The sequence below is a fragment of the Bos grunniens genome, chromosome 2 (genome assembly GCF_055505025.1).
Source record: "Bos grunniens cultivar Pamir isolate PY7600 chromosome 2, Bosgru_T2T1.0, whole genome shotgun sequence".
Classification (NCBI taxonomy): domain Eukaryota; kingdom Metazoa; phylum Chordata; class Mammalia; order Artiodactyla; family Bovidae; genus Bos; species Bos grunniens.
Genome location: NC_141166.1, coordinates 63,080,435 through 63,368,792, shown reverse-complemented (window position 1 = coordinate 63,368,792; position 288,358 = coordinate 63,080,435). Strand labels below are relative to the sequence as shown.

The window sequence follows — 288,358 nt, the reverse complement described above, 5'->3', positions numbered from 1 at the left end:
TCCTGCGGTAGAGCACAGGGAACTGTATTCAACATCCTGTGATAAACCATAATGGAAAAAGATTTAAAAAAGAATGTATGTATGTGTGTGTGTGTGGTGGTGGTGGGGGCTTTGCTGGTTGCTCAGCAGTAGAGAATCTGCCGGCAAAGCAGGAGATGCTGGAGACTTGGGTTCGACCCCTGGATTGGGAGGATCCCCTGGAGGAGGGCATGGCAACCCACTCCAATATTCTTGCCTGGAGAATCCCATGGGCAGATGAGTCTGGCAGGCTACAGTCCATGGAGTTGCAAAGAGTTGGACATGACTGAAGGGACTGAGCATGCCTATATATACATATATGTGTGTGTGTGTGTATATATATATAACTGAGTCCCTTTGCTATACAGCAGAAATTAACACACTGTAAATCAACTATACTTCCATAAAATTAAGTTTTTAAAATGGGGCAATTTGTTCTGCAGCCATTGATAACTGAAAGTCACGACCGACTATCATTTGGAAACACTTATACTTTCTTGGATAAATTCTTTAAGTAGTCTTGCTTGAAGCTTCTGCAAAGTAATGGAATCTCTTCTCCTAATAGTAGTCACAGTAATAATAATAATGATAAACATTATTATCATGACACAAAGAGTTGTGACTCAACATGTATGGAGTGTGAAGTAGGATGGAAAACTTAAAAAACAATGACAATACATTTTTGTAAACCGCAAATCCCACATAGACGTTATTCATTTCCATATCTGTGAGACAAGTCAAGGGACTGGTCCACACTTTCCCACAGAAGTGGGTACCGTGTCAGTATTCACCTGTTACCCTAATGACCCAAGGGGTTCTTACTCCAGGGATTCACAGGACTTGTGGGAAGAGCAGGGTAGGTGGCAGGCAGGGTTTCTGAGGTGGTGTGATTCTCCTGTCTTTTTTCACCCCTTAGTTGCTGGAGAGTCTCAAAGTGACAGGACCCAGTCCCGGCCTCCCTCCTCAGGAATGGAGTGGGGGCCAGGGTGGCACCGAGGTGGCTGTTGAGGGAGTGGCCTGTCCAGTTCACTACTCAGTCAGCAGGATCTGAGGTTACTTCTTTGGTTGTCATCCCACTTTCTGGTGGCGACAGCCCCCCAGCACCAGGGAGACGAGGTGGCTGCGTCCAGGGTTGATTTATTGCCCTTCTCCTATTCTTTATGGGGCCAGTTTTAATGAGTACCCAAGCAGAAACGCCTTTGACTCCCGGGCTGTGAATAACTGCCATTAATAAAGGGGCGAGCTGCTGGCCGCAGCACCCTGCATATTTCCATATTAATAACGCCATAAACTCCCCCAGAATGATGTCTTAGAACTTGCAAGGTGGAGGCTGGTTGACTGTAGGCTCAGGTCTGTGGAGGGGGCACGTGATCCCTGGAAGGAGAAGTGGCCTGGGACCTACTCAGCTGCCCACGCATCTCTGCCATAGGAGTTACCTCTGGGGAGCAAGTTGCTGATTTCATGGGGTGTCTGGAGGTGGGGCAGGAAGTTTTGTCTGCTTTCAAACATCTCCCACAGCAGTCTGTCAATTTGTCTGAGATCCCCTCACTTAAAGACAATTAATTTGAGTATTTAAGTTATTCTAAACTTCTGGATATATATAAATTAAAAGGCTAATGCCTTTGGGGCTGACTTCATTAATTTTAGCTAATCTTGTCTAATCTTCTAGACTTGTCTAGAAAATTGATGTGACTGATTCATGTGACATGTTAACTGAACAGCTACTGTGTGCAAAGAGCTGGGAATATGGGAAGGAAGGAACAAGCAAAATCCTGCCATTGCACAGCTTCTATTTGAATTGAAACAGTAAACAAATACATATGTAAGATAGTGTGCCAGATGATATCAATACTACATAAACTATAGAGCACAGGAGGGAGATGGGGCATGTGTACTGGGGGGAAGATTAGTAGAACCACTTTGTTCCAGGGAAGTTGACTGAGAGCAGACCCTTCAAAGATTCTCTCCCAGGACAAACCGAGGTGACTTGGAGAGGAGAGATTTGGGGCCATCTCTCTATAGCTGCTGGCTTCCTCTTACCCAGCTCAGGTGTCAGTGGAAGAAAGATCTCAGAATCTCAGAAAGAAGTCATGTCTTTTCCAGCCACTATCTTTCCTTTATGAGGCCTGGACAATGGCTAGGGCCCTCAGACCCCTTGGTTCAGTCCTTCATCAGCCCCAGGTCTAGGAAAGCCCAACATATGCCCCTCATTTCTGTGGATTCCCAGAGACTCTTAATTTCCTGCTTTAAGCAGGAAACTGAGTAATCTCTGTGCGGCCACAACTGATTCTGACCTGAAAATCCATGCCTTTCCAGAGCGCCCCCACCCCAACTAAATGTTCGTGAGCAAAGTAGACTTTGCTAAAGATTCAGGAGGGGGAGGAGGAGGGGTTTACTTTTCACTGTCCACAGACATTGCTTACTCTCTGGGTATTTTGTTATCCCAGGGGGTTAGGAGAGAGATATCCTGCCAGAATTGCCAAACTTGTTACCTGAAAACTGGGTTTGCCTCTTGGTAAGTGTTGAGCCAATAGACACAACCAAACCAAAGCTTGGGAGAAGGAAGGCTTAATTACTTGTGGAAAGCAAGGAGAACACTTGGGGTCTTCCTCAAAGCAGTTTCTCCCCGAACAGTTTTAAGCTAAGGGTACTTGCATATTTAGGAAGGGGGCTTGAGCAGAAGAAAATTCAGCATAGAACTGGGGCCAAGGTCAACAGAGTCCAAGCTTTAGTTGATTGAAATCAGGAGGGTCATCATCATCATTCCATCCTCCACCTTGGTGGGGGCCTTAGTTCTTGCAGAACTAAAGATAGGTTGTTATGTATTTTCCTTGAGGAACGAGGATGGTGCCCCAAGACTCCTTTGTCTCAGCATCTCCTTCCTCCTCTGATTGGCAACTGCTTGAGTCTGCCCTTTGGAACTCAGGGAAGGTCAAAGAGGCTGAATAAAACCTATTTCCTAAAAGTAAGAAACAGGAGACATAGAAAGGATTTGTACCTGGGAGCCCCACAGGGTCCTACTTGATTTCAGTCCCATCTTGGCCCTTCTGCTACCAGGCTTTTCTTTTTTAAATATTCAGTTGCCCATCTTTCCCCCTGATTTTCCAATCTCACTAACTTTTCTTTTCCTTTCTTGCTCCCCCAAATCTATTTCAGGTTGCATCCCTCCATCCCTGTTGGCCTCTGGAAGCTCCAAGTACTTCCTCCTGATTACAGGGCACAGCTTCCCCTTCCTCTAATAGCTAGATGTTAACTGACACCAGAGTGTGGGGTTGGCTTCCTCCCAAAATAATTATCTCAGTATTTTGCCAGCAGCCCAGCACACTCCTCCTCAAGGACTTCTAGTGCCCACCATTAGAAAAATAGCATCTTCACTGCTTTACTTGTGGAAGGCACTGCTTGTTCTTACCCAATAGCATTCTCCTTTCTCCTTTACCAATAGAGTCTGGTGTTATCACAGAAACCATAAGCCCAGTGAAACATGCTTATCTCCCAAGACTCCCTTGCAGCTAGAGGCGACCATGTGATGTCATCCTGGCCATGAAGGTTGGAGTGGAGGAAAGCGTTGAAAAGGGGCATGGTGTAACTAGCATAACCTTTGGCCCTCTGCTTCTGCAGCTTCCTGCTTGGAGTGAAAGTGTGACTTTGAGGCTGAAAACTAAATTAGGGCAGGAGGGTGGGAAGATAGGAGGAACAGAGTCCTTGATCACATTTTTGAGTACCAGTCTTGAACAACTACTTCTAGACTTCTTGTTACACAAGACAACTCCCTATTGAAAGATAGGCTTTCTTGTGGCTGTTATAGGCTGAACTATGTTCCCTCCAAATTTATATGTTGAAATTCTAATCCGCAATACCTTGGAATGTGACTACATTTGGAGATTGAGCCTTTAAAGATGTAACTATGGTTAACTGAAGTCCTATGGGTGGGCTCTAACCTGAGTGATGTTTGTATAAGAAGAGGAAATTTGGACACATGAAGAGACACTGGGGTGTATGCACATAAGAAAGACCACATGAGGACATAGTGAGAAAGAAGATGGCTTTCTACAAGCCACGCAGAGAGGCCTCAAGAAAAACCAAACCTGCCACCGCTTTGACCTTGGACTTCCAGTCTCCAGAACTGTGAGGAATAAATTTCTGTTGTGTAAGCACCCCCTGCTCTGTGGTATTTGGTATGGCAGCCCTAGCAAATGAGTTCAGTGGCTCTCAGCTAGATGTCAGCCTGACTCCCACCTCATAACATTGGGTCTGGCCATCTGTGGCTCTGTGGGTCAAGGATTAGATATAGGGGTAGAAGAATAAGTCTCCAAGGTCTCCAAGGTTAATTGTGATTAGGTTCTAATTCAAGTATCCCCCTGAGGATGGTGCAAGCATGTTCAAAATGTCCCATCTCCCTGGTCGGGTGTTTTCACATTTCTCTCTCCCTTCCCCAGAGCTGTGGTTGCAATGCACCTGCTCATCTGAACCTTCCTGTCTTCAAACATTCTCTTCTCAGCATCCAGGAGTGTCAGAACATTTATCCAGCAACCAGTCTGGGTGAATGTGGCAAGAGTAGTACCTGGTGTATAGTTGGCTCTCAGGAGACATTAATTGAATTCATGGATAGATGACCATAGGAACCATTGCCAGGTAGCATATATATTTACTATGCATTTATTTGTTCATAAATTTAAAATAAAGTTGATTTTCTCCTATTATAAAAGATAACATGAACCAGTCTTCAGTTGTGTACTAGATGCTATCTTAGGTGCCTTGTGTTTGTTTATCTTCACAAGAAATCTGAAAGCTAGATACTGTGCCAATTTTATAGGGCTTCCCTGGTGGTTCAGCAGTAAAGAATCTGCCTGCAGTGCAGGATACACAAGAGATGCAGGTTTGATCCTTTCGTGGGGAAGATCCCCTGGAGGAGGGCATGGTAATCCACTCCAGTATTCTTGCCTGGAGAATCCCATGGACTGAGGAGCCTGTGCGCAACAGTCCATGGGGTCGCAAAGGACACAACTGAAGGGACTGAGCATGCACGCACATGCCACTTTTATAGAAGAGGAGGACGAAATTTAGAAACCAAAGGTGATTTATTGTTTCAGTTCAGTTCAGTTGCTCAATCGTGTCAGACTCTTTGTGACCCCGTGGACTGCAGCACGCCAGGCCTCCCTGTCCATCACCAACTCCTGGAGTTCACTCAGACTCATTTCCATTGAATTGGTGATGCCATCCACCCATCTCATCCTCTGTTGTCCCCTTCTCCTTCTGCTTTCAATCTTTACCAGTATCAGAGTCTTTTCAAATGAGTCAATTCTTTGCATCAGGTGGCTAAAGTATTGGAGTTTCAGCTTCAGCATCAGTCCTTCCAATGAATATTCAGGATTGATTTCCTTTATGATTAACCGGTTGGATCTCCTTGCAGTCCAAGGGACTCTCAAGAGTCTTCTCCAACACTACAGTTCGAAAGCATCAATTCTTCGGTGCTCAGCTTTCTTTATAGTTCAGCTCTTACATCCATACATGACTACTGGAAAAACCATAGCTTTGATTAGATAGACCTTTGTTGGCAAAGTAATGTCTCTGCTTTTTAATATGCTGTGTAGGTTGGTCATAACTTTTCTTCCAAGGAGCAAGTGTCTTTTAATTTCATGGCTGCAGTCACCATCTGCAGTGATTTTGGAGCCCCCCAAAATAAAGTCTGGAGCCCAAAACAATAAAGATTTATTGTTTAAAAAATAATAAAAAGCATGGTGGCTTTTATGGTTTTTTCTATAACAAGGATGGCATCTTCAGTGATATAATCCTTCCAGGCTATCTTGATGTTCTCTCTATCGGGGTTCTCTTCCATAGTCCTGACAATCCTTTCCATATAGTACTGGGTGTAATGAGCCTTAAAGGTCCTTGTGTCACCCTGATATAGAGGCTGAATTAGAGATGCTGTGTTTGTATACAAGCAGACCACTTTGATGCCGCTGGTGTTGAGCTTAAGGTTTCTAGGTGGCCAGGAGCATTGCCCAATATCAAAAGAACTTTTAAAAGGTAGTCCCTTACTGGCAAGGTACTTACTGACTTCAAGGTCAAAGCATCGATGAAATCAATACAGAAAAAGTGCTCTCATTATCCAGACCTTCTTGCTGTCCAACCTAGAGACTGGCAGCTGGTGTTTTATCTTTTCCCTTCAAGGTTTTGGGGGGTCAGCGGCTTTATAGATAAGGTCAGTCCTGATCATAAACCCAACTACATTTGCACAAAACAAGTTAGCCTATCATTTCCTGCCTTAAATCCTGGTGCTCACTTCTCTTCCTTACTGATAGATGTCCTTTGTGGCATTTCCCCCACCCCCAGAATAGGGCACTTTTGTCCTCATTAAAAACCCATTCAGGCAGATGTCCTTTCTTCTAAGTGACTTTCTTCATGGCCTCTGGGTACTTGTCAGGTGCCTCTTGGTTGGCAGAAGCTGCTTCTCTTGTTTTCTTGACATTTTAAAAACCAAACACTTTTCTAAAATTATCAGACCACCCTTTGCTGGCTTTAAATCTCCAGCTTTGGATCCTTCACTTTCTTTTTGCTTTAAGTTTTCCTGTAATGAGGGCTTCCTGGTGGCTCAGATGGTGAAGAATCTACCTGCAATGCAGGACACCTGGGTTCGATCCCTGGGTTGGGAAGATCCTCTGGAGGAGGGCATGGCAACCTATTCCAGTATTCTTGCCTGGAGAATCCCCACACAAAGAGGAGCCTGGCGGGCTGCAGTCCATGGGATCTCAAAGAGTCGGACACGACTGAGCGACTAAGCACAGCACAGCACAGTCCCATAATGACTTTGCTTTTTCTCCAGTCATACTAGACTCTATAGATTTGTCTTTCTTATAGCCATCCTATACCCCCATACAGCTGCATTTTCAATATGAGGTTTAAAAATATTTTGGCGAAAGTGGAAAGTTTTAATGCCTGCTGGTGTAGCTATAGCAATGGCTTCACAAATTTCCTTTTGCTTTTTTATAATGATCCTTATATTGGACTCATTTATCTTGAAATGGTGGTAACTACAGCTGCAGACCTCAGTCCATGGTCCATATCAGACAATTCAACTTTCTCTTGTTACATCAGGACTTTTCTCTGCTTCTTAGGGCACTTCTAGCATCACTGGTGGCACTTTGTACAGGTCTCTTGGTGTTACTCAAGGTTTATGGTATTGTACTAAACCTGATGAAAAATACACAAGAACTGTGAGGCATCACTTTTTACTGTGGCATGTACTTTACTTGTGAGATTAACTTCTCACGTGGAGATGATTAGTGTCACATGGAGTTTCAAGTGGGTACTCATAACACTTGAATTCACCCTCCAGAGCCACAGGAGGTGACTATAAAAATGTTATACCAGTACAGTATGTACTTCAGTTAATTTTATGCAGTTATGATTTAATTCTGCATCTTTTTGTTTGTTTACATTTCTCTTGGCTGCAAATGGTGTCATTTTTGGTAAGTGTTTGTGTAAGTTTTGATAAATCTTAACTTTTAATAATAGATTTGTGCATACTTTATGATAGTAAATGATACAATAGACTAGTATTTACGTAAATCTCATGCATTCATGACATATGGAATGCTTTCTTTTTTTTTTTGGCATTTCTAGGCTACATGGTTTGTGGGGTTTTTCAAACTGTTGCAAATCTCCAAAGATCTTTCCAGTATGTTTATTGAAAAAAATTTGTATATAAGTGGACCTGTGCAGTTCAAACCCATGTTGATAAAGGGTGAGCTGTATTCTTTTTAAATTTATTTTTTAGTTGGAGAATAACTGCTTTACAACGTGGTGTTGGTTTCTGCTGTACAACAACACAAATCAACCGTAATTATATTATACATATATCACCTCCCTCTTGAGCCTTCCTCCTCTCCCCGCATGCCACCCCTCTATGTCATCACAGAGCACCAAGCTGGGCTCCCTGTGTTATATAGCAACTTCTCACCAGCTATCTATTTTACACATGGTAATGTATATATGCTGATGCTACTTTCTCTGTTCATCCCACTCTTTCCTTCCCGCACAAGGGTGAAATGTATTTTAAAATTGATTGTGATGAGGAATGCACAATTCTATGACTAAAAAGCATTAAATTTTAGGCAAATTCTATGGCATGTGACCTATATATATATATAGCTATATATATATACATAGTTAAACAACTATATCTCAATATAGCTGTTTAAAAAAAGAAAAAAACTGAAAATATCAGTAAAGCATCTGTGTTTTACAGGAATACTGATAGGAATACCACTTTGCCTCCTTCTATTGACAGCTTTTTAGGAAGGTCTTTAGGATGCTTGGCATGTGATAGTCCAGGTGTTCCTGTGTCTGTGTGGCCAGCAATCTGAAACTATCAACAGGCATAACCAGAAATAAACCCTGTAGAAAGCCTGCTCACTCTAACCAAAGGTCTGAGAAAAGGGCAGCCCAGCAGCTAGTACCCACCCCATTGCTGCCAAATACCAAGGGAAAAACTCCCTCTGAGTTTCTGCTGAATTCCCCAGTTCCTGGTGGTGCTGGTGGGGCTGAGTGGTGAGCTGGACTTCTGGCACCATCTGGAGGAGGCATGTTTCCATCATAACCTGGAGACAATGAAGTGGTGTGAGTTTGTGTTCTGCTTTTGCTGGGGTGGTGTCTGTGGGGCGCAGTAGGGAACTTCTGCTCCATTTAGACCTGCATACCACACCTAAAAGGGTGACTGTCTGTAAAAAAGAAGGTTAAGTAGAGTCCACATTGTTATAGAATAACACCCAAAATATACATACAATTAAAATCACTCCTCAAACCAAGAACCAAGAATATTTCAATCTGAGTGAGAAAAGGCAATCAACAGACACCAATATGGAAATGATTCAGAATTTAGATTCTACAGCAACCACTATGAAAATGCTTTAATAAGCAATAGCAAACATGTTTGAAACAAAGGAAAAAATAGTCTCATTAAAGAAATAGAAGATATAAAGAAAAACCAAGTGGAAATTTTAGAATTGAAAAATACAAGAACTGAAATAAAAAAGTCGTTGGGTGTGCTTAATAGCAGAACAAATATAAAAGAGGGGAAAAAATCAATGAACTTGAAGACAGAACAATACAAATTGCCTGATCTGAATAACACAGAGAAAATAGACCAAAAAAAAAAGACATGAAAAGAGTCTCAGGGACCTGTGGGGCAGTAACAGAGGATCTAACATTTGTATCATTAGAGTCCTGGAAGGAGAGGATAAAATGTGGGCCAAAAAGATTTGGAAAAATGGTTGAAAACTTCCCAATGTTGGCAAAAGACAAAAGCTTATTTATTCTAGAAGCCGAGTGTATCCAAATAGAATAATACAAAGAAATCTATGCCAAGACACATCAAAATCAAAAACTAAAGACAAAGAAAAAATATAAAGAAAAAATCTTGAAAGCCTATGGAAAGATGGGAGGCATTATATATAAACGCGAAATGATTCAAATGACAGAGGATTTCTCATAAGAAACCACGGAGGCCAGAAGGAAGACTCACCATTTTTCAACTGACAGGCCAACTTCAAAATTTCTTTGCTCTTTCCTTAAATTCACACTAAATCCCTTCTTTAAGCATTCTTTCTCAAGCATTACTCATAAAACACAGCCTCATCTCTCTAATGAAAATGTTACTCTTTTTCATTATAGACATATCTCCATAAGTAAAAAATTATTGTTGTGATTCAATATTTTGACTTGTTTAATTAGTTATTACCATGCTATAGAAAATCCATTATTTTTAATACTTGGCTTTTAGCAACTTTGTTGAATTGTTACTAATTCTAATAATTTTAGAGCTTATTCTTTGTAATTTGTAGCTAAAACATCTGCCAACAACATGATTTTTCTCTGTGCCATTCTAAAAGTTCCAATTATTTCCATTTTCATGTGTTATAGTATTGGCTAAGAAAAAAATAATCTAGAAAAAGCATATATAATAATTGTCATAAGACTTCCTTGGTAGCACAGTGGATAGGAATCCACTTGCCAATGCAGGGGACACAGGTTCGACTTATAGTCTGGGATGATTCCACATGCTATGGAGCAACAGGCCGTGTACCACAATTACTGAGCCCACATGCTGCAATTACAAAAGCCCGTGTGCCTAGAGCCTGTGCCCTGCAGCATGAGAAGTCACTGCAATGAGAAGCCCACGCATTGATATAAAGAGTAGCCCCTGCTCACCGCAACTACAGAAGCTGCACAAAGCAATGAAGACCCAGTGCAGCAAAGAAAAATAAGTAAATAAATAAATAAAATTTAAATCAATTATTTAAAAAATGCAATGTATCCTAAAGTGTGTTCCATAGGATTCTGGGTTCTCAGGATGTTTTGGGTAATGCTTGGTAAAATTTTTAAAAAGTGTTTGTTTGCTTGTATTTTGCACAGCTTCTGGGTCTTAGGTATGACAGTTTTCATTGCATGTCTGAGAAGTGGGTGTTGGGGACCCCTCCTTTCTTTGTTTGGTAGCACCTTTCATGTATTGGTGCTCTAGAGACTCACTTTGGGAAATGCTGCTTTAGAATTTCACTGTAATGGATGCTATGGACAGTTGGGTTGAAATAGCCATTCTTTGGGAGAAGGCAATGGCACCCTACTCCAGTACTCTTGCCTGGAAAATCCCATGGACGGAGGAACCTGGTGGGCTGCAGTCCATGGGATCGCTAAGAGTTGGACACGACTGAGCGACTTCACTTTCACTTTTCACTTTCATGCACTGGAGAAGGAAATGGCAACCCACTCCGGTGTTCTTGCCTGGAGAATCCCAGGGATGGCGGAGCCTAGTGGGCTGCCGTCTATGGGGTCGCACAGAGTCAGACACGACTGAAGTGACTTAGCAGTAGCAGCAGCCATTCTTTGTAATGCTGAAGAAGTATCTTCCTAGTCCTGAAATATTTACTGCAGTCTTCTTAGATGATGAGATTGAGTTTGAGTGGGGAAATGATTAAATAAAATTACTTTTTTAGTCTCATGTTATCAAACTATTTGTAATAAACATGTATTAGCTTTGTAATTAGATAAAACCCCATAAAATGCAAATACTTGCTCAGTAGTTTGATCAGAATTGCTCTCTCTGTGGGGAAGGCAGATGCCATATGAGAGTCCTGTGTTTGGGAGAGGGAGCCCTCTAGGGTAGGGTAGAGCAGGGTAGAGGCCTGAGACAGGTCTCTGGAGGTGGGTGATGTCATCTGCTTCCTGATTGGCTGCCAGCTAGATGCCATCAGGGGCCTGAACTTTTTTCTGCCCATTTCACTTGTAGTCAAATTTGCCATCAGTAAAGTTGACTGAAAATCTTCCAGGCCAGCTGCTGCCATATTTGCAGGAGAAACTCAAATATTCTAATCACTTTTCCTGACATTTAAACAAACTCAATTTTCATGTAAAATTATCTCCTAACCCTCCAGAAAGCTGTTTATTTTTCTCCTAAGGAGGTACAAGTTCCATGCTCCTTTTCAAGTGGATATAATTTCTTGAAAGCCAGAAATTACAGCTCCTAATGGTGTCTTTCTTCCATCGTGATTAAATCCCTTTGATGTTGGGTGTTTGAATTTTCTTTCTCCCTCTCTTAGTCCTTCCTACCCTCCCTAGCTTCCTCTTTTTCTTCTTTCTTTCCTTTCTTCCTAGAAGAAGGACGTCAATTAGGACAGGAAACTTTGTCATCTGAAACGACATTTTCAAAATGCCTTTATTAAAATCACCAAAAGTTAGGATATAGGAGATCCACCGAAAAAAAGAATAATAATAACAACATTGTATATAATGATAATGGGGCTTCCGGGGTAGGTAAAGAAACTGCCTGCAGTGCAGGAGAAACAGAAGACACTGATTCGACCCTTGATTGGGGAAGGTCCCCTGGAGGAGGGCATGGCAACCCACTCCAGTATTCTTGCAGAGAAAATCCCATGGACAGAGGAGCCCATGGGGTCACAAAGGCTAGAGTCCATGGGGTCACAAAGTGTCATGCATGACTGAAGTGACTGAGCATGCACATAAATAATGATAATAATAACAGTTAAGGGACTTTCTTGGTGGTCCAGTGGTTAAGACATTATGCTCCCAGTGCAGGGGGCACAGGTTTGATCCCTGGTTGAGGAAGTAAGATCCTGGATGCCACATGTGGCCTAAAAAATAAATTCTAATGAACTACTTTTAAATTTAAAAATGTCAGTTTTAATTAAATGCTTGCTATGTGGGAGGCACTATTCTAAGTCCTTTTCATTTTTTTAAGTCTTGCAATATTCCTAAAAGGAGGAATGATCTGTGTTTTAGGGTTGGGAAATCAGAGAGGTTAAGTGATTTGCTCACAAGAACACAGCTGGTAAATGACAGAGCCAGAACACAAATCCATGTTTCTTCCACTATCTGTTCAAATCAGATAAACTTGTGAAAATTAGAAATAATGAGTGTTTTCAAAGTGTTTTCTTTTGGGGGAAGAAAAAAGAGATGAAACTGTTGGTGCTCTTGAAGAAAAAGAGAGAGCAGGGGAAAGAGGAAGGCATTTCAGAAGAACTGAATCAATGAATGATCTAATATCAGAAGCTGGGGGGACCTCAGCTCCTTCATTTTGTTGTTGTTCAGTCATTAAGTCGTGTCTGAATCTTTGTGACCCCAGGGAATGCAGCACTCCAGGCTTCCCTATCCTTCACCTAGCTCCCGGAGTTTGTTCAAATTCATGTCCACTGAGTTGGTGATGCCATTCAACCGTCTCATCCTTCATTTTACTGCTGAGAAAACTGAGGCCCAGCCAGGGGAGAGAGGAGGGGGGAGGGGGGAGGAGAAGAGGAGTGAGGGGGAGGGGCATAGGAGGAGTGAGGGGTAGGGGAGGAGGGAGGGGGAGGGGAAGAGAGAAGGGGAAGGGAGGAAGGGCCCATTCTGGTTTGCAGATGTTGGTTCAGAGAATGGATGGGAGTCCAGGTTTGGTGGCTTCCAACCCAGTTCTCCCCTCCTTCTGTTTCACCAGCTGTCTTCCAAACAGTAAACCTTTTTTTCAAGCAGTCACTCATTTTTTTTAAAAGAATGTCAAAACCATCAGAAATGCTAAGTGATGGGATAAAATTAATAAGAGCCTATTTGCCCTTTCAGATGGTGGGAGAAGCTCCCCAACTTGCTATTAAAGCTTGAGGGCATGACTTATGATTCTGTTTATGTTTGTAGCTCTGCCTGGGGAAACATCTCAACCCTGATAAAAGCTTAGGAGCCCAGTTCCTTCCATAATTCAGAGATCATGTCTGGCATTCTGTGTTATCTTCTTGGTCAAGGTCAAAACCAATAGACTTGTAAATCATAAACACTTCCTAATTAAGGAATCCAGATAGATGCTGCTGGGTCTGTTGCAGAACCAGGCGAGACTTTTTTCCCATCTGGGACTTTCCCCCTACTTGAGGCTTTTATAGTTCCTATGACATCTGGGCTTTTCTTTGTAATGGAATAAAATCTCAGCTATATGACATTTTGTATGTGTGTATTTGTGACTTTTTAACAACAGTAGCTAATTACAATGGTGTGATCACTCACCGAGAGCCAGGCATCCTGGAATGTGAAGTCAAGTGGGCCTTAGAAGTATCACTAAGCTCAAACCACCGCACAATTGCATCCATCTCACACGCTAGTAAAGCCAGGCTTGAGCAATATGTGAACTGTGAACTTCCAGATGTTCAAGCTGGTTTTAGAAAAAGCAGAGGAACCAGAGATCAAATTGCCAACATCTGCTGGATCATGGAAAAGGCAAGAGAGTTCCAGAAAAACATCCATTTCTGCTTTATTGACAATGCCAAAGCCTTTGACTGTGTGGATCACAATAAACTGTGGAAAATTCTGAAAGAGATGGGAATACCAGACCACCTGACCTGCCTCTTGAGAAATCTGTATGCAGGAAGTAACAGTTAGAACTGGATATGAAACAACAGACTGGTTCCAAATAGGAAAAGGAGTACATCAAGGCTGTATATTGTCACCCTGCTTATTTAACTTCTATGCAGAGTACATCATGAGAAATGCTGGGCTGGATATAGCACAAGCTGAAATCAAGATTGCTGGGAGAAATGTCAATAACCACAGATATGCAGATGACACCACCCTTAGAAAGTGAAGAAGAACTAAAGAGCCTCTTGAGGAAGGTGAAAGGGGAGAGTGAAAAAGTTGGCTTGAAGCTCAACATTCAGAAAACGAAGATCATGGCATCTGGTCCCATCACTTCATAGCAAACAGATGAGGAAACAGTGGAAACAGTGTCAGACTTTATTTTTGGGGGCTCCAAAATCTTTGCAGATGGTGACTGCAGCCATGAAATTAAAAGACGCTTACTCCTTGGAAGGAAAGTTATGACCAACCTAGATAGCATATTAAAAAGCAGAGACATCACTTTGCCAGCAAAGGTCAGTCTAGTCAAGGTTATGGTTTTTCCAGTAGTCATGTATAGATGTGAGAGTTGGACTATAAAGAAAGCTGAGCACCGAAGAATTGATGCTTTTGAACTGTGGTGTTGGAGAAGACTCTTGAGAGTCCCTTGGACTGCAAGGAGATCCAACCAGTCCATCCTAAAGGAGATCAGTCCTGGGTATTCATTGGAGGGACTGACGTTGAAGCTGAACTCCAATATTTTGGCCACCTGATGCAAAGAGCTGACTCATTTTAAAAGACCCTGATGTTGGGAAAGAATGAAGGCAGGAGGAGAAAGGGACAACAGAGGATGAGATGGTTAGATGGCATCACCGACTCAATGGACATAAGTGTGGGTAAACTCTGGGAGCTGGTGTTGACCATCTGGTGATGTCCATGTGTAGAGTCTTTTCTTGTGTTGTTGGAAGACGGTGTTTGCTATGACCAGTGCGTTCTCTTGGCAAAACTCTATTAGCCTTTGCCCTGCTTCATTCTGTATTCCATTGGTTATTCCAGGTGTTTCTCGACTTCCTACTTTTGCATTCCAGTCCCCTATAATGAAAAGGACATCTTTTTTGGGTGTTAGTTCTAAAAGGTCTTGTAGGTCTTCATAGAACCGTTCAACTTCAGCTTCTTCAGCATTACTGGTTGGGGCATAGACTTGGATTACACCGGTAATACTTGGTGTTGACTGATGTTACTTGGTCAACACTGAAATCAGATTGATTATATTCTTTGCAGCCAAAGATGGAGAAGCTCTATACAGTCATCAAAAACAAGACTGTGAGCTGACTGTGGCTCAAATCATGAGCTCCTTATAGCCAAATTCAGACTTAAATTGAAGAAAGTAGGGAAAACCACTAGACCATTCAGGTATGACCTAAATCAAATCCCTTATGATTATACAGAGGAAATGAGAAATAGATTTAAGGGACTAGATCTGATAGACAGAGTGCCTGATGAACTATGGACGGAGGTTCGTGACATTGTACAGGAGACAGGGATCAAGACCATCCCCATGGAAAAGAAATGCAGAAAAGCAAAATGGCTGTCTGGGAAGGCCTTACAAATAGCTGTGAAAAGAAGAGAAGCGAAAAACAAAGGAGAAAAGGAAAGATATAAGCATCTGAATGCAGAGTTCCAAAGAATAGCAAGAAGAGATAAGAAAGCCTTCTTCAGCGATCAATGCAAAGAAATAGAGGAAAACAACAGAATGGGAAAGACGAGAGTTCTCTTCAAGAAAATTAGAGATACCAAGGGAACATTTCATGCAAAGATGGGCTCAATAAAGGACAGAAATGGTATGGACCTGACAAAAGCAGAAGATATTAAGAAGAGGTGGCAAGAATACACAGAAGACTGTACAAAAAAGATCTTCATGACCAAGATAATCACGATGGTGTGATCACTCACCTAGAACCAGACATCCTGGAATGTGAAGTCAAGTGGGCCTTAGAAAGCATCACTATGAACAAAGCTAGTGGAGGTGATGGAATTCCAGTTGAGCTATTCCAAATCCTGAAAGATGATGCTGTGAAAGTGCTGCACTCAATATGCCAGCAAATTTGGAAAACTCAGCAGTGGCCACAGGACTAGAAAAGGTCAGTTTTCATTCCAATCCCAAAGAAAGGCAATGCCAAAGAATGCTCAAATTACCACACAATTGCACTCATCTCACACGCTAGTAAAGTAAGGCTCAAAATTCTCCAAGCCAGGCTTCAGCAGTACATGAACCGTGAACTTCCAGATGTTCAAGCTGGTTTTAGAAAAGGCAGAGGAACCAGAGACCAAATTGTCAACATCCGCTGGATCATGGAAAAAGCAAGAGAGTTCCAGAGAAACATCTACTTCTGCTTTCTTGACTATGCCAAAGCCTTTGACTGTGTGGATCACAATAAACCGTGGAAAAATCTGAGAGATGGGAATACCAGACCACCTGACCTGCCTCTTGAGAAATTTGAATGCAGGTCAGGAAGCAACAGTTAGAACTGGACATGGAACAACAGACTGGTTCTAAATAGGAAAAGGAGTACGTCAAGGCTGTGTACTGTCACCCTGCTTATTTAACTTCTATGCAGAGTACATCATGAGAAATGCTGGGCTGGAGGAAGCAGAAGCTGGAATCAAGATTGCCAGGAGAAATATCAATAACTTCAGATATGCAGATGACACCACCCTTATGGCAGAAAGTGAAGAGGAACTAAAAAGCCTCTTGATGAAAGTGAAAGAGGAGAGTGAAAAAGTTGGCTTAAAGTTCAACATTCAGAAAACGAAGATTATGGCCTCTGGTCCCATCACTTCATGGGAAATAGATGGGGAAACAGTGGAAACAGTGGCAGACTTTACTTTTTTGGGGGCTCCAAAATCTTTGCAGATGGTGACTGCAGCCATGAAATTAAAAGACGCTTACTCCTTGGAAGGAAAGTTATGACCAAACTAGATAGCATATTAAAAAGCAGAAACATCACTTTGCCAGCAAAGGTCAGTCTAGTCAAGGTTATGGTTTTTCCAGTAGTCATGTATAGATGTGAGAGTTGGACTATAAAGAAAGCTGAGCGCCAAAGAATTGATGCTTTTGAACTGTGGTGTTGGAGAAGACTCTTGAGAGTCCCTTGGACTGCAAGGAGATCCAACCAGTCCATTCTGAAGGAGATCAGCCCTGGGATTTCTTTGGAAGGAATGATGCTGAAGCTGAAACTCCAGTACATTGGCCACCTCATGCGAAGAGTTGACTCCTTGGAAAAGACTCTGATGCTGGGAGGGATTGGGGGCAGGAGGAGAAGGGGACGACAGAGGATGAGATGGCTGGATGGCATCACTGACTCGATGGATGTGAGTCTGAGTGAACTCCGGGAGTTGGTGATGGACAGGGAGGCCTGGCGTGCTGCGATTCATGGGGTTGCAAAGAGTCAGACGCGACTGAACTGAACTGAACGGAACTGAATAACAGTAGCTAAACTCTTTGCCATCCCTGGTAGCTCAGATGATAAAGAATTTGCCTGCAATGACAGATAACCTAGTATCAATTCCTGAGTTGCGAAGATCCCCTGGAGAAGGGAATGGCAACCCACTCCAGTATTCTTGCCTGGAGAATTCTATGGACAGAGGAGTCTGGGAGGCTACAGTCATGGAGTTGCAAAGACGTGGACACAACTGAGTGATTAACGCTTTCGCTTTCACACACATACAGCATTATACCAGATGGAGTTCTCTAGTCCTCCCTTTATTTTATTTCACTTATGCTTACAACAACCTTCTTAGGCTGAATAATGCCTCCTCCCTCAAGATGTTCACATACTGATTTCTGGAACCTGTAAGTATGTTCCCTTACCTGGTAAGAGACTTTGCAGACGTGATGAAGTATCTGGAAGTGGAGAGGTTATCCTGGATGATCAGAGTGATGTGATCAGGGTTGATGTGATCATGAGGGACAGAGATAGGAGATCAGGGAGAAGAGAAGATGGAGGAAGGGGGAAGAAGCAGCCTTTAGAAAGGTCAAAGAGGTGAGGCACAGATTTTTTGCTGGAACCTCCAGCAGGAACCAGCCCTGTGGATGCCTTGATGTCAGCCCCATAGGAATAATTTTGGACTTCTGATCTTCGAAACTAAAACAGAAAAAATGTGTGTTGCTTTAAGCCAGTAAATTTGTGGTAATTTGTCACAACAGCAATAGGAAACAAATATAGGTAGGCGCTATTAATGTCTCTGTTTTACATATGAAGAGACTGAGGCACAGAGAAAGATTAAACACTTCATTCAAGGTCACACAACCAGAAGTGGCAGAACTGGGAATCAAATAGCTCCCGCTGACTTGACTACTATGCTGTTTGACCTAAGACAAGGCACTTTTCTTCCCCGATTCTCAGTTTTCTCATCTCTAAAAAGTAGCTAATGATCCCTGTACAACAGTTTGTTAGGGGGATTAAATGAGATCATACTTAATATTCCAGGTGGGAAGATGGTGGTAATGATGGTGATGATGGTGATGACGACAGTGGTGATAATGGTGATAATGGTGGTGGTGATTATGACACTGATGGCGATAATTATGGTGACAATACAAGATGCCCATTGTGAGGTGCAGAAAGTCAGCAGTGTGCCTTTGAGAGGGAGAGTGTAGAGTGGATAGGCCAAGAGAGTTCTGGAGGAGGATGTTCATGCTCTTGCTTCTGCTCTACTTTTGACTTTGTTCTTAGCCTTCGAATGTCTTTTATTCAAGCTACTGCCCAAACAGCCCTCCTCATCATGCCAACCCCTTGTCCCAGCTGCCCTCCTGCCCTGCCACATGGTCATATGTGGCTTGACATTTTAACCAGCTCCTTTGTACTAATAACAAGGACCAGAGCAGAATCCGAAGAGTAGACGCTGTCAGCCTAGAGAAACCATCAGAATCTCCCACGTACTGTTCCTTGGTCCAGCTGTCAACTCAAACAAGAGTCAACAGGGAAATTCTCAGTGGGAATTGGGAAAGTGGATTTTGAGAGATCACAGTAGATACATGTGCATATATGGAATTTTTTTTCTGAATATAGAAGGTCTATATAAGATTATTGTATAAAATAGAGGAATGGATAAAGAATAATATTCTTCTCTAATCTTACCACTGGAGAGAATTACCACTGTATTATTTTGTTTATTACCAATAAGTATTTTCCACTGTATTTTGAGTGTTTTTTATACTCACTGTATTTTCCGCTGTGTATTTTTAGTGTATTTTCCACTCATCTTTTTTCCTCTGTATTGATAAATACTGTGAATATATTTGTATCTTTCTTTTTAAAAAACATTTTATTGGAGTACACTGTTGGGTTAGTGCATCTTTACTCTTTTCAGTTAATAATCTATTGTGATTTAAGGTATCATTAAATCTTGTTCAAAATATGCTATTTTTATTAATTTTGTAAGATATTCTATTTGTGTTCTATTCTCTTTCTTACTAAAAATATTTATTTACTTGGCTGCATTGGATCTCACTTGCGGCATGCAGGATATTTTGGTTGTGGCATGTGGGATCTAGTTCCCTGACTAGGGATCAAACCTAGGACCCCAGCATTGGGAGCTTGGAGTCTTAGCCACTGGACCAGGGAAGTTCCTCTATTCTCTTTATATCATATGTGTCTGAATGGATATGGAGGATGAATCTCATCAGCATTTTAAAGATTTTGAATAACTTCCTTGTTGATTTTTTGGGTCCATTTCTGGGTAAAGCAAGCCCAGCAGTGATGGTGGTCTTGTTTCAGGAGATCAGGACAGGGAGGAAGATGATACAGTCTTTCTTTTTTCAGAGGATGTGTGTGAGCCTGTGCTTTTGGGGGAGAAAAGGGGCTAGTCTTGAGGATGCAGAGATCTTCCCATGTGTCATCATGGGGGTTCTTTGACTCTGCCTTGACATTCCAGAAGCTCCTCAGTTTTCAGCTAAATAAAATTGGTTCTTAGATGTGTGGTTTTTTGTTTTTGGCCAAGTATCGCTCAAATGCAGTAAATGAGAAACAAGGTTTGCAGTACTTCTGATGGGTTCCCTCATTTGTCCAGGTTTGAAATTTGCATAATATCTCTCCAACAAGCTTTTTCTTTAAAAGCATGAAAACATTCCTCTGAAGAAGAAGCTCTGGGGTCAAGATCTGGGCTTCTATGACACCCTGGACTTGTTTTTATCTTAGCCTGGAGGGACCATTCTCCAGCGGTGACCCCCTGATGAACCACACCTGCCGGTGTTCACGCCTTGCTCGGTCTCCCCTTGACTCTGGGTAGCCCCATGACTTGCTTTTGACCAATGCAGCAGAAGAGACTTTGCCTAACTCCTGAGATTTTGCCATAAGAAGCCTCATGGCTTCTGGGAGAAGCCATTTATCATCATGATGGCCATGCTGTGAGGAAGCAAAATAGCCCAGTGAGGGGCTTACAGGGCCTTGGGTCAGCACCCAGCTGTGGAGCCAAATGTGTGAGTGAAGCACCATCTTCACTGTCCAGCCCAGTTGAGCCTTCAGATGACTCCAACTCCAGTCACCATAAGTTTAGACTGCAACTACTTGAAAGATCCACAATAAAAATCTCTCAGCGGATCCACTTAACCCATGAAACAAGGGAATAGTGACAAACTATTGTTTGTTGCTGTTGTTTTGTTTTGTTGGCCATGACAGGTGCATTATGGGATCTTAGTTCCTCAAACAGGGATTGAATCTGGGCTGTGACAGTGAAAACACAGAGTCCTAACCAATGGGCCACAAGGAATTCCCATAAAATATTGTTTTAAGACACTATATTTGTGATAGTTGGCTTCACAGCAATAGATAATCCAAATTTATTTCCTGTGACATATTATAAGCATTTCTTAACCTCAAGAAACCAGAAACTCTTTGAAGGCAGAACCTGTATCTTAGCATTTTTGGTATTGCAAGCAAAATCTTGCAGCATAATTGAAACAAGCCGGGAGAGTTCAAACAGTACTTTATGGAAAGCCCTGGAATAATGAAAGAAGAAACTACAGAGAACAGCATAAAATTTACAGTCTATCTACAAAATGTGTCATTCATTTTCTGCTTATGGTCCACCATGGAATGCTTCCCTTCTCAATTCAGTTCAGTTGCTCAGTCATGTCCAACTCTTTGTGACCCCATGAATCGCAGCATGCCAGGCCTCCCTGTCCATCACCAACTCCCGGAGTTCACTCAGACTCACATCCATCGAGTCAGTGATGCCATCCAGCCATCTCATCCTCTGTCGTCCCCTGCTCCTCCTGCCCCCAATCCCTCCCAGCATCAGTCTTTTCCAATGAGTCAACTCTTCGCATGAGGTGGCCAAAGTACTGGAGTTTCAGCTTTAGCATCATTCCTTCCAAAGAAATCCGAGGGCTGATCTCCTTCAGAATGGACTGGTTGGATCTCCTCGCAGTCCAAGGGACTCTCAAGAGTCTTCTCCAGCACCACAGTTCAAAAGCATCAATTCTTCGGTGCTCAGCCTTCTTCACAGTCCAACTTTCACATCCATACATGACCACTGGAAAAACCATAGCCTTGACTAGACGGACCTTTGTTGGCAAAGTAATGTCTCTGCTTTTCAATATGCTATCTAGTTTGGTCATAACTTTTCTTCCAAGGAGTAAGCGTCTTTTAATTTCATGGCTGCAGTCACCATCTGCAGTGATTTTGGAGCCCAAAAAAGTAAAGTCTGCCACTGTTTCCACTGTTTCCCCATCTATTTCCCATGAAGTGATGGGACCAGATGCCACGATCTTTGTTTTCTGAATGATGAGTTTTAAGCCAACTTTTTCACTCTCCTCTTTCACTTTCATCAAGAGGCTTTTTAGTTCCTCTTCACTTTCTGCCATAAGGGTGGTGTCATCTGCATATCTGAAGTTATTGATATTTCTCCCGGCAATCTTGATTCCAGCTTCTGCTTCTTCCAGCCCAGCGTTTCTCATGATGTACTCTGCATAGAAGTTAAATAAGCAGGGTGACAATATACAGCCTTGACGTACTCCTTTTCCTATTTGGAACCAGTCTGTTGTTCCATGTCCAGTTCTAACTGTTGCTTCCTGACCTGCATTCAAATTTCTCAAGAGGCAGGTCAGGTGGTCTGGTATTCCTATCTCTTTCAGAATTTTCCACAGTTTATTGTGATCCACACAGTCAAAGGCTTTGGCATAGTCAATAAAGCAGAAGTAGATGTTTCTCTGGAACTCTCTTGCTTTTTCCATGATCCAGTGGATGTTGGCAATTTGGTCTCTGGTTCCTCTGCCTTTTCTAAAACCAGCTTGAACATCTGGAAGTTCACGGTTCACATATTGCTGAAGCCTGGCTTGGAGAATTTTGAGCATTACTTTACTAGCATGTGAGATGAGTGCAATTGTGCGGTAGTTTGAGCATTCTTTGGCATTGCCTTTCTTTGGGATTAGAATGAAAACCGACCTTTTCCAGTCCTGTGGCCACTGCTGAGTTTTCCAAATTTGCTGGCATATTGAGTGTAGCACTTTCACAGCAGCTTCCCTTCTAGCTCTTATGAAAGTCACTCAGTTGTTTCTGACTTTTTGAGACCCCATGAACTGTAGAGTCCATGGAATTTTCCAGGCCAGAATACTGGAGTGGGTAGCCTTTCCCTTCTCCATGGGATCTTCTCAACCCAGGGATTGAACCCAGGTCTGCTGCATTGCAGGCGGATTCTTTACCAGATGAGCCACAGGGAAGCTCAAGAATACTGGAGTGGGTAACGTCTAGCTCCTGGTCGGCTTCTATGTGACAGGGATTATTCTTTTTTCTTTTTTTACCTTTGAAGAAGTAAATATACTTATTTAAAATAAGTTGTTTTAAAATTTAAAGTCTTCCTCTCATTCCTGTCTGCATACACTCAGTTCCCTTCCCTAAAGGCTCCAATATTTTTGGTTTTTCTTATGCTTTCCTAGAAATATTAGATTACATATATTATCTATCTATCTATCTCTCCATCCATCCACACACACTCGTGTGTGCTGGCATACTATGTACTCTGTTTTCATATAAAATATATCTTGGAGATCTTTTCATTTTGTTCTTTTGTATGTCTTTTATTAAAAAGAATATATATTATATAAGAATATGCATATATATGTTGGGCTTCTCAAGTGACTCAGTGGATAAAGAATCTGCCTGCCAATGCAGGAGACACAGGAGATGCTGGTTCTATCTCTTGGTCAGGAAGAGGGCAAAGCAACTTACTCCAGTATTCTTGCCTGGAGAATCCCATGGACAGAGGAGCCTAATAAGCCACAGTCCATAAGGTTGAAAAGAGTTGACATGACTGAAACGACTGAGCATGCATATACATGTTATGTTGCAATCCACAATTTATTTTATATTCTCTTGGTGAAAGGCATGTAGATTATTGATGAAAGTGAAAGTTTCTCAGTTGTGTACAACTCTTTGTGACCCCACAGACAATAGAGTCCATGGAATTCTCCATGCCAGAATACTGGAGTGGGTAGCCTTTCCCTTCTTTAGGGGATCTCCCCAGCCCAGGTATTGAACCCAGGTTTCCCGCATGGCAGGCAGATTCTTCACCAGCTGAGCCATAAGGGAAGCCCAAGAATACCAGAGTGGGTAGCCTATCCCTTCTTCAGTGGATCTTCCCAACCCAGGATTCGAACCAGGGTCTCCTTCATTGAAGGCAGATTCTTTACCAACTGAACTTTTCCATTCTGGAAGCCCAGATTATTGCTAATGTTTTGCTATTTAAAACAACAGCACTATGATAACTTTATACAAATACTATTCCACGCTTGTATATTTCTCTGGAGGATATATCCCTAGAAGTGGCATCGCTGGGTCTGGCTGTCCAAGTTCGTGATTCCTGTGGGAGGTGGGTGTTTGCAGGAGAAACCCCGTCTGGCCGCTAAATGCAGAGATGACACTGGCACCTGGACATGCTTGCCGCCACAGCAAGACTAGATCTCCAAGGAGTGCATGGCCTTGGGGAGATATGATTTTTGCTCCTACAGCCCAAGGCATTAAGTGCTGGGTGGTGAGGGGTCTTGGGGACTGGCTTGGAGAGGTGGATCATTGAGCTTAGGGGCAAAACCCAGAGAGTTATTTTCACATGTAAAACTGATTTTATGTAGGTATTGGCTAAAATGAGGATGAGCTACAAGCTGAATCTTTAAGAACTGTTTCAGAGTTTCCTAGAAGAACGGACGAAGTCTTAGCTTTGCTTCCTGGCCCAGCAACAGTTCCTACAAGCTACTGAAGTTTTAAAACATTGTTTCACTTAGAAATAATCTCTAGCTCAGACTTAGTTAAGTTAGACTGGCCTTTTCCCTGAACTAGAAGTGGAGAGAAAGGCTTTTTATCAGCATTGCAGGCAAGTAGGCCCTTTAGTCAGAGAAGGCAATGGCACCCCATTCCAGTACTCTTGCTTGGAGAATCCCATGGACCGAGGAACCTGGTAGGCTGCAGTCCATGAGGTCGCTAAGAGTCGGACACGACTGAGAGACTTCACTTTCACTTTTCACTTTCATGGATTGGAGAAGGAAATGGCAACCCACTCCCAGTGTTCTTGCCTGGAGAATCCCCAGGACGGGGGAGCCTGGTGGGCCGCTGTCTGTGGGGTCGCACAGAGTCGTACACGACTGAAGCGACTTAGCAGCAGCAGCAGCAGCAGTAGCAGCAGGCCCTTTAGTTTGGTTAGGGGCAATTCTCAGATATGGCCAGAAGATGGCACTGGACACAAATGATTCCACCAGCAGTAAGGCCTCTCAGAGATGCTTCGATGTCCAGATCCAGCCCGAGCTCCATGGCCTTTCCCTAAGCTTCTGAAGCACATAATCCTCAGTAGAACATGATGTCAATGAGGAAGCCAAAATCGGGAAAGGACACAGAATGAAAGCAAGCCAACGAACAAACAATACTGAGCAAAACAGCAAAATGCGTGTCAGAGAGTTGTCTGGTTCCCATGCATACCAAACTGGAATTAGGGAAGCTGACTTGCCCTGCCCCCAGTTCAGTCCATGAGGCTCTTGTCCACACTTTGCAAAGTTTCAGCCTTGGAGGCGTCTTTGCACGGCCTTTCCAGGGTCTTCTGTGGTTCTGCTCAGGGCCACAGCTTCATCTTCTGACCTTGTGTCCCCTGCTGCTTGCTATCCTTGATCTCAGGTGACCTCGACCTGCAGCAGCTTGAAGCAGCAATTTGGTTCCCAACCAGAGATTGAGGTTGGGCTGTGACAGGGAGGGTGCTGAATCTTAGTCACTAGGCCCTGGTCGAATGGCTTTGCAGAAAATGAATTTCTACAAAAAAAATGGGAAGTAGCAAAACAAGAAAGTGTTTATTAGGAGGGAAAAAAAGAATACATGTGGATAGAGTGATGGGCGAGCTCAGAGAGAGAGCTGTGCTTTCACGTGTAGTTTGAATCACTTATGTGGGGCATTTCGTCTGGGTTTCCTTTGGCCAATATTCCCATTCTGCCTGATACTGAGTCTGTATTTGATTTATCTCAGGGTCCTCCCATTGTGTGTGGAAGAGGCCTATGGGTAAGTTAGCATCACCTGCTATAGGGTGGCACCCCTCCCTTTTTTACCTCCAAGGAGCCTTATCTGTGTTTGTATAGTTGGAAAGGTCTCCCTGATGTCGAGAATGAGAAATATGTGGTCTCCTACCTGGGCAGGGCTCAGCTCCTTCTCTTTTTCATCTTGGAGTATTTGTCCAAGGGGATATTCTCCAGCTGTTCAGTCTGGGGGCCCATCTCTCTCCTGCCTCACTCTCACTCTCAGGCCCAGGGTCCCCTAACCATCTTCTGGAGGGCCAGCCAGCTTTGCTCCTGCCTGACTGTGGGGCTGGTGGGAATTGCACATGCCTCCTGTGGAATGTTTATACTTGCTTCCTAGCCCTTCTTTCTCGGCCTCCCTCCCTCTCTCCTGAGTGAAGTCTCCATAGCCTTGCAGAGGTTGGAAAAACCATGACTGCTGGGCATGGACCAGGTTTCCTTCTCCTGAGTGTGTCGGGTTGCGGGGGCAGTATCTGGATGGGTCTCTTTGTGACCTGTGGCCCAAGAGATGTCTTTATAAAGATGGACTGGTGGGGCTGGGATGGGAGGACCTCCTGGCTAAATAGAAGTGATGGGGTACAGATGCTGGTCTGATGATGGTGTCCACAGTGGCACTGTCCTCCTCTCTCAGGGAACCTCTTTCCCCCTGAGCACGGGGATGCTCCTGGAGAGAGCTGGGTCTAGACAAAGGTCAGAGGGTGGTAAAACTGGTTGACATCCAGAGTGGCAGCTGCCCCCTCAACCTTGGCATGGCTGGGCCTGAAACCAAGCAGGACCCTATGGGGCTCCTGGGCACAAAAGCCTTTCTGTGTCCCCCATTTCTTGATTACAAGAAACAGCCTTTGTTCAGCCTCCACGATCGTCCCTGAGTTCCAAAGGGCAAGTTCAAACAGTTGCTGATCAGGGAAGAGGGGGGTGCAGAGACAAGGAGAAGCAGCCAAGAAACATCAGTGCAGCCTTGGGGCAGCATTCTGTTTCTCCCTCAAGGGACACACACAACAGTCCCTTTGAGCTGTTTTGCAGGTACTGAAGCCCCTACCAGGTGGGAGAGGTTAACTGTTCCTGCCCACAAGCAGGTAGACCCAGATCAGTTGGAATCAGAAGGCTGACGATGCTGACTCCTGATTACCTCACCACCAACTGTCCATGAGTTGATTACACCCTTCTCTGAACCATTGCTATAAAACTCCTCACCACCTGATCCAGGTGGGGACACACAGTCTTGAAGGCATTAGCCCACTGAGGCCCCCTTTGCCTGGTAAAGCAATAAAGCTGTTCTTTCCTACATCACCCAAAACTCTGTCTCTGAGACTGAATTCCGTGCTGGGGTACAGAGGCCAGATTCGGTTTCAGTTCTCACCTTGCCTACCCCTACCTGTATATGCTCCTGATTGCAGCTCTGGTCCTGCTGCTTCTGATTCTGCTCCTTGCTGTTGGAATGACGCCTGATGTAGGTTTGAGTGACACCCAGCTTATAACGTTTTGACACCCAGGTGCTCTGTGGAGGAGGTGAAGGCCAGCAAGTTTAATGAGACTCGAGTCTTTAGCTAGACACGAAAAGAGGCACAGGATATGAAAAATAGAGAAGGAAGAAGCAAAGCAATAAAGAAAATGGAAATCTTGAAATCTTGAGCTGTTTGGGGAGTCTAGTCTCTAGAAGTGGACTAAGCCGTAGGAAATAAATTGGAGGATGGTACAAAGCCTGGCTTTCAAAGACCAGAAATTTCCTTGGGGCAAAAGAAGGGGCCAGAAAGGGCAGAGCTGTCCTATAAAGCAAGCCTTTTCTTTTCTTTCTTTCTTTCCTTTTTTTTTGCAGATGGCTGACCTATGACTGGAGAAGGAAATGGCAACCCACTCCAGTATTCTTGCCTGGAGAATCCCATGGACAGAGGAGCCTGGTGGGCTACAGTCCATGGGTTCTCAAAGAGTTGGACACGACTGAAGCGACTGAGCACACACGCACACACTATGAGCCAAAGGGATGAGAAAATAGTCCAGCTTTGCCCACAGCTTCTCCAGGTGCCAGACCCAGTCCTATAGCCCTGCTAGATGACGCAGGCACTGTGCAGACCTGTCAAGGATGAGGAGATGGACAGAGCTCTTCGTCTCTCCCTCATCAAGTGGATACTGGCCATCACATATTGACCACTTAGTAAATGCCCATTTCTATGCTAAGTTCTGTGTGTATACCTCTTCATTTAGAGGGCTTCCCTGAATGCTCAGTTGGTAAAGAATCAGCCTTCAATGCAGGAGACCTTGGTTTGATTCCTGGGATGGGAAGACCGGCTGGAGAAGGGATAGGCTGCCCATGCCAGTATTCTTAGGCTTCCCTTGTGGCTCAGCTGGTAAAGAATCTGCCTGCAATGCCAGAGACCTGGGTTGAATTCCTGGGTTGGGAAGATCTCCTGGAGAAGGGAAGGGCTACCCACTCCAGTATTCTGGCCTGGAGAATTCCATGTACTACAATACTTTGGCCACCTGATGTGAAGAACTGACTCTTTGGAAAAGACCCTGATGCTGGGAAAGATTGAAGACAGGAAGAGAAGGTGATGACAGAGAATGAGATGGTTGGATGGCATCACCAACTTGATGGACATAAGTCTGAGCAAACTCCAGGAGTTGATGATGGACAGTGAAGCCTGGGGTGCTGCAGTCCATGAGGTCTCAAAGAGTCGGACATGACTGAGTGAATTTCATGTCCACATCCTTTTAGTTTAGACCTTGCATCAACTCTCCAAACTAGGTCCTTCTGTCCACTCCATTTTACAAATGAGGACTCTCAGGTGCTGTCAACGTGTTACCTGCTGGAGCATCCTAACCATGGGTATGTGGGCCTGATGGGAAGCCTGTTTTCAGCTGCAGAAGCCACACAGGATGATGCTCTCATTCTGAGTGATGTGGTGTCTTGTTGCTTGTGTTCCAACCCATTGGCACAAGGAGTCAGAGAAAACCATGCTCCCAAGTTTGGGGAAAGCAAGTCAGAAAAACTGGACCACCGTCACTCCCAGCCCTCATCATTCTCCTTCTGGGCCTATATCCTTTCTGCTCTGTCATGGGACCCTCTCCCTGGGTCACCTAGCCACCACAGGGGAGAAGGGAAGGACATCTGGGATTGAGCAGAAGCATCACCAAGTTTCAGAGAGATTTGGACGTGGGAAGGATGGGGCTTGGCTTTTAGCGGTCAGGGATGGGCAGGTTGCAGACTGGCAGTGTTGGGCTCCGAGCAGCATGTGAGATCTTAGTTCCCCAACCAGGGACTGAATCCACAGTCCCTGCAGTGGAAGCTTGAAGGCTTAACCACTGGACTACCAGGGAAGCCCCACATCTTCTTTCTGTTGTTCTCTTTTCTTCTCTCAAAGCCTTCACCCATCATTTCAAGTGAAGCAGGAGGCGGTTTCTGCATCGCTGAGTGGAGACTGCTCAATACAAACCCACTTTGTCTTGTCAGGAATCCCTAAAAATCTGGCTAGTGTTTTTGTGCCCTGTTGGCTGTAATTGGAAAGCCTGGCCATTGTGAGACCAGGGCTGTGGCCTGGGTGGGAAAACGGTTCAGAGGCAGATACTGGGGAGTCATCAAGAGGGAGGAAAAGGGGGCTGCAAGCAGAATTATCAAAGTTATTATTCTCAGGCTTGGAATATTTTAAGATCTTGATACTGACCAGTGTTGTTGGCCTTCCTCAATCTGTAGAAATTGATCAAAGGCCAGACAAAAAATTCAAGCAAAGCTTTATTTGGGCTAATCTGGCTACGTGAAGGAATTAAAACAGATATGTAATAGGTTCCTTTGAATGATTGCTCCCTGAGTGAGGGGTGAGCTGATTCCTTATAGGGGGATGAGGGTAAAAGGTGAGTCCAGGGGTCCAGGTGGAGAGGTGGCTTAGGTGGTTTGCCTACCCCTTTGGTGGTGCTGTGTGGAGGGGGCCTGTGAAGTACCCTGCTTTTGCTCTTGACCCCCCTACTTTTGTTCCTGACTCTTCAGAAGTAGCAGTTGCATTTTTGGTCTTTTGTATCTCCTTGCCCATAATTTTGCTCCACCTGTGAGTGCACACAATAATTTTAGTCCCTTATAGTTTCTTTCTATTTTGTTGCTTGAGGAGATGTTTTTCCAGGTGCAAGCACTGCAGCAAAGGATCCCAGGTCCCAGACTGTCTCAGTCTGAGTTTCTTCTTGCAGAACAAGAGACAAATCAGGCCACAAATATATTGATCTGGGTCAGGGAGAGTTTGTTTGGAGGAATGCTGCATCTCCAGGGTTGGCCGGTGAGAGGATGCTGATGTGAACGTTAAGGCCCGTGTAGTGATGTGGACAGGGATCATGCTGTCCCCTGATCTGGTTGACCCCACACAGTTGGGACACTGATTCTGGGAACTGGGAGATCCAGGCTGGTCCCACTGCCTCTAAGTAGAAACAGATGCCCTCTGTCTGCCTTCTTGCTTTCTGATGCAAGACCCTCTGGGCCTGCCCAACCAGCCAGGCTCCCTGGTTGGGTTGGGTGGTGTTGAGGGAGACCAGTGGGCAGAAATCAAGGTTGTGGGGAATGAACCTCCAGTGTTTGGAGGTGGGGACTTCACCTTGTACCCAGCCAACTCCAGAGAACTCTGTCTAGGCAGACTCAGCTCCCAATTCCTTGGAAGCTGGAAGCATCTGGAGAAGAGTAAGCTGCACAGTTTACAATGGGAGAACATGCCAGGTTGTATTCAGTGCTTTCTTTTCTATGGCTCCATATTTACAGCCCAATGCTGTGGCCTTGATCCTAGGGTTTTCTTCTTGTCAAAGAGACAAAACTTTTCCTTCTAGCCTGGTTGCACTGAGGCTGTCCTAAGGAGGGCGGAACATTTGCTAGAAGGGCTTTAGCTGGGCAGGCAGCTGTTGACAGCCTTTCCTTCCACCTTTGAGAAGAGTGGGACTGGTGGGAAAGTCAGAGTCAGGCAGGCCAGCAGGCAGATGGTTTCTCCCCTCTGAGCAGAGTCCTGGAATCCTGGTGTTTTGCCAAAAGTTTTACTTTCATTATAGGTTCAAAAGATTCATTAACAAAAGAAACCATATATATATATATATATATATATATATATATATGTATATATAAATATATAAATAAAATCAATTTATATCCAGACTTGAACAGCTCTGGGAAGTCCTGAATGGCAGCATCTGGAGTCCCTATTGGGAAAGGGTCCCTGATGGTGGATCCACCCCATGGATGAGACTTCAAATTGCAATTTTGGGGGCTCCTGCTTATAATCCGAGGATGCAAACATATCATCATCAGTTTGCATGCAAAAATGCCACTCTGGTTTCTCTTTAACTTTTACAATGCTGTTTGTTTCACCTTGTGAGTCATACGATTTTCTTAGACCGGAGGGGGCTGGCCAGGGTCCCAGGGGTTCAAGGAACTCCAAGACCCACTCCTTTTCTTTTCTAAACTACCACTTGGCTTGCTGATAATGATTGGTGTGCGTGCAGGCAGGGATGTAGTACAGGCAGGGTCCAGGCAAGGTCAGAAGTCAGTCAGAGGCCTGCTCCCCTACTTCTGAAGCCTGAACAAGACTACCTCCATTTTAATTTCTCCAGAACCTGAGGATATTGGGGGCAAGGTAGGCAAGAGGTTGGTAGTTTGAGGAGTTTGTGTAGGTTTAGCATAGACCTGTTTGTAGTCTATGCTGTATCAACGTGGGCGACTGCATCAGATGATGAGGTATAGGGGCTGAAAGAGGGCCTGATTGGCACTCTTGGGTCACAGAATTGTTGTGACCCCGTGTTCTTGCATCCTAATGGGAGGGGACGCTGAGCTGGGACCAGGGGAACTGCTGGCAGGGTGAGGGGCTGCACATCTGTCCCGTTGCCTCCCAGGCTGGGGACAGGGTGCACAGGTGCCTCCCAGGCTGGGGACAGGGTGCAAAGCACATGTGCTTTGGAACTGGCATCTGCTCTGCTCCTCCCACATCTGTGTCCTCCTGCCACGACAAGTGAGGTGGGCCTGGCAATATTTGGAGGACAGCCTTTCCTTCCCTGTTCTGAACTCACAATTTGTCAAGAGAGTCCCCATCCCTCCTCTGGCAGGGCTCCTGGGTGGCTGTGAAGAGGGTGTGGCTTTTTTTCCAGAACATCAACCTCCAAGCATCAGAGATGCTCCTTAACAATCTGCTGTGGATTGACTGTGGATTTTTTTAAGCCTTCCCTGAACCTGTTTATGTTTCATTAAACTCTTTTATTGATCCTCTTAATTTTCTCTGCACTGATTTACTCTGGGCCGTGACTCCACACGCCTCTCCCTGGCTCTTGGCCACAGGAGTTTCCCAAGCGCATCTCTGCTTCAGGCCTTGGCCAAGGGGCAAAGCCCGCAGAACTGGTCTTGGTGCCCCCACTGTCTGTCACCACTCCTTCCTTTTCCTCTATATCCAGCAGGTGCTCAGACTTCCCCCTCCTCGGCCCCTAATCTCTATTTGTCTTTTGAATGTTTAATCCCAAACAGTGAATCTTTGTTGGTGCAACTTTGGGCTGCCATTGGCTAGTGGTGGAGACATTTTGGGGTAGGAAGTCCTCCAAGTCCACTTCGTATGTGGCTATCTATTTTGCTTTTGGAAACAGATAATAGAAATAATGCTCATTAAAGCTGCATTCTGTGGCAGGAAGACATAGGCAGTTTGCAGAATGACTGCCAGACCAGCAGTCTGGGGAATTTACAGATGATCCACTGTCCCTTGCTCAACCACATTGATTTCTACTTACATGTGGCCACTAAAAAAGAAGAAGTGGCCTCATTATGTGGGTGTGGTGACTGGAAAAGAAATGGGTGTCAACCACCTACCTCCACTCACTGGTGGATTTTTAAAAGAAAATAATGACAACAGCTGTCTTTTATTTATTAATTTATTTCGCCTTACCTTGGGGCACGCAGAATCTTAGTTCCCCAACCAGGGATCGAAACTGTGCTCCCTTAAGTGGAAGCTCAGAGTCCTAACTGCTGGACTACCAGGGAAGTCCCTGCTGGTGGATGTTTTTATCAGTGTTAAATAAGGACCCAGCTCCTCTGCTCCTGTTCCTCTGGGCTGGTTACTTGTCTATCACTGGTTTATTTCCTCCCAACTCTTATTTGGGACTTGGGTTTCTAATGACTATTTCATCTGACTTATGGGAAAAAGTAAAAAATAATTTTTTAAATTAGGAGATTGGGATTAACATATACACACTACTATATACAAAACAGATAACTAATAAGGACCTACTGTATAGCATAGGCAACTCTACTCAGTATCCTGTAGTAACCTATAAGGGAAAAGAATCTGAAGAAGGACGGATATATGTATATGTGTAACTGATTCAGTTTGCTGTACACCTGAAACTAACCCAATATAACTAACCCATTATAAATCAAATTTTTGCCCAATGAAAATTTAAAAACTGCATTTTTATGTACCATGCTGATGCATGATAAAATTTGTCTGTCTGCGTGCAGTGTAGGAGGTAATATAGAAACTACTTTCTGTTCAATTTTTCTATAAATCAAAACCATTCTAAAATAGTCTATTAATTATAGGCATAGCTGAATTGATTCCTAAAAAATGCATTTTTATTTAATGTATCATCTATGTATTTGTGGCAGAAGGGTCATCTGTTAGCTTTCACTATTTTTCAGAACCAGGAATTCTCTGCTTCTGTTTTCCTAAGAAGAAACATAAAATGTTCAGTGAGAAAATTCTGAACATGTTGGCTGACTCCTGCATTTCCTTTTCTCTTACTTTCTCAAAGTTACATAATCCAAATAGAACAATGCAGAATCTTCTTTGAAGTGGCCTGATCCTTAGTCAGTGTTAAGAGACTGTCCTGACTGCTCTCTCCATGGTCCCAGCTCAGTGGACGTGGTCCCAGTTCAGTGGGCATGGTCCCACCTCAGTGGACATGGCCTCATGGGCCTGTTGGCTGCAGGGGAGGTTCAGTCCCTGAGGCCTTGACTTTGGCTTCCTGACCATGAAGCTCACCCAGCAGCACCCACAGTGTGTGGACTGTGCTTCACAGAGCACACCTCCAGGGCTCTCTGGAAATGCAGGCACTGCAGGGCTGCATAGTCACCATAACCATCTTTTAGCAGATGGCCGAAAAGCATCGTGTGTAAAACCTTTTCTGATTTGCACTGAATCCCCTTTTGGAATAGTATTCAAGTATTTCCCTTCTGTTAAAAAATTATTTTATTCAAATATAGTTGAGTTACAGTGTTGTGGTAATTTCTGCTATACAGCAAAGTTATACATGTGTATATATATACATTCTTTTTCACATTCCTTTCCATTATGGTTTATCCCAGGATGGTGAGTACAGTTCCCTGTGCTATACAGAAGGACCTTGTTGTTTATATATTTGCCTGAGTTTCCATAGGCTTCTGGAAAGAGCTTTCAACATTCACCACTTTGCTAACTCAGTCTCCAAAATGTTCCAAGTATCTGGGAAAATAAACCCTGCATTTTTCCTCCCAAGGCTATTAGCACGTGTCTAGGTCCTTACTGTTGCAAGAGGCAGCCTGCGCATGCCCTGTAACAGGGTGGGAAATAGGAAATTGTGGCCAGAGAGCCCTCAGGGCTAGTCCAGAGAATCTCATGTTTCCCGTATACCCCAGCACCTCCTCTGTGTGAAGGCGCTCAAGGTCGCATGAGGATGCCTCTGTCATCTGGGGTAAGAACTTGAGCACTGTTAGCCATTTACACCCTAAATGAGCACAGAGTGACAGTACCCATTCAGCAGACGTGTGGACACCTGTTCCGTATGGGCACCAAGCTTGGTGCTGGGATCAGAAGGAGGAAGAATGGTCTTGGCCTTCCAGGGCTTGAGGTCTGCCTAGGAGAGGGACAACAAACTGGGGTGGTGGGCTGACAGACATCTTGCGGGGACTGGTTGGAGGGGACACTTTTCTCTAAGGGGAGGGGCAAGAGGGGCTGGGTGTCTGGATGGAGTCTTGAAGCTCTGCTGTGTTTGTGGTGTTTGTGGGGCAGGAGGAGATGCATGTGGTTGGAGGGAGCAGTGTGGGCAGAGGTGGGGGGCTTGGTTCACAGTGGAAGGGTTAGTCGCCTTTGCAGTGGGGAGAGCTTTGGACATGAAGGGTTGAGATAAGAGACGAGTCCTCGGAGAACTGGCTGGATCCCTCAGGTAACTTAAAACTTGATTTTGTCCCCAGGGCATGAGTTGGGTCATCCTAAGACTTGTATACTCAGTCCTGACTGCCAGTGTGGAGCCTCTCCCTTTTCTTGAGCCATGATTGTTTTCCCATGCGTGACTGGGAACCGTGCCCTGAGGGGACGGGAAAGGACCCTTAGTTAACCCACCAGAGACAGAGGCGGCCCCTGAAATGACTCCGCGATCTCTCTTTCCACGCCCTCTCCAAAGGCTGTGCGGCTGACCCGCACGGTGACCAATATCTCTCAGACAGCAAAGACATGCTGGAAACATTCATACTGCACCTCTGACCTCAGGCCTGGCTCCACATAATTCCTGGCTGCTCCCCTGAATCACTGTCTGAAATGAGGTAGTTCACGCTTCCCTGTGTGATGGATGCCACGTCTGGGACAGAGAGGAAGCTGTCTTCCCAATACCTTGGACCCCTGGGCCTCTGTGTCTGTCCTTGATATTTATGACTCAGTCAATTTCCCTACCCTGTGAAAACACCCAGAGCAGTTGCACTGAACCTCAGCCGGGCTGTGAGCTGCTTGGGAACCCACCGATGTAATACCCACAGGATACAAGGGATATCCATTCTCCCTTCCCACTGTAGCCCCTCTGCCCAAATTTCTATCCCTGTGTCATAGCAGAATTAATGACTGGAGACAATACACTTGGGATTGTTACCACCTGGGGACCAGTTCTGTTGGTATCCAATGTTTAGAGGCCAGTTCAGTTCAGTTTAGTTCAGTCACTCAGTCGTGTCTGACTCTTTGAGACCCCATGAATCACAGCATGCCAGGCCTCCCTGTCCATCACCAACTCCCGGAGTTCACTCAGACTCACGTCCATCAAGTCAGTGATGCCATCCAGCCATCTCATCCTTTGTCATCCCCTTCTCCTCCTGCCCCCAATCCCTCCCAGCATCCGAGTCTTTTCCAAGGAGTCAACTCTTCGCATGAGGTGGCCAAAGTACTGGAGTTTCAGCCTTAGCATCATTCCTTCCAAAGAAATCCCAGGGCTGATCTCCTTCAGAATGGACTGGTTGGATCTCCTTGCAGTCCAAGGGACTCTCAAGAGTCTTCTCCAACACCACAGTTCAAAAGCATCAATTCTTCAGCGCTCAGCTTTCTTCACAGTCCAACTCTCACATCCATACATGACTACTGGAAAAACCATAGCCTTGACTAGATGGACCTTTGTTGGCAAAGTAATGTCTCTGCTTTTCAATATGCTATCTAGGTTGGTCATAACTTTTCTTCCAAGGAGTTAAGCATCTTTTAATTTCATGGCTGCAATCACCATCTGCAGTGATTTTGGAGCCCCCAAAAATAAAGTCTGCCACTCTTTCCACTGTTTTCCCATCTATTTCCCACAAAGTGATGGGACCAGATGCCATGATCTTAGTTTTCTGAATGTTGAGCTTTAAGCCAACTTTTTCACTCACCTCTTTCACCTTCATCAAGAGGCTTTTTAGTTCCTCTTCACTTTCTGCCATAAGGGTGGTGTCATCTGCATGTCTGAGGTTATTGATATTTCTCCCAGCAATCTTGATTCCAGCTTGTGCTATATCCAGCCCAGCATTTCTCATGATGTACTCTGCATATAAGTTAAATAAACAGGGTGACAATATACAGCCTTGACGTACTCCTTTTCCTATTTGGAACCAGTCTGTTGTTCCATGTCCAGTTCGAACTGTTGCTTCCTGACCTGCATACAGATTACGCTGCCGAATATTCCTGCAATGCACAAGACAGCCCCAGCCATTCACAGAATCATCCAGTCCAAAGTATCAACAGTGCTGAGGTTGAGAAACTGCTCTAGAGTGCTTGGGGATCCCTCCTTCGAGAAGGCTTAGATAAAGTTCTCCTTTCAGTCACCTCTGAGTCATCTCTTTAGTGGTTGCTATTCCCTTTCCTTGTAGAGGCCTGCCAATCACAGTTTGACTGGCAAACTCCTTTGCATCAATCAAAACTCATCTAAAGTATCACCGTCTCTAGGAAATCATTCCTGGCCTCCCAGAATCCTGACTATGAAAGTTAATTACTTCCCTCTCTGTCTTCCTTTTCAACCTGTATACATACATATAGGTATATGTATACTTATATGTATGTGTGTGTGTGTGTGTATTTGGCTGTGCCACATGGCTTGTGGGAACTTAGTTCCCTGGCCAGGGGTTGAACCCATGCCATCAGCAGTGGAAGTTCTGAGTCTTAACCACCAGGAACTGCCAGGAAATTCCCAACTTGCAGGCATTTTGAATGTTGCTACTTTTAAGCTGCACAGTAATTCATTTCTTTTTTCCCCTCTTTTTTCTTTTTATTGAAGTACAGTTGACATACAATATTACATTGGATTCAGGTGTACAACATAGTGATTTGACATTTACATACATTATGAAATGATCACCATGATGTCTGGTAACCATCTGTCACCACACAAAATTATCACTATGTTATTGACTATATTCCTTATGCTGTCTATTACATCCCCATGTCTTATTTGGCTTATAACTGGAAGCTTAAACCTCTTTAAAAAATATTTCTCAGTGTGATTCTCATTTTCTATTTGCTAATAATCTATTTAACATTTTTATATTCATATTCAGGTGTAAGAGTATTCTGTAATTATTATTATTTTTTTCTATTGAAGTATAGTTGACTTACACTGTTGTATTAGTTTCAGATGTACAGGAAAGTGATTCAGTTATATATATATATATGTATGTATGTATATATTCTTTCTCAGATTCTTTTCCATTATAATTATAAGATATTCAATATGGCAACCTATGCTATAGAGTAGGCTCTTATTTGCTATTTACTTTATAACAGTAGTGTGCACATGTTAATTCCAAACTCCTAATTTACCCCTCCCCCTCAGTAATTTATTTTTATGTCTCTCCTATTCTCTCTGAGTAGAGGGAACCCCAGGTCCAAGGGCTTGAGAGAACAGCCTAAGGAGCTTATCACATTCAGGAGTCATAGTTAAAATAAATGTTAATGAAAATCTTCTTGAATTGATCATATAAATCCCAGGCTTTCTAAACAGAATCTCTTTCCTAGGTTTCTAGCTTCTAGCACAAGGCCTGACACAGTAATTATTCAATAAACATGTATTCAATTGACTTGATAATGAGGAGAGAGGGTTTTACAAAATGGAGATGGTCAAAAAAATGAAAAAAAAAATTCCTGGACAGCACTGGGGATTTTTTATTACTTCTTAAGGATTTGAAGTTTGGGCCCTTTTGTTTTGGATTTATGACTTTTTGTGGGTCACATGAAGACCTGTAGCTTTGGAAGCAGTGTGTGTGCATGTGTGTGTGTGTCTGCGTGCGTGTGTGTGTGTGTGTGTGTGTGTGTGTGAAGTGGTAACGGGGGCCTAGTGCCCCTTTTTGGAAATGAATGACTCATTTCTCTTTCTTGATGCCAAGCAGGTGCAGGGAGTGTTTATCCTGAAGGAATGTGTAATCCTAAATATAGATTTGCTAATGAGGGGTACCTCTTGCTAAGTAAAGAAAGCTATGTTTTCAGTTCCATAATTCCTGAAGCCCTGGCCCCCTCCTCCACTTAAGGGCTTTGTAGGTACTGTGGGGCTTTTGAGGAGAAGGAAAATAATTTTTTATTCCAAGTAACTGTTTCTAAGCCACAGCAGAGGTAAATTAATTCACACAAGTCTGGTAACTAGAGGAATGGCATCAGTAATATGGGAGGACTGATACTTTTTCTCAGTAAGGATTGAGGCCATCCAGGGGTGGCAAGGGGCAAGATTTCCCACAACAAAAGAGAAAGCCTTGGCAATATAAGAAGACATTAAGGAATAAAAGCCAAAAATTCTGCACAAGGGCTTCCTTTTGTGCAAATAAAGGCTTGTTTGGGGACTTTAAGAACCTATACTTAATATTAGCCATAAGAATAAAATAATTCCATTTGCAGCAACTTGGCTAGACCCAGAGATTATCAGGCTAAGTGAGATAAATCAGACATAGAAAGACAAATAGCATATGATACCACTTTTGAAATCTAAAAAAATGATACAAATTAACTTATTTACAAAACAGAAATAGACTCATAGACACAGAAAACAACCTTATGGTTGCCAAGGGGGAAAAGTGGGGAGGGATAAATTAGGAGTTTGGGATTAACAGATATACATTAATCTGAGTGTCAGTTGTTCAGTCATAGCCGACTCTTTGTGACCTCATGTACTGTAGCCCACCAAGCTCCTCTGTCCATGGGATTGTCTAGGCAAGAATACTGGTGTAGGTTGCCATTCCCTTCTCCAGGGATCTTCCCAACGTAGGGGTCGAACCTGAATCTCCCTCATGGCAGGCAGATTCTTCACTGTCTGAGCCACCAGGCAAGTCAACAGATACACATTACTATATATAAAATAGACAACCAATAAAGACACAGGTATCTATATTCAATATCTTGTAATTACCTATAGTGGAAGAGAATCTGAAAGAATACACACACACACACACACACACACACATATATATATATATAACCGAATCACTTTGCTGTAGCGTTGAAGCTAACACAACATTGTAAATTACACTTCAGTTAAAAAAAAAAAAAAGAACTTACACTTTCCACACCGTTAAGCTGTCTGAAGAGGGTGTCTGTCTGCAGCTGTGATGAAACTGGGAAGACATTTCCCATTGTGTTCAAACAGGATGGACAAGGCAGGCTGCATCCTGGATCATGATTTAAATTCTGATGCAAAGACCTGCCTCTGGAGGAGGAAGCCAAGCTCCAGAGCTTAAGGGTTCGAGGGATGGGCTAGCTGGGAAACTACAGCACCCAGGTAGGGCACTGAGCCTGTGGGTGTTTTTAGCAGGCTGCTAGTTTTATTAGTGCAACGGTTACAATGTGAGGCCATTCTGCCCTGAATCCTACTTTTCTTGTAAACACTGTTTAAAAAAATTATAGTGTGCAATTTTGCAGAACCCAAAATTTTTCTAGAGTGCGTTCTAGCAAAAGTGCTAGCATGTGCACAGCTGTTATGTATCACTTCAGCTGCTTCTTCACACGGCCCTGAATGGGAGGTAGGGCAAGTGCATGTGGCAGGTGAGGGACCTAGAGAGCATTAGGGAATGTCCAAGTGGCTCAGGTGGGGAGTGGTCCAGCTTCTAGCTACTCCTTGGCCAGCTCAAATGGGGAGACCTAGGTATTGAATTTGGACAATTTAGTTTAAATGAACTCAGCCCAGGTCAATTCCATCCCAGACCATTCAGTCTGATCCCTTGATGTACCATGGTTGGTGCAGTGGGGCAGGATCGTACCAGCTCATGAGAGCAGGAATTTTGCAAGCCTGTTGTTCAATTCAACCATTATTGAATACTAAATCATATAAACATCAATAACATAAATGATACTTTAAAAAGATAATGCATATTCAACACCATCACTTTCTCATTATTTTATTATCTTTTGCTATTTTTTATGCTCTGGAGGATATTTCCACCTATTGTAAGTGAATGATAGAAATACTGAATTATGGGACTTTCCTGGTGGTTCAGTGCTTAGACTCCGAGCTTCCACTGTGGGGTCTTGGGTTTGATCCCTGGTCTGGGAACTAAGATTTGCCAGCCTCATGGTGCAGCCAGGAAAAAAAACACACCATCACCACCACCAGACAAAAACTCTGAGTGATGTATACGTCTCTCCCCATTTTCATGTTATCCTGGGCCAAAATGTTGGTAATTTGGGTTAAATGGGAGAATTTACATCACAGAAACTGGCAAACAGACACATCGGGGTTTTCTCTCTCCTCTCCAAAACGCTAGTTCTTGAAACTTCACCAGCACAGCACCGGAAAGAGCCATGGTACATTGGGGACTGAATGGCAAGGTGGGAGAGGGAAGCCTGAAGGCTCAGCACAAAGGAAAAGGACCCCTGAGAGCGACCTTTCAGGACAAAGTTAATAAAAGAAATGAAAAATATTTTCATGGAAATCTTTCTGAAGTGAGTGAGTCCAGGATGCTCAGAGCATAAGGACACACTTTCGGGATGATCTGGGGACCTTATCACAAACATCCATGCTTACGGGAAGTAGTGACTGCTGTTGAAGGCTGGTGACCTGGGAGGACTGAGCTCTGTGTGGTCATTGCTGCAAACCAGAGCCTACTCAGAGCCTGACACCTAACAGGTGTTTCATGAACATTCATTGAAAGAAGGAATCATGTTTAGGGCTACTTGTTGTTTTATTTCCATACAAAATGTCTCTGTGGTCTTTGATGAAAGCCTGGGCTGAAACTATGGCAGTTGGGATGAAGGAGGGGGATAAATGTGAGAGCAATTTAGAGAGTAAAATTAAACAGACAGGAGTTAGATGATGGGTTAGCTAGGGAAGGTGAAAAAGAGGAAGGTGTATATTAATTTCCTAATTTTTAATTAGGAGAATTTCAAACATCTAGTAATGAGGATGGTATAATGAAATCCATCACCTAAACTTTACAATCATTAACATTTTACCATATTTGCTTCATCTGCTTTATTGAAGTATTTAAAGTAAATTACACTCATTACGACATTTCAACTCTGAATAATTCAGCACACATCTCTAACACATTTTCTAATATTACTAAGACCAGTTCATAGTAAAAACTCTCTAATTATTCCCAAAATGTATTTTACAGACTGTTTGTCAAACCAGGTTTTTATCAAGGATCAAACGCTACCCAGGAAAGGTCAACATTTCTCTGAAAGGGACAAGATAGTAACAGTTTTAGGCTTTGCAGGTCAAGAGACAAAATCAAGTAAGCCTAAAGATTTTAAACCCCCAGATTAAAAAATCCCCAGATCTTTCCTAGCTCATGGACTGCATAATAGGTGGTGAGCTGGCCATGGCTTGCCGGAGCCTGTTCTTGCCTGTGGGCTCCATAGGGAGTGACGGAACAGGCTTGGCTGGCCTGGAACTCTGTAGCCAGAGGCGTTGTCATTAGAGAAGGGTGCAGGGGGCCCCATGGCTGGGTTTCAGCTGGAAGATGGAGTGCCTCCCACAAGGGGCTTCATGCCTCCTTGCTGTGGCATGTTAGGCTCCAGGAGAGGACCACAGCCTCCCCAGGCAGCCATGGGAGGGGCATCTGCCTTCCTTCATTCTCCCACCCCAACTCCAGAGGGTCAAACATGAGAAGAGGGTGGGTGAAGTCAGCACCTCCATCCTGACTCATCCTCCTACCTCCAGGGTCTGTGATCTTGGCTTCTGCTGGAGGAGTGGGTGGCTGTGCCTTGAATTGAAAATGAGACTGAAGTTCTAAGATGAATAGGATTGAGCCTTAAAAGCCAGAATGCCTGTTACTTTAATTAACTGCAAATGACCACAATATTAGGGAATCCAACTGGGATGTCATTATGGGAGCTGCTCCCCAGCTGGAATTGGATGGGGAGGTTGTGAGTGAACTCAGCAGGCCAGCGGAAAATGAAAGCTTCCTGTGTATATCCTCACACACTGAGATTCCTCCCTAAGCCACTGTCAAAGTGTCGGGAAGCATCTCACTCGAGCTTCTCAGCGATATTCTTAGTATTTTCATAGTGGAGAATAGGGCAGAGCCTCCAAGATAAGGTATGGTTGGGCTGACAGCAATCTGATCCATCACATGAGAGTCTGACTAACGTTGCCAGGTAATAGTCAGGATGCCCAGTTGCCTTTGAATTGCAGAAAAACAATGAATACTTTAAAAAATACACATATGTCCCACGCAATACTTGAGATATAGTTACACTCAAAATTGCCATATATCTGAAGTTCAAGGGTAACTGGATATCTTGTTATTTATTTGATGGATCTGGCAACAGTAAGTTTCAGGAACCTTGCAAAGCATCCGCCCCTGAATTCCAGTTTGTCCCTCAAGTTACTGGTCAGAGACTGGGTGATTGAATAAGAGACTGTAGACTGTGTATTCCAGGAGGGATGAAGGTAACAACTATAAACCCCACTCACCTTGCAGCACCATGTGCTAGCCACTGGGGTTGGCATTTGGCTATGTTTGTACCCCTTCCCAAGAGCCCTGGAAGACAGACAGTCCTAACATTATCTTTGTTGTGAAGCCAATTCTGGCCTCTGCACCTCGACACTGAGATAAATCTTGAAGACAAAGTTTGGGGTGAAGTAAAAAAGAACAACTTTATTGCTTTGCCAGGCAAAGGGGGCCACAGTGGGCTAATGCTCTCAAAATTAAGTGTCTTAATCTGGAGGTAGTAGTGAGGAGTTTAAACATGTAAAATATCATGTATGAAACGAGATGCCAGTCCAGGTTCGATGCACGATACTGGATGCTTGGGGCTAGTGCACTGGGACGACCCAGAGGGATGGTATGGGGAGGGAGGAGGGAGGAGGGTTCAGGATGGGGAACACATGTATACCTGTGGCGGATTCATTTTGATATTTGGCAAAACTAATACAATTATGTAAAGTTTAAAAAATAAAAAATTAAAAAAAAAAAGATTCAAAGAGGAGGGTATGATCAGCTTGTGGACATTCTTTGGATTGGTTGGTGATGAGGTAGGTGGGAGTCTGCATCATCAACCTTCAGGTTCCAATCTGTCTGGGGGGTCTATGTGCTTGTGGGCAGCATACAGTTAACTTCACCTGGTGGGGGTTTCAGTATCTCCACGCAGTTCAGAGATATTTTTAGGTATATCCCTTGGTGAGGAGCCAGGACCTTGCCCCAGGGCTGCACTATTGTTACCTGGCTGTTCCTCCCTTGTCTCTGCATCTCTTTCCTTCCCTGATTAGCAACTGAACCTGCCCTCTGGAACTTGAGGAAGGTCATGGAGGCTGAATGAAGCCTATTTCCTGTAATCAAGAAACAGGGGACACAGAAAGGCTTCTGTACCCAGGAGCCCCACAGGGTCCTGCTCAGTTTCAATTGTACAGATGAAAAAGCTGAGGCTCAGTAACTCATCTCAGAGTTAAACCAACTCTGTCTGTCCTCAAAGCCTTGCTGTCCTTTTTGGGGTGCTGTCCCCTCTGCAGTTGGATACATGTAAGAATGAGCACCCAGGAAGACTGCCTGAGATGCAGGAGAAAACATTCTGGGGGCTGGTAGGAGAGAAGGCTGAGAGCACAATGCCCCCTGAGCCTCAGATCACACAGCATCATTTGGGTTATCTATTTGGAAGGCTGTCAAGGGTTGGGGATCCAGGTATTACAGGAAGGGGGACCCCTTTGGGGGCCTGAGAGAGGGCTGTTGTCAAACACTCAGAAATGTACTGTCTGAGAAGACACATGTGCTGACAAAGCAAGAGACTATTGAGAAGGAGCTCCTAGGGGGAGAGCAGCAGGGTAAGGGAACTCAGGAGAATTGCTCTGCCATTTGGCTCACAGTCTCAGGTTTTATGGCGATGGGGTTAGTTTCCAGGTTGTCTCTGCCAATCATTCTGACTCAAGATCCTTCTTGGTGGCATGCATCACCAGCCAAAGTTGATGCCAGCAATGAGGATTCTGGGAGGTTGGTAGGACACATGGCATTTCTTCCCTCCTTCTGACCTTTCCTGAATTCTTCTGGTTTGTGGTTCAGTTCAGATCAGTCTCTCAGTCATATCTGACTCCTTTGCAACCCCATGGACTGCAGCATGCCAGGCTTCCCTGTCCATCACCAACTCCCAGAGCTTACTCAAACTCATGTCTATTGAGTTGGTGAAGCCATCCAACCATCTCATCCTCTGTCATTCCCTTCTCCACCTGCCTTCAATCTTTCTCAGCATCAGGGTCTTTTCAAATGAGTCAGTTATTCAAATCAGGTGGTCAAAGTATTGGCGTTTCAGCTTCAGCATCAGTCCTTCCAATGAATATTCAGGACTGATTTCTTTTAGGATTGACTGGTTTAATCTCCTTGCAGTCCAAAGGACTCTCAAGACTCTTCTCCAACACCACAGTTCAAAAGCATCAATTCTTTGGTGCTCAGCCTTCTTCACAGTCCAACTCTCACATCCATACATGACTACTGGAAAAACCATAGCTTTGACGAGACGGACCTTTGTTGGCAAAGTAATGTTTCTGCTTTTTAATATGCTGTCTAGGTTGGTAATAGCTTTTCTTCCAAGGAGGAAGTGTCTTTTAATTCCTTGGCTGCAGTCACCATCTGCAGTGATTTTGGAGTCCAAGAAAATAAAGTCTGTGACTCTTTCCATTGTTTCTCCATCTATTTGCCAAGAAGTGATGGGGCTGGATGCCATGATCTTAGTTTTTTGGATGTTGAATTTTAAGCCAGCCTTTTCACTCTCCTCTTTGACTTTCATCAAGGGGCTCTTTGGTTCTTCTTCACTTTCTGCCATAAGGGTGGTGTCATCTGCATATCTGAGGTTATTGATATTTCTCCTGGCAATCTTGATTCCACCTTGTGCTTCATTCAGCCCATCATTTCTCATGATGTACTCTGCATATAAGTTAGATAAGCAGGGTGACAATATACAGCCCTGATGTACTCCTTTCCCAATTTGGAACCAGTCTGTTGTTCCATGTCAGGTTCTAACTGTTGCTTCTTGACATGTATACAGATTTCTCAGGAAGCAGGTAAGGTGGTCTGGTGTTGCCATCTCTTTAAGGATTTTCCATGGTTTGTTGTGATCTACACAGGCAAAGGCTTTGGCATAGTCAATAAAGCAGAAATAGTTGTATTTCTGGAATTCTCTTGCTTTCCCTAAGGTTCAACGGATATTGGCAATTTGATCTCTGGTTCCTCTCCCTTTTCTAAATTCAGCTTGAACATTTGGAAGTTCTCAGTTCACATGCTGTTGAAGCCTAGCTTTGAGAATTTTGAGCATTACTTTGCTAGCATGTGAAATGAGTGCGGTTGTGTGGTAGTTTAAACATTCTTTGGCATTGCTTTTCTTTGGGATTGGAATAAAAACTGATCTTTTCCAGTCCTGTGGTCACTGCTGAGTTTTCCAAATTTGCTGGCATATTGAGTGCAGCATTTTCACAGCATCATATTTTAGGACTTGAAATATCTCAGTTGGAATTCCATCACCTCCACTAGCTTTGTTCATAGTGATGCTTCCTAAAACCCATTTGACTTCTCACTCCAGGTTGTCTTGCTCTAGGTGAGTGATCACATCATTGTGGTTATCTGGACCATTAAGATCTTTTTTTGTATATATCCAGGAGAAGGCAATGGCAACCCACTCCAGTACTCTTGCCTTGAAAATCCCATGGATGGAGGAGCCTCGGAGGCTGCAGTCCAGGGGGTTGCGAAGAGTCAGACACGACTGAGTGACTTCACTTTCACTTTTCACTTTCATGCATTGGAGAAGGAAATGGCAACCCACTCCAGTGTTCTTGCCTGGAGAATCCCAGGGATGGGGGAGCCTGGTGGGCTGCCATCTATGGGGTTGCACTGAGTTGGACACGACTGAAGCGACTTAGCAGCAGCAGCAGCAGTCAACAGATGTTGGAGTAGAAGGATGTGTGCTTGTCTTCTCTTGCGAGAACTCCAAAATTGCAACTCACTGAGCAACCATGGAGAGGAGAATGTTGGATCCCACCAAAAAAAGATACTCAACATCCAAGGACAAAGGAGAAACCCCAAAAAGATGGTAGGAGGGGCAAGATCACATTTAGAATCAAACCCCATACCTGCCAGAGACACTCGGAGGGCTTAAGCAAAACCTTGTGCACACCAGGACCCAGAGGCCCCACAGAGACTGAGCCAGACCTGCCTTTGAGTGTTTAGGTGTCTCTTGCAGAGGCATGGGTCAGCAGTGGCCTGCTGTGGGGACAGGAGGGATTCTGGTGGCAGCAGACCTGGGAGGCATGGCATGTGGCATAAATCCTCTTGGAGGAGGTCACCATTAGCTCCACCATAGAGCCACCGAGCAGATGACCCACAAACTGGAGAACAATTATATTAAAGAAGTTCTTGAACTATTGCAAAAGTTCTAGGGCCCACAACAGATTCCCTAACCTGGGGATCTGGCAAAGGGACTGAGAACCCCCAAGGAATTTGACCTTGAAGGCCAGTAGGATTTGATTACAGAACTTCCACAGGACTGGGGAAACAGACTCTTGGAAGGCACAAACTAAACCTTGTGTACACCTTGTGTACACAGGAGAAAGGAGCAGTGACCCCACAAGAGACTGAGCCAGATTGCCTGTGAGTGACCAGAGTTTCTGGCAGAGGTGTGGGTTGACAGTGGCCTACCGTGGGGTCAGGGGCACTGAATACCACAGTCCTGGGAGCCGTGGGGCTTGCTGGCATGAGTCCTTTTGAAGGAGGTCACAATTACCTGGTTGGTGGTAGCTTGTTATTGATAATTCTGTGTTTATTACCAGGGCCTTACGTTTAAGATAACTCATGCAACTGGTTTCTATGGAGCTTGGCCAAGAAGGGTGGTTTCAGTCCATGGTTCCCCTAACATGGGGACTGACAGGGGTTCAGGTGAGAGATGGTGAGGGTGAGGAGAGAGTTAGACAGGTGAACAGGATGATTAATGAGCAGGACTGGAGAGGCAGGGCCTGACCTAGCTAATGTGTGTGTGAGCTGTGTGTGTGTTTACATGTGCACCTAGGTCTCCTGGAGGCCAAGTCCTTGAACAGGAAGATAGCTTCTCTCCCCTGGGATGTTGGCTGTGACTACACCTGTTGCACTCAGACTCCCTGAGACCCTGGAATTTAGGAGCTTTCAGATTGTGCAAACTCAAGGTACTATGGGGCTGGGTGTGCTCAATACCCATTCATTTTCTTATCATCTGTGCTGCAGGGGGACCTAGTGGGTAGAGGAGGAGGGCCCCCAATCCTGGATGTGGGATCCAGGGGATGTGCCTTGCTAACGGTAGTTCTGCGACCACATCAGGTATGTAGGCACAGGTTTCAGGATGACGTTTCAGGAGTCTAAGAGGCTTGTGAAGCCCCTCTTTCCTGACCTTGGGCTTCCAGCTATCGGGCAGGAAATCACTTTGGGCAGGTGAGTGCCTCAGCCACTACCTGGGCACATTGCCCTTAAGGAAGAGGGGCAGTCCTGAGAAGCCCCCCTCTTTGAATGCCCCTGTCAGGTGCTCTTTGCACTCTCTGTGCTACAGCCTTAAAATGTGACAGGTGTAACTCTCAGGTGCCCCAGGAGCCATTCTTGCCCAGCCTTACACGCTGTCCTATATCACCCCCAACGTGTGGGGACTCAGGAGTGGCTGTCTGTGGTCCATGCGGCTATGTGCATCTCTCTGAAATACTAGGAGACCCACGGCTCAGGCAGGGATCAGGGGATGTGGATTCACTGACAGATGAAGGAGGGGGAATGGAATGGGGCATCTGTGCATGTGGCACATGGATTTCTCCAAACCAGCCAGTCAGTGGCTGCTGGTATATTGTGAGATGTGGGGAGAAGGGCAGAGATGCTGTGGGGAAGATGGAGGTGAATGATGGAAGGTCTAGTGAGCACAGGTGTAGGAGGAAACAGGTGCAGTGGGAAGGTGACCCTCTCCTCCAAGAGGCCTGAAAAATGATGGTTTCCATTGGCTCTGTAGGACATGATGGTGCAGTTTAGAAACACAGAGGAGAGGCAGTGAAGGGTGAAGACCAACAATCATCTGTCATTCAGGGGCAGCTGTGGGACCCCGCTCCCCTAAGCCACTTTATTAATGACCCAGGAGAGACCAGTAGTGCCTCTGTTAAAGTCACAAATGATTCTGGACTGAGAAGCCTTGGGAACCACGGTAGGGAGGACTGACAAATTAATACCCAAATTAAAAGCTTGAAATATATGGGCAGCAAATAAGAAGAAACTTCCCTGGAAAAAAGAAAATCCAGTAGAGATTTAATGACCGAGTCTGTTGCTTACTTAGGAGAAACAAATTCTCCTAGCTGATTTTGGTGCTTTAAAAAGTGTGTGGTTTTTAAATTAAATTATTCCTAATTTTTCAAAAAGAATTGATTTTGGCAAAAATCAATCGGGTGCCTTTCCCCGCCCCCATCTTAAGTCAGTATGTATAGACACTCCACTCATCAAATACAATCCTGGGAAGGATTGCTACTGACAATGACCTGAGTTCCAAGGCTTCATAAAATCACAGACTGGAACTAACTAACTCATTTTAGATATGAAGGGGCCTCAGAGATAATGGGTCTCAGTTCTTTATAATGAAAGTGAAGTGCACAGAGCCTGGCCTGGTATGACAGTGCCTGGCAGTGTCAGGCCAGGCTGTCTGTGCCCTGTCCTCTACCATACTGGCATGCGTTTTCCTTTACTGTCTGTGGCATGATTCCTGGTAGCCCATAAAAGGGAGTGACACCACTTCTTGTTTTTTTTTTTTTAATATTTATTTAATTAATTTGGCTGTGCCAAGTCTTAGTTGTAACACTTGGGATCTTAAGTCTTCGCTATGGCACACAGGATCTTAAGCTGTGGCATATGAGATCTACTTCCCTGACCAGGGATGGAACCCAGGCCTTCTGCATTGGGAGTGTGGAGTCTCAGCCACTGGACAAGCAGGGAAGTCCCAGGAGTGACACCACTTCTGACACCAAATGTGTTTTTCCCGTGCTAATTCTGCCATTCTCCAACACCACTTGGGTGTCCAGCCATGCATTTCAATCCTGACACTACTTTCTGGAGGTGGCACAGACCCCACAAGTGAAGGACTCAGTTCCATAAGACTGCCTCAATTTCAGATGCCACCTGCAAGTCCCAGGGACTACCTGTACTTCTGACTGGTCATACCCTGGGAAGTTCTCACAACTCCTTGCCAGGTTCAATCTTACATTTACTGGTTTATTATAATGGATACCACACAGGAATAGTCAAATGAAAGAGATGTGCAGGGTGAGATATGGGGGGCACATACAGGGCTCCTGTGCCCATCACTCTCCCAGTACTCCACCTGCCACCAACCTGGAAGCTCTCTGAACTCCATTGTTCAGGGTTTTTTATGGAGCTTTCATATGCAAGCCTGATTGATAAAATCTTTGGCCATTGGCAACTGATGAACTCAATCTCCATATCCTCTCTCCTCCTCAGAGGTCTAGGAGGGGTGGAAAGTTCTAACCTTCTAATCACTGGTTGGTATTTTTGGGCACCAGCCTCCATCGTGAAACTATTAAGCCCCTCCCCCCATCCCATCCATCCCATTCACATCAAATCAGTAAATTCCAAAGGTTTTAGGAGCTCTGTGCCAGAAACTGGGACCAGAAACCACATATTTATTTTTTATTATGCCACAGGCCGTCAAGACAGCTGTAATCTGATAAGGGCCATAAGAGAGAACTAAGGGTCCCAAGAGGGGCTTGGAGGGAGGAAGGCTGATGATGGTGATTGGGGAATGCTTCCAGGAAGAAGTGGTCCTGAAGCTGTGATTTGGGAGGGGAAGGGCTTAGTCATAAGGAAACAGAGGAGGGCATTTGTGATGGGTGGGTCAATGCCATTAAGGGAAGGAAGGAAAAGGAAGTATGCCAGAAAGAGCTGGAATGCAGGGTTGGGGAGGAGGGACAGGGGTTCGATGTTAGGGTGGTTTGTTGGGGTCAAACTTCGGTAAGCCTAGAATATCAGGATTTCGGTATCAAGAGGGGGTTATTTAGGGAATTCCCTGGTGCTCCAGAGGTTAGGACTCTGCACTTTGTCAAAGTCGAGGTAGGCCAATGGGGTCATATTAGTCGTGATGGAGGCCCCTCGGAAGCCATTTCTGTCTTGTATGGGAAAGAAGAATAGAGAAATCAGGGTTTAGGGAGGGAGGAGAGGCCAGCATCCAAAGGAAAATAAAGTCATGAGGCCCCTGACCCCAGAAAGGGAGAAACCCAAAACAAGGCTGTTCAGGGCTCTGAGCATTGCTCAGTTCTGGGGTCCAGGTCCTCAACCTACTGCCGTTGTGTCCTTTTTATTACTTTATGTTCTTATTAAGAATTACTGTTGTGCTGAAGTGTCTGTCAACAGAAGAGTGGATAAAGAAGACGTGGTATATATAAATATAAATATATATACAATGGAATATTAGTCATAAAGGATTAAATAATGCCATTTGCAGCAACATGTTGGACCTAGAGATTTTCATACTCAGTGAATAATCAGCAGAGAAAGGCAAGTATCACATGATATTGCTTATATGTGGAATCTAAAATATGACACAAATGAACATATTTACAGAATAGAAGCAGACTCACAGACATAGAGAACAAACTTGTGGTTGCCAAAGGGGAGGGGGGGTAGGGAGGGATGGAATGAGGATTTGGGGTTAGCAGATGGGTACTATTATACATAGAATGGATAAAAAAACACGTTCTTACTGTATAGCACAGGGAGCTATATTTAATATTCTGTGATAAACCATAATCAAAAAGAATATATAAAAAAGAATGCATCTATTTGTAGAACTGAATCACTTTGCTGTACAGCAGAAATATATACCAGTGTAAATCAACTATACATCAATAAAAAATAAAGAATTAGAAAAACAGAATAAAGCCACACATACACACACGCAAAGAATTGCTCCTGTGTTGTTTGCTTGTTTTTAAGAAAGGGGTTCTCAAAAAACTTTTGGTCTCAGTATTCCTTTACACTTTAAAAAATTGTGGAGGATACCCCAAAATATTTTGTTTCTGAGGATTATATTTATGGAGATTTACTGAATTTAGAATTTAAAATTGAGACATTTAAAAAATATTCATTAATTCTTTGAAAAAAAACAGCAACAATAACCTGTTTGCAAGTTTCTGTAATGGCAGGCTTCCTGGAGGATGGTGGATACCTCTCTGCTTCTACATTCAATCTGTTGTTCTGGCACGTTCACACGGCCTCTGGAAAACTCCACCTTGCACGTGCGAGTGAACGAGAGTAGTAAGGAAAATAAAATCATGGACTTAGATTCTTCTGAAGTAAGTTATTTGACTAAGCAAAGGGTTTTTCTTTTGGATTTTAAAAAATTGAAGTATAGTTGATTTACCATGTTGTGTTAGTTTCAAGTGTATAGTAAAGTGATTCAGTTATCAGTTCAGTTCAGTCGCTCAGTCATGTCTGACTATTTGCGACCCCATGAATCGCATCATGCCAGGCCTCCCTGTCCATCACCAAGTCCCGGAGTTTACCCAAACTCATGTCCATTCAGTCGGTGATGCCATCCAGCCATCTCATCCTCTGTTGTCCCCTTCTCCTCCTGCCCCCAATCCCTCCCAGCATCAGGGTCTTTTCCAATGAGTCAACTCTTCGCGTGAGGTGGCCAAAGTATTGGAGTTTCAGTTTCAGCATCAGTCCTTCCAAAGAACATCCAGGACTGATCTCCTTTAGGATGGACTGGTTGGATCTCCTTGCAGTCCAAGGGACTCTCAAGAGTCTTCTCCAACACCACAGTTCAAAAGCATCAATTCTTTGGCACTTAGCTTTCTTCACAGTCCATCTCTCACATCCATACATGATCACAGGAAAAACCATAGCCTTGACTAGATGGACCTTTGTTGGCAAACTAATGTCTCTGCTTTTGAATGTTATCTAGGTTGGTCATAACTTTCCTTCCAAGGAGTAAGCGTCTTTTAATTTCACAGCTGCAATCACCATCTTCAGTGATTTAGGAGCCCCCCAAAATAAAGTCTGACACTGTTTCCACTGTTTCCCCATCTATTTCCCATGAAGTGATGGGACCAGATGCCATGATCTTCGTTTTCTGAATGTTGAGCTTTAAGCCAACTTTTTCACTCTCCCCTTTCACTTTCATCAAGAGGCTTTTTAGTTCCTCTTCACTTTCTGCCATAAGGGTGGTGTCATCTGCATATCTGAGGGTATTGATATTTCTCCTGGCAATCTTGATTCCAGCAATATGTGAACCGTTCTTAAAGGAAATCAACCCTGAATATTCATTGAAAGGACTGACGCTGAAGCTAAAGCTCCAATACTTTGGCCACCTGATGCAAAGAGCTGAATCATTGGAAAAGACCCTGATGCTGGGAAAGATTGAAGGCAAAAGGAGCAGAAGGTGACTGAAGATGAGATAGTTAGGTAGCTTCACAGACTCAGTGGACTTGAATTTGAGCAAATTCTGGGAGATAGTGGAAGACAGAGGAGCCTGGTGCCTCAGTGCATGTAGTCACAAAGAGTTGGACATGACTTAGCAACTGAACAGCAAGTGGACATTAGTCACTTAAGGAGGCAACATACACATACACAAAACATAGGAAGAGAAGATGAAGAAATGGTCAAGGTGGCCATGAATGCAGATGTAATGCCTTCTTTTAAAAATATTTCTCACCAAATAACTCATGCTCATCGTAGAGAAATTGGAAAATGCCAGTAAACAAAGACAAGATTACCCTTAATCCCACTATTATCAATACAAGGTCATCTCTGATAGTATCTTGGTTACAGCCTTCTGTATGCTTGTTTTAAAACAAAAGTAGAAACATGCTTCACATAATTTTTATAGGCTTGCTTTTTAATATTTTATAATACATTAAAAATGTCTATCCTTGTAAGTAACATATACTTGAATAAAATTTTTTTAAAAGACTGCTTTGTATATTCTCTATGATAACTGTATCATAACTTATTTAACAAACCTCTACTATTGCACATGTAGTTTGCATTCTGCTTTGCTATGAATATACATCTTTGCACCCATTAGCATTTCTGTTTTTAAACTTTAGTTTTAATTTTGTTTATTTTTAAAATTGAAAAATTTTTTTGTCTGCACCTGATGGCATTGGGTTCTTAATTCCTTGACCATGGAAGCACAGAGTCCTAAGCACTGGACCACTAGGGAATGCCCTAAAATGTTTTTTTAATGAAAGATTTCAAGCTAACACAAGAGTAAAAAATAGAGTGGCAAACTCCCAATTACCCACCGCCCAACTTTGGTAATGATATAAATGCCCAATTTTGTTTCCTCTCATTCCTACTGCATCTATTGCAAATTTAAACTGTTATAATTTCTTCCATAAATACTTCAGAATGTATCTCTAAGAGACCAGGTTTCTCTCTTGTTTTAGTTACATCTCCACAATTCCATTACCAAAATTAGGAATAATTTTTCTCAAAAGAATTGAATGCAGGGTCTCAGAGAGATATTTGCACATTCATGTTCACAAAAGTATTATTCACAAAAGTCAAAACATGGAAGCAACCCAAGTATCCATTGATGCATGGATGGATAAATAATACGTGGTGGAATACAATGGGATACAATGGAATAGGTGATAGTGTGACTTATAATAAGAACACTTCTATGGTTCTATTTCTGGCACAGAGCTTCTAGAAATCTTGAAATTTCCTAAGAGATGAGAATGATAGAGGTGTCTTCTGTTATGTTCATGGGATGACTTGGACCCATCCTCTGGATGGGAGCTGACTCACAGGAGAACCAACCACACGACTTTAGGATTGGAATTTTCAGCCTCACCCCACTGACTTACCAGGAGGAGAGAGGGGCTGGAAGTTGAATCAATTGCCAATGGCCAATGATTTATTCAATCCTGCCTACACTGTATAGGTCTTCCCAGGTGGCTCAGAGGTAAAGAATCTGCCTGCTAATGCAGGAGATGCAGTTTTGATCCATGGGTTGGGAAGATCCCCTGGAGGGGGAAATAGCAACCCACTCGAGTATTCTTGCCTGGAGAAGCCCATGGACAGAAGAGCCTGGTGGGTCTCAAATGGTCAGATGCTGTAGAGCATACACGCACACACTCATGCCTATAATGTATAACGAAGCCTTCATTAAACAGGAAGGGACTGGGTTTGGGTTTATGAACACATGGAGACTCAGGGAGACTGGCGTCTGGAGAAGACATGAAGCTCAGTCCCTTTTCCCCACATCTTGCCCTGTGCATCTCCTCCGTCTGGCTCTTTCAGAGTTATATCCTTTTGTGCTGAACATTAGTCCAGTAAGTAAAAGGTTCCTCTGAGTTCTGTGAGTTGCTCTAGCAAATTAATTGAATCCAAACGGGGAGCGGCTTATGGAAACCTCTGACTTAAAGCTTTCCCATTCTACTGTTTTCCTCAATTTCTTTGCACTGATCACTGAGGAAGGCTTTCTTATCTCTCCTTGCTATTCTTTGGAACACTGCATTCAAATGGGTATATCTTTCCTTTTCTCCTCTGCTTTTTGTTTCTCTTCTTTTCACAGCTATTTGTAAGGCCTCCTCAGACAGCCATTGTGCTTTTTTGCATTTCTTTTTCTTGGGGATGGTCTTACTCCCTGTATTCTGTACAATGTCATGAACCTCTGTCCATAGTTCATCAGGCACTCTGTCTGTCAGATCTAGTCCCTTAAATCTATTTCTCACTTCCACTGTATAATCGTTAGGGATTGATTTAGGTCATACCTGAATGGTCTAGTGGTTTCCCCTACTTTCTTCAATTTAAGTCTGAATTTGGCAATAAGGAGTTCATGATCTGAGCCACAGTCAGCACCCAGTCTTGTTTTTGCTGACTGTATAGAGCTTCTCCATCTTTGGCTGCAAAGAATATAATCAATCTGATTTCAGTGTTGACCATCTGGTGATGTCCATGTGTAGAGTCTTTTCTTGTGTTGTTTCAAAGAATAGCAAGGAGAGATAAGAAAGCCTTCCTAGTGATCAGTGCAAAGAAATTGAGGAAAACAATAGAACAGGAAAGACTAGAGATCTCTTCAAGAAAATTAGAGATACCAAAGGAACATTTCATGCAAAGATGGGCTCAATAAAGGACAGAAATGATATGGACCTAACAGAAGCAGAAGAGATTAAGAAGAGGTGGCAAGAATACACAGAAGAACTGTACAAAAAAGATCTTCATGACCCAGATAGTCACGATGGTGTGATCACTCACTTAGAGCCAGACATCCTGGAATGTGAAGTCAGGTGGGCCTTAGGAAGCAACACTACGAACAAAGCTAGTGGAGGTGATGGAATTCCAGTTGAGCTATTTCAAATCTTAAAAGATGATGCTTGAAAGTGCTGCACTCAATATGCCAGCAAATTTGGAAAACTCAGCAGTGACCACAGGACTGGAAAAGGTCAATTTTCATTCCAGTCCCTAAGAAAGGCAATGCCAAAGAATGCTCAAACTCCTAGATAGCATATTGAAAAGCAGAGACATTACTTTGCCAACAAAGGTTCGTCTAGTCAAGGCTATGGTTTTTCCAGTGGTCATGTATGGATGTGAGAGTTGGACTGTGAAGAAGGCTGAGTGCTGAAGAATTGATGCTTTTGAACTATGGTGTTGGAGAAGGCTCTTGAGAGTCCCTTGGACTGCAAGGAGATCCAACCAGTCCATTCTTTTTTTTTAATTTTTTTTATTTTTAAACTTTACATAATTGTATTAGTTTTGCCAAATATCAAAATGAATCCGCCACAGGTATACATGTGTGCCCCATCCTGAACCCTCCTCCCTCCTCCCTCCCCATACCATCCCTCTGGGTCGTCCCAGTGCACTAGCCCCAAGCATCCAGTATCGTGCATCGAACCTGGAATGGCAACTCGTTTCTTACATGATATTTTACATGTTTCAATGTCATTCTCCCAAATCTTCCCACCCTCTCCCTCCCAACCAGTCCATTCTGAAGGAGATCAGCCCTGGGATTTCTTTGGCAGGAATGATGCTAAAGCTGAAACTCCAGTACTTTGGCCACCTGATGTGAAGACTTGACTCATTGGAAAAGACTCTGATGCTGGGAGGGATTGGGGGCAGGAGGAGAAGGGAACGACAGAGGATGAGATGGCTGGATGGCATCACTGACTTGATGGACGTGAGTCTGGGTGAACTCCGGGAGTTGGTGATGGACAGGGAGGCCTGGCATGCTGTGATTCATGGGGTCGCAAAGAGTCGGACATGACTGAGTGACTGAACTGAACTGACTGCACAATTGCACTCATCTCACATGCTAGTAAAGTAATGCTCAAAATTCTCCAAGCCAGGCTTCGGCAATATGTGAACTGTGAACTTCCAGATGTTCAAGCTGGTTTTAGAAAAGGCAGAGGAACCAGAGATCAAATTGCCAACATTCACTGGATCGTTGAAAAAGCAAGAGAGTTCCAGAAAAACATCTATTTCTGCTTTATTGACTATGCCAAAGCCTTTGACTGTGTGGATCACAATAACCTGTGGAAAATTCTGAAAGAGATGGGAATACCAGACCACCTGACCTGCCTCTTGAGAAATCTGTATGCAGGTCAGGAAGCAACAGTTAGAACTGGACATGGAACAACAGACTGGTTCCAAATAGGAAAAGGAGTATGTCAAGGCTGTGTATTGTCACCCTGCTTATTTAACTTATATGCAGAGTACATCATGAGAAATGCTGGGCTGGAAGAAGCACAAGCTGGAATCAAGATTGCCGGGAAAAATATCAGTAACCTCAGGTATGCAGATGATACCACCCTTATGGCAGAAAGTGAAGAGGAACTCAAAAGCCTCTTGATGAAAGTGAAAGAAGAGAGTGAAAAAGTTGGCTTAAAACTCAACATTCAGAAAACAAAGATCATGACATTTGATCCCATCAGTTCAGTTTAGTTCAGTCACTCAGTCCTGTCTGATTCTTTGCGACCCCATGAATCCCAGCACGCCAGGCCTCCTTGTCCATCACCAACTCCCGGAGGTCACCCAGACTCACGTCCATCAAGTCAGTGATGCCATCCAGCCATCTCATCCTCTGTCGTTCCCTTCTCCTCCTGCCCCCAGTCCCTCCCAGCATCAGAGTCTTTTCCAATGAGTCAACTCTTCACATGAGGTGGCCAAAGTACTGGAGTTTCAGCTTTAGCATCATTCCTGCCAAAGAAATCCCAGGACTGATCTCCTTCAGAATGGACTGGTTGGATCTCCTTGTAGTCCAGGGTACTGTCAAGAGTCTTCTCCAACACCACAGTTCAAAAGCATCAATTCTTCGGTGCTCAGCCTTCTTCACAGTCCAACTCTCACATCCATACACGACCACTGGAAAAACCATAGCCTTGACTAGATGGACCTTTGTTGGCAAACTAATGTCTCTGCTTTTGAATATGCTATCTAGGTTGGTCATAACTTTCCTTCCAAGGAGTAAGCGTCTTTTAATTTCATGGCTGCAGTCACCATCTGCAGTGATATTGGAGCCCCCAAAAATAAAATCTGCCACTGTTTCCACTGTTTCCCCATCTATTTCCCATGAAGTGATGGGACCAGATGCCACGATCTTCCTTTTCTGAATGTTGAGCTTTAAGCCAACTTTTTCACTCTCCCCTTTCACTTTCATCAAGAGGCTTTTTAGTTCCTCTTCACTTTCTGCCATAAGGGTGGTGTCATCTGCATATCTGAGGTTATTGATATCTCTCCCGGCAATCTTGATTTCAGCTTGTGTTTCTTCCAGTCCAGAGTTTCTCATGATGTACTCTGCACATAAGTTAAATAAGCAGGGTGACAATACACAGCCTTGACATACTCCTTTTCCTATTTGGAACCAGTCTGTTGTTCCATGTCCAGTTCTAACTGTTACTTCCTGACCTGCATACAGATTTCTTAAGAGGCAGGCCAGGTGGTCTGGTATTCCCATCTCTTGAAGAATTTTCCACAGTTTATTGTGATCCACACAGTCAAAGGCTTTGGCATAGTCAATAAAGCAGAAATAGATGTTTTTCTGGAACTCTCTTGCTTTTTTCCATGATCCAGCGGATGTTGGCAATTTGGTCTCTGGTTCCTCTGCCTTTTCTAAAACCAGCTTGAACATCAGGAAGTTCACGGTTCACGTATTGCTGAAGCCTGGCTTGGAGAATTTTGAGCATTACTTTACTAGCGTGTGAGATGAGTGCCATTGTGCGGTAGTTTGAGCAGTCTTTGGCAGTGCCTTTCTTTGCGATTGGAATGAAAACTCACCTTTTCCAGTCCTGTGGCCACTGCTGAGTTTTCCAAATTTGCTGGCACATTGAGTGTAGCACTTTCACAGCATCATCTTTCAGGATTTGAAATAGCTCAACTGGAATTCCATCACGCCCACTAGCTTTGTTCGTAGTGATGCTTCTAAGGCCCACTTGACTTCACATTCCAGGATGTCTGGCTCTAGGTCAGTGATCACACCATTGTGTGATCCCATCACTTCATGTCAAATAGATGGAAAAACAGTGGAAAGAGTGTCAGACTTTATTTTTTTGGCTGCAAAATCACTGCAGATGGTGATTTCAGCCATGAAATAAAAGGCGCTTACTCCTTGGAAGAAAAGTAATGACCAACCTAGACAGCATATTAAACAACCTAGACAGCAGAGACATTACTTTGCCAACAAAGGTCCATCTAGTCAAGGCTATGCTTTTTCCAGTGGTCATGTATGGATGTGAGAGTTGGACTACAAAGAAAGTTGAGCACTGAAGAATTGATGATTTTGAACTGTGGTGTTGGAGAAGACTCTTGAGAGTCCCTTGGACTGCAAGGAGACCCAACCAGTCCATCCTAAAAGAAATCAGTCTTGAATAATCATTGGAAGGACTGACACTGAAGCTGAAACTCCAGTACTTTGGGCACCTGATGTGAAGAACTGACTCATTGGAAAAGACCCTGATGTGGGAAAGATTGAAGGCAGGAAGAGAAGGGGACAACAGAGTATGAGATGGTTGGATGGCATCACTGACTCAATGGACATGAGTTTGAGTAAGCTATGGGAGTTGGTGATGGACATGGAGGCCGGGTGTGCTGCAGTCCATGGGGTTGCAAAGAGCTGGACACAACTGAGAGAGTGAACTGAACTGAACTGAGAATAGTCACATTCATATTGATAGAAAGTGGAATGTGGTTGCCTGGAGCTGAGGGAGGAGGGAATGAATGTTTAATGGGCCTAGAATTTCAGTTTGGCAAGATAAAAAGAGTCCTGGAGATGGATGGTTGTGAAGGTTGCATAGTAGTATAATGTACTTAATGCCATTTTATGTTATGTGTATTTTACTACAGTTAGCAATAACATAAATTAAAAGAATTAAGGACTTCCCTGGTGGTCCAGTGGTTAAGAATCCACCTGCCAATGCAGGGGTCATGGATTCAGTCCCTGGTCTGGGAAGATCCCATGCACTGCAGAGCAACTAAGCCCATGCGTCACAACTGGTGAATGTGCAGGCCACAACTAAAGAAGCCACTTCAGTGAGAAGCCAACACACTGTAACAAACAACTAGAGGAAGCTCAGATTCTGACTGAAGGCCAGCAAGCCAAAAGAAAGGAAAAAAAAAAAAGAATTAAAAAAACCCTACGGCAATCTGAATAAAGTTTAGTTAATAAAAGTAAACTCCATAGAATTTAGTTAATAAAAAATGAATAATGATTTCTGAGTATTATCCAATATCCAGCCAGAAGTCAAACGTCAAACTTTCTTGGTAGTTTCACAAATGTCTTTTTAGTTAGTCTGTTTGAAGCAGAAGTCAGACTCCCCACATTGCATTTGGCATCACTATCTCTTTGGGATAAATTCTTGGAAATGAAATTGCTGGGTCAAAGTACATACATATTTTAAAAGATTTTGCTGCATATGGCAAAATTGCCCTTCATAAATTATGTATTGTTAAGTTCCTAATGTTCACTTTTTATAAAAAGCTGAACTTTGGAATTATTTCTGGGGAGAGTGCCTCTAAGATGAATATTTGTTCTGAAAGTTGCTCTTCTTCTTGCCCGCATTCAAGAGCACCTACATTTGCCTTCTTGACTATGACTCTCAAGTTCTCACTGTCCTGTTATAACTCAAACAGGCCACATGAAAAATGTTCCCAGCTCACCACAACTCTCTTTTGTTCATTTTAAGGCTTACCTGCTGCTTGGCACACTCTCCCTGGAACCTGAAGCAGGCACACCTTGGTGTTCTCAGCTTTGGGGAGACCTGAGGTGACAATCACTTGTTCAGATAGACACTTCTGTACCTGGAATGCATTACTTCTATTTTGCAGCTTTGGCTGCATAGCTGGGGGATGGAGGTGGGGCCATGAAAGGGGTTGGGAGATAACTTTCACTGAGCATTCTTTAAGTGTGGGGATAGAACTGTCATCTTGTTTGATCGACTCAAAACTCTGTGAAGTTGACATCACTTTCTGGCTGATAACCTGAGGTCCATGGAATTCGAGTAAGCCAGCTGGCCTAGTGGATCCAGGCCTGGCCTGGAATCTTCATTGCCTGTGCCCCAGAGGACATCTGCTTTCAGTCTGAGTGTTACCCAACTCAGGTTCATCAGCACGCAGCTCAAAAGCCAATAGTTGAGAGGTAAAAGTCAGTAGAAAGTAAAGTTGCTTTAATCAGCAAAGCCAGCAATCTGGGGAGAAGATGGACTTGTGTGCTGAGACCAACTCCCAAGATTCTGCTCACATGAGACAGTTTCTAAAGGAGAAAAGGGGGGATTGGGGAGAATCTCAGTGACTCATCGAGGCAGGAGGTTGTGTATACATCCTTGTCCATTGCGTGCAGACCATCTGACTGCCTTCATATGTTATCTTGTCTGTGAGATCTGCCTTCAGGATTGCTAAAGGGGCTATCGGAGATAGAGAGCTAGTCATTTTTTAAATACTTCATTCTTTATTCTTACTTCCTTTGATCTAGGAAAAGAATCAACAGGTTAGACCAGGCATGGTGTGCAAGTCGGTAGTTAGGTTAAATTGCCTAGTGATATCATTCCTATAATTAGGTTCTTTTAAGGTTAGAGGGGAACAGAAATGGGCAAATAGGAAAGGGGAGGAAGAGCTGTTTGTGTGAGTGGAGCAGGCCAGTTGGGGTAAGGGGTGATGGGTTTGCTAGGGAGAACAAAGCCATCCAATGACTCAGTTTGCAAACCAAAGACATGAAAGAAAAAGAAAGTCATATATGGTCAAAGAATTCACAAGCTCTTTGAACTTATCTGAACTTCCCAAATTTTCCACCTGAAAATTCTTTTAGGAGGATAATCTTAAAAAAAAATTAGGGAAAAAGAGGGGAACAAGTCAGCAAAATGGGAAAGAAAGATTTCCCCCTCTGGAGCCAAGAGTAGGAAGAAGTGCTCCTCGGAAGGAAGTATCTCCTGGCCTCTCTTTACTCATTCAGAGCCCAGAGGGGAGACCTGATTCAGGGATTAAGGAGGCAGCCTAGAGTCCCGGGGAGAGAAAGGAGGCCAGGATGAATCTTTTTCATTGGCGAGGTCTCCAGTGATCTAATTATAGCGGGCAGATATACCGGCGGCAGAACAGAGTCAGAGGCTGGCAGCCTGGCTGAGTGGCGGCGTTGTTATCTTTGCCACTGGGGTCTACCAGACCTGGTGAGGATTGACTCTAACTCCATTCTAATGTGGCGGCGAGTGGGAGGAGGGCTGCTCATCTCCGCCACCTGGGGTGGGTTTGGGGTGGGGTGGGATGGGGGTGGGCTTCCCTGGCTGAGCACGTGCTCACGGGACTGCTAATGTGGGTCTCATCTGCTCTCATCCGAGGCTGTTCCTCCTCATCTCTGAAATTGAAAAGGTCTGTAAAATTCAGCACGAAAATGAAAATGATGGTGAGGAAGACAGCCCAAAGTCTGAGATCTGAGTTCAGTCTGTGAGCCTGATGCTGCTCTGGTTTCAGGAGATGGTGGCTGATGGTACAGGGGAGGAGGGAGAGAGGGATGGGGAGTTATAAATTTGACTTTGTTCACAAAGATCTCGGGGGCTAGACAGAGAGGAACCTTGAAGCTTGAAACAGTGGAATTTTAGAATGACAAACAAGAAGTTCCTTATACAACTGGTAAGAAATAGATGCATTTTTCATAACTAAAAACATAAATAGGGAATACATTCATGGCCTGGTATTTCTGTTCCCTGAACTTGTAAGCAGGAGCCTACTTTTATTGGTACTGCTGATATTTAGGTTGTTGTTCAGTTGTTAAGTTGTGTCGACTCTTTGCGACCCCTTGAACTGCAGCATGCCAGGCTTCCCTGTTCACCATCTTTTGGAGTTTGCTTAAACTCAGGTCCATTGAGTCAATGAGCCATCCAACCATCTCATCCTCTGTTGTCCCCTTCTCCTCCTGGCTTCTATTTTTCCCAGTATCAGGGTCTTTTCCAGTGAGTTGGCCCTTCACATCAGGTGGCCCAAGTATTGGAGCTTCAGCTTCAGCATCAGTCCTTCCAATGAGTATTCAGGGTTGATTTTCTTTAGGATTGACTGGTTTGATCTCCTTGCTGTCCAAGGGACTCTCAAGAGTCTTCTCCAACACCACAGTTCAAAAGCATCAATTCTTTGGCACTCAGCCTTCTTTATGGTCCAATTCTCACATCTGTACATTCAGGTAGGTCTGGGCTATTTCTCTGGGTCACAAAGCCCAGAGAGGGATGAAACAGAGCCTAGGGAGATGGTAGCTGGTCTAAATACAAGGGAGTTGCTCCTGGGAGGGGCCCATACAGCCTTCCCTGACCTTGTTCTGGGTGTTTCATTTCTCCTCTGAAACCCTGCCCATTTGCCTAGGTTGCTTTAGGAAGGATATCACCCATCAATAGCTCAGGATCTTGTTTCAACCTCTTTTGAAGAGATTCGTGAATTCGTGTCGTGAAGTCGCACAGTCGTGTCTGACTCTTCATGACCCCATGGACTGCAGCCCACCAGGCTCCTCCATCCGTGGAATCTTCTAGGCAAGAGTACTGGAGTGGGTTGCCATTTCCTTCTCCAGTGTTGAAGAGATTATTACTTGGCAATTCAATAAAATCACTCAGTAAATATTTATCAAGTGCCTGCTGGGAATAACTAAGTGAACAGAAGAGACCCAGTTCCTTGAGGAGTTGACAGTCCAGTGGGGAAGATGGATGTTAAAATAATAATAGAAGTTAGGTAAATAATGGCAAAGATGATACATATGTTTTTCTCATAAGACTGTGTGGTCTCCAGAGGGGAGGACTACTAGGTATTCATCTGTCTGTCTCAGCCCCTGGTGTGGGAGCAATTGCTAGGAAATGATGGCAAAGAAATCCTTCATTGTGTGGCTGGCTGTTTCATGTTTGTTGAAGCCAAGGAAGGCTTAGGTTGGGAAGGGAGTGGCAATGCTCATTTAAAAAAAAAAATTCTTTTTCTTTGTTTTGGAGATGTTCATTGATTCATGGCAACAGCCGATGTCTTCAAGTGCTGATAAATAGCTGTGTGGCAGATATAGAAGGAACTCCCCCTGAGTAGGGGCTGGAGAATCTGATGCCCCAGGTGCTGAGTTCTGTTTTAGACTGTCTGTGATGAACTTGGACATCCTGTCCCAGCCATGACAGCTCTGGTCAACTCTCTGCAACCCTGCTGTCACTACCCTGTTAACAGACATAAGCTATAAATAAGATATAAATAAGAGTCGACAAACTGCAGGTCAGGAATTTGGAGGGGACACTGCCAGAGCAGCTCGTCTCACCACAATGTCTTGGTTGTCAACTGGGAAGACTCAAATGACTGGGGTTTGAAGTCTTCCTCACCTGAGTCTGGATGAGGATGACCTGCATGCTGGCTCAGCTGGGGTTACTGCCTGAACCTCCTCCCAGCCTGGGGCCTTGGGGGAGGGTCCCAGCTAACAAGGCGGAAGTCACACAGTGTCACTGCCAGGCTCCTCTGCTGGTAGATGCTATCAGAAACCTTCAAGTGGAAGGGGTATAGACCCCACCTCTCAATGGGAGAGACATCAAAGAATTTTCAGCCATCTTTTATTTATTTTTATTTTTTTCCTTTATCCAAAGCATACGTTAAAGAAAATTACTTTATTGAAGTATTTTCAAAGGTATAGCAAAGTGACTTGATTTTGTATATATAACATTTATATTCTTTCTCAGATTCTTTTCCATTATAGGTTATTACAAGATATACTTCTCTGTGCTATATGATATGTCCTCATTGTTTATTTTATATGTAGTATTGTGTATCTGTTAATCCAAAACTGTTCATTTATCCCACCCTCCACCTCCTTTCCCCTTTGGTAATCATAATATTAGATTGCTTTCTTTATCTATGAGTCTGTTTTGTAAATAAGTTCACTTGTGTCGTATTTTAGATTCCACGTTTAAGTGATATCCTCTGATACTTGTCTTTTTCTGATGTACATTACCTTCATGATAATCTCTAGGTCCATCCGTGTTGCTGCAAATGCTCTGTCATGTTTTACAATGGCCACCCTTGCCCCCAAATGTAACTTTTCATCTCATGCAAACTTTAAAAAAATAATTTACGATGCCATAAAATTCACTCATTTTTTTAGTAAATTTACTGAGTCGTGCAGCCATTACCATAATCTGGTTTTAGAAGTTTTCCATTCCTCCCAATGAGATCCCTTGCGGCTGTGAGCAGTTAATACTATTCTCTGCCCCAGGCAACCACTCAGCTACTTCCTGTCTGTCTGGATTTACCCTTTCTTCCCACACAGACTTTTAAGGTGATAGGAGAGCTTGAGTTTTGGGAAGACCGTTCTCTGCAATGGCTCATCTTCCAGTGATGACCAGCCCTCATCTCTCCCATCTGTGGAGTTTCCTTTGTTTGGGACCCCGTAATCCGGGCTCTGGGGACCTGTCTGGAGAGGAGTGACAGGGTTTCATATAAATTGATTTATTTCTGATAAAATAAACTCTAAGTGAACATTTTGCTAGATGGCATATTGCAGTTGAGTCATCTTGCTTTTCCTGGTGCTGTAATTCCCAGCACAGTCTGTACAGTCATGAACACTGAACTCTCATCAAGGGTGGGTGGTTAGGCCCTGCCCTGAGTGTCAGCTGGAGATGCTCACACACACCTTTCAATCAGGGCCTTTCTTTTGTGCCTTTGCAGTCAGATGCCCTGAAAAAGGGGCAGCAGCGAACCAAATCCCTCATTGCCCTCCACAGACTGACCTCCTCTGGGAAAGATCCTCTTTTCTTTTCAGGGCTAATGAACAAACACTTTTTTGAGAAATGGAAGCTGGCTGTGGAGAGGGGGGGTGAGAAGAAAAAAAGGATATTCACACATGATGTTACCTACATGTGGGATCTAACATGACACAATTGAACTTATCTACAGAATAGAAACAGGCTCACAGTCACAGACTGGTGGTTGCCAAAGGGCAGGGATGTGGGAGAGGGATGGATTGGGGGCTTAGGATTAGGAGATACAAACTATCATCATAGAATGGATAAACAACAAAGTCCTACTGTATAGCACAGGGAACTATATTCAATATCCCATGATAAACCATAATGGAAAAGAATGTAAGAATAATGTATTTATATGTATAACTGAATCAAAACTTCTCTGTACTGCAGAAAAAAACACAACGTTGTAAATCAACTGTATTTCAATTTCAAAAAAGAGAAAAAGGAAAAAGAAAACAAAGAAAAGAAGTGTATTCAGTTTGGTTTGGGGAGCTGAATTTATACCACTCCACCCCGCCTTTGATAATTGGGCTCCTGTATCAGATTTGCCAGTGATGGGGGCTTAAGATGTAACTTCTCAGCCTCTGGTACCCCACCTCTAAATGAAGACTATGAGGACTAGAGAGAAACATTCCCTGCGTGAGGAGTTGCTGTTCCTGTGGCTACTATGCGTCCTGCACAAGCTGCTCCCCTCAGGCCTCGGCTCAGTCCCTGAGCACCCTGAGAAGGATGAGGCCAGGCCAGGCCCTCTTTGCCCACCTCCCCTTGGCCTGATTTGTTTTCTCCAGGTTCCTTATCACCATCTGTTAATAACAGTCATATTTCTTGCTGGTGACTGTTCACAGCTGTGTCCTCACTGCCAGATTAGTGCCTGGCACTTACGTTGGGCCTCATATATATTTGTTGAATGAATGAACAAGTGAACAGCAAAACACTTAGGCTTCATTCTAGCTGAGATCTAAGGGAAGCTATCTTGATATTAGTGAGTGAGCTGGACCTTATTTAAAGATCTCTTTCTCCCTTTTCCCAATGGCTTTATTGAGAAATAATTCACCTACCACACAATTTACTCATTTAAAACATGCGATTCAGTGTTTTTTTAGCATATTGGCTGAGTTGTGTAACCATCATCACAATCAATTTTAGTCATTTTCATCACCTAAAAAGATCATCTTGGTGGGGGGAATGATAAATTGGGATTAACATATAAACACTGTTATATGTAAAATAGATAATCAACAAGGATCTACTGTATAGCACAGGAAATGATATTCAATATTTTATAATAACTTATATGGGAAAAGAATCTGAAAAAGAATGAATATATGTATATGCATAATGGAATCACTTTGCTCTACACTTGAAACTAACACAACACTGTAAATCAAATGTATTTCAATTAAGAAAATAAAACTATTTTATTTTCAGCCGTCAATTTCTAACCTTCTCCTCATTCCCATTCCCTGGCAGCCAGTGTGTTTGTATCTGTGTATATTTATTTATTTGTTTTTGGCTGCACTCGGTCTTTGTCGCTTTTTTTTTTGCACAGGCTTTCTTTAGTTGTGGCGACCAAGGGCCAATCTTTGCTGTGGGCTTCTCGTTGCTGTGGCTTCTCTTGTTGCAGAGTATGGGCTCTAGGCCTGTGGGCTTCAGTAGTTACAGCATGAGGACTCTAGAGCACGGGCTCAGTAATTGTGGCGCGTGGGCTTAGTTGCCCCGTGGCATGTGGGATCTTCCCGGACCAGGTATTGAACCAGTGCCCCCTGCACTGACAGGCGGATTCTTATCTACCACCAGGGAAGTCCGTATCTGTAAATTTACCTATTCTGGACATTTCATATACATGAATCATATGATGTGTGCCTTTTGTGTCTTGCTTCTGTCAGCATAATGCTTTCAAGGTTCATCCATGTCATAATGTGTGGCAGAACTTCATCCTTTTTCGTGGTTAAATAATATCCTATTGTGTGGATAGACCACATTTTGTTTATTCGTTCACCATTTGCTGAGCATTTGAGCTCTTTCTGTTTTTGACTCATAGGAATAACTCTGTTGTGAACATTCAGTTATAAGTTTTTTGTGAATTTATGTTTTAACTTCCTTTGGGTGTATAACCTAGGAGTGAGATTGCTAGGTTCTATGATAACTGTGTATTTGACCTTCAGAGGTCCTGTCAGACTGCTTTTCAAAGTGCCATGCTTACTTAAGATCTCTTGTGACTGAACACTCTTTAAAGTCTGCTGCTGCTGCTGCTAAGTTGCTTCAGTCGTGTCCGGCTCTGTGCGACCCCATAGACGGCAGCCCATCAGGCTCCCACCATCCCTGGGATTCTCCAGGCAAGAACACCGGAGTGGGTTGCCATTTCCTTCTCCAATGCATTAAAGTGAAAAGTGAAAGTGAAGTCGCTCAGTTGTGTCCGACTCTAGCGACCCCATGGACTGCAGCCCACCAGGCTCCTCTGTCCATGGGATTTTCTAGGCAAAAGTACTGGAGTGGGGTGCCATTGCCTTCTCCGCTTTACCTTTTGCTAAATACATGATTTTCTAAGATTAATATAAGTTAGAGCAGTCTCAATTGATCCTCTAAGATTAGGACTTTTTGAAGGGAATTTCATCCAAGCAGTTGAGTGGCCTACCCTTCAATGCTGGTGCTCAGTCCTGTGGAATTAGTTCAGCCGCCAGGTGTATTGAGCCCACGTTCACTGGGAGGCTGAGTGGCGGCCTCAGTGAATCAGCCATATGTATACATGTGTCCACTGTCTTCTAGACTCCATTCCCACATAGCTCATTACAGAGCACCGAATAGAGTTCCCTGTGCTACACAGTAGGTTCTTATTAGTTATCTGTTATATGTAGTAGTGTGTATGTGTCAATCCCAATCTCCCAATTTATCCTACCCCCTTTTCCCCCTTGCAGCCTTCAGTTTTTTGATTCAAATTGACCATATGATAAAAACCACAAAAGCACCCCATGTTCACATATTTGTTGTAAATCTTATTTCAACATAAACATAGGATGAAGAGTGGAAATTTCCTTCTTATTCCTTCCTGGGCTCATCTGTCTTCTCCGGTCCCCAATTGAGTGCCCTACTGTGACCACTGTTAGCAGAGGAGTGTGCTTCCTGTTACGCCCTTCCATGAACTTTTCCATCTGAAGGTCATTTTTTGTGCCTTGTGCCTGGAGAGTGTCAGTTTAGGTCAGTTTAGTTGCTCAGTCGTGTCCAACTCTTTGCAGCCCCATGAACTGCAGCATGCCAGGCTTCCCTGTCCATCACCAACTCCCAGAGCTTGCTCAAACTCATGTCCATTGAGTCAGTGATGCCATCCAACCAACTCATCCTCTGTCATCCTCTTCTCCTCCTGCCTTCAATCTTTCCCGGCATCAGGGTCTTTACCAATGAGTCAGTTCTTCCCATTAGGTGGCCAAAGTATTGGAGTTTCAGCTTCAACATCAGTCCTTCCAATGAATATTCAGGACTGATTTCCTTTAGGATTGACTGGTATGGTCTCTTTGCAGTCCAAGGGACTCTCAGAAGTTCTTCTCCAACACCACAGTTCAAAAGCATCAGTTCTTCAGTACTCAGCTTTTTTTATAGTCCAACTCTCACATCTGTACATGACTACTGGAAAAACCATAGCTTTGACTACTTGGACCTCTGTCAGCAAAGCAATGTCTCTGCTTTTTAATAGTGCAGTCTAGGCTGCACTCACCATCTTCAGTGATTTTGGAGCCCGAGAAAATAAAGTCTGTTGCTGTTTCCATTGTTTCTCCATCTATTTGCATGAAGTGATGGGACTGGATGCCATGATCTTAGTTTTTTGAATCTTGAGTTTTAAGCCAGCTTTTTCACTCTCCTCTTTCACTTTCATCAAGGGGCTCTTTAGTTCCTCTTTACTTTCTGCCATAAGGGTGGTGTCATCTGCATATCTGAGGTTATTGGTATTTCTTTGGCAATCTTGATTTCGGCTTGTGCTTCATCCAGCATGGCATTTCTCATTCTGTGCTTTGCATATAAGTTAAATAAGTAGGGTGACAATATACAGCCTTTATGTAGTCCTTTCCCAATTTGGAATCAGTCTGTTGTTCCTTGTCAGGTTCTAACTGTTGCTTCTTGACTTGCATGTAGGTTTCTCACGAAGCAGGTAAGGTGGTCTGGTGTTCCCATCTCTTTGAAAATTTTCCACAGTTTGTTGTGATCTACACAGTCAAAGGCTTTGGTGTAATCAATAAAGCAGAAGTAGATATTTTTCTAAAATTCTCTTGCTTTTTCTATGATCCAATGGATGTTGGCAACTTCATCTCTTGTTCCTCTGCCTTTTCTAAATCCAACTTGAATATCTGGAAGTTCACGGTTCATGTACTGTTGAAGCCTGGCTTGGAGAATTTTGAGCATTAGTTTGCTAGCATGTGAGTGCAACATGCTCTCACACGCCTGGAGGGTGTGCATGTAGGCTATTCCCTGAAGGACCAGAGGACTGCTGTTAGCTGATCCGGAGCTTTCAAGTACAGAGGTTGATGCAAAATATTTCCTTGTTGTTCTGATTCTGGTCTTTCAGCTCAGTGAGCGAGGAGTCCCCACCCATTGTGTCCCCTGCCCTTAGTCAGGATGCTCCTTTTCTGCTCCTCAGTCAGGGTGCTTCATCTACTTCCAACTCTAAGTCCAAACCTGAGAGACCTGTTCCTGTCTTCATCCTTGCCTGACAATGGTGGGTGATGTCCTTCTGTCCATCAGAGAAGAGTGCCTATATGTGAGGCAAATCTCTCCTGTGCTACCGATCATTTTTCATACAGAACTCTGATGTGTCTTTGAACTAAAAGACCTCTTTCACATTTGGAGTGAGGATGGGGTTGAGCAAAGGGGGTTGAGGGAGCAGAGAGCTTCTCTGTCTCACACGTGTACACACAGACACACACACATCTGTATATGTTTTTTAAAAACAGATAAACGTAATTATGCTTGAAGTATTGTTTTGCAGCTAGCTTTTCTGCCACATAATAATACGTCTTGGAGATCTTTGTGTGAGTCCTCATTCTCTGTAAACACTGCTTAGTTGTCCATAGTTTGGTTGTTAATAATGTTTGTAATTGGTGTGCTGAACAAGAATGAATAGAGGCATATAACCAGGATGCAACTTCATCTTATTTTCATTTTATTACGAGGGCTTCCCTTGTAGCTCAGTCAGTAAAGAATCTGCCTGCAATGCACGGGACCCAGGTTTGATTCCTGGCTTGGGAAGATCCCCTGGAGAAGGAAATGGCAACCCACTCCAGCAGTCATGCTTGGAGAATCCCATGGACAGAGGAGCCTGGCAGGCTACAGTCCATGGGTTTGCAAGAGTCAGACACAACTTAGTGACTAAAACCAAAACCACCTTAAATTGTTCTCACTGAGGAGTTCCTCTCTATGGCTTGGATAAGAACTCAGGTGGTCCCATGACTATCTAATTGTTTTGTAGGTGCCTCAAAGCAGCAGAGTACATCTTGATTCAGAAATGAGCATGTGTGGTCCAACATATTAACTCTTGTTTTTTAAAAAATTATTTAATTGAAGTATAGTTGATTTAAAACCTCGTGTTAATTCCTACTGTCTAGCAAAGTGATTCAGTTGTACATACATATACATTCTTTTTTCATCTTTTCTGTTCTGTTTGATAACCAGATAGTAAATATAGTTCCCTGTGCTATACACTAGGACCTTATCCATTTTATATATTATAGTTAGCATCTTTCTTTCTAATCCTAAACTCCCGATTCATCCCTCTCCCATTCCCCTTCCCCTTGGGACAGAACAGGTCTGTTCTCTGTGTCTGTGAGTCTTTTTCTGTTTGGTGGACACAGTTTGTGCTGTGCTGTGCTTAGTTGCTCAGTTGTGTCCAACTCTTTGCGACTCCATGGACTGTAGCCTGCCAGGCTCCTCTGTCCATGGGGATTCTCCAGGCAAGAATACTGGAGTGGGTTTCCATGCCCTGTTCCAGGGGATCTTCCCAACCCAGTAATCAAACCCGGGTCTCCCGCATTGCAGGTGGGGACTCAGTTTATTTGTGTCCTATTTTAGATTCCACATGTAAGTGATATCATTTGGCATTTATCTTTCTCTTTCTGACTTACTTCCTTTAGTGTGATAATCTCTAGGTCCATCCATGTTGCTGCAAATGGCAGGATTTCATTCTTTTTTATGCCTGAGTGGTATTCCATTGTGGGCTTCCCAGGTGGCTCAGTGGTAAACAATCCACCTGCAATGTAGGAGATGCAGGTTTGAGCCCTGGGTAGGGCAGATCCCCTAAAGAAGCAAATGGCAACCTACTCAGTATTCTTGCCTGAGAAATCCCATGGACAGAGGAGCCTGGTGGGCTACAGTCCATGGGGTCACAGAAGAGTTGGACATGATTTAGCGACTAAACAACAAGTATTCCATTGTATATACATATACCATATCTTCTTTATCCATCCATTTGTCGATGGACGTTTACTTTGCTTCCAGGTCTTGGCTATTGTGAATAGTTCTGCTATATACATTCAGGTGCATGTATCTTTTTGAATTATGTTTTTTCCCAAATATATGCCTAGGAGTGGGATTTCAGGATGATATAGTAACTCTTTTTTTAGTTTTTAAAGAAATATCCATACTGTTCTCCACAGTGGTTGCACCAATTTACATTCCTACCTGCAGTGTAGAAGGGAACCCATCTATTCTTGGTGTGTCATTCAAAAGAATCATACATCTGATAATCAGAAAATACTAAAGCAGTAAAACATACATCTATAATATGATCCAACCATTCTATTTCTAGATATCTACCCAAGAGAAGTGAAAACACATGTCCACACAAAGAGCTGGACATGAATGTTCACAGCAGCTTTGTTCATAAAGGCTAAAATCTGGAAGCACTTCAAATGTTCATCAGTGAGTGAATGATATACAAAATGTGGTCTCTCCATAGAATGGAAAGGTTTCAAAATATCATGTGAATGATCTACTGATACACACATTGGCATGGATAAATCTCAGAGTGATTATGTTGAGTATAAGGAGCTGAAGAAAAGAATTCATTCTGGATTATTCCATTTATATAAAGTACAACCTAATTTATAGTGACAAGGAGCAGATCAGGGGTTGCCTGGGGATGGAGTTAGAGTGAGGAAAGTGCTAGTCACTCAGTCGTGTCCTCCATGGGTTCTTCCCTACTGAGGGCTTGAACCTGGGTCTCCTGTACTGCAAGCAGATTCTTTACCATCTGAGGTGTGGACTACAAAAGGGCATGAAGACACTTTTAGGGCCTGACAGAATGTGCTGTATCTTGATGGATTCAGAGCTGTAGACAACTGTCACAACTTATAGAATTATACTCTGTAGATGGATGCAATGTATTGGTTGTACATAATTGCTCGATACACTTGATAAGGACAAAATAAGTAAGATCTTTTCTCAAGTCCCTTAGACTGACTATTCATCTACCTTGAAGTATAATTTAATTATATTTTAACTTGATATTAAAATTAAAGTTCACACAGTCATAGGGAATGACATATGGAGTTGTGGTGTTGGAGATCATACTTAGAGAGCCTCTAGAAAAGCATTTTTAACCTGTTGGACTGCTACCAATTAAGGTGTCATAAAATCTTATTTTTAAAGATCATAGGCTGAGTAGATCAGAAAGTATTATGGCATATATTGCCAATAAAAGCAAAAAGTAAAAGTAGCCATTGTTTCAAGACATATACACACTATTGTATTTATTTATTTATTTATTTTTTCCTTTTTTAAAAAAAATTTCTATTTTATTTTATTTTTTATTTTTTAAACTTTACATAATTGTATTAGTTTTGCCAAATATCAAAATGAATCCGCCACAGGTATACATGTGTGCCCCATCCTGAACCCTCCTCCCTCCTCCCTCCCCATACCATCCCTCTGGGTCGTCCCAGTGCACTAGCCCCAAGCATCCAGTATCGTGCATCGAACCTGGACTGGCATCTCGTTTCATACATGATATTTTACATGTTTCAATGCCATTCTCCCAAATCTTACCACCCTCTCCCTCTCCCATAGAGTCCATAAGACTGTTCTATACATCAGTGTCTCTTTTGCTGTCTCGTACACAGGGTTATTGTTATCATCTTTCTAAATTCCATATATATGTGTTATTATACTGTATTGGTGTTTTTCCTTCTGGCTTACTTCACTCTGTATAATAGGCTCCAGTTTCATCCACCTCATTAGAACTGATTCAAATGTTTTCTTTTTAATGGCTGAGTAATACTCCGTTGTGTATATGTACCACAGCTTTCTTATCCATTCATCTGCTGATGGGCATCTGGGTTGCTTCCATGTCCTGGCTATTATAAACAGTGCTGCGATGAACACTGGGGTACACGTGTCTCTTTCCCTTCTGGTTTCCTCAGTGTGTATGCCCAGCAGTGGGATTGCTGGATCATAAGGCAGTTCTATTTCCAGTTTTTTAAGGAATCTCCACACTGTTCTCCATAGTGGCTGTACTAGTTTGCATTCCCACCAACAGTGTAAGAGGGTTCCCTTTTCTCCACACCCTCTCCAGCATTTATTGCTTGTAGACTTTTGGATCGCAGCCATTCTGACTGGTGTGAAATGGTACCTCATAGTGGTTTTGATTTGCATTTCTCTGATAATGAGTGATGTTGAGCATCTTTTCATGTGTTTGTTAGCCCTCTGTGTGTCTTCTTTGGAGAAATGTCTGTTTAGTTCTTTGGCCCATTTTTTGATTGGGTCATTTATTTTTCTGGAGTTGAGCTGTAGGAGTTGCTTGTATATTTTTGAGATTAGTTGTTTGTCAGTTGCTTCATTTGCTATTATTTTCTCCCATTCTGAAGGCTGTCTCTTCACCTTGCTAATAGTTTCCTTTGATGTGCAGAAGCTTTTAAGGTTAATTAGGTCCCATTTGTTTATTTTTGCTTTTATTTCCAATATTCTGGGAGGTGGGTCATAGAGGATCCTGCTGTGATGTATGTCAGAGAGTGTTTTGCCTATATTCTCCTCTAGGAGTTTTATAGTTTCTGGTCTTACGTTTAGATCTTTAATCCATTTTGAGTTTATTTTTGTGTATGGTGTTAGAAAGTGATCTAGTTTCATTCTTTTACAAGTGGTTGACCAGATTTCCCAGCACCACTTGTTAAAGAGATTGTCTTTAATCCATTGTATATTCTTGCCTCCTTTGTCAAAGATAAGGTGTCCATATGTGTGTGGATTTATCTCTGGGCTTTCTATTTTGTTCCATTGATCTATATTTTTGTCTTTGTGCCACTACCATACTGTCTTGATGACTGTGGCTTTGTAGTAGAGCCTGAAGTCAGGTAGGTTGATTCCTCCAGTTCCATTCTTCTTTCTCAAGATCGCTTTGGCTATTCGAGGTTTTTTGTATTTCCATACAAATTGTGAAATTATTTGTTCTAGCTCTGTGAAGAATACTGTTGGTAGCTTGATAGGGATTGCATTGAATCTATAAATTGCTTTGGGTAGTATACTCATTTTCACTATATTGATTCTTCCAATCCATGAACATGGTATATTTCTCCATCTATTAGTGTCCTCTTTGATTTCTTTCACCAGTGTTTTATAGTTTTCTATATATAGGTCTTTAGTTTCTTTAGGTAGATATATTCCTAAGTATTTTATTCTTTCCGTTGCAATGGTGAATGGAATTGTTTCCTTAATTTCTCTTTCTGTTTTCTCATTATTAGTGTATAGGAATGCAAGGGATTTCTGTGTGTTGATTTTATATCCTGCAACTTTACTATAGTCATTGATTATTTCTAGTAATTTTCTGGTGGAGTCTTTAGGGTTTTCTATGTAGAGGATCATGTCATCTGCAAATAGTGAGAGTTTTACTTCTTCTTTTCCAATTTGGATTCCTTTTATTTCTTTTGCTGCTCTGATTGCTGTGGCCAAAACTTCCAAAACTATGTTGAATAGTAATGGTGAAAGTGGGCACCCTTGTCTTGTTCCTGACTTTAGAGGAAATGCTTTCAATTTTTCACCATTGAGGATAGTGTTTGCTGTGGGTTTGTCATATATAGCTTTTATTATGTTGAGGTATGTTCCTTCTATTCCTGCTTTCTGGAGAGTTTTTATCATAAATGGGTGTTGAATTTTGTCAAAGGCTTTCTCTGCATCTATTGAGATAATCATATGGTTTTTATTTTTCAATTTGTTAATGTGGTATATTACATTGATTGATTTGCGGATATTGAAGAATCCTTGCATCCCTGGGATAAAGTCCACTTGGTCATGGTGTATGATCTTTTTAATGTGTTGTTGGATTCTGATTGCTAGAATTTTGTTAAGGATTTTTGCATCTATGTTCATCAGTGATATTGGCCTGTAGTTTTCTTTTTTTTGTGGGATCTTTGTCAGGTTTTGGTATTAGGGTGATGGTGGCTTCATAGAATGAGTTTGGAAGTTTACCTTCCTCTGCAATTTTCTGGAAGAGTTTGAGCAGGATAGGTGTTAGCTCTTCTCTAAATTTTTGGTAGAATTCAGCTGTGAAGCCGTCTGGACCGGGGCTTTTGTTTGCTGGAAGATTTTTGATTACAGTTTCAATTTCTGTGCTTGTGATGGGTCTGTTAAGATTTTCTATTTCTTCCTGGTCGAGTTTTGGAAAGTTGTACTTTTCTAAGAATTTGTCCATTTCTTCCACGTTGTCCATTTTATTGGCATATAATTGCTGATAGTAGTCTCTTATGATCCTTTGTATTTCTCACACTACTGTATTTAAAATGGGCTTCCCAGATGGCACTAGTTGTAAAGGCTGTGGCGCTAGTGGTAAAGGCAGTGGCTGCCTACCGAAGCAGGAGACATAAGAGACCGCAGATTTGGTCGCTGGGTCAGGAAAATCCCCTGGAGGAAGGCATGGCAACCCACTCCAGTATTCTTGCCTGGAGAATCCCATGAACAGAGGACCTGGCAGGCTGCAGTCCATGGGTCACAAACAGTCAGTCACAACTGAAGCGACTTAGTATGCATGCATATTTAAATGGATAACCAACAAGGACCTGCTGTATAGCACAGGGAACTCTACTCAATAGTCTGTAATAACCTAAATGGGGAAAGAATTTGAGAAAGAATAGACATATGTATAACTGAAGCATTTTTGCTATACACCTGAAACTAACACAACATTGTAAATCAACTATAGACCAACACAAAATAAAAGTTAAAACAAAAATAGAAAGCAAAAAGCTTTGTCTATGATTTGTATATACATGGTCTCTGCATAAAAATGTGCAACACAATATGAGCTGCATTAAAAAAAAAAAAAATTAAGGACTTCCCCGGCAGTCCAGTGGTTAAGACTCCATGCTTCCAATGCAGGGGGCTTGGGTTCGATCCCTGGGAACTAAGATCTCACATACTGCATGGTGAGGCCAAAAATAAGAAGTCACACCTGTAAAATGCCCCCAACAATGACTGGTATGCAAAAGCTTAGAACATGAGAGATGACAGGTATACTCACAAACATATCTTGTGTGTATATGTGTACTATATACTTGTATTCCCAGCACCTCTCTAGTTTTCTGGCACATTGTTCAGTAAGTGCTTTTTGATGAATGGGAGGGATTTTAGGTCCCATCAGCCAAAATTTCAGTTTACACCTTGGTTATGCCTGAAGTCTGGGAAGGAGGAGGTTCGGGGTGAAGACAGCCATGAACAGTGGAAAGCACTGAGAGCACTTCAGAGGCTGCCCCGATGTCCCTTGTGGAGGAGCATCTCTGCAGGTGCCTACATGCTCCAGCCTGTGATGCTTTGATTCCAGGGCTCATAGGAAGACCTGGAGCAGTGTGAGGGTCGGCCAGGTGCTCCAGAGCTGCCCAGAGGAGGGAAGAGCTTCTCTGTATGCTACCTGGGCAGAGATAATGTGTCTGTGTAGCAACTTCATCTCCCAGCCATAAAATATTGATGGTCCTGGTGCTGGACGGAGACCAGGAGATACTCCCTTGGAAGGTGCTGTTTGCTGGCTGCTGGTGAATGATTGATGACTGGGAAGTAAAATATTGATGTTTTGAGCAGCACACCAGGCCTCTTCCCACCCAGAGGGGCTTGCGTCTTATGTTATTAAAGGCAAAATTTCAGAGACTGGGTTACTGTGCTTCTGCTTAGGACCCAACAGCTTTTAGCCAACTATGGCTTGGAGATACTGTAGAATTTTAAGATAAGTGTGGGAGATGGATTCTTGGAATTAGTAAAAAGAAACCCTACTTTCCTTCGGTGTGAAAAACTTGTAATAATAGCTTTGTCAATGCATTCTTTTTCTTTAAAAAGTTATGTTTATTAAAGTTGTTCATGCATAGAACTTAAAGAAATGAAAAGATAAAAAAATAGCTCTCTTCTGAGACACCCTGAGTCCCCACTATTTTATCCTCTGCATATGTGAGTATGACTCATTGGAAAAGACCCTGATTTTGGGAAAGATTGAAGGCAAAAGGAGAAGAGGGCAGAAGAGGATAAGATGGTTAGATAGCATCACCAACTCACTGGACATGAATTTGAGCAAACTGGGAGACAGTGAAGAACAAGGAAGCCTGGAGTGCTGCAGTCCATGGGGTCGGACATGAATGAACGACTGAAAAACATATGTGAGTACTGTCAACCTCTTTTTTTTTTTACCTTGCTGCATGGCATATGAGATCTTTGTTCCCCAGCCAGGGATTGAACCTGTGCCCCCTGCATTGGAAGTGTGGAGTTTTAACCACTGAACTGCCAGGAAAGTCCCAACATCTTTTAACCAATTTTTTTGGATTACTTCCATTATCACCCAATCAGTTCAGTCCCTCGGTCACGTCTGACTTTTTGTGACCCCATAGACTGTAGCACGCCAGGTTTCCCTGTCCATCACTGGTTCCTGGAGCTTGTTCAAACTCATGTCCATCTATTCAGTGATGCCATCCAACCAGCTCATCCTCTGTTGTCCCCTTCTCCTCCTGCCTTCAATCTTTCCCAGCATCAGGGTCTTTACCAATAAGTCAGTTCTCATCAGGTGGCCAAAGTATTAGAGCTTCAGCTTTAGCATCAGTTCTTCCAAAGAATATTCAGGACTGATTTCTTTTATGATTGACTGGTTTGACCTCCTTGCAGTCCAAGGGACTCTCAAGAGTTCTTCTCCAACACCACAGTTCAAAAGCATCAATTCTTCAGTGCTCAGCTTTATATATAGTGCAACTCTTACATCCATACATGACTGCTGGAAAAACCATAGTTTTGACTAGATGGACCGACCTTTTTGGCACAATAATGTCTCTGCTTTTTAATATGCTGTCTAAGTTGGTCATAGCTTTTCTTTCAAGGAGCAATTATCTTTTAATTTCATGGTTGCAGTCACCATCTGCAATATCACCCAATAACCAGCTATTATTGTTACTTCTTGATTTAAAACAAAGTTTCTACTGAACCTTCTTTGTAGAAGATAAAGATTTGACTATATCACCCCATCATATACACACCCCTTCTCATGTCCTCCATCTTTCCAACATGATTGTGTCAGAATTTGAATTACATCATTATTTGGCATTTCTACTATTATGGAAATGTAAAGATAGCCATGGTTGATCAAAAAATACAGCAAGATAACATTTACTTCCTGTATTAGTTTTGTTTTCCTTGTTAGGAAGGCTCTTGCTTTTGGTTGTTTGCCTAATTTTCTAACTCTTCATCGTTTGTTTAACCTCAAAATGCTTTGCCAATTATCTAAATATCTTCCCAATAGATTCAGATGCATTGGCCATCTGAACTGGCTTGTTTTCTGGAAAGACTGTCTCCTGGGGGCTGCTCATCTGCTCCTGGTGCCCTGGTTGCCCTTGGCACCTGGCACCCAGCATCACTGTGCAGTCTTTCAGTATCATCATCTGAGGGATTCTCCCCTACCTCTTTCTTGTGCTGTGTCCCAAGCCTTTTCTGTATGTTTACTACCTTTATTTGATGGAATAGAGCCTCCAACAGACACTTGAAATAGTACAAGGGAGGTACAGCTTTTTGGGAGGGACATGGTGGCTGCGACCGGCGCACTAAGTGCAGCCAAAAGGAGCTACCCCACGTCCGAGGTCAGGGGCAGAAGCCGGGAGGACCCCATGCCCAAAGGGCAGTGGCCAAGAGGAGTTACTCCACTTCCGAGATCAGGGGCAGCGGCCAAGAGTTCCAGGCTGCCACAGGGCAGGAACAGCAGAGAAGAGCTACCCAAGTCCGAGGTCAGGGGCGGTGGCCGGGAGGAGCTACCCCACGTCCGAGGTCAGAGGGGGCGGCCGAGAGGAGCTACCCCCCGTCTGAGGTCAGGGGCAGCGGCTGGGAGGACCAACCCCACGCCCGAGGCCAGGGGCAGCGGCCGGGAGGACCAACCCCACGTCCAAGGAGCGGTGGTTGCACAGGCGCAGGAGGGCCTAGAGGTACTATCCCACGTTGAAGGTCAGGAAGGGCAGCAGTGAGGAAATACCCCTCATCTAAGATAAGGAGCAGCGGCTGCGCTTTGCTGGAGCACCGTGAAGAGATACCCCACATCCAAGGTAAGAGAAACCCAAGTAAGATGGTAGGTGTTGCAAGAGGACATCAGAGGGCAGACACACTGAAACCATACTCACAGAAAACTAGTCAATCTAATCACACTAGGACCACAGCCTTGTCTAACTCGATGAAACTAAGCCATGCCCGTGGGGCAACCCAAGACGGGCGGGTCATGGTGGAGAGATCTGACAGAATGTGGTCCACTGGAGAAGGGAATGGCAAACCACTTCAGTATTCTTGCCTTGAGAACCCCATGAACAGTATGAAAAGGCAAAATGATAGGATACTGAAAGAGAAACTCCCCAGGTCAGTAGGTGCCCAATATGCTACTGGAGATCAGTGGAGAAATAACTCCAGAAAGAATGAAGGGATGGAGCCAAAGCAAAAACAATATCCAGTTGTGGATGTGACTGGTGATAGAAGCAAGGTCAGATGCTGTAAAGAGCAATATTGCATAGGAACCTGGAATGTCAGGTCCATGAATCAAGGCAAATTGGAAGTGGTCAAACAAGAGATGGCAAGAGTGAATGTCGACATTCTAGGAATCAGCGAACTCAAATGGACTGGAATGGGTGAATTTAACTCAGATGACCTTTATATCTACTACTGTGGGCAGGAATCCCTCAGAAGAAATGGAGTAGCCATCATGGTCAACAAAAGAGTCTGAAATGCAGTACTTGGATGCAATCTCAAAAACGACAGAATGATCTCTGTTCGTTTCCAAGGCAAACCATTCAATATCACAGTAATCCAAGTCTATGCCCTAACCAGTAATGGTGAAGAAGCTGAAGTTGAACGGTTCTATGAAGACCTACAAGACTTTTAAGAACTAACACCCAAAAAAGATGTCCTTTTCATTATAGGGGACTGGAATGCAAAAGTAGGAAGTCAAGAAACACCTGGAGTAACAGGCAAATTTGGCCTTGGAATATGGAATGAAGCAGGGCAAAGACTGATAGAGTTTTGCCAAGAAAATGCACTGGTCATAGCAAACACCCTCTTCCAACAACACAAGAGAAGACTCTACACATGGACATCACCAGATGGTCAACACCAAAATCAGATTGATTATGTTCTTTGCAGCCAAAGATGGAGCAGCTCTATACAGTCAGCAAAAACAAGACCAGGAGCTGGCTGTGGCTCAGATCATGAACTCCTTATTACCAAATTTAGACTTAAATTGAAGAAAGTAGGGAAAACCACTAAACCATTCAGATATGACCTAAATCAAACCCCTTATGATTATACAGTGGAAGTGAAAAATAGATTTAAGGGACTAGATCTGATAGATAGAATGCCTGATGAACTATGGAAGGAGGTTCGTGACATTGTACAGGAGACAGGGATCAAGACCATCCCCATGGAAAAGAAATGCAAAAAAGCAAAATGGCTGTCTGGGGAGGCCTTACAAATAGCTGTGAAAAGAAGAGAAGCGAAAAGCAAAGGAGAAAAGGAAAGATATAAACAACTGAATGCAGAGTTCCAAAGAATAGCAAGAAGAGATAAGAAAGCCTTCCTCAGCGATCAATGCCAAGAAATAGAGGAAAACAACAGAATGGGAAAGACTAGAGATCTCTTCAAGAAAATTAGAGATACCAAGGGAATATTTCATGCAAAGATGGGCTCGATAAAGGACAGAAATGGTATGGACCTAACAGAAGCAGAAGATATTAAGAAGAGGTGGCAAGAATACATAGAAAAACTGTACAAAAAAGATCTTCACGACCCAGATAATCACGATGGTGTGATCACTCACCTAGAGCCAGACATCCTGGAATGTGAAGTCAAGTGGGCCTTAGAAAGCATCACTATGAACAAAGCTAGTGGAGGTGATGGAATACCAGTTGAGCTATTTCAAATCCTGAAAGATGATGCTGTGAAAGTGCTGCACTCAATATGCCAGCAAATTTGGAAAAGTCAGCAGTGGCCACAGGACTGGAAAAGGTCAGTTTTCATTCCAATCGCAAAGAAAGGCAATGCCAAAGAATGCTCAAACTACCGCACAGTGGCACTCATCTCACACGCTAGTAAAGTCATGCTCAAAATTCTTCAAGCCAGACTTCAGCAATATGTGAACCGTGAACTTCCTGATGTTCAAGCTGGTTTTAGAAAAGGCAGAGAAACCAGAGATCAAATTGCCAACATCCGCTGGATCATGGAAAAAGCAAGAGAGTTCCAGAAAAACATCTATTTCTGCTTTCTTGACTATGCCAAAGCCTTTGACTGTGTGGATCACAATCAACTGTGGAAAATTCTGAAAGAGATGGGAATACCAGACCACCTGACCTGCCTCTTGAGAAATCTGTATGCAGGTCAGGAAGCAAGAGTTAGAACTGGACATGGAACAACAGACTGGTTCCAAATAGGAAAAGGAGTACGTCAGCGTTGTATATTGTCACCCTGCTTATTTAACTTATATGCAGAGTACATCATGAGAAATGCTGGACTGGAAGAAACACAAGCTGAAATCAAGATTGCCGGGAGAAATATCAATAACTTCAGATATGCAGATGATACCACCCTTATGGCAGAAAGTGAAGAGGAACTAAAAAGCCTCTTGATGAAAGTGAAAGGGGAGAGTGAAAAAGTTGGCTTAAAGCTCAACATTCAGAAAACGAAGATCATGGCATCGGTCCCATCACTTCATGGGAAATAAATGGGGAAACAGTGGAAACAGTGTCAGACTTTATTTTTCTGGGCTCCAAAATCACTGCAGATGGTGACTGCAGCCATGAAATTAAAAGACGCTTACTCCTTGGAAGGAAAGTTATGACCAACCTAGATAGCATATTCAAAAGCTGAGACATTAGTTTGCCAACAAAGGTCCATCTAGTCAAGGCTATGGTTTTTCCAGTGGTCATGTGTGGATGTGAGAGTTGGACTGTGAAGAAGGCTGAGCGCCGAAGAATTGATGCTTTTGAACTGTGATGTTGGAGAAGACTCTTGAGAGTCCTTTGGACTGCAAGGAGATCCAACCAGTCCATTCTGAAGGAGATCAGCCCTGGGATTTCTTTGGAGGGAATGATGCTAAAGCTGAAACTCCAGTACTTTGGCCACCTCATGGGAAGAACTGACTCATTGGAAAAGACTCTGATGCTGGGAGGGATTGGGGGCAGGAGGAGAAGGGGACAACAGAGGATGAGATGGCTGGATGGTATCACTGACTCGATGGATGTGAGTCTGAGTGAACTCTGGGAGTTTGTGATGGACAGGAAGGCCTGGCATGCTGTGATTCAGGGGGTTGCAAACAGTTGTCGGACACCCCTGAGCAACTGAACTGAACTGAACTGATTGCATGTATTTATGGTAGCTGAGTGTGAAATTTCATTTTATTTTTGATTCTTTCATATTTCACTTATTTTTACTTTTTAAAATTAAAATTGATTTATAGTATTGTGTTAGTTTCTGGTTTACAACACAGTGATTCAGTTATACATATATATATACATGTATTTGTCCTTTTTCAGATTCTTTTCCCTTATAGGTTATTGTAAAATATTGACTATAGTTCCCTGTGCTGTACAGTAGGTTCTTGTTGTTTGTCTCTCTCTATATAGCAGATATAAACTACTATATTTACACTATATATATATATATGTATCAGCTATATAAGCTACTCTTTCTATATAGCAGATACATATATCTACTGTTCTCTTGTGTGTTACTTGCTCAGACATGTCCGACTCTTTGCAACCCTGTGGACTGTAGCCTACCAGGCTCCTCTGTCCATGGGATTTTCCAGGCAAGAATACTGGAGTGGGTTGGCATTTCTTCCTCCAGGGGATCTTCTCTACCCAGGAATCGAACATGGGTTTTCTGCATTGGCAGGCAGATTCTTTTCTGTCTGAACCCCCAAGCTACTACATATATATGGCACTTTATATCTACTAATCCTAGCACCTAATTTATCCCTCCCAGACCACTTTTCTGCTTTGGTAACTGTAAGTTTGTTTCCTATGTTTGTGAGTATCTTTCTTTTTGTAGATAAGTTCATTTGTATGTTTTCTTTTTTAGATTCCACATGTGAGTGATGTCATATGATCTGTGGCTTTCTCTGTCTGTCTGGCTTGCTTCACTTAGTATGATAATCCCTAGGTCCATCCATGTTGCCACATGAGTCTGAAGTTTTAAATGGGAAAAAGTTTTCTTTTGTCATTTCGAGGACATTTCTTTATTATCTTCTAACTTTCAAAAAGTTTAAAACTATTTGTCTTAAGACCTTTTTTTTTTACTGTGATAAATTATTTTATTCTTTTTTCTTTTTAAGAATTTTATTTATTTATTTGGTTGTGCTAGGTCTTAGTTGCTGCATGAGTTTTTTTCTGGTTTCAGGGAGCAGGGGCTATTCTCTAGTTGCGGCGCTCAGCTTCTCATTGCAGTGGCTCTTCCTGTTGCAAAGCACAGGTTCTAGAGCTTCCACAACTACTAGGGCTTCAGTAGTTGTGGCACATAGGCTCAGTAGCCCTTGTGGTACAAGCGCTCAGTTGTCCCGCAGCATGTGGAATCTTCTCGCACCAAGGATCGAACCCAAATCTCCTGTGTTGGCAGACAGATTCTTTACCACTGAGCTACCAGGGAAGCCCCTATTTGACTTTTAAAAATCTTTTGTAATTCAGGTTTTTATTCTAGGAAAGCTTGTAGAACCTTCTCTTTGTATCCAAAGATTTAACCTTTCATGGTAAATATCTTTGTGTGGGTCTTAGTTCATCCACTAAAATAGATAGGACTTGAGATCCCTTTTTAAAACACATCAACTTTATTGGGGTTTAATTTGCATACAACAAATGCAAACATTTTAAGTGAATAGTTTCAAGAGTTTAGGTAAGTTTCTTAAAAAAATGGGCCCTTTTTTCTTTTTAAAATTTTATCATTTTTAATTGGAGTATATAATTGATTTACAATGTGTTAATTTCTGCTGTACAGCAAAATGATTCAATTTTACATATATATACATTGTTTGTCACACTATTTTCTATTATGATTTATCACAGGATAGTGAATATAGTTCCCTGTGCTATACAGTAGGACCTTGTTTATCCGTTTGATATATAATAGTTTGCATCTACTAATCCCAAGCTCGCAATCCATCCCTCCTCCACCACTCCTCCCCCTTGGCAATCACAGTGTGTTCTTTATGTTTGTAAGTCTCTTTCTCTTTTGTAAATAAGTTCATTTGTGTCATATTTTAGATTCCACATGTAAGCGATATAGATTTCCCTGGTCGCTCAGTCGGTAAAAAAAAAATATGCTTGCGATGCAGGAGACCACCTACAGTGCAGGAGACCCTGGTTCAATCCCTGGGTTGGGAAGATCCCCTAGGGAGGGAAATGGCAACCCACTTCAGTATTCTTGCCTGAAAAATCCCATGGACTGAAAAGCCTGGCGGGCTACAGTCCACGGGGTCGCAAGAGTCAGACATGACTTAGTGACTACACTAGTACTATAAGTGATGTAACTTGGTATTTGTCTTTCTTTTTCTGATTTACTTCACTTAGTATAATAATATCTAGGCAAAAAATGAACCCTTTTAATCCTTTAGTTTTGGGATATTTTCCTGAATTATTTCTTTGATGATTTTCTCCTTAAGTTTTCTTTGTTCTCTTTTTCTAAGTTTACTATTAGTTGAATGCTGGACACTGGAAAGTTTTTCTAAATTTCTTATCTTTTCTCTCTGTGTAAGGAAAAAAGTGTACTGAGTATTCTATATAGTGCACTTTCTGGGTTATCTGATTCTAGAAAAGGTCTCTCTCATTTTCTTTGAGCCATTTTGCAACTTCTTAAGTTGTAGAAAACCCGTAATAATGCAAATGATCCTTTCTATAGAGATGCAAAGAAATTTTGTCTGGTGTGTATGCAGAATCCTCCCTTTCCTCAAGAAACCAGTTTTACATCTATTAACACATTTTCAGTATTCCTGACTATATATTTATGTGTCTGCTCTTTGGTTTCTCCATTAAACCATTTGTAACATTTTAGTTTTCTCACTAATTGATGAATTAAATAAAATCTTTGATATGTGATTATTTCAACATCCTACGTTTTACATCTTTCATTTTCTATCCTGTTACTGTAATTTGGTATACATCCTTGATTTTGTATTCCACACCTTCTGTGGAGTTTCTCATATTTGTTTTCATATTTTTAATTTCCAAGAGCCTTTTTTTTGTTATCTGAAAGATAAGTTAAAAAACCCCTCTGATTTCATGCATACATGGGTAATATCTGAGGATATTAATGATAGTTTGTTTTGATGTTATCTTCCCTTATATAGTCTTCTAATTTGCTTTTCTCTGTTTTGGTGTCTGGTGTTCATGTTGGAAGCTTTCCTCTAATGTCTGATAATCATTGTTCACACAAAATCCATACTGAGGCTGTTAAGACTGATAGGCAGTTTGGACACTGTGGGTCGTTTTCAACGTATGCTAATCAGGCTGGGCTGTTCCACTGGGGTACCCCTCAAGGTCAGCATCTTTGGGAATTTTCCCAGAGATCTCTCCAGTCTCTGGTTTTGAATATTTTCATGTGGCTGATAGTGATCAGTGAGCGTCATAATTCCATGTGCAAATGTGCAGTTGAACCACTTCTTTTAAAAACTGTTTTTCCAGCTTGGACTGTGCCTGGCATCTCTGGTCCAGACACTGTTTTATCCTCTCCAAAGAACAAGCTTCTGGTTTTCTGCTGGGTGGAGGGGGAGCAGTCCAAGGCTGTGTGGAATTTGGCTTTTATATGGACTTTCTGGGCTTCTCTTGTGGCTCATCTGGTAAAGAATCTGTCTGCAATGTGGGAGACCTGAGTTTGATCCCTGGGTTGGGAAGATCCCCTGGAGAAGGGAAAGGCTACCCACTCCTGTATTCTGGCCTGCAGAATTTCATGGACTGTATAGTCCATGGGGTCGCAAAGAGTTGGACACGACTGAGCAACTTCCATGGACAACCAGTCCATCCTCAAGGAAATCAGTCCTGAATATTTGTTGGAAGAACTGATGTTGAAGCTGAAACTCCAATACTTTGGCCACCTAATGAGAAGAACTGAACCATCTGAAAAGACCCTGATGCTGGGAAAGATTGAAGGTGGGAGGAAAAGGGGACGACAGAGGATGAGATGGTTGGATGGCATCACTGACTCAATGGGCATGAGTTTGAGTAAACTCTGGAAGTTGCTGATGGACAGGAAGGCCTGGCGTGCTGCAGTCCATGGGGTCACAAAGAGTCGGACACGACTGAGCGACTGAACTGAACTGAACTGAGTGACTTCCACTGTGGGCTTTCTATCAACCCTATTTATAGTCCAGAGGGATTGGATATCTCTAATTCCCGAATCTTGTAAGCCTTGTGTGGGGGAAGTTTGGATGCTTCTTATCTCTCCCTACTGCCAGCGAAGGATTCTGTGTTCTTAATCCTTCTAAATCAATTCTCCCTCATCCATCTGCTTTCCTGTTTCCAAAATTTTGATACAGAGACTTCATCCTTTGTTCTTTATCCCATGGTTTGATGTATTAAAAAAATTCATTTTTTTTTGTTTTCAGTGGGTTTCAGAGGGACCAAAAATGAAAGTGTATGTTTACTTTTCTATCTTAGAATTTCAATGCATTTTTATTTCTATTTTCATTTATTCCATTTACCTGGATGTCAAAAGGTGGTTTTATGTTAAGAAAAGCCACAGTCAATGGCAGTAGCCAGTGATAAGGTAGACTTCTCCAGTCTCCCCTCATGAGCTGTACGACACCAGTCAAATTACTCCCTGTTCCTCACTTCAGTACCGCCATTTGTGAAGCTGTCTTTGGAAGGTAATAATACCTACTGCTTGGGGTTGTGACATGGATTAAAGATAAGGTGTGTAACTTGCCTGATCCTCTAATTATGCTGTTTTTGACATATCCTTTCCTAATATTCCTGAGAACATCAGACTTAAGACCAGCACTCCTCACATACTTTTATTACTATATTTCATCTAGAACAGACAACCGTGTATTTGGTGACTGGTAATAGAAACTCAGAAGACTCCATTAGCTAAGCAGATATGTTTATAGTCTGGTGGACATCTGTCAGCTAGCTATAGTGTTTCAATGTTGGAGGATTTTGGACTTTGACTCCCACTTTCCTGGTACTTCCTGGGGTGCATTTGGTTCCATTTGGACTCTGAAATCTGCAAGCATCCCTGGCTGCCATGTTGTTTTGCCTCTCATTTCTAAATTGAATGTCTTGTGGAGCAAAACCCATCCTTATTCTATCAAGAGGAGGCAAAATCATTCACATTTGCTTGAAGTTTTCATGGGTTTCTTGTTTCTTTTCTGATTTTTTTTCTCTTTGGCCAGACACCTCTGTTTTCTGGTGGAAGTTCCATCCAAGCACAAAACTTTTGTCTATAGGGGCAACACAGCCCAGAAATAAATGCAGTTACATGAAGCTGGGGTAAATCTTCCAAAGAGAGCAGATTCTCATGCTGGAGGGTTGACAGAAATCAGATCTCTGGGAATCACAAAAGTCCAGGAAGTTTCCATCCTGGCCTCAAATGAAGTTTTCTAACTCCAGTTAACCTATGTTCCATCTGTTTCCAAGACTATTCAGAGTTTCATCAGACATTGCTATGCCCTTTATTTTCTGGAACTGCCTTTACAGCCGGTCCCCCTCACCCCATCCCCCATGCACACACACATACCCCACCCACACACCCACACACGTAGTCTCTCTCTCTCTTGCTGTATTCTCTTTGGGTGGATGCATGGGAAGATTTCTATCAGGTGTGAGCGCCAGGAAAAGATAAGCTTCCCCTGAATATTCGGCTGGTTTGTAATCTTATAGGTATTTATGGATTGGGTACTCTTGGTTTCCTTCTTTCATTGGCTTCCTGAAAGCTCAGAAAACATGTTTGACTTTATCGAAGCAAGTGCGTAGAACCCAGCAGTATGCAGTTTGTACAGTATCATTATCCTCAACTTCATCTCATTTTTCCCATCTTTATTTTTCTCAACCCCGATTTTTTCACAGATTGATTTTTGAAACTTATTTTCTAGGCATTTTTTTGATTATGCTGCAGCACATCTTTATAGAATGGGGTGAGATATAAACATACAAATAAAGAGACAAGCAGCATAAAACTTTTTGCCTGCAGGGGCAATGCAGCCCAGAAATAACTGCAGTTACATGAGGCTGGGGTAAATCTGCCAAAGAGAGCAAATTCTCATGCTGGAGGGTTGAGAGTAATCAGGTCTTTGGGACATCACAAAAATCCGTGATGGAGGACAGTAAGAACATTTATAGCTTCCTGCAGCCCTGGGTGCGCCTTCCAGACACTATGTCTTAATTGGAGGGATCCGTAAGTGATTCTGATGGACTTACAGCAGTTATCTTTCAGGATTCCCCATGGGTCATGAACTTTGAAGAGACACAGACCAGTTTCAAGTCAGAGCTCTGTGGTTTAGTACAATATTCTTAACCTAATAGAGACCTGGAAGTGACGTTAATTACTCACCTAACGTCCAAGTGCTCCTGCACACATCCCTGTCTACCTCCTTGCATTTTAGTGGAAGTTATTTCTTCTTTATGGAAGTATAGAAGAATAGATGTGAGTTCACTGTGCTTGACTTTTGCTGCTGAATTATGAGGAAGGCTGAGTTCTAGATGGTGTATCTGTAAAATGGCAAAATCTCCATTAATCTGGGTCATTGAGTAGGTATAGCAAGGTCCCTACTGATGCCTGTTAGACATTAGTATGAGGAGCAACATGGATTTTGTGAAGCTACTGAGGTTTTGGGTTGAACCTCACCCAAACTCACTAATACAATCCTCTCTATCCATAGCAGTAAAATGGAAATAGTAATTAACTCCCTGACAAGTTTCTGTTTTGAAGTATGACAATAATACAAGTGCAGTTTCTGGCATAGCATCTGGCCCAGAACAAAATCACTGGTGTTATAATAATGATCATATTTATTGATTTCTTCAGCTGCTGCTGCTGCTGCTGCTAAGTCACTTCAGTCGTATCTGACTCTGAGTGACCCCAGAGACCGCAGCCCACCAGGATCCCCCGTCCCTGGGATTTTCCAGGCAAGAACACTGGAGTGGGTTGCCATTTCCTTCTCTAATGCATGAAAGTGAAAAGTGAAAGTGAAGTTGCTCAGTCGTGTCCGACTCCTAGCGACCCCATGGACTGCAGCCTACAAGGCTCCTCCGTCCATGACATTTTCCAGGCAAGAGTACTGGAGTGGGGTGCCATTGTCTTCAGCAGAGACAGAAAATAAGATCTGATGGGCTGTGACTTGAGGCAGGGCAGTGTAGTAAAATGGAAAGAGCAGGGTTCTGGTGATCAGACAGCCCCAGAGGCATAACCCAACTGGTGAAATATACTGTTTCTACCACTATATGCCAAAGCGTTTGACTGTGTGGATCACAATAAACTGTGGAAAATTCTGAAAGAGATGGGAATACCAGAACACCTGATCTGCCTCTTGAGAAATTTGTATGCAGGTCAGGAAGCAACAGTTAGAACTGGACATGGAACAACAGATTGGTTCCAAATAGGAGAAGAAGTACGTCAAGGCTGTATATTGTCATTATGCTTATTTAACTTATATGCAGAGTACATCATGAGAAACGCTGGACTGGAAGAAGCACAAGCTGGAATAAAGATTGCAGGGAGAAATATCAATAACCTCAGATATGCAGATGACACCACCCTTATGGCAGAAAGTGAAGAGGAACTAAAAAGCCTCTTGATGAAAGTGAAAGGGGAGAGTGAAAAAGTTGGCTTAAAGCTCAACATTCAGAAAACGAAGATCATGGCATCCGGTCCCAACACTTCATGGGAAATAGATGGGGAAACAGTGTCAGACTTTATTTTTCTGGGCTCCAAAATCACTACAGATGGTGACTGCAGCCATGAAATTAAAAGACGCTTACTCCTTGGAAGGAAAGTTATGATCAACCTAGAGAGCATAGTCAAAAGCAGAGACATTACTTTGCCAACAAAGGTTCGTCTAGTCAAGGCTATGATTTTTCCTGTGGTCATGTATGGATGTGAGAGTTGGACTGTGAAGAAAACTGAGCACCGAAGAATTGATGCTTTTGAACTGTGATGTTGGAGAAGACTCTTGAGAGTCCCTTGGACTGCAAGGAGATCCAACCAGTCCATTCTGGAGGAGATCAGCCCTGGGATTTCTTTGGAAGGAATGATGCTAAGGCTGAAACTCCAGTACTTTGGCCACCTCATGTGAAGAGTTGACTCATTGGAAAAGACTCTGATGCTGGGAGGGATTGGGGGCAGGAGGAGAAGGGGACGACAGAGGATGGGATGACTGGATGGCATCACTGACTTGATGGACGTGAGTCTGAGTGAACTCCGGGAGTTGGTGATGGACAGGGAGGCCTGGCGTGCTGCGATTCATGGGGTCGCAAAGAGTCAGACACGACTGAGCGACTGATCTGATCTGATCTGATCTGACCACTATAAAATGTGAATAATTTTACCTAACTTGAAGTCTTACCATGAAGATTAAAAAAGCATGTGCAGGTCCAAGCAGGTGGCTTGGGGCATAGATAATTCCTTTCCTTTGCTTCTCTGCACGTCTCCCTAATAGGCTGCCACAGAGTCAGCCTCTGGCTCCCTGCCATGGGCGTGGCTTCCTAGGGGCAATGATGCTGGCTTTCTGCAATGGACTAAGATAGTAGCTTGGCCTTCTCAAGGTCACGGTGCATTTCTCATTGCATCTTTCAGTGGGAATGAGGCAGTAAGGCTAGGTTTTACTGATCTCATGAAGACTGATGGGAATTTTCTGATGCAAGTCCCTAGGAACTTGGGAAATACAGTGGGAGGTCAAAGGGATGCTAGTTTGGCCATCCTAAAGGGATGAGGATGGGGAGGCGGCAGCAAGCTTTAATGGGGGTGTGCTGGAACTCATATGAGTCCTTTTGCTCCCCATACCTTCCCCTCCCTGTCAAGAGGTGACCAGCTCACAGATGACCAGGGAATCCAGGCTGCAAAATAGACTCTGGGGTCTGTAAGAAGGAACTGAGACTGCAATGGGAAAGACAAGTTCAATTAAAAAGTATCAAACGGCAAAATATTTCTAGGCCAGTCTACTTTTTTTTTTAAAAAGCAATGTTCTTTTTAATTTTGTTATTCATTTTTCATGTTTCATAACATCTTTCTAAATGTTCCTCTTTCCCCCTTCTGCCTTCTTTTTTTTTAAAAACCTGTTTTTTAAAAATTGAAGTTATAGTTGATTTACAATGTTGTGTTAGCTTCAGGTGCATAGCAAAATGATTCAATTATACAAAGACACATATTCTTTGTCAGATTAGTTTCCATTGTAGATTATCTCAAGACATTGAATATATTTCTGCATGTCACACAGTAGGTTCTTGTTAATTATTTCATATATAGTAGTGTGTATATGTTAACCCTGTACTTCTAATTTATCACCCCCTCTCCCCCTTTGGTAACCATAAGTTTGTTTTCTGTGTTTGTAAATCTATTTCTGTTTTGCAAATAAGTTCATTTGTATCATTTTTTAAGATTTCACATATAAGTGATATTGTATGATGTTTTTCTTTTTCTAGGCCAGTCTTCTTAAGGCCTCTTGCAATTTTCTTACTCAGATGGTCTTTTCTTTTTATGTAGGCTTCATCCTGCCCTATAATATCCTCTCCTGCCTCAGGACTCCACCAGCTCTATGCAGCCACACAGTTCATTCAGCGATTAATCATGTCCTACCTGGTGGCTGTCTTCTGCTGCTCTCCTGAAGTCTTTTTCTCTTGAATTTCTATTTAAATTTTCTAGTGTTTGGGTCTCGCATTACAGTTCAGGTTGCAAGTGCCCACACAGGGTGAACTGGCTTTCCAAGGGTCCTGCCGTGCCTTGAACAGTGCCTGGCCTTGGGGAGGATTCAGGAACATGGTTTTCTTACTGAACTGCATCTTGTTAAGGCTTGGTGCCCCTGGTTTCCAAGTTTCTGCTTCCCTCAATTTATATATTTCCATCAAAGAAGATGGCTGTCGTTTTGGACACTTATGTCCTGAGAACTTAACCCTTCCTTACAAGAAGGATCACTGTTAAAACATCTACTTAAAACAATTTTTTTTTAACTGAAGGATAATTGATTTACAATGCTGTGTTAATTTCTGCTGTACAGCAGTGTCATTCGGTTATACATACATATATTCTTTTTCGTATTCTTTTCCATTATGGTTTATCACAGGATATTGCATATAATTCCCTGTGCTATACATTAGGACCTTGTTGCTTATTCATCTTGTATATTAGTTTGCATCTGCTAATACCAAGCTACTAATCCATCCATCCCCCATCCTTCACTCCTTTGGCAACCAGAAGTCTGTTCTCTATGTCTGTGAGTCTGTTTCTGTTTGATATTTGTGTTGCGTTTTAGATTCCACATGTAAGTGATATCATATAGTATTTTTCCTTCTCTTTCAGACTTACTTTTCCATAGTATGATAACCTCTAGGTCCATCCATGTATTGTTGTTCAGTTGCTCAGTTGTTTCTGAATCTTTGCACCCCATGGACTGCAGCATGCCAGGCTTCCCTGTCCATCACCAACTCTCGGAGCTTGCTCAAATTCATGTCCCTTGAGTCGGTGATGCCATCAAACCATCTCATCCTCTGTCATCCTCTTCTTCTGCCTTCAAGATTTCCCAGCATCAGAGTCCTTTACAGTGAGTCAGTTCTTCTCATCAGGTGGCCAAAGTATTGGAGCTTTTGCTTCAGCATCAGTCCTTCCAATGAATATTAGGAACTGATTTCTTTTAGGATTGACTGATTTGAGCTCCTTACAGACCAGGGGACTCTGAAGAGTCTTCTCCAACACCACAACTCAAAAGCATCAATTCTTCGATGCTCAGCCTTCTTTATGGTCCAACTCACATCCATACATGACTATTGGAAAAACCATAGCTTTGACCGGATGGACCTTTGTCAGCAAAGTAATGTCTCTGCTTTTTAAAATGCTGTCTTTAGTGCACTGGGACAACCCAGAGGGATGGTATGGGGAGGGAGGAGGGAGGAGGGTTCAGGATGGGGAACACATGTATACCTGTGGTGGATTCATTTTGATATTTGGCAAAACTAATACAATTATGTAAAGTTTAAAAAAAAAAATGCTGTCTAGGTTGGTCATAGCTTTTCTTCCAAGGAGTAAGCATCTTTTAATTTCATGGCTGCAGTCACCATCTGCAGTGATTTTGGAGCCCAAGAAAATAAAGTCTGTCAATGTTTCTATTGTTTTCCTATCTATTTGCCATGAAGTGATGGGACTGGAAGCCATGATCTTTGGTTTTTGAATTTTGAGTTTTAAGCCATCTTTTTCACTCTCTTCTTTTATTTTCATCAAGAAGCTCTTTAGTTCTTCACTCTCTGCCATAAGGGTGGTGTCATCTGCATATCTGAAGTTATTGATATTTCCCTCGATGATCTTGATTACAGCCTGTGCTTCATCCAGCCCAGCGTTTCACATGATGTACTCTGCATATAAGTTAAATAAGCAGGGTGACAATATACAGCCTTGACATAACCCTTTCCCAATTTTGAACCAGGCCATTGTTCCATGTGCACTTCTAACTGTTGCTTCTTGACCTGCATACAGGTTTCTCAGGAGGCAGGTAAGGTGGTCTGGTATTCCCATCTCTTTAAGAATTTTCCACAGTTTGCTGTGATCCACACAGTGAAAGACTTTAGCATCGTCAATGAAGCAGAAGTAGAAGTATTTCTGGAATTCTATTGCTTTTTGTATGATCCAGTGGATGTTGGCAATTTGATCTCTTGTTCCTCTGCCTTTGCTAAATCCAGCTTGAACATCTGGGAGTTCTTGTTTCACGTACTGTTGAAGTCTAGTTTGGAGAATTTTGAGCATTACTTTGCTAGTATGTGAGATGAATGCAATTGTATGGTAGTTTGAACATTCTTTGGCATTGCCCTTCTTTGAGATTGGAATGAAAACTGACCTTTTCCAGTCCTGTGGCCATTGTTGAGTTTTCCAAATTTGCTGGCATGTTGAGTGGGGCACTTTCACAGCATCATCTTTTAGGACTTGAAACAGCTCAGTTGGAATTCCATCACCTTCACTAGCTTTGTTTGTAGTGAAGCTTTCTTAAGGCCCATTTGACTCACACTCCAAGATGTCTGGCTCTAGGTGATTGATCACAACATTGTGGTTATCTGGGTCGTTAAGATCTTTTTTGTATAGTTCTTCTGTGTATTCTTGCCACCTTTTCTTAATATCTTCTGGTTCTGTTAGATCCATACCATTTCTGTCCTTTATTGAGCCCATCTTTGCATGAAATGTTTCCTTGGTAGCTCTAATTTTTTTTTTGAAGGGATCTTTAGTCTCTCCCATTCTATTGTTTTCCTCTATTTCTTTGCATTGTTCACTTAGGAAGACTTTCTTATCTCTCCTTGCCATTCTTTGGAACTCTGCATTCACATGGGTATATCTTTCCTTTTCTCCTTTGTCTTTCACTTCTCTTATTTTCTCAGCTATTTGTAAGGCCTCCTCCTCAGACAACCATTTTGCCTTTTTGCATTTCTTTTTCTTGGGGATAGTTTAGGATCTCTGTCTCCTATACAATGTTATAAACCTTCATCCATAGATCTTCAGGCACTCTATCAGATCTAAACCCTTGAATCTATTTGTCACTTCCACTGTATGATCATAAGGGATTTGATTTAGGTCATATCTGAATGGCCTAGTGGTTTTCCCTACGTTTGTCAATTTAAGTTTGGATTTTGCTATAAGGAGTTCATGATCTGAGCCACAGTATACATATATTAAAAACACTTTTTTTTTGGCTGCAATATTTGGGATCTTAATACCCCCACCATGAATTGAATCTGTGCCTTCTGCATTGGAAAATGTGGAATATTAATCACTGGACCACTGGAGAAGTCCCTGCATCTACTTTTTTATTAGCCCTTTTCACTTTTCTCTTCACTCTCCTCGCCCACAGACGCAGTTGGCTGTCTTTTGGGTGTCATTTTTTGCAAAGAATCAAGTGTTCATCACTTATAAAAATGATTGTGTATGTTACAATGAAGGAAGAAGACAGGGTTATTTTGGAGGAGCAGATATTGGCGGTCTGCCATGCTCACAAGCCCAGCAGCTTCCTCCCTCAAGACAGCCTTGAGGATATGATGTTGCAATTTGTGACTCTAGAAACTGGCAAGAGCTACTATGTCAAGTATCTGTAAGGAGCAAAACTGTAAAGGTAGGAGCCATGAAAGTCCAGAGTCTCTTATATGTTTTTAAGGGTTTTTTTTTTTTTTTTTTTTCCTTTTGGCTGTGCTGCATGGCTTATGGGATCTTAGTTCCCTAAACATGGATGTTACCCAGGCCCTTGGCAGTGAGAGGGCAGAGTCCTAACCATGGGACTGCCAGAAAATTCCCTTTGTTTATAGTTTGCTTTAGCTAACTTGCTATAAAATACAGCTTCAAAACCATCTGCTTCTTCATTCTCTCTTTTTTATACCTCTTTTCCTATTTTCAAGTACATTGTGTATATATGCTTGGTCGCTTCAGTCATGTCAGACTCTTTGCAACCCCATGCATTGTAGCCCGCCAGGCTTCTCTGTCCATGGGATTCTCCAGGTGAGAATACTGGAGTGGATTGCCATACACTCCTCCAGAGGATCTTCCAGACCCAGGGATCGAACCAGCAAGATGTCTCCTGCATTGCAGGCAGATTCTTTACTGCTGAACCACTGGGGAAGCCCTTCAACTACTTAACCTAAACATAATCCACCCATTTAAAATGTAGACTTCAGCTGGATGCTTGGGGCTGGTGCACTGGGACGGCCCAGAGGGATGGTATGGGGAGGGAGGAGGGAGGAGGGTTCGGGATGGGGAACACATGTATACCTGTGGCGGATTCATTTTGATATTTGGCAAAACTAATACAATTATGTAAAGTTTAAAAATAAAATAAACTTGGAAGAATAAAAAAAAATAAAAAGAAAAAAAAAATAAATAAAATGTAGACTTCAGTGACTTCTAGTAGATTTACAGAGCTGTGCAGCCATCACCGCAATCAATTATAGGACAATTTCACTACAAAATAAACACTCCCCATTTTGGCCCAATTCTCTCAGCTTCAGGGAAACCACAGGTCTATTTTTGTCTCTATAGATTTGCCAGTTCTAACACTTCATGAAAATGGAATCATATAATATGTGGTCTTTTGTGACTGGCTTCTCAATACAGTGTTTTCAAGATTCATCCATGTTGTAGCACATATCAGTACTTCATTTTTGTGGCCAAGTAATATTCCATTGTATGGATCAAAATCATTATTTTGTTTGTTCATTCATTAATTAATGGACAACTGGATGGGCTCCACTTTTAAAATTGGAGTATAATTAATTTACAGTGCTGCATTAGTTTCATGTGTACAGCAAGTGATTCAGTATATATATATATGTATAAATTATATACATTTAGTTATACCTATGCTCTTTTCCCTTATAGATTATTACAAAATGATGAGTATAGTTCCCTGTGCTATACAGTAGGTCCTTGTGGTTTGTTTTATATACAGCAGTGTGTATCCATTAATCCCAAACTCCTAATTTATTTCTCCCCCTGCCCCAATCCCCTTTGGTAACCATAAGTATGTTTTCTACACATCTTTTGTCCATTGTGAATAACAGTGCTATGAATGCTCTTGTGCAGCTTTTCTTGGGACCTATGTTTTGCGTCTCTTAGGAATGCAATTGTTGGGTCATACAGCAACTCCATGCTTGGTATTTGAGAAGCTGCCACGGCAGTTTCCACAGCAGCTGCACCATTTTACAGTCTATCATTTCTCTGCATCCTCCCAACACCTATTCTTGGTCTCTCTGCTTGGATACAGTTGCCTATGTCTCAGGATTCTCTGATGTTCTGCTTCCTTCCTGGCTTCTCCCTGAGATGGAGTGGATGATCAGGGAATTGTCTCCTGGGTTCCTGGGTGAGGTGTCCTCTGGCTGTTTCAGGGATGTTTATGGGGGCACTCCTTCCAGAGCTCAACCCGGGGAGTCACATGGAGCTCCTCATGCCCTCAGGGCTCTCCTTGTTGGCTGACCACCCCAGCCTGGAAAGGCAAGTCAAGAAGAATGCCCTCAGTTTTGCTCTAGTCCTCGCTGTTTGATTCTTAGACTTTCAGACTGGAAAGGGGATGCGGCTTAATGCTGCTCCTCTCCCAAAGCTGTGACCTCCCTGACCTGCCTGTCATGTTACAGGGACTATCTTCCCTCATCTGGTGGACTGTGGCAGAGATTCCGAGTCACAGACCCCGTAGGCTTTGCCCTTGATACACCACGTCAGAGCTAAAGGAATTGGAAACTCTCGCCTCTCTGACACACCCGTCTTTCAAGCATATTGCTTTGCTACAAATCATGTTTTGCACGCTAGGAAGAGAATAATTACCTCATTCATTTCCTTTGCATTTTTTCTGTAACAAATAAGTACGAATGAATGCATCTGACTAACTAGAATGAAGACTATATAATCAGGAAGGCAAAAGAGAAAATAATTTTCAAAAATATTTGCAAAATATTATTGTTGTTACATTGCTATCATTTCAGTGTTTGCCAAATGAGTATAGTTCCCTGTGCTGTACAATAGGTCCTTGTTGTTTATTTTATATACAGTAGTGTGTATCCATTAATGCCAAACTCCTAATTATCTCTCCCCATTCCCCCTTGACCCATTACCTTAAAAGATTTTTTTTTAGCCCATGACCCATTGCTTTAAAAACTGTCTAGCTTCAATATATTTATTAATTATTAAATTTAAGAAATTAAATTTTAATTGCAGTACTAGTCTAATTGACTCACAATGCTGTGCTAGTTTCAGGTGTACAGCAAAGTGATTCAGTTATATATATATATGTATGTATATATATTCTCTTTCTCTTATAGGTTATTACAGAATATTGAGCAGAGTTCCCTGTGCTATACAATAGGTCCTGTTGGTTATCTATTTTATATATATAGTGTGTATTGGTTAATCCCAATGTCCAGCTTTAATATTGTACTTGTCTTATGATTATAAACAGTTTTTTCCAAACATAGGATTATGTGATACTACCAAAAATACCTTGAACTATGCAAATATTTCCTGAATATGTTATCATTGTAGGTAAAATTCTGATAAAGCTAAAGACCCTCTTAAACACCACCTTCAATTCTAAGACCCTCCAAGAGGTAAATGTGCTTATCTCAGATGTGTATCTTTCCAGATCTTTTCCTTGTGCCTTTATATACTGTCACAACTCTCTATAGAAATAAGTTGGTCTGCTTTCTTTCTACATGAATACTATTATTGTTTGTGCATTGTTTTGCAGCTTGCTTGTTTTTGCTTCTAAAATGTCTTGAAGGTCATACTACGCCAGTGGTGGTAGCTTCACCTTATTTGCTTGTAAACACTACATAGTATTCTATAGCACAGAAATCTATAGGTTATTAAGACAAGTCCTTATTAATAAGCATGTAAATTGATTCTTATTTTTTTTATTGTTACAAATTATGATTCAGGGAACGTTCTGGTACCTACTGCTTCCCACACGCACAATAGTGTCTCTAGGGAGAGACTGAGAAGAGGAATTGTTGGGTCAAAGGGCATCTATATTTAACATTTTGATAGGCGCCACCCAACTGCCCTCTTGAAGTTCTGAACCTAGGTTAGGCTATGGAAGAGGCCTTTAAAGAATTGCAGCTGTCCTGAATCCTCTGCCTCAGGAGAAGGACACACACCTCTGTTCCCCTGAGAATCATTGATTTATACTTCAGTATGAGTGCAATCATTGTGTTTTTTCGACCAGAGAAATCTACATTTAAAGGCTTACTTCTAATTGTGGAATAAAGCATGTTGTTTTCTGTGGAAGTAATTTCAGGCATCAGTGAGCAGGTAAGGGAGGAATTTCGGGGTGTGTAAGCTTTTCTGTGCCCCTGATATTATTCTGTCTTGATTGCTGGCTACCCTGTGAGGTACACAGAAAACCCTGCTCTTCTTTTTTTCCCACTTGCCGGGGGGAGTTGGGTCCACACTCAAAGCTTGATCCAGAATGGGAATATCTCAGAGAGAAGCCTTTAGCTCCAGATTCTGTTTCCTTTTTGCAGGAGGCCATAATGGATCTGGCAGAACAAAGCCCCCAAGACCTGGAGGGGACACAGTAGAGGAGGAGGGGCGGGGTCTGCCACCCCCAGGAGGGAGGGGCAACATCAGGTGGAGGCCAGGAGACTGACCAAGGGATAGAGGCTCAGGCCTCCTGGAGGGGAGGGAAAGCAGAGTAAGAGGCTGGCCGAGAAGGAAACCAGTCATGACCAAGATGGCAGCTTGGGCAGCATTATTCTTGTGGGGGCCTGGACATGAACTTCAGCTGGAGCTGATTAGCTCAGAGGGCTCTGGAATTGTGTGTAGGGGTGAGCAGAGGGGGTGGATCAGGGTTGTAGGATACACCAGGATGCATAGAAATCTCAGCAACTCTGGGATGGGTGTTAACATTGTCCTTTTTAGCAGATGAGAAAACATGCTCAGAGACACTGCAGAGGTCCAGCAGATGGAGGCATGGTTTGCATCTAGATTGATCTAACCTGGAGACTGAGCATGCTCAGCCCCAGGGAAAGAACCTGTCCACATCTGTCCTACTGGACTGAGCGGGGTCTCTGGGGGTACGCCGTGGATACTCAGCATGTGTTTGGTGAGTGGACGACCCAGTAAATGAATGACCTGAAGAGCTTCCCAGCCACAAGGTGCAGCCTGCAAAGGTGACAATGAAAAAGTTCATCTTCACATTATTCTCTCAGGGACAGTACTACTCAAGGGAAGCCCACTCAGGAAGCCCCTCTGTCTCCTGTCAAGAGTGAGGAGAGGAAGGGAGGAGTCTGTACCCCCCACCCCCACCAGGAAGAGAAGCTGGGCGGGAGAGACAGTGCAGGAGGTTCTGAGAACCCAGGATCTCATGTCTCGGGTTCTGAGAGGAAAGGGAGCCCTTCTGGGGAGCAGCCATCCTTAACTGATGGCGACGATGAAATATATCACCTGCGAGCATCTTGGCTGGACCTTGGCTCTGAATCAAATGTCAGCCTCATGCCCAGTAACCCCAGGAATAATTGACAGCAGCAAAATGTCCATTATAAATTCCATAATGCATGCATTTGCTCCTGGAGAAGATAACTTGCTACTGGCTCAGGATGGGGTCTCAAAGATCAAAACTGGGAAATTCCCTGCAAGAGATGATGACTCAGAGCGCACCAGAACCATTCCAGAAGGGCAAGACACTGGTTTTCAGCTGGTGGTTTGCTCCATCCTTTTCAGGCCTGAAGAGACAACACTTTCATTTTATAGATGGTTTCTTCTAGGCTGGGTCTGATACACACATATTTTACCTTACCTTGACCAAACTCTGGTGGGGTATATACAATACTATTCATTTATACTATATATATGCAGGTCAGGAAGCAACAGTTAGAACTGGACATGGAACAACAGACTGGTTCCAAATAGGAAAAGGAGTACGTCAAGGCTGTATATTGTCACCCTGCTTATTTAACTTATATGCAGAGTACATCATTAGAAATGCTGGACTGGAAGAAGCACAAGCTGGAATCAAGATTGCCAGGAGAAATATCAATAACCTCAGATATGCAGAAGACACCACCCTTATGGCAGAAAGTGAAGAGGAACTAAAAAGCAAAGTGAAAGTGAAAGAGTGAAAAAGTTGGCTTAAAGCCCAACATTCAGAAAACAAAGATCATGGCATCTGGTCCCATCACTTCATGGGAAATAGATGGGGAAACAGTGGAAACAGACTTTATTTTTCTAGGCTCCAAAATCACTGCAGATGGTGATTGCAGCCATGAAATTAAAAGACGCTTACTCTTTGGAAGGAAAGTTATGACCAACCTAGATAGCATATTGAAAAGCAGAGACATTAGTTTGCCAACAAAGTCTGTCTAGTCAAGGCTATGGTTTTTCCAGTAGTCGTGTATAGATGTGAGAGTTTGACTGTGAAGAATTGATGCTTTTGAACTGTGGTATTGGAGACGACTCTTGAGAGCCCCTTGGACTGCAAGGAGATCCAACCAGTCCATTCTAAAGGAGATCAGTCCTGGGTGTTCTTTGGAAGGAATGATGCTAAAGCTGAAACTCCAGCACTTTGGCCACCTCATGCGAAGAGTTGACTCCTTGGAAAAGACTGATGCTGGGAGGGATTGGGGGCAGGAGGAGAAGGGGATGACAGAGGATGAGATGGCTGGATGGCATCACCGACTTGATGGACGTGAGTTTGAGTGAATTCCGGGAGTTGGTGATGGACAGGGAGGCTTGGCGTGCTGCAATTCATGGGTTGCAAAGACACCGCTGAGTGACTGAACTGAACTGAACTGATACATACTATTCATACCTTCATTTTATACATGAGAACACTGAGCTTTAGAGAGGTATTATACAGTAATTGGAGCAGAAGCCAGGATTTCACCAGGTCTGTTTGGCTCTGAAATCTGAATTTTACATATCAACCTTTGAAGTTTCTGAAAGTGCTGCTGCTGCTTTAGCCTTTAAGATAAGTTCAGACTCTTTGTACAGGTCAGATATGTGGAACGAAGAGACTTCACATTTATGAGTGTCCATTGTGTACTTTCCATATATTCTTAATTTTTCCTAACAGCATCTATGAAATAGATGATAGACTCACTTCATTATAAACCTACTTGCTTCAACCGGAAAAAGGGTTAGAAGTCAGGAAACTTCAGACTTTCAATCACAAAGTTATTTTTAAAAATGTTTCTTTCATGATGAAGGCTAGTTTTTAGAAATGATTGTATTGAAGTATAGTTGACTTATAACATGTTAATTACTGCAGTATAGCAAAGTAACTCAGTTATACATATATACATTCTTTTTCATGTTCTTTTCCATTATGGTTTTTCGCAGGATATTGAATATAGTTCCCTGTGCTGTACAGGAGGATCTTGTTCATTCATTGTATAATAGTCTGCATCTGCTAACTCTGAACTCCCAATCCATCCCTGTCCCCCACCCCTTGGCAACCTCAGTTCTGTTTTATAGATAGGTTCATTTATGTCATACTTGAGGTTCCACATATAAGTGATATCATATAGTATTTGTCTTTTCCTGATTTAATGAAACTGAGGTTTTTTTTTTCTTTCAGATTTATTGAGATATATTTGACAAACAACACTGTATAAATTTAAGATGCGCAACAGAATGTCTTGACTTATATGCATCTTGAAATGATTATTACAATAAGTTTAGTGGACCCATCATTTCACATAGATACAAATATTTTTTATAAAAAGAAAAAGTTTTTCCTTGTGGTAAGAACCCTTAGGATTTACTCTTTAACAATTTGAATATATAATGTACAACAGTGTTAATTATATGCATTGTGTTGTACATTGTATCCCTGTATTCATTTATCTTTTCTTTTGTTTTTTTTTGTTTTATTTTATTTTTTAACTTTACAATATTGTATTGGTTTTGCTATGTTGGCTTCTGCCATACAACAATGTGAATCAGCCATAAGTAAGCATAAGTCTCCTCTTGAACCTCCCTCCAAGGTTTTTTTTTAAAATCATTAGCATCATTTATTATTTTAGTCTTTATAGCATGTGGAACCATAGTAGGCAATTATTTGACATATGTGGAAATGTGGAGGTTGCTAAGTCATGTCTGACTCTTTTGTGACCCCGTGGACTATAGCCTGCTAGTCTTCCCTGTCCATGGGATTTCCTAGGCAAGGATGCTGGAGTTGGTTGCCATTTCCTTCTCCAGGGGATCTTCCTGACCCAGGGATCAAACCCGTGTCTTCTGCATTGACAGGCAGATTCTTTACCATTGAACCACCAGGGAAGCCATATATTATATATACGGTGTATATATATATATATATGTGTGTGTGTGTGTGTGTGTGTGTATATATATGGTATATATATATGTGTGTATATATATATATGGTGTATATATATATATATATATGCAGGCTGTGCCACAAGGCACATGGGATCTTAGTTCCCTGACCAGGAATTGAACCTGTGCCCTGCTTCAGTGGGAGTGCGGAGTCTTAACCACTGGACCACCAGAGAAGTCCGTGAAAGTGAGTTTTAATCTTAAGTATAAAAGCTATGAGTTGAAAGAAGCATTGCTAGGTCAATCCTGAGTGGCTTAAAACCAAATCTAAATGAAAGGGTTTCTAGAACATCAAAATGCAGCTTAGTTCACAACCTTTAACAGTAACAGAAACTCTTGACATCGGGTGGGCCGCTGGCTGCTTGGTGAACAATTCACTAGCTCGTAAACTGCACCCACAATTGATTTTCTCTTTTGTCATAATGTTGGCTTCAACCGTGAAGAATGATGACAATAGTCCTCAGTATGCAAACTATGCTTCCTAATCAGTGCATTTCCCATTATCCAGTCTCCTTGGGGAAAAATGGGACATCACATTGCTCTGGGGGGTTCCTTTGGATGGCTTGATCTGAGGCTGGCCACGGGTTTTTCCTGTAGGAACTTGCCAGAAAGCTCTGTCTCCCCAGAGCAAAGGGTCAGGAAAGCTCAGAAGGTAGCCTGCCCTTTCCTTTCCAGCCATAGACATGTGGTTAATTCCATTCCATTACCCTTTGTCTGAGTTGCAATTGAAAAAAAAAAAAACAAACACCAAAGAAAAAAACCCCAAACTCTCTTGGCCTCTCTGCCCTCAAGATAATGTGATGAAATGGGGCAGAACTGCCCACCAGCTACACCAATAACATCTTGAAATTTCACTCTTAACCGATTAGGAAACACAATGTTTCCGCCAAGAATGGCCTCATTTATCACAGCTCCCAGAATGTTCTCGCTGGACTGCGTGGATGAGCAAGGCTCCCTGCAAGGAAGGACAGGATGAGGGAAGACCCAGTGCACCTGTGGAAACACAGATTCTTTTTCCACGCAGCAATTAATCTTCCGCTCTGCTAAATTACAGCAGAGGCGGGCTGTCTCCGGAGTGAAAATCTGAGGTGGATGTGGGCCCTGGAACAGAACAGAGAACCTGCCTGATGTCAGCTAAACACCAGCAGCTCAGGGGTGGCAGTGAGCAGGGGCATTTGAAGGACGGGAGGAGATCCTATTTCCTGTCGACCATTTTTTCCTTCTTCCTTCTGGGTAAAGAAAATACACTGTAAGCTTATGGCCAGGGGTCCTTTTCTTCTTTGCTTTAGTCTCTGTCTGTCTCCCCCATTTGCTACTTTTGCACCAACATGGCACATATACCCCAAGCTGGTTCCAACCCCAGGGCCTTTGTCCCTCCTGTTGCCTCTGCCTGAAAATCTCCATACCCAGGTCATCCTTGTCATCCTGGTTGCAACTCAAGTCATCTTCACAGAGACACCTCCTGGTCTTTTTCTTTTTTTTTCATTTCAGCCTTATTGAGGTATAATTGATGAATAAAAATTGTATATATTTAAGGTGCAACTCACTGTTTTGATATCTGTCTACACTGTGAAATAATCACCACAATCAAAGTAATTCACAAAGCCATCACTTCACATAGTTGTCTTTTTCTTTTTTCTTTTTTTTTGGTGATAAGAATGTGTAAGATCAACTCTCTTAGCAAATTTCAAGTGTGAGGTACAGTATTGTTCTTTTTCCCCTAGTCAAAAACTTAAAAAATTGAAGTATATTTGATTTATGATATTGTGTTAACTTCAGGTATACAGTAAAGTGATTCAGTTATACGTGTGTGTGTGTGTGTGTGTGTGTGTGTGTGTGTGTATACACATGAATGCATGTATCTATGTTCCTTTTCAAATCTTTCTCTCTCATAGGTTATTAATGATAGTCACATTGCGGAAAATTAGGTCTCCAGAACTGATTCATCTTACATAACTGAACATTTGTACCCTGTGACCAACATCTCCGTTTTCCCGGCCAGCTTCTGGCAATCACCATTTTCAATTCTCTGCTTCTTTGAGTATGACTATTTTCAATTCTATGTAGAAGTGAATTAAGGAAGTATTTGTTTTTCTGTGACTGGATTGTTTAACTCAGCACAAAGTTCTCCTGGTTTATCTATGCTGTTGCAAATGGTAGCATCTCCTTCTTTTTAAAGGCTGAATAATATTCTATTGTATACATGTACCACATTGTCTTTATCCATCGTCTATCAGTGGGCATCTAGGTTGTTGTCTTATTCACACTTCTGCCCAGGCCAGTCACAGCCATTGGCCTCCTGCTTGCCTGGGAGGAAGTGTAGACTTCTGCTGTCTGGGAGCTCATGGTCTAGAGAGGAGGGGAGAGAAGTAAATTGAAAATTACCACTTAGAGAGCCAATTGTGACAACAGATCTAAGCTGGGGATCAGAATAGAGGGGCTCTTAAACTGAATCATGTGAGGAAGAGTCAGGAGGACTGCCTGGAGGAAGTGGCATTGGAGAATTGCAAGGGATGGAAGACACTTCAAGGCAAAGAAAGTTGAGAATTTGTGTTTCAGGCAAAGTAGATAAAATGTGGGAAGAAATGGAAGTGAGAGAAAATGAAGCCCAGAGAAATTCTTCAGTATGACTGGAATTAAAGGAAAGAGCAAAGCTGAGAGGGGCAGGATTTTGCTCTGAATGGGTTAGATAGCACAATGATTACAAGAAGGCAATACAAAATAAGTCAATTATCAGAGACTATTTGGGGGGTTTGCTAGTAAACAAGGCTGGAGACCTTGGCAGGCATGAACTTGGAGGCACTGAGTGCCCTGCTAAGAGGCAAGTAGCTCATTATGAAGGGCCTGGGGGGAGGGGTGTGGTCCCTGAAGGGTTCCTAACAGTGAAATGATCCATCAGGAGCAGCCCACAGGAACTGTGTCTCCAGGTGTCAGCAGATGTTATAGCAAAACGGGGTTTTGAGGTTATGTAAGTTTGGAAAAGGTAGACTAAAGAAGGTAAATTTTTTTTAATGGTTGAGTAATACTCCATTGTGTATATGTACCACAGCTTTCTTATCCATTCATCTGCTGATGGACATCTAGGTTTCTTCCATGCCCTGGCTATTATAAACAGTGCTGCGATGAACATTGAACAGTCTTTTGGACTCTGTGGGAGAGGGAGCGGGGGGATGATTTGGGAGAATGGCATTGAAACATGTATAATATCATATAAGAAACGGATCGCCAATCCAGGTTTGATGCAGGATACAGGATGATTGGGGCTGGTGCACTGGGATGACCCAGAGGGATGGTATGCGGAGGGAGATGGGAGGGGGGTTCAGGATTGGGAACACGTGTACACCCGTGGCGGATTCATGTTGATGTATGGCAAAACCAATACAATATTGTAAAGTAAAAAAAAAAAAAAGTGGTATAGACTCTCAAAAAAAGAAGAAGGTAAATTTTTTTTTTGGTAGGACTTTTCAGAGCCTTTAATATGCTGATGAGTCTTTCGAGGTTCCAAGAACAGGATAGAATGAACAGGGCTTCTTAACTTGGCTATGCGGAATATTGTTCCTCTTTGACATAATTAATCTAGGTCCAGGGATCTGCACTTATTTAAAGGTGTTGCTTGCTTTCTTTTTTATTTGTTAATTCACTGTGTTAGTTTTCTACAACTGCTGTGAAAAATCACCACAAATGTAGTGGTGCCAGTCAACACAGATGTATTAAGATCTTTGGAAGGAGGACATGGTGATTCACTCCAGTATTCTTGCCTGGAGAATTCAATGGAGAGAGGAGCCTGGTAGGCTATAGTCCATGGGGTTGCAAAGAGTTGAACATGACTGAAGCGACTTAACATGCATATATTATCTCAAGGTCTGTGAATCAGAAGTCTGACATAGCGATAAAGAGAAATATCATATGACATTCTTTATATTGGGACTCTATAAAGAAATGTTACAAATGAACTTATTTACAAAAAACAGACTCATAGACTTAGAGAACAGACTTATGGTCACTAGTGGGGAGGGATGAGGGGAAGGGATATTTAGGGAGTTTGAGGTTGTACATACTCATGTACACACTGCTGTATTTAAAATGGATAACCAACAAGGACCCTCTGTATATCTCAGGGAACTCTGCTTAATGTTAGGTGGCAGCCCTGATGGGAGCCGAGTTTGGGGGAGAATGGATACCTGTATATATGTGTCTGAGTCAGTTTGCTCTGCACCTGAAACCATCACAACATTGTTAACTGGCTTTACTTCAATATAAAAAAGTTAAAAAAAAGAAGTCTGATATAGATCTAAAATCAAGAGTCTGCAGGACTGTCTTCCTTTCTGGTGGCTCTAGGGAGGACCTGTTTCCTTGTTGTTTTGTGCTGTTGGCAGAATTTAGTTCCGTTGGTTGTAGAACTCAGATCTCTATTTCTTTGTTGGCTGACAGCTGAGGGCAGGTCCTAGCTTCTGAGGTTCCTAAATTCTTGGGGTCAGTGTCTTTTCCCTCCATCTTCAAAACCAGGAATGGCAGTCAAGTCCTTTTGACACTTTGAATATCTTCTTCCTCTCCTCTCTCTGACAACAGCTGGGAAGTGTTCTCCATTTTTAAGGACAAATGTGATTATATTGCTCCCACCAGGTGATCCAGATTAATCTCCCCAACCATAGGTGTATTTGCAAAGTCTCTTTTGCTGAAAGGTAATATTCATAGATGCTGGAGATTGGGATGTGAGCATCTTTGCCTGTCACCCACCTTGCCCTTGATTTTCAGTATAATCAAGTTTCAAAGTTAAAGACCATTTTCCCAGGGAGGGAAAATGAAAGCAAGGCTAAGTGTGTAGAATTCTGCTTCTTTTCATCATATAAATCTAATAACATCACTAAGCACTGGGACTTCCCTTTTACTGTTCATCTTTTTGCTCTAAACATAGGCAAGTGGGCCAACCTTGTTTCCTCTTGGGTCATGGAACCTAGTTGTTACCTGGGCCTCTGCCTCTTAGAGGTGTGGCTGAACCTAACTGAATCTACCTTCTTTGATCTGTGATGATCCAGAGCTCTCTCTGGGACATCAGCAGGGTCCTATGACTTCTGTCTGTCTTAGCAACCCTGCATCTACAGAACACCCTTCTATCTGGCCCCCAGCTCCCTGGATGTAGAACGCTGTTTCTTCTTGAGAAAGCCACTTACATCAAGCCCTTCATGACTTTTTGCAGATTTTTACCTACAGTTCGGGTCTTTCCTTGTGGCTCAGACAATAAAGAATCTGCCTGTACTGATTCATGTTGATGTATGGCAAAGACCACAGCAATATTGCTTCCAACTAAAATTAAAAAAAAAAAAAAAAAAAGGATCTGCCTGTAATGTGGGAGACCTGGGTTCGATCCCTGGGTCAGGAAGATCCCTTGAAAAAGGGAATGGCAGCCCACTCCAGTAAGTACTCTTGCCTGGAGAATTCCCTGGACAGAGGAGCCTGGCAAGTTATATAGTTCATGGGGTCACAAAGAGTTAGACATGACTGAGTGGCTAACACACACACACACACACACACACACACACACACACACACACAGAGTTTGGGAGGGGGCAAGGACTTGTTGCGGGCTCCCCACACATTACCCGCTCTGCCTGCTTCCTTCTTGCATGGTTACACGCAGATACTTTTGGCTAACTTGGGAGGTCTCTTTTTGGATTATGTGTTAATTGGCTAAAAATCGGTTTCTGGATAATCCAAGTTCAGAATTATAAAGGAGCACGCAGGGTTTCTGCATAGAATTGGTGCAAGTATATGGGTGTGAAGTGTTGTATGTTTCATGTCCCAGACCTGACTCTCTTTTAAAAATAATTTTATTGAAGTGCAGTTGATTTACAATGTTGTGTTAATTTCTGTTGTGTAGCAAAGTAATTCAGTTTTACATATATATTCTTGTTCATGTGCTTTTCCATTATGGTTTGTCACGGGATACCACTGTACTCTACAGGAGAACCTTGTTGCTTATCCATTCTATATATAATAGTTTGCACCTGCTAATCCCGCAGTCCCAGCCCATCTCTCCCCCTTTCCCACTCCCCCTTGGCAATCACAGGTCTGTATTTTCTATGTCTGTGAGTCTGTTTCATAGGTAAGTTCATTTGTGTTGTATTTTAGATTCCACATACAGAGCTGATCTCAAGTCTAGTGGCTAATAGGTCAAATGGATGGGGTGGCTGACCCTTGGGGGCAGGGCACTGTCCTTTCTGGTTTTGCGTATGCCTAAATCAGCCTATACAGACTCTGTCTGCACTTACACAGCATCCTCACTTCTGTGGGCAGGCTGAAATCACAGTTCATGAAATAGAGAAGCCCTGAACCAGCATAAAATGGTAAAAAAGCAGGGGCATCCTTTCGTGTCTGGAGTGATAAGCAGTGCTGCCAAGCATGTGAACCGTGCTTAAAATATTCATTTGATGTAGCTGCTCTCTGATTTAAGTGATATGGAGAAGGCAGTGGAGTGAGTGAAAATAAACTGGAAGACAGAAACCCAGTCCCTTGGACACAGGAGGAGGTGCTGCACAATTGCTGAAATCAGAGTACACAAATTAGTCTCATCCTGAAAGGTCCTGAAGCCAAACTGTGGAAAGAGCCACAATACACTTACCTGAGGCAGGATGTGTGGTGAAGCCGTGTAGCAAACTGATAAGGACCCATCTTACCATGTTTGTTGACAGTGTTTGTCAAAGTGGTCATTCAGTGAATTAAACATTCAACCACATGTGTTTTGGAGAATTGACTTTCTCCGAAATGGCTTTTGGCAAATTTGCTACAGTCCACAGCTTCTGTCCCAAGTGACTTATTAAGAAATTTCTTCTAAACAAGTATGGTGCAATCCCTGGAAAGAATTCTTGTGAAAACAAGTTTTATCTTTCTTTAAAAAGCCAACTTTATTGCCCTAATTTATTTTGGCAGTTCCTGGATCATCCTGGGTTTCAGTCTTCCTGATGAAATTGTTTTGATGTCATCCCCTGGGGACATTTGCCTCCTGATCTCTGGGGATGCTCCTTGATGTTGATAAACCAGCATTCTCTTCTCTTCCCTAAAAGGAGGCTTGAATTTTTAGAGGACTTACTTTGTTTTTTTAAGAAAAATATGAAGCTGGATTGCTACCTTACTCTTTTTTTAAAATTTAGTTTTTACTGAAGCATTATTGGCTTAAGTGTTGTGTGAGTTTCAGGCACACAGCAAAGTGATTCAGTTATATATATATATATGTGTTCTTTTTCATATCCTTTTCCATTATGGTTTATCATGGGATATTGAATGTTGTTCTTCCCTGTGCAATACAGCAGGACCTTGTTGGTTATCCAGTCTCTATATAATAGTTGCTTTCCACTTGTTCTGAGCCGCAGGATCATCCTGATCTTTTCATGGAATAAAAATATCTCTTAAAGTTTCAGCAGTGCTGTCCTGGACCCGTTTTCCTGTCCTCCCCTATCAGGGGCTCCAGGACCATACAGTCACTTAAGGCTGCCATCAGTTGAATCACAGTCTGCTCTTCCTTGTTGGCAGGAATTGGTTGCCTCACCCCTTGTGGGTTCCTGTCTTCATCAATACGGCTTCTATGGCCTTCCCAGGACGGTGTCAGCTCATCTTGGTCCCCTCCTGCCCTATCTGACCCTGAGCAACTTAGAGAACTGTGTTGGGAAAGCCTTTGTCGAGGGTTCAACCCAGGGGCCCTCCAAAAAGGAGACAGCTTTGTCCTCCACCTTGGGTTGTCACCCCACATTTCCATCCAGCTGCCCGTCTTTCAGAGTGCAGAGCTATTCTGTCCCCACTTAACACTGGATCCTTTACGACAGCGTCCAGGCTTCTGCTGTGGCCCTCCCATTGGCAGCAGTGTGCCACTGAGTTTTACTGATGAATGGAGTGTCTTAAAAAAATTTTATTGACTGTTTATTGTATGCCCAGCACCATGCTCCATGCTGTGAGACAGACAGAAGAGGCTAAGCTGGATTCAGTGGAGGTGGGATAGTGACCTTGGTGGGGACTTGAGATTAGTGCATGGGGGACTCTGAGGTGCTTAGAAAGGGAATTGATTAAAAGCTCCAGGCACAGGTAGAATTCATATTGAGGGGCTCAGAGAAAATACGGCAGGGCTGGTTGCTGGGGGCCTGGAGGCCTGGTTTGGGGACTTAAACTCAGGGACTGAGTTTAAGCCTGGGTGGTTGGGTTTAATGTATACACACACTGTATATAAAATAACCATGTAGGACCTACTATTAATATATAGCACAGGGAACTACAGTCAATATTCTATGATAAAGAATTATTAAAGAAAAGAATCTTAAAAAGAATAGGTATGTGTATATGTATAGCTGAATCACATTGCTGTATACTTGAAACTAACATGACATTGTAAATTAACTATACTTAAAAAAAGAATCCCAAAAGCAGAAAGATGACACTGGCCTTTAATGGTGGGAAGGATTGGAATAAACTGAAGAGGGTGAAGGGGATTCAGTGGCGGAGAGGAGGATGGCATGAGTCTTGAGAGGCAGGAATGAGGGCAGGGTACCCCCCAGACTAAAAACTCTCATTTGGCTAAATTGGTCAGGTTGCTCCTCACGGTGATGGTTTCATGAAAAATCCATGTCATTTGAGGGGGGACATTTTTGGTAATACTTGAACATAATTGGAGTGGTTTGCAAAAATGTGTGCATCCTTGAGGATTTTTGGATAGTTTTTCAGAATTTCATTTTTTCTTACGTTTATCTTTTACAAAGTTAATTTTTGGCTTTTAGTCCTCCTTCTATGCTTCTTATAAAAGGGACACTTTGGATGGATTTGGATGGCTGTAAATGCCTAATGGGATTAGTTGGAAAGATCTATTAGACAAAAATGGATGCACACATCTGCATGAGAAAGGATCTAAAAAGATACTCTCTAAGGTGTTTATTTATTGTCTTTGTTTGTGTGGATTACAGATATTCTTTATCTTTTTCTTTTTGCTTGTGTATATTTTCCCATTTCTTTAATAGGAATGGATTGCTTTTGTAAAAGGAAATCAACAACAAAAACACTAAATCAGCAAAGGAAGTTGCAAAAGAAAATTATCAGGAAGTTTTCAGGGTTTTGGAGTTCCTTGAAAGTTCTGAATTCATTTAAAGCCAGTTATGTCTGCTCTGCTGCATTGGCCATGCTTTCAGCTTTGTCCACTGTTTGAAGGATTTAAAATGTGCATTCTGGCTAGCATGCTTTCAGCCAAATTGTTTTCTGCCCAGTCACCAAGGTTTGTGATGGACAGCCTGAGCAGGCAGCCAGGCATGGACCAAACTGGCGGTCACCTCTGTGATGCCATTTGAAAGGTGCCAGCCTTTTCTGTTCAGTCATAGCAATATTCAACCTGGCCGTACATCAAAATCCACAGGGGAGCTTTTAAAATCTACAGCTGCCCAGAGATCCTGATCCATGAGGATTTTTAGGCATTAGTGTTTTTAAAAAGCTTCCCAGAGGATTCCAATATGCAGCCAGGGATGAGACCCCCTGAGCCGAAATATTCCTTCCTGACCCACTGGTCACCGTCTCCATGGGATAAAGCCATTCTGCCTTCTCTAGGGTATAGTCTTGAGGTGTGGCACAGAGACCTCTGTGCAAAATCATCTGGAAGATGCTCTGCAAGCAGATTGCTGGGCCTCACTCCAGAACCATTGACAATGTCTCTGGGCATTAGATCCAAAAATCCAAATTTTAATAAGCTCCTTGGCAATTCTCTGGTTCTGTATTTGAAAATTTGGGAGCTGCTGTTGTGTCTCTGATGAGCTCTTCTTACTTTCCTTTCCATTCTTATTTTTTATGTAATATATATATATTATTTAAGTATAATGACTTACAGTATTAGTTTCAGAAATACAACATAGTGATTTGTATTTGTATACATTTTGAAACAGTCACCTTGATAAGTCTAGTTACCACCTGTCACTATACAAAGATATTACATCATTATTGATTATATTCCCCACACTCTACATTTCATACCTGACTCATTTAGTTTGAAACTGGAAGTTCATACTTCTTAATCTCCCTCACCAATTTCTCTCCTCCTCTCACCTCCTTCTGCTGGCAGCCACCAGATTTTTCTCTGTCTCTATGAGTCTGTTTCTGTTTTGTTTTTCAGATTCCACATATAAATAAAATCACATGGTATTTGTCTTTCTCTGTCTGACTTCATTTAACATGGTGGTGGTTTAGTCATTAAGTCATGTCAAACTCTTACGACCGCATGGACTGTGGCCTGCCAGGCTCCTCTGTTCATGGGGTTCTCTAGTTAAGAATACTGGAGTGGGTTGCCATTTCCTTCTCCAGGGGATCTTCCTGATCCAGGGATCAGGTTCGGGTCTCCTGCATTGAGGCAGGTTCTTTACCAACTGAGCTACAGGGGAAACCCAAGGTCTATCCGTGTTGCTGCAAATGAAAAGATTTTATTCTTTTTTTTAAATAGCTGAATAACATTCTGTTGTGTATATACACTGCATCTTTATCCATTCATTTATCCATGGTCACTTAGGTTCCTCCCTTGTCAAAGACAGAGGGGATCTTTCTCATCTCTTTCCTGTGAGAACCTGGTGGGGTTCCTGGAGGTAAAATCCACATGACTATGGGGTTCTGCTAAAACTATGGCCCCAGCAATCTCACTTCTAACCTCACTCACACTCCACCTTCAGCCATTCATCAAAGTCACCATGAAAGTTCTCCTAGCACTTGAAGACTGCAGCAGCCTCTGCCCAAGGGAAGGTGATCTCAGCTGAGATGGTCTGGATTCACCTGTCTCTCCAGATTTAGGGGTGGTGATTTGCCCTATGACCTTAATTCTCTGATAGGTCTAAGAAAAGTCATTGGTTTTCAGTTTGTTAACTTTCTTCATTTTGTAAGGATGGGAGTGGCAGCTTCCAAGCTCTTTACATGTTGAAGTGGATACCAGAAGTCTCTGAAATACAATCTTCAGTATAAAAACAGAAAATGAAAAAGTTGCAGAAAGATGTGGCAATACTTTTTTTTTTTTAATTATTAATTTATTTGGCTGTGTTGGGTCTTAGTTGTGGCTTGCAGGCTTCTCTAATTGTGGTTCGAGGGCTTAGTTGCCCTATGGCATGTGGGATCTTAATTGCTTAACCAGGAATCAAATCTGTGTCCCCCGCCTTACAAGGCAGAATCTTAACCAGTAGACCACTAGAAAAGTCCCAGCACTACTTTATTTTTGGAGACAAAAAATATATAGAACACATATATGTATTTATATGTTTATACATTTGTGGATAAAGATCGGAAAGGATGGACACCACACTGCTAGCAGCAGTTACCTCTGAGGACTGGGGGAGACGAGGGACGGGCTTTCTCTTTTTATACTTTAGGATGAATGACTTAAAACAATAAACAGATATGACCTCAATAAAGCCATGGACAAACAAACATATTTGGCAGCATGGAAAAAGCAAAGGCACATAAGCAACAGAGACCAAACGGGATAGATTGGATTACCGACTGGAAGAATGGATGGTTGCAAGTAAGACTGGGCAGTGAATAATGAGCAGCATTTACTGACTGCTCCAGTAGGAATTTTTGTGTTCATTTTCAATTTAATCACAGCACTGATGTCCATTAGCCAATAGAGATCCTGAAACTCAAGCTGGTGGAGGAACTTGTCCTGGGTCCTATAGCTGGAAGTTGACTAAGGCAAGATGGGAACACATTTCTTAGCCCTCTGGAATCCCCTCCAAGGATAGCTGCCTGGTGATGAGCATGGGAGAGGGAGGAGAAGGGAATGAAGGAAGATCAAGGCATCCAGTGATCTGGAGCAATTGGTTCCTTTACCGCAGGGACTGAGATTTGCTGCCCTTAAAGAAAAGGAGAGTGTGCTGTGAGGAATGAGGTGGGTTCCATCTGAGCACTAGTGGTAATATTAAGTCCTGGGATCAGGTGTAAGTACTTCTGTGTCCCTGCTGAAGTGGTGTGGCTTGTTGACTGATTTAGAGCTATATCAGATGCAAAGAGTTATATTATGTAGAGACTGGATAAACAACAAGATCCTACTGTATATCACAGGGAACTATATTCAATGTCCTGTGATAAACCATAATGGAAAAGAATATGAAAAAGAATGTGTATATATATATATATATATAACAATCATTTTGCTGTATCAGTTCAGCTCAGTTCAGTCACTCAGTCATGTCTGACTCTCTAAGACCCCATGGACTGCAGCATGCTAGGCCTCCCTGTCCATCACTAACTCCTGGAGCCTGCTCATATTCATGTCCATTGAGTCAGTGATGCCATCCAGCCACCTCATCTATCATCCCCTTTTCCTGCTGCCTTCAATCTTTCCCCGCATCAGGGTCTTTTCTAATGAGTCAGTTCTTCACATCAGGTGGCCAAAGTTCTGGTGAGTCAGCTTCAGCATCAGTCCTTCCAATGAATATTCAGAACTGATTTCCTTTAGGATGGACTGGTTTGATCTCCTTGCAGTCCAAGGGACTCTAAAGGGTCTTCTCCAACACCACAGTTCAAAAGCATCAATTCTTTGGAGCTCAGCTTTCTTTATGGTCCAACTCTCACATCCATACATGACTACTGGAAAAATCATAGCTTTGACTAGACAGACCTTTGTCAGCAAAGTAATGTCTCTGCTTTTTAATATGTTGTCTACGTTGGTCATAGCTTTTCTTCTAAGGAGCAAGCGTCTTTTAATTTCATGGCTGCAGTCACCATCTGCAGTGATTTTGGAGCCCAAGAAAATAAAGTCTGTCAGTGTTCCTATTGTTTCCCCATCTATTTGCCATGAAGTGATGGTACTGGATGCCATGATCTTAGTTTTTTGAATGTTGAGTTTTAAGCCAGCTTTTTCATTCTCCTCTTTCACTTTCATCAAGAGTCTCTTTAGTTCTTCTTTGCTTTCTACCGTAAGGATAGTGTCATCTGCATATCTGAAGTTATTGATACTTCTCCCGGCAATCTTGATTCCAGCTTGTGATTCATCCAGCCTGGCATTTCACATGATGTACTCTGCATATAAGTTAAATAAGCAGGGTGACAACATATGGCCTTGATGTACTCCCTTCCCAATTTGGAATCAGTTTGTTGTTCCATGTCTGGTTCTAACTATTGCTTCTTGATCTGCATACAGATTTCTAGAAGGCAGGTCAGGTGGTCTGGTATTCTCATCTCTTTAAGAATTTTCCACAGTTTGTTGTGATCCACACAGTCTAAGGCTTTGGCATAGTCAATAAAGAAGAAGTGAAAATAGCTCAGTCATGTCCGATTCTTTGCAACTGTACAGTCCATGGAATTCTCCAGACCAGAATATTGGAGTGGGTAGCCATTCCCTTCTCCAGGGGGTCTTCTCAACCCAGGGATAGAACCCAGGTCTCCTGCATTGCAGGTGAATTCTTTGCCAGCTGAGCCACCTGGGAAGCCCAATAAAACAGAAGTAGATGTTTTTCTGGAACTCTCTTGCATTTTCTGTGATCCCATGGATGTTGGCAATTTGATCTCTGGTTCCTCTGCCTTTTCTAAATCCAGCTTGAACATCTGGAAATTCTCAGTTCACGTACTGTTGAAACCTCGCTTGGAGAATTTTGAGCATTACTTTGCTAGCATGTGAGATGAGTGCAATTATGTGGTAGTTTGAACATTGTTTGGCATTGCCCTTCTTTGGCATTGGAATGAAAACTGACCTTTTTCAGTCCTGTGGCCACTGCTGAGTTTTCCAAATTTGCTGGCATAATGAGTGTAGCACTTTCACAGAATCATCTTTTAGGACTTGAAATAGCTCAGCTGGAATTCCATCACCTTCACTAGCTTTGTTCATAGTGATGCTTCCTAAGGCTCACTTGACTTCGCACTCCAGGAATTCTGGCTGTAGGTGAGTGAGCACAACATTGTGGTTATCTGGGCCGTGAAGATCTTTTTTGTATTCTTGCCACCTTTTCTTAATGTCTTCTGCTTCTGTTAGATCCACACCATTTCTGCCCTTTATTGTGCCCATCTTTGCATGAAGTGCTCCCCCGGTATCTCTAATTTTCTTGAAGAGATCTCTAGTCTTTCCCATGCTATTGTTTTCCTCTATTTCTTTGCATTGGTCACTGAGAAAGGCTTTTTTATCTCTCCTTGCTATTCTTTGGAACTTTGTGTTCAGATGAGTATATTTTTCTTTTCCTCCTTTGCCTTTCACTTCTCTTCTTTTCTCAGCTATTTGTAAGGCCTCCTCAGACAACCATTTAGCAGTAATTAACACAACATTGTAAATCAATTATACTTCAATAAAATAAAAAAAATTACAGCTATATAACACTGTCCTGCCAGTGAAAGCAAGGGTAGACATTAGTTAGATGCATTCAACTGTAACTTGTTTAATAAATAATAAACTGTGACCTGCCTTCACTGATCAAGCGTGCATTAATTGTTTTTACAAAACCTTGTGTGTCCTCCAAGTGCCATGTAGCCTAAACAATATGTTACAGTACCCCTTCACAATCCCTATAGAGAGCATCTCTGAGGTAGGAATTATAAGCTGTTTGCCCAAGTTGTTTTTCAGGAACTTGGAGTCAGCCATGTTCAGGTCAAGCTCGGGAAGGTTAAGACAGGTTAGGGCTACTGTCCCTTCAGCTGGGCACGTGCACTCAAAAGTCGCCTTGAGTCTCTGTTCGGTTGGCTGTATGCTGAGCAAATAAACCTGGTTCAGTAACAACAGTTGAGGAGTGAGGAGGCTGCTCTGGTGGGAAACCCAGAAGGATACATGGTGTGCAGGTTGGTACTTTTCAAAATGTGATCCAGGGAATAGCAGCATGCCTGGAGACTTCTGAGATGAACATTTTAGGGTCCCACCACAGACCTGTCAGAGCAGAAACTCTGGGGGTGGGGCCCAGTGATCTGTATTTTGATCGGCTTTCCAGGACATACTGATGCAGGCTTACATGTGAGAGTCACTGATGAAGATGATGGTCATGGGAAAGAACCAGTGTGACGGCATCTTCAGGCTTGGCAAGGGACACAGAAAGAGAAGAAGCCAGATGCTGCTTCTGGTAGAAGATATGAGTATCAGTTTAATTGGTGTGGCAGAGAAAAGCCTTTGTCTTTGGTCTTTTCTCCATTTGAACTTCTTTCTTTAGCTTTGGCAGGAGGTGAATCTTTCATGATATACATTAATATGCACATCTGTACATTTTATATAGTCTGGTATTAATACATTATGCATAGTATAAGTCATGTCCTCAGTTGTGTCTGACACTTTGTGACCCTGTGGGCTGTAACCTGCCAGGCCCCTTTGTCCTTAGGATTCTCCAGGCAAGAATATTGGAGTGGTTTGCCATTTCACATGTGAAAATATAGTATAGTTCTATAGATACATATTATGTATTATAGTGCATTACATAATACATACATATACTCATAACAGATTCATATCATACCAAAGCTAAAGAAAAGGCAAAAGGTATACACGCACACACACATACATGTCTCCACTTCTTTCCAAGATAGATTAGTTTATGCTTTTGCCAGGAATGCAGTTTATTGCTCATCTCACTACATCTTCATCAACAACGGGCATTTTATGCTAAGTGTTTATGTCCCAAAGAAGTTTTCTTCTGTTGTTTTAATTCATATTTATTTGATTCTCAATGAAGTTGAATATTTGCTCCTATGTTTACAGTTTACTATAGTTTCTCTTTCTAAATGGTTTGTGCTTTGTGCTTTTATCAGTTTGTATTAATATTAGACATTAAAATTTAACCATGTGTATCTCACTTATGTGATGTGTTTATTTTCCTTTGTGGGTTCTATTTTTTTAAGTTTAGACTTTTTTTTCTCTTTTATGTGTTTAAAATATACTCAATTCTGTTTTCTTTCAGCTTATTACTATTTAAATTTTTTAGTATTTACCATTTTAATCTGCTAATTTAATTTTCAGTTTCTCTACTTTTCTGGTTTTTATTTTGACGAGAAAGTAATATCTTGGAAACATGCAACTAAAAAGTGTAAGAAGTATTTATTACTTAAGAAAATCCTCCAAAAATTAAATATTTTTATAATGCAAATAATTTCTCCTAATTTGTGATTTTTCTAAGCTTGGCTATTTCTTAATGTGTTTTCATACATAGAATAGATGTGAATGAACAGGTAGCCTTAACAGCCTCCTGGTCTCAAATGAGATGCTGGTGCTTTTGGCTTTGACCTTGGAGAGTTAAGATCTAAGACTGTGAATGTGACGGCACCTTAGTCTGTTTGCCCAAGCAGGTGTGGTCGACTGTGGGGTGAATGCCTAACTCCAAAACAGGAAGGTCCTGCCCTGAAGATATCATAGTTATTCTGTCTCTGGCCCCCAACCCCAATCTACACACTGGTTAGGAAGCAACACCAGTTTGGGAAAAATTTGGTTTATGACTGTGCTGCTTTGGACACAATTGAGTACAGAGAACAAGTGTTGTGGGAATGGAGGTGGTGGCTGAAGTCTCCATCGTCACATATCAGAGAGCTGATAGAGAATCTCTGCTTTTCCCACCCTCATCTACCCTAATATACACTCACAAAACCAGACTGCATCTTCAGGAAGAGGTCGTGGTTTTTCTCCTTTGAACCAATTGTTCTGAATGGAGCAAATTTTCTAAATTCTCAAAGAGAATTTTATACCATGCACTCATCCTCAGATGCTTGCAGCCAAGGGAGTATCCTCTTAGTGATGGTGGAGAGAGGACCTCAACTGACATTTTCTCCTTGGCCAATGCCTGGCCCTGGGCCTCTCTGTGGGAGAAAAGGGCAGGCTCCACTCCATGAGAGGAGGGGTTGCCCCTGCAGCCCCTTCCCAGCTGGAGATTCCTGGGAGAAGCTCAGTTGTTTAAATCCCTTTGGACTCCCCGTGGGGACCATAGAATAACAATTCTGGGAAGACTGTGAACATTTCAGATGGTTATGGCCAGGACTGTGGGGGAGCCAACCCGGGCTGGGACTGGGAGGGTAGCTGTCAGAATAATGGGGCACGGGTCTCTTCTTGGGGGTTTATGACTTCATCAGGGGAACCAAATAACATAGGGGAGACTGGGAGACAGTACAAATGAGAAGATGCACAATGTGGAGAGAGCAGACTTCAAGGATTTGGAGATTCAGAGATAATTAAGGAAGATTTCATCTTTATTCACTGTAGTTTATTTCTTTCTGGTAATTCTTTTAATTCCCTTAATGTGTCTTCTTGATATAGGATGCCACTGGTGGTACAATCCAAAGTAGAGAGAGAGAGTGAGCACATGAGAGTGTGAGAAAGAGAGAGTGTATCTTAGCAAAAGGGTTCTAAAATCCATGGCAAGAGGAAGCTGACCCCTGCAGCATGAAGCTTTGATGGTTTTGGGTAAACACCACTGGGGAGAGGACCAGTGAGGTCAGTTTTCTATTTCCTCCCATCCAGTGGCAAAATTGGCATCTCCTCTGCCCCTCCATTCATGACCTACCTTGAATGGAACTCAATGGAACCAAAGGACTGATACCCAAACAAAAGCTTAGGGTGGTGGTCAGGGAAGCAAAAAGTAAAGGAGATTTAGGGCCATGGGGAGAGCCACTTGCACTTCCTACACCCATGAATTCTGGGTTGGAGCACAAGGCTTGAATGTGAAGCCAAGAACAAGGCTCGGCCTCTGGCCCTGGTGGTGATGCATGACCAGCTAACTGCGTGACAGATTGGCAAAAGATGGAGAAACAGACCAACAGTGCCCGACGGCTGGAAGCTGGCCTGTACCACAGCTGGCCTGGTGCTCTCCTAAGGAGCAAGATCAGTGTCATGACAATGACACTGACCTCAGAGAAGCCCTCTCTGTGACCACGATGAGTCAAGGTGAAAACCAGACCCTCCGTCATCACGTTTGCACTCAAACACAAGGATGCTGTCCAGGCCACAGGAGTGGCATGCACTCTACACTCTGGCTAATAAAAGTGACTGCTCCTTCCACCTCATGTAATACTAAATTTTTAGACAAGATTTAGTAAAGTACCCAGTCAGACCATCAGCCCTGCTTCCTGAAAGCTTCCAGTCCAGAGTGAAGCCCTTCCCCCGGTCACCGAACGTAAACCTCAGTTCTGGAAGGCCTTTCTAACACCCTGTGGGTGAGATACCCCTCGTTCCCCACGGCCTGAGTTCTCCCCTGTTGCAGTCAGTCAACAAACCCAACCTAGTCCCACTGCAAGGGCACTCTTGGTGGCTTAGGCTGGAGGCACTGGCAGGATGCAGCAGATCTTTCTTGCAGCACTGAGGGCTCAGCACTGGAGAAGGGGTGTGGTGCAGAGGGGTAGGGAGTGGGGAAGGGGTTTGCACCCACCAGGCACTCTCAGGGGACTGGACATGATGATCAGTAAGACATGATCCCTACTCTCAGTAATGAGGCTTGTCTGCAGAAACAAGCAAGCAGAGAGCAGTTTCTATATAGGACCACAGGGGCTTTGATAGGGTGAGCAAGGGGCCGTGGGAGCCCAGGGGAGGCTCCTTTGACTCAGTCTGGGTGAGTCCGAGTGGAGCAGTTGGAGCAATTGTGAGCTCAGGATGGGGTGGAGGGGAGGAGGAGGCTGGTTGAGGGAGAAGGATCTGTACAGGCTGAGCTGTGTGGCACAAGAGAGCTTTGCAATTTCAGGGTCTGTGGCCAACAGTGAGAATGGGGACTGGAGTGGGAGTAGGGCCAGACTGGGAAGGGCCTGGGAAGCCCATGTGCAGCAGGGGCTTTGCGCCACCCTGAGAGCCATGGGAAGCCATTTGTACCATGAAAGGGAAGGGTCCAGGTCAATCTTTCATCTTGGGAGGTGCATTCTGGCTGAGGGATGGAGGAGCTATTGGAGGAACAGCTGTGCCATCCAGGTGATGGGGCCACTGGCCTGCACTGGTGGCGGCATTTGGGCTGCAGGGACGTGGCAATGAACTGAATGGAGCAGGTGAGAGAGAGAGAGGGATGAGTGAAGGGAGCAAGGGCCCAGGAGGCCACCTGACTTCGGGCTGTTAGGACTGGGTGAAGGCCGAGTTTTCGTGGAGGAGCCTGAGATGTTGTGTGAACACTTTCAGAAAGAAGGAAGGGCGTATATTGGAGTGATTGGGACCAGGGGGTCTCTCTAAAGGCAGCCATCCAGAACAGGGGACTGGTGGCCTCAAGCACAAGGCAATGGACTGAAAGGAGCAAAGCTGTTCAGAGAAGAGCCGGCCCAGCAGTAGCCAGCATGCAACTTCCCCCAGATTTCTCAGCGGGCCTCAGTGTTCTCATCTTCAAGGTGGGAGTAATCATTTCTATGCTACAGGATGTGGTGAGTATTAAACAAGATCTTCTATGGAAATCATCTAGCGCAAGGTGAGGCACCCGCTAGGTGTTTATACACAGTCATTGCTATTTTCTCATTCTGTTATTACACACAGGTAGGCTTATTATTCGGGGAAGGCAATGGCAACCCACTCCAGTACTCTTGCCTGGAAAGTCCCATGGATGGAGGAGCCTGGTGAGCTGCAGTCCATGGGGTCGCACAGAGTCGGACACGACTGAAGCGACTTAGCAGCAGCAGTAGCAGGCTTATTATTATAGTTATTACTCACTGCTGGTCCATTATTTTTTGAATATTTGATGGCTTCCTTCCGTATTCCCCGATTCTCTGTTCGTCTTTTGGGGATGAGAACAAAATCTCCTGTTTCCTTCACACCTGAGACACTACTGTCTCTCTTCACTAGATTTGTCCAGCACTATTTGGGACCAGCAGAGCCCTGCCCTGCTGTCTTGATGCAGCTGATTCAGAGCTTCTGTGGCCTCCAGGGGCAGGTCCATCTGAGGCTGAGCCTCTGCCCATTGGAGCAGCCTGTTTACTTTGTTTTGATCCTGTTGACATTTCTGTACAGAGACCCTCCCAGAGCAGAAGCAGGACATGATTTAAACCTCCCCCGTCCTCCGCCCTGGGGACCCTGACTCTGGTTCAGTTGCGAGTCTGCTCCTGAGACACTGTGAGCAGGTGGACCTAGGAATTCTCTCCCAAGGACAAGCCCTGCAGACTTGGTACTTGTCATTTTGCTTTTCCTCCAAGCCCCTGGCCCCATTATGTTCAGATGCTGGGACCCACATTCTTCCAGGTGGGTGTACCAGCAGGGTAAGGGTGATGGCCAAAAGCAGACAGTCTGTAAGCAGTGGAAGTATAGGTTGTCAAGGGTACCCTGCTGGGTGGTGTTGGCTGTATTTATTTTTTATTTATTTATTTTTAAGTTCAAGTAGTATATTTGGGAAGTTCAGAAAACATACTGCTAGGAGACTAACTCAGTAAGCAAGAGAAGGAACAGTTAGTGAAGAGGGTCCTGTTAAACCAGCGGACACAGTGGGCACCTGGAAAATCATCTTTGAGGGAGATTCTGAGAATTGTTGCAAAATTTATTCTGAATTGCCCTATCACAGGGACAAGGAGAGAGCCAGGGCATTTATACACCACTTCCTAAGTTGAAAGGCTGCTCCTGGCAGCTGTTAAATTCCTGATATTTCTGCTTGCCTCATGGGCAGAGTGGCCCTCTATATTTCTGGGGAAGCAATCCCTCAGGCCTAGAGATGCAGGTCGTGGTCATGTTTAAAGGGGCTGGAGACTGTTTACACCTATGATCTTTGAGCTCAGTACTTTCCCACCTGCTCAAATTCTCAGTGTCTTCCTCTACGCTTGCTTCTCTCCTCCTGATCTTAGAACCGCTATCCACAAGGCCAGGCTCCGGGGAGGCAGCATGCACTTCCTTGGTCCTCAGCTCTTTCTGGTCAGCCTGGTGAATGTTCTGGTTGTATCAGTTTTATCAACACACAGGGAGTTTTTCTACTAATTCTCAATTCACACTTAAAAATAAATGACCCATTATTGATTAAGCATGGATTCCTTCTGAGAAAGCTGCATTGCTGCCAAAATCTAAAGCTTCGTAGGTAAAACTTGCTTCCTGGGGCACAAATTCCATCTGTGTGGGCTGTCTGTATAATGGTGGGAACTGTGTGTGCAAGCTGGAGTTAGAAAGGGACTGTTAGGAAACCATGGAGTGCTGTGACCCAGCTCGAGGCTGGGGATGCATCAAAGGAGAGGAAGTCAGTCTTTGTATGTGTAGAATAATCTCTTCCCCAAAAGGGCTTAAATGACAAGGAGTGATGAGGCTGAGGGGAGAGCCTGGGTTTGGTGGTAGAAAAAGTCCTGTGGGCCTGAGCTGGACCCAGAAGAGACTAAGTCTCCAGGGAAGGAAGGGAGAGACCCACCCCACAGAGAGCTGAATGGGGAGGAGCAAAGGGGAGCGCAGCGCTGGGCAGGCTTCCTGAGTGCCAGGCCCCCAGGGTCTCCTCTAGTCCAGTGACTTCCACCAGGTCATGGCCTGGAGCCCCGCATCCTTGGATGTGGGACCAGGATCAGAGCAGTTATTCAGAAGGTTATGTTGAGGGGCTGCTCAGAGAATGCCTGTGAAAGCCCCTGGTACCTAGAAAATCTGTGGTTCCCAAACTGTAGGGAGCGGGCATCAGAATCACCTGGAGGGCTGTGAGACACACAGGGCTGGGCCCCACCCACTTTCTGACTGGGCAGGTCTAGGGAGAAAGTTGTGTTCCTTTTTTGTTTTGTTTTTTCAATTTATCTTAATTTTGTTAATTGAAGTATAGTTGATTTACAATATTGTTCTCCTTTACAGTGGACAACAAAGTGATTCAATTCAATGATATGTATATATCTATATGTATCCTTTTTCATATTCTTTTCCACTGTAGTTTATTGCAGGATATTCAATATAGTTTCCTGTGCTATGCAGTAGGGCTTTGCAGGTGGCACAGTGGCAAAGAGTCCACCTGCCAATGCAGGAAACTCAGGTTCAGTCCCTTGGTCAGGAAGATCCCCCAGAGTAGGAAATGGCAACCCACTCCAATATTCTTACCTGGAAAATTCCATGGACAGAGAAGCCTGGCAGGCTATAGTCCATGAGGTTGCAGAGTCAAACATGACTGAGTGACCAAGTGAGCACGCACGTACGCTATACAGCAGGGCCTTGTTGTTTATCCACTCTCTGTATGATTGTTTGCATCTGCTGACCTCAAATTCCTAATTTATCCCTCCCTCTTTCTCCTTTGGTGACCAGAAGTTTTTCTTCTATGTCTCTGTTTTGTAAATAAGTTCGTTTGTATAATATTTTAGCTTGTTTTTTGCTTTCCTGGCCACACTGTGCAGTTTTACAAGATCTTTGTTCACTGACCAGACATCGAACTTGTGCCCCCTGCATTGGAAGCACAGAGTCTTAACCACTGGGCCACCAGGGAAGTCTTGTATTTTATTAATAGATTCCACGTATAAGTGATATCCTATGATATTTGTCTTTGTCTGACTTACATCACTTAGTATGATAATCTAGGTCCATCCATGTTGCTGCAAATGACATCATTTCAGTCTTTTATGACTGAGTAGTATTCCATTTCAGGGGAAGATAACTCCCTGGTGGTCCAGTGATTAGAACTCTGCTCTTCTACAGTGGGGGGAACAAGTTTGATTCCTGGTTGAGAACTAAGATCCCACAAATCCACGTGGTGCAGCCAAAAAAATCTCTTAAAAAAATAAAGTAATACAGAAGGGAAGATTGGGAAGTTGGCAGGAGGAAGGCCAGTCTGGCCTTGAGATTAGGGAAGTCACACATTGTAAAAGCGTCTTTCCATCTCCCTTCTATCCTCCTGCTCTGAAGAGCAACTTTTCCTACTTTCCTCCCAGGTTATATCATGGCTTCCGACTCCTATCAGCTGCCTGCTTTACATCCTTTTGAGAGGCTAGAATCTGTTAATTCCAAATTTCTGGAAGAGAGATTCTGATTGGCTTAGCTTTGGTCAATTGTCCAATCTTGGCCCAGTCACCTGTTACCATGAGTGACATCACAGCATCACTCACGGGGCTCTCACAGCAAGGAGTCCCGGGGGCAAATAGAGGAATAAGAAGACTTGACAGATGCAGATGAAGAAATCTCTGGATTCCTATAGAGTACAGAACTAGGAGCTGGTGCTTTGTTAAATGTTAAGTAGATCGAATGAAGTTATTTCTCAAAAACTCCTGGAGCTATGTGTTGTGCACATATTCGGGGAAAGAACAGTGATTTAGCAACTATCCTGAACAGATGCACGGATAGAAAGCTCAGAGAGACAGGCTCTTGATATCCTGCTTTTTTGCTTTCTCTTTCGTCAATTAAGTGAATAGAAAGTCCGTTTTAAAAAAGTATTTTGTTCTATACATCAGTGGGAGAGGGAGAGGGTGGGAAGATATGGGAGAATGGCATTGAAACATGTAAAATATCATGTATGAAACGAGATGCCAGTCCAGGTTCGATGCACGATACTGGATGCTTGGGGCTAGTGCACTGGGATGACCCAGAGGGATGGTATGGGGAGGGAGGAGGGAGGAGGGTTCAGGATGGGGAACACATGTATACCTGTGGTGGATTCATTTTGATATTTGGCAAAACTAATACAATTATGTAAAGTTTAAAAATAAAATAAAATTAAAAAAAAGTATTTTGCCATATATCAACATGAATCAAAAAAATAAATAAATAAAAAAGTATCTTGTTTTATTCTTCATAGCTGTTTGATTGATCAGTCAGCTTAGCCAGGCACAGGGTTAGTACCTATGGGTCTAGAACCCACATGTGCATTTATAAATGGGCTGCAGCCAGAGCCATACCAATCTTTATGAAACCTTCACCCTGATCCTTCCAAGCAGAAGGAAGTTGTGCATGCAGCTTTGACTGGGGCAACTTACAATTCCCAAAGGATGCTTTTGGGATGCTTTTGAGAAGGCAATGGCACCCCACTCCAGTACTCTTGCCTGGAAAATCCCACGGACAGAGGAGCCTGGAAGGCTGCAGTCCATGGGATTGCTGAGGGTCATACACGACTGAGCGACTTCACTTTCACTTTTCACTTTCATGCATTGGAGAAGGAAATGGCAACCCACTCCAGTGTTCTTGCCTGGAGAATCCCAGAGACGGGGGAGCCTGGTGGGCTGCCATCTATGGGGTAGCACAGAGTCGGACACGACTGAAGTGACTTAGCAGCAGCAGCACAAATTGTGATTTAAAAGTGCATAGCAAGGTCCCTTGCTAAAAGTGGCCTGAGAGCCCTATGTAATTATTTCTGTCTGAAAATAATTTCTTGCATTATGAAACTACCATATGTGTTTGGGTAAAAATGAAATGGGAACTGTAATCACCAACTTTTTATTCAAAGTATTTTTTGGCTATTTAATAATTTGGCATTTTCATCATAATTAAATAAGCCATGTGGATTGCTAATGTGTTCTTCCCCGAGGGGCCTTCTTTTCAAAGGTGGCTGGCAGATTGAGGTCATGTGTTTTCTTCTTTTGGTGCTGAAAGGGAAAATAAGGAAGAGAAATAGAGAATTCCCAAGAAGTCTCTTTAAAATACTAATACATTAGTTCAGACCAGCAGAGGTTTGCTATACCTGAAGCTATAGGAAATCTATTAACGTCTTACAGGATGAGGGTGAGGACAGGAGGGCCGGGGACTGGGTCAGCTGAGGCAGTGCCTGCAGAGAGGGACAGCGCTCAGGATTAATAGCTGGACTGTCACAGGGACATTGCTGGATGGGCCCGGCCTGGAATCGGGCTCGCCTTTAACCCAAGATCAGTGCTTCATTTTCCCTGGATTTCTTTGGTCCAAGGAAACTCCCTGGAGGTGACACCTCCCCAAGAACCCAAGCTGACTGGTGCAGAGGGAAGTGCCTGGGTTTAGGTTCCAGCAGGATTGGGTTCTGCTCCTGGTATTGCCACTTGTCACAGTTGTGACACTTTGGGCAAATCACTCAGCTTCTCTGAGCCTCCCTTTCCTCATCCATACACTAGAAACAGTCATGTCTCTCATTTGTTGTGAAATTGAATGAAAACATAGAGCATGGAGGAGATGCGAAAGGCTGTAGCAGGATGATTACTGGCAAGCCCATCCATCCGTCCTCATGAACACAGATCTTTAGGCACCACTTGTACGGCAGCTGGACCTTTCCAAAAAGCTTTCCCATTTGCTCCCTCTTATCTTTCCCTTGATGTTCCATGAGGGGTTGAGGTCTCCAGTTTGCAGCTGAGGAAGCTGAGAGGTCACCCTGCTCACAGTGGCAGAGGGGCTAGACCTAGGACCCTCTATGGAATTTGCAAGGCCCAGTACAGAATGAAAATGTGGGCTCCTGGTCAAAAATAATTATTAAGAATTTCATGGTGGTGACAGCAGAGCATGAAACCAATAGCCAGGTCCTTCTGAGCATGGGATCTGGGATCTGCATGGGTCACTCCTTATATAGCTGGCTTGGTCAAACCAAGGGCATTGAGCCACATGCCTCATCTTGACACCAAGTCCGCTGCTTCTGCCTGCTCCCAGAGCTGTGGGGAGCCTGGTCACCATGATCACCATGGACTGACGGATGCTCTGGGTGGGAGGGTACAGGGTTGCTCCCAGCCCCTTAGGCTGAGGAAAGCAGCATGCTGCCCAGAGGCCTTCTTCAGGGAGCTCTGATCACCATGGAAATGACTTGCTCCTAACTTGCCCTGAAATCTCCACCTTCAGGGGCCAGCTCCCGGTGACTTGGAGAAAGCCATGCTCTGGTCCTTTCTGCAGCCGCTTGGGTATTTGAACGTAACCCCCTGTCTCCCACTAGTATTTCTCCTGCAGGCCAATGAGCTCCAGATCTCTTTAGCCATATGGTGTCTGAGGCTGAATCTGGGCCTCTCAATGTGGTCAGAGTGGAAAGAGAATTATTTCAGGACTCTTTCAAGTAACAACCTGCACTTACTGTGCTCAGAATCTATTCCAAGTGACAGGAACACAGAAGTGAATACCAAACACAATTCTTGTCCTGAAGTCTGGGGCCTTGGGGAGACCTGGATCCGTGATGCTTGTTACCCAGTGCAGGTGGGACAGAACGTGGGCAGGGAACTTGAGGGGTTGGGAGAAGTGGGGCCCAGATGGCTTGGGGGCTGGCTTCTCCCAATGGGTGCTTGAGTGAGATCCCCAGGGAGGACAGTGAGGAGTTCATGGGGGCAGAGCCTTCCAGGCAGTGAGCAGAGGGCATAAACTCAGAGCCATCCCTGGGCACGGAGTATGCTGAAGCAGTGGGATGTGAGGAGCTGGCCTGTGTGAGCTCCTAGAGGCGGGCTGAGTGCTAGGACCCGGCTGAGGGGGCCATCGCTCTAGAGCCTGATGTTAGCTGGGACTGCCCGGGAAAACTGAGGAATTTCCAGTGCCCATGCCCTGTCCCAGACCATTGAGACCAGAATCTTTGGGTGTACCATGCCAGGGATGGGGTTTGGAAAACTCCCCAGGTGTCTCTGATCTATGGCTAAGGTGAGAAGGATGGGTGGAAGACAGGGGTTTTCAATGTGGCTGCCTAGACCAGCAGCACCAGCGTGCCTGGAACCTGGCCATATTGGAAGTTCTCGGGCCCCACCTCAGACTGGGGAGCAGAGACTCTGGGCTGGGTATCAGATCAGCCCTCTGGGTGGTTCTGATACCCTGTGGGGTTTAAGGACCACTGTCCTAAGAGCTTAGACTTTTGGGACAAAGATCCACAAAGACCTGCTGTTTCCTCTTCTCTGCCCTGGGGTGTCCCTTCCCTGAGGCACCAAAGGACTTAATCAGCTACCTGCTCTGGGGGTAGCAAGGAAAGGGGGAAAGGCAGGGAGAAGGTACTTCCATCCACGATTATCTCGAAATGTTACCCAGCCACACACAAGCCTGAAGACCAGGAAAAAGTGGGCAAAGGAGCCCCTGAGGCCCTGAAGGGGTTGAGGTCCCTGCCAGACCCTTGATGGGAAGGCCTGTGGCTGCCAGTCTGACAGGGGCTGGAGTGGGGGTGAGGATGGTTGCCCTCCAGCCCATCAGCCTCTTGGTGGTCTGCCCACTCCTTGTGAGAGCTGCTGGGCCGGGCCCTGGACTCCCCCGTCACTACCCACAGCGTCTGTGGGGCAGGTGTTGCCAGGTTGGGCAGCCTCACTGTCCTTGGAGGCTGGGACTCTGAGGGCAGGTCACACTTCTCAAAGGTTCCGGGGCCACAGGAAGGGAAGGGCACTATCCCTGAGATGGCCGGGGAGTGGGCACCATGGGCAGGTCGGGACCCCCTGCATGGGGACTGGTTACGTCAAACCCCTTCAGCCTGTCTGCCCATCCAACGCTAACTGGTACTGCTGAGAGATGGGCTGAGAGAGCTCCAGGCTTTGGGCCAGTGACCTACGGTTCTCTCAGTGCCTGTCTGTAAGTAGGGCCTGGGACAGTGACTGCCTTTCAGGGTCAAGAAGCTTCGTAGAGAGAAAGTGAGAGAGTGTGCTGTAAACTCAAGTGGTAAATCCAGGCACATCAGCCCTCCTGCAAACCCTCGCTGACCCCACGGGCTGGGTTAGATGTCAACTCTGGGCCTCCATGTCCCTTGGGTGCCCTCCGAGAGGGCAGTGGTTACATGTACAGCCACTCTGCATTTAGTGCTGGTTTTCTCTGGACCCAGAGCTCTTGATACCAGAGATATCCTCTGTCTTTTTTTTTATTCTTTTGTTTTTTGGCTACTCATGCCTGGTAACAGGCAGGGCAGAGGGCACATTTTCGTTCCCTGATGGTCCTCAGGCCTCTCTTAGGGTGAACTTGCTGAGCCTGAATGTCCCTCAGACCCCTCTGCTGTCTGTTCATGCAGATTGGTTAGGAAGGGAGTGTTTTCAGGCTTCGGCAACAGCCTGTTCATGACTCGTCAGCAGACTCTGTAAAGACGGGAACTTTGCTTGTGTTGCTAGCCTGGTGTGATGCAAGGATGAGAGCCAGCTTGTTTTGGAGGTTGTGTGAGAAGCTGTAATCAGGGGCCTGAAGAATGCAGTATCTGGGACATCAGAGTTCAGGATGAGTCATTAAGATTGCAGGGTGAGGGTCAGGGAAGTCTTCCTGGAGGAGGAGATGAAGATAGAGACTGTCAAGGGTGGGAGGACTTGAGGACAAGCTCCAAGTGTAATTATGCTGGAGAAAGGTATAAATCCCTCAAGTAAAACGAAGCTAATTGAAATGTCAGCATCATCACCTCTGATTTCACACGAAGCTGGGATACTCCACGCCTCATAAGAGCCCCATCAGAAACTATTGCCAAGAAATGTTTTCTTTAATTGGACAAGGCACTGATTTAGACAATGCCTCTCTGGCAGGGATTTAAAAAAAAAAGACTTAATCTTGGTTTCCTTGATGAAGCTAAGGTTTCTGAGGGGGCTGTTGGAAGAGATAGAATTTCTCTTCACCTCATTGGGCTCATCTAATAAAAAATCAAACTTCATCAAGCCTTAACCTACTGTAGCTGAGGTTCCTGCAAGCTCCCAGGAGCTCCATGTGGCCAGAAGACTTCGCTGACCTTCTAGAGAGGTCAGGGGAGAGGGCTGGAGAAATTGTTAGTCCTTTGGGGGACCTGGGGCTGACTCTAAGTTCCGGGTCCCCCATGCTGATTGCCTGGACTTAGAGGCAGTGCTGAGACTCTGGGACCCTGGCCCGCATCTGAGCAGAGCACGGACCTCTGAGCATCTCTAATAGGCTCATGCTGGCTCAGCATCTTGCCTTGGGGCCTGTTTCCTCACCTGGAAAATAATAACCATCATCCACTGGGCATCTGCTCTCTGAGTGACATTTAACCTGTGTTATCACTTCTCACCACCACCCCCATGAAGTAGCAAGGAATTATCCCCATGAATGGATGAGTAACTTGAGGTCTGGAAAAGTGATGTCTTGACCGAGGTGAGGCCACCAGTAAGCAGTGCAGGCAGTGTGCCCTCAGGATCATTTGTCTTCCCAAAGGTAAGCTTCTTTCTGTTTGTGGGTTGAACTGAATGATGTGTAAAGGCCCCAGGCAGATTGGCTGTCTGCCCCTACATAGCTTTGGGGGGCTTCTGTGTACCCAGGCACCCACAATAACATGTCAAAATAACATAATAATAACATGTCAAAAGGAATGCGCATTTTCACTCCCCCAGTGGTTCATCAGCTAACATACCATGACAGCCCACCACGTGCCAAGAAGGGCATTGACTTCCATTATCAGTGAACTTTAAAATCCACCTCTGAGACATACTGATTGTACTTTAGGATTGACTGAATCCTAGGATCCCAGACCTAGGCAATAGGGTTTGTATGGCAGGAATTACTTAAAAGTCTTGATAACAATAATTAGACAATATTATAAATCAAGCCCCCATTTCCTACATTATTTTAGTACCATCAAGTTGGCTAAGAAACCTGTTGGAGGTGGAATATGCCTCTAAGACAGATGAGAATCATTTCAAAGTAGAGTCCCCTGGACCTGGTTTGCTTGGCTGGGTGTGACCTGTAAGGAGGCAGGCAGTAAATGGGATTGGACACTTGCTCTGGATGTGCCCTGGGCTGGATCTTACAGAGTTCATGGAGGGAGGGGACAAGGGGTCGCTCAGGAAGAACTGGCTGCGCTCCCCGGCCAGCAGCCCTGGGTTGTGGTGTCCTGGCCTGGGGGATGCTTCTTAGAGGCATCCATTCAACCACCTTTGACTTAGCAGCACCACGCCCAAGGCCGTTTGCCCAGCACATGGTGTCCCCACGTCTCCCTTGAGGGCTCGCTCATCATGTCCGTTCAGTCATCAGTCCACTCGTACATTCAGCAGAGGTGACTGATATTTACTGCTCACTAAGTGACTTAGCAGCATCATCATCATCATCAGCAGCAGCAGGCACTGCTCTAAGGTGGGGAGAGTGCAGTGACGAAGACCAACAGTCCCTTCTCTTATGGAACTGGCATCTCAAGAGGAGTCCTCCCCAAATTAGAAAGTTCTGATTTCTGGAATGTTATTTCTTAGGACAAGCAACCCAGCCTCCCTACGGCTCCCCAACAGGCCACCCTCTCTTCTCTGGTGGTGGACCACCATCCTCACCTCCTTTCTGGTCCAGGCTTCTGCAGCATGACTCTGAGCCCCAGCCACCCCTCCCTCCATCATCGTTCCTGGGTCCCCCCTGAAACTATTCATGACTCTTCTGAGGGGAGCTGGCTGGGCAAGAGCAACCCCTGTGGATGCCATAACTGCCCTAGGTTGACACGCCACCTTTGGAAATGGTTCCCCCTGAAATGGTCAGAGTTTGAACCCACTGTAAAAATTTCATTTAGAAACAGCACTATAGGATGGGGAAGATGGAGGGAAGATGGAGGGAAGATGGAAGATGAGGTTATGGGGCAACAGGGAGACAGGAAGGGGTCAGATGCTCTGCTGTGAGCCTGGTGCAGGACACAGCCAGCCTCTCCACCCACGTGAATATGTCACATTGGGAGACGATCAAGCTTTTATGGAGGGAGTGCAGATGTAAAGTCCTCCACTGAATTTTCTATAAATGCTTTTTATTAGCCAGTGCTTTACAATGTGAGTACTATTGAATTAAGCATCCATTAGCTTCCACTCCCTGGGGAAGCGTGGATGGTTCCCTGAGTCCTACGAGCAGGTAGAGCCAGAGGAATGTGAAATCAGGTCCACAGGGAGGCCTGGTTATCAGGAGGGCATTGACAGCCCTCAGGACATCTTCCTCAGGAAGCAGGATGATATAAGACACCAGCCCTGAGAGCAGAGCATCTTCCCTCCTAAACATTAGTGCATTTGAAGCGGCGTCCAAACAGACTTGTGGTTGCCAAGGGGAGGGGCAGGGGGGAAGGGATGGACTGGGAGTTTGGGGTTAGCAGATGCAAACTATTATATATAGAATAGATAAACAATAAGGTCCTACTGTAGAGCACAGGGAACTGTATTCAATATCCTGTGATAAACCATAATGGAAAAGAATATGAAAAATAATATATACATGCATAACTGAATCACTGCTATACTGCAGAAATTAACACACCATTGTAAATCAACTATACTTCAACAAAATAAATTGAAAAAAAAAAAGAGTCTCCACTCTTTCTGCACACCCACCTCCTCTGCAATTGAGGGTCCTGCTTCCCCTGACCTGGACTCAATGTTCACAACCCCAAGAAGGTATAAAGCAAGACCAGCTTTCTTGTGGTTGGACAAGGCATCCCTGCTGTGGCCAGCTCAGCAGCACTAGGTGTGACCCTGAAACTATGAGGAGGGATGAGGGACAGGCCCGTCTTTAAGGAGCCTGCCATCTGATGGGGGCAACAGACAGGAGCAGGACATGGAGGCGAAAGCTGGTAAAGGAAGTGGTCGAGGTGTATGGAGGGTTGGGGGATGTGATCTGAAGGAGGGGCTTTGAGCACTGAGGGATGCTGGGGCTTGTGTCCTTCCTGGGGGTGGAAGGTGGTCCAGATGGCGAGTGAGGACACTGGTCCCCAGGGCTTTCCCTGTCAGCAGGAGGGGACTGTCGGAAGTGTAAGGTGGATCAGCTGCCTCTAGTGTGGTTGGGCTTGGAAGTAAGATGTCCAAGTAGCAACTGGTTCTGGAACTCAGGTGGACAGCTGGCTCATACATCTTTGTGTGTGTGTAAGAGAGGTTCTTTCAATGACTGAAAGAAGAGGGAAGGGGCCAGGCTTCAGGGTGTAACTTGGCATTAGCAGGTGCAAAGCTAAGCAGGGGCTCTATGTGCAGTTGTGTGGGTTGTGCACTGCCCAAGGATGCCACATCTAAGTGAGTACCATTCACATAATAGAAACCCTAGATTTATATGTCTGGTGTGCTAATTCTCAAAAATGGGAGTAAAATGCCTCATTTTAATAAATATCAGAAAATGATGATGATTTTTTCTATGAATGGCAAAGAACTATCTTAAGAAGGAGCATGTTTTTTAACCTTAGGTTTTTTCAGAAGGGGCATCTTTTTTGATTTGCATAAAGGTATCACGTAGGCTCCCATCATCCCTGAGGTTGGTCGTGTGGACTAGACCAACCCATGGTGGGCAGGAGAAAGAGGGGTGCCCTGGGCTCCTCTCTGGCACACCCATGTCTGGTCTACAGCCCAGCCCCACAAATCTGGCCTCCTTTAGAAATAATCTTCCTGAATTTTTCATTGGGTATTTGGGTGCCTCCATCATGAGGACCTGCAGGCAACTAGGATGAGAAACAAAAGGGGGAGACTGGTGAAACAAATACCTTGTTGGAGGTACTGGAAATCGTTTAGGTGAGAGGTAGGAGCGGGGCAGCAGGATGGAAGTGGGGCAGCAGGGTAGCATGGAGTCCAGAGCGTGGAAGGATGACTGGGGACTGGGGAAGACAGGGGCTGGGCCGTGCGACTCTGTTGCATTGTGCTAGGTTGTTTCAGCTGGTCTGACTCTTTGCGACCCCATGGACTGTAGCCCACCAAGCTCCTCTGTCCATGGCCTTCTCCAGGCGAGAATACTAGAGTGGGTTGCCATTTCCTTCTCTAGGGAATCTTCTCGACCCAGGAGTTGAACCCTCGTCTCTTACGTCTCCTGCATAGGCAGGCAGGTTCTTTCCCACTAGCGCCACCTGAGAAGCTAGTCTGTTGTATTGAGCAGGTTTTAAAGCCCAGCCTGGGTCGAGAAAGCTGCCAGTTCCTTACTTTGAGGCGTGTTGCAACTTCCAAACAGTTTTTGCTGGAACACTGGTCCTGAAATACCTGTTGTGGATTTCTGGCATCACTTGAACTGTCTTTCTTTTTCTTCCCCAGATACAACATGTTATGAGGCTGGGCTGTGGGAGGTTTAGAGAACTAGCTGCAAGACTGGGCACAGAATTACTTCTTCCAATGAAAGACCAGGAGGTCTTATGTTCTTAGGGTGACACTCTTTCCAGGAAGCTCCTCAGTTTCCCAGGACACAACTGTCTCCTGTTGCGTCAGCCCTTCGGCTTGGCCAACAAGCTGGTTTTACATCCAGCTTGACTTCTATCTCAGGAATGGCCTTTGTCTTCTAGGATAACACACTGGGTTTGGCAGCTTCTGGTCAATTCACTGAATATGCATGCCCAAACAACCACCATGGCCCCAGCCAGCCCTGTGATGAGCTTCTGCTTCAGAGGCTAAGAAAAAAGCTCACATTGGGGACACCTGAGACACTTCTTTAATTCTTTTCAAAAATTTTGTTTTATTAGAGCATGGTTGATTAAAAACATTGTGTTAGTCTTGGATGTACAGCAAAGTGACTCAGTTATACATGGATATACATTCTTTTTCATATTCTTTTCCAATATGGTTTATCACAAGATATTGAATATAGTTCCCTGGGCTCTACACTAGGACCTTTTGGCTATCTATTCTCTATATAATATTTTATATCTGCTAATCCCAGTCTTCCAGTCCATCCCTTCCCCTTGGCAGCCACCAGTCTGGTCTCTATGTCCAACCTTGTGCTTCTTAAGTTTGGGCCACACTCCTTCCGCTCATTCTTTTCCTCCCAACACAGCACCCATGTCCAGTCCACAGCCATCCCTGAATGCATAGAGCCGCTCCATGGGCAATATTCCTGCATTCTTATGTACTTATTTGTAGCACCTGAATCCCAGAATAGACATTTCCCCATTAAGGAACACAAATAATGGAAGAAGAAAAAAGACACCCACTTCCTGGAGCAGATTGCTTTGCCCAAAATAGCCCTATAACAAACGGGCTGCTGAACTACCTCGTGATGAAACCTATGAACATTTGTAGTATTTTACATTGAGCTGAATAATTTATTAATGTTTAATATTTCACAACAGTAAAGCAGAAAACCTGATGAAAATTTCATATCTGCTATTATAAGCTAAATGGATTGAGATGCAGCTGGGTGGTGCTGAGTGCCTGCAAGGAGGTGTAGGCTCCCCCATGTGGCAGACCCACGTGGCCAGAGTAACTCTCCCCTGCCTGTTACCCCACAGGTCCTGTGCACTTGGGAGAACCGGGTGCTTGAGGGTGTCTTCAGTTTGGCTGAACAGCAGGCCCTATTTAGGAAGTGATTTCACTAGGGCCAGGCCTCTTCCTCATTCCTTTAATTTTCCTCACTGCTCTGTTTTGGATGCCTGAATTGTCCATCATTGGTACAGATTGCATTCTTTGTGAGATAATCAACATCCAAGGAAAACGTGACTGGTGATTAACAATAGCCATTAAGGAGACCAGGAGTGGAGTCCAGCAGAGCTGCAGCGTCGTAGCTGAACGTAAATAAAAAATGTCCATGGAGAACACTGAAAATTCAGTGGATTCAAAATCCATTAAAACTTCAGAGACAAAGATCTTACATGGAAGCAAATCAATGGACTCTGGAATATCCTTGGAAGAGAGTTACAAAATGGATTATCCTGAAATGGGTTTATGTATAATAATCAATAATAAGAACTTCCACGAAAATACTGGCATGGCCTGTCGATCTGGTACAGACGTGGATGCAGCAAACCTCAGGGAAACATTTATGAACTTGAAATACGAAGTCAGGATTAAAAATGATCTTACATGTAAAGAAATGTTGGAATTAATGAGCAACGTTTCTAAAGAAGACCATAGCAAAAGGAGCAGTTTTATTTGCGTGCTTCTAAGCCATGGTGAAGAAGGAATCATTTTTGGAACCAATGGACCCGTCAATTTGAAAAAATTAGCAAGTTTCTTCAGAGGGGACTATTGCAGAAGTCTGACTGGAAAACCCAAACTTTTCATTATTCAGGCCTGCCGAGGCACAGAACTGGACTGTGGTATTGAGACAGACAGTGGTGCTGAGGATGACATGGCCTGTCAGAAAATACCAGTTGAGGCAGACTTCTTGTACGCATATTCTACAGCACCTGGTTACTTTTCCTGGCGAAATGCAAAGAACGGATCCTGGTTCATCCAGGCTCTTTGTGAGATGCTGAATAAGTACGCTCACAGGCTCGAGCTCATGCACATTCTTACTCGAGTTAACCGAAAGGTAGCAATAGAATATGAGTCCTTTTCTACCGATTCTGCTTTTCATGCAAAGAAACAGATTCCTTGTATTATGTCTATGCTCACAAAAGAACTGTATTTCTAATCACTGAAGACATGGATGATTTTTGATTTTAACTTGTATGCCAAGTGAGCAAATGGTGTAACTGGTACTATATTTTCCTCTTACCTCTAAATCTAACCTAATGACCCAGGTGATAACTTTGAAACAAGCCGCCTTCCTAGCAATAGAACTACTGTGCAGCTACCTCAAACACAATTGGGTAGTTGAGATTGAGTTTAACGAAGATGAAATAAAAATGGATTGTGGAAATCATTATGAGAAGAAAATGACTGTAAATTAGCACTTCTCTTAATTACCAAGATTTAGTGCCGATGCTATGCTACACATTTGCAAGCAATGAGGGAAAAAGTTAAACACTGCAGTAGTGTATTTCAGTGATGTGGGTATGCCACTGTATCAGGGAACATGTTATGGTTTTTGTCAAACAACAGCAATGACGATATGGAATGATGTATCCTAGAACTTGGTGGTCCATACATGTGGTCTAAGACCTGAAGACCTTGATCTTAAGACAATGGTATTTTTACATCACCTATTTGAGCTCATGGTTTTGTGATGTTTGTGCTGAGCATGTCTTTGTTGTTTAAAAAAATCATGTTTTAGCACTGAAAAAGAACTAAATGTTTTACTTGGGAAGGTGTGAGAAAACTAAATTGACCCTTGAGGGTAAATGCAGCAATATAAAGGGAGACGGGTTGAGGACAATAAGGTGCTGAAATGCAACTCTTCCACCAGCTGCCGGGCCTCGCATACCTGCAGAATATCTAAAGGGCTCTTCTGTCAAAACCTCAGACTTCAATCACACTGATAAGAGCGTGAACTGAAGAAATTCTATAGGGACACACTAAAACACAACTTAAATACAGTGAGGTATAAGGAAGAAACAGTCAGTCAGTCAGTTGGGCACTCCGTAATTAGAAGATGGTTTGAGCCTGACCAGGGACACTGCGCAGCCTCTGTGTGGTGGGGTCAGAGCCATAGATTATGGCTTCAGGAAAAAGAATGCGGGCTAGATTCTTCACAGCTATGGGTGTGTGTGGAAGATGCTCCCAAGGCAAGAAGCTCCAACAAAGTGAATCAAATTAAACTTCTGAAATGGAAATTTCCCAAAGAGGGTAAGAGTAATCATAAAAATCCTAGCCCTCTAATTTTTGTTTTATTTCAAATGATGGCTGTTAATTGGATGTTAAAGCGAATTCTTATCCGCCTTTCTGCAGATAGCCCATTTTATAAAATAGACTTGATATCACTACCACTGAATATCAGTCTACTTCTTACTTGACACTTGGGGGGAGGAGGTCTACAGTTTTCAGCTTATCAGGAATTGCGTAAATTAATGCTTACATACCTAAATACGGCTTAGAAGAGGCTCTGAGTGTTTGGGGAAAACACTAAGGTTTCTCTTTCCCCTTCATGGTTAACAAGGTCTCAATCACCTTTGCTGTGCGTGGGCATGCATGTGCCCAAGTGTGACCACTGAACTTTGTCCAGGAGCTACAGTTCTCCCAAAGAACAAGTCCTGTACTCATTCCAGAACGTCCCTCTCTGCCATCCCTGAATGTCAGCCCGTAAAAGCAATTTCATTAGCATTTCCTCATTTTCCAGTATAAGCAGTGAGTGTGGCCTAATGGTCTGGACCCTCATCCATCCTTTGCAGAAGATGGAAAAAAAAAATCATAGCACTCTTAGCAGTAAAATTTTTGCGCATGTTAACTTTTATTCTGTTGATGTTTACAATCAAGGAAGAATGATACAGTTATGATCGTGTACTTTTCTCTGAAATGAAAGAACCAGGGTGCCCAGGACTTTAGCAGTCATCCAGTCTTTCCTCCTTTGGTGCCCAGGGAAACTGAAGGCCAGAGATGGGACACAGACGGGGGAGGCTCTGGGCCTGGTTGCTCAGGAGGCGCTGAACCTTCTGCATCTCTGTAACCCACTGGTTCCCGTGAGCTTTCTTGTGCTAAACAAAGGCGCTCACAATTATAAATGAAAGCTCTTTGTTTTGATTGTGTCTGTAACTTTTTCTGAGTAAATGAAGCATGCTATGGAATCAGAAGGTATCTTCCTATGTGACAATTTTGTAAAAAGTTTGTTATTATGCATTTCTATTTCCAAATACAAATTTTAATTTAAAATGAAAAAAAAAAAATAGCCATTAAGTAATAATATGATTAATAATCTGAAAAAGAGTATATATAGTGATAGTGAAAGTCCCTTGGTCATGTCCGACTCTTTGTGACCCCATGAACTATACAGTCCATGGAATTTTCCAGGCCAGAATACTGGAGTGGGTAGCCTATCCCTTCTCCAGGGGATCTTCCCAATCCAGGGATCGAACCCAGGTCTCCTGCATTGCAGGCAGATATTTTTTACCATCTGAGCCACCAGGGAAGCCTGATCAATAATCTGAAAAAGAATATATATATTCTTGAAATAATATGAAATATAATACTATGAAATATATGAAATAACTGAAATAATATGGTGGCCTCACCTTGGGGAGAGTTGAAAGTACTTTTGGTGTCTTAAAGGATAATTGTATTATGTTAAGGCCTCCTTTAGGAGATTTAAATATGAGAAGAATAACGTGAGGGAATTTTGGGGAGCCAAAGGGATGCCATGGAATGGACAGATTATTTTTGACCTACTACTATCCAAATAGTCCACTTCAGAAAATGAAGGGAGGCAGGTGCCATCTCTCCTGGCTTCCTGGCAACCAGGGTGCAGGCAGGAACCCAGCCTGAGTCAGCTGGATGTTCCTGCCCAGGACCTGAAAGTTGCACCACAGGGTTGCTCAGGATAGGAAGACACGGTTCTCTGTAGCTGTGACAGACAGGAGTCCAGTGACAGGGCCACCAGTGGTGGTGGGCCCAGAAGGCTGTTTTCGGGGTCTGAGCTTCTCAAAGTCTTATTCCCCTTCATTTTCTTCTCTATTCTGAACCCTATTCTCCAGGCTTCATCGATTCTGTGAGCTAGCCAATGCACTGAAATTAAACTTCTTTTTTGCTTCACTTCGCTGGTGGTGTTTTCTGTTATTTGCCTGGCACAACACAGATTATTAGAGCTTTCAATACACTATAAATCACTTTTTTTGTGTGTATGTCTATGTTTTAGAACTTAACTCACTGCGTTAGAGAATTAGCAACTGGGGCTTTCAAAAGCCTTCATAGGGAAAGAAACAATTCACTCACAGACCTCATCCTAAGAAGACTTGGAGCAGAAATCGTCAGTGGGATGAATGAGGTGATTCAGATCTGGGCTAACCCTTAACCTGAACTAGGATGTGGGAGAATTTTGCTTGACATGGTTTCTACCTTTCACACCCTACATTTGGTCCCCGGTATTTATAGAGAGAGGAGGCTGGAGGAATCTTCATAGAAGTGACTTGAAAGATTTTTAAACTAATTGAGAAGATGAATGATTTTGAATAGTGTTTAATTTATTGATTTCCCATTTACTGATGTATACAAATACCAAGTTCCTAGAATAGCGGCTGTCCCATAGGAAGAGAACAGAGTAACAGATACCAGGGGCAGGAGACTATCGGGTAAAATATATACCATCAATGACCTCATTTAACCTCCCTTTATAACCTGGTCTAAATCCCAGCTTGGAGGTTCAAAAAACCACTGAAATGAGTGTGTCAGCATGAACGTGGGTTGAGGACAATTTTTCTTGGCATTTTAGCCATAAGGATGCAGAGAAGCTGAGAGAGAAATGATGTCTTATTTGGTGTGGTTTCAGGCTTCACGAAAGCCAAATCAAAACCAAAATAAAAGTGGAAAACAGCCCATCACTCTCAACCAAATACAGAAAGCTTTTTTTTCTCATAAAACAACTCCTGTTTGGCATATTGGATTCCTGTTCCTTTTGCTCACTGAGTGACCTCTTGTGACCTGACCGGGATGGCTACAGGCTGAGAATTCTTGACCACAGTGCGAGTAACTACTGGCCCTTCACTCTCCCCCCTTCTTAAAAGTGCTATCGCCCTCACTCCCCACAGCCAGACCAGTGAGAATGCCGCACGCAGGCCTGTTCTCTGCCAGTGCTCCTCCTTCAAGGCCATGATGCTGAGGGCTGACCCCTAGATCTCACATCACATTCCTCCTGAGTCAGGCAGCTCTCTTCCAAGGAGTGTTGCAGGGACCCAAGTTGCTTCCATCTTATGACTTTGCCATCTTGTGCTTCTTGTCTACAAAAAGGCCAGCCTGGTGTCACTCAGTGGGCAGGTAGGGGGAGAATGTGGAGACTTATGCACCTCATATTCAACCAGATCAGTCTGACGTGACATGTATCACTTCCGCCCACATTCCGTTGACAAGATATATGGTGCCATCCAAATACAAGGGGAGCTGGGAAATGTAGTCCTGTGCCACCCAAATGCAGGGGAAGTGAGGGAATGTTGGCTGGCTCCCAAGCAACAGTGTCATGCTGTGGGCCCATGTTGGTCTGCCACCATCTCTACTCTTCTATCTAATACTGAAACCTTCCCCAACAACCAGCCTTTGATTCACCACCTTGGGGAAAGAAACTACATGAATGAATTTACTCTCTGCCATTAATATATGCTAACATTTTGTTATTCCCAGAATACTTAAAATTTTAAAAAGAATAGGAAGATAAAGCAGTGAATCTAAAGGTAGAGGAGGTATTTTGGAATGGGGGATATTCCTGCTATGATATCTTCTGTTAATTTGTAGAGGGACACACATTCACTATGTGCTAGGGGGATTCACCTCCAAGTCTCCAAGCCTGCCCATATCAGAGAAGGGACAGAAAACATCCCTTTCATAGGTTTTCAAACAAATTCCAGCATAGCTGTGCCCTCAGTGGCTCTGTAAGTCCAGAGGCAGAGCTGCTGGCATCTACTTGGCGAACAGCTTGGTTGATGCTGCCCAGCTCCATTGGAGTGGGCGGGAGATTGATCAGAGCCTCATCCATTCTCCAATGCTGATAGATTTCCTGGTTCACTCACTTGGGCCAGACATGCATCTCCTGCTAGGCAGTAAAAATGTCAATAACCGCTCTCTTTTTACTCTTCTTTCCAAGCTGGAGACAAGTTTCCATTAAATCCTTCACCCATGCTTTCTTGATTAAATCAAATTTACAGCCAGTGTAGAGGGACAGAATTTCAGCCACATTCACCTTGCCCTCTGTAAAGTACTCTGGACTTGGCTTTTCAACAACTCTCATATTTTATGCCTCACGTATCAGTTTCCAGGCAAGGCCAAGGGCAGGCTCTTGGCTAAGCTTTGGATACGGTGAAGCTTTTTCACCTTCTTTGTGAGCCCTGTGTCCCCAAGACACAGAAGGGGAGGTTGCAATGCAGTGAGGATGGCTCATGGGGAGGGTGGGTGGCATCTGCCTGAGAGTGGGTGACATTGGAGAGAAAGTGGTGACAACTGGGAAAAGCCAGGTTCACTAACTTTTTGGTCATTTAATTAAAGCCAACCATGTCTGTGTTTCTGTCATCCTCTAAGAAACTGAGCTGATAGACAAATTTATACTTGAGTATTAAAAACTCTGATGCTGGGAGGGATTGGGGGCAAGAGGAGAAGGGGACGACAGAGGATGAGATGGCTGGATGGCATCACCGACTTGATGGACATGGGTTTGGGTGAACTCCGGGAGTTGGTGATGGACAGGGAGGCCTGATGTGCTGCAATTCATGGGGTCGCAAAGAGTCAGACACGACTGAGTGACTGAACTGAACTGAACTGACTAAGGACTAATCAGAGTTAATGTTACCGATTACTCAACTCCATGTCAGTCACTACGCTAACCAGTTTATACATGACCTCAGCTAATAGTTCCTGTAAGCCTACAAAGAAAGTACTATGACTATCTTCATCTTATAGATGAGGAAATGGGACTCAAGAAGAGGATAAATAACCTTCCCAAGGCCACACATCAGTGAGTGCTGGAGCTAGGAGGGGACTCCCTAAGCCTGGCTCCAGAGCCCATTCTTTTGCCTGCTGTCCTACTGTGCAATTGCAAGAGTTTCTTTGGGCCCGGTTCCGGCGCGATCGAGGCCCAGGGCAGCGAACGGTCTCCGACACCATGTCTGGCTCCTCAGGCCCACAGGCTCAGCGTGGCCCTTGCCCGTTCGCGTTGCTGCTGCTACTCCTGCTGGGCCCCAGCTCGGTCCTCGCCATCTCCTTCCACCTGCCCGTTAACTCCCGCAAGTGCCTCCGTGAGGAGATCCACAAGGACCTGCTGGTGACGGGCGCGTACGAGATCACCGACCAGTCTGGGGGCGCCGGCGGCCTGCGCACCCATCTCAAGATTACAGGTTCTGCTGGCCATATTCTGTACTCCAAGGAGGATGCGACCAAGGGGAAGTTTGCCTTTACCACTGAAGATTATGACATGTTTGAAGTGTGTTTTGAGAGCAAGGGAACAGGGCGGATACCTGACCAACTCGTGATCCTAGACATGAAGCATGGAGTGGAAGCGAAAAATTACGAAGAGATTGCAAAAGTTGAGAAGCTCAAACCTTTGGAGGTGGAGCTACGATGCCTAGAAGACCTTTCAGAGTCTATTGTTAATGATTTCGCCTACATGAAGAAGCGAGAAGAGGAGATGCGCGATACCAATGAGTCCACGAACACTCGGGTCCTGTACTTCAGCATCTTTTCAGTGTTCTGCCTCATTGATCTGGCCACCTGGCAGGTCTTCTACCTGCGTCGCTTCTTCAAAACCAAGAAGTTGATTGAGTAATAAAGCCCAGTCTCCTCCCACCTTGAATCTTAGCCAGCAGAACATCGCTGGGACGTGCCTGGCAAAAGACATCCTACCAACAGCACCATCAAGGCACCTTGGAGGTTTCTTGCCAGAACTGATCTCTTTGATGTGGGAGGACGTGGGTTACCACCTTCACCCAAGAAGTCAAAGAGGGACTTCTTTTTAACCCGGTAGGATTTGGACTGGTTTTGCAACAAGACTATTATTAGAGTCACCTATGACAAAAAACAGGGGTTACCTAGATAATGCCAAAGCCAGCATTTGTACTGGGTTTCCTCATATGATCTGTTTGAACCATGTTTTCTTTCCTTCTCCCACTTGCTCACCAGCTTGGGTTTCCATTCTTCTTGTTTTACCAACATTTGTATGACCATGTTGAACTTGTTTCTTTCTGATTGTCCTCTTTGGATTTCTGTGTGACAACACCCTTAACTTTCTCTTGACCCTTAGCTGAAATGTTTAGTTAGCTTCTGGTGATACCTTTTCAGAATTTTATGTCTCTCAAAAGGGTGATGGCTGTGACACCTCATAGAAATGAGCTTTGAACTGTAGATAGCTCTTAAAGAAAATTTCACTTTAGAGAATTAAAACATTTGTGCTCAAAAAAAAAAAAAAAGAGTTTCTTTGGAAAAGAATCTGTATCTCTCTCTCTATCTATATATATGTATATATACACACACACATATGTATATATGTGCATATATATATGTTTATCTCCAGGGTATCTTCCTTACCCAGGGATTGAACCCGCATCTCCTGCATTGCAGGAAGATTCTTTACCATCTGAGCCACCAAGGAAGCCAAATATATATAAATAACTTAGCTCTATACCTGAAATAACACAACACTGTAAATCAACTGTACTTCAATAAAAAAATGAACTGAAAAAAGGAAGAGCTTCTATGTCATTGCTCCCAGAAATGGTTGCATTTTAAAAGGGTCAAGAATGAAGATAATGGAATAAAGCAATGCTGGTGGCCACTTGACAGGGAGGTGAGGGAGACCTTTTGGGCTGGAAAGTCTTTACAACATGTCTTTCAAATCATGCCAAGCCTTTGGTGCAGTTTGTTGTCTATTGATAAGCCCAGTCTGTGATCATGTCCAAGATGGAGAGTGTTACACTCATTCTTTTTTTTTTTTTAATTGAAGGAGAGTTGATTTACAATTTCATATTAGTTTCAAGTGTACATCGAAGTATTTCAGTTATCACACACACACACACACACACACACACGGGCTTCCCAGGTGGCTCAGAGGTAAGAATCCGCCTGCCAATGCAGGAAACACAAGAGATGTGGGTTTAATTCCTAGGTCAGGAAGATACTCTAGAATAGGAAATGGCAATCTGCTCCAGTATTATTGCTTGGAAAATCCCATGGACAGAGGAGCCTGGCTGGCTACAGTCAATGAGGTTGCAAAATGTAGGACATGACTGAGTGACTGAGCACACACATATACATACATACATTCTTTTTCATTATAGGTTATTACAAGATATTGAGTATAGTTCTCTGTGCTATACAGTTGGTCCTTATTGGTTATTTATTTTGTATATAGTAGTGTGTATATATTACATTTGGAGAAGGCAATGGCACCCCACTCCAGTACTCTTGGCTGGAAAATCCCATGGGTGGAGGAGCCTGTTAGGCTGCAGTCCATGGTGTCGCGAAGAATTGGACACTACTGAGCGACTTCACTTTTACTTTTCACTTTCATACATTGGAGAAGGAAATGGCAACCCACTTCAGTGTTCTTGCCTGGAGAATCCCAAGGACGGTGGAGCCTGGTGGGCTGCTGTCTATGGGGTCCCACAGAGTCAGACATGACTGAAGCGACTTAGCAGCAGCAGAAGCATATGTTACATTACAAAGGTCTGTCTAGTCAAAGCTATAGTTTTTCCAGCAGTCATGTATGGATGTGAGGGTTAGACTATAAATAAACCTGAGCACTGAAGGATTGATGCTTTTGAACTATGGTGCTGGAGAAGACTCTTGAGAGTCCCTTGGACTGCAAGGAGATCCAACCAGTCCATCCTAAAGGAAATTACTCCTGAATATTCATTGGAAGGACTGATGCTGAAGCTGAAACTTCAATACTTTGGCCACCTGATGTGAAGAACTGACTCATTTGGAAAGACCCTGATGTGGGACAGATTGAAGGCGGGAGGAGAAGGGGACAACAGAGGATGAGATGGTTGGATGGCATCACCAGTGCAATGGACATGACTTTGAGTAGGCTCTGGGAGTTGGTGATTGACAGGGAAGCCTGGCATGCTGCAGTCCATGGGGCTGCAAAGAGTTGGACATGACTGAGTGACTGAACTGAACTGAACTGAACTGAGTGTGTATATGTTAATCCCAAACTCGTAATTTATCCCTCCACTTTCCCTTCGGTAACTATAAGATTGTTCTGTATGTCTGTTAAGTCTGTTTCTGTTCTGTAATAAGTTCATTTATATCATTTAAAAAAGATTACTATGTAAGTGATATCATATGATATTTGTCTTTTTCTGACCTACTTCACTTAGTGTGATAATCTCTGTGTTCATCCATGTTGCTGCAAATGACATTATTTAGTGTTTTTTTATGGCTGAGTAGTATTCCATTGCATATATGTACCACATTTTTTTTACCCATCTGTTAATGGACATTTAGTTTGCTTTTGTGTCTTGGCTATTGTGAGTAGTGCTGCAGTGAATATCAGAGTGCATGTAGTTTTTGAATTATGGTTTTCTCTGGATACATGACCAGAAGTAGGATTGTTGGATCATATGAGAACTTAATTTTTAGTTTTCTGAAGACCCTCTTTACTGTTCTCCACAGTGGCTGCACCAATTCACATTCCCACCAACAGTGTAGGAGGGTTCTTTTTTTCCACACTCTCTCCAGCATTGGTTATTTGCATACTTTTGGATGATGAGGCAGGCCATCCTCATTCTTTTTATTTTATTTTACTTTTAATTGGAGGATAATTACTTCACAATACTGTGTGTGGCTTATGCCATACATCAATATGAATCAGCCATAGGCATACCCATGTCCCCAACCTCTTAAACCTCTTACCACCTCCTTCCGCATCCCACCCCTCTAGGTTGTTACAGAGCACTGACTTTGGGTTCCCTGTGTCACACAGCAAATTCCCACTGGAATCTACTTTACATATGGTAATGTGTATGTTTCAATGCTACTCTCTCAAATAATTCCACCTTCTCCTTCCCCCACTGTGTCCATAAGTCTGCTCTCCATGTCTGCATCTCCATTGCTTCCCTGTAGGCAGGTTCACCAGCACCATCTTTCTAGATTTCATATATAGCATCATCCTCATTCTTAATTCTCAGGTGTGGAGTTGGAAGAGTCGAGATCAGTTTTGAGCTGGTCATGAATGGGTTGGAAGGAACGCAGAGAGACATAGAGGAGCCCAGTCACCACCCTTCAGTCTCTGAATTTGTGTTTTCCTCACACTAGTGTTGGTGCATTTTCACACTTTAAAAAAAATCAGCCTTGAGTCAGATTCTTCAACCTATGATTATATGAGCGTCCTTCCAAATGGATGTGACTACTAGAGTAAGAGTAGGATATTAGTTTTGCATGGGTGGCCATTCTGGAAAAGCATTTAGAGCCCTCACTTGTGCAGAGAGCTTTGGGGGTGGGGGCCACTGGGGTGCGAGGGTCAATGGCCCCGCCCCCACCCAAACACCCTGGTGGCTTCTTAGGGAGAGCCTCTACCACTAATAGTTAGCAAACAGATAATATAAGAAGCTCCCTCCTAGGTGCTTCTGGGGACATTCAGTCATTTGCCCCTGAAGCCTTGTAGGGATACAAAGGCCCAGGGAGTTAAAGTGGTCAGGGGAGGAGGTTAGGGGAAGACCCGGACTTAGCCTGGGCTGCTTTGCCGGGCGGGTAGTGGGTGTGGAATGTTGCTGCCTATGGGACCAGGGCTGCGGCTGGTGGCGGGGTCTGAGGGGAAGGAACCCAGGTGTTGCTGTCCCTGTGTCTATGTGTGCTGCCATCTCCCCCTTGAAGTAACCCTGGGCTGAGGTGAACAGCCTCAGGGAACAGGATGGGTCGAGGGTTTGGATTGGACCTTGCAGACAGCCATCTTTCTGAGTCTTGCCATGACCTTTCCTCTGTGGAGTACATTCATGGTATCTTCCTCTTCTGTAAGGACATGAGTCCTCTTGGATTAGGACACCACACTTATGACCTGCATAGCGTTGTGCACAAGGACATCAGGCCAAGTAGCAAGGTGACGGGGCCCTGCTGACTTAGCCTTGCACCTGGTATGGAGCAGAGCCTACACAGAGAAAAGGGCACAGTTTTTCCAGTTTTCCTATAAGTCGTGTGTCCTCACCTTGCTGTGCTCCTCCCACCCCCGCTGCGGCCTTGACTCAGAGGAGGGCCTTGATCTAATTTCCCCAAAGGTTCTACCTAGCCTGGATCTGCTCTGGGTTTGGGTATCCCAGACACCCTACATTTGGGATGGGATCCTGAGAAGTGGTGAGGGACAGCCAAGAGGAGTGTCCACTGCTACTGTTGTCCCCTAGGTAGAATGGCCATTCCTGAAAGGAAGACGTGTGGAAGTGAGTAAAGGTGACTTGCCTGGGTCATAGTCTGATAGGCCTGTCATAACAGTTTACCACTCACTGGGGTGCTTCACTGGCAGAAATTAATTTTCTTAGAGTTCTGGAAGCTGGAAGTCCAAGCTCTGGGTGCTACAGGGTTGGTTTCTGGGGAGAGCTGTCTCCTTGCCTGGCAGATGGCTGTCTCTCTCTGTGTCCTGACATGACCTTCCCTCTGTGTATGCACATTCTGGCATCTCTTCTTGTAAGGACATGGGTCCTATTGGATTAGGACCTCACTCTTATGACCTCATTAACCTTGATGACCCTCTTAAAAGCCTGATCTCCAAATACAGTCACAGTGGGGCTGAGGCTACAACATATGATTTGGGTGGGTGGGTGTGTGCATGCTAAGTCACTTCAATCATGTCCTACTCTTTGTGACCCTATGGACTATATAGCCTGCCAGGCTGCTCTGTCCGTGGGATTCTCCAGGCAAGAATACTGAAACGGGTTGCCATTTCCTACTCCAGGGATCCTCCCGACTCAGGGATTGAACCTGTGTCTCTTATATCTTTTGCATTGGCAGGCATTATCTTTACCACTAACGCCACCTGGGAAGCCCCTAGGTAGGTGGGTGGAGGAGACAGTTCAGTCCGTAACAGCAGGGAATGCTTGCAATTTTGTTCGTGCTTTTGTAGTATCAGCAAAGTGTGTGTGTATGTGTGTGTGATTCCAACTACTTTGCAATCTTCCAAAGCAAGGCTGTGTTTGAAAAGCCTTTTCTTAGCTGCTGTCCTCATAGCCCCCCAACCTTCCACCAGCGGGCCAAACACAGGAGGCACTGAATAAATGTGTGTGAACCAACCCCCCAGTGAAGCTTTCTGGTGGATACTGTTGCCAAAGATGACTCTCGACCACTCATCCATGGCTTTCTGTAGATGGGATCTGGGAGAACCCGGCTGGAGAGAATGCTCTGATTGGTTCACTCTTTGAAGGAAGGTAATGAAATTTTCAGAAGGGAAATGAACTCTCATTTCGGTCAGTTCACACTTCAATCTCACTTTGTTAAGCAACATTATTTATTCAGTAGCCTTTGGAACTCACATGCTTTGTATTTAATGGGTCCAATTATGCTCTTTATGGCATGTCTGTGAAAGGTGCCATTTTTACTATCCGAAAGTTGATTTGATGTGATCTCAGATGCTATCTTACTCCATGGGGGAGAGGCCCTTATAGCCCCCAGACTCCAGTAGTAAGAATGAGCAGAGAAAGAAGCTTTTTTCTATGCATAATTCTAGAATTGCCATCGACAAAGGTCCTGAAGGATGCAGATCTTTCACTTATTCAAAGACTGTTCATTTTTCATTTTATTAAATACTAAAGTAGCTTATTTTTCTGAATGGCAAAAAAACTGATACACCTTAAAAATGTAAACAAAGAAGAATAGTATAAAAATTAGTGATGACTCGTAACTCTGCCACTTAGGGACAACCTTAGAGGTTTGAATGTGTTACCATTTGATTTTCTTCCTAAGATCATGCACATGTATATGTATGTTCATCCCCTGCCTTTTTCATAATAAAGCATAATATATATGATCTAAATGTTTCCTTCCCCTAATTTAAAAATATTTTAATCATGAAAAATTCCAAATATGTACTAAAGCAGATTGTATAATATATTGCCTCTCTATTTGTGACTCATCTTAAAAAAATTTTTAGATTTATTACAAAACATTGGCTATATTTCCCTGTGCTATACAATCTATCATTTTTAAAATTTTGATTTATTTATTTATGTATGTCTGCACTGAGTCTCCATTGTTGTGTGAGGGCTTTTCTCTAGTTATGGTGCGTGGGCTTCTCATTGTGGTGACTTCTCTTGCTGTAGAACATGGGCTCTAGGGTGGATGGGCTGCAGTAGTTTCAGCACATGGGCTCAGTAGTTGTGGCTCCTGGTTCTAGAGCACAGGCTCGGTAGCTGTGGTCAGGGGCTTAGTTGTGCAGTGGCATGTGGGATCTTCCTGGACCAGGGATTGAACCCATGTCTCCTGCATTGGCAGGCAGATTCTTTACCTCTGAGCCACTAGGGGAGCCCCTGTACAATGTATTCTTGTTGCTTATCTGTTCTACACATAGTAGTTTGTATCTTTTAATCCTATACTCCTATCTTGCCCGCCCCCTTCTCTGTCCCCACTGGTAACCACTAGTTTGTTTTCTATATCTGTAAGTCTGTTTTGCATATACATTTGTATTATTCTTTAGATTTCACATAAAAATGATACCATATGGTATTTGTCTTCCTCTGTCTGACTTATTTTTCACTCACTTATATATCACTAAGCATAATATTCTCTAGGTCCATCCTTGTGGCTGCAAATGGCAGAATTTCATTCATTTTTATGGTTGCATAATGTTCATTTGTGGCTAATCTTGTTTTGTCTGTATTTTAATTTACCCCCTCCCCAGATTATTTTGAAGCAAATCCTAGCCATCATATAATTTATTCAGTAACTTTCTCCCTAAAAGATAGAGATACTTCAGAAATAACAATATTTTTCTCATGCTTAAATAATTAACAGCAATATCTTAGAAATTCTCAAATATCAGTCACTGTTAAAATGTCTTTGTCTTACAGTGATTTGTCTGAATCAGGATCAAGTTTTCTACTTGTAACTGGCTGTTTTGGTTATGTCTCTTCAATCTTTTTCATCCATAGTTTCCACCTTGATTTTTTTTCTCCTTGCAGTTTACTTGTTGAAGAAACTTCTCATCTGTTCTATAGAATTTCTGTCTGAATTTTGCTGATTTCTTCCCTATGGCATCATTTATAATGTTCCCTTAAATTGCTAGTTCAATCTCAAACCTTGATCAGATTCAGATTCCATCCTTATTAGTCAAGTCTACTTCATAAATGGTATTGTGAACACACCCAGGAGGCACATAAAGTCTGCTGCTATCTCACTTTGAAATGTTACCTAGATCTATTATTTGCAGCTGAATCCTTTTCCCCCTCCTATTCATATGTTCTAGTCCCAACCCACAGTACCTCAGAATGTAACTGTATTTGGAGGCAAGGTGGCTAAGTTGAAATGAAGTCATTAGGTGTTCTTATACAAACAGGGGGCTTCCCTGGTGTTCACAAGTAAAGAATCCACCTGCCAATGCAGCAGATGTGGGTTCGATCCCTGGGTTGGGAAGATCCCCTGGAGTAGGCAATGGCAACCCACACCAGTATTCTTGCCTGGGAAATTCCATGGACAGAGGAGCCTGAAGGGCTGCAGTCCATGGGGTTGCAAAAGAGTCAGACACAACTTGACAAATGTACAACAACAGATACAAAGAGGCAGTATGGACACAGACGCACACAGAGGGATGACCATGTGGGGACACAAGGAGAAGATGGCTCCACAAGCCAAGAAAGGACACTTCAGACACACTAGCGCTGCCGACGCCTTGTCATACTTCCAGCCACCAGAGCTGTGAAAAAATAAATTCCTGTCATTTTAAGCACCCCTGACCCCTGGTCTGTGGTACATTGTCAGGGCAGCTCTAGAAAACTGATACATCTATAAATTCATTAGACAATATATAATATATAAAATTGTTATATATTATAATCCTACCATATCTATTGTTTATCAGCTAAATAAATAAAACTGTAAAGATAAATTTTCCTCCAATCACTATTTGGTCACCCATGGGGAAAATTAGCACAGGAAGAACAAGATAGATGCTTTATTCTTTTCCTTTATGTCCTAGTTTTCAAAATAATGGTTTGGTCTCTTATTATCCCCCCAAAATGAGTGACAGTTTTTTTTTCTTTTTTGTTTTTAGTATCAAATAGATTTTAAAATATTTGATGTGTTTCAATATACCTTTAATATATCATAAACATCTTTGTATGTCAATATAATTCTAAATGATTAGCTTTAATGACTACATGATTTTCCCATATATGAATGCATTAGAATTTATATAACCATTTCTTACTGTTAGACATTTACATTACAACCCTTTTGATTTAGTGTTTCCACTCAAGTTCAGTCTTGCTCTCGCAAATAAATACATTTTTCCCTGAAGCAAGGTAGTACTTTCCCTAATTTATTTGAAAAGGTGAAATTAGTAGATTAATTTTTAATGACGACTATGGTATGAAAGGCAGTCTGGTTAGTTGAGTGGCCTTTTTATTGAAGCTTGAAAGATCTTTTCTAGTCTGTCTATTTAAAATATTCATACCATGGGTGAGGGGAAAATCTCTTTTTTTCTCTCAAGATTTGAAGTTCTTCATCAAGGACAGAAGATAAAATAAGACTGGCAATTAAGCTCAAATAGTCATTAAGAGTGAAAAAATGATGGTGGCAAGTTACTTTTTGATATTTCCACATTTGCTTGAATGTTTTCATTTTTGAAAATCAGTGTTCTTGCTTTGAAAGAAACCATTGCTACCTTCGCTAATCCTTCTTAGTGGTAGGAACCAAGTCCATGGCCAACTTTGTCCATCAATGTGAGGACCAGAGCAGCTCTGGGTCAGGTGGCTGTCCATCCTGATATGCCTGGATTGTTACAGTTTATGCCTATTCTGAAGCAGCTCCTCATAATGTCCCCTTTCACTCTCAAAAGAGTCCTGGTATGGTCAAGAAATTATATAATCATCCTAGATATTAACAGTCTTGTTTCCTTCTACCTGTTCAGATTTCTTCATGTCACAGTTTCCTCTAAGACAAGAGGTGCTATTGAAGAACAAACTTCTTCCTGTCCACCCAGATGTCCCCTCTCCCCACAATCATGTGGCTATAATTAGTTTCCCCCAACTTTTGCTTATTTTTCGTTTAAGCAAATTTCTACCATCTCCCTCCTCATCCACTATTATTATTATTTTTTTTTATCATAGTCCCTTCAACAGGGCACAAAGCTGTCAGAGTAGGGAGGAAATTGCTGTGTAACAGATCTGAGTAGGATTGGGTCCACGCGGAAAACTGAGGCTGGAAGGGTGATTGTCTGCGCCAAGGCAGCACAACTAGGGAGTGAGAGCAGGACTAGGACCAGGGTCTCCCAATTTCTCTGCCAACTTATCTTGGCTACGTCATCCTTTTAATAATTGCTGGCAAATTTGATGTTTTGAAGAAGATGGGACCCTACCTCCCTTCCCCTCACTTTTGCCATCAGGTGATGAATTAGAATGAAAATATGTTTCACATCTAGTTCTGCTATAGGTGCTTTATTTAGTACCAAATTCATGTTTACTAGAAGCAGGCACAGAAGAGTTCTACAACTTCTCTCTGTAAACTTTGTCAAGTCCACACCCAATTCTTAGGCTCTTTGACAAGCACCTTGCAAAAAAGGTTCACTTAGAAGCAGAGGCAACAGTATTCTGATGGCAGAATCAGAAATTTCTGGTTGGGTCGGGTGACAGCATCTTATGTTGAGGGCGATGAGAGAATGCAGTCTAGACCTGGAGCCATGGACGAAATCTGCTGGGTTTGACAGATTATTTCTTGTAAGGATGTGAACTCCCATCTGCCTTTCTAGCCAATTGCAGTCCTTGAGTACCATGTACTGAACCAGTGAAGGTGTATTTCTCACAGTGGGGAAAGGATGGTTCACAGCAGCCCTTCAGCCTGGTCCTTTCCTTTGGGCAGGGTGCTGGAATGCCTCTGGGAAAGGAAGAAGGAAGGTAAAAGTTCTTGTAAACATGCTAATTTCAAGCCATGCAGATAACATTAATGGTAACTAACAGGGGAGTCCTTACCTGTGGAATGTTGTTAGCAGGATGTACCTGGTCTGTGTAAGGTTGCTTATGATAAGGAAACTTGGAATCTAGGGATTTTTTTTTATCAGAAGTTTTTATCTGTATGGATACCAGAGGATGCACTGTTTAGCCTAAGGAATGAGAGAGAGCACAGTGTCAAATAAGGCTCTCAAGAATCAGAGATCTCACCCAGTACCAAAAATTTTGACTCCCTGAAAAGTGTCCAGTAGGCTATATGACAATTTGAGTGTGAAAACAGACATATTTCCTAATCTAAGCATATCCCTTTTGCATGAGAGATGTGGCTACATTCCATACCCCAGAGTCTTGTTAATGTAACAAAAAAGAATCTAGGAAGCTTATATTGGGGACAGGGGTGGGTCTAGACCCCTCCTTGCATCACTTCTGCTTCACAATTGCTTGTATTTTTGAAAGACAAAGTATCAAAATTTTTGATACTGGGTAAGATCTCTGATTCTTGAGAGCCTTATTTGACACTGTGCTCTCTCTCATTCCTTAGGCTAAACAGTGCATCCTCTGGTATCCATACAGATAAAAACTTCTGAGAGGCAACATCTTATTCTATTCTGGAGTGTGGATTTTTTATTTACTCATTTATTTTATTGTGTATTTTTATTTTTTAAAATTTATTTATTTTTTATTTGAAGGATAATTGCTTTACATAATTTTGTCATTTTCTGTCAAACATCAGCATAAATCAGCCTTTTAAAATAGTGATATCTGTTTACTAAAGTAAAGGAGAAGCAAAGGGGGAAAAGTATCATTTCACATTCCCTATGAACCATTAATGGGAGAAGGCAATGGCACCCCACTCCAGTACTCTTGCCTGGCAAATTCCATGGACGCAGGAGCCTGGTAGGCTGCAGTCCATGGGGTCACTGAGTTGGACATGACTGAGTGACTTCACTTTCACTTTTCACTTTTATGCATTGGAGAAGGAAATGGCAACCCACTCCAGTGTTCTTGCCTGGAGAATCCCAGGGACGGGGCAGCCTGGTGGGCTGCCATCTATGGGGTCACACAGAGTCAGACACGACTGAAGCGACTTAGCAGCAGCAGGAGCAGCAGCATGAGCCATTAATATTACCCAGTGAAAGTGAAAGTGTTAGTCACTCAGTCATGTCTGACACTTTGTGAATCCGAGGACTGTAGCCCACCAGGCTTCTCTATCCATGGCATTCTCCAGGCAAGAATACTACAGTGGATAGCCATTCCCTTGTCCAGGGGATCTTACCGACCCAGGGATCAAACCTGAGACTCCTGCTTGAAGGCAGGTTCTTTACCATCTGAGCCACTAGGGAATATCAGTGAGTCAATAAGACTCTTTCCACTTTAAGTAAATGAAAAAAATTAACCCCTGTAAATAGCCCCACTTCTAATTTTTGAAATTTTAAAAACCTTTTTATTTTATATTGGAGTATAGCAGATTAACAATATTGTGATAGTTTCAGGTAGACAGCAAAGGGGCTTAGCCATACACATATATGTATCCATTCTCCCCCAAACTCCCCTCTCATCCAGGCTGCCACATAACATTGAGCAGTTTCCTGTGCTATACAGTAGGTGCTATATAGTAGGTCCTTGTTTGTTATCCATTTAAAAATTTATTTTTTTAAATTGAAGGATAATTGCTTTACAGAATTTTGTTGTTTTCTGTCAAACCTCAACATGAATCAGCCATCAGTTCAGTTCAGTTCAGTTCAGTCACTCAGTAATGTCTGACTCTTTGTGATCCCATGGACTGCAGCATGCCAGGCCTCCCTGTCCATTAACAACTCCTGGAGTTTACTCAAACTCATGTCCATTGAGTTGATGATGCCATCCAGCCATCTCATCCTCTGTCGCCCCCTTTGCCTCCCGCCTTCAATCTTTCCCAGCATCAGGGTCTTTTAAAATGAGTCAGTTCTTTGCACCAGGTGGCCAAAGTATTGCAGTTTCAGCTTCAGCATCAGTCCTTCCAAAGAATATTCAGGACTGATTTCCTTTAGGATGAACTGGTTGGATCTCCTTGCAGTCCAAGGGACTCTCAAGAGTCTTCTCCAACACCATAGTTCAGAAGCATCAGTCTTCGGCACTCAGCTTTCTTTATAGTCCAACATTCATATCCATACATGACTACTGGAAAAACCATAGTCTTGACTAGATGGACCTTTGTCAGCCAAGTAATGTCTCTGCTTTTTAAAATGCTGTCTAGGTTAGTCCTAGTTCTTCTCCCAAGGAGCAAGTGTCTTTTAATTTCATGGCTGCAGTTACCATCTGCAGTGATTTGGGAGCTCCCCAAAATAAAGTCTGTCACTTCCACTGTTTCCCCATCTATTTCCCATGAAGTGATGGGACCAGATGCCATGATCTTCGTTTTCTGAATGTTGAGTTTTAAGTCAACTTTTTCACTCTCCTCTTTCACTTTTCATCAAGAGGCTCTTTAGTTCTTCTTCACTTTCTGCCCATAAAAGTGGTGAGTGAAAGTGAAGTCGCTCAGTTGTGTCAGACTCTTTGTGACCCCATGGACTGTAGCCTACCAGGCTCCTCCCTCCATGGGATTCTCTAGGCGAGAGTACTGGAGTGGGTTGCCATTTTCTTCTCCAGGGCATCTTCCCGACCCAGGGATCGAACCCGGGTCTCCCGCATTCCAGGCAGACGCTTTAACCTCTGAGCCACCAGGGAAGCATAAAGGTGGTGCCATCTGCATATCTGAGGTTATTGATATTTCTCCCAGCAATCTTGAATCAGCTATAGGTATACACATATCCCCTCCCTTTTGAGGCTCCCTTCTATCTCCCTCCCCATCCCACCCCTCTAGGTTGATACGGAGCCCTTGTTTGAGTTTCCTGAGCCATACAGCAAATTCCTGTTGGCTGTCTATTTTACATATGGTAATGTAAATTTCCATGTTATTCTTTTCATATGTCTCACCCTCTGCGCTCCTCTCCCCATGTCTGTAAGTCTGTTCTCTATGTCTGTTTCTCCTTTGCTGCCCTGTAAATAAATTCTTCAGTATCATTTTTTCTAGATTCCATATATGTACATTAAAAAACCATATTTATCTTTCTCTTTCTGAATTACTTCACTCTGTATGATAGGTTCTAGGTTCATCCACCTCATTAGAATTGACTCAAATGCATTCCTTTTTATGGCTAATATTCCATCGTGTATATGTACCACAACTTCCTTATTCATTCACTTATTGATGGGCATCTGGGTTGCTTCCATGTTCTAGCTATTGTAAATAGTGCTGCAATGAACGATGGGATACATGTGTTTTTTTCAATTTTGGTTTCCTCAGGGTATATGCCTAAGAGTGGGATTGCTGGGTCATATGGTGGTTTTATTCCTAGTTTTTAAATGAATCTCCATATCATCTTCCATAGTGGCTATATCAATTTACATTCCCACAAACAGTGCAAGAGCATTCCCCTTTTTTCCATATCCTCTCCAGCATTTATTGTTTGTAGACTTTTTGATGAGGGCCATTTTGACTGGTGTGAGGTGATATCTCATTGTAGTTTTGATTTGCCTTTCTCTAATAATGAGCAATGTTGAGCATCTTTTCATGTGTTTGTTAGCCATCTGTATATCTTCTTTGGAGAAATGTCTGTTTAGGTCTTTTTTCCCACTTTTTGATTGGGTTGCTTGCTTTTCTGGTATTGAGTTGTATGAGCTGCTTGTATATTTTGGAAATTAATCCTTTGTCAGTTGCTTCATTTGCTATTATTTTCTCCCATTCTGAGGTTGTCTTTTCACCTTGCTTATAGTTTCCTTTCCTGTGCAAAGGCTTTTAAGTTTAATCAGGTCCCACTTGTTTGCTTTTGTTTTTATTTCCGTTACTTTAGGAGGTGGGTCATAGAGGATCTTTCTTTGATTTATGTCATGGAATGTTCTGCCTATGTTTTCCTCTAAGAGTTTTATAGCTTCTGGTCTTACATTTAGGTCTTTAATCCATTTTGAGTTTCCCTTTGTGTATGGTGTTAGGAAGTGTTCTAATTTCATTCTTTTACATGTAGCTGTCCAGTTTTCCTGGCACCATTTATTGAAGAGGCTATCTTTGCCCCATTGTATATTCTTGCCTCCTTTGTCAAAAATAAGGTACTCATATGTGCATGGGTTTATTTCTGGGCTTTCTACCTTGTTCCATTGGTCTATATTTCTGTTTTTGTGCCAGTACCATACTGTCTTGATGACCGTAGCTCTGTAGTATAATTAGAAGTCAGGAAGGTTGATTCCTCCAGCTCCATTATTCTTTCTCAAGACTGCTTTGGCTATTCAGGGTCTTTTGTGTTTCCATATGAATTGTGAAATTTTTTGTTCTAGTTCTGTGAAAAATGCCATTGGTATTTGATAGGGATCACGTTGAATCTGTAGATTGCATTTGGTGGTATAGTCCTTTTCACAATATTGATTCTTCCTACCCAGGAACATGGAATATCTCTCTATCTGTTTATGTCATCTTTGATTTATTTCATTAGTGTCTTATAATTTTCTGTGTACAGTTTTTCTTTCTCTGTAAGTAAGTTTATTCCTGGATATTTAATTCTTTTTGTTGCAGCGGTGAATGGGATTGACTCCTTAATTTCTCTTTCTGATTTTTCATTGTTAGTATATAGAAATGCAAGTGATTTCTGTGTATTGCTTTTGTATCCTGCAATTTTGCTAAATTCACTGATTAGCTCTAGTAATTTTCTGATACTATATTTAGGGTTTTCTGTGTACAGTATCATGTCATCTGCAAACAGTTAGAGCTTTACTTCTTCTCTTTTGATCTTGATTCCTTTTATTTCTTTTTCTTCTCTGATTGCTGTAGTTAGGACTCCCAGAACTATGTTGAATAATAGTTGTAAGGTGGACACTCTTGTTTTGTTCCTGATCTTAGGGGGAATGCTTTCAGTTTTTCACCGTTGAGAATAATCTTTGCTGTAGGCTTATCATATATGGCCTTTACTATGTTGATGTAGGTTCCTTCTATGCCCATTTTTTGAAGAGTTTTAATCATAAATGGGTGCTGAAGTTTGTCAAAGGCTTTTTCTGCATCTATCGAGATTATCATATAGTTTTTATCTTTCTATTTGTTAATATGGTGTATCACATTGATTGACTGCATATATTGAAGAATCCTTGCATCCCTGGAATAAACCCAACTTGATCATGGTGCATGAGCTTTTTGATGTGTTGCTGAATTCTGTTTGCTAAAGTTTTGTTGAGGATTTTTGCATCTATGTTCATCAGTGATATTGGCCTGTAGTTTTCTTTTTTTGTGTTGTCTTTGTCTGGTTTTGGTATCAGGGTGATGCTGGCCTTGTAGAATGAGCTTGTAAGTGTTCCTTCCTCTGCAATTTTTTGAAAGAGTTTAGAAGGATAGGCATTAGCTCTTCTCAGCAGTGTGTACATATCTATCCCAAACTCCCTAACTATCTCTTCCTCTCAATCTTCCTCCTTGGCAACCATAAGTTTGTTCTCCAAGTCTGTGAATCTGTTTCTGTTCTGTAAATAAGTTAATTTGTATCTTTTATTTTTAGATTCTGCCTATAAGGGATGTCATAGGCTATTTCTCCTTTTCTCTCTGACGTTCTTCCCTCAGTATGATAATCTCTAGGCCCATCCGTGTTGCTGTAAATGGCATTATTTCATTCTTTTTAATGGCTGAGTAATATTCCATAGTATACATGCACCACATCTTCTTTATCTATTTCTTTGTCGATGGACATTTAGGGGCTTTCATGTCTTGGTTATTGTAAACAGTGCTACAATGAACACTGGGGGTGCATGTATCCATTCAGGCTGTGTTTTTCTCCAGCTGTATATCCAGGAGTGGGATTGCTGGGCCATATGGTAGCTCTATTTTTAGAACCTCCATACTGCTCTTCATAGTGGCTGTACCAATGGAGAAAGTGTAGGAAGGTTCTCTCTTCTTGGAGTGTTGATTTATAATTAGGTGGTTCAGGTGTTCTTCAACCATCCCTGGATAGAGATTACAGTTAACTTGTTTACATAAATACATGATGCTGTTCATACTGAGATACTTTAATGCATTTTACAGACAACACATAGCAGACAGGCTACCCTGGTGGCTCAGAGGGTAGAATCTGCTTCAGTGCAGGACACCTGGGTTTGATCCCTGGATTGGGAAGATCCCTTGGAGAAAGGACTGGCAACCCATTCCAGAATCCTTTCCTGGAGAATTCCATGAACAGGTGAGCCTGGTGGGCTAAGGTCCATAGGGTCACAAAGAGTCAGATATGACTGAGCAACTAATGCAGACAACATAACATTACCAATGCAGGATTATATCTCTTATAATCACTAGTGATGGTGATGAACAGCAATGACAATCACATTAGTTTTGGCAGTAAGTACCAGTTGCTTTGTTATTGTTCTGTGCTATGCATATTACATCTATTAGCTATAGTTCAATACACCTGCAAGGTCTCTGTTCTCATTTTACAGGTGAAAAAAACATATTTCAGAGAGATTATGTAACATACCCAAGGTCACACATCACTTTGATCTCAAGTCTGTTGTACCTAAAGCCTTTGGATTTGCTTCAGCTCTGAACTGCCACCCATGTTGACCTTAAGAATTGGGGTGAATGGGAGCTTTGGTTTTTGGTAGTTTTAGGTTTACAGTGGCTTTAAGGAAGTCAACTGTGCATTTCACTGTAGGATCAATATGACAAATAATGGTTTCAAATCTGTAATTTGAAAGCTCAAAGTGATGCTTATATGCTTAGCAACATTATCCTGCCAAACCTACTGGGGCCACAGACCTATCTCCACGGAAATTTCATTCAAGATTTTGAGAGTTGATACCAGAGCTTTGAGATGCCAAAGCTAGAGCAGTTGCAACAAAAGGTGAGACAGTTCACAAAAAAGTTCTCCTTCCTGGCACCTTTGATCTTTACAACTTCCTTTCCCATGCTTGGCTAAAATGGAAGAAGGAACAAAGGTGAAGTGCTCCCACAGTGCCTGCCAGGGAATGGTATCTGATACTATGATTCTGAGGGATTTGCTTTGCATGTAAATTCATAAACACATTGGCAGCTGTATCATCTGGATGGTTTCCAATCCCCTCATTGGAAGAAGGTTGGGAGTTTCTTACAGTCACTGCTGTACCTCTGGTGCTCCGAATACAGCCTGTCTTGTGGCTGGTCACAGTAAATGTTTATTAAATGACTCATCTTCCACAGATAGGCATTTTGCTCCTGGCTGAATGTTCCCAAATCCATGTGTCAAAGCCCTCAGTCCCAATGTGATCGTATTAAGAGTTGAGGCCTTTGAGAGGTAAATTCAGATGGGGTCATGAGGGTGGGGCTCCTCTGATGGTATTAGTGCCCTTAGAAGAAGGGAAGAGACATGAACATCTCTCTCCTCCATGCTCACATGCCAAGGAAAGGCCATACAAGGATATAGGGAGAAAGTGGCAACAGAGACTCTCACCAGACACCTGGTGGTACTTTGGTTTTCAACTTCCCACCTCTAGAATTGTGAGAGATAAGTGTTGGCTATTTAAGCCAACTGATCTATGGAATTTGTATAGAGCCATCCAAGTGAGGGCACATTTTGAACATCAGAATGGTTCCACTTAACCCAGTAAAAGCCTGTTGGGACTGAATTTCGCTCAGCCACCTCAGGCATGTGTCACTCTTGTCTTCCAGCCTTGAGACAGCAGGTAGCTCAAGTGCAGGTTGCAGCCTTCTCCAGGATATCCCAGCTATACCTGCATTTGAGGCACCCCTGACTGCCTGAGCACTCAGGGAATTTGTCCACTTGCCTGAAGGATGTGTGACTGTGGGCACAGACCTAGGCAGGCTGGCAGAGTCAGGCTGCACCTGCAGGTCCCAAGTTCCAGCTGCCTCAATGGCATTGCTGGAGGAAAGCTCATTTGGGGTGGTGATGGGGTGACTTTGATCCCAATAAATAGAAATTCTACTTCCCTTGCTCCATCTCTTTCCTATTTAATTTACAGCCTGTGCAATGGAGAGAGAGGGCAGGGGACATAAAACCATTAATAAATGTGCCTTACTTCCTTGAGGTGTCAGGGGACACAATAGAAAAGGCTTCATCTTCAGCTCAGGGTCCATGCCAATGAGTTTGAAGCAGCACGTAATTTCTGGCAAAGACCTTTCTGGCTCACAGATGACAAGCGAGGTTGAGTGTATGTTTTGCACTTGTTTTTAAAGCTATGAAGGGCAGAGGGTTGGGAGGTGGGATGAGAGAGTAGTCCCATGTCTAAATTCTTTTTGTTATCAGTGACCTCAGGCTGTCTCTTTCTGGGTGATGTGCCTTGCTGGGACCTGGGAGGTCTGAGTGACTGCTTTTGGATCCCAACGCTGTGCTGTCACCAACTCTCATTTAGACTGGTGATAAAACGGTCACATGACTCATTTTCCAAACATGGACACTTTGAGAATCAGAGTATTAATTACATGGGACAAAAGGTGAAACCAGGACTGTCCTGGGCAAACTGGAATATAGTGTGTACCTTAGCCAGTGACCTCTAACATTTATCACTTGCAATGAAGTTTTCAGATCATGGGACTTCCCTGGTAGTCGTGGCTAAGACTTCATGCTCCCAACAAAGGGGCCTGGGTTCAATCCTTGGTCAAGGAACTAGATCCTGCGTGCTGCAACTAAGATTGAAGATACCGTGTGCCACAACTAAGACCCTGTGCAGCTGAATAGATAAATATTTTTAAAAAAACAAAGCTTCAGGCCATTTCCCTACTTTCAGAAATTTCCCGCTAACCATTGCAGCAAAGGAGAAAATCTTTCCTATGGGCTCACCTAGGCGCTTTGTTCTTCTAACAGATATTGATTGAGAATCTCCTCTGGGTACACAGTTGTAAAGAAGACAGGCATGGTTCTTGATCTTGTGTCACTTACAGTCTAATTCAAGTGTGGTCTTGGATGGACAAACGATGGCCACGACATCGTTCCTTATCCACTGAGCCACCAGGCAAGTCCTTTTGGTACATCCTTAAGTGCACTGGGACCCTGGGGGCAAGGGGTGGGGTAAGTGTGTTAAGGAAGTCCTCAGAGTAAGACAGCCAAGCTCCGGAGAAAGATGTCGGTTCCAATTCTGACTGTCACGCTTGACTTGGTGCCATGCAGCAAGATGCCTAGGCTCTCCAACAAACAGTAATAGCTACAGAGTGCCTGCTGCATGAGTCCTAGCTTGCTCATTGTTTGTCCTCTGAAAGTGAAAGAAAATGAAAGTGTTAGTCACTCAGTTGTGTCTGACTCTTTGCAACCTCATGACTATAGCCTGCCAGGTTCTTTTCTGTCCGTGGAATTCTCTAGGCAAGAATACTGGAGCAAGTAGCCATTCCCCTTTGGGGAATGGGGGTTTTTCCTGACCCAGGATTGAACCCAGAACTCCCACATTGCATTCAGATTCTTTACCATTTGAGCCACCAGGAAAGCTGTTCATTGCTTGTCCTCTGCTGGTGCTGCTGCTAAGTCGCTTCAGTCATGTCCGACTCTGTGCGACCCCATAGATGGCAGCCCACCAGGCTCCCTCGTCCCTGGGATTCTACAGGCAAGAATACTGGAGTGAGTTGTCATTTCCTTCTCCAATGCATGAAAGTGAAAAGTCAAAGTGAAGTCGCTCAGTCATGTCTGACTCTTCGCTAACCCATGGACTGTAGCCTACCAGGCTCCTCCATCCATGGGATTTTCCAGGCAAGAGTACTGGAGTGGGGTGCCATTGCCTTCTCCAGCTGAGCAACACTCAAATAGATAATCTTATCCCATTTTACAGTTGAGGCTCAGAAAGAATTAGTGACCTGCCGATGATCCCATTGGAGGTAAAAAGCAAGTTTATATCAATATTTGAACCTAAGTTGATACTACAGGCTCCCTCACAGGAGCTGCAGGAGACATGGGTTTGATCCCTGGGTCAGGAAAATCCCCTGGAGGAGGGCATGGCAACCCATTCCAGTACTCTTGCCTGGAAAATCCCACGGACAGAGGAACGTGGTGGGCTACAGTCCACGGGGTTGCAAAGAGTTCCACACAACTGAAGCCACTTGGCACACACGCACTGTCCTCACAACTATTCCACTATTCTAGTGGTTCAAGCACCAGCAGAAGCAGCCTTATCTGGAACCTTGTTCAAAAGGCAAATTCTTTTTTTCTACTTTGTTCTTTTTATTTTAGTTAATTAATTAAAATTTTATTTTATTAAAGTTCAGTTGATTTGCCAAGTTGTATCAGTGTCTGCTGTACAGCAAAGTGAGGTGGTTGTACGTACATATACATTCTCTTACATATTCTTTTCCATCAGGTTTATCTCAGGGTATTGAATGTAATTCCCTGTGCTATACAGTAGGACCATGTTGTTTATCCATTCTACACATAATAGTTTGCATCTGCTAATGCCAAACTCTCAGTCCGTCCCCCACCACTCCTGCCTCCCCTTGGCAACCACAAATCTGTTCTCTGTGTCTGTGAGTCTGTTTCTGTTTCATAGATGGGTTCATTTGTGTCGTATTTTGGATTCCACATATAAATGATATCATGTGGTGTTTGTCTGACTTTCTTCACTTAGTATGATCATCTCTAGGTCCATCCATATTGCTACAAATGGCATTATTTCATTTTTTAAAGACTGAATAGTATTTCCTTGTATATATGTGTAAAAGTATATGTGTGTATTTGTGTATCTCACATCTTCTTAATTCAATTGTCTGTTGATGGACAATCAGGTTGTGTTCATGTCTTGGCTTGTCAATAGTTAGTCTGCTAAGTATTTGGAACATAGTAAATAGAAGGTTCAAAGAGTGAGGAAAACCATCTGTCTGGGCAGGGGAGGGCATTTTGGATGACTGGGTGCTGCCCACTGGTGCTGCCCAACCGGCTGCTATTGCTAGCAGGGTATGGAGCCGTCCTCCCATTGTCTTTAAATTTCGTCCTTCTTTCCTGTCTGTAGGAGATGATCATGATCATTATTACTGGTGAGACACCTGTTCAGGGTAATGAACAGTTCAGTTCACTGCAATCAGCAATGAGCAGCTCCTTGTAATTGGCTCATAAGAATGACAAGGTGTTGAAAGCGCAGTTAAGGCCTTTCCAATTCACATGTGCCATTAGCAGGAGCTCATTAAAGACATGAACGAAGAGAAAGTGTAAATAAAGAAGCCTGCTGTTGGTAATTACAGCTGTACACCTGACCGCCTCCTCCCAGGGCTCAGCCGAGAGGGGCTCCAGATGCCGGCACCTCCTGGCCCCTGTGTCTCTGCCTCTTTGTTTATGCCATTTCTCAGGATGTGAATCTCTGTGGACCTGCAGGTGGGCTAGGATGCAACTTACAGAGAGGCAGTGATACATGTACATGACCCAGCCGGGTAGTTCCAGCCCAGTCTGTGGGGGTCTCAACAGCACCCCTTTCCTGCTGCCTCCTGGGGGCACAGCCTGGAACCTCAGTGTGGGCAGAGTGACCTTGCAGGTCTTGTGATGTGGAGTTCTTTGGCCTGTCTTCCCTACTGTAAAAATAAAGGTAAGTGACAACCAAGATTACCAAAAAAAAACTGCCTCTACTATATATAAAATAGATAACCAAGAAGGACCTACTATATAGCACAGGCAACTACACTCAATATTTAGTAATAACCTATAAGGGAAAAAAATCTTTAAAAGAATACATAGATCTTTTATCATATATCTTAATACAAAGATACATAACTGAATCACTTTGTTGTACACCTGAAACCAGCACAAATTATAAACCCATTATACTTCAATTAATAAAATGTGCTTAATGTATGGTCAAGAAACACCTGTTGAGTAATTCCTCTATGTGAGGCTCCATTTTGGGACATTCTGCTTTGATTTCAACATGTTTCTAACTAGAGGTGTTCCTGAAGCCAGCTGTCTACAAAGGCAGCTCAGTAAACCAGCTGCATGATATGATTCAAGGTGCAGAGAAAGGAATCTTTTTCTATATTTAAAAAATCCTACCAAACAATAAAACATTCTAAAGACAACAGAAATGTCTCAGTGTATCCTGAGGGGAAAGAGGATTTTTTAAGGAATCCCTTGAGACTGAGAGGAGTTTTTGTACGAACTCTGCCCTTTCGGCAGGTGCTCTGATGGGGGTCGAGCAGTCCAAGACAGTGGGTCTGCTCTGTAGTCTTGTGGTCCAGGGCTGATATTTTTAAAAAATATTCTTTTCAATTATGCTTTATCACAGGGTACAGAACATAGTTCCCTCTGCTATACAGTAGGACCTTCTTGTTTGTCCATCTTATATATAATAATTTGCATCTGGTAATCCCAAACTTTTAGTCCATCCCCATTATCCCTACCCGTCTTTGGTACCCACATGTATGTTCTCTATGTGAGTCTGTTTCTGTTTTGTAGATAAGTTCATTTGTGTTTATTTTCTGTTGTTGTTCAGTCACTAAGTCATGTCCAAGTCTTGTGACCCCATGGACTGCAGCTCGCCAGGCTCCTCTCTCCTCCACTATCTCCGGGAGTTTCCTCAAATTTATGTCCATTGAATTGGTCATGCCATCCAACCATATCATCCTTTGTCACCCCTTTCTCTTCCTACCCTCAATCTTCCCATGCATTAGTGTCTTTTCTAATGAGTCAGCTCTTTGCATCAGGTGGCCAAGTGTTAAAGCTTCAGTTTCAGCATCAGTCCTTCCAGTGAATATTCAGGGTTATTTCCTTTAGGATTGATTGGTTGGATCTCTTTGCAGTCCAAAGGACTCTCAAGAGTCTTCTCCAACACCACAGTTGAAAAACATCAATTCTTTGGTGCTTAGCCTTCCTAATGGTCCAACTCTCACATCTGTAACATGACTACTGGAAAACCAGTAGCTTTGACTGTACGGACCTTTGTTGGCAAAGTAATATCTCTGCTTTTAAATATGCTGTCTAGGTTTGTCATAGTTTTTCTACCAAGGAGCAAGTGTCCTTTAATTTCATGGGAGCAGTAACCTTTCATAGTGATTTTGGAGCCCCTCAAAATAAAGTCTGTCACTGTTTTTCCATCTATTTGCCATGAAGTGATGGGACCAGACACCATGATCTTCATTTTTTGAATGTTGAGTTTTAAGCCATTTTTTTCACTCGCCTCTTTCACCTTCATCAAGAGGCTCTTTAGTTCCTCTTTGCTTTCTGCCATAAGGGTGTGTCATATGCATATTTGAGGTTATTGATATTTCTCCCAGCAAACTTGATTCCAGCTTGTGATTCATCCAGCCCAGCATTTCCCATGATGTACTCTGAATATAAGTTAAATGAAGAGAATGACAATATACAGTCTTGACATACTTCTTTCCCAATTTTGAACCATTCTGTTGTCCCATGTCCAGTTATAACTGTTGCTTCTTGTCCTGTATACAGGTTTCTCAGGAGACAGGTAAGTGGTGTGGTATTCTCATCTCTTTAAGAATTTTCCACAGTTATATTTTAGATTCCACATACAAGTGATATCATATGCTATTTGTCTTTGTCTGACTTAACTGCCTCCTGAGAAATCTGTATGCAAGTCAAGAAGCAACAATTAGAAGTGGACATGGAACAACAGACTGGTTTCAAATCAGGAAAGGGATACATCAAGGCTGTGTATTGTCACCCTGCTTATTTACCTTATATGCAGAGTACATCATGTGAAATGCTGGGCTGGATGAAGAACTAAAGAGCCTCTTGATGAAAGTGAAAGAGGAGAGTGAAAAAGTTGACTTAAAATTCAACATTCAGAAAACTGAGATCATGGCATCTGGTCCCATCGCTTCATGGCAAATAGATGGGGAAACAATGGAAACACTCACAGACTTTATATTTTGGGGTTCCAAAATCACTGCAGATGGTGATTGCAGCAATGAAACTAAGACACTTGTTCCTTGGAAGAAAAGCTATGACCAACCTAGACAGCATATTAAAAAGCAGAGACATTACTTTGCTGACAAAGGTCCATCTAGTCAAAGCTATGGTTTTTCCAGTAGTCGTGTATGGATATGAGAGTTGGACTATAAAGAAAGCTGAGCACTGAAGAATTGATGCTTTTGAACTGTGGTATTGGAGAAGACTCTTGAGAGTCTCTTGGACAGCAAGGAGATCAAACCAGTCAATCCTAATGGAAATCAACCCTGAATATTCATTGGAAGAACTGATGCTGAAGCTCCTATACTGTGTTCACCTCATGTGAAGAACTGACTCCTTAGAAAAAACCCTGATGCTGGGAAATTTGAAGACAGGAGAAGGGGATGACAGAGGGTGAAATGGTTGGATGGCATCAGTGACTCAATGGACATGAGTTGAGTAAGCTCCAGGTGTTGGTGATGGACAGGGAGGCCTGACATGCTGCAGTCCATGGGGTCGCAAAGAGTCGGACACAAATGAGCGACTGGACTGACTTACTTCACTTAGTATAATAATCTCTAGGTTCATCCATGTTGCTGTAAATGACATCATTTCATTCTTTTTTTATGACTGAGTAGTGTTCTATTTTGTATATGTTCCATCTCTTTGTTCAAATTTATCTGTCGATAGACATTTAGTTTGCTTCCATGTCTTAGCTGTTGTTAACAGGGCTGCAATGAACACGAGTGAATTATCTTTTCATATTACAGCTTGTCTGAATATACAGGGCACGACATGACCCTTTAATAGCATAGGTATACTGTGTGTCTGTTCATATATTGTGCATGTTTGTGTTTTATATACAAAAAGAGTAAGATGTTTTTCACCCCCTTCAAACATTCCCACTGCAATGCAGACATGTAGATGGAAAATGATGATGGCAAAGATAAAGACTCACAGAGGTATTAAGAAATGGCTGTAGCTGTCCCTGTGCAGCACTCTGTGCTGGGTGTTGTCCCAAGTACTTTAGACCCAGGGTCCCCACCCCTGGGCCTAGGACTGGTATTGGGCTATGGCCTGTTAGGAACTGGGTTGCAGAGCAGGTAGTGAGTGGTGGGTGAACGAGTGAAACTTCATCTGCTGCTACCTGTTACTTGCATTAGCACCTGAACCATCTGCCTGACATCTCTGGTCCACGATAAAATTGTCTTCCAAGAAATCGGTCCCTGATGCCAAACAAGCTGGGGACTGTTGCTTTAGACAACATATAGTTTGATCCCCACAGTGAAGGACTTAGTTGATGGGAAAACTGAGGTAGAGAGTAGTCAAGTGACTTGTCCACAGAAGTGTCCACGTTTGCAGTTGATAAAAAGTCTGGGACTTTGGTTGATCCTTCCAATTCTGCTGACCACACCCAAGCATTTCGGATAGTTGGGTGTTTTCTCCTTAATGACTTGCAGGGAAGCACATTTTCTAGGTTATGTGCCCCACTACCCCAGCATGGACAACACCAACTTGTTATCAGTGAAACTAGTGTCTGATGGGTGCAGTGCAAGGTGGAAGGGAGGAAGTGTTGTCCCTCTCCTGTGGCTCTGCCCTGGAACTTGGTGCTGAGACAGTGGGACTTGGTGTAGTTGGTTGAATTAAACTTTAGTGTCTACATACATGTTTGCAGCTGTGCATTCTAGAAGGACCACATCAAAAAAGTGAAACTGTCCCAGGTCCAATAAAAGTCCTGTTTTGGATGTGGAAAAAAGAACCCTTCTCTACTGTCGGGAATGTAAGTTGGTACAGTCATTCCGAAGAGCAGCATGGAGATTTCTTAAACCCTAAAAATAGAGTTGCCATATGATCCAGCAATCCCACTTCTGGGCATATATCTGAAAAAGATGAAAACTCTAATTAAAAAAGATACCTGCAACCCAATGTTCATTGCAGCACTATTTACAATAGCCAGGATATTAAGCATCTTAAATGTCCATTGACAGATGAATGGATAAAGATGTTTGCTGCTGCTGCTGCTAAGTCGCTTCAGTCGTGTCCGACTCTGTGCGACCCCATAGATGGCAGCCCACCAGGCTCCCCCATCCCTGGGATTATCCAGGCAAGAACACTGGAGTGGGTTGCCATTTCCTTCTCCAATGCATGAAAAGTGAAGAGTGAAAGTGTTTACTCAGCCCTAACAAGGAATGGAGTAATGCCATTTGCAACAACATAGATGGACCTAGGGACTATCATACTAAGTTAAGTCAGTCATAGAAAGACAAATACCGTATGATATCGCCTGTATGTGAAATTAAAAAAATCAATACAAATGAGTTTACATGCAAAACAGAAATAGACTCACAGACATAGAAAACAGTCTTATGGTTACCAAAAGGGGAAGGGGATGAGGGATAAATTAAGAGTTCAGGATTAACATAAACACACTACTATATGTAAAATAGATAACCAATAAGCATAGGGAACTATACTTAGTATCTTATAATAACCTATAATGGAAAAGAATAATCCTCCTATACGTCAATAAAAAAAATACAAAAACTATGCAGGTGATTAAGATGTATAGTTCACTGGTCTAGCTAAAGCTAGTCAACAATTAAGTACAGTCCATATGTACCAAAATGATAACAAAAACATTTGCCTTCCTCCATTATTTCATTGCTAGGAATTTATTCAAAGAGAATCCCAGATGCACATGACATTCTAACTACAGTGCTTATTAAATTTTACTTATAATGGGAAACCTGAGACTGAAAAACAATAGGCTTTCAAATTACATTTCTTTTGATCCAGACATAATCAGATTTGCCAACAAATATTTATCTAGATCCCAAGGATAGCTGCATAATGGGGAAAAGCTGGAAATATCTTAATTTTCACAATTAGGTTGGGTGAATAAAAATGTACTTTATCTACACATGATATATACCATACCATCATTAAATGATGATAAAGATGAATATTTAATGGTGGAGGAACAGTCTTCGTGTTGTGTGAAGTGAATAAAAATACAATCTGAGGATTGGGAACCTGTGTACACCTGTGGTGGATTCATGTTGATGTACGGCAAAACCAATACAATATTGTAAAGTAATTAGCCTCTAATTAAAATAAATAAATTTAAATTAAAAAAAAATACAATCTGAGTCAACAAATCTTTAATGGGTGCTTATTGTGTGTCGCCAGGCAGCGCTCTAGGCCCTAGGAAGGCATTAGTGAACAAACACAGCAAAACCCCGACGTAACCGTGTAGATGACAGTCTAGTGTGGGGAGAGAGGTGATTTTATGGCACGTTAGGAGGTTAAAAGTGTGACAGAAAGTAGATCCGTCTAAGGAAGATAGAGGATGGTGAGGGTGTGTAGGGGTGGTGAGTGGAGGGTTTTCAGTCTGAAAAAAGCCTCAGTCTGGACAGCCTCACTGAGAAGGTAGCATTTGGGTTAAGATTGAGGGAGTGAATAAACAACAAATTCCTACTGTGTGGCACAGGGGACTATATGATAAACCATAGTGGAAAAGAATATGGAAAAGTATGCATTGGGTTGGTCAAAACGTTCATTTGGGGTTTTCTTTAAGATGGTAAGAAAAAACTCGAATGAACTTTTTGGCCAACCCAATATATGTATGTATAACTGAATCACTTTGCTGTATAGAAGAAATGAACACAACATAGTAAATCAACTATATTCCAATAAAATAAATTAAAAAAAAAAGATTGAAGGGGGATGAAGGAGTGACCATGGGATAGGAAAGGCCCCAGGTGAAGGGGACCTTGCAAGGGCCCTGGGGCCACGTGTACCTGGCTCATCCGGGGACCACTGAGGGATCCAATACGGCTGGAGTCAGGCAAGGAGGGGTGAGGCCAAAGAGGTGAGAGCAGTGTGATTACAGACGGTCCCGAAAGCCACTGCCAGGAGTTCTACTTTTGCTTGAAGAGAAATGGGAGGGATGTTTTCTGTGTTTATTATATTCTATAGCTGCACTGTCCAGTATGATAACCTCTAACTCCTTGTGGCCACTGAGAACCTGAATTGTGGCTACTTTGAACTGAGTGCATTGTAATTGTAAAATACACGCTGGGCTCAAAGGCCAAATTCAATACTGCTGCTGCTGTTGCTGCTAAGTTGCTTCATTCATGACCGACTCTTTGCGACCCCATGGACTGTGGCCTGCCAGGCTCCTCTGTCCATGGGATTCTCCAAGCAAGAATACTGGAGTGGGTTGCTGTGCCCTCTTCCAGGGGATTTTCTCAACCCAGAGATCAAACCTGCATTTCCTGTGGCTCCTGCATTATAGGCAGATTCTTTGCTACTCAGCCACTGGGGGAAGCCCAAGTCTGTATTCTTTAGTACAAAAAATAATTTAAAATATCTTCATCATTTTTATATTTGATTACACATTGAAATGGCAATATTTTAGATATATGGTCTTTTTTTCACTTTGTAAAAATAATTCATTTATTTTTATCTGAAATGCAGTGGATTTTTGCCATTTGTTCTTTCTTGTCATATGGGCTATGAAGAAGAGCAGGTTTAAACACGTGTAACTCGTTCTGCCATCTCCTGCCCACTGTCTTCTGGACAGCTGTTGTTTTCGCAGCATTTCTTTGTGACAGCAACCAGCAACAGTAGGGGACTTCTGGACTTTGTATTGTCAGACTCTTGAGCAACCTTGGATGGATCTGTGATTGTATCCTTTGCTGCTAAAGCAGTACAGCCTCCACAGGTTGGCAATTTCTCTCCAGTTGGCCTGATCAGAAAATCTTGGGCAAATTGTGAATTCTTCAAGATAGCTGCTGTTTCTTCATCCACTTCGACAGTTTCATCTTTCTTAAATGTTAAATTTGTATCAAATATTGAGTCTTTTTCGTGTCCCATGATTCCTCCATTATAAATAACTTGGCATCTTTTGGTTGGTCCTGTCTTAGGGAATTTGAAGAGGCAAAATATTACAGAAACAAAGCAGCAGTCACCAATCACGTTTTCTAGATCCTTGTTTTGAACGTAATGAAATTGGCAATGACCAAACGTGAGGGCAGAAGCCAATTTTTTGGGCAAAGATAGGAAGGTCTTTCTAGTACAAAGTACCACCCAGGGACTCACCCCATAAAACTTTGTGTGTCCTGATTTTTCCTGGCAATTCAAGACTAGCAAAGATGTCACTGAAATATAGCCTTCCACCATGTTTAACATTCAATATATCTCCTGCAGCACTTGCTGTTCATTAGGTACAAGGTTAATGACATAATTGGATATCACAATATCATAACACTCATTCTTGATTCCAGCCTCTTCCAGTTTCTCTATGTAGCCATGAATAAAGGTCACATTGGGTGCCTGGAAGCCATATTTTTCCATGTGATATTCAATGTACTTGTTAGCCACTTCTACCTGACCTCCTGTCATGTCTATTCCAGTGACATGTCCCTTCTCACCAACAAACTAACTAAGAGCATAGCAATCTCAGTTAATTTGACTACCCAGGTCCAAAATCCAGCAGTTTTCCAGACACTCAGAGATGACCAGACCACAGCCATAATACCTCAAGGATGCTTCCTCGTGTATATACTGCAGGGCTTCCTGGCTGTTTTTGCGACCAGCCTGCTGCAGTGACACAGGCATTGGTCTGCTGATACCTTCAGCACCTGCACGTCTTTCTGGATCTCAGTGTCGCAGGGGGTCACCATGTTTCCTCTGTATCCAGGACTTGGGTACCCTTCAGATGGCTCTTGAGGCTAGATGCTGTGTGCTGTGCTTAGTTGCTTAGTCAAGTCCAACTCTTTGTGATCCCATGGACTGTACCCCACCTGGCTCCTCTGTCCGTGGGATTCTCCAGGCAAGAAAACTGGAGTGGGTTGCCATGCCCTCCTCCAGGGGATCTTTCCAACCCACGGGTCAAACTCAGGTCTCCTACATTACAGGCAGATTCTTTACTGATGGAGCCGCCAGGGAAGCTATATATATCGAATTAAATAAATATATTGTTAAAGTTAATCCAGTTGCTTCATTCTCCTTTCATGGATGTGGCTAGTAGAAAATGTAAGTTTACGGGTGTGATCCCCTCCTATTTCCACTGGACAATCCTGTTCCATAGAGAACAACAGGATTGTTCAGTCACTCAGTCATGTCTGACTCTCTGTGACCCCATGGACTGCAGCACACAAAGCTTTCCTGTCCTTCACTATCTCCCTGAGTTTGCTCAAACTCATGTCCATTGAGTCAGTGATGCCATCCAACCATCTCATCCTCTGTCACCCCCTTCTCCTCCTGCCCTCAGTCTTTCCCAGCATCAGGGTCTTATCCAACGAGTTGGCTCTTCATATCAGGTGGCCAAAGTATTGGAGCTTCAGCTTCAGCATCAGTCCTTCCAATGAATATTCAGGGTTGATATCCTTTAGGATTGACTGGTTTGTTTTCCTTGCTGTCCAGATGACTTCAGTTCTATAGATGAGAGTTGGAAGCAAATGGGACCCCTGTGATTGTGTCAGAGGTGAGCAGAAATGGTAGGAGATGGGATATAGATTCACATTTATTTATTTTGGGGCTGTGCTGTGTGGCTTGTGGGGTCATAGTTCCCCTACCAGGGACTGAACCTGTGCCTTCAGCAGTGAAAGCTCAGAGTCCTAATCACTGGACCACATGGGAATTCCTAGGATATATTTTGAATCATAAATGATACAGTTTTGGGGACAGACTGGATGGGAGTGTGAGAAGATAACTGTGGGGTTTTTAACTAGGAAACTGAAAGGGTGGAGCTGGGACTGATCAGGTCTCAGCATCAGGTATTGAATTTGAGGTGTCCACAGCACAGCCAAGTAGAGATGCTTGGTAGAGAGTTACAGAGGGGAGTCTGGAATTGGAGGAGAGGGCAGGGCTGCGGAGTGAGCTTGGAGGGGCTGTTTCAAGCCTAAGTCTAGACAAGGACCCCAGGGAAGAGAAGAGGACTGAGTCCCTGGTGCTCCAGCTCTGAGAGGCTGGAGGAAGAGAAGAAACTGCAAAGCAAACCAAGAATGGATGGGGAATGGGGGACTGGAGGACTGACATCTTACAAGCAGAGCAAAGAAAGAGCTTTCAGGAGGAAGGAGAGGGAAAGAGAGGCAAACACCAGAGAGAAGAGGGCTCTTTTAGTGGAAAGCTGATGGGAATGTCTGAAGGCAGACCCACCAGGGAGGAATTTGGAGGAGGCAATTGCTGCAATTTTTTTCCTAAGAAATTAGTGTAAAAAGGAGCAGAAAACTGGGAAGATAGCATTAAGATTAGGCTATGCATCCAAATGTGAACAGTTGCACCCTTGGGATGATGAATGTGCTTCTTAAAATTTTGTTGTGACTTAAGAAAATAATTCCTATAACAACCAGGTCCCTTTTGAGCAGAAAAAGTTCTAAAATCAACAGTGGAGTTTGTACAATTTCTTAATAGCAAAACCCTCTAATCAGCTCAGTTCTTAAATACAGAATTGGAAGTTGGGAGCTCCCTATGGATGTTTTCAAATTTCCCTTAAAAAATGGAGTAGCATTATCTTTTTTTCTTGGGCTGAGACACAATATTGAATTTCTTCTTAAATTACTAGGAGCTGGCTTGTCTCTAGAACGGACCTGAACAAATTGACCTACCCTCTATCAATGAAGGGCTTTTAAAAGGATCTTCTTGCCTTTCAGCCTTTTTTAAACAAATATTTTTAATTGAAGGATAATTGATTTACAATATTGTGTTGGTTTCTGCCACACAGTAACGTGGATCTGCCATAGGTACACGTATGTCCCCTCCTTCTTGAACCTCCCTCCCACCTCCTACCTCATCCCAACCCTCTAGGTTGTCATAGAGCCCTGGTTTGAGTTCCCTCAGTCATACAGCAAATTCCCGTTGGCTATTTATTTTACATGTAGTAGCGTATATACTTCCATGCTACTCTCTCCATTCGTCCCACCCTCTCCGCCCCACCCCCGCCCCTGTGTCCATAAGTTTGTTCTTTATGTCTGTGTCTCCTTTGCTATGTTGCAAATAGGATCATCAGTATCATTTTTCTAGATCTCATACATATGTGTTAAAATACGATATTTATTTTTCTCTTCTGACTTACTTCACTCTGTATAATGAGCTCTAGTTTCATCCACCTCATTAGCACTGACCAAATTTGTTCCTTTTCCTTTTTATGCCTGAGTAATACTCCACACACACACACACACACACACACGCACACACACACATGAAGTGAAGAGAAGTCTCTCAGTTGTGTCCAACTCTTTGTGACCCCATGGACTGTAGCCTGCCAGGCTCCTTTGTGCATGGGATTTTCCAGGCAAGAATACTGGAGTGGGTTGCCATTTCCTTCTCCAGGGGATCTTCGTGGCCCAAGGATTGAACCCAGGTCTCCTGCACTGTAGGGAGACTCTTTACTGTCTGAACTACCAGGGAAGCCCATATATATATAACACAGCTTCTTTATCCATTCATCTGCTGATAGACATCTATGTTGCTTCCATGTTCTAGCTATTGTAAATAGTGCTGCAATGAACATTGTGGTACATGTGTCTTGTTCAATTATGGTTTTCTCAGTGCCATTTAGTCTTTTAGTGTGAAAGTCAAGGGGAAATTCCCTATGTCAGTATTATTCCCATGTGAATGGTACTTAGGCCAGTATTTGGTGCAGCCCCTGTTTTTACTTGAGAAGTGATTATTCACAGTAAAATAGTGATAGCTGCTATTCACTGAGTGTTCAACACAGGCCAGATATGATGTTAAGAACTTTATCTACATTTATCGATATTAATATAATCAGCATACAAACCTATGAGTTAGATATTCTTATTATGTCCTTTTTGATGGCTAAGGTAGCTAAAACTCAGAGATCACATAGGTGGTAGGGCCAGATTTGCCTGATCAAAGTTCAGGTTCCAGTCTATTCTCAGGGGTGACCAAAACGGGGTGAAACCTCCCTTCCCCCTCCAGGCCTCTCCTGTGGGTAGGTAGGGAGGCAGTGCACTGGGGACTCCGCTGTGGCTGCCATTGGGAAGTTTTCAGTCAAGATTTTAGAATAAGCAAGAAATGTATTTTCTTACTGAAGGAAGAGTTTTCATGCCTTCAGAGCTTAAAAACTAGTCAAGAAAAGTGCTCAGTACTGTCTGTAACCTTGGCCTGTGATAGAGTTTTGGCAAGTCCAGTCTCTGGTATCACTAAGAGGGGGTCAAGCCCCCCATTTATCTCTGTGTCAGAGGGAGTTGCATCTTAGCAATGGGAGAAAATGTCTTAAATTCCTTGAAGAAGACAAACAAAGAAACTGAAATAAATAAATAAAGGGAAAAAAATCCCAGAAACAAAAAGAAAACAAACTTTTTTAGGTTGTGTATCCAAAAATTATTCCTGTGGTATTTTGATTCCCCAAATAAAAGACCCTCATACTGTTGAGTTCCATTGAAAAATGTCCCTTGTGAACCACACTGTTGGTGGAAATGGAAGTTGGCATAGCCACTGTGGAAAACAGTATGGAGGCTCCTCAGAAAACTAAAAATAGAACTACCATGTGATTCAGCAATTATATGAGCATATATCCAGACAATAATCTAAAAGGATACGGCACCTTTATTTTCATAGCAGCACTATTCACAGTAGCCAAGACATGGAAAGAACCTAAATGTCCATTGGCAAATGACTGGATAAAAAATGGAATATATACACAATGGAATACTACTAAGCCATAAAAAGAATGAAATGGCATTTGCAGCAACATGGATGGACCTAGAGATTATCATACTAAGTGTAATGAGTCAGATAGAGAAAGACAAATACCATATGATATCAATTATATGTGGAATCTAAAATATGGCACAGATGAATCTAACTGCAAAACAGAAACAGACTTACAGACACAGAGAACAGACTGGTTGCCAAGGGGTGGGGGCGGGGGGAGGGGGTAGATTAAGATTGGTGGAAACAAACTATTATATAGAGAATGGATAAACAACAAGGCCCTACTGTACAGCACAGGGAACTATATTCAACAGCCTTATGAAAAACCATATGGAAAAGAATATGAAAAAGAATGTATATATATATAACTGAATCACTTTGCTGTACTGCAGAAATAAACACAAGATTATAAATCAACTATACTTCATTCACTTTTCACTTTCATGCACTGGAGAAGGAAATGGCAACCCACTCCAGTGTTCTTGCCTGGAGAATCCCAGGGACAGGGGAGCCTGGTGGGCTGCTGTCTATGGGGTCACACAGAGTCCGACACGACTGAAGTGACTTAGCAGCAGCAGCAGCATACTTCATTAAAAAAAAAGAAGTAAAATGTGCCAGTCCAGGTTCGATGCTTGGGGCTGGTGCACTGGGATGACCCAGAGGAAGGTATGGGGAGGCAGGAGGGAGGAGGGTTCAGGATGGGGAACACATGTATACCTATGGCGGATCCATTTCGATATTTGGCAAAACTAATACAATATTGTAAAGTTTAAAAATAAAATAAAATTAAAAAAAAAAGAAATGCTAAAAAAAATAAATAAAATAAAATAAAAAGTCAAAAAAAAAAAAAAAGAAATAAAATGTCCCGTTATCATACAGATTTGATTGTTTTGCTAGCTAGTGACAACCCTATAGAGTGTATTCTACAGCGAGTTCAATAAATAGAATAAACACTTCCACTGTTTCCTCTACTGCTGCTGCTAAGTCGCTTCAGTCGTGTCCGACTCTGTGCGACCCCATAGACGGCAGCCCACCAGGCTTCTCCATCCCTGGGATTCTCCAGGCAACAACACTGGAGTGGGTTGCCATTTCCTTGTCCAATGCATGAAAGTGAAAAGTGAAAGTGAAGTCGCTCAGTCGTGTCCGACTCTTCGTGACCCCATGGACTGCAGCCTACCAGGCTCCTCTGTCCATGGGATTTTCCAGGCAAGAGTATTGGAGTGGGTTGCCATTGCCTTCTCTGACTGTTTCCTCTGGTCTCCCCTTTATGAAAGGGAGTAATAACATCCCTCACAGTCTGGAGCTAATGTAAGTGTTCAGCATGTTGGCCGCCCATAATAAAGTCTTGGTAAATGTTAGCTAACATTAATAATAAATTCATACTAGATGACTGACATAATTAGCATATCAAACACTGGCCTAAGCATCACACCCTACTTCTTGAGCTAAAATACCTTCTTTGTAGGTAAATTGTGCTTGGGAGATGTTTAATAGTTTTATTCTTTTAAATAGGTAGATATTTCTCCCATAATTTGATTTACTCTGTAAGATGAACCCAGTTAATTATTTGTCCCTCTGATGGAAGCATCAATTTTATATATCTAAATGTGTATGGATTCAACATTAGTGGAGAAAATCTGAATTGACCAAAGTGGCTGTAGGTTGCAGACTGCAAACATACTCAGGCGTCTAGAGAAAGTAGAGCTTCTTTAAGCTGTCCATAAATGCAGTGTTCCTTTAAATTAACTTTAAGTCCTTCTAGGTTTAAAATAGTGTGGCCTGATTAATTTGTTAGGTAACATATTCAAAAAATTTTTTGATGCATTTCAAGCTTGTTTTATTATTATTATTATTAGCAACATTTTTGGCTGCCTTGTGGCATGTGGGATACTAGTTCCCTGACCAGAGGTCGAATCCTAGCACCCTGCCTTGGAAGTGTGGAGTCCTAACCACTGGACCACCAAGGGAGTCCCAACATATTCAAACCTTTAAGGAAAAAAAATGTTAGTCTTTTAATGCCCACCTTTCTCCCCTCCGATCTCCTCTCCAAGGTGGCATCTGGTATCCTGGGGTGAAGGGAGTCAAGTTGGATCCCTGCCCTCATCTGATACCCACTCTCCTACTCCCATCACCTGCCAGAAGCCTCCTCTCCCCAGGATTCCCTGGGCCAGAAGGGGGGCTTTTCCTTCCTTTTCGGATCAGATCTCCTACCCAGGCCTGGCTTCTAACGTATCAGATAGATTCTGAAGAAATGTACTCAGTCATAAAAAAGAACAAAATAATGCCATCTGCAGCAACAAGGATGGACTTAGAGATTGTCATTGTGAGTAAAGTAAGTCAGAAAGACAGATATCACATGATATCACTTATAATTGAAATCTAAAAAAGCTATTTGTAAATAGGTAAAAATGAACCTATTTACCAAAGAAATAGACGCACAGATGTAGAAATCAAACTTATGGTTATCAAGGGGCAAAGCGGGTGTGAGATGAGTTGGGAGATAGGGATTGACATATACACATTACTATATATAAAATAGATAACTACTAAGCACCTACTGTATAGCACAGGGAACCTTACTCAATACTCTGTGATGACCTATATGGAAACAGAATCTAATAAGAGTGGATATATGTATACGTATAACTGATTCACCTTGCTGTACACGGGAAACTAACTCAAGAATGTAAATCAACTTTCAGCTTAAAAAAAAAGTACAGTGTGAGGGTTGTGAGTTAAATTTTATTTGGGGCAAAATGAGGACCTCTGCCCGGGAGACAGTACCTCAGTTAGCTCTAAGAATCTGATCCAAAGAGGCAGTGGGGGAAGGATATGTGATTTTGGTGAAGGGGGAATACATGCAAGCAAGTACATATTTTTCCAGGTTTTTACCAATCTTGTGATGCTTTTGCTAGTTACAAGGAACAGTCATTATCATGAATGATTTTAGTGTTTTTCTAGATATGGGGAGATACAAGAATTGGGCTCATGAAATCGGTTCCTGAAAGTATCTAACTAATATCTAACTATCTGGAGACCTGTTTTGCCAGGTCCTTTCCTGCCCACTCCATTACCCTTGAGCACAGAGTGCCTCACTTCTGGTCTCCACCCTGAGTTCTTCTTAGAGAGTGTTGAAGATCAACAGCTACAGCAGCACATATTTTAATCCTGTAGAGGTAGATGGCAAGTGACAACTTGTAGCTGACACAACTATACTCCAATAAAATGTAGTTGAAAAAAAGACATGTAGCAAATCCTTTCTTGTCTTTTTTTGTAATGCCTGACTTCTAAGCCTATGGTTTTGTTAAAGAGTTTGTGGCCTGGCCACCTTCTGCCATGGAGCAGTGAGCCCCAAGCCCTGGAAATGGAGGGTTGCAAATGGAAAAGGAGAAGATGGGGTTAAAACACCCTGATGGAATATTCACATGATGTCATCCCTGCAACTGTGTCTTGGAAATGAGCGAGGAGCTGGCCATCCAAATGGCCACATTAACTTGGGTAATTGCCATCTGTAAGTAACATGTGAAAATGGAAGGATGTGCCAGATGGTTCATAACTGCTGTGGTGATAGAATTAACAATGATTAGAAAGCTGACGGGTGGTACACCAAACACCAGGAGTTGCAGTGAGCAAACTCAGTCATCATTGGAAAAGGAAGAACACCAAGAGGGCTTGTCAAAGTCTGCATTCACTGAAGTTCCCGTACGGATCCAAGATTTCGCCTGTGCTTATTCCTGCTTCATGAAGACTATCTGCTTCCTCATACTAGCATCATTTAACATCCCAAGGACAGGGTGTCAGTCAAATTCAGGGAAAAATGAGTAGCTAGAATTAATAAGGGGAATGTTGATTTTTATTTATTAGTTTCCATTCTCCTGGTTATTCAAATAGACCCATGTACTCTAACTCCCCTACTCACCTTGGTTTGTTCAGCTCTGGTAGCTTTATCCCTCCCTCTCTCCGCCTTCCTCCCTGCTTCCCTCCCTCCCTCCATTCTCCTGACTAAAGCCGTTCAGGCACCAGGGAAACAGCCCCTCAGAAACTTTGAGTCTCCGTCCCCAGCATAACAGTAGACCATGTTGGAAGGTGATGCTGGTCTGAGGCCTCTGTCATTGCATATTTTGCAGATGAACACTGTTTTGGGACACAAGGAGGGTTTGAGTTGCAGACACACTTGGTAAAGGAAAAGAAAAGCTAATTAAGTTGTCAAATTTTCCCTTGAAGACAGACTAATTAAATTGTCAAATTCTCTCTCTCAGAGCACGTGAATACTACAGTCTTACAAAACAGTGTCATTTTCCAATAGTGTCGACACCCATTTTCTTTCTTTTTTTCACGTTCCAATTAGAAGGACTCACCAATTAGTCCAGTATTCACAAACATTGCATGTGATGGCTGACGAACATTTTGCAATATTGCATGCATGTCTAGATATAACACTGCAAAACACGATACTCTACTTTGGCATTTATATAGATAGTGAATACCAGAATCACAAATAATTTTATATATAAATGAATCATTAAAATTTTTAAATTAAATTTGAAAAAAATTAAAAAAGCTTTAAGTACATTTGATTTTAAAATTTGGTATTTGTTACTTATGTTTCCCTAGCTTCAATAGATAATTTTACTTATTTTTGAAGAAAAAGAACTTCTTGGGAAATTTAGGAACAATAAGTTAAATTTTTCACTGACATGTTTGAAGAAAATAGATTTAAATTTTGTGTACATTGAATACAATTCCATTTTTAAAAATTATTCCTTCTATCATTACTGATGATGGAAAACAAATGATGTGTAAGCCTTTAACATATGATTTTAATAAAATAAAGAGAATTAGAAAAGTAGAAAGAGGCAGGATTGGGGTGAAGGATGGGGGCTTCCTATGTTCAACCAGTCAGAGCTATTCATACAGTTATTTTATAAATTGAAATATACTGGGACTTCCCTGGCAGTCCAGTGGTTGGGACTTTGCCTTCCATTGCAGGAGGTGCGAGTCCAATCCCGGGTTGGACAGCAAGATCCCACATGCCTCATGGCCAAAAAACCAAAACATAAAAGAGAAGCAATATTGCAACAAATTCAATAGAGATTTAAAAAATGGTTCACATAAAAAATAACAGTAAAATAAATAAATAAAATTGAAATATACTTGATATACAATATTATGTTAATTTCAGGTGTACTACATAGTGATCTGACATTTGCACACATTATGAAGTGATCACCATAAGTCTAGTAATCATCTGTCTCCATGCAAAGTTATTACCATATTATGAACCATATTCCTTACACTGTATGTTACATCCCTGCAGCTTATTTATTTTATGACTGGAGGTTTGTAACTGTTAATCCCCTTCACCTTTTTCACATCCCTCTCTCTACTTGTTTGTCCTTTGTACCTGTATGTTTTTATTTTGTTTCATTTTGATTGTTTTATTTTTTAGATTCCACATAGAAGTGAGATCCTTCGTTGTTTGTCTGATTTCCTTCACTTAGCATAATACCCTTTAGAGTCACCCATGTTGTAGTAAATGGCAAGATTTCATTTTTTATGGCTAATATTCCATTGTAGACATATACCACAAATTATTTACCAGTCAGACACTTAGGTTCTTTCTATATCTTGGCTTTGGCTCAGTGGTAAAGAATCGAGCTGCCTGTGCAGGAGATGCAGGAGACTCCAGTTTGATCCCTGAGTGTGGAAGATCCTCTGGAGGAGGAAATGGCAACCCATTCCAGTATTCTTGCCTGGGTAATCCCATGGACAGAGGAGCCTAGAGGGTTACAGCCCATAAGGTTTCGGAGTCAGACACAACTGAGCACACATGCATATCTTGGCTACTATTGTAAAGAAGACTGCAATAAATATTGATATGCATATATATATTTTTAATTAGTGTCTTTGTTTTCTTCATGTAAATACCCAAAAGTGAAATTGCTGGGTCATATGGTAGCTCTAGTTTTAATCTTTTGAGGAGTCTCCATACTATTTTCCATAGTAGCTGGACCGATTTACATTCCCATTAATAGTACGTGGTTCCATTTTCTCCATGTCCTCAACAACACTTTTTATTTCTTGCCTTTTTGATAATAGCCATTCTTTTTTTTTAAATCTGCATTTAATTAATGATTAGTGATGTTGAACCAACTTTTCATATGTCTGTTGACTATCTGACTGTCTTTGGAAAAATGTCTATTCAAGTCCTCTGCCCATTTTAAAAATTGGGTTGATTTTTTAAAATTGGGGTTGTTTGTTTGCTTGATATTGAGTTGTATGAATTTTTGTATATTTTGGGTATCAGCCCGTTTTTGAATATATCATTTACAAATATCTTTTCCCTTTCAGTAAGCCGCCTTTTCATTTTGGTGTGCAAAAGCTTTTTAGATTGATGTAGTCTTTTTTATTTTTGCTTTTATTTCCCTTGCCCAAAGAGAAAGATCCAGAAAAATATTGCTAAGGCATATGTCAAAGAATGTAATGCTATGTTTCTTCTACTAGGAATTTTATGGTTTCAGGTCATACATTTAAGTCTGATCCATTTTGAGTTTATTTTTGCATATGGTGAAAATAGTTTGATTTGATTATTTTGCATACAGCTCTTTAGCTTTCCCACATCATTTACTGAAGAGGCTGTATTTTCCCTCTTGTCATAGAATTGCCTTGCCTCCTTTGTCATAGAATTGCTGACCATGTAAGTGTGAGTTTATTTCTGGACTCTATCTTGTTCCATTGATCAATGTGTCTCTTTGTGCCAAAACCATAGTGTTTTGATTACTGTAACTTTGTATGATACTTTGAAGTCAGGGAATGTGATATTTCCAGCTTTGTTCTTTCTCAAGATGGAGATGAGTTAGGGATGCAAGGATGGTTTAACATCTGCAAGTCCATCAATGTGATAGCACATTAACAAATTGAAGAATAAAAATTACATAATCTTCTCAACAGATGCAGAAAAGTCTGATGAAATTCAAATCCATTCATGATAAAAACTCTCAACAATGTTGGTATCAGATCAGATCAGTCACTCAGTCGTGTCCGACTCTTTGCGACCCCATGAATCGCAGCATGCCAGGCCTCCCTGTCCATCACCAACTCCCGGAGTTCACTGAGACTCACATCCATCGAGTCAGTGATGCCATCCAGCCATCTCATCCTCTGTTGTCCCCTTCTCCTCCTGGCCCCAATCCCTCCCAGCATCAGAGTCTTTTCCAATGAGTCAACTCTTCGCACGAGGTGGCCAAAGTACTGCAGTTTCAGCTTTAGCATCATTCCTTCCAAAGAAATCCCAGGGCTGATCTCCTTCAGAATGGACTGGTTGGATCTCCTTGCAGTCCAAGGGACTCTCAAGAGTCTTCTCCAACACCACAGTTCAAAAGCATCAATTCTTCGGCGCTCAGCCTTCTTCACAGTCCAACTTTCACATCCATACATGACCACAGGAAAAATCAATGTTGGTATAGAGGGAGCATATCTTGACATTATTAAAGTCATATGTGACATACCCACAGCTAATATCATACTCTGGTAAAAAGCTGAAAGCATTTCCTCTAAGAATTTTCACTGTATTCATCCATCCTTTCCCCAAGTTTGGTGAGCATCTTTTAATCATTACCTTGAACTCTTTAGATTGTTTATCTCTACTTTAATTCTTCTTCTAATAGTGTATTTTATTTTACTTTAATTTTTATTTATTTATTTAGCTGCACTAGGTCTTGGTTGTGGCATATGGGATCTTCCATCTTCATTGTGGCATACTGGATCTTTAGTTGTGGCAAGTGGGATCTAGCTCCCTGACCAGAAATCAAAGGATGACCCTTTGCATTAAGAACACAGAGTCTTAGCCACTGGATGACCAGGGAAGTTCTGTTTAGTTCTTTTTTCTGAAGTTATGTCCCGTTTCTTTGTTTGGAACATATTCCTCCTGTCTCTACATTTTGTCCAACTCTGTGTTTATCTTTATGTGTTAGGTAGGTTAGTTATGTTTCCCAACCTTGGAGAAGTGGCCTTATATAGATGTCTGATGAAGCCCAGCAGTATGCTTCTCTCTGGCCACCAGAGTATATGCTCTAGGGGTGTGTTGGCTATGAGGGTCCTTCTCTTGTGGCAGGCTGACTTCAGTGGATGTGTTGGTAGGCAGGGTTGGCTCCTGGCCTGGTTGTCTGTGAGATCATGCCTTGTGTAATGGCCATGGGCCACTGGAGGGCAAGGTAGGCTTTCTCTATGGTTGGCTGTGTAGCTCAGGATGTCCTGGGGCTGGTGCTGGTCCACTGGAGGATAGAGCTGGGTCTACAACACTAATCGGCTAGAGAAAAGCTTCCAAGATGGTGTTTGCCAGCGCTGGTGTTTCATGGTAGAGTGAACACCCCTAGATGGCTGTTGCCAACATCAGTGTCCCTTGGGGGAAATCTCAGTTGCCTCCTTCCTCTCTGGGAAGCTCTTCAAGATCAATAAGTGTCAGACCCAGGCTACTTTCAAACTGCCACCTCTGCACTGGGACTTAGAATGGGTGAGATTTTGCACGCACCCTTTGTGAGCAGAGATTCTGTGTTTCCTGTAGTCCTCCAGTTCTCTTGAACATAAGCCCTGCTGGTTTTGAAAGCTAGATGTTCTCGGGGCTCCTCTTTCTAGCATAGGGCTGGGGAACCCACGTGGGCTCAGAATTCTCACTCCTTCAGGAGGACCTCTGAGATTATAATGTTCCTCCTATGCGGGTTGCTGACGCAAGGGTGTGAATCCAGATATGCTATGTCTCTATTCCTCCCACACATCTCATTGTGTCTTTAATTGTGGAAAATCTTTTCTGTTAGTCATCAAGTTGTTCTCATAGATAGTTGGTTTGTAAGTAGTATAATTTTGGCATACATTGATTGGTTGTGGTCTGAGTTAGTTGTAGGATCTTTTCAGTGGTTTGAATGTCCGGAGCAGAACTGCCCAACAGAAACAGAATGTGAGGCACATATATAATTGAAAATTTTATAGAAGTTACATTAAAAAAAAAAAAGAGAAACATTCAATTCTAATAAAATATTTTAACTTATCAAGTAATGACTAAACTTATTATTAATGAGTTAATTAATTTTTCATCTTTAGTCTTAGAAATCTGGGGTGTATTTCACACTGAGAGCATCTCTTCATATGGACTGACCACACTGTGAGTGCTCAGTGGACACATGGCCATGGTGATCGTGGTGGACAGTGCAGGTCTGGAGCCTTATTTGGAATTCTGTCTGAGAAGCCTAAGAGATTTATGACCCTCTGCAACCAGGATCACATAAACGTCATTCTCCCTGGCTTTCCTCCTGGGCTGCATGGTCAGTTAGCTCTCTTTCATGGCCGTCACAAAGTCAAATCCACAAGATGTGAGTGACCACCCTGAATTTATTTCTCGGAGGATTTTCAGCTCCTACAAGGTAAAAGACCAGAAGAACTGAAGCCCCAACCACAGAGGAGATAAAAAAGTATCCAAAGACCCCTCAGCCCACAGATTTTTGCCAACAGACAATTTTCCATATCCCAGTAATGGCTCCATGGAAGCTAAAAATTGGAAACACTTTGTTTTCACAGTTGGGCTTCCTTGATGGCTCAGATGGTAAAGAATCTGCCTGCAATGCAGGAGACTTGGGTTCAATCCCTGGGTTGGGAAGATGCCCTGGAGAAGGGAATGGCTACTCACTCCAGTGTTCTTGCCTGGAGAATCCCATGGACAGAGGAGCCTGGTGGGCTACACTTCATAGGGTCACAAAGAGCTGGACTGAGAGACTAACACTTTCAGTTTCATTTTATTTTCACAATGACGTTGATTCTCTCAAAAAGATAACACCTGAATGAGTGTTTTTACCATCCTCTTGAGATGGAAAAAACAGTGCTTTTGAAATGACATTCCAGTACGAATCCTCTGGTTCTGAAGAAAGTGAACCTTTGTATGGTCAAAGAAGGTACCAGGAATTTGAATTTTAAACTTGACTGCTGAGGAATAAAGATCAGAATTTCAGCTTGGAATGTGCTAAATCCACCAATGTCTCTCAGCATTTGCTGTGGCCACTTTCTTTTTACACATTTAAATCTTCTTCCCTAATTTTACCTGTGTTCTTCTGAATGATCATATCTTGGAGCCTGATTTAGAAATAAATGTAATGGTTAACAACTGGCCGTTGAGTCAGTAGAATTTTTTTTTTTTTTTCTTCTTGTAGTGGGATGATCATGGCAGGATATTTCCTCATGGCCAGGAAATAGATAAACATGTTTCCTCATGTGTAAGGAGAGAAATAATCATAGTTTTTATTTCCTAAATTTTCATGAGGATTCAGAAAATAATACACATGATGCATTTAGCACAGTGACTGCCCATATCAAATTGAATAAATGTTGACTGCTATTAACATCTCTTGAGCATTTGTGTCTAACTGGTTGACCACCTGTAGGTTGATGTAAATCTACTTCTTGGTATATGGAACTGGTTGATTCCTAAGTAAAAATCTTGACATCCTGACAATCTGTCTCATTTGTATGAAGGTGAATCAGCCCAAGGTTCACCAGGGTGTTGCCACCTATTTATTTTTTTCTCCCTATTTTCTTTGTCCTCCTTTTCATCTCTTCACTATTATCTTCTCAGTTTCTCTCCCCCCAACTTTTTTTAAACATTTTAAAACTTTTTATTTGTGTTAAAAATATGTGCATTGCAGTATTTAAAACATTGTAACAAAAAGGAAATGACCCTCTAAACTGGACTTCACAGCCCACAGGACATCTTGGACCAGCTTGCTTTTTACTCTAGAGTTCACAGTCGTCCTACCCAACTCTCTCCTTCACCAACAATTTTTTTCCCTTCCAGTCAGACAGGCAGATGAAAAAGGCAGGCCATGGCCTACTCATTGCTAGTAGTTCTCCTTTCTTTATGTGTAAAAAGATGGCACAGTCATGTAAACTTGATCCAACCTCTTTGTCTCTTGCAAAGCTAAACAGCTAAAAGAAGTAAAATAAGAAGGCATTGCTGTGGAATGTACAGTGCATACTGGCAGCACATGTTTCATTATGACTTGCCTGCTTGCTTCTCCCATTCAATAGTTTCTTTTGAAGGCAGTGGATTTTTCTCTTGTGTTTCTGTTTTCTTCAATTTCGATTTATCAGACTACTCAATCTCAGCCATATTGGGTTTGTCAGACATGGTTGCAGAGGGAGCAGAGCGAGCTGCGAAGGAGAGAAATATGGTCTGCAATGGCCGATAAGTGCTCTCTTTCTCCCTTTTTCTTGGTTATTTTCAGCTATGACTTAGGGATACTGGTACCCTCAGTGGGCACTGCCTCACCTGCCAGGGCAAGTGCTGCAGATAACTCTTAAACTCTGCCTTTGCATGTTGGTTTCTTCGTTTTTTTGGCTTGTTTCTTTTCTTGTAGATGATGGCCATGCAGTAATCCTGAGATGAGAGCTGAAACCTTCAATTGGCTCAGTGTGGGTTTTCCAGAAATAGTCTCTGATGATGTGCTAGATGATGATAATTGAAGGCAGGAATGCTCTATTTATACATTTCTTGCAGGGCTCACCTACCCCATCATCCTGGCCCAGCCCCAGCCTCTTTGTGAAGCTGTATAATACTCCTCCACAGGGACACCTGTGGCAGATGTGACGATGTGACAGGACAATGGAGTGGCTGCTCTCGGAAGAAACACAGGGGGAAGGGCCACCCAGGAGTGTTGTCTCAGTGAGACCACGGGTAATTAGGAGGCTGGCAGGGGGCACAGGTAGCAGAACTGGGGATATTGAGGTCCAGTGGGGATCGAAAGATCAAAGCCAAGGATGCGGGTGAGACTCAAAGGCCAAATGTCAGGCTGCAACCAGGTGTGCGAGAGCCCTAGGAATCAGAGGTCAAGGGGAGCCAGTGGTCAAAAGTCAGGGGTGTAACTAGAGATCAACACTTCATCAGCTGTTTCTTTAGACAGGTGGCCTCCATCATGTTTCCTGCTGGGCAAGATGCTGATCATGCATGTGACAGATCAGGGTATGGAGGTGGGTGGAGGTATTGGATTGAGTGGTATGGGATCGAATGAAGGCAGATTTGAACATTTTGGTGAAAGAATTGGTGTTAGATGTTGTTACGGGCTAAATGTTTGTGTCTCCCCCAAAATTTGTATGTTGAAGTCCTAAGCCCTCATTGTGATTACATTTGAAGATAAGGTCTTTATGGAGGTAATAAGTGTCCTTATAAGAAGAGAAAGACCTCTCCTTCTCTTTCTCCTCTTTGTCAACATATAGCCAGAGGCAGCCATCTACAAGTTAAGGACAGGGCTTTCACCGGATCCCATCATGCTGGTGTTCTGATCTCAGACTTCAGGGTTCCAGAGCCACGAGAAATACATTTTTTGCTGTTTATAAGTCATCCAGTCTATGATATTTTGTTATGAAAGCCATAGCCCTAGGTTAAAATAGATGTAAGGTTTGGTTTTGGAGGTGTGTAGAGAAAGGAAAGAGTGTGCCCTTGGAGACACAGGCAGTGAGGGCCAGCTGTCACAAGGTTCCAGTCAAGACTGGCATCTCCAGGAAGGGGATGTAAAAAGCAAGATGGGGTCCCAGTGCCAAAGATATTTGGGAGACCACCAAAGGCAAAACAAATACTTTCCCCAAAGCAACTGAGTTTCCTTGGAACACAAGATCCAAATAGCAAGAAAACTTGGGCCAATCACTGAGGCTGGTCACATCTCTTTAAATTCGAACTGGAGAGCCTGAGTGGGAAGGGAAAGAAGGGGAGCATAAAGTATATCCAGATACAGAGAAAGTAGAGTACAGAGGTTGAGAGTGAGCAAGGACTGACAGCTAAAATTTTTGTCTATTGAAGAGTGAAGCATATAGAAAGGATGTAAGAGAGAGAAGCCCAGATCTGTGAATGGCTGGACCCTTCCCTTCATCCAGGTTTTGTTCAAATATCAGTTGATCATTGTTTGATAAATATAATATCTGACTATGTATATGTATATCTATATATAATACATATATATGTATATATACACACATACTGTACAGATGTATATATGTGTAGATACACATGTAATATATATACAGATTTACTGATTGATATGTGCATATATATTTCCCCATCTGGAGGCCCGTGGTCTGTGCTCAGGCAACAGTGTAGTCAGTGGATTAATCCCTGTATGGCAGCAGAACCTGGCTAATAGTATCCATTGGGAGCTACGAGGCTGGAATCTGTTACTCCTTAAAGGACAGAGGACAGACTTTGTATTCTCAGAACCCGCATGTTCCCTGGCTGCTCTCCTGAAAGTCTGGGCTGGAGTTGGTGTTAGGAGGGCATGAATCTCCATGCAGAGGGCATCTGTGTGCACAGGTATGGGACCCAGTGTTCACAGGCCACCCCAAGTCCATCTTTTCTCCCAGAGATTGAGTGGGATTCCTTGGTCTGGAATGTCTCTGCCTGGTCATAGGGTCCCACCTTCTCTGGGATTCTCCTTTCTGTGTGTGTAGGCCACCCTTCCACTCTTGTTCCTTGTCCTATCTCTGATAATGCTGAAGCTGAATAGGACCCTGTGGGGCTCCTGTGTATGGAAGCTTTTCAAGCAGTCGCTAATCAGGGAAGGGAGGGGATGCAGAGAATAGGGAGGAGAAGTCACGATAAAATAGTACCGGCTTGGGGCACGGTCCTAGCTCCATCTCAAGTGGTACGTATAACTGTATCTTTGAGTTTTTTAATAGAACTAAAACCCCTGACAAAAGGAAGATGTTAGCATTCTTCATTTCAGAGAAGGTCACAGTTTGATCAATTTGAGAACCACAGAAGGTCATTAGGAGACCACTTGAGGCCAGATTTAAGAGGTGCAGGCCTTGCAAACACCCTGATCCTTATTAGCAACCCTGCCCTTGAACCATCCTATAAAACCATAGGATTCATGAACTATAGGTTCATCCTGTAAAACTCCTCACCAAATCTTCCTGGGTTGGGACAGTTTTTAGGGCAGGAGCCTGCCGTGTTCCTCTTTGCCCGGCAAAGTAATAAAACTATTCTTTTCTATTTCACCCAAAACTCTGAGTTTTGCCTGGGCACCAGTGCAGAGAGGCTGAGTTTTTGGCCTCAATACTTCAGAGCTGCTTTATTGTGAGCCTACCATGCACTGGCCACTGTTCTGAGCATGCTATGTGTATTGGAGTATTTCATCCTTATTGCCACTCAAGAAGCAGCATCTTTCCACTCAGTAGAACCCGGGGGCAGGGAGGTGCAGTGCCCTGCTGGAGGTTGTGCAGGTAGCCTATCTCGTGCTCTTGGGTCAGGCAGGATGAAGAAGCAGCATGGACCACCAGCCCTGTTACTCAGCCCTTCCTGCCACTTCTCATCTCTTCTTTGCTCTCTGCCTCAGTTTATAGGGACCAGGGATCTGCCTTTAGACCAAGTGGCTGCAAGGGTGATGATGAAGGGAGCAAAGCAGAGATCATCAAGTAGGATGATCTCTTGATGATCAAGTAGGATGATCCCTTGGCTCTGAAGGGAAGGAGAGAGGTGAGGCCACACTAATTTCTTAATTTCTCTTGGAGTCATAAATAGGAATCACAAGGAGGCATCGTCTTATGGCTTAAGTTGGAAAAACCTTAGTTGACCTGTGTATGTGTGCGTGTGTGCACATGCATTAATGATTTCCAGTAACAAACACAGGGCTGGGAGAGCCAGAATCTGCTAAAGACTGTGGAGGAGCTCATAGGCACTAGCATCAGCAAGGAACTTCTGTCCATTTTGGGAAATAGGATTTGAGTTTGAATCCAGCTTGACCATGTACCTGTTGTGGGAATGTGGACAGTGACTTAAGCACTCTAAAATTTCATTTTCTTATCTGGAAAATGACAATGGATACAACCTAGAGATGCTTGGAAGACCAGCTGATCTGTGGATGTAGAGCTTGGACCCCTATCCTAGTGGGTGGCAGGTGTCCACAGTAGGCATCTGTCGTACCTGCCAGCCCAACATCCATTCCCTTGTCTATCAGTTCAGTTCAGTCACTCAGTTGTGTCCGAGTCTTTGCGACCCCATGAACTGCAGCACGCCAGGTCTCCCTGTCCATCACCAACTCCCGGAATTTACCCAAACTCATGTCCATTGAGTTGGTGATGCCATACAACGATCTCATCCTCTGTCATCCCCTTCTCCTCCTGCAATTGTGGGGTAGTTTGAGCATTCTTTGGCATTGCCTTTCTTTGAGACTGGAATAAAAACTGATCTTTTCCATTCCTGTGGCCACTGCTGACTTTTCCAAATTTGCTGGCATATTGAGTGCAGCACTTTCACAGCATTATCTTTTAGGATTTGAAATAGCTCAACTGGAATTCCATTACCTCCACTAGCTTTGTTTGTAGTGATGCTTCCCAAGGCCCACATGACTTCACATTCCAGGATGTCTGGCTCTAGGTGAGTGTTCACACCATCGTGATTATCTGGGTCATGAAGATCTTTTTTGTATTTGTTCTTCTGTGTATTCTTGCCACCTCTTCTTAATCTCTTCTGCTTCTGTTAGGTCCATACCATTTCTATCATTTATTGAGCCCATCTTTGCATGAAATGTTCCCTTGGTAGCTCTAATTTTCTTGAAGAGATCTCTAGTCTTTCCCATTCTATTGTTTTCCTCTATTTCTTTGCACTGATCGCTGAGGAAGGCTTTCTTATCTCTCCTTGCTAGTCTTTGGAACTCAGCATTCAAATGGGTATATCTTTCCTTCTTGCCTTTGCTTTTCGCTTCTCTTCTTTTCACAGCTATTTGTAAGGCCTCCTCAGACAGCCATTTTGCTTTTTTGCATTTATTTTTCTTGGGGATGGTCTTAATCCCTGTCTCCTGCACAGTGTCACGAACCTCCGTTCATAGTTCATCAGGCACTCTGTCTATCAGATCTAGTCCCTTAAATCTATTTCTCACTTCCACTGTATAATCATAAGGGATTTGATTTAGGTCATACCTGAATGGTCTAGTGTTTTTCCCCACCTTCTTCAACTTAAGTCTGAATTTAGCAATAAGGAGTTCATGATCTGAGCCACAGTCAGCTCCCGGTCTTGTTTTTGCTGACTATATAGTTTGTCCATCTTTGGCTGCAAAGAATACAATCAATCTGATTTCGGTGTTGACCATCTAGTGATGTCCACATGTAGAGTCTTCTCTTGTGTTGTTGGAAGAGGGTGTTTGCTATGACCAGTGATTCTCTTGGCAAAACTCTATTAGCCTTTGCCCTGCTTCATTCTGTACTCCAGGGCTAAATTTGCCTGTTACTCCAGGTGTTTCTTGACTTCCTACTTTTGCATTCCAGTCCCTATAATGAAAAGGACACCTTTTTGGGTGTTAGTTCTAAAAGGTCTTGTAGGTCTTCATAGAACCATTCAACTTCAGCTTCTTCAGTGTTACTGGTCGGGGCATAGACTTGGATTACCATGATACTGTATGGTTTGTCTTGGAAACGAACAGAGATCATTCTGTCATTTCAGAGATTGCATCCAAGTACAGCATTTCGGACTCTTTTGTTGACTACTATGGCTACTCCATTTCTTCTAAGGGATTCCTGCCCACAGTAGTAGATATAATGGTCATCTGAGTTAAATTCACCCATTCTAGTCCATTTTAGTTCACTGATTCCTAGAATGTTGACATTCACTCTTGCCATCTCCTGTTTGACCACTTCCAGTTTGCCTTGATTTATGGACCTAACATTCCAGGTTCCTATGCAATATTGCTCTTTACAGCATTGGACCTTGCTTCTGTCACCAATCACATCCACAACTGGGTGTTGTTTTTGCTTTGGCTCCATCCCTTCATTCTTTCTGGAATTATTTCTCCACTGATCTCCAGTAGCATATTTGGCACCTATCAACCTGGGGAGTTCATCTTTTTGCCTTTTTATAATGTTTATACTGTTTATGGGGTTCTCAAGGCAAGAATACTGAAGTGGTTTGCCATTACCTTCTCCAGTGGACCACATTCTGCCAGACCTCTCCACCATGACCTGTCCATCTTGGGTGGCCCCACGTGGCATGGCTTAATTTCAATGAGTTAGACAAGGCTGTGGCCCATGTGATCAGATTGGCTAGTTTTCTGTGATTGTGGTTTCAGTCTGTCTGCCCTCTGATGCCCTCTCTTAGCGCCTACCATCTTAACTTGGGTTTCTCTTACCTTGGACGTAGAGTATCTCTTCACAGCTGCTCCAGCAAAGCACAGCTGCCACTCCTGACCTTGGACTTGGTGTATCCCCTCACAGCTGCTGCTCCTAACCTTGAACGTGGGGTATTTCCTCTGCTGTGCAGCCACTGCTCCTTGTCTATACTCCATTCAAATCCCCCTTTTGAATTCCTGTTCCCTTGCCCACTCACTCAGAGGTGGGTGAGTGACCCTGGTCTCAACAATCAGAGTCACAGAATTTGCTCCAGGACTGGGTATGAGACACAATACAGGACAAATAGAAGTAAATTCTGAAACTTTTGTGGGAATGACTTGGACAGAGAAGACTTCGTCATGAGCTGCATGTGGCTGTCTGGGACCCACATAAATAGAGCTTGCCTGAGGATAAAGCTGACATGTGAGAGAAGAGTATCCATCCAGAAAGAGAGACAACCTGATGGCATCCTCAGGCCCAGGATCCAGCTGTGCTGCAGTAGATGTTCCCTTGCATTTCCCAGAAACATGAGCCAACAAACTCCCATTTACTAGCTCAGCCACTCACAGCAAAAAGTGTGGTGGTCCAGTCAGTGTTCAGAACTATTGAAGGAGAAAGGCATGCCCAGAGAGTCCTTTCCCCACACCCTGACCTCTGCACATCTCTTCCATATGGCTATTTCTGAGTTATATCCTTTCATATAAACCAGTAATTTAGTAAATAAAATGTTTCTCTGAGTTCTGTGAGCTGCTCTAGAAAACTAATTGAACTCAAGGAGAGGATCATTGGAACCTCTAACCTAAAACCTGTTGGTGAGAAGCACAGGTGACAACCTGGACTTGTGATTGGTATCTGAGGTAGAGGGAACAGTCTTGTAGGTATGTGCATACATGGATACTCAAGTGTGACCAACTAACCTCTTTGCAACCCATGGACTGTAGCCCTCTGTGAATGGGATTTTCCCAGTAAGAATACTGGAGTGGGTTACCATTTCCTCCTCCTGAGGATCTTCCCAACCCAGGAATCAAACCCACATCTTCTGAGTCTCCTGCATTGGCAGGTAGATTTTTTACCACTGTGCCACTTGGGCAGCCTCAGTCTTGTAGGACTAAGGACTTATCCTGTGGGATCTGATGCCATCTCCAGGTATACCATGTCAGAACTGAGTTGAATTGTAGGAGACCATGCTGGTGCTGGAGTATTTCTTGTTGGAGTGAAAAAATCCATACACACATATTGGAATTGGGTGCAGAACCCTTAGTAGCCAAGCTTGGTATGTTAAATGAAGCATCTCAGTCCAGTGTTAGTGTAATGTGCTCAGTTGCTCGGTCATGTATGAATCTGTGACACCATGGACTATGTAGCCCAGTAATCTCCTCTGTTCATGGAATTTTCCTGGCAAGAATACTGAAGTGGGTTGCTATTTCCTCCTCCAGGGGAGATTCCGCACCCGAGGATCAAACCCAGGTCTCCTGAATCCCCTGAATCGGCAGACAGATTCTTGACCACTGAGCCACCTGGGAAGCCTTGTTTAGCGTAATAGAGAAGGACAAATTTGACTCCATATTAGCTCTGTTTCTTTTACTTTAACCTTTGTATTCTTTTGCTTTTGCTGTGAATTATGAATGTTGCCTATAGCCTGAAATATACAAGATACCCCATTCTCAAGGCTCTGATTTTTAGAGGTATAACATTTTCCCATTCATATAGAGATAAAAAGTTGCAGAATGGAGAATAACACTTGTCTTGTTGTAGGTTTATGGGAACATCCTGACCTGACCTACCTGGATAGATGCTGGAACAAAGGATTCCTGCACCAAGAAGTCTGCAATAACCAAACACACTCCTTCATCTTGCCTTTAGCAGAAGAGACACAGATGTATAGAACCGTCTTTTGGACTCTGTGGGAGAGGGAGGGGGGATGATTTGGGGGAGTGGCATTAAAACATGTATAATATCATATAAGAAATGAATCGTCAGTCCAGGTTCGATGCAGGATACAGGAAGCTTGGGGCTGGTGCACTGGGGTGACCCAGAGGGATGGAATGGGAAGGGAAGTGGGAGGGGGGTTCAGGATGGGGAACACGTGTACACCTGTGGCGGATGCATGTTGATGTATGGCAAGACCAATACAATATTGTAAAGTAAAAAAATAAAAATAAAAAATAAATGCTTTGCTGAAACTCTTTGGGGAGTTTGGGATCTTTTTTTGTGTGTGTAAGCCCCCATTTTCCTTGTGCCCCTGCAATAAAGCTTTCTCTGCTCCAAATTCCATCGTTTCTGTTTGGCCTCACTGTGCTTCGGGCACATGAACTTGTGTCAGGTAATAATTTGTCCATCATTGACACCTGGTCCATCATTGATGGTAGCCCTGGTCAACATTACTTTTTCTGGTCTCATTTTCCCATTTGTGAAAAAGGTGGTTTTTCTAGGAAAATTTTCCAGGGCCTTTCAGGTGAAACATTCTTGCCTCATTCAGGGGAATTTATGGCCCCAGTTATTGGCAGTGAAAATTATTCTGGCAGTACCTCTCAGGACCTCTTCCCTTGGGTTGAGTGTCCCCATCCCTCTGCCCCACTCTTCTGCTTCTGTTTGCCTGCTGCTGTGTGCATAGCTAAGGGGCCACCAGTGTTGAATGGGCAGGGCACAACAATTCCATTGCCCATCCATGATTAGCATGGCTATGCCCCTTAATCCAGATGCCAGGCAGAGACTATGTTTGATGGCTGGCATGCCAGTGGGTTGATTGGAGCTGTGTCAGGGATGACCCCAGGACAGCAGAATCCTCTGGCTCACTGCCTGCTCAGTGGGGATGAAGAACAGGAGATGGAAGCCACCCAGATCTGGCAGACTAAGTGACTGGCATGTCCATTACAGTGCCAGGCTTTCCTGCTGGAAAGACCTGCACATTGTTGCTGCTACTGTTTATTTGTTTGGCCCATGGAGACTGTGCAGACCTAACGGCATTGACACTTGAGTTGAGGGTACTCACGGGGATCGTGACAGCCATGGGAGGGAGTGAAGAGAAAACAATTCTGAGGACAGACGGTCGAGACTGAGAAGGCTGTTTTCCCCCTCACTAATGACCCTAAAATTGACTCAATGATCCAGATACTCCAAAAGTAAAGCCATTAGTCACAATGTTGTCAGAGTGAAAAAAGAAAGAAAGAAGACGACGTGCGGATCATTTTGGAGCTGATTCCACACAAATGCCCATTCTGCACGCCTGAGTGCCCAGAGCCAAGCTGCCTGGTATAATTATTGTTTGCTCTGCGTGGGATTAGGGCAAGCACATGACCAGCACATCTGAGTGTCAGCAAAGAGCCAGTGCCCAGCTGAGAAGTATGGCTCTCATTTTCTCTGTGGGGAAGGACCGGGCTTCCTTTCAGTGGGCTGGTGACTGTCTTGTTGAGCCATCATCCCATCAGTTTGGAGGGCTGTGGAGTACAGTCACGAATGGTGAGGCAGAAGAGGCCCCAGAGGGTCACACTGAGGACATCTCTAGATTGACAGGGAGAAGGAGAAGAAAATGATGAAACAGGAATGTTGGGGCTCCAGTCACACCCCTTGCTTGGGGGTGGGGACCTACTGTCCTCTACTTGCCTGTCATTCCTCTGAGACTGTAAATTCACAGAGGCAAGGCTCTTGTTTTCCCTTTGCAATACCAGTAATAATAACAGTAACAACATTTCTTTTAAAATTTTATTTTATTTAAGTATAGTTAATTTACAAAGTTGTGCTAACTTCTGCTGTACAGCAAAGTGATTCAGTCATATATATATATTTCATATACTTTTCTGTTATGGTTTATCACAGGATATTGAATGTAGTTCACTATGCTATACAGTGGGATCCATTCTATATATAATAGTTTGCATCTGTTAACCCCAAACTCCCAGTCCATCCCTCCCCCATAGCCACAAGTCTGTTCTCTACGTCTATGAGTCTGTTTGGTAGATTAATTCATTTGTGTCATATTTTAGATTCCACATATAAGTGATTTGAATGACTTACTATTTTGTGATAGCTCCTGGGAAGTGCTAGGCCCTGTATGTGTGTTAGTTCTGCAGAGCAGAAACCCATAAACATTCCTCTTAGTTCAGTGGGAGAGTGGATGTGTAAACAGATAATTAGAATGCCAGGGGTACCTGCTAGAGCACAGGGGCCCAGAAGGCCGAACGCAAGTCTACTTTAGTGGTATTCATAAGACTGAGCAGAATCTTTAGTCATTGACTGAAAAACTCTTCCTATTTGATTAAATTCAATTTGTAGGCTAATTGCCTATCTACTCACAAAGCCAGTTTTTGGAAAAAGAAGGTGAGAAGGTTTCAATGGGTGAGTGGGAGGTATTGTTTATTAGGTACTGAACTGAACTGAGCTGAACAGTAAGGGGCCTCTTATAGTACAGATTTTAACAGTGAACAAGAGACTCAGTGAGGTTAAGTGACTTGCCCAAGGTTACACAGCCAGGAAGTGTGCCAGTCAGAATTTCAATCCAGGTTGGACTGACTTGAGAGCTGACTTTTGAAAATATTTTTAAGTTTATTTTTAATTGGTGGACGGTTGCTTTACAATGTTGTATTAGTTTCTGCTGTATAACAGTGTGAATCAACCATATGTATACATGTATTTCCTCCCTCTTGAGCCTCCCTCCCACCCCTCCACCCCATTCTAGCCCACTAGGTGGTCACAGAGCATCGCTGACTCTTAAGATACACTATGAAAGTGGGCCCCGTTGTAAATGTACACTGTTTCAGGCCAGAGCTACTAGCCCCATGTGGCACTGAGCGCTTGAACTGTGGCTACTATGATTGAACTAAAGTTTTACTTTTATGGAATTTTAAATAATTTAAATTAAAGATAAAAAAACCTATACTTTATTCAGTTACCGAACTTTTATGTATGTTTACAGTAACTTGGGTATGTGAATCTGTTCTTCCCTGTGTAAATTTGATAAATGCTAAATAGGGATCAAGTATTTCTTTTTAAAAAATATTTAGTGTCCATTTATTTATTTATTTTGAATTTTTCTTAAAATTGAAGTATAGTTAATTTGCAATATGTGAGTATCAAGTATTTCTTTTTGTAAACCAATACCCATTTATTTTAATGAAAAAAAAAAAAAACCTCTGTATTCTATATGCTCCAAAAAGATTTACTGTAGAAACAAATACAATATATGAACTCTATCTGCCTAATTTCACTATGATAAAGACAGCGTGTGACTTCTAGTTCCTACAGAAGGCGAACTGAAAAGCATAGGTACAAACAGACTGTATAAGAAAGCGTGAGCATATGCGCATGTGCACAAATGTGGTTAAAATCTTTAGCAAGCAACTGCATTTAAATTTTCTAAGAGGCCTGACCCTAGGTTGTGGCAAGCTCTAAGAAAAAGCCACGAGTTGTCACTAGTTTTATCTGCTAAAAAAATTTGCTACAAGAATCAAGTATTTCTGATGCAAATTTAATGTCCCCATGGAGATGTCCCTTAAGTGTAAAACACATCCCACATTTTGGAAACATGCTGGTTACATGTTGAGATGATGGATATGTAAAGGATTAAATAAAAACTGCTTTAAAGATACATGTCACCACTTAAAGTGGCCATTAGAAATCTTAAAATGTGACTTGAATTCTATTTCTCTTGGACAGTGTTGTTCTAAGCCAGTTTTAAATAAATAAATGAACTTTGTTAACTCCTCAGGGTTCCTGTATGCAGAACAAGATAGCAACAAAAGACATTCCAAAAATGTTTCTATCTTTCTATCTTAGCTGACCTGGCTAGCGCTTGAGTCATCAGAATTGTGGAGACCTAAAGAATCCACCTGGAATGCAGAAGACGCAGGAGACATGGGTTCGACACTTGAGGTGGGAAGATCCCTTGGAGTAGGAAATGGCAACCCACTACAGTATTCTTGCCTGAGAAATTCCATGGACAGAGGAACTTGGTGGGCTGCAGCCCATGAGGTTGCAGAGTCAGACATGACTGAGCACACATACACAATTACAATGATTGTATACAGAAGAATAACACCAGTTCCCGTGGTGTTTTTCAGAGAGGCTAGTATAATGGCAACCTACTCCAGTACTCTTGCCTGGAAAATCCCATGGGCGGAGGGGCCTGGTAGGCTGCAGTCCATGGGGTCACTAAGAGTCAGACACGACTGAGACTTCATTTTAACTTTTCACTTTCATGCATTGGAGAAGGAAATGGTGACCCACTCCAGTATTCTTGCCTGGAGAATCCCAAGGACCATGGAGCCTGGTGGGCTGCCATCTATGGGGTCGCACAGAGTCGGACATGACTGAAGTGACTTAGCAGCAGCAGCAGCAGTGCAAGGCCAGAGGTCTATGGCACAAAACACAGAACAACTTAGGGGGATGACCAGATGGGGAGTGGGGCAGGAAGTAAAAGAAATTGATGATGACTCTCACTGTGGTCTAAGAGATAGTTTTTAGCAGAAGCTTTCAAAACCCTGATGATTCACACCCACATACACATAAGAGCCCAATCAAAAGCTGTGAGGCTCCATATCACCTGAGAGCATAGCCAATTCCAGAAACAATTTAGGCTTCACTATTCCAGCTGATTTGAGGGCTTTACTTTTGTCTGAGTCTATTATTACAAAGGTTTTCTGTCTGACTTTTCCATTACTACTCTATTTGTGAAGCTCAGATTCAATATTTAAAGCCTGAATTTTCCTTTCATACCAAACTTTAGTGACAGAGTAATTCAGATGGATTTGAGGGGAGAGAGGGAAATGAGATGAGGTAAACTTCAAAGTTAATGAAGAAAACACCAGTGATATTGGGTGAGCGTAGAGTTATTTTGAAAATTTTGAAAAAAAAAAAAAAAAGAATTGTGGTTGGTATTTTGATTTTTTTTGAGGCTGTTTTTACTACTTTTCTGAGGTGCTTGCCTCTATAGCATTATTAAAGCTATTGCTCAGGATTTTAATGATTGCACTTTAATGGTTTTTCCCCTCCCAAGGCTGTGGAGTTGGGGAGGGAGGGAGAGAGACATACACACACACACACAGAGAAAGAGGTAGAGAAAGAGAGAGAGGTAAATTAATCTTGGAGTAAGGATGACTTTAGACTCTTAGCACTGGCTGACTTAATATTTGTGATTTCAAATATTGATTTGGCAAGCACTCCAAAAGGACCTTTAATACACACTGTTCGGTCATTTTCAGAAGCAAACTGTGAATAGAGAGTAGTATGAAGCTGACCTGGAGAAGCTTGTGAATGAGACCAGCCAAGCCCTTGTCAGCACAGCTCCCTTTCATCTTGGTGTTTTTGGAGGACAAAATAATCTTCACTGAAAGTTTAGAGAGCCACATAGCATCACTAATTATTAGGGAAACGCAAATCAAAACTACAGTGAGGTACCACCTTCACATGGGGCATCGTTAAAAAGTTTATAATTAACAAATTCAGGTGAGGATGTGAAGAAAAGCGAAACCTCCCACATTGTTGGTGGGAATGTAAATTCGTGCAACCACTATGGAGAACAGTATGGAGGTTCCTCAAAAAACGAAAAATAGAATTACCATACAACACAGCACTCTCACTCCTCGCCTTGTATCCTAAAAAAACTCTAATTTGAAAAGATGCATGCACCCCTATATTCATCAGATCAGATCAGATCAGGTCAGTTGCTCAGTCGTGTCCAACTCTTTGCGACCCCATGAATCGCAGCACGCCAGGCCTCCCTATCCATCACCAACTCCCGGAGTTCACCGAGACTCACGTCCATCGAGTCAGTGACGCCATCCAGCCATCTCATCCTCTGTCGTCCCCTTCTCCTCCTGCCCTGAATCCCTCCCAGCATCAGAGTCTTTTCCAATAAGTCAACTCTTCGCATGAGGTGGCCAAAGTACTGGAGTTTCAGCTTCAGCATCATTCCTTCCAAAGAAATCCCAGGGCTGATCTCCTTCAGAATGGACTGGTTGGATCTCCTTGCAGTCCAAGGGACTCTCAAGAGTCTTCTCCAACACCACAGTTCAAAAGCATATTCATAGCAGCACTATTTACAATAGCCAAGACATGGAAACAACCTAGATGTCCACTGTCAGATGAACGCATGAAGACGATGTGGTACATATATACAGTGACTATTACTCAGCCAGAAAAAGTATGAAATAATGCCATTTGCAGCAACATGGATGGACCTAGAGATTATTATCCTAAATGAAATAAATCAGACAAAGACAAATACCATATGATATCACTTATATGTGAAGTCTAAACTATGACACAAATGAATTTATCTATGCAGCAGAAACAGAGATAGAGAACAGACTTATGATTCCCAAGAGGGAAGGGGGTCAGGGAGGGATGGATTGGGAGTTTGGGGTAGCAGATGCAAACTATTATATAGACAATGGGTAAACAACAAGATCCTACTATTTAGCACAGGAACTATATTCAGTATTCTGTGATAAACCATAATGGAAAAGGATATGAAGAAGAATATACTGAATTTATACATATATATAATGGAATCACTTTGCTGCCAGCAGAAATTAACACAACATTATAAATCAGCTATGCTTCAATGAAATAAAAAAAGGCCACTTAAGTGTTTTAGCTGTGCTTTGTGCATTTAACGGAGATGTCTTGTGTGTTCAGAAATTTGGGCTTCCCTAGTGGCTCAGATGGTAAAGCGTCTGCCTGCAGTGTGGGAGACCCGGGTTCAACCCCTGGGTTGGGAAGGTACCCTGGAAAAGGAAATGGCAACCCACTCCAGTACTCTTGCCTGGAAAATTCCATGGACTGAGGAGCCTGGTAGGCTACAGTCCATGGGGTCGCAGAGTCAGACACGACTGAGCGACTTCACTTTCACTTTCAAATATCTGAAGAGACCCTTGTAAACACCAATATCAGATGCAACTGGAAGTTTTGGGGGAACTCTGGACCGATAGTGTTGCTGAGACAATTCCTTATTTGTCTATCTATTTATTTATTTTAATTTAAGTTTGGTTGATTTGGAATATTTATTAGTTTCAGATATATAGCATAGTGATTCCATATTTTTATAGATTATGCTCCAATTAAAGTTATTGCAAAAGGATGGCTGTATTTCTCTGTGCTGTACAATATATCCTTCAGTTCAGTTCAGTCTCTCAGTCATGCCCAACTCTTTGCGACGCCGTGAACTGCAGCACACCAGGCCTCCCTGTCCATCCCCAACTCCTGGAGCATACCCAAACTCATGTCCATTGGGTTGGTAATGCTTTCCAACCATCTCATCCTCTGTCATCCCCTTCTCCTTCTGCCCTGAATCTTTCCCAGCATCAGGGTCTTTTCAAATAAGTCAGCTTTTCACATCAGATGGCCACAGTATTGGAGTTTCAGCTTCAACATCAGTCCTTCCAATGAACAGTAAGGACTGATCTCCTTTAGGATGGACTGGTTGGATCTCCTTACTGTCCAAGGGACTCTCAAAAAACTAATACAATATTGTAAAGTTTAAAAAAAAAAAAAAAGTATGCTCCAACACCACAGTTCAAAAGCATCAATTCTTTAGTGCTCAGCTTTCTTTATAGTCCAACTCTCACATCCGTACATGACTACTGGAAAAACCATAGCCATGACTAGATGGATCTTTGTTGACAAAGTAATGTCTCTGCTTTTTAATATGCTGTCTAGGTTGGTCATAACTTTCCTTCCAAGGAGTAAGTGTCTTTTTATTTCATGGCTGTAAACACCATCAGCAGTGATTTTGGAGCCCCCCAAAATAAAGTCAGCCAAAGTTTCACTGTTTCCCTATCTATTTGCCATGAAGTGATGGGGTTGGATGCCATGATATTAGTTTTCTGAACGTTGAGCTTTAAGCCAACTTTTTAACTCTCTTCTTTCACTTTCATCAAGAGGCTCTTTAGTTCTTCACTTTCTGCCATAAGGGTGGTGTCATCTGCATATATGAGGTTATTGATATTTCTCTTGGCAATCTTGATTCCAGCTTGTGCTTCATCTTTGTTGCTTATCTATTTTATACATAGTAGTTTGTATCTTTTAATCCCATACCACTATTTTGCCCCTCCTCCCTTTCTTGCCATTTGTAACAACATGGGCAGCACAATACACTTAGTGAAATAATCAGAAAAAGACAAATATTCCATGTTGTCACTGATAAGTGGAATCTAAAAAATAAAACACACAAATGTATATAACAAAATGCAACAGTTTCTATATTGCTTCTCTAGAAGATTTCAGAGCAACTGTTGACTAAATGTGTGGAAGGCAATGCCACAGGGTGAAAACTGAGCTGAGTAACCTGTCAGGGATTGATCACGTGTTGCGGTTGGATGTGGATGGTCAAGGTCTCTGTCAAGCCTTCTGCTACTCTGGTTCTGCCCCCATCCTCCCCATGTCCAGTGGGATGTGCTCTAGCTGTTGCCTTTCCTGGGTTGGTCTTAACTGCTGCTGCTGCTGCTGCTAAGTCGCTTCAGTCCTGTCCGACTCTGTGCGACCCCATAGACGGCAGCCCACCAGGCTCCCCCATCCCTGGTATTCTCCAGGCAAGAATACTGGAGTGGGTTGCCATTTCCTTCTCCAATTCAGGAAAGTGAAAAGTGAAAGTGAAGTTGCTTGGTCGTGTCCGACTCTTCGTGACTCCATGGACTGCAGCCCACCAGGCTCCTTAGTCCATGGGATTTTCCAGGCAAGAGTACTGGAGTGGGTTGCCATTGTCTTCTCCATGGTCTTAACTAATGGTGCGCAAAGCTCTCTTCTGTCTACTGGCCATTTATTTACATTTGTAATAGTGATGATATTGCTACTTCCTACTCTGTAATTCTGCACAGGTCAGTCATTCCAGACCTTCACCACACTGCTTATTCATTTGCTTAGTCATTCATGTCTTTTAAAATTTTATTTTATATTGGAGTATAGTTGATTTGCAATGTGTTAATTTCAGGTGTACAGCAACCATTCCCTTCTGCAGGGGATCTTCCTGACCTAGAGATGGAACCTGGGTCTCCTGAATTGCAAGCAGATTCTTTACTGCCTGAGCCACCAGGAAAGCTCAAATACATAGTTGGTTTACAATGTGCTAATTTCAGGTGTATAGCAAAGTGATTCATATATATATACATGCATATGTACATATGTTCCTTCATATTCTTTTTCCATGTAGGTTATTACAGAATATTGAACATAGTTTCCTGTTTTATAAGTAGGTCCTTTTTGATGATCTACTTTAAACATAGCAGTGTGTACATGTAAATCCCAAACCCCCAATGAATCACTCATCTCTTTATTCACCAAAGTTTTTATTGATTTCCTATGTGTGCAAGATCATTCTGAGCACACAAGGGCATCTAAGACATTTCTTGCCGTGTCTAGCTCTGCAGTTCATTTATTCACTTAGTTTAAGTAATTTAAAAAATTCAGTGATATTCATTGAACACACACTGTGGTGCTCGGCTGTGCGCAAGACTTTGGGGTCTCCACTGGGTGTAGATTAGGATCACACACCTCCTCATCCATAGTAGCTTTATATTTTTGATTTATTTTTTAATTGAAGTGTAGTTGATTTGCTTCAGATTCTTTTTAGGATTCTCTTCCCTTATAGGCTATTACAGAATATTAAGTATAGTTCCCTGTCCTAAGTAGTAGATCTTTGTTGGTTATCTATTTTCTATATAGTAGTGTGTAGATGTTAATCCCATCCACCTAATTTACTCTCTCTCCCTTCCCCTTTGGAAACCATTAATGCATTTTCTATGTCTGTGAATCTATTTCTATCTTGTAAATAAGTTCATTTGTATCTCCCCCACCCAGATTCCATATATAAATGATATCATATGATGTATGTCTTTCTCTGTCTGACTTACTTCACTTAGTATGATCATCTCTAACTCTGTCCATGTTGCTGAAAATGGCATTATATCATTCTTTATTTATGACTGAGTAGTATTCCAATTGTATGTATGTACCACATCTTTATCCATTCATCTGAGTTGACTCCTCTTTAATATCATTATTTTTACATTTACATTCTTTTAAAAAGTCTGATTAGAGAGATGCATTATAGTCCAAGCATATAAAAAAAATAGAAGTGAAAAAAATGGAAAGGAATGAAGTCAGAGAAATAGTTCTTACCCATACCATACCCACAGGGCTCAGATAGCTTTCTAGAGATGGACTAAAACTGTAGCTCTATGTTTTCCTGAGTGCTAACTCAGGAGAAAAACAAAATCATTGACCCTCCCTCCAAGGACCACACCATCAAAACCATCGTCCCAAGAATACAGGGAGGAGTGTCTTTTGCAGGATCATTTGTCTCGCATCCCTTGTGTTGGCTGAGGGTACATCATCTAAGCTCAGTACAGTAAAGGCAAATGTGTGCTTGTGCGTGCTAAGTCGCTTTAGTCATGTCTAATTCTTTGTGATTTTACGGACTGTAGCCTGCCTGGCTCCTCTGTCCGTGGGATTCTCCAGGTGAGAATACTGGAGTGGGTTGCCATGCCAATTGACATGGTAACAAATCAAGGACCCCCTGGTAAGCAGTCTGCATTTGAAATTACTCTGATGGTAACATACAAGCCCATGGTAAACAGGAGAGATGTAAACACAGACGCCCTTAGTGTGTGGCAGGTAGTAACTCTGTCTGTGCCTCATGTGTGTTACACAGGGAGTGATGGGTAAGGACTTTCTGATCATGCTCCAATCTCATACTCTCTTCAGTTCAGTTCATGTTGCTCAGTCATGTCAGATTTTTTGTGACCCCATAGACTGTAGCATGCCAGACCTCGCTGTCCCTCACCAACTCCCCAAGTTTACCCAAACTCATGTCCATTGAGTAGGTGATGCCATCCAGCCATCTCATCCTCTGTCATCTTCTTCTCCTCCCTCCTTCAATCTTTCCCAGCATCAGGGTCTTTTCAAGTGAGTCAGCTTTTTGCATCAGGTGGCCAAATTATTGGAGTTTCAGCTTCAACATCAGTCCTTCCAATGAACACTCAGGACTGATCTCCTTTAGGATGGACTGGTTGGATCTCCTTGCAGGCCAAGGGACTCTCAAGAGTCTTCTCCAACACCACAGTTCAAAAGCATCAATTCTTCAGCGCTCAGCTTTCTTTATAGTCCAACTCTCACATCCATACATGACTACTGGAAAAACCATAGCTTTGACTAAACAGACCTTTGTTGGCAAAATAATATCTCTGCTTTTTAGTATGCTGTCTAGGTTTGTCATAGCTTTCCTTCTAAGAAGTAAGTGTCTGTTAATTTCATGGCTGCAGTCACCATCTGCAGTGATTTTGGAGCCCCCCAAAATAAAGTCTGCCATTGTTTCCACTGTTTTCCCATCTATCTGCCATGAAGTGATGGGGCCAGGTGCCATGATCTTAGTTTTCTGAATGTTGAGCTTTAAGCCAACTTTTTCACTCTCCTCTTTCACTTTCATCAAGAGGCTCTTTAGTTCTTCTTCACTTTCTGCCATAACTGTGGTGTCATCTGCATATATGAGGTTATAGATATTTCTCCTGGCAATCATACTCTTTACAAAATGCTATAAAGTACAAACTAAATATCCTTGAGGACCAACTTCAGCCTTGGGTTGCTTTTTCATGAGCTCTGACCTAGAAAAGTAAATGCACTGAAATTAGTCAGGTCAAGTGTCCCTAAATACTACTTTCTATAGCTGAGCTATTGATAAATATTGGGCGGAAGAAATTCTTGGTCTTTGACAAATACTGAGAAATTGGTGGGCACATGCAGCCTTCTGAAGGATAAGTCCTTGAAATAAATGTCACAGATGTTCCTGAAATAGTGTTATGCCTTGGAGTTATACATTGAGTATAATCTCTGCTTTCATGGAGCTTCAAGACATACATGCAATAAATGTATACAATGAAGGGTGATATATGCATAAATATGTACCAGGGATGCAAAGAGGAGGGGGAGACTGGCACTGAACTGTGTGTCTGAAGGTCAGGGGGTCAGGAAATCAGAGACTCAGAAGATCAGAGGGTCAGGGATCACAGATCCTCCCATCCAGGAGGAAGGTGGGAGGCAGTTAGGTCATGGTGAAATAAACACCACTGCTTCATAATTTGTTTCTAGTTGCTGCCCTGGTTACCAAGAAGGTGTAATGTGATTGAGGGAAGGTCATTTGGTGGCAGTCCAGGGCTCTTCCATGTCAACTTATCTTAAGGGGTGCTGGGCAGTTTGACAGTCCTGGGTGAACCTTTGGGAGAGCTGTGGGTAGGGATTCTTGGGGTCCACCAAACTGAATTATCTCTCTGTGCACATCTGGAAGATTCCCCAGTTTCTGGGTTAGAGACCACTTTCTATAATTGAAACTAAAAATATAGATTCTCATGCTTCTTGCCTCCCTCAGTCCTGGGCAGGACATGGTACTTTAGGGTACTATCAGTCAAGAGGTGGCCCAGGCTCTGATGGCAAGCAGGGACCAAGAAGGCCCCTCTGGCAGAGTGGAGAGGGCGGGGCTGTGGAGATGTGGGCGGGGCCGTGGAGATGTGGGAGGGGCCAGCCCAAATCCACTGTGAACTTGAGCTTTGTTTCCTGTTACACAGTCTGGAGTGGTTCTCTGTCCTCTCCTCAGTGTTGGTCAATCTCCTATATACCTTTTCCCTCCAAATGGGATGCAAAATTCATTCAAGAAGTTGATAAAAGTGTTGCAATTTGAAGAAATGTTTCAGAACATTCCAATAAAACAGGTAATTATAAACTAGTTGGGAGATGTATGAAATGTATCATTGTTTGACAACTTTAAATTTATTTATTAAGAAAAATAGAGAAAATTCTGATAAAACAACAGTGAATATAAAAATATGATAAAGATGAGTTATGAGAGTAACGGATTTTTTTTTTTTGAAACCAAGAAATCTTTTGAATCCAAACTCAATAACTAATAAACAAGCTGGCTGCCTAAACTGACCCTAAAACTGAGGGTCAGTTTCTGTCACTTATAACCAGGAACCATGGTTGGCGGTCTCCTTCTGTGTGGAGAGGTTATGATTGAATGGAAAGAAACTCAGTTTTCTCATTGTTAAATAAATACTGCTTCAGAACACAATTAATAAGGTTAAATGAGATCATATCTGGAAAGCTTGGGATATGATTGTTCTGTAGCAAAGAATGCATATTAATTATTATAAGTATTAAGTTCTGGGGTTCACTTTTACATTTAATCAACAGATATTCAAACAAGCCATTTAACATTTTTGGTCTCACATCTCTGCAAAATAGGAATAATATGTTCCCCATCTAATTCATGATGAATATGGATGCCAAAAAATTATGACATGGGAAAAAGCTTTATAGAAGTATGCAATTCCATATGAATATAATACATTTCTATTACTTTTATTTAGCTCATCACCTGCTTTTTACTACCTACCCTGATCCCTGGAGACCCTCAGCTCATATTCATTTTATGTGATGGCTTACTTGTGCTGAGAGGGAGAGGCAGCCCAGAAAAATAATAGAAAAATTATAAGTCTTATGAACTTTAAAGTTTCACAAAAGCTTTACTGTTCCTGTGAGGCCAAAGGAAATCTAATATCCTATCTTGAAATCCAGAGCTGCCTTGTTTTAAGTGTTAAATCCTTCCCCTACTCCAAGAGTGCCACGAGCTCTGGAAATAATTGTTAGGTTTTTGCTGTTGAGTTAGTTTCAAGATGTGCCCATGTGAGAAACTTACCTTCAGGTTCAGAGAGCACATTGGAAGGCAGCTGAGGCATCAGCAGGAGGTGGTTGAGCTGGTGATTGGCCAGGCCATGAGGCGGCATTCCAGTGAGAGGGGACTGATTCAGCTGCATATGGAGGTGTGAAGGGGGCCTGTCCTGGGAACAGAACTTAGCGACTGAGACTTGCCAGTGGTTAAATGGTAAGGAGGTGTGGGAAGGGGCAGTGAGGATGGTGTGGAAACAGAGTTCAGATAGTGCAAAGGGTGCACTTAATTTGAGGGTGATGGGGATTCAGGGGAGTGCTGTGGTCACTTCTTTGTTCTAGAAAGAGTGACCTGCGGCATGGAGGATGTGCTAGAGGGGAGGACATGGAAGGCAGGAGGATGGGTAGGAGCCTGTGCTCTCCTCCAGACTGCAGAGGGTAGAGACTGGCAGCTGGCGGTGGCAGGGGAGGCAAGGGTGGGCTAAAGGTGTATGTGAGGCACAGAGATAGCAGGCTTGTTGACTGACTAGGTGAGGGGATCATACAGGGAGGAGCCCAGAATGGCTTTGTTGATTTGGGCATTGGTGGTACCACCAACTAAAGTGGGGCATATAGGAGGGACAGGTTTGTGGGCAAATGAAAAGGATGACAAAGACCAAAGGGGATTCTATTATACTGAGGTTGTCCTGAGCATAACTTGTGGTAAATTCTCAGTGTCTCTCAAAACACACCGTAGCTGTGACAGCCCAGGAAACTCATGGAAATTGACCCTGTTTTTCACCTAATTTTCCTTACCTGCTTAGTTCACGGGTCAGAGTCTCAGGGTGCAGTAGTTGCTTGTTACATGGAATTTCTCAGCACAAATGTTGGATCTCTTTTAGTTCAGCATTTCCTGAAGAGTATTCTGAGGAACCCCAGGTCAGTGAGGTGAGAGGCTGAAAAGTAGTTCCATGTTTGGATGAGTTTGGGATTTGCTGATATCCACAAAGTTAAACACATTTCCTTTACAGCAGGACTTCTCAGAGCATTGAGTATATTCACACATATCTGAGTTCAAGAAGGGAGATTTACTTCCCTGGTGGCTCAGACGGTAAAGTGTCTGCCTACAATGCGGGAGACCTGGGTTCAGTCCCTGAGTCGGGAAGATCTCCTGGAGAAGGAATGGCAACCCACTCCAGTATCTTGCCTGGAAAATCCCATAGACGGAGGGGTCTGGTAGGCTACAGTCCATGGGGTCACAAAGAGTCGGACAGGACTGAGCAACTTCACTCACTTCCCAAACGTAACTGATTATGGAATCTTTTTTATCAGGGAGAACACTCATACTAGCTTGCTGCACACACTGGAAATACTCTGGGGAAAGCTGATTAAGACTAACCCCTTCTTTAAGAATATCATCAGAAAAAATTTCAAAGTATTCTGGAAAATATAGAGTTAAGACAATGAATAAGTGTGTACCCATATCCCAGCTTTGATAAATTATAACATTATGCCCTGTTCATTCAGCTGTCTTGAGATATAATTTGACAGATGCAGTTAACGCGTCCCCTCCTTGATCCTATCTGGAGGATCCTATCCTGCCTCACCCCAGATGTAAACCACATGCTATGCTGAACTTACATGCCATGCACATCTTATATACTTGCTAGATATCTATGTATGGCAGACAACATATACTTTTGTTGTAAAACATTAATGTTTAACTGTTGTATACGTGGTAGAACAGAACTGTATCCTTCTGCATCTTGCTCTTCCCCTTCAACCGTGTTGTTGGGCTTTCCATTGTACTTGCTGTTGTTTAGCTGTTCAGTCAATCAGTCATGTCTAGCTCTTTGCAACCCCATGGACTGAAGCACGCCAGGCTTCCCTGTCCTTTGCCATCTCCAGGAGCTCGAACAAACTCATGTCTATCGAGTTGCTGATGCCATCCATTCATCACATCCTATGTTGTCCCCTTCTCCTCCTACCCTCAATCTTTCCAGCACCAGGGTCTTTTCTAATGAGCTGATCCTTTGCATCAGGTGACCACAGTACTGGAGCTTCAGCATCAGTTCTTCCAATGAATATTCAGGGTTGATTTCCATTAGGATTGACTGGTTTGATCTCCTTGCTGTTCAAGGGACTCTCAAGAGTCTTCTCCAACACCACAGTTCAAAAGCATCAATTTTTCAGTGCTCAGCCTTCTTTATGGTCCAACTCTCACATCCATACATGACTACTGGAAAAACCATAACTTTGATTAGATGGATCTTTGTTGGCAAAGTAATGTCTCTGCTTTGTAATAGGCTGTCTAAGTTGGTCATAGCTTTTCTTCCAAGGAGCAAGCATCTTTTAATTTCATGGCTGCAGTCACCTTTCACAGTGATTTTTGACCTCAAGAAAATAGTCTGTCACTGTTTCCATTGTGTCCCTATCTATTTGCTATGAAGTGATGGGACCAGGTTCCATGATCTTCATTTTTTGAATGTTGAGTTTTAAGCCAGCTTTTTCACGCTCCTCTTTCACTTTCATTAAGAGGCTTTTTAGGTCCTCTTCCCTTTCTGCCATAAGGATGGTGTCATCTGCATATCTGAGGTTATTGATATTTCTCCTTGCAATCTTGATTCCAGCTTGTGCTTCATCCAACCCGGCATTTCTCATGAAGTACTCTGCATATAAGTTAAATAAGCAGGATAACAGTATACAGCCTTGACGTACTCCTTTTCCAGTTTGGAACCTCTCCATTGTTCCATGTCCAGTTCTATTGATTCTTGAACTGTCTGCAGGTTTCTCAGGAGGCAGGTAAGATGGTCTGGTATTCCCATCTCTTTAAGAATTTTCCACAATTCGTTGTGATCCACACAGTCAAAGGCTTTAGCCTAGTCAATGAAGCAGAAGTAGATGTTTTTCTGGAGTTCTTTTGCTTTTTTGTATGATCCAACAGATGTTGGCAGTTTGATCTCTGGTTCCTCTGCCTTTTCTATGTTGGCTTGAACATCTGGAAGTTCTTGGTTCATGTACTGTTGAAGCCTAGCTTGAAGAATTTTGAGCATTACTTTGCTAGAATGTGAAATGAGTGCAATTGGGTGGTAGTTTATAATCCACAAACCTGTAGAGAAACTGCTGCTGTGTTTTCAGGGTTTTTTTTTGTTGTTGTTGTTACAAACAAAATTTCTGGCAACATCCTTGTCCACATGTCTCCCTGCACACACAAGTGAAAACTTCTCTAGTGAGTATTTCCAGAAAGGAAGTTGCTGGAATCAGATTTTCAGGAGGCAATAGCTACTTGCTACATGGAACTCCTATTTCTCCACTTTCTCACCAACACTTTTTATTATTATATTCCCCATTCCCCACATTCCTTTTTGTGAAATGGCAGCTCTTGTTTAATTTGCATTTTCTCGATATTTTGCAAGGCTAAATATCTTTTCGTGTGTTTACCAGCCCTTTGGTTTCTTCTTCTGTGATTTGCCAGTGTTTCTCTTCTTTGCCTGTTTTTTCTTTATTGTGTCTTTTTTTTAAATGATTTGTTCCCCCATCAGTCTGTATCCTGGCTTTTTATCTTGTTTATGATGGTGTTTGTGGTATAGAAAAAATTTAAAAGTTTTATGCAGTCAGGTTTATATGGTTCATGCAATTTGTGGCTTCTTTTTATAAAGTTTTCCCTACCCAGGTGTTAAAGGATAGCTTGTATGTTTTTTAAAAAGTTTGTCATTTTGCTTTTCACATTTGTGTCTTTAATTCTGGGTTTAATTTAAGTATTTTGAGACAGAAATCAGATTTCACTATTCTCCATTAAATTATCAAATGTTTCAGTACCACATATTGAGTGATCTGTCCTTTGCTTCTTGATTTGTATAGCTTTCTCTGTCCTAGGTCAAGTGTGCACTTGCCTGCCTTTCACATCCACTGTGTTGCAGTTGAAGAAACCACGTCCTCCAGGAAGCCAGCAGGTTGCTCAATCCCAGAAAAGATGGTGGCAGGATGGAGCAGCCCAGTTACATGGTCTGAAGTCCATGGATTTTCCAGCCACACCAGTGAGAAGGGCAAATTCACTCTGCTGGTTGCTGCTGCTGCTAAGTCGCTTCAGTCATGTCCGACTCTGTGTGACCCCATAGACAGCAGCCCACTAGGCTTCCCCGTCCCTCGGATTCTCCAGGTAAGAACACTGGAGTGGGTTGCCATTTCCTTCTCCAATGCATGAAAGTGAAAAGTGAAAGTGATTTTCTTCTTAGTTTTCTCTTTTTTCTTCCCTCCCCTCCTTCTCTCAACTTGTCTTCCCTCCTGCCTTCTTCCCTTCTTTTCTTTTTCTCCTGTATTTCAGTTAGGCTTATGTTTCAGCATTGAGATATATTTTTATGCATGACATAGACATCAGAACACAGCTATTCTTCAAACGAATGTTTTATCAAAAATACGGCTGGGGAGATCACATTTCCTTTTCATGAGTTGGGGCTGGCAAGCCTGAGCTCTTTTTCATTTAGAAGAGATAGATGGTTGGGGCTATTAAAATCTACAGCACTTTGCCTTGGCTTCAAGTGATTCATGGCTACTAATCCCTGTGGATATATTTTTATTTTTTTGGATATATTGGATATGCAGGTGGTGTATATTGGAAAAGCCTGTTGTTTATTGACACAAGCCCAGTAAAGTCTCTGATTAATCTCAAAAATAAATAGAGAAAAGTGAAAGGTCACACTCTGGATCAAGAGCTCCGATTATAGCACTGATCCTTGAGTTATTTATTTCCAGTTGAAAGAAATCCTCCCAGCAGAGTTGTCAGGAGATGGATGGAGATTAACAGGTGAAGTGTGCACGGGCCTCCTCTTGCTCTCTCTTCTCACCTTTTACCGTCCCTGCTGCTCAAATGTGCTTGCTCTAACTCAGCATTTTGGGGAGAAATTCAGCATTTTCTTTGATGATTCTCTTGTTTGACAGACTGTTTTCAGTTCCTCGGATATATTTTGTCCCTTCCCCTATACCCTGGAGGAACCCAGAGGTATACATTTTAGGCCCTTCTGACGTGCCTGGTAAGGCTCCTGTGATAGATTCAAGACTGTTTCCTGGGGTTGTTCAGAGTGGTGCCCAGAGGTCTCCTGGTCCCTGGTATAAGCAGGAGAATAGTACTGGCTGTGGGTTGGTGCTGTCTTACATGGGCTGAGAGTGTGCCTGGGAGAACGGAGTGATGGAGGGAACATGAGACACGAAATTGAATTTTGAGATAAAATGCTGGGGGACCTCTGTCACCCAAGTTGGATGCTCATTCCCCTTCCTCTCATGCTGGCATTCAGGCTCTGTCCCCTTTGCCTCCTGGGTTCCTGATGCTCCCTTCTCCTCCTCCACTAGTGGGGCTTAGGACATGTGTTGGTTTAAAATTTTTTTTTAAATAAATTGAAGTATAAGTGATTTATAATGTGTTCATTTCAGATGTACAGCAGAGTGATTCAGTTGTACACATACATTCTTTTTCAGATTCCTTTTCATTACAGGTTATTAAAAGATACTGAGTATAGTTCCCTGTCCTTGTTGTTTATTTTATATATAGTAATGTGTGTGTGTTAATCCCAAACTTTAACACAATGCCTTTGTCTGGAGGATAGAAGGAAATTTCTTGCAAATTTCCCTGGCTCTCATCTCTTCCTGACAATTCATCTGCCACACTGGCTGCCAGAGGAAACTTTAAAAAAAAATGGATAAATTGCATCACTTCTTTGGTTCAAAGAAAAGGTGCTGGTCTCTTGAGCTGGCTATGAGTGAGAAGTTCCACACGTCACTCCCATTCACGTCCTTTGACCTGAACTTAGATCAGAGGGAAGCGTGGCGCTTCCCAGTGCAGACGTAAGCCAGCAACAATGCTGCAGCTGGAGAAAGGTGTGATGCTGTTGGTGGTCTACTACCTGTCCCTGCCACACCACCAGACTCCTTGACGCTCGGGTGAAGTCCCTCGTGTAGGGAGCCCTCCTCCCTTTTCCATCCATCTCGCTATCACTTCCTCCATAATGCCTCCCTTGGCTCCTCTTGGAGGTCCAAGCCTTGGACCCCCTTTGTACTCCACCTGCACCCTCACCTGAGCACAGATCCACTGCACTCTAATTCTGTTTCCTGTCTTTTGCCCCCAGTACACCATGAGTGCCCCTTGGAAGGCAACTCTATCTTCTCCATCCTTATCTCTCCTGTGCATAGCCAAGGGCGAGGCACAAAATAGGGGATCAGTTAAGGAATTATGGGTAGATTGATCCTGCAATATTTGGGGCTCCCCAGAGATACTCAAGACAAAAATGTATAAAACACTTTTAAAAATGGCAGAAGAGGGACTTCCTGATGGTCCAGTGGCTAAGACTCTGTGTTCCCAATGCTGAGGTTCTGAGTTCAATCCCTGGTCAAGGAACTAGATTCTGAATCCTGCATGCCATGACTAAGACCTGGTGCGGCCAAATAAATAATTTTTAAAAATGGCAAAGGAAGTCTTTAAAAATGCAGTCTTTATGATGACTTCTTGCCTTTCCCTGGTGCAGGCCTTCTGGAACTTGGCTGTGCACCTGAACCACCCTGGAAAGTATGAGAACAACAGTTTATGGGGCCCAGACCCCAGAAATTCTGATGAGGAGGTGCAAGTGTGGGCCTGGGATGTCTGTTGGCAACAGAGATTCCTGTGGGATGGTGCTGCAGCTGGTCCTGGGGGAGGGAGACGTGAGGTTGCGGGAGCCCAAGAGAAAATGAATTATACAGGGATCCCCTGCTCCCTCCATCCAGAGATCAGGGTGGGGGTTAAATCATTGTCTGCCTGCCTTCTTCCCTCCCCACCTCCTTCCCTCTCTCCATCCCTCCCACTCTCTTCCCCTCTTCTCCCTCCCCACTCCCCCAGAGATGATTTTCATTATACTCAGTAGCTCAGGGCTGGAGAAATTCTAATCAGAAATGTATCCACTTATCCCACAGCTTAACTCCATCTGGTCCCCATGGATACAATCCGAGGTGATTACTTTTGATGAATTGCTAATGCCTTTGTGATCCCTGCTCCAGCAGCCTCTGTGGGATCTGAGGCAGCACCGATGCCTGAGCTGTCAGTCCCCCAGGCTCTGGCACTAACACTGGGGGTGGCTCTGAGCTGGGTGGAGAGCTGAGTCTCCCTGGAGTCTTCTGAGGACCCACGAGAACTCTGCAGTTGGGGCTCTTCTTTTTACTGCACTTCAAAGCCACTGTGTGCGATCTCACCCAAAGCCATCCTTGGAACCTCCAGGGGAAATGGTTAATTTTACAAAATACATTTAGGAACTTATGGTAAAAATCCAGACTGCCAGAATGTAAAGTTGTTTTCCTGAACCCTAAGCAACTGGAAAGGGTCCTATACTCTAAGGCTGCAGTGACCAGACAGGTAATGTATCTGAGTGGACTGAAGACACTAGGAATCCACACATTAGGCATGGTATTATGTGATTAAAATATTTAATCTGTGCTTAGGCCAGAGATGAGTGTATCTCATGGCTTGGGTCAGAGGTGGACTGTGGCCTACCAGGTTCCTCTATCCATGGGATTTCCTAGGCAAGAATATTGAAGTGGGTTTCCATTTCTTTCTCCAGGGGATCTTCCTGACCCAGGGATTGAATCTGTGTCTCCTGCATCAGCAGGCAGATTCTTTACCACTGAGACACTGATATTTATTGGGCTGTGACCTTGATCTGAGTTGTGGCTTTTCATCCTCAGAACACCAAAATGAATGGCCCTATTTCTTCTTCCACATTACAGTTGGGGTCCATAACTCTTTTTTAAATTAATTTTTATTGGAGTGTAGTTGCTTCACAACGTTGTGTTAGTTTCTGCTGTACAGCAAAATGAATGAGCTATACATAAACATATACCCCTCTGTTTTGGACTTCCCTCCCATTTAGGAAACCAAGGTACATGAGGTAGAGTTCCCTGTGCTCTACAGTATGTTCTCATTAGTTATCTATTTTCTACATGGTATCAATAATGTATATATGTCAATCCCAGTCTCCCGATTCCTCCCACGCCCGCTTTCCCCTTTGGTATCCATACATTTGTTCTCTATGGCTGTGTCTCTATTTCTGCTCTGCAAATGCAATCATCTATACTATTTTTCTAGATTCCACATACATGTGTTTATACATGATATTTGTTTTTAAAATGTTGAATAGTGACAGCCAGCACTAACTTAATGCCAGAAACTGCTTTCAGCACTGTATTTATATTTACCTATTTAGCCTTAAGTAATGTGTTTTTATTATTATTAGTATCCCCATCTTACACACGAAGACACTGAGACACAGGGACAATAAAAAGCTTGCCGCATATTACCCTGATGGTAAGGGGAAGATTTAGGATTTAAATCCAGACAGGCTGGCTCCCAAATTCTTGTTCTTAAGTCCCATATTCCCTCCATAACTTGCCTGATATCATATGGGTACTGAATGGTGGAGTGGGGATAATTTTCAGAACATGAACTGGGAGCTCTGGATACATTTCAATCTGCACTCGACCACCCAAAGGGAAGGGCTCAGCTACAGTGTGAGATGTCTTTTTTTAAAAAAAAATTTCTATCCACATGTTTATTTATATAAACTTATACTTTTGAGAATTTACATAAATTATATGAGGAAATATACTGCAGAGATTTTTGCCATCAATTCTTGTTAGAGCACTTTAAAAAATTTTGGGCCCTGATATGCAATATGCAGGATCTTAGTTCCCTGATCAAGGATTGAACCTGTGTCCCTGAAAGTGGAACCTTGGAGTTTTAATCACTGGACCACTAGGGAAGGCCTTACTTTTTAAAAAATTATTGGAGTATAATTTGAACAATGTTGTGTTGGTTTCAGGTGTCCAGTAAAGTGATTCAGCTCTATATATACATGGATCTATTTATGGATGTGAGAGTTGGATTGTGAAGAAAGCTGAACGCTGAAGAATTGATGCTTTTGAACTGTGCTGTTGGAGAAGACTCTTGAGAGTCCCTTGGACTTCAAGGAGATCCAACCAGTCCATTCTAAAGGAGATCAGTCCTGGGTGTTCTTTGGAAGGAATGATGCTAAAGCTGAAACTCCAGTACTATGGCCACCTCATGCAAAGAGTTGACTCATTGGAAAAGACCCTGATGCTGGGAGGGATTGAGGGCAGGAGAAAAAGGGGACAAAAGAGGATGAGATGGCTGGATGGCATCACCAACTCGATGAATGTGAGTTTGAGTGAACTCTGGGAGTTGGTGATGGACAGGGAGGCCTGGCGTGCTGCAATTCATGGGGTTGCAAAGACTGGGACACGACTGAGTGACTGAACTGAACTGATTCCTTTTCAAATTCTTTTCCCGTTTCGGTCATTGCAGAGTATTGAGCAGAGTATTGATATAGTATGTACTTGTTGGTTATCTATTTTAAATGTAGCAGAGTATACATGTCAATCCCAAACTCCATACCTATCTCTCCACTCCACCCTTGCCCTTGATAACTATAAATTCATTTTCTGTGTCTGTGAGTGTGTTTCTGTTTTATAAATAAGTCCATTTGTATAATTTTTTTTAGATTCCACATATAAGCAGTATCATATGCTATTTGACTTTCTCTGTCTGACTTATTTCACTTAGTATAATAATCTCCAGGTCCATCCATGTTGCTGCAGATAGCATTATTTTATTGTTTTTAATGGCTCCATAATAGTCCATTGTATATATGTACCACAAGAAGATCTCTTTTTAAAATAAGAGGCTTAGTTGTATATGTTTGTCCAATGAAAACCAGGCAGCTAGTGCAGCTAATGCCTAGAAAGAAATAAGACCGGCTCACGGCAAGTCAGATGTAAAGTGAGGGCTGTGCAACCCTTGGAAGAGCCAGGAGGTTGGGGTGGGCATAAATGAGGCAGGTGGCAGGAACCTATGGGGATTTGGAGAGATGCCAGAGTCAGGCAATGGAATGCCACAGTTCATTTGAAAACAGGCATTTGCCTTGTAAGTTGATTGCAGATGGTTTTAAAATATAGTACATTAATAGAATTTAATATAGTATATTAATAAAATATAGTGCATTAATATAAATTAATATAGTATATTAATAAAATATAGTGTATTAATAAAATGCCATACCTGAGGGACGGTAAGGCCAGCAGATCAAGAGATGGCTGCCATTGAAAAGATAGTTGTTACTCATGATTCCTAGGAGGAGGGGGCCTGCTGCATCGCCTGGGCACACACAGGCCACACAGGGAAGCGCCAGGGTTGGCTGGGAGGCAGAGGGAGCAGGGGAGAACCTGGGCAGGAGACTTCACTGTGGTTTCACAGGAAGAAATGGGCGAGCAGGTTTAGCAGGCTATGGTTTGGCTAGTTTGAACAATGTCAATGGGTTCTGTGGCAGAGGGGCTGTCCCTAGTGGTCTGGCACCGAGCTCTGGGGTATTCAGGCTAGAAGACAGTGGCCTGAGTGTGCCAGTCCTGTGAGAACCCCATGGAGGAGGTGGTGGGCTCTGGCTTGGTTCGTTTGTATTTGAAAAGCACACTCACAGGTATTTTCTTTAGAAACTGGCCATCCTTAGGAAGGGCAGTCCCCCAGAGATGGCACAGCTCCAAATGTCAAAGCATCAGAATACAGAAAATAACAGATGTGGTTAATATCTGGGCCTGGTATGACTTCTTTTTTTTTAAACAGTTTTTAAAATGGAAATATAGTTGTTTTACAGTGTTGTGTTAATTTCTGCTGTACAGATAAGTGATTCAGTTATAAGTATATATATAAATCTTTTCATATTCTACTTCTTTATGATTTATCACAGAATACTGAATATAGTTCCCCCATCTATTCTCTGTATGATAGTTCACCTGCTAAGCCCAATTCCCAGCCCATCCCTCCCCTGACTCCATCCCCCTTGGCCACCACAAGTCTGTTCTCTTTGTCTGTAAATCTGGTTTCTGCCTCATAGATAAGTTCATTTGTGTCATATTTTAGATTTCATGTATAAGTGATATCATATAGTATTCGTCTTTCCCTTTCTGACTTACTTCGCTTAGTATGATAATCTCCAGGTCATCTATGTTGCTGCAAATGGCATTACTTCATCCTTTTCTATGGCTGAGTGGTATTTCATTGTGTTTATATATATATAATGTATGTGTGTGTATATATATATATATATATATATATATATATGCACACCATATTCTTCTATATCCATTCATCTGCAGTCTGACTTCTCTCCAGTATATAGTATCATTGGAGTTTTGTGATCTCAACCCATTTAAAATTAACTTTTCCAGGTCTTTGTTTTGCAAAGGCTATTTCATAAGCATACTATGAAGACCAGTTCCCTCCACCACCCCCTACGCTCAGCCATGTAATTATTCTTGGACCCAGCAATAATCTGGACACATCGTAAGAGGATGCTTGCCTTTGCTGTGCCGATGGTCAGATGCCGTGCTGTGCACACTGGCCCTCCTGGTGTCTTCAGTGCCTGTGACTAGGGTCTGTATTTTGGGATAAAGACAGGTGTTATACTGTTGTGCAGGATGAGGACTGCACAATAGCTCTATACCTAAGGAGGTGCCATTCACTTGGTAGGTTTGTGTACTTATTATGAGTTTCCAGCAGATGGCAGTAAAGTGTCTTAATCTAACAAAGTCTGTGCCTGCATGCTGCGAAGTTGCTTCAGTCTCATCTGACTCTTTGTGACCCCATGTCAGTTTCCTCTGTCCATGGGATTCTCCAGGCAAGAATAATGGAGTGGTTTGCCATGCTTTCCTCCAGGGGATCTTCCCAACCCAGGGACTGAACCCACATCTCTTATGTCTCCTGCACTGGCAGGTGGGTTCTTTACTGTTAGGGCTACCTGGAATGCTAGGATGATTTTTCTGACAAATACAAATAAGGTGTCTCTAAGTCACACACAAGTGCTGAAAGGGTCCACTGCTCATCAGGCCTGGCCTCATAGGCCACCCTGCTATAATTTCTCTCTGCAGGGACTGCAATCGTGCTTCATCACCAGTCAATAGACAGGCTTCTCAGCTTAGCTCCCAGTGAAGTTTCTTGTAGTTGTAAAGCAGCCTAACTTTAAAAATGTTGGCTTAAAGCTCAACATTCAGAAAGCGAAGATCATGGCATCTGGTCCCATCACTTCATGGGAAATAGATGGGGAAACAGTGGAAACAGTGTCAGACTTTATTTTTGGGGCTCCAAAATCACTGCAGATGGTGATTGCAGCCATGAAATTAAAAGACACTTACTCCTTGGAAGGAAAGTTATGACCAACCTAGATACCATATTCAAAAGCAGAGACATTACTTTGCCAACAAAGGTTCGTCTAGTCAAGGCTATGGTTTTTCCAGTGGTCACGTATGGATGTGAGAGTTGGACTGTGAAGAAAGCTGAGCGCCGAAGAATTGATGCTTTTGAAGTGTGGTGTTGGAGAAGACTCTTGAGAGTCCCTTGGACTGCAAGGAGATCCAACCAGTCCATTCTGAAAGAGATCAGCCCTGGGATTTCTTTGGAAGGACTGATGCTAAGGCTGAAACTCCAGTACTTTGACAACCTCATGTGAAGAGTTGACTCATTGGAAAAGATTCTGATGCTGGGAGGGATTGGGGGCAGGAGGAGAAGGGGACGACAGAGGATGAGATGGTTGGATGGCATCACTGACTCGATGGATGTGAGTCTGAGTGAACTCCAGGAGTTGGTGATGGACAGGGAGGCCTGGCATGCTGCGATTCATGGGGTCGCAAAGAATCGGACACGACTGAGTGACTGAACTGATACATTCTTTTTCATATTCTTTTCTATCATGGTTTATCACAGTATATCAAATGGACTTTCCTATGCTATACAGTAGGACCTTATCGTTTATCCATTCTCTGTATAATAGTTTACATCTGCTAACCCTAAACTCCCACTCTCTCCCCCACTCCTTTCCCCTTTGATAATCATCAGTCTATCCTCTATGTCCCTAATTATATTTATGTTTCATAGATTGGTTCATTTGTGTCATGTTTTAGATTCCACATATGAGTGATATTATATGGTATTTGTTGTTCTCTTTAGTAGCTACTTTTAATTGCTTGACGAATGAATTTGCTTGACAAACTGCTGTGGAAAGATCACTCGGGTAGACATTAATCTGTGCTGGAGAAAACACAGGCCTCGGTTCAAGTACTGGTCTGATATGAGCGTTTTTGTTGAGATCAGGGAAGGTAGGCGAAAGATCAGTGTGCACCTGACCTAAAGTCATTTTTGGTGAGGAGTGTCAGGGCCATTTGTCCTCACCCTCTCTGCTTTTCCATTACTGATTGTATGCATTCTTAGTCTCATGCTGGCCCTGTAAAAGGAGGACAAAATTGTTCTAGAAACCAAAGATAAAATGGCTTTGGAGAGCTCTCATTTTGGTCTCCTGGTGAGTTGTAAGTAAACACATTCTTGGAAGCTGAGCCATGAAACCCTACTGTTTTAGGCCAGGCGGCCTACATAGCTGCCAAGCTCATGCTGCCCTGGGACCCCCCACTACCTGTGGGCCTATTGGAATGTCTCGTGTTGGGTGCTAAGGGCAGAGATGGGGAATCACATGCGCATCCAGGGCGCGGCTGGGGCTCAGAGCGTGCACAGTAAAGAAACAGAAAGGGGACTGGTAAACAATGTCAGACCCTCCCCACTCTTTTCCTCCTAGAAACGCATGTGTGTTTTCCCATTTTAAAACTTGAGTAAAAATCACCCATTTTATATAATTTTGAGAATCTTGAAAGCAGTATAGAGTTGAGTAATTATAATCAGGATATGAGATAATTCTGCATATTATCATGTCTCAAGCTCCTGACAAACACTGACCTATTAGATGTCCCTATAGTTTTGTCTTTGCAAAAATGTCATGTATATGGAATCATAAAGGAACTGACTGGAGGACCAGTGGTTAGGACTTGGTACTTTCCTTGATTCAATCCCTGTTCTGGGAACTAAAATCCTGCAAGCTGCATGGGACAGCCAAAATAAATAAATAAATAAACAGACTCATATTGTATGTAACCTTTGAAGCCTGCCTTCTTTCCATTAGCAGGATGCACTTGCCACTCATCCATGTTGCATTATTAGTTGGTTCCTTTTTATTGCTGTGCATTATTTCATCCTGTGGTTATAGCCAGCTGCTTCTCCATTCACCAGTTGAGAAATGTTTGGGTTGTTTTCTATTTTTGGCAGTTATTGAAAAGTTGCAAAAAACCTTTGTGTACAGGATTTTGTGTGAACATAGGTTTTCATTTCACTTGGGTAAATACTGAACAGTGGAATTTCTGGCTTGTAGATAAGCATATGTTTAACTTCATAAAAGAGAAATTGTCAGAATGGATAGTAAAAACAATTACCATAGATAAAAAGAAACACCATACAATAATAAAGAGGTCAATTCACCAAAGAGACATAAGAATCCTAAATGAATAAGTAACTAACAACAGAACTTCAAAATATATGTCTTTTTATCTGTGGTTATTTTCTTTGCCCTGAAGTATGTCTTAATATTATCACAACCACTTCAGCTTTTTTTTTTTTTAAAGTAGTATCTGCATGAAATACTTTCCCCCATATCTTTAATTTACCTATATCATTATATTTCAAGTCAGTTTCTAACAGAGAAGGTGTAGTTTGGTAATGATGTTTTTATTATCTGGTTCTGATAATTTCTGTCTTTTATTTGACATGTTTAGACTAGAGGTTGGCAAACTTTGACCTGTGGGACAAATCTGGCTTTCCTATGCCTTTGTGTATTGTTTATGGCTTTTTTCATGTTACAATGGCTGAGTAGAGTGGTTGGACCAAAAAAGATAAGGTCCAAAAAACTAAAAATATTTATTGTCTGCCCCTTTTACAAAAAAATTTTGTTAACCCTTGGTTAAAACCATATACTAGTACAGGTAGCCTTGGAGAGAATACCAAATGGATCAATGTGAGAATGGAGATGCACAGAGGAAGGGAGATTCTGAGAACTCCAGCCCCATTTCAGGGAGTCAGGCACCAGAAAAGTGAATCTGTGCTCTTGTACCATTGTTGCCATCACCATTAGTATCTCCTGCTTGGCTAAAACTTGGTTAAAGGTACTGACAGACTCACTGGGACATGGAGATGATGGCCAGGAAGAAGGGCACTCAGAACTTAATTTTTATTCCACACTAATACTATAAAATGCACTCCAGTTTTCTTGGGCTTCCCTAAAAGAATCTGCCTGCAATGCAGGAGACCAGGTTTGGGTCCTCTCTCAATAGCTCATGTTGCCAAAACAAAAACCTGAGTGGAAACAAATTATTTCAGAATCTGTTACTCCAGTCAAGAAGCTCAGAAGACAAAGTCCTGCCTTTATTGGTGGAAAGTGGAGGCAAAGGGTAGCAATGAAAAGGTAAAATTTTACCTCTGATTCCCTTAAGTTCCCTACAAAAATAAATACAACAAATATCTTACAGTCTACTCCAAAAGCAAGAAAAACATACACCTTGGGTCCAGAAGTAAGATTTGTAAGCCTGAGGACATCAGAGGACCTTCCACTTAAGTACAAGGCAGGTGCCCAAGTGAGCTGGTATCTAATGGTTGCCTGAGGGCAGCTAATGTGTGCAGTCTTATACAGTCTGAGTGGTGGTCACTGTATCTAAGAGTATTACATTAAATACAAATGGAGTCTGGATTTGAGAATTTCCTGAACAGACAAGAATTTTAAACCATGTAAAAAAACTAAATCTGGCTTATTTCATGAATGTAAGTGAAATTCAACCTAGGTTATTTTTTGTAAATGGCTCTGACAATCATAAAAGAAATATAGTCATTTTCCTAAAAATGGTATGAGAAACTTGCACTGTAATAAGCAATCATTGTAAAAATTAATAATAATGTCTTCATTTTTACTCTGTAAGTCATTCTGTAACTTCATGTTCCCAAGCTTTACATCAGTCTTTGAATTTGGAAGCTCCCTGTTTGTGAACTGTTTTTATATCCACAATAAACTCTTACTAAATATTAAAAAATATATATTTAATGTAATTATTGATAAGTTTAGACATAGGTATACTACTTTGTTATTTGTTTTCTGCTTGTTTCCTCTTTTTTTTTCTTCCTCTGAGTGTTCTTTTCTGCTTTCTTTTGGGTTATTTGAACATTTAAAAATAGTCTAGTTTATCTATTAGTTTTTTGACTATTGTTCTCTCTATGTATACATACATAGAAATATATAAAAAAGTGCTTGCTCCAGGGATTAAAATATACTGTACAATATATACTTACCTTTTTAGAGTGTATTTAACATCACTGTTTTGCCACTTCAAATGGAATGTATTAATGTTACCACAATATGATGCCTTTTCCCCTTCCTCATTTATGTTATAATTTTGTTGTGTATTATATTTATTCATGCTGAAAACTCAACAGTTATTAATTTTTTTCTTTAAACCCTGCAGTATATTTTAAAGAATTCAAAAGGAAATAATAGTCTACTATATTTACCCAGATATTTTCCTTTTTTTCTTTCTTTTTCTTCATCCCTGGTTCTCTAAAGTTGACTTATAGTAGCATTTCCCTTCTGCTTGAATAACTTCCATCATCAATTAAACAGTTTTAAATTTAGATGTAAGTGGTATGTAACATTATGTTAGTTTCAGGTGAACAGCATCATGATTTATATATGCATTATGAAATGATCAGCATGATGTGTCTATATATATTATTATAAGTTTTTCTTCCTTGTGATAAGAATTTATAAGATCTATGCTCTCAGTAACTTTTAAAATATATAATACAGTATTATTACTAACTTTATCCATCATGCCCATGTCTTATTTATTTTATAACTGGAAGCTTGTAGCTTTTGACTATCTTTATCCATTTCCCCCACAAACCCCATCTCTGGCAACCACAAATCTGTTCCCTGTATCTCTGAGCTCAATTTGTGTGTGTGTGTGGGGCTTCCCTAGTGATTCAGTGGTAAAGAATCCACCTGCAAAAGAGACACTGATGTATAGAACAGTGTTATGGACTCTGTGGGAGAGGGAGAGGGTGGGAAGATTTGGGAGAATGGCAATGAAACATGTAAAATATCATGTAGGAAACGAGTTGCCAGTCCAGGTTCGATGCACGATGCTGGATGCTTGGGGCTGGTGCACTGGGAGGGCCCAGAGGGATGGTATGGGGAGGGAGGAGGGAGGAGGGTTCGGGATGGGGAACACATGTATACCTGTGGCGGATTCATTTTGATATTCGGCAAAACTAATACAATTATGTAAAGTTTAAAAATAAAATAAAATTAGAAAAAAAAAAAAAAAAGAACATCCACCGTAAAGAATCCGCCTGCAATGCAGAAGCTGCAGGAGAATCGGGTTCAGTCTGGAGAAGGGAATGGTAATCCACTCCAGTATTCTTGCCTGGAGAATCCTATGGACAGAGGAGACTGGCGGGCTGCAGTCCATAGAGTTGCAAAAAGTTGGACACAACTGAAGTGACTTAGCATGTGTGTGTTTTAGACTCCACATATAAGTGAGATCATGTGATATGTCTCTGTCTGACTTATTTCACGTAATATAATGTCCTCAAGGTTCATCCACATTGTTGTAAATGGCAGGATTTCTCTCTTTATTATGGCTGAATCACAAGTTTTTTTTTTTTTAATATTTTTACCATGCATGTCTATTAGATTAAAAAGTATCAACAGTAGAATCATAATAGATAAAAGAAAGAGAAGACTTTTCTCACAATTCTCAAACACACTTAGTACAATAATATTACACAATAATAAACACATTTCATACAATCATAATAATATTTCAATGTATTTTCTTGATTTTGTAGACATCTTAAATGTTTTACTAGTTTGGAGTTAGTATTCCTAGGGACTTTCTGTATTTATTTATTTAAAAAATTGATTTATTTATTTTAGTTGGAGGCTAATTTCTTTACAATATTGTGGTGGTTTTTGCCATACATTGACATGTATTAGCCATGGGTGCACATGTGTCCCCCCATCCTGAACCCGTCTCCCACCTCCCACCTGGCCCCATTCCTCTGGGTTGTCCCAGAGCACCAGCTTTGAGTGCCCTGCTTCATGGATCGAACTTGCACTGGTCATCTATTTTACCTATGGTAATATGCGTGTTTCACTGCTGTTCTCTCAGATCATCCCACCTTCGCCTTCTCCCACAGAGTCCAAAAGTCTGTTCTTTATAACTGCATCTCTTGCATATAGGGTCATTGTTACCGTATTTCTAAATTCCATATATATGTGTTAATATACTGTATTGGTGTTTCTGACTTACTTCTCTCTGTATAATAAGCTCCAGTTTCATCCATCTCATCAGAACTGACTCAAATGTATTCTTTTGTTTTATAGCTGAGTAATATTCCATTGTGTATATGTACCACAACTTCCTTATCCATTCGTCTGCTGATGGACATCTAGGTTGCTTCCATGTCCTAGCTATTGTAAACAGTGCTTCAGTGAACACTGGGGTACATGTATCTCTTTCAATTCTGGTTTCCTTGGTGTTTATGCCCAGCAATGGGATGGTTGGGTCATATGGCAGTTCTATTTCCAGTATTTTAAGGAATCTCTGCACTGTTCTCCATGTGGCTGTACTAGTTTGCATTCCCACTAACAATGTAAGAAGGTTCCCTTTTCTCCACACCCTCCCCAGCATTTATTGTTTGTAGACTTTTTGATGGCAGCCATTCTGACTGGCATGAGATGGTACTTCATTGTGGTTTTGATTTGCATTTTTTAAATAATGAGTGATGTTGAGCATCTTTTCATGTTTGTCAGCCATCAGTATATCTTCTTTGGAGAAATGTCTGTTTAGTTCTTTGGCCCACTTTTTGGTTGGGTTGCATAACAATTCTTTTAAAGAAGTTCTGTTGGGAATTGATTCTCTTAACTCCCCTTAATCTGAAGATGTCTTTATTTCAGCCTCATTCTTAAAGGATATTTTTATGTATACAGAATTCTGGTTTGGCAGTTCCTTTACTTTTGCCTGTGAGAAGTGGCTCTCCATGCCTTTGGCCTTCAAGGATTCTGATGAGAAATTTGTGGTCATTTGAATATTATTCCCCCATAATTAGCATATCATTTTTCTCTACCTGCTTTCACTTTTTTTCTCTTTAGTTTTCAAAAGTTTGATGATAATGTATTTGGGCATGGATTCTTTTAGTTTTACTAAGCTTCTTGAATCTGTGAATTTATGTCTTTTGCCAAATTTGTAAAGTTTTCAACCATTATTTCTTCGCGCATTTAACTATTACTTCTCTGAGCATTTTCCTAATAGCTGTTTTGAAATCTGTGTCATATAATTACAACATCTGTGTCATCTTGGTGCTGATGTCTATTTGTCTTTCCCATGTAAACTGAGATTTTTATTGGTTCTTTATGTGCTGAGCAATTTTGGGTTCTGGCCTTAATGCTTTGAATATTATGGTACAAAACTCTGGGCCTTATTTAAGTCCTATGGAGAATGTTGCTAGGAGACAAAAACCTGATTGGGTTTAGGCTGCAAGTGCTACCAGGCTTCTCTGGGTTTCAATTACAGGTTCATCTTCAGAGCCTTTGTGGTGCATTTCACATCTGTCCCACATGTGTGCTATGTACCTGGCTATCTGGGATGGGAGTGGTGGTCTATCTTTTAGTGAAATTCTCCAAGTCTTTGGTTTGCTGTTTAAGAACACATCCAGGCATGTGTAGGTTGATGGTGGGACTTATCTTGAGCTTTTCTGGAGATTTCCCTCTCTGTGTGCATCATCTCTCTGGTACATTCTGATTGCCTGGGCCTCTTCTTTGTGATCTTCTGGTCAGAAAGCTGTGGTTTTAATTACCTGCTCTGCTGTGTACTTTCTCTGACTGCCATTGCTCCTGGGGCCAAGTAGTAGGAATACAGAGAGTAAAAAGGCAAGGGTAATTTGCTCCCACTTTCTTGGGTTCATCACTCACCTGATCAGAGAAGAGGGTTCTCTTATTGGAGAGTTTTGGATTCCTGTGTAACCCCAGTGCTATGTCTGTGGCTGCCTCTGCTGTCACAAGACTTCTTTGAGCCTGGGATATATGAGATTGGAGAATTAAAAAAGAGAAAAAAAACCTGGGAGACTCACCCCAATCTCTCTGAGCATTAGGACATCTCTCTCCTCTTTCACCCAGAAGTAGAGGGTTTTGCCTGGCTCTTGCTCTGTCCAGGCCCCAGTGTTTACCTCTGGGTTTTGGGGGAAACTGGAGGAAACATGCGAAACTCACTGCCAATGTGATGGTACTTTGAATTCTTATCTTCTATAATTCCCTGCTACTATTTTTATTTTATTTTTTTTACAATCCTCACATAACTTCTCTGTGAGTTCTCTAAGGTTTTATAGTCTCATTCAACTGGAGAGACATGGCAGAGTGGGTTTACTCCATCTTGCTCTGAAATGGGGGCTGTTGGTTTTTAATACCCAACATTTAAGATGTATATGATTTGAAAGGATGAGGTAAGCCTTTCCATAATAACATGAAGAGGTCATGATATGTTGAAAAGAGAAATAAAGCAGGTCACAGGGCACTTTATGTGCTATGTTCTCACTTATCCATAGTTGTATATATTTATACATAGAAAATTTAGTGTTTTAACATGCTTGCAGTTGCCAGTAAGACAATACCCAAAAGTGCCTTGAACATTAAGGAAAATTTATTGTTGTGTAATGGAAAGTCTGAGCACTGCTGGTTCCAAGGTGGGTTAATTTACTGGTTCAAGAATGTCAGGGCTCTTAGTTTCCTATTCAGCAATTCTTTGGACTTTCTCTAAAGGTTATAAGATGACCACAGTACTCCAGTCTTCCTTTCGTTGGGTGTCAATATCCGAAGTCAGGAAGAACCGTCTCTTCTTGTGTTTGTCTTGTATCAAGGAGGGAATGTTTTCCTTAACTAGCCTAGCAAACTTCCCTTATGCTAATTGACAAAGATTAAATCATACTTGAGTTTAGCTAGCCTCTAGCACCTATAATGAAATTTCCTGTTTGAACTGTACTAGTCCAAATTTATCTCCTGAGCCTGGGAAGGGAATTCTGAAATCTGTTGGGCTGCCAATGCTGAATCAAGGTCAAATTTGTCTTCACAAGATGGAAAAAGGGAAAGGAAAGAAGGCACAAATAAATAGAAAGATATCTCATGTTGAGTTAAAAGACTTAATATTGTTAAAATGTTCATACTACTCAGGTGATGAACAGAGTCAATGCAATCCCTTTTAAAATCCCAGTGGCATTTTTTACAGAAATGGATAAAACAATCCTAAAATTCATATGGGAGCACAAAGGACCTTAAATAACCAAAATAATCTTGAGAAAGAAGAACAAATCTGAAGGAAGGCCTCAAACTTCCTGGCTTAAAAACATATTGCAATTAAGAAAAAATTTAATTTACAACTTCTTCAAAAAGAATAAAATACTTAGGAATAAATATTACCAAGGAGATGAAAGACTCGCACACTGAAAACTATAAGAAGTTGGTGAAAAGTATTAAAGAAGATATGAATAAAAGTAAAGATATCCTGTGCTCATGGATTGGAAGCATTAATATTGTTAAAAATGTCCATTCTACCCAAAGCAACCTACAGATTCAATACAATTCTTATTAAAATTTGAATGTCTTTTTTTTTTACAAAAATAGAACAAACAATCCTAAAATTTGCATGGAATTGCAAAAGACCTCAAGTAAACAAAATATATATGAAAAAGAATAATAAAGCTGGAGGCATCATGGTACCTGATTTTGAACTATATTACAAGACTACAGTAATCAAAACAGTATAGTATTGGCATAAAAACAGATTTAAAGTTCAGTGGAATAGAATAGACAGCCTATAAATAAACCCATGCACATAAGGTCAATTGATTTACAACAAAGGAGCCAAGATTTTACCGTGGGAAAAGAATAGTTTTATAAATAAATTGTGCTGAGAAAATTAGACAGTTACATGCAATAAAATGAAAACAGACCACTTTCTTACACCATATGAGTAACTATTCAAAATGGATTAGTACCTGAATATAAAACCTGATATAAAACTCCTAGAAGAAAATATAGGCAATAAGCTCCTTGATGTTAATATTAGAAATGATTTTTTTTTTGGACCTGACACCCAAAGCAAAGGCAACAAAAACAAAAATAAATAGGAGGGATACATTCAACTAAAAAGCTTCTGCTCAGCAATGGAAACAACCAACAAAATGAAAATCAAGTGTAAGAAAATATTTGTAAATTATATATCTGATAAGGGGTTAATAGGCAAAATATATAAAGATCTCATACTACTCAGTAGCAAAAAGTCCAAAATGGGCAGAGAATACGAAGGGACATTTTTCCAAAGAAGACATAGAAATGATCAACATGTGTATGAAAAGTTGCTCAGCATCACTAATCAGGAAGATGCAAATTAAAACCACTATGAGACACCTCACTCCTTTTAGGAGAGTCATTATTAAAAAAAAAAAGAAATTAACGAGTGTTGGTGAGGAAGTGGAGAAATTGGAAACCTTGTGCACTGTTGATAAAGATGTAAAATGATGCAGCTGTTATGGAGAACAAAGTGAAATTTCCTCAAAAAAATTAAAAGTAGAATTACAATATGATCCAACAATTCCACTGCTGAGTATTTATCCAAAACAATTGAAATGAGTGTCTGGAAGAGATATCTACACCCCCATACTCACTGAAGCATTGTTCACAGTGGACAGGGTGTAGAAAACCTAAATGTCAAATGGTGGATGAATGGATGAACACAAGGTAACATATCCATACAAGGGTAATTAGCCATAAAAATGTTAGCCATCCATAGTTAGCCATAAAAATGAAGGAGATATGGATGAAACTTGAGGACATTATGCTCAGTAAAAGAAACAGTCACAGAAGGGCAAATACTGCATGATCCCACTTATGTGAGGTGAATGGTGGTTACTTGGGGCTGTAGTTGGGGCAGGGAAGAATGGGAGCTTTTGTTTAATGGATATAAAATTATAGTCATGAAAGATGATTAAGTTCTAGTGGTCTGCTGTACAATATTGTGGTTATAGTTAATAATACTGTAATATACATGTATAATTTCTTTAAGAAACAGATTTATGTTATGTGTTTTCAATGCATATGTATATGCATGTGCACAGTGAATGTATACATATAGCTGTTATACTTCATTGTATAGCAGAAGCTAATACAATATTGCAAAGCAATTATACTCCAATAAAAAAATGCAAAAAAAAAGGGGAGTGGAAAATGGATTGGTAGACAATCAATCATCTGGCATGGATGTTTGTACCAATGCTGACCTACTAATATCTCTAGGGTGTGTTTATTGGAGGAAACTTTCACTTTCTTGATTTTTCTGTTTTCTACATCATTTTACATAACTACATAAAAATATATGTTTCCATTTTGAGAAAAGAAAAAAAAATTCCTTGCTTTTATTCATTTCTCCATGAAGTCTGCCCAGGCTCTCTCTGCCTGCTGCCTTCTCTGGATGGCTGGAAGCATTCAAGGTCAGTCTCATGGTTTAGGATTTCAGTCTAATCCATCTTGTACTGTTTGCTGTTATGCCCTCTGCTTTTATTTGTCTTCTACCCCCAACTAGGATGTAAGCTCTTTGAGGTCAGACATATTTCTTCTTCTTTCTCCAGGGCATCCAGGGCTGAGAACTTGGGTGGAGTACACAAAAATTACTTAGTGATTTGTACAGTAGTCTGTTTCTGGGCAAGCTGTTGGGAAAGTGGTTAATGTGTGGTCATTTGCTACCAATCCATTTATGAAAAAAATATGATCATTAGTATTTGGATCTTGGAAGATAAGGCACAATTCAAAGGACTGAAATTTTGCCAGAAAGATCTAACTGGGAAGCAAATGATAACAAAAACAAATCTTACTTAAGTCATTCAATAGTGCCTCCATTGAGCAAGCCTGCCTCTTAAAGGATTTTCATGTTAATGGACCAGGTACTTTGGTTCAGTGGATGAAGAATATCACATATCAGTAAACAGGATTTGTGGCCATCAAGGCAGCAGCCACTGTGGCCACCCCCAATTGTGCACCCCAGCGGGATTCAGGATGGAGAAATACAGGATACTGGCCCTAGATAGCTAAGGTGCATATAAAAGGGATCATTTCACTGAGCCCAGACTCTTGCACCTTACCATACACACAAAAGTGCTAAATTCATTAACTTGAGATGTTGGATTTTCTCTAATTAATTATCTAATTATCTTTGATATTATGACTATCTGGTCTTTCTTGTAAAAACTCCTATATATCCAGTCTCCTCCCTTACTTTTCGGAGCAGTCACTCAAAACGTTCTGAGAGGCTGTCTTTTGGCCTCAGTCTTTAGAAAGTCTGCCAAATAAAGTTTAACTCTCAACTTTTAGGTTTTGTATTTTTTTCAGTTGACTGTTTTCAAATGTTTTACTTTAGACTCACATGTTCTTTTCTGGTGGTCTACAGGATGTAAATGGCAACCCACTCCAGTGTTCTTGCCTGGAGAATCCCAAGGACGGGGGAGCCTGGTGGGCTGCCGTCTATGGGGTCGCAAAGAGTCGGACACGACTAAAGTGACTTAGCAGCAGCAGCAGGATGTATATTCAATTCGTAACTCCTTAGTTACCCAGAATTTTCTTTAAATTTTCCAGTAACACACCTTAAAAAAATCAAATGATGTTGTATAGCTTAGTATATCTATTTTGGTTCAGTTCAGTTCAGTTCAGTTGTTCAGTCGTGTCTGACTCTTCGCGACCCCATGGACTGCAGCAGGCCAGGCTTCCCTGTCCATCACCAACTCCTGTAGCCTACTCAAACTCATGTCCATTGAATCAGTAATGCCATCCAACCATCTCATCCTCTATCATCCCCTTTTTCTCTGGACTTCAATCTTTCCCAGCATCAAGGTCTTTTCAAATGAGTCAGCTCTTTGCATCATGCAGCCAAAGTATTGGAGTTTCAGCTTCAGCATCAATCCTTCCAATGAATATTCAGGATTGATTTCCTTTAGGATGGACTGGTTGGATCTCCTTGTAGTCCAAGGGGCTCTCAAGAGTCTTCTCCAACACCACAGTTCAAAAGCATCAATTCTTCAGTGCTCAGCTTTCTTTATATAAGATAGGATATCTACTGCTGCTGCTGCTACTGCTGCTAAGTAGCTTCAGTCAAGTCCGACTCTGTGCGACCCCATAGATGGCAGCCCACCAGGCTCCTCTGTCCCTGGAATTCTCCAGGCAAGAACAATGGAGTGGGTTGCCATTTCCTTCTCCAATGCATGAAAGTGAAAAGTGAAAGTGAAGCTGCTCAGTCATGTCCGACTCTTAGCGACCCCATGGACTGCAGCCTACCAGGCTCCTCTGCCCATGGGATTTTCCAGGCAAGAGTACTGGAGTGGGGTGCCATGCCTTCTACTTCAGTTCAGTTCAGTTTAGTTCAGTCGCTCAGTCGTGTCCGATTCTTCGCGACCCCGTGAATTGCAGCACTCTAGGCCTCCCTGTCCATCACCAACTCCCTGAGTTCACTTAAACTCATGTCCATCGAGTTGGTGATGCCATCCAGCCATCTCATCCTCTGTCATCCCCTTCTCCTCCTGCCCCCAATCCCTCCCAGCATCAGAGTCTTTTCCAATGAGTCAACCCTTCTCATGAGGTGGCCAAAGTACTGGAGTTTCAGCTTTAGCATCATTCCTTCCAATGAACACCCAGGGCTGATCTCCTTTAGAATGGACTGGTTGGATCTCCTTGCAGTCCAAGGGACTCTCAAGAGTCTTCTCCAACAGCACAGTTCAAAAGCATCAATTCTTCAGCGTTCAGCTTTCTTCACAGTCCAACTCTCACATCCATACATGACCACTGGAAAAACCATAGCCTTGACTACATGGACCTTTGTTGGCAAAGTAATGTCTCTGCTTTTGAATATGCTATCTAGGTTGGTCATAACTTTCCTTCCAAGGAGTAAGTGTCTTTTAATTTCATGGCTGCAGTCACCATCTGTAGTGATTTTGGAGACTAGAAAAATAAAGTCTGACACTGTTTCCACTGTTTCCCCATCTATTTCACATGAAATGATGGGGCTGAATGCCATGATCTTCGTTTTCTGAATGTTGAGCTCTAAGCCAACTTTTTCACTTTCCTCTTTCACTCTCATCAAGAGGCTGTTTAGTTCCTCTTCATTTTCTGCCATAAGGGTGGTGTCATCTGCATATCTGAGGTTATTGATATTTCTCCTGGCAATCTTGATTCCAGCTTCTGCTTCTTCCAGTCCAGCGTTTCTCATGATGTAGTCAGCATATAAGTTAAATAAGCAGGATGACAATATACAGACTTGACGTACTCCTTTTCCTATTTGGAACCAGTCTGTTGTTCCATGTCCAGTTCTAACTGTTGCTTCCTGACCTGCATATAGGTTTCTCAAGAGGCAGGTCAGGTGGTCTGGTATTCTCATCTCTTTCAGAATTTTCCATAGTTTATTGTGATTCACACAGTTAAAGGCTTTGGCATAGTCAATAAAGCAAAAATAGATATTTTTCTGGAACTTTATTGGTTTTTTGATGATCCAGTGATGTTGGCAATTTGATCTCTGGTTCCTCTGCCTTTTCTAAAACCAGCTTGAACATCAGGAAGTTCATGGTTCACATATTGCTGAAGCCTGGCTTGGAGAATTTTGAGCATTACTTTACTAGCGTGTGAGATGAGTGCAATTGTGCGGTAGTTTGAGCATTCTTTGGCATTGCCTTTCTTTGGGATTGGAATGAAAACTGACCTTTTCCAGTCCTGTGGCCACTGCTGAGTTTTCCAAATTTGCTGGCATATTGAGTGCAGCACTTTCACAGCATCATCTTTCAAGATTTGAAATAGCTCAACTGAAATTCCATCACCTCCACTAGCTTTGTTCGTAGTGATGCTTTCTAAGGCGCACTTGACTTCACATTCCAGGATATCTGGCTCTAGGTCAGTGATCACCCATCGTGATTATCTTGGTTGTGAAGATCTTTTTGTATCTACTTACATAATGCTTTTTATCTCTGAAAGATAATGTTTTTTTTAATCTCTTTACATTACAGAATGTCCAAGTGAAAAGTACCTCTGACATGATTCTAATCCCTTTAGATAGGGAAACAGGCTTGAAGAGAGGAAATGGTTTTCCAAGGTGTGCAGTTAACTATTGACAGTTTTGAACTAGAATTCAGGAGGAATGATTCTTGACTTTATCCCTTTGCCAGGCTGCTTCAAAAAATCTCATTTCCTTGAAGGGTTACTGCTTGTTTTGGCCACTCAGTAGAGTTGTCAGGGCAAACTAATTAACCATGATTGTGAAACAAGCTAGAAATAATGTGTATATATTTCACTGCAAATGAGTGTACTAATTCTTTCTGGAAGAGATGCTAGAGAGTTGGAGGTGGTAGGCAGTTGAGTTTGAGATATCAGAGGACAAATCAAGAGGATAAAGGCACTGGGAAGATGAATGGGCAAAACTTAGGAGAAAAATACCACCTGCAATGAGACTTCCCTGGTGGTCCAGTGATTAAGACTTCACCTTCTAAAGCACGGGATGTGGGTTCGATCCCTGGTCAGGAAGCTAAGATACAAAATGCTTTGAGGCCAAAAACTCAAAAACATAAGGCAGAAGCAATATTGTAACACATTCAATGAAGACTTTAAAAAATGGCCCACATTAAAAAATATCTTAAAAAAATATCAGCAATAGCTACAATCATGCTGCATAAAGCAGATGTTGGAGGTAGGCACATTTCTTGGTATTATTGAGATAAGACTGCCCTTTTTGCATCTCCTGTCTTGCAGGAGGTCTAAAGCCTTCACCAAGATTTCTGTGAATTCATTTTTACTGTTAATTCTACTTACTCCTGGCTAGGATTCTGGCTTTCCCAGATGGGAACCTAGCAGAACCCTGAGGGACCCTTCTGTATACAAAAGACTCTCCATATCCCCTGTTTATTATTTGTAGGACAAAAAAAGGCTTATACAATTAAATGCTACTCAGCCATGAAAAAGAACAAAATAATGCCATTTGCAGCAACATAGATGGACCTAGAAATGATTATATTTAGTGAAGTAAGTCAGAGAGTGAAAGGCAAGTACTGTATGATATCACTTATATGTGGAAACTAAAATATGACACAATGAATTTATCTATAAAACAGACTCACAGACAGAGAACAGATTTGTGGTTGCCAAATGGGAGGGAGGATGGGGAGGGATGAAGTGAGAGTTTGGGAGTGGCAGAACAAGCTGTCATTATGTAGGATGGATAAACAGCAAGGTCTTACTGTTTAGCACAGGGAGCTATAGACCATATCCTGTGGTAAACCATGTGTAAAAGAATATGAAAAAGAATATGTATATATATGTATAACTGGATCACTTTCTGTAAAGTAGAAATCAACTATACTTCAATAAAATAAAAATAAAAGAAAAACAAAAAGAAGAAAGAAAAAAAAAAGCTTTAGTCTCAGGGGCCTTCACCAAGTTCCAAAGAGCAGACTCGAGCAGTTAATGTTTAGGACATGAGGGTCACAGGACTCCTATTTCCTCCTGGATGGATATGTATAACCATGTGCTGTCTATCTCTGAGTTCTATAGAGCTAAGACCTCCAGTCAGATGGGGGCTGGTGACCACATGCTGAACACAAGCAGGCAGGCCCCAGACTGATTGGAGCTAGAAGGTGGAGATTCCAGAAATATCACCCTGGCATCTCGTCACCAACCAATCAGAAGGCCCATGAGCTGATCACGCATTCTGGACCCTCACCCCTTACACTGTCTTTAAAATCTCTTGCCTGAAAACCACTGGGGAGTTCAAGTCTTTTGAGCACAGTCACCCATTCTCCTTGCCTGGCCGCAAATTAAACCCTTCTCTGCTTCAAATTCTGATGGTTTAGTTTGTTTGGCATCACCGGCCTTCAGGCACAGGAACTTGAGTTCAATAACAAAATTATCATTTTCTGTTGTGCTTCTGGAAATTGTTCCATTATTCTTGCACTGCCCTTGATCCAAATGTGTGAAACAGATCTGTCTTATGTATTCATTTCCATTCAAGCAAACTCTCTAAGACTATTGGGCCATTTCAAAATGGCTCTTAACTGGTTAAATGTAGGACAATTATCCATCAATAAAAGTAATAAGTGGAAAATACTGACACATTAAATATGTTTAAATACAGAAGTCCATAATGATGATTAATAATAATAACAATAAATCTCATTTATAACCTTTGGATTCTAGAGAAACTATTTATTATTTTGAAACAGGTCAAATAAAGGGAGAGTAACAATTCTTTACTCTGTCCTTACCATATTAACTGAACCTCAGAATAATCAAATAGTTGACAAGGGGAAATTTCTCTATAAACAGGTACAGAAGGAACAATAAATTAGAATGCCTCTGTTTTAAAAACTCTAATGAAATAATGATATAGGCATTGATCATCAAAAATATTGGTATCATAAAATGAGAAACAGCTGGATATTATGTGTTTCCCCGTAGAAGTTTTCAATGCCATTTATGAAGTAGTCTTGTCAAAAGACACAAAACTATCTAAAGGTTGATTGAGTTACAGTTTTATTTTGTTTGGCAAGACTGCTTCATAAGTGGCGTTGAATACTTCCATCAGGAAGAATTTGCTTTAGATTTCAAATATCCCAGGGAGGGAAAAAATGGACAAAGGTGAAGAAGCAATGAGATTGACCACGAGTTTGCAATTGTTAAATCAGAGTGATGGATACATAGGGCTTTATTATTTTACCTCACAAATGTTTGAAAACTTCCCTGATTTATATATTTCTCAATTGTCCTAGTGTAGAATAAGCAAAACAAAACAAGCACACACATAGAGCAGCTCTTTATTGAAAACTCAGCAGTAATAGTGGGGGAGTTCACACCAAGCTTCTTATCGTGGTGAATTTAATACTGAATATTTAACTTCTTTTTTTTCTTAATTAATTAATTTTAATTTATTTATTTTAATTAGAGGCTAATTACTTTACAATATTGTATTGATTTTGCCATACATCAACATGAATCTGCCACAGGTGTACACACGTTCCCAATCCTGAACCCCCCTCCCACCTCCCTCCCCGTACCATCCCTCTGGGTCATCCCAGTGCACCAGCCCCAAGCATCCTGTATCATGCATTGAACCTGGACTGGCGATTTGTTTCTTATATGGTATTATACATGTTTCAGTGCCATTCTCCCAAATCATCCCCCCCCCCCCACAGAGCCCAAAAGACTGTTCTATACATCTGTGTCTCTTTTTCTATCTCACATACAGGGTTGTCATTACCATCTTTCTAATTCCATTTATATGCGTTAGTATACTGTATTGGTGCTTTTCTTTCTGGCTTACTTCACTCTGTATAACTGGCTCCAGTTTCATCCACCTCATTAGACCTGATTCAAATGTATTCTTTTTAATGGCTGAGTAATATTCTGTTGTGTATATTTACCACAGCTTTCTTATCCATTCATCTGCTGATGGGCATCTAGGTTGCTTCCATGTCCTGGCTATTATAAACAGTGCTGCGCTGAACATTGGGGTACACGTGTCTCTTTCCCTTCTGGTTTCCTCAGTGTGTATGCCCAGCAGTGGGATTGCTGGGTCGTATGGCAGTTCTATTTCCAGTTTTTTAAGGAATCTCCACACTGTTCTCCATAGTGGCTGTACTAGTTTGCAAGAATATACAATGGAGAAAAGACAATCTCTTTAACAAGTCGTGCTGGGAAAACTGGTCAACCACTTGTAAAAGAATGAAACTAGAACACTTTCTAACACCATACACAAAAATAAACTCAAAATTGATTAAAGGTCTAAACATAAGACCAGAAACTGTAAAACTCTTAGAGGAGAACATAGGCAAAACACTCTCGGACATACATCACAGCAGGATCCTCTATGACCCACCTCCCAGAATATTGGAAATAAAAGTAAAAATAAACAAATGGGATCTAATTAAAATTAAAAGCTTCTACACAACAAAAGAAACTATAAGCAAAGTGAAAAGACAGCCTTCAGAATGGGAGAAAATAATAGCAAATGAAGCAACAGACAAACAACTAATCTCAAAAATATACAAGCAACTCCTGCAGCTCAATTCCAGAAAAATAAACGACCCAATCAAAATATGGGCCAAAGAACTAAATAGACATTTCTCCAAAGAAGACATACAGATGGCTAACAAACACATGAAAAGATGAAAAAAAAAACATCACTCATTATCAGAGAAATGCAAATCAAAACCACAATGAGGTACTATTTCACACCAGTCAGAATGGCTGCGATCCAAAAGCAATAAATGCTGGAGAGGGTGTGGAGAAAAGGGAACCCTCTTACACTGTTGGTGGGAATATTTAACTTCTTTGCATTAAAAATGCTCCTCAGCCTTTCCAACAACTCAAAATCTACTACTGTGTTTGGTTTCCCCTCTGCCTATAATGTGGAGAAGGCAATGGCACCCCACTCCAGGACTCTTGGCTGGAAACTCCCATGGACGGAGGAGCCTGGTGGGCTACAGTCCATGGGGTTGCGAAGAGTCAGACATGACTGAGCAACTTCACTTTGACTTTTCACTTTCATGTATTGGAGAAGGAAATGGAAACCCACTCCAGTGTTCTTGTCTGGAGAATCCCAGGGACGGGGGATCCTGGTGGGCTGCCGTCTATGGGGTCGCACAGAGTCGGACATGACTGAAGCGACTTAACAGCAGCAGCAACCAGGAATTCAGGCTTTCCAGGTAGCATCAGTGGTAAAGAACTCACCTGCCAATGTGGGAGACATAAAAGATGTGGGTTTGATCACTGGGTCAGGAAGATCTAGAGGAGGGCACGGCAACCCACTCCAGTATTCTTGCCTGGAGAATCCCATGGATAGAGGAGCCTGGCGGGCTACGGTGCATACAGTCACAGAGTTGGACATGATTGAAGTGACTTAGCACACACACAAACACACACACACGAGCTGGAACTCAAGTCTGAACCTTCCTTGGCAAACCCTGTGTTTCATTGATGTGCTAACCCCGGATTTCACAGCTCCCCTCTGGTCTTTGATAGGGTAAAGATGAACCTGCTACAACCAACAAAGCCGTCAGGCAACGCTCTAAAAAGAGATACATATTTCTCTCTCCCACAGGGGATGTGGGGATGGGTCATCCAGTTCCACTGCATCATCTAACTCAGGGACCCAAGTTCCCTCAGACTGGTGCCCTAGGCCTGGCCCGGGGAATTGTCTGTGACGACAAGAGGGAGTGTGGAAGAGACCACAGTCAGTGTCCACAGGAGGAGACCTGGAAGCCATACCCATCACTCCAGATCATAGTCATCAACAGGAGTCTGGTCACAGGACCCCACCAGCCACACACAACCTGGGGATATAGCCTCTCTGAGACCTTGTGCCCAGCTATAGGTCTGCATCCGCACACGAGGGGAGAATGAATTTGGGTGAAGACAACTCTCTGTTCTCAGTCTCTGCAAGGAGCACAGAAGTTTAGTCCCCATAAGATTCTAACCAATATGTCTGTTGCCAAAATTCAGCCTCTGTATACTGTGTGTGTGTGCTTAGTCGCTAAGTCGTGTCTGACTCTTGCAACCCCGAGGACTGTAGCCCACAAGGCTCCTCTGTCCATGGGATTCTCCAGACAAGAATACTGGAGTGGGTTGCCAATTTCTCCTCGAGACGATCTTACTAACCCAGGAATCTGACCTGAATCTCCTGCTTCCTACATTGCAGTTGGATTCTTTACCTGCTGAGCCATCAGAGAAGCCTTCTGTACACTGGTGCCAAATTAAATCTTGGCAACAGAGTTTTGGATGAAATAGGTTTGTTGGTTTGCCAAGCAAAGGGGGCCACAGAGCCCTAATGCATACCCTCAAGACTGTGTGTCCTGACCTGGAGGGGTTAGTGAGGAGTCCTGTTCAAGGAGCAGGGCATGATCAGCTCATTGGACATCTTTCTGATGTTGATGGTGAGGTAATAGGGAGTCAATATCATCAACCTTCTGGTTCCAACCTGGCTGGGGTCTACATGCTTATGGGCCGTGTATAGTTAACTTCTTCTTCCTGGTGGGAGTTTCATTTTCTGCAAAAAAGCTCAAAGGGCATGGCTCAGAATATTGTCTGTAGTCCTTGAGGAAGAACTAATATTGTCTATAGCCCTTGAGGAAGAACTAAAGGTCCTTGACTTTGTTTAATGGCTAAAGTATTATTATTTCCTTTCTGCATTTCCTTTCTCCTCTGATTAAATTTATTCTTTGACTAAAGTTTTTCCATAGACCAAAGGCAGGTGGGGGACTTGGGTGGAGATCTATTCTGGGTAGGCCTTGTAGGGTCCTGTTATTACATGAGGAATGCATGCTGCTGGGACAAACGCAGCTCTGACTTTGTCTCCTGCTCCCCTTTAAAGGCTGCTCGGTGGTGGTTATTTGGCTCCACCCTTTCAGATCTGTGGCATTTTTGTTCCCTCACAGGTATGAATTTTCCCATCATTTCTATGAAAGTGTCCAATTCTAGACAATGGCTCAGTTTGGTAGAGCACACTCTCCTCTCTTCCAGCTTGGCTCAGAGCCAGGGGACACAAGGGACTTTCTCTCAATTTCTCCATCTCTCCAGATTCCGGTCCACTGCAGACCCTTCAAAGCAGGAAAGTGGAGTTGTGGGTTGAGGGAGGGAGGGTGCTGTCTCCTGGCAGCTGGCTCTGCTGGGAGCTTCCTGACCCAGGGCCCTGGCAGATGCAGAGATCTGACTCCCAGGGCTGGGATTTGCAAGGCTCTTCAGAGCTCCTCCAGTGGGTCCTTTATCTGTGGTTGCTTTGAGCAGATCTTGCCTCTCTACTCTGGGTGGTGACTTGAGACATTGCAGTCCCAAAGAATGTCATCTTATATCCAACTTCTTGTTGCAGCCAGCTCTCTCCAGCCCTCTGGGTGGTCCTATTGGCCCTAAGACATCCCACTGGCTTCTCTTCCATGAGGCCCATGTGGGTCCTTGGGAAGCACCCATATATCCCTAGCTCTCCAGGAGAGCATGCTGATCTTATCCCAGCACTGCTCTTTGCCTACCTGGACCTCTAGATTTCCCAGGTGGGAGTCAGAGCTCAGCCCGCCCTCTGGTTCTTGGGGGCATATACTGAGTTCTCCATGAAGTTCCATTCGCCCCGCCCCATCAAGTCCTTTCTCCCCACCTCCACACCTCACTTTTGGGGTGGGAAGTGGGATTTACAGTACAGCTGGCTCCAAAAACGCCTTTCAGTATTCATGGGGTGCATGAGGGACTTATCAGGTTGTGGATTGCGCTTCTCATCCGACCTTTATAAATTCTGCATTTGGCCATCTGTCTCCCAACAAGCTTGGTATTGAACATCTCTATTGTCTTGGTGCTCAGTGGAAACTGAAGCAGGAAGAGTTCCATCCTATCATCCTAGGATATAAGTGAATCATGCTGCCTGCAAAAGGCAAAAGCAGCCACTGTCAGTTTGGGTTTTAAATAATGCCCTTTATCTCTCCACTACAGATGGATGCCTGACTTGCATACAATCCTTTCTACAGAAAGGAGAACCTGAGAGGGAGGCCGGCGTGAGTGTCCTGCCATTGGTCCCTTCCCCCCAACCCTGTGCGTGCCCCAGAAAGCATGGACAACTGGGTGCGACAATCTCTTTGAATAGAATTTTGATCCCCTGCTTTCCTCATGTGGGGCTGTCCATCAGGGGAGATCATGTTTTAATATTGGTACGGGCTGTTCATATTTCCTTTAAACTCAGCAAAACAAAACCTTTGGATATTGTGCACCTTTCCTGTGGCATCAATTTCAGTGATTAGGTCAGTGGAGAGGTAGCAGCAGGGGGCTGCCCAAGGCTGTGCTTATTAGACTCAATTAGTGTAGACCTTGGATTAATATGGTTCCACCTTCACGCGTCCAAGCCCCTTTCAAGGCTGTGAGTCCAGTAGAAGGATTTATGGTGTGGGCAGTGGGCTGAGTCACGAGCCAGGCACCAGCAGAGAGCAGCCTGTTGTTGTATCAATACGTCCTTGAACCTCAGGGCTGAAGGGACACTCCACACACCCTGGTTGGCTGCCTGCTAAGTGCCTGGCACTGAGGACCACATGTACAGGATGGGGAAGACAGCCCCTAATTGCAAGGAGCTCAGAGCCATCACACAGAGAGGATGTGACTAGAAACAGACCTGCAGTCAATCATTCTGAAGGCTGGTCCATTCAGGGCCCAGGCAGAAGCATCTTTGTTTGGGGGCTGTTCCTCCAGCCTAGACTCACCCAGAACTGCCCATTTCTAGATATACTCCTCCCCTTCACCTTCCCACCTGGCCTTCAGAATTCATGCTGGCATCTTTTCTTCTGCCCTCCCAATGCCTGTCCATCTCAGGGTCCTGAACTCCCCTCATTTGAGGTCAATCTTTGCCTCTCATTATTCTTGAAGTTTCCATGATTGATGATACAAACTGGCTTGGATTCACCAGCTTTGACCTCCTACTCTATCCAGGATATGATTTCCAGGGTTCACCCTTCCATGACCATGGTACGTTATCACCCCATAACAGACATTCTCCTGGGCAATTCTCTGTAGTCTTGGTCCTCCTATGTTCTCTGGGGAAGAGGATGCAAACTAGGGATGCTAACCTCCAACATCCCAAGAGGGGAATGGCCAGTTATGTGATGCCAAAAATAGTGAGTTTTATTTAAAGGAAGCCTCCTGCTTGATATCTCATTACTTAGTTTATCATCTCACCTGGATTTGGGATGCTTCTGATTAGAGAGTTTTGATCTTCCCCAGGGAACTGCACACACCCCAGGCTCCCCAGGACTACATACACGCATGTCCCAGGGCTGGCACATACCTCATTACTTCACACCAAATTGGAGGGCTTGTTGATCACCAAAGTCTCACAGATCTTGCATCTCACTTGGGACCTGCTTTCTAGCTGTGTCCCTGTCTGTGGTTCCCCAAGTATGCTGTGCTTTCTCCACCACCAGCCCTTGGTCCAGCTCTTTCCTCCATCAGTAATAATGCTCACCCTTGTTCAGCGGGTGAGTTTCTGTTGTCTTCTGAGGCTCAGCTCTGGGTTCTTCAAGGGTAGATCTGATTCTATTTTCCCTTGTGGGATCTCTTATACATTATATTTTCATTCAGCCACAACTGTAATTTCATATTTTAATTTTTTATAGAGCTGATAATTCCCCTGGAAACACCACGGTCTGCCCTGTGCAGGGCATCAATGTGATGAAAGTGAGAATGAAGGGAGGAGGAATAGGGATATGAGGGTGGTTGGGGTGCAGCTGGGTCAGGATCAGGGCTCTTTCTGAATGAGGGTCTGTATGCTGAATTTTTTCAAGATCATGGTGGGACAGAGGCCCAAATGCAAGCCTCTCTGGCCTGGAGAGGATCCAGGTTAGGGAGTGTGTGACTGTGAGCTTGGGCTGCTGACAGTGCACATGTGGGGATAGGGGAGGAAGGGGCCAAGTGGGGGGCATCCCAGGGCCTGCAGGGCCCTGAGAGTCACAGAGGGAATGTGCTGGAAACATCACCCCAGTGATGTCACTGGGCTGGGCTCCTGCACACAGAACCAAGCAGAGATCTGTGGTTGTGCCCCTAGAACAAAGCTGTCCTCTCCTGCAATGCCATCATTGTGGAAACACAACCAAGCCTGAATTAGAGTTCCTTCCTCCACTTAAAGAGGGACTCTTCCTGAGTCACTCCATATAAGCAAATTATCCATTGGGAAGCATCAGGTATACTGAGGGACCCAGAAAGGTGTCACCAAGGCAATGGACCAGATCTGAGATCCAGGTCCACTGACAAAGCCAACTTTTCCATGTTGCCTATTGTTTATATGTTCTGATTGTTTCTTTTTTAAAAAATTGAGACATAATTGACATCTGACATTATGTTAGTTTCAGATGTACAACATGATGATTCAATCTTTTATATGTATTATGAAATGATCATCACAAGAAGTCTGGTTATCACACCTCATATGGTTACAAAAAATTCTTTCTTATGATAACTTTAACATCTACTCTCTTAGAAACTCTTGAATATATTATACAGTGTTAGTGACTATATTTATCATGCTGTACATTACATCCCTTGCTGTTCAGTCACAAAGTCATGTCCAACTCTCTGCAACCCCATGGAATGTAGCACTCCAGGCCTCCCTGTTTCTCACCATCTTTAGGAATTTGCCCAAGTTCATGTCCATTTACTCAGTGATGCTATCAAACCACATTAGACCCCTAGGGCTTATTTATTTTATAACTGGAAATTTGTACCTTTTGATCCCCTCCACCCATTTCACCCAACCCAGCCCCAGCCTGCCTCTGGAAAAACTAATTTGTTATCTGTACTATGAGTTTTCTTTTTTTTTTTTTTTTGGTTCCATATGTGAGTGGAAATCATGTAAGTGAGAGCATATGGTATTTGTCTTTCTCTGTATAACTTATTTCACTTAGCACAGTGCCTTCAAGGTCTATTCATATTTGTGCAAATGGCAAGATTCTATTCTTGCTTATGGCTGAATAATATGTGTATATGTTTTCTTATCTACTCCTCTGTCAGTGGACACTTAGGTTGCATCCATGTCTTGGCTATTGTAAATAGTGCTGCCAGGGGGTATGGATATCTTTTCAAGTTAGTGTTTTCATTTCCTTCAGACTGATACCCAGAAGTGGAATGCTGTATCATATGGCTGTTCTGATTTTAATTCTGAGGAATCACCATACTTCATAGTGGCTGCATCAGCTTACATTCCCAGCAACAGTGCCAAGTGTCCCTTTGTCCGTATCCCCCTCAAGTCCTTGCTATGTCTTGTGTTTTTGATAAAAGCCGTTCTGAAAGGTGTGAGGTGATATCTCATTGTGGTTTTGATTTGCATTTCCCTGATGACTAGGTATGTTGAGCATCTTTTCATGAACTTTCTGGCCATCTGGAGTCTTCCTTGTCTATTCAGATCCTCTGTCCATTTTTTAATTGGATAATTTTTTTTTTGCCCTTGAGTTGTATGAATTATTTATATATTTGCATATTAATCTCTTATCAAATATATGATTTGCATATATTTTCTCTTTATTCAGTAGGTTGCCTTTTCATTTGTTTGATGGTTTCCTTTTCTGTTCAGAAGCTTTTTAGTTGGATGCTGTCTCTCTTGTTAAATTTTGCTTTGGTAGCCTTTGTTTTGTGTGTCAAATCCAAAAAAATCATCAGCAAGACCTGTCAAGAAACTACAACCTGTGTTTTCTTCTAGGAGTTTTACAGTTTCAGGTCTTACCTTCAGGTCTTTCATCCACTTTGAGTTGATTTTTGTATATATGTAAGATAGTGGTTCAGTTTCACTCTTTTGCATGTGGTTGCCAGTTTTCCAGCACCATCTATTAAGTAGACTGCCCTTTAGCCATTATATAGTCTTGATTTTGTTGTAAATTAATTGTCCATATATGTGGGAGTTTATTTCTGGGCCCTCTATTCTGTTCCATTAATCTATGTCTGTTTTTAATGCTAGTACATACAGTTTTGATTAGTGTAGCTTTGTAATGTAGATTCAAATTAAGAAGCATGGTGTGCCCAGTTTTGTTCTTCTTTCTCAAGATTGCTTTGGCCATTTGGGGTCTTGATGGTTTTAAACAAAGTTTAGCATTGTTTATTCTACTTCTGTGAAAAACTCTAGCTGTTTCTTACACCTACATTTTTATATCTCCTTGTCTATCAGTTTGTGTTACTTCAGCTTCAGAAATGGGTTTAAGAGCAAGGAGTTCATTCAAGGTTTTTGCAAGAAAATGATGCAAAAGATGCAAAAGAGAAACCTCAGAGTTATTCCTTTCCCAGGGTGAAGAATTTAGGATATTTGTGTTCCATGTCCTGTCTACCATTGGTTGTCTTCCTCCTAGAGGTGTTGATTCCCAGATGCTTCTGATCTGCTGTGCAGATGAACAGAGCAGCCTTCCATGTTTCCAGAAGAGCCTTCAGGTATAGAGATGTAGATGCTGGCAGTTGGTAGCTATTTGGAGCATCTAAAATGATGTAGTTTGCAGAAAGGATACAGAGCCTCGACAGTACCTGCTACACTCCAAACAGCTGTGAACCCTGGATATCAGTTCTGATTCTGTCACGAATAAATTGTTTGACTTTGGATAAGTTACGTGTCCCTTGTGCCTCAGTTTCCTCAAAAGCAGAGTGAGGGATTAATAATTTCATCTCTTCAACTAGGATACAGAGTCCTTGGGAGCAGGGACTGTTCTTTGGACACCCTGTCCTTCCGGCATGGGTCCAGTTCAGTTGGATGTCTCTTCTTGCTGCTTATTCTATCAGTCACTTTATCTAAGACCTTCAGGAGACTCCAACATGAAGGATGTTTGTGTTTCCAAGAGCCACACTATTACCATGCTTGGGACTAGTTCTCCTTCACTAGCCCGTCCTTTGATGCTGAACACAAACTCTGGAAGCAGGTCGAGAAGATGGTCCTTGAGCCATCTGATGGAGCAGAAAACAGGAACATAGGGCTTTGGATGGACTAGGTACTCAGAAATGCTTGCATAGCTAGGGACTGAAACATTTCCCAAATTTTGGCTGAACAGCAGGTGCTCCACACAGATTTCTATGTACATGTAACTTTGAGTGAACACATATTCTAAAATGTCACCCACAGCCATTAGGAATGCAGAGGCTCTCCTTGGTATGGGCCATTAACTACCGTTTATGAACTGGTTTAAATCCCGTGAACGGTGCACCCAGGGATGACCTTGGCTCAGGTGTCAGTAAATTATGCTGCATAGCGCTTTGCCTCATGCTACCATCCCTGATCTGAAGGTGGCTAATTATTACCCAGGCAGTAGGCATGTCCTTTCCATATTCATGGGATTTCCACTTCTGGGTTGTCTGTTCATTTCCAAATACTTTCTGAATGATTCTCTGAATCTTTTCTGACTTCTCTAAAATGTAAGGTTTAATTTCCATCAAGAGTCATCCATGTCTATAAATAATCTCCAAAGTGACTCTGGATGTTCAGCCTATGGAAAGTTATTTTTGAGGTGCTGAGGATTTCTGAACAGGTTGCCTGGTGAAACTGTTTCAAAGTTTGAGGCTTTATTCTTTCTTTACTGTAGTTTCAATTTTGTATAATACTAAGATTATACTATAAGACACATGATTTAAAAAGTAAGATAAATTCATGGCTAGGTTGGTAAATAGATGTTGATTCTCGAGTTTGGGGAAGGTAATAAAGGTTGGTACAGATTTGGTTCTAAACTTCCTAGCAGCCAAAGCAAAGAAACTCTAACCACAAAAACCATAGCATCATTAGAAAAATAAAATCCAACAATTTAGCAAAACCTAGAGTTTGTGATGGACAGGGAGGCCTGGCATGCTGTGATTCATGGGGTCGCAGAGTCGGACACAACTGAGCGACTGAACTGAACTGAACTGAAGTTCCTTTTATTGATGCTTATGGATTTTCACAAAAGGGTGGAGTATCCCACAACTGGCAACATAACTGCAATAAAACTAACAGGTTGGTGCTAGGGAGCTGAGCTTAGTCATGTGGCCACTGCATGTTTATGTGTTAGGATGGGGGCAGGCTTGAGAAGTCTCTAGAAAGCCAAGACTTTGTGTGGAGGTGAGTGGGTTCCCTCTCTGTAACTGGTTTTCCTGAGTAATTCAAACCTTGAAAGAGGACCTTGGACACCACCTTCCTGTCCAGCCAGATTGGACATCTGAGCAGACTTAGAAAAGGGTTCCTTGTCTACAGGGACCTGTTAGAGACAATACTTCCCAGGACTAGGTATGAGCCCTATCTGTAATAGGGAAGAACAAATCTGACTCCATTATTATATCTGTTTCTTTTACCTTTGTATTCTATTGCTTTTGCTTCCAGTTAAGAATGTTGCCAGGCTTCCCTGGTGGCTCAGTGGTAAAGAATCTACCTGCCAATGCAGGAGATGTGGGTTTGATCTCTGATCCAAGAACATCCCACGTGCCATGGTGCAACTAAGCCCGTGTGTCACAGTTATTGAGCCTGTGCTCTAGAACCTGGGAACTGCAACTCCTGAGCCCATATGCTGTAACTGCTGAAACCTGCATGTCCTAGATAGAGCTCTGCAACAAGAGAAGCTACCACAATAAGAAGCCTGCATACTGCAACTAGAAAGTAGCCTCCCGCTCACCACAAGTACAGAAAGCCCACACACAGCAGTGAAGACCTAGCATGGCCAAAAACAAATATATATATATAAAAGAGTGTTGTCTGTAGCCTGAAATATACAGGGTAGCTCATTCTCAGGACTCTGAACTTTAGAGGGATAACACTTCCATTCATGAATATGTGCTCAGTCATGTCTGATTCTTTGCGACCCTACAGGCTGTAGTCTTCCAGGCTCCTTTGTCGATGGGATTTTTCCCAGCAAGAATACTGAAGTGGGTTGCCATATTCTTTTCCGTTTTCATTCATATAGCTATAAAAATTTTCAGAATGGAGAAACATTTGTCTTGTTGGTCACTTACAGGAACACCATGACCTGACCTACATGGACAGCTGTGAGAACAAAGGATTCCAGCACCAAGAAGTGTGCAACAACCAATTATGCTTTCCCCTTACTTTGCCTTTAGAAAGGTTTTGCTGAAACCCTTTGAGGAGTTTGGAGTTTTGGGGTTCATGTGCCATCCATCTCCTTACATGTCCTTGCAATAAAACTTTCTCTGCTCCGAGCTCCAACATTTGGTTTGTTTGGCCTCATGCGCATTGTGGTCACAAGAACTTGTGTTTGGTAACATATCTTGGCTGGCACAGCATACCCCACCCCCCACCCCGCCCTCCTCCCTCCCCCCTGGTTTTTTGTTCTAGCCTTGAATGGCGTGGAATAGCTGAAGACCTTCCCCTGTACTTGGATTTCCTAGGACAAGGGCACTCAGGGCAGTCCTCACTGTGTGCAGCCTTGGACCCACTAGGCAAGGAGCAAAGCAGTTGCCAGCCACCTTGGAGACTGTGCTCTCCTAACACACAGGGTGCTGTTTTCACAGGACCAAATGTATCAACATGTTGATAAGCTTTGTTTGGAGATGCATCCTGATTGTGAAATAGCCACGTGGATGGGGTTGTCTTTTTAGCTAGAGAGAAGGATCCTGTATTTTGACAATCACGCAGGATGCCCTAAACACCTTTGGCTCTCAGAGTCTGTGTGTGTGAAATTCTGTCCCCAAAGATGAGAGTGCCCTGTTCGCTCTCTGATGGCCATCCCTCTACCAACTGGTATCTGCCTTTCTCTGATGATCGACCTCAGATTATTTTCATTTCCAGGAGCCGTGTCTTGAGGTCACAGTTCAGTTCCCCACACTGAAGATAAGCCTCTTCTCCTGGGGCTGGGGAATTTTCACATGTGTATGAGTGGTGGGAAACCCACGGCTCTGACTCGTGTGATTCCTGTGGTCTCAGTAGTTTTAAACAACAGCTGATATGGAAACTTCTGGTTCTAAGACATATGTTCCATCCAGAGATAATTTCTCTGCAGGAGTGACCAGGCCTTAAGATATGAAAAGTGTTTATTGGGTGGCTGCTGAGTACTTTCTGCCGCATGACATTACCTGGGGTGTGGAGAGTTTTTGAGCGTTTCAGAGTGCTTTTCCTCACTTAATTCTCACCATGCCTCTGTGAAGAAGTACATCAGTTAGCATGTGTCTGGTTGCAAGTGACATAAAATACTCCAACTGGCTTGATCTACAAGGGGGATTTAGTGGCTGGTTCACCTAACTAATATGCTCAGAGGTGGTCAGTATTCAGGGAAGCCTGATCTGGGCTCAGAAGGGATCCCTGAGGGCTAGGGCCTCCTTCTGTTCCTGCTCTGCCTTCCTGGCCTAGGTTTACCTTCAAGTTTATATTGAAGGCTGCTGGCAGCTCAGGATACTATGCGGTGTCAAAACAGTTGATGGAGTTCTAACCCTTGCAACCTCTTATTGTGTCACCCAGTTGTCGACTGAAAAAAAGTGCACAACTTAAAAGTTGAGAATTATGTTTTATTCCATGGACTTCCTGTGAAGCTAAGCCTGGAAAACAGCTTCTCAGATAACTCTGAAGGACTGCTCTGAAGAGGCAAAGGAGGAGACAGGATATTAGGGGTTTTAGCAAAAAAATAAAAAATAAAAAGAAGAAGAAGATAGTTGGAATGTCAAAAGATCACTGTTAATTAAAGAAAGTCAGACATCTCAAGGTAAAAAAATTAGCACTTTTCTATGCATGGGAAGATGCAAGAGTCTGGGTTCTTTGAAATCATCCTTTTGATATACACCTTAGCATATAGGGCCAGTATCCTACTTTTGTCCATCTGAAATCCCTGGGAATCCCCCAGGGTGCATGGTCAGGGGTGGGTGCAGGGGCAGCTACAGTGGCTACTGGCTTGATGGCTACAGCATCCTCTGTTTACTGATGTGGTGTGTGACATTCTTCATTCACACAGTGGAAGTGGTTTCCTATACCAGATTTACAGAACAAGGAGAGATTGTTGATTTTCCCACAAGCCCCAGCTCCTTGCCTCTGACTAATTTATGTGTTCATCCTTGAACCAATTCTTGATGGCCAGTGGCCATTTCATGACTGACTCAAGAACATTTTCTGGGACCTGGTTTGGGTTTCAGCCTCATCAGGTTGATCTCTGAGAGGTAGCAGTGAGTGGTCCTGAAAAAAGATCTTAGTTCCCTGCCCAGGAATTGAATTTGGGCAGCTAGTGGCGCAGATGGTAAAGAAACTGCCTGCAATGCTGGAGACCTGAGTTTGACCCCTGGGTCAGGAAGATGCCCTGGAGAAGGGAATGGTTACCCATTCCAGTATTCTTGCTTGGAGAATTCAATAGACAGAAGAGCCTGGAGGGCTACAATCCATGGTGTAGCAAAGAGTTAGACACAACTAAGCAGCTAACACTTTCACTTTTTCACTTTTAACTTGGATGAAAACCAAGAATCCTAACTGCTAGAGCCCCAAGGGCTACCTTGACTTTTCCTTCCACGCCCCTGTTTGAAAGCAAGAATGTTTCAAGGAGGCAGTAACTGTAAAAACAGTTACAAAGTTAATTATCAGAGACACAGCACAACATATGGGAGAGCACACACAGAAGCAATTTATTTATTTCAATCAGAAACAAGGCAAAAATACATACCTGGAGAAGAGTGAAGGCATCCTGAGTGAGAAAGAGTGCAGTAAAGAGGTACTTTAAATCACTTATATAAGACAGTTCTTTCAAGTCTTTTTTTTTTTTTTTTTTTACCTTTGGCCAATTATCTTGCTTCATTTTTCACACCTGATTTGTTCTAGAACCTTCTCCAACATATGCATGCAACTTTTTGCTAAGATGGATCCCACTGCAGAGGTCTGTGGATGCATGTCCACACTTACGGGGTGGGACCCACTCTGTTTTTGACCTCCAAGAATCCTTTCTGCTCGTGTAGTTGGAGAAGTTTTCCTTGACCTCAGAAGTGGTCATCTTACTTCTTTAGCATATTACCTCTGCCACTAGTTTTGTCTTTGGAGTGTCTAAGTGAGAACAAAGCTTCAATTTTATTCCACTTGGTGAACACCAGCTGTCCAGCCCAGGGGCCCATCTATCTCTATGAAACAAAGCCTTCTCTTCCTGAAAGAGAGGGATTGGTGAAGCTTAAACCAGTTAATAGATGAGAATTTGGGGCTTTTCTAGGGTCAGGTAGCAATGTGATGACACTCATGAGGGCTATTTTCTCCTCCCCACCACTACCTGTGAGTTTATTGAGGGCCTGGGGCCATGGATTTTTTCCCCTAGGACAATGCAGTGCCCTTACAGCGTGCTTACTATTTGTTGAGGGTAGTTAGGGATGTGTGACTGGTCAGTGCGACTGGCTTGATGTAAGTGGAGGATTAAAATGGAGCCTAAGGAAGTAAATCTGAACTAACTTTGAAACTCTATAAAGCAGCTGAAAGTCTGAGCTTGATCAACAGAGAGTGAGATATTCTATAGCAGAACATGGGGATGATTTCATGACTGGAGGGGGACAGAGTATGAGCTGAGCTGGCGAGAAGGCCAGGGAGGAGGTGCTGGGATGAGAGAGCCTGCACCGCCTCCCCCATCATCGCCACCTGTAACTGAAGAGGATGCTGCTCAGCCTTCCTGGGACAGACCTGTCCCCAACATGGTCTGCTGTAGCTCTTCTCTAAAGTGCCCAGATAGTAGTGTCTTAGGAATATTTCCCAAGTTTTTCAGATGCTAAAACCCACCACCAAATGGAAGAAATTAACTATTTGATGATCTTGAGCCCATAGCCCCCAGAACTTCTAGTGTCTAAGGGTTGATCACCATCAACCAACCAGAGGATTGTGCATGAGTTTATCCCATACTCTATGACGCCCCTCTCTCATCTGGTCTTTAAAAATGCATTGCTGTAACACTTTGAGGTTTTAGGGGTTTTTTTTTAGGGGGCAGAGAGGCATGTGCCATCTGTTCTTCCTGTGTGGCCCTGCAAAAACCTTTCTCTGCTTTAAACTCCTACGTTTCGATATTGTTTGGCCTCACTATCCATTGGGCACACAAACTTGTACTTGGTAACGCATTCATTCCAAGAAAGAAATGACTGCCTTGGAATTTAGGGCTCAACGGATAGAAAATATTGACAGCAGAGCCCCGCAATTCATTTTTCTGTCTTGTAAGGTTGGATGTATTTGGATCTAAATAGTGAAGCTTGGGTGGAACTTTGGGTCCTGAGTTTTGAACCAAGAATGTCTTGTTTGCCTGGAGTCAGGTGGGGAGATTTAGCCAAGTGGACTCCGAGGGCTTCCCATAGGCCTGAACAGATGGCTAAGGGACCAAACATGAGGTGTGGCATTTAGCAAGAAATGTTGACCTTTCTCAGTGTGCTTTGTGCCCTGGTCCTGTTGTGGGGCTCTGCAAGCTTCTTGGACCTGTCTGTGCCTCCCCCAGTGTGAGGGGTGAGCGAGCTCCCTGGGCTCCCAGCCTCGTGGTGCTGGGTCTTCTAGACCTTCAATGGGATGTCCTGTCAAGGACAACTTGGCAACACTAGCAGGCCATGTCTCTAGGCTTATTCTGTCTTTCTGATGCACCACATAGTCACTGAGCCTCCTCCATCAAGCTTAACTCAGCTGAGTCACAGAAAGAATATACCAGGCATGATTTACCAATTGATGTCTTCCCCCTGGGGAACACAGGACACTTGGGGTAACCATTCAGCCTCAGACTGGGATATGTTAGGATGCAGCCCTCTTTTTCTTTTTCTTTTCTTCTCTTAAAGGATTCAAACTGATTTTGCAGGTGACACACATTCAGGAGGCACAGTGGTAAAGAATTTGCCTGCCAATGCAGAAGACACAGGAGACGCAGGTTCGATCCCTGGGTCAGGAAGATCCCCTGGGGTAGAAAATGGCAACCCACTCCAGGATTCTTGCCTGGGAAATTCCATGGACAGGGCAGCTTGGTGGGCTACAGTCCACGGGGTTGCAAAAAGGGTCAGATGTGACTTAGTGACTGAGCATGGGTGTGCATATTCTGTAGATTAGTATAATAAAGATAACTTTAAACCTAGAATTCTGTCAGAGCTAAAAGGATATTAGTTATCTCTGAGATCACATTGGTCATCTCTCAGCTGAGGCCCCAGAGGAAAGTTGCAGCATGGCAGGCAGGTGGTCAAGGGCTCTCTTTGTTTCATAAGACTCTTTTAAAAAAGGGTCAGGCTCCCTTTATTTTTATTTACTTATGGTTGTGTTGAGTCTTCGTTGCTGCATGCAGGCTTTCACCACTCAGGCTTTCTCTAGTTGAGGTGAACCAGGTCTGCTCTTTGGTTGCGGTGCTTGGGCTTCTCTTGTTGTGGAGCACAGGCTGTAGGGTGTGCAGGCTTCAATTGGTGTTGCACATGGGCTCAATAGCTATAGCATGTGGGCTTAGTTGCTCTGTGGCATGTGGGATCCTCCTGGACCAGAGATCGAACTTGTATCCCCTGAATTGGCAGGTGGATTCTTATCCACTTTACTACCAAGGAAGTCCCATAAGACTCTTAATTATATAGTGCTGTGCGCTTAATCTCGGAGAAGACAATGGCACCCCACTCCAGTACTCTTGCCTGGAAAATCCATGGATGGAGGAGCCTGGTGGGCTGCAGTCCATGGGGTCGCTGAGGGTCGGGCACGACTGAGCGACTTCACTTTCACTTTTCACTTTCATGCATTGGAGAAGGAAATGGCAACCCACTCCAGTGTTCTTGCCTGGAGAATCCCCAGGACGGGGGAGCCTGGTGGGCCGCTGTCTGTGGGGTCGCACAGAGTCAGACACGACTGAAGCGACTTAGCAGCAGCAGTGCACTTAATCTGAGAAGGCAATGGCAATCCACTCCAGTGTTCTTGTCTGGAGAATCCCAGGGACAGAGGAGCTTGGTGGGCTGCCGTCTCTGGGGTTGCAGAGAGTCCAACACAACTAAAGCGACTAAGCAGCAGCAGCAGTGCGCTTAATTGCTCAGTCATACCTGACTCTTTTCAACCCCATGGACTGTAGCCCCCATGGACTGCAGTTCATCTGTCCATGGAATTCTCCAGGCAAGATTACTGGAGTGGGTTGCCAGTTCCTCCTCCAGGGGATCTTCTCGACCCCTGCAAGTTGAATGCAAGTCTCCTGTATCTCCTGCATTGGCAGGTGAATTCTTCTACCACTGAGCTGCTTGGGAAGCTGAATTACATGGTTACTCTTTCTCCAAAGGCCAAGAGGCAATTAAAACAGAAACATGTAAAAGAGAGCAATGTAATTATAACAATAAAGATTTAGGTGCCAGGAAAGGAAGAACAAGCAACAGGTATTCAGCCTGGAAAGGGAGGAAGAGCACCCAATGGCAGAGCCCTCCTTGTGGCTTTCAATCTGACTCTGGTCTCCCTGGCAGCCAAAGTGAAGAAAGAGGCAGACCCTATTATAATTTCCTCTTCAGAAAGGAAAGGATAGCTAAATATGTGATCTCAGTTAATCTTCATAACAGTTCAACAAACTTATGTCCAGTTTATGGATGAAGAAATTAAGTTTTCTTGAGTTTAAGGGACCTTAGAATTGTACAGTTGTTGAGTGGCAGGGAGGGGATTTGAATTCACATCTGTATTCTATGCTCTTGATCACAGGCTCCACATTTCTGAGGTGAAGGGGGCAAGCAGATAGTGATGTTGGTGTTATCTGATACTCTTAAGGGACCCATTCTGACCCTCTGGCCTGGATGGGTGGTCCTTGCACCTGAATCTTTAGAGGAGCTGCTAAAACTAACCAGTGATCTATAGCCACAGGTAAGTCAGTGATGCTCATATGACCACAGGGAAAGGAGGCCCTTCTTTCCCTTGCCCCCCCACCCTTCCCAGGTTCCCAAGTTCTCCTTCTACATTTTCATAGGACCCTTCTGAGGCAAATGTCCTGATGTTCATAATCCCACTGCCCTAGAGAGGATTTGGCTTGTTTTTCTTTGGGGAGGGGTGGACGGAGTCATTAAGGTCATTAATGTCTACCTATCTATAGGGCAAAGGACAGGTTCATCTGGATGAAAACTCCACTTGCTCAGTGAGTGAGCTAGTTAAAGTAAACCCAGAAGTCTCTATCAGTCTCTTACCATTTTTCTGTGTGCAGCAAAGAGTTTTCCCTTCTGTGCAGGGGAAAGAGCCGACTGAGGATGAGATCCTGGGACAGAGCCTCTCAAGGAGCTTTCAGAAAGAAAAGGGACTCATGGGGGCAGAAAGGGTCCCGAGGAAAGAATGGTCTTGGGACAGTTGGCACATACTTGTTAGTAGCTGGACTGGGAAGGTCCCCTGCATCCAGGCTATGGTCTCTCTGGACCCTCCACTTTGACCTACCAGAGGCAGTAAGAAGACATGGGGAGCTGGAGAGGAGCAGGTTTACCAACCATCGCTCTCTTGCTTCTGGTGGGGACTCACCAACTTGGTGTGTCCTTTGCTGTCTCCATATCCTTCTGTTTTGCATCAGAACGTGTTTGGACCAGCCATTTGGTCAGGTCCTGTCTAACCCAGGAAGTAAACTCACCATTGCCTGCTGCAAGGATATGGACAGGAGAGCAAAGGCGATGAGGCAGAACCGGAAAGGGAAAGAGAGGTGGAAATATGTTCCAGGAATTATTCTAAATAGCCAGATCACTGCCAACTCAGTGTACACTATTTGAAGAGCATGCAGGGAAAGCTATGAGCTGAAGGAGGCTCTGAGTTGTGTTAATGCTCCCTTTAGAGGTGTTATCAGCCAAACAGATGGTAGACGCCCAACAGAACTGGAAGAAATCAAGTATCCTTCATAGCTCACTTAAGGTGGCGTCGAGGGTGGTTTTATTATTTATAGAGTCATGGAAGCAAGGTCTACTACACCACAGTGTGTTGTTATGTAATTCCTTTCTCCTCCTGAATGCAGCATTGGTACGCTCCATATGGTTATTACAGGTAGATTCGTTTTACTTTGGGTATATATTTGTTTCTGGAGTAAGTAGCTCTTGGCAACTCAAAGTGAAAATCAATTTGAAGCACTAAAGAGAGGTATGGGGAAGGAGAAGTTCCATTTAGGCCTACAATAGATACCTTCAATTTGGATAGACTCCCCTTTGTGGACCATTCAAAGGGATGTGAAATTGTGGAAGGAATTTCCCAGGGAACCTCCATCTAGGTGAGCCTCAGTGTATGAAAACCCAGACAGAGGAACATTTACTGCTTAGGGACAGTTGGAATGCTTGCTAGAATTTCAGAGGTATTTTTGCTTTATGAAAACATCCCTAGAAACTAAATCTTCCTTAGGGCTGAAAAGTCACCATGGATGTTGAAAACACACAAGACAGCAGAGAAAATGAGGTTCAGGGTTGGGAACCTCTGAACTTTAAGACAATCAAAGAAGGGAGATAATGGGAAAAAATGGGGCTCTGTAATAGGATGTTAATGAACTTGTTTTGGGATCCCTTATTAAACAATTATTTTTGGGAAACAACTACTTTGCAATATTAAAAATGTAATGTATATTCATGATTCTATTCAGATTTTCTAGAAGGGTCTAAAGTGAAAAGCATGCTTCTTTCCACCCTGTCCCTGTGAAGTTACTGTGATGAAATGCTTATTGTTTATCTGTTATTGTTTATTTCTTATGCAGATGAAAGGATGTACATTTTTATCATTAAAAAAATCACTTATGGGATCATTTTGTATGGATCATTCTGCAACTTACTTTTTCATTTTTTATTTTACCTTGAAGAGCTTCCCATATCTGTGTAAGGATCAACATTGGTCTCTGCAATGGCTGTACAATATTTTATTGTGTGGATGGATTATAATTTTTTTAACTCATTCTCTGATGACAAATATGTATACTGTTTCTTGGCTTTTACCATTACCAAAATACTTCCAGCAGCATTTTCTTTCATGTATCTTTGTTCATATCTATAACTACAGTTAATAGCTATATTCATTCTATTGGGTACCATTTATGTTGACCTTGAACAACTTTTCTCGCTGGTAGTGTACAAGTATGTTTCATTCTCTCTGCACCTTTTAATATTTGCCAAAATCACAGGAAAGAAGAATTCTTTTATTTATTCAGCCACTGAAAAATATTTTCTTGAGCACCTACTATGTGTCAAGGATATGTATTAGGATATGGGAAACATGGAGGGCAAAAAGCGAAATGGCAGACCCTTTCCCAGTGGAGCTCCTGGTCCAGATGGGGAGACAAACATTCAGTAATCACATTGGGTTAAGTGTAAATTATCATCTTTTCAAGAGCAGTAAAAGAGAAACACATAATAGTTAGAAGAGCATGTAAAAGAGAGAGCTGATCTCATTAGGGGTTAGGCTGGGTGGCCAAGAATAGCTTTCTCCAGGAAGGGACAACTGACCTGCCAAACGAGTACAGATTCACTAGGAGGAAGAGGGAAGGAGAGAGAAAGCATTGCAGAGAGAGGGAATACAGTACAGATGAAGTTCCTGAGAAGAATCCAGGTGTGAAGTCAGAAGGAAAAAGTCAGTTCAGGGCCAGACCACACATAACTCACTCAGGGTTCACATCCTTTCCTAGGAGGAGGGGGAAAGCTTGGAAAAGGTTTAACCAGGGGAGATACATAATCAGATTTCTGTTTTGTAAAGATTGTTATGTTTGCTCTTAGAGGTAGACAATAGTAGAACATAACTCACACTACTGTAATTTGCACTTATGGTAAGTCTCCGATATACAAACAAGTTTGGTTCTGAGAATACTTTCATAAGTCAAATTTGTTCATAAGTCCAACAAAGTTAGCCTAGGTACCCAACTAACACAGTCTACTATATAGTCTTGGTGGTGGTGGTTTAGTCGCTCAGTTGTGTCTGACTCTTTGCGACCCCATGGACTGTAGCCCGCCAAGCTCCTCTGTCCATGGGATTCTCCAGGCAAGAATACTGGAGTAATTTGCCATTTCCTTCTCCACTAATATATAGTACTATACTGCAATAGATTTATAATACTTTTCATGCAAAGAATGCATAAAAAACAAACACAAAAAATAAATATTTTTTAATCTTCCAGTACAGAACCTTCAGAAGTACATTAGTATAGTACAACAGCTGGTATCCAGAGGCTGGCATCCAGTGAACAGGAAAGAAGAGATACTACTTGAGGAGGGAGAGGAGGTGGGAGATGGTAGGAGCTGAAGGATCGTCAGCAATAGGAGATGCAGCTACATCACTGCTGCTTTTACACTTGCTCTCAGACATGCTGGGCTTGAAATAAATATACTGTATTACTCTACTCTATACAGTACTGAATAATTGAGTACACAAGGCACAAGCACTTGTAGAGGATACATATGTGGGACAATGTAACCCAGACACATGAACTAACTTGATTGTACATGAAAAGCCATGTTTGCATCTTTGAAAGTTCACAACTTGAGCATTCTTACATAGGGGGCTTACTGTATTTAATTTTGAGTTAGGTTGATCGTTTATTCTTATTTGATTGATGGTCAATTGTATGATTTTCTGAGTTGTTTGCTAATGGCCTTGACAACATTTTTCTATTGGTTTCATCTTATGATTTATAGGAGCTCTTTGTATTTAAAAGCATTAGCCTTTTATTTGCAAAGACTTATAAATACTTCCCCAATTTTGTCTTTTGGCTATTTTACATGCTCTTTAATATTTATATGGTCAGATTTAGCAGTATTCCCTTTATGGTTTCTCAATTTTGTGTCATGCTTATAAAGGCCTTCTCTCCTCTAAGATTATCAATATTTCCTTATTTTTCTAGGGCTCATATGTTTTTACTTTTTACCTTTTAATGATTTATCTGGGATTTCTTTTAGAAGAAAGTACGGAAAACCACTAGAACATTCAGGTATGACCTAAATCAAATCCCTTATGACTATACAGTGGAAGTGACAAATAGATTCAAGGGATTAGATCTGATAGACAGAGTGCCTGATGAACTATGGACAGAGGTTTGTGAAAATTGTACAGGAAGCAGTGATCAAGAACATCCCCAAGAAAAAGAAATGCAAAAAGACAAAATGGTTGTCTAAGGAGGCCTTACAAACAGCTATGAAAAGAAGAGAAGCAAAAGACAAAGAAAAAGAAAGATATACCCATTTGAATGCAGAGTTCCAAAGAATAGCAAGGAGACATAAGAAAGCCTTCCTCAGTGATCAGTGCAAAGAAATAGAGGGAAACAATAGAATGGTAAAGACTAGGGATCTCTTCAAGAAACTTATAGATACTAAGGGAACAGTTCATGCAAAGATGGGCCCAATAAAGGACAAAAATGGTATGAACCTAACAGAAGCAGAAGATATTAAGAGGTGGCAGGAATACACAGAAGAACTATACGAAAAAGATCTTCATGACCCAGATAATCATGATGGTGTGATCACTCACTTAGAGCCAGACATCCTGGAATGTGAAGTCAAGTGGGCCTTAAGAAGCATCACTGCGAACAAAGCTAGTGGAGGTGATGGAATTCCAGTTGAGCTATTTCAAATCCTGAAAGATGATGCTGTGAAAGTGCTGCACTCAATATGCCAGCAAATTTGGAAAACTCAGCAATGGCCATAAGACTGGAAAAGTCAGTTTTCATTCCAATCCCAGAGAAAGACAGTGCCAAGAATGCTCAAACTACTGCACAATTGCACTCATCTCATACGCTAAGCAAAGTAATGCTCAAAATTCTCCAAGCCAGGCTTCAACAGTACGTGAATGGTGAACTTCCACATGTTCAAGCTGGATTTAGAAAAGGCAGAGGAACTAGAGATCAAATAGCCAACATCCGTTGGATCATTGAAAAAATATGAGAGTTCCAGAAAAACATCAACCTTTGCTTTATTGACTATGCCAAAGCCTTTGACTGTGTGGATCACAACAAACTGTGGAAAATTCTTCAGGAGATGGGAATGCCAGACCACCCGACCTGCCTCATGAGAAATCTGTATGCAGGGAAAGAAACAACAGTTAGAACTGCACATGGAACAACAGACTTGTTCCAAATCGGGAAAGGAGTACTTCAAGGTTGTATATTGTCACTCTGATTATTTAACTTATAAGCAGAGTACATCATGAGAAATGCTGGACTGGATGAAGCACAAGCTGGAATTAAGACTGCCGGGAGAAATATCAATAACCTCAGATATGCAGATGACACCACCCTTATGGCACAAAGCGAAGAAGAACTAACGAGCCTCTCAATGAAAATGAAAGAGGAGAGTGAAAAAGTTAGCTTAAAACTCAACATTTAGAAAACTAAGATCATGGCATCTGGTCCCATCACTTTATGGCAAATAGATGGGGAAACAGTGGAAACAGTGTCAGACTTTATTTTTTTTTTGGGCTCCAAGATCACTGCAGATTTTGACTGCAGCCATGAAATTAAAAGACACTTGATCCTTGGGAGAAAAGTTATGACCAACCTAGATAGCATATTAAAAAGCAGAGACATTACTTTGCCAACAAAGGTCCATCTAATCAAAGCTATGGTTTTTCCAGTAGTCATGTATGGATGTGAGAGTTGGATTATAAAGAAAGCTGAGGGCCAAAGAATTGATGATTTTGAACTGTGGTGTTGGAGAAGACTCTTGAGAGTCCCTTGGACTGCAAGGAGACCCATCCAGTCCATCCTAAACAAAATGAGTCCTGAATATTCATTGAAAGGACTGATGCTGAAGCTGAAACTTCAATACTTTGGCCACCTGATGCGAAGAACTGACTCATTGGAAAAGACCCTGATGCTGGAAAGATTGAAGGAGGGAGGAGAAGGGGACGAGGATGAGATGGTTGGATGGCATCACTGACGTGATGGACATGAGTTTGACTAGGCTCCGGGAGTTGGTGATGGACAGGAGGCCTGGTGTACTGCAGTCCATGGGGTTGCAAAGAGTCGGACGCGACTGAGCTACTGAACTGAATTGAAGTAGGTTTATTTATTATTTTGCTGATTGCTGGTCAGTTGTGCATCACCATTTAATACATCTCTTAATTTTTCTTGTCAATGTGAATTGCTACCTTTATCACCTACTAATTTTCCATCTGTCAGTTATACATTTAGATATAACTTTATTCTTTTTCTGTTTCATGTGATTTATTCTTGTCTATTCCTGCACAAGTACTAATTCAAAAAATTATAGTAGCTTTGGGATATATTTTAGTATCTGCTGGTATTCAACTTCATTTCTCCCCTCCTCACTGCCACACATGCTTTTCTTGGCAATACTGGCATGTTTCTTTGCAAGGCCTCACTGGGAGAAATGAGCAGCCAATGTGACCTCCATTGTGAAGGGGCCTGTCACTCATGGTTTCATCCTTTGTGTGACATTCAGTGACTGTTCTAGAACCTTCTCGTTTGTAGTGTGATCTGGTGCTCCCCACTTCTTGGCATCAGAATGCCACAAGGATGCCACTACCCTGGTGATCCATTGCTTAAGAATCCACCTCCCAATGCAGGGGACATGGGTTAGATCCCTGGTCCATGAGGATTCCACATGCTGCAGGGCAACTAAGCCCGTGTGTCACAGCTATTGAGCCTGCGCTCTAGAGCCCAAGCTCCATAACAAGAGAAGCCACGGCAACAAGAAGCCTGGGCACCACTCGCCACAGTTAGAGAAAGCCTGCACAGAGCGATGAAGACCCAGCACAGCCAAAAATAAGTAAGTAAATATATAGTAAAAAAGAGATGCCATTGGGTTCACAGTTCCTCCCCTGTGTTTAATATCAGTGGAACAGTCAGATTAAATTCTGTATCATCTGGAAAATGGGAAACACTGGCAAGTCTGAACTCTTACCTAAAGAAGCAAATATCATCAGTAGTAGCAAAACTCCCACTGTAGATCAAAAAGGAGAAAAATACCACCCAGATAGGCTGGACTGCAGACCGCTCTTCCCTCCTCTTGTGCCCAAGTCTGGTTTCTCTCAGCCTGGTCTAGAGCACCTGTTTTTAAGTCTCCTTCAACAGACAGAGCATGGACTTAAGAGTCAGGTCCAGGGGCAAACTTATCCACTTTCTCTGTAACTTTGGACCTCTTAACTTCTTAGAACTGCAGATCCTTCTCAGGACAGAGGAGATCCTGATGTTTACTTTGAAGAGTTGCTCTCAGCAAAAAAGATTCCGTATCTGGATTGCACCTGGCACAGTGGAGCTGCTAATCAGAAACCATGGTTATTCAGCACATCACATGTTTACTTTATAAAAAACGCCTGTCCTAATCATACCCAATTCTTCTGAATGTTGATGCAAATCAGACACCAGACTGGAGTTTTCAAGGCCACTCCAGTCATTACTGGGTCTTTTGTAGGCAGTATTTAATAAAAAGGTGGGGGAGGGGATTCTAAAACGTGAAAGCAGGCCTTGAAGAATCATCTTCCAAATATCAGGTTTTACCCCTGGCTCCCATCTCCACACTCCCAGGGCTGTGCCAGGCAGGTGATAATGAAATAACACACAGGCAGCCTGCAGCATCTCTCTTTAGTGGGGGCTCAATTAGCATGCAGAATTGATGCAGCCTGTACCTCTGGAATGAACTTTTACCCACTTCCTCGTTTCGAAAGTTTAATCAGCCAAAACCAAGGCAGTGGTCTGGCATAGATGAAAATGCTTTCAGGATAAAAATATCAGTTACCCTGAAAGTTTTTATGATAAGTCAGGAAATGAAGTGAACGAACAACAAAAAAAGTGAACAATAACAAAACAAAACCCAAAGTCCAAAGCCTACTCTCTTGACCACTCTCCTTCTAAAAAAAAAAAAAGAAAAACAAAACAAAAAATATCAGGCCTGGGTCAAAAGGAACTTCTCCCAAGTGATAGAGCTTTTCAGGTGGTTTGTGAAGTGTGTTCTCTAAAAAGCCCTCAATACTTTCAAACATCAAACCTGACGGAGGTTTTAATTACTATGGCATTTCATTAACAGAGAGGGTGACTAGGCAGTCAGGTCAAGGGTAGATAATGTAACTTTGACAGGAATATAGAAATCAGGGTTGGCTTTAAGTCAGATGGTCACCCTTAGATTTGAGAGGCCAGTCATTACTGGCCTTCATTAGGTGGTAAATACCAAGTGATGGGGGTTCACGATGGGGATTCAGTGATATGGTTAGAGGGGTAGCAGGTGGTGTGGTCTGGGGAAACCCAGAGCAGACTCGGAGGGCAGTGCCATCAGGGGAGACTTCAGGTGGAGGTCAGGCCAGGCTCTCCTTACTTCCCCACCACTCAACTCAGTGATGAGGGGTGTAGATTCCAGGCCCACTGCAAGGAAGCAGCAGAATGGTGAGGGCATGTGCAGCCCAGTGCCCTCTCTGATCTTCTGGCATAAGAACCCTGGATGCAGGTCCAGGGCTCGGGAGCTGTGTATCATCCTCCTCCGTAGGGTCTACCTCCTGTTCCCTTGGGTCCTCTGTGTCTGCCTCACCTGGTCCCTGCTCACCTTTCCAGCTTTGTCTCCCTGTCTCATGTATTCATGTCCTATCCCCAGTGGTCCTCCTGGCTTACTCTTGCTTGTTCCTCAGAACTGAACTTAAGCAGCATTTTCTTCAGGAAATTTCCCTGTATTTCTACCTGGCTGTGCCTCTCCAGGCTGGGTGAGAGGACTGGAATGGCTGTGTGTCTTCCTCCACCATAGTTCTATCCCAGCACGTAACTAGGGGCTGGTTTGTCACATGTCTCCCTAGGTGTGAGCTCCTGATCTTGCATTGCTGTGATGCCACACCTGACATGGTGCTGAGCACTAGAAGGGGCTTCTTGTACAGTGGACTTCCCAGGAAGCAGACTCTGGATGGAATTTAGTGGTCAAAGAGGATTTTTAGGGAGGTGTCCTTGGGAAGTGCCTCTATGGATGAAAGGGGAAGGAAGCAGGAAGTGATCTGTTTTCACCAAAATTATAGAAACAGAAACCTGATTGAAATAAAAGGTGCTTTAAAATTAAACAGTTAATTAATTTTAAAAGTAATTTCATTGAAGTTTAATTAATATACAGAGTTGTGTTAGTTTCAGGTTTATAGCAAAGTGATCTAGATCTGATAGAGTGCCTGATGAACTATGGAATGAGGTTTGTGACATTGTACAGGAGACAGGGATCAAGACCATCCCCATGGAAAAGAAATGCAAAAAAGCAAAATGGCTGTCTGGAGAGGCCTTACAAATAGCTGTGAAAAGAAGAGAAGCGAAAAGCAAAGGAGAAAAGGAAAGATATAAGCATCTGAATGCAGAGTTCCAAAGAATAGCAAGAAGAGATAAGAAAGCCTTCTTCAGCGATCAATGCAAAGAAATAGACGAAAACAACAGAATGGAAAAGACTAGAGATCTCTTCAAGAAAATCAGAGATACCAAAGGAACATTTCATTCAAAGATGGGCTCGATAAAGGACAGAAATGGTATGGACCTAACAGAAGCAGAAGATATTAAGAAGAGATGGCAAGAATACACAGAACTGTACAAAAAAGATCTTCACGACTCAGATAATCATGATGGTGTGATCACTGACCTAGAGCCAGACATCCAGGAATGTGAAGTCAAGTGGGCCTTAGAAAGCATCACTACGAACAAAGCTAGTGGAGGTGATGGAATTCCAGTTGAGCTATTCCAAATCCTAAAAGATGATGCTGTGAAAGTGCTGCACTTAATATGCCAGCAAATTTGGAAAACTCAGCAGTGGCCACAGGACTGGAAAAGGTCAGTTTTCATTCCAATCCCAAAGAAAGGCAATGCCAAAGAATGCTCAAACTACTGCACAATTTCACTCATCTCATATGCTAGTAAAGTAATGCTCAAAATTCTCCAAGCCAGGCTTCAGCAATATGTGAACCGTGAACTTCCTGATGTTCAAGCTGGTTTTAGAAAGGGAAGAGGAACCAGAGATCAAATTGCCAACACCTGCTTGATCATGGAAAAAGCAAGAGAGTTCCAGAAAAACACCTATTTCTGCTTTCTTGACTATGCCAAAACCTTTGACTGTGTGGATCACAATCAACTGTGGAAAATTCTGAAAGAGATGAGAATACCAGACCCCCTGACCTGCCTCTTGAGAAATCTGCATGCAGGTTAGAAAGCAACAGTTAGAACTGGACATGGAACAACAGACTGGTTCCAAATAGGAAAAGGAGTACGTCAAGGCTGTATATTGTCACCCTGTTTATTTAACTTCTATGCAGAGTACACCATGAGAAACGCTGGACTGGAAGAAACACAAGCTGGAATCAAGATTGCCGGGAGAAATATCAATAACCTCAGATATGCAGATGACACCACCCTTATGGCAGAAAGTGAAGAGGAACTCAAAAGCCTCTTGATGAAAGTGAAAGAGGAGAGTGAAAAAGTTGGCTTAAAGCTCAACGTTCAGAAAACGAAGATCATGGCATCCGGTCCCATCACTCCATGGGAAATAGATGGGGAAACAGTGGAAACAGTGTCAGACTTTATTTTTCTGGGCTCCACTGCAGATGGTGACTGCAGCCATGAAATTAAAAGACGCTTACTCCTTGGAAGGAAAGTTATGACCAACCTAGACAGCATATTCAAAAGCAGAGACATTACTTTGCCAACAAAGGTCCATCTAGTTAAGGCTATGGTTTTTCCTGTGGTCATGTATGGATGTGAAAGTTGGACTGTGAAGAAGGCTGAGCGCCGAAGAATTGATGCTTTTGAACTATGGTGTTGGAAAAGACTCTTGGGAGTCCCTTGGACTGCTAGGAGATCCAACCAGTCCATTCTGAAGGAGATCAGCCCTCGGATTTCTTTGGAAGGAATGATGCTAAAGCTGAAGCTCCCGTACTTTGGTCACCTCATGCGAAGAGTTGACTCATTGGAAAAGACTCTGATGCTGGGAGGGATTGGGGGCAGGAGGAGAAGGGGACGACAGAGGATGAGATGGCTGGATGGCATCACTGACTCGGTGGATGTGAGTCTCAGTGAACTCCGGGAGTTGGTGATGGACAGGGAGGCCTGGCGTGCTGCAATTCATGGAGTTGCAAAGAGTCGGACACGATTGAGCGACTGAACTGAACTGATCTGATCTAGTTATATAGATCTAGTTACATATAAATCTATTCTTTTACAGATTCTTTTTATTATTATTATAAGATACTGAATATCGTTCCCTGTACTATACAGTAGGACCTTGTCAGTTCTCTGTTTTATACGTAGAATTGTGTATATGTCGATGCCAAGCTCACAGTCCATCCCTCCCCAGCCTTGGCAATCTTAAGTCTTTTCTCTATGTCTGTGAGTCTGTTTCTGTTTTATGGGTAAGTTCACTTGTGTCTATTTTAGATCTCACATGTAAGTGATATCCTACAGTATTTGTCTTTGTCTGACTTACTTCACTTAATGTGATAATCTCTAGGTCCATTCATGTTGCTGCAAATGACATTAGTTTGTTCTTTTTAATGACTGTTGTGTTCCACTGTCTATATGTACCACACCTTCTTTACCATTCATCAGTCGATGGACACTTAGGTTGCTTCCATGTCTTGGCTATTGTAAACAGTGCTGCTATAAACATTGGGGTACATATATCTTTTCAAATTAGAGTTGAATAAAGGTGTTTATTTGGGATTTGTTAAGACTGTAGCCCAGAAGACACAGACTTAAGAAGCGCTTGTATTGTGTTTCAGCGGACTACAACAAGGGGAGGCTTATCAAGGCAAAACCTCCCGGCGACAGTAGTTACTTGAGATGTTTATCAAGAATTATAGTCGGAGCTGACAAGAAGTAAGGGAGTTTGTTAAGTAAGGATTGGTCAGTGTCTGAAATGGTGGCATGGTTACCAGGGGAGATTTTGAGACCATAAGTCTGCAGCTGGTAATGCTGTTCTGAATATGGCTGATAGTGTCTTTGGGCCTGGTATAGTTCAAAGAGAACTATAGTTCAAAGAGAATTCAAGTTATCAGTGGGTCAGAGACCTGTCTGAGATCACCTGAACTGCGATCCCTCCATTATAATTTTAATTTGTCGTCAGCTGGGAGGCAGGCCTGACAACAGCCCTGCCTAGCTGTGTGGGGAATGCTGGGGCTGAAATAAACCCTTAGAGATGTACCTCCTTGGCCTGACTTGACTGGGCCTTTGTACCCTCACCTCTGTCAGTCCTTGGATGAGGGCCACTCTGAGAAGTGGGTAACCTGAGATGAGGGGTCTGGGTGGTGAACCTGGAGGGGCAGAGAGCTGTTTGGCCTGCTGACAGCACCCCAGCAGCTGGAGGTCCCCACTGGAGTGGGATCTGGTTGTCATGTCCCCTGGTTCACACAGAGCCTGAGAATAGCAGGATGAATGAATGCACAGACAAGTCTGGCAGGCCGGCTATTTGGGAATCCTCAGCTAGACCCTGTCCTCTGCAGACATTCTCTGTGGTCATTCATTTTCATCCCACAAATATCCAGGAACAAATTAAGGTCAGGCCCCACTTTGTGCACAGGGACCAGTGGGGAACGAGACAGACATAGTCTCTGCTGTTCAGGAGCCTGGGTTCTAGCAGAGAGACTGACAATAAACAAGTCAATGTATACTTATAGTAAGTCCCTTACATGCAAACCTTCAGGTTGTGAACTTTCAAAGATATGAATGTGTCCCTGTATGCTGGCTGTTATACTCTACTACTGTGCTTTTCAAAGTATGAAACTGTAAGATTAAAAATATTTTCTTTATTTTTTGTTTGTTTTTTTAATGTACTCTTTGTGTGAAAAGTATTATAAATCTCTTATGATACAGTGCTATATAGCTGATTGTGTTACCTGGGTACCTTGGCTAAATTGTGGGAAGTGTGTTAGTCACTCAGTCATGCACAACTCTTTGCAGTCCCATAGTCTGCAGCCCACCAGGCTCCTCTGTCCATGGGATTTTTCCAGGCTAGAATACTGGAGTGGGTTGCCATTTCCTTCTCCAGGGGATCTTCCTGATGCAGGGATTGAACACAGGTCTCCTGCACTGTAGGCAGATTTTTTACTGACTGAGCTATGAGGGAAATTTGTTGGACTTATGAACAAATTGGACTTAAGAATGCACTGTTGGAATGGAGCTCATTCATATGTAGAGGACTTATTGTAATGCAATTTCCCTGCTTCACTGAAGTTCAACAGAAAATAAAGAGGTGATATGAGCATGTCAGGGAGTAGGACGAGAGAGTTGACTCTTCTAGATGGGTGTTTGAAAAGTCACCCATGAGGAAGTGACATTTGACTTGCCACTTGAGGGTGAGGAGGATTTGACCAGGAACATTTGCAACAGAGGCAGGAGCAAGTGCCAAGGCCCTGAGGAAGAAAGAAGGCTCATTAGTCTGGAGAGCAGAAGATGGGATCAGATAGGAAGGCAGACACCAGTCTTTGTTTCTATGGCAGGAATGATAAGTTTTTAGAGTGTGTAAAGCAGGAAGTGTGAATTTATCTGATTTATATTTTGCATAGGTCATTTTCCTGCTATTAGAGTATGAATCAGAAGCACGCAGATTGGTCAAGAGGGAACACTAGGCAAGAGGTGACTTGGGTCCCTGCAAGGGATAGAGAGAGTGGACAGAGGGGATGTGAGGAGGGCATCCGTTGGACTTGCCCATGGACTGAATGCATCCTGTGAAGGGCATGGGGAAGATGGGGAACATCTGGAACTGGGTATCAGCCCCTGGATGTTCAGGGGGCCACTTCCTGGAGTGATGTGGGTCTGTCTCTCCCTCCTTTTCCCCGTTGTTCATTTCCTGTCTTATATCTTATTTCCTTGCAGAGTTTTTTTACTGAGATGATAAACCAAGTCACTCATACTAATTGTTACCTAATGCTGTCCATATGCCTTACACACAGTGAGGCCAAACAACCCAAAATGTCAGAATTTGGAGCAGAGAAAGATTCATTGCAGGGCCATGGGAGGAAAACGGGTAGCTCATACCTCTAAAACCCCAAACTCCTTGAAGGGTTTCAGCAAAGCACCTTTAAAGGCAGGCTCAGGGAGAGGTGTGGCTAGTTATTGCAAACTTCGTGTGCAGGAATCCTTTGTTCTTAGAGCTGCTCGGGTAGGTCAGGTTACAATGCTGCTGTAAACCTCCAGCTATATAAACGGAAAAGTAAAGGTCAGAGACTTGAGATGGGCTATACTGTATATTTCAGGCTATAGGCAAGATTCTTTCTTTTAATCTCTATTTTATTTTTGGCCATGCCACATGGCTTGGGAGATCTGAGTTCCCCAACCACGAATTGAACCTGGGCCCTTGGCAGTCAAAGTGCAGTGTCCTAAGCACTGGACCACCAGGGAATTGCCTGGGCAACATGCTTAACTTGAAGCAAAAGCAATGGAACACAAAGGTTAAAGTAAAAGAAATAGATCTAATATGGAGTCAGATTTGTTCTTCCCTATTACGTGTTTTGACTGACAAGTGATTTCTCCTGAAACTCCATCTACAGTGGTGGAATTTGTGCAAAGCAGTGGTTTACCAGTCCTTTTTTATTTTCTTTACAAGTTTGTGCTTTCACTATATTTTATCTTCTGTCTGCGTGGAAATAAAAGTAAAGCAGATAAACGCCTAAGAGATGGGAATCTAAAGTCAATTTCATGGAACGTTCTTAATAGGTGAGCTGTAAAAAGGAAGGTTGAATTCTTTTTAGGTAAAGAATATTTAGCATTTCATAGCCTCTCCAGTGATGGGGATGCTGGTAGATGCTATTTCTGAGTTTCCCAGTCTCAGGGCCCATGTCAAAAAAGGGTTAGCTGACAGACTATTCTGGGGGCAGTCAGGAGGTCTGGTCATCTGTGGAGTTGGTAGAGATCACTGCTGGGGACCAGTGGGTGTGTGGTTCCCCTGTCTGCCCTTCTGCTCCTCAATAGCACAATGAGTTTCCTATCAGGGTAGGTGATGTATACTGTTTCTCAGGGCCATAGATGCTCCATGGGGCTAATCTCTAGCGCATCCAGAGTCTGGACTTGGGGGACAGAACCAAGATATGGAGGAGTCAAGGGTATAACTACAGCAATGTTGTTGAGAAATCTCACCTGAGGAGTGATTCGAGGATGAGCATGGAAGACTCAAGTAGTTAGGATGTGGGTGGACCAAACGGACTGAGCCCCAGGCAGGCTGGGAGTGTCAGAGCTGAGAGTATGCTTGCAAAGTGTGTGACCCTGGGAGAGGTAGATATGGGCTTTCAAGGAGAATGCAGACAGGACAACAAAGAAAGCTCTAGGCCTTTCAACAAATAAAGAAGTGAGGCCAGATGGGCTGCCCTAGCTATGGAATATTTAGGAAGAGCTCTGTGGGATGGAGGTGGGTTTAAAGGTCTGAGATATCCCAACAGGATCTCCCAGTGATATGACTGAGCTTCAGAAAGAGAGGGTGGTGGCACATGATGGTGGGAGAGTCACCTTGCTTTCTGAGTCTGGGAGCCAGTGTGGAGCACCCCCACCCCCTCCTGCTGCTGCAGAAGGCATGAGGTGTGGGTTCAACCTTCATTCTCAGGGCCTGAGACTGACCCAGCCTGTGGCTGGCATGAGCCTGTGGCTGAACAGTCCTGCAGTGAAAAAGAACCTTCTTTAAGTGGTCACTATAAGGAGGCCATTATCGGCATGTATCAGGTAGTAGCGGCTACAGGATTAGAGCACAGCTGCCTTGCAAGAGCTGCTCAAACTTGGGCAAGACAAGGAATCTTGTGGAGCTTTTATTTCTTTGTCAGAAAAACAGGATAATGATTGCAACTTCCTTTCAGGTTGAGTTGATATTTGCTAAGCACTTAGAACAACTTCTGACACATAGTAAACACTCAATAGATGTTATCTCTTATCATCATTGCCACTTATTGAGTGTGGACCATGCCAAGAGCCATGCTAGGTGATCATACACATAGAATTATTTCAGCCTCATAATAATCCTGAATGTGATCATCCCATTTTATACAAGAGGAATCTGAATTGCAATTATGTAATACTTATGATGGTGACTGCAGCCATGAAATGAAAAGACGCTTACTCCTTGTAAGGAAAGTTATGACCAATCTAGATAGCATATTGAAAAGCAGAGACATTACTTTGCCAACAAAGGTCCATCTAGTCAAGGCTATGGTTTTTCCAGTGGTCATGTATGGATGCGAGAGTTGGACTGTGAAGAAAGCTGAGCGCCGAAGAATTGATGCTTTTGAACTGTGGTGTTGGAGAAGACTTCTGAGAGTCCCTTGGACTGCAAGGAGATCCAACCAGTCCATTCTGAAGGAGATCAGCCCTGGGATTTCTTTGGAGGGAATAATGCTGAAGCTGAAACTCCAGTACTTTGGCCACCTCATGAGAAGAGTTGACTCATTGGAAAAGACCCTGATGCTGGGAGGGATTAGGGGCAGGAGGAGAAGGGGACGACAGAGGATGAGATGGCTGGATGGCATCACCGACTCAATGGACATGAGTTTGAGTGAACTCCGGGAGTTGATGATGGACAGGGAGGCCTGGCGTGCTGTGATTCATGAGGTCGCAAATAGTCGGACACGATTGAGTGACTGAACTGAACTGAATCGAACCGAACTGAATGCTTTGGGATCAGAAGGCTGTAAATAACAGTTACCCGGTTATCTGGTAACTGAAAGGGTGTGTAGGAAATAGGGTTAGTGTCATTTGGAGTTAATAAGAATTATTATTTCAGGGTTTAATACTAGGCTCAGAAAATGTCTTTGATGCCTGTTACTGGAGCAGGTGCCAACCCTAGGGTGACCTGGTCTTAAGGTGGTGGGCAGGTGGGCCACCTGCTGCTGGCAGTGAGGGAATCTATGCGACTGCAGGGAACAGCATGGAGTTGGAGCCAAAGACAGGTCTTGACCTCAGTGTGAGAAACGTGAGCTCAAGCCAACTCAGAAAATTAAGACTGCTGTTTTTCTGTCGAAGGATCTTTTAATTAAAAACACTACGGCAGCACTGAGAATTGGGGATGTGCTAAGTTTGTCCTGTAAAGGATAAATGGTGAAGCTCGGCTGGCTGCCAGGGTCCACCATGTGCTTCTTCCCAGGTCTGGGAGCCTTGGCAGGTACACATGCAGGCTCTGCAAGGCTTGGCTCCAGACTTTGGCTGTCTCCCTGCTAACCAGGCTGTGCAGCTGCCACACATGAGGTTTTAGTTAAAGAGTAACTGGCGAGAAAGAGGTGGACTCAGCTCATAAACTTTTATTTAAAGGAGATTGAAGACTGCTCAGATGACTTTTTGTAGCCCAGAAATCTGCATGTAGCATTGGAATGGTGCTTCCTGCAAACACAACCATTTACAGATTGCCCGCTACATCCTGCTTAATGCTAGGTGTTCTGTAGAAACCATCTCTGCTCCTTACCCTCGTGAGCAAGGTCAACTTCACTTGGGAGGACTTGAAGGCTCAGAGAGGCTCCGGAAGTTTGCCAAGACCCCACTGTAAGAAGCTGCCAGACTGGAATGTCATCACCAGGACTCAAATTTGTCTAGACTCCCATTGTTTTCAAAGTTTACTGATAGCACATCTCTCATTTTGATCAAACTTGGTTCAGATGAGACTGGAATGTCCCTTTTGTGAAATTTCCAATCATGAAGTGAGCTGGTCTGAACTGCAGCACAGAAGGATCCTTTTTAAAGAAATGACAGAGGAGATAGTGGGGGTCAGAGGAGAGATACATTAGGAGTTTGGGATTAACATACACACATTACTATACATGGGCTTCCCTGGTGGCTCAAAGGTAAAGAATCCACCTGCAATGCAGGAGATACAAGAGATGTGAGTTCCATTCCTGGGTCAGGAAGATCCCCTGGAGAAGGGAATGCTACCCACTCCAGTATTCTTGCCTGGAGAATGCCACAGACAGAGGAGCCTGGCAGGCTATAGTCCATAGGGTCACACAGATTTGGACACTACTGAAGTGACTTAGCACACATACACTGCTGCTGCTGCTGCTAAGTCGCTTTAGTCGTGTCCGACTCTGTGCGAGCCCATAGACGGAAGCCCACCAGGCTCCCCCGTCCCTGGGATTATCCAGGCAAGAACACTGGAGTGGGTTGCCATTTCCTTCTCCAATGCATGAAAGTGAGAAGTGAAAGTGAAGTCGCTCAGTTGTGTCTGACTCCTAGCGACCCCATGGACTGCAGCCCACCAGGCTCCTCCGTCCATGGGATTTTCCAGGCAAGAGTACTGGAGTGGAGTGTCATTGCCTTCTCCGATGCATACACTACTCTACATAAAACAGATAATCAACAAGGACCTACTGTATAGCACAGGGAACTATACTCAATATCTAGTAATAAACTAAAATGAAAAAAATCTGAAAAAGAATATATATGTGCATATATGTATAACTGAATTACTTTACTGAAACTACATTGTAGGTTAGCAATGCTTCAATTAGTAAAAGAGCAAAAATAAAAATATGACAGGTCACAGGTTTATAACAGATGTTTACAAACTGGGAGATGGGTGGACTGGCCCTGTGAAACCTTCCATCGAGTTTTCATTTAACATGCTCTTATCATTCACTGTGATGTAGATTTGATGAATTGAGCTCCTTTTCTGAGAGAATCTTGCAATTTAGGCAACATTCCACAACTTCTGTCATCTGCTCCCTCTTCGTTTCCAGCTTTAAGATGTTGCACTGGTCCAGATGTTTGTGTCCCTCACAAATATATATGTTGAAAGCCCAGCCCTCACAGTGATGCTATTGGGAAGTGGGGCCCTTGGGAGAGAGCTTAGTAGAATTAACAACCTTATAAAAGTGGCCTGAAAAAGTTCCTTTGTTCTCTTGTCCACCGTGAGTGGTTACAGAGAGAAGATGGCCAACTGTAAACCAGGGAGACCTCACTAAACATGAAATCTGCCAGAAACTTCCCAACCTCGAGAACTGTGAGAAGGAAATTCTCTTGTCTCTAAGTCATTCACTCTATGGTATTCTGTTTACAGTAGCTCAAACAGACTAAGGCAGGTGCCCTAGCAGAATCCAGTCATTGGTGCACTCTGAACTTTTCTCATATCACCTTTCCCCATGAATTCCAGTAACATCCTTCCCCTCAGATGTACTAGTTTACTGACATCCAACCTCCTAGCAGAAGCTTGACTTTTTTCATCAGCCAGATAAATACAGGATGCTAATTGTATTTGAATTTCAGATAAACAATGAATATCTTTTTTGAGTATAAATATGTCCCAAACATTCTGTATCCTGTATTTTTAAAATTTAATTTATTTTTAATTGAAGTATAATTGTTTTACAGAATTTTGTTGTTTTCTGTAAAACCTCAACATGAATCAGCCATAGGTATACATATATCCTCTCCCTTTTGAACCTCCCTCCCATCTTCCTCCCCATCCCACCCCTCTGGGTTGATACAGAGTCCCTGTTTGAGTTTCCTGAGCCATACAGCAAATTCCCGTTGGCTATCTATTTTACATATGGTAATGTATGTTTCCATGTTACTCTTTCCATACATCTCACCCTCTCCTCCCCTCTCCCCATGCCCATAAGTCTATTCTCTATGTTTGTTTCTCCACTGCTGCTCTGTAAATAAATTCTTCAGTACCATTTTTCTATATATCTATGTGTTAGAATACAGTATTTATCTTTCTCTTTCTGACTTACTTCACTCTGTATAATAGTCTCTAGGTTCATCCACCTCATTAGAACTGACTCAAATGCATTCCTTTTTATGGCTGAGTAATGTTCCATTGTGTATATGTACCACAACATCTTTATCCATTCATCTGTTGATGGACATCTTGGTTGTTTCCACATTCTAGCTATTGTAAACAGTGCTGCAATGGACAATGGGATACATGTGCCTTTTTCAATTTTGGTTTCCTCAGGGTATATGCCATTGCTGGTCATATGGTGGTTTTATTCCTAGTTTTTAAAGGAATCTCCAAGCCGTCTTCCATTTTGGCTGTATCAATTTATGTTCCCACTAACAGTGAAAGAGTGTTCCCTTTTCTCCTCACCCTCTCCAGCATTTATTATTTATTTATTTTTTGTTTTTGTTTTTTTTTTAATTTTATTTTATTTTAAAACTTTACATAATTGTATTAGTTTTGCCAAATATCAAAATGAATCCGCCACAGGTAGACTTTTTGATGATGGCCATTCTGACTGGTAACTGTAGTTTTGATTTGCGTTTCTCTAGTAATGACTGATGTTGAGCATCTTTTTATGTGTCTGTTAGCCATTTGTATGTCTTCTTTGGAGAAATGCCTGTTTAGGTCTTTTTCCCACTTTTTGATTGGGTTGCTTGTTTTTCTGCTATTGAGTTGTATGAGCTGCTTGAATACTTTGGAAATTAATCCTTTATCAGTTGTTTCATTTGCTATTATTTTATCTTATTCTGAGGGTTGTCTGTTCACTTTTGGAGCAGTAAATGGCAACCCACTCCAGTGTTCTTGTCTGGAGGGTCCTGTGGATGGAGGAGCCTGGTGGGTTGCTGTCCATGGGGTTGCATAGTCAGACACGACTGAAGCGACTTAGCATACATGCATGCATTGGAGAAGGAAATGGCCACCCACTCCAATATTCTTCCCTGGAGACTCCCAGGGATGGAGGAACCTGGTAGGCTACCATCTACGGGGTTGAACAGAGTTGGACACGACTGAAGTGACTTAGCAGCAGCAGCGGCTGTTCACCTTGCTTACAGTTTCCTTTGCTGTGCGAAAGCTTTTAAGTTTAATCAGGTCCACTTGTTTACTTTTGTTTTATTTCCATTACTCTAGGAGGTGGGTCAAAGAAAATCTTGCTTTGATTTATGTCATGGAGTGTTCTGCCTATGTTTTCCTCTAAGAGTTTTATAGTTTCTGGTCTTACATTTAGGTCTTTAATCCATTATGAGTTTATCTTTGTGTATGGTGTTAGGAAGTGTTCTAATTTCATTCTTTGACATGTAGCTGTCCAGTTTTTCCAGCATCATTTATTGAAGAGGCTATCCTGTATTTTTGTTTGCTAAATCTGGTCACCTTGCTACGGGCCCTTCGCCCTCTTACTCTTAGAGCACTAACTGTCTGAAGGACTCTGTCATGTGCTGGGTTACTGTTTGTCTTCTCTCCCTCAGCAGGTCATCAGCATTCAGAGACTGGGAACTAGCTTCTGTGTGGGACTCTTCACAAGGTCTGGTGCACAATACATGCTCAAAAGATTTTAAAGGAGTGAATCAGTCTCCTCATTGTTTCATAGTGTTTAGACTGTAGCCTGAGTTGGACTGGAAGCTTCTGAGTGGACATTTGCATCCTAAGGTTTGGGATGGGCACAGAGTGGAGCTTAGGAAATGCTCTGTATACTTCTATTTTTAGGAACACACCACATATTCAATATCCATTCTTAAAATGCTGATTTTTGGAGTGGTTTGTATCACTCTCCTTTGTCCCCAACCCTGAAAACAAAACAAAGTAAAGCAAAGCCAAGCAAACAAATAAAAAAAATTTACAAAACTCAAAATAAAACAAAATGAAAATGAAGCTAAACCAAACCAAACCAAAGTCAACATCTGGGAGGGCTCTTCTGGTGGGTACTGTTGGGTCCTGGCATGCTTTTGGCATGTGTTTGGGACAGTATGGTTCAGAGAGCCTGAGTTTAGTTTGTACCCCTTCTCTACTCAAGTTTATCATTTTGTAAAATGGGTAGGTGAAGGACAACCCACAGTATAGGATTTTTCAGAATTAGGGAAGGCTTATTTATTTAAAACTTTGAAACTCAGGACTGATCATCATTCCCCTCAACATACAGGACAAAGACTTATTGTATTGTTTTGAAGAAAACATTTGGTAAACAAATTGAGTATAAACAAGATTATAGTGGTGTCCTTAATCTATTGAAAAGATTTTTATTTTTTTGCACTTAATCAAATTTACACTACTAATGTGGAATGTGTTTTATTCAATAAAGCTGGGTCAGCCAATGTCTCTTTGGTAAGACAATGCCAGAGGCAAGGCCAGGAGGTAATGTGTGTGCATGGAGCAATTAAACACACTTTTACATGGTCAGCATGCAGGCCAACTTCTCCTCTTCAAAGACTGAACAGTGAGCATGGAGTGTCTTAGACCTTTGGTGGGAGAAGTTGGAAGTTCATCCAGTTCCCCTTTGTCCAAGACTGGTCCATGCCAACATCTTGGACTGGTGTGGAGTATACCATTCTGCAGGTGACTGGTCCAAGGTGGGAGAGCTCCCACCACAAAAAAGATATGCTCTCTCCTGAGTTACAGTGCCCATCCAGGTGCTCTTTGTGGCCACACACCACACACAGCAAGTCTATTCTCTCCGGCCAAGACAGCCCCTTGAGAGCTGTCAGCTGCTCTCACGGGCCATATGAACCTTTCATGAGTAGCCAAGCCTGAGATGGTTCTGAGGTAGTGAAGTTTATAGAGAGAAGGGCTGTTCCATTTTTATTCTTCTTCATCTCCACAGATGTCATGACAGGAATGTGGGAATATTAGGTGGGAAGAGCTTCTTTTACGTGAATTTTTCCTGATCTAGTACTATATGTGTTCAAAAGAGAGGATTTCATAGGCTGTTTAGGGTAGAGATTGGGAGTAAGATGTGGTTAGTAACTAAAGATGGTTGATAAACTCTCTTCCATAAGGTTGAATTTGACCATAAAAAAAGCACACTTTAAAGTTGAGATTTATGTTTTATTTGGTACACTTAAGTCCATGATAAAACCTCTCAGAGAGTTCTGAGGGACTGTTTCGAAGAAGTAAAGGGAGGAGCCAGGGTATAGAGGAGGGTTTTTTTTTTTTTTTTTCCCAGATAAAAGCCCAAGCAACTGCACATCAAAAGATTGTTGTTGTTTAGTCACTATATCATGTCTGACTTTTTGCAACCCCATGGACTGCAGCATACCAGGCTTCTCTGTCCTCCACAATCTCCTAGAGTTTGCTTAAACTCATGTCCATTGAGTTGTTGATGCTATCCAACCGTCTCGTCCTCTGCCACCCCCTTATCTTTTGTCTTCAATCTCATCCAGCATCAAGATCTTTTCCAATGAGCTGGCTCCTCACATCACGTGACCAAAGTATTGGAGCTTTGGCAACAGTCCTTTCAATAAATATTCAGGATGGATTTCCTTCAGGATTGACTGGTGTGATCTCCTTGCTGTCCAAGGGACTTTCAGGAGTCTTCTCCAGGACCACAATTCCAAAGCATCAATTCTTTTGTGTTCAGCCTTCTTTATGGTCCAACTCTCACATCCGTACATGACTATTGGAAAAACCATAGTTTTCACTAGATGGACCTTTGCTATCAAAATGATGTTCTCTGCTTTTTAATATGCTATCTAGGTTGGTCATAGCTTTTCTTTCAAGAAGCAAGCATCTTTTGATTTCATGGCTGCAGTCACCATCTGCAGTGATTTTGGAGTCCAAGAAAATAAAATCTATCATTGTTTCCACTTTTTGCCTTTCCATTTGCCATGAAGTAATGGGATCAGATGCCATGATCTTAGTGTTTTGAATGTTGAGTTTTAAGCCAGCTTTTTCACGCTCTTCTTTCACCCATCATGGGCTCTTTAGTTCCTCTTCACTTTCTGCCACTAGAGTGATACCATTTGCCTATCTGAAGTTGTTGATATTTCTCCCAGCAGTCTTGATTCCTGCTTATGAATCATCTAGCCTGGCATTTCGCAGGATGTACTGTGCATATAAGTTAAATAAGCAAGGTGACAATATACAGCCTTCATATGCTCCTTTCCCAATTTGGAACCATTCAGTTGTTCCATATCCAGTTCTAACTGTGGCTTCTTGACCTTCATACAGGTTTCTTAGGAGACAGATATGGTAGTTTGGTATTCCTATCTCTTGAAGACATTTCCACAGTTTATTGTGATCCACACAGTCAAAGGCTTTTGCATAATCAATGAAGCAGAAGTAGATTTTTATTTTGGAATTTCCTTGCTTTCTCCATGATCCAACAAATATTAGCAATTTGTCCTCTGGTTCCTCTACCTCTTCAAAACCCAGCCTGTACATATGTAATTTCTTGGTTCACGTACTGTTGAAGCCTAACTTGGTGTGCAGTCCATTGGGTCATAAAGAGTCCAACACGACTAAGTGACTGAACAACAACAAGGATTTGTTGAAGGATTTTGAGTATTACCTTGCTTGCATGTGAAATGAATACAATTGTATGGTAGTTTGAACCATTTTTGGCATTGCCCTTCTTTGGGACAGAAATGAAAACTGGTCATTTCCAGTCCTGTGGCCACTGTGAGTTTTCCAAATTTGCTGAAATATTGAGTGCAGCTCTTTAACAGCATCATCTTTTAGGATTTGAAATAGTTCAGCTGGAATTTGAACACTTCCACTATCTTTGTTCATAGTAATGCTTCCTAAGTCCCATTTGACTTTATACTCCAGGGTGTCTGACTTTAGGTGAGTGGCCATACCATCATGGTTATCCAGGTCATTGAGGGCTTTTTTGTATAATTCTGTGTATTCTTGCCATCTCTTCTTAATCTCTTCTGCTTCTGTTAGGTCCTTGTTGTTTATCATGTCCATACTTGCATGAAATGTTCCCTTGGCATCTCCAATTTTCTTGAAGAGATAGCTGGTCTTTCCCAGTCTATTTTTTCCCTCTATTTTTTTAAGAAGGCCTTCTTATCTCTTCTTGGAGAGAAGAGGTCTATCTATTCTCTGAAACTCTGCATTCAGTTAGTTAATCAGTCATGTGTGATTCTTTGTGACCCCGTGGAGTTGCTGCCAGGCTCCTCTGTCTATGGAATTCTCCAGGAAAGAATACTGGAGCCACTCCCTTATCCAGGGGTTCTTCCCAACCCAGGGATTGAACCTGGGTCTTCTGCATTGTAGGCAGATTCTTTACTGTCTGAGGTGTATAGCTTCCCCTTTCTCTCTTGCCTTTCACTTCTTTTCTTTGTTCAGTTATTTGTAAAGCCTCCTCATGCAACCACTTTGCCTTCTTGCATTTCTTTTTCTTTGGGATGGTTTTGGTCACTGCCTCCTGTACAATATTACAAACCTCTGTCTATAGTTCATTAGGCACTTTGTCCACCAGGTCTAGTTCCATTGAGTTACACAAGTCCTTCTCCCATGCCAAGGCAGTGATCCATGAAGGGGATCAAAACATTACTGCTAATTAAAGAAAAACAGACATCCAAGCTTAATGAATTTAGTGAAGGAAAAGGCAACCCATTCCAGTATTCTTGCCTGGAGAATCCCACGGACAGAGGAGCCTGGTAGGCTACAGTCCATGGTGTCTCATGGATACAACTGAGCGACATCACTTTTTTCACAAGAAAGAGTGACATCTTTTTTTGTGTATGGGAAGATGCAAGAGTCTGGGCTCATTGAAAACATTCTTTGATATGCATCTTAACTATCTAGGGCCAGTATCCCTTTTCTCTACATCCTGAATCCCCTCAGGGTGCACCTATGGGTGCGGTTGCAGTGGCTGATGGCTTGATGGATGTGATAACCTTTGTTTACTGATATTCCTTGATATTCATTGTGTACAGGATGCACACAGCCACAAGTACAGAAGAGGTGCTGGGAGGGGAGAATTCCTCTAAACAATACAGAGAGAGGAGACTGAAATCCAGGAGGGAGGAGCCTGGGAAGTGGGGATTCCTATGGGAGCAGACCAGCAGCTCTCTGGGGTGAGAAGCCAAGAGGGACATTGAGAACCAAAATGACAAAGGAAAAACTTAGAGCTGTTTGCTGTTCAGGACGTCATGTAAAGTATACATAAGCTAGCTCAGGAGCTGCTTTTGAATGAAGAGATACTTGGTGGGGAACATCTGGGTTGTCATAGGATCAGCCCAAGAAAAACAAATGTGAGTGTGTTGGGACAGGATATGGGGTTTAAAGAGAAAGAGGTCCCTCAACCAATAACTCCAAATTGCCATAAAAAGTGACAGTTTCAACTAATTGGCCTGAGGCAGTGGTGATCAGGGTTGATGATGAAAACAAAAGCTTCCGGCTGTTGTAATTAGTGTTGCAATAAATATTGGGGTGCATATATCTTTTGGAATTATGGTTTTCTCTCAGTATATGCCCAGGAGTGGGATTGCTGGGTCGTATGCAGCAGAAAATAGCACAACACTATAAAGCCATTATATTCTAATTAAAAACAACAACAACAAAACACCCCCAAACAAAAGGTCTACTCATTAGCAACATGTGAGGCTACTAATAACTAGTAGGTAAATATTGAAATATCAGGGAGTTTGTTATCAGGGACCAGAAAGGTAGTGTCCTGGTGGGGGAGTTATTTAGATGCTGAAATTCTGGTGGGTAGACCTGTTTCAGCCACCCCTCTTGTAAGAACATCTGGTCATTGTGTAGTGCAAGAGTTCTAGTCCTGGTCCAGCTCTGCATTCCTGACCTAGAGATTAGCATGTCAGTCCCCACCACTGGTACTTCCTGGGGAAGTTCCTCTCCTGGGCCTTGTTGCTTAAGAGATCCTTTAAGTGAAGTAAGGGAAGTGATATACTGGATTATATTGTACCCTCTTCAACAGATGTTGTAATCATCAAAGCTGTTATTATTATTTCTTTTCATTCTCTTCCTTTGCCCTTTAATTTTGTGACCCTGGACCAAATTTCTTAACTTTTCTGTTTTGTTTACTTCCCCATCAGTTAGGAATGTTAATTCCTGTCTCTTAGGATTGTGGAGAGTATTAGGTAAAACTGGGACAAGGATGTCAAGAAAATACACTCAGCATCTGGTGCAAAAAAGATGTGAGTGCAAAAAAGAACAGTGAGTCTTTTTTTTTTTTGCTTCTTCCTTAAAGGTTATGATGGGTTCACTCCCTCCCTCTCATGAGTTTCATGTTTGTTTACAGCTTCCTTTTTTCCCCTGACTCAGGAAGAAGAGGGTGGGAAGTTAGTCATCATGTTGTAGAAAAGACAATCCTCAGAAAGGGAGAAAATATTTTCAAATACAGAAACTGACAAAGGGTTAATCTCCAAAATATAGGAGCAGCTCATGCACCTCAATATAAAAAAACAAGCAAACAGCCCAATAAAAAAATGGTCAGAAGACCTTAACAGACATTTCTCCAAAGAAGACATACAAATGGCTAACAAACATGTAAAAAAAAAAATACTCAACATCACTCATTATTAGAGAAGTATCAATCAAAACCAGAATGAGGTATCACTTCATACCAGTCAGAATGACCATCATCAAAAAATCTACAAACAATAAATGCTGGAAGAGGGTGTGAAGAAAAGGGAACCCTCCTGCACCGTTAGTGGCAATATAGCCACTATGGAGAAAAATATGGAGATTTCTTAAAAAACTAGGAGCAAAATTACCATATGACCCAGAAATCCACTGCTGGGCCAGAAATCCACTGCTGGGCATATACCCTCCTGAGAAACCATAATTGAAAAAGACACATGTACTCCAATGTTCATTGCAGCACTATTTACAATAGCGGGGCATGGAAGCAGCATAGATGTGTATCAACAGATGAATGAATAAGAAGTTGTGGTAGGTATATACAATGGAATATTATTCAGCCAGAAAAAGAAATGTATTTGAGTCAGTTCTAGTGAGGTGGATGAACCTAGAGCCTGTTATACAGAGTGATGTAAGTCAGAAAGAGAAAAAAAAACCCCGAATATCATATATTAATGTGTATACATGGAATCTAGAAAGATAGTACTGATGATTCTATTTGCAGGGAAAGAATAGAGACGCAGACACAGAGAACAGACTTTTGGACTTAACTTGGGAAGGAGAGGGTGGGACGAATTGGGAGAGTAGCACTGAAAGATATTCATTACCATATGTAAAATAGATAGCTAATGGGAAGTTGCTGTTAATATATAATACAGGGAACTCAATCAGGTGCTCTGTGACAACCTAGAGGGTGAGATAGGGAGGGGCGGGAGGGAGGTTCAAGAGGGAGGGGACATATGTATACTTATGGCTGATTCATGTTGTTGTATGGCAGAAACAAACACAACATTGTTATGCAATTATCTTCCAATTAAAAATAATAGACAAAGATACATGAACCCCAATGTTTATTGCAGCCCTATTACTACAGCTAGGACCTGGAAGCAACCCAAATGTACATTGACAGAAGTTTCC

The 288,358-nt window shown here is 42.7% G+C and overlaps 1 protein-coding gene, 1 long non-coding RNA gene and 3 pseudogenes across 3 annotated transcripts; 3 read left to right on the top strand and 2 right to left on the bottom strand.

Annotated features, from left to right (window-relative positions):
* The first annotated feature begins 47,105 nt into the window (after nucleotides 1–47,105).
* LOC147378147 (uncharacterized) lies at nucleotides 47,106–198,264 on the top strand. Its single transcript, XR_015151459.1, has 2 exons — nucleotides 47,106–47,227; nucleotides 198,060–198,264. It is a non-coding gene; the product is annotated as an uncharacterized LOC147378147 (long non-coding RNA).
* LOC147378151 (caspase-3) lies at nucleotides 137,742–138,860 on the top strand. Its single transcript, XM_086367109.1, has one exon. The coding sequence runs from the start codon at nucleotides 137,796–137,798 to the stop codon at nucleotides 138,627–138,629; it is 834 nt and encodes a 277-aa protein (XP_086223235.1). The 5' UTR covers nucleotides 137,742–137,795; the 3' UTR covers nucleotides 138,630–138,860.
* Nucleotides 144,628–145,968, top strand: LOC147378150 (transmembrane emp24 domain-containing protein 10 pseudogene; annotated as a pseudogene). The gene has a single exon (XR_015151442.1). The product of XR_015151442.1 is annotated as a transmembrane emp24 domain-containing protein 10 pseudogene (transcript).
* On the bottom strand, nucleotides 174,021–175,174 carry LOC147378149 (arsenite methyltransferase pseudogene; annotated as a pseudogene).
* Nucleotides 190,210–190,348, bottom strand: LOC147378148 (thymosin beta-4-like; annotated as a pseudogene).
* Nucleotides 198,265–288,358: the final 90,094 nt, after the last annotated feature.

Bases quoted from the DNA above. Each gene is read 5' to 3' on its own strand.
- LOC147378151 (XM_086367109.1), top strand. From the start codon at position 137,796: ATGTCCATGGAGAACACTGAAAATTCAGTGGATTCAAAATCCATTAAA.